The 288358-nt window shown below is 38.5% G+C and overlaps 4 protein-coding genes across 5 annotated transcripts; 2 read left to right on the forward strand and 2 right to left on the reverse strand.

Moving 5' to 3' along the window:
• Positions 1 to 8746: 8746 nt before the first annotated feature.
• On the forward strand, positions 8747 to 36505 carry TBPL2 (TATA-box binding protein like 2). The gene is made up of 7 exons (XM_037835308.1): positions 8747 to 8801; positions 11075 to 11523; positions 12189 to 12276; positions 14419 to 14510; positions 18178 to 18345; positions 26047 to 26141; positions 36134 to 36505. Exons 1-7 carry the CDS (start codon positions 8748 to 8750, stop codon positions 36208 to 36210), a joined length of 1023 nt encoding a protein of 340 aa, XP_037691236.1. The 5' UTR covers position 8747; the 3' UTR covers positions 36211 to 36505.
• Positions 36506 to 39296: 2791 nt separating this feature from the next.
• On the forward strand, positions 39297 to 86301 carry ATG14 (autophagy related 14). The gene is made up of 10 exons (XM_037832657.1): positions 39297 to 39531; positions 60363 to 60425; positions 61791 to 61833; positions 64200 to 64281; positions 68456 to 68693; positions 71890 to 72119; positions 73925 to 74042; positions 75359 to 75449; positions 75529 to 75614; positions 83293 to 86301. The coding sequence occupies exons 1-10, from the start codon at positions 39311 to 39313 to the stop codon at positions 83597 to 83599; spliced, it is 1479 nt and encodes a 492-aa protein (XP_037688585.1). The 5' UTR covers positions 39297 to 39310; the 3' UTR covers positions 83600 to 86301.
• A 1380-nt stretch (positions 86302 to 87681) lies between these two features.
• Positions 87682 to 187889, reverse strand: FBXO34 (F-box protein 34). Of its 2 annotated transcripts, none has more exons than XM_037832659.1 (2): positions 187279 to 187889; positions 87682 to 96557 (listed from the first exon to the last, which is right to left on the reverse strand). In XM_037832659.1, exon 2 carries the CDS (start codon positions 96545 to 96547, stop codon positions 94409 to 94411), a length of 2139 nt encoding a protein of 712 aa, XP_037688587.1. In that variant the 5' UTR covers positions 96548 to 96557; positions 187279 to 187889; the 3' UTR covers positions 87682 to 94408. The 2 variants fall into 2 exon arrangements, with proteins under 2 accessions (XP_037688587.1, XP_037688586.1); XM_037832658.1 differs by having other exon boundaries at positions 187757 to 187872.
• A 65577-nt stretch (positions 187890 to 253466) lies between these two features.
• LOC119532635 (mesoderm induction early response protein 3-like) lies at positions 253467 to 254516 on the reverse strand. Its single transcript, XM_037835044.1, has one exon. It carries the CDS (start codon positions 254514 to 254516, stop codon positions 253467 to 253469), a length of 1050 nt encoding a protein of 349 aa, XP_037690972.1.
• Between the last annotated feature and the right edge of the window lie 33842 nt (positions 254517 to 288358).

The raw sequence follows: 288358 nt of genomic DNA on the forward strand, positions 1-288358 counted from the left end.
CACCTTACAGGATACCTGGCTTTGAATAATCCCTGAGTAAATCCTGGTTCCTCTTCCTTTACTCCCATTGGTCTAATATTAGAAAGCCAATCAAAAGGGTCAGTGTGATTTTGGGAAACTAACCACAGAACCTGCCGCTAATGAGGCTTGAAGACTCAGGTCACTTTAAAGGTCTCCTGGGCATTGGCAATGCCCAGCTTCTTATACAGTTCTAAGATTTGCATCTGTTCGAGAAGTCTCAGCTTGATCAATGGCACCTCTACGCCATATTGAGCATCAAACACTAAGAAAGGATCTATAATAGGATGCTGGAAAGAGGCCAGCACAGTAGCCCTGAAACCCTGCCTGCTGCTCCCAGCTCAGGCAGGACAGCACCAAGGAGAGGTGACTGCAGGATACTGAAAATGCGTCAAATGTCAGCTCACAGAGGAACCGGGGCAGAGAAGACAAAAGAAGGGGTGCTAAGATTCAGGGAAGGAAAGTCCTCAAAGTAGAGCACAGATTGATGACCAGGAACAAGTTAATAATCCAACTTGACAAGCAGCCAACAGACATGGGGTAGTTCATTTAAAGCGTGGGTGTTGTGCAGCCCAGAAGACAAAAAGGCATAAACGATAGCAGGTAAAGTATGAATAAAGCTACTTACTAAGTCAGATTGAGAATCTACCAGTTACCAAGTCTCTTGAATTCCAGCAAGATACTTGCTCTCTCCATCCCCATTGCCTCTGCCAAATTCTGACCCATATTACCTCCTGCCAGCTCTGGAGCACTTTAGTTTTCTAAAAAATGCAACTCTCATCAAATGAAATGTAAATTTCTTAACCTGACATTCAAAGCCCTTCATTATATGACCCACATCTTAAATTCCAAGTTCCCTTTCAGGATCCTTATACTTCAGCCACACCAAAGCACACAAACCCCTGTACTTATCTCTCTCAGTGCCTTCGCTTTAGCTGTTGCTTACCAGTTGCCCTCACATACTCTTCAAGACCTTGTTCTATTGCCACTTCCTCGGTGAAGGCTGCCCTGATGCCTATCCACAGGAAGTAATCTTTCCTCCCAGAAAATGCCAAGACACTTCACTGAATTCTACTATGTGTTATCATTATTTGTGTATTTGTATGCATGGCTTATCTCTCCCAGAATTGCCTAGCTTCCCTGGGCCTAGGTTTCCTCATCTTCTGAAACTGCGATGATAATCACATCTGCTCATATTATTGTTTTGATAAAAAGATTTAGAGAAGTCGGCTTCCCGCCCCAAATCCTAGCAGACCATGGCCCAGCTTTGTGTACTGCGCTGGCCCTGGCAGTGACGGAGAGCCGGGCAGAGGGCACAGCCTCCCAGCAAGCCGCCATGCCTAGAGGATCACCTCCCAGTTGCCCACCAACGCCAACCAGGAGGGGAGCAGGGCATGCAGCACTCTGGACTTCGCCCTCAGCGAGTGCAACAAGGCGGGCAGCGACAACGACTACAGCAGTGTGGTGCAGGCTGTGTCCCAGGTGAACTGCTTGGTGGGCATGCTGATTGGACGCACTACTTGTATCCAGTCCCAGCCCCAGTTGGCCAACGGTTTCTTCCATGACCAGCACAGCTGAGTAAGAAAACTCTCAGTTCTTTCCAGATATACCCTGTTCCCGGGATGAGCATGACCTCCCTAAAAAACCAACTGTCATGGTGCATGGAGGCCTGGATAACAGGGGCGGTGCTGACCGCCTCTTGCTCCTCCTCCCCCACCTTCAGAGCCAGTGCTCCCCCACAATGGGCATCTGCAGCTTCGCCCTTAGATTGGCGATCCCCTCCCTGGCGGATGTCAAAGACACTAGGAGGAAAATAAAGTTTCTCCAGGTAGTTTCAGAACATCTGAGTGGCTCTAACTTTGTGGCTTTCTTTCCCTTGCTTTCGAATACGTCCAGTAGTTGGGGCACTGTCCTACTCTTACTTTATTCAATTAAAAAGAGCAACAACTTAAAAAAAAAAAAGACTTAGAGGACCTAGAACAGTGCCTGGACATAGAAAGTCCTCAATAAATGCTGTTTTTATTCTTATAATCCATCTTTCCTACTAGATTGTAAGTTCTTTAAAGATAGGCATCTCTGTATCCTCCATATGATCTCAAGAGTGTCTTGCACCGAGTAATGAATGAGTGAATACGTGGAGAAAAAAAATGACAGGTAAGTCATCTTAAAATAAAACACAGAGATATGTTTGGAAATATTCGGAATGGAGTGGCCCCTTATGCAACGATATCAGCAGTGACATGCTCAGGTCTTCTCCTAAGGCAGAGAATCTTTCCTTGGTCACGCCTAAGACATTTCAGCCGACAGTTACTTCAGTTAACTTGCAAGAAGCATAACTTGGGAGATTTGCCAGTCAGTGGTCCTGAGTCAGTACAGTATATCCAAAAGAGAATTCCTTTCCTTAGAGAACATCACTTGCTGATGTGTCATCATGGTAATTATATTTTATTATTCCCATTGTACCTCTTAGCACTGACTTGGCTCTAAAATAGAAGGGGAAAAATGGATGGGGGATGGGTGAATGCTGGGTTTAAGGGAAGAGTGACTCAGTGGCTGTAGACTTCTGGGGAAACGCGGAGGTGTGCTGACTCATTTCAGCCTCAGGCCTCCTCCCAAAGGTGATTTCTTTCCAAGGCCTTCTGCAGAAGTCATGGCAATCTCCAGTGGAGTGCTGTTTCTTCTCTCTATACACCGTATCTACCACCAACCCCCCAAAATTCCGTGGGCTATTTTGTAAAGTCGCCCACTGGAGTGCCAAGGTTCTTGACAGATGGTTCACTCTGAAGTTTTCTGAAAAGGTTTTCACTATTGGAATTGAGAGCTGGTGGCACTCCCACCTGGCTACAGATAATAATCCTAGTAACCCCACCCCATTGACAGGCATTTATTATGTGGCAGGCAGTGTGTTAAGAATGCTACAGATTATCTCCTGTAATCTTTACCACAACTCTAGGACAGACCTATTATTAGTTCCATTTCATGGGGAGAAAGTTGAGGTGTACAGAGATTAAATAACTTGCCTAACTAAAGTCACAGTCTTCGTACATAATTAAGCAAAGATTCACCCTGGGGTCGAATTCCCAGGCTCTCAACCTCTCTACTCTACTGCCTCCTAATATGTATCAGTGTATATCAAAGCAAAGGCAGATTTTATCTTTCCACAACTGCAAAAATTATTTCCACTTGATACCTAAGCCATGAATGAAATAACATTGTTTAAAAGTTACCAGAGAGAGGGAGAGGGGGAATATAGGTTTGGTGGATATTGAGTGTTGTAAATAAAATTAATTTTTAAAAAGCTGGCATTGTTTCTTACATTTCCCAGTTAGGGGAAAACCCTCCACAGATGGATAAACAGCTGCAATCTCAGAAGTTTATTTGAGTTTGCATAATAAATGTTTGCATAATAAATAGAGAATGTCTATCAGAATTAAATTTTTTTAATGTTAATTCTTGGCTGGGGGGGGAGGATATCATTCCCAACTCTGCTCTAATTATACAGCATGCAAGTGCAGGCACGTACAAGGATTCAAGCAAGGTGTATACAAAGCGGAGTTCACTGCAACGACAGCAGCTGAAATCCTTTTACATATTTTACCAAGCAAATATTGGAAAATGTAATCTTCTTGTTTACACAGATGCTGTGTGTGGCAGGGAGCAGGTTGGACCTTCTGGGATCCAACTTCCCTGGATGTGCTCAGTTTGGGAAATGATAGAGCAACTCTCTCCTGCCCACAATCAGTGTTGATCGATTCAGTTCTCTTTCTATGTATCAACTGCCAAAACAATGCTCATAAATAACACATTCCATGTATAATATGCTTTTAAAATAATGTATTCTTTATTATAGACACTCTGAAGGGAGATATTCAAACAGAAAGAAAATAATAGGAATTAGTCAAAAGAGAAAAAGGAACTTGTGAAATTTCAATCCTTGTCTTTAGTTTTAAATGAAATTGAGTCATTTTCCTGAGAAAATTAAAATACAGCAAGTAGTCTCTACATCTAGTCAACAGTAGCACCTGAGAAGGGAAACTGTGCCATCACCAGGGGAAAACAGTGGTGCCATTAAGACTCAAGATTTTCAGGGAACTGAGGTCAGCAAGCCAAGCTTATGGAGACTAATGATCGTGAGGATGCTTCTGCACCTCCACCATTAAGCCCTTAAACAGGATCATTCCCAGATGCAGATGTTTATGCCCCATGTCCACCAAAAAAGGGAGAAGATGAATTGTTGTGGGATTTGTTTTTTCCCAAAAGATTACTAAAGGGACAAGAATTTATTGAATTTTGAATCTGAAAAAAGACCGCTGAGTGATGCAATCCACTTCCATATTCTTCAGTATAAAATCCCTGTCAGGAAACTGACAGCTTAGTGTAGGGATTAATTGCAACAAATGCTCATGGCTCCTAAGAGAAAGAGAAGCTTGCATCTAGCAAATTGCCACCGGGTTAAAAAATGTTCTCTGTTAACACAGCCTCAAGAAACCTAATCACACTTGCTCAAATTCTTGCTTTTCAGCATTTTCCTAGGCAGCAACATTGTCCCTTACATTTCACACCCATCCAGGTGATATGAATGTGGGTTATTCTACAAGAACTTCTGGTAGTTTAGCCACTATAAATTGAACCTCCTTGTATAAATATGTACAAATATATTTGCACTGACTGGTACAGTGACTAATCCTATTTATTTTTTGGAAGCACCCTTTGTTCTGCTAACAGAGAAATAGCCACCTTTTTTTTTTTTTAATCATCTGGGAGATGCATGAAACCCCTTGTCCTCTGGTCACCAAAGCAATTTGCTCCTCAAACCAGAAGATAAACTCCTCACGGAGCGGAAAGAGCACCCCCTAGTGAAACAGCATATCTCAACATCCTTTCCACACTGAAATTCTATCTCGGTGCGTCCATCTCAGTCTCAAGCCCCAACAGCTGTGTGACTACATTTACAAGGCTGAGGCCCAGTGCCTGGGACCTAGGAGTTTTTCAAGGGACAAAGAAAATTGTTTGAATGCTGAGAAAAACCTATTTGGCTTCAAAATTTTTTAAATTCCTTAACTGAAATTAGTAAATTTGATTAAATTCTACAAAATGTGACATTGTATCAACTAACCACAAGCAATTCACCTCCTCTATAGTCATATATAAATTATATTTAATGTGATGCCAATTCATAGAGGCAGAAAGTTGATTACAGGGCACCAGAGCTGGGGGTGGGGAATAGGGAATTAATGCTTCTTGGGTACAAATTTTCTACTTGAGTTGATGGAAAAGTTTTGGTGAGGGATGGTGGTGATGGTAGCACAATATTGTGAATGCAATTACATCACTGAATTGTATACTTGAAAGGGTTAAATGGGAAATGTTATGTTGTATGTATGTTACCACAGTAAAATTTTTTTCAATGAAATTAAATTTTAAAAATTATATTTAATGTGGGATGTGGGTTCATTTTAATATTTTATGTGATGATGGGCCTGTTAAAATAAGAATTAAAGGCATATTTTCCATAGAACTGACCTCTCAAAGACTCTTCAAGACCATTAGCATGGGTGCATCTGTCTTGACATTACTCTCTTAAAGATATTAACAACAGTAAATTATACATGCAAAGTTCTTGATGATAGTCTACACATACTCCCATACAACTCATTTAATCTTTAAAATAGTAAATTAAGAAAGAGTAAGTTGAAGATTTTGGATAAGGTGTGTGCTGGTTTGAAGCTGTTATGTACCCCAGAAAAGACCAAGTTCTTTAATCCATCCCTGTGGGGGCAGAACTATTGTGGGTGCGACATTTTGGTTAGGTTGTTTCAATTGAGATGTGACCCACCCAATTCAAGGTGGGTCTTAGTCCTTTACTGGGGTCCTTTATGAGAAGATAAAAGGCAGAAAAAGTTGAGAGAGAGTTTAGAGAGAAAATCCCCAGGAGAAGCAAGCGAGGACCCACAGAAGCTAAAAGAGCCACTGAAGCCAGAACTGGAAAGCAATGAAACTCGGGAGAGAACGACCAGCAGAAGCTGGCCATGTGTCTTCCCACGCAACAGAGATGTCCCAGATGCTGGCAGCCTTTCTTCAGAGTCCAGGTTTCATCCTGTTGATGCCTTAATCTGGACATTTTCATGGCCTAAGAACTGTAAATTCTAAGTTAACAAATCCCCATTGTAAAAGTCAACTTATTTCTGGTATATTGCATTCCAGAAGCTTTAGCAAACTGAAACAAGGTGGTTTTGTTTTGTTTTGTTTTACCAAAGTATAGGAATTATAAATTACAAAGCCAAAAAAAAAAAAAAAAAGAAAAGAAAAGAAAAAAGAAAAGTTAGAATCAAAAATCAAAACTAACCAATGGTTTAAATGAAAGCAAACTACTCATTTGAAATGGCATATACAGCTCTTTGATAAGGGTCAAGATTTAGCATATGACACCAGAATCAGATACTCTGGGTACCGGCTGTGTGACTTAATCTCACTGTGCCTCAGTATTCTCAACTGTAAAATGGGGATAAAACAAGTGCTTACCTCCCAGGGTAGTTGTGAGGTTTACATGAATTAATATATGTGAAGAACTTAGAGCAGTGCTTGGCACATAGTAAGAATTCAACAAATGTTACCAATGAACTATAAGTCAAACAAACCATATCAGTCTTTGATTCTCAGACATATAATGTTTTAAGATTTTTGCATAAATTAACTGCCACCAAAACAACTGAAAACTCCTACAAAAACAGTAACTAATCTCTCATTAAAATTTTATTTGGAAATAATTTCAAACAAAAAAGTTTTCAAAAATAAAAATAATATCAAGAACAACCATGTGCCCTTTACCCAGATTTGCCTATTAACATTTTACCCTATTTACTACATCATTTGTATTGGAGATCACTGCAAATTTGTGTCCCTGTTTATTATTCTTAACTTATACTTGTTTTCTATTGCTATATAACAAATTATCACATACTTTGAAGCTTAAAACAACACCCATTTATTAGCCCACGATTCTAGATCAGAAGTCTGAACACAGCATGACATGGTCCTCTGCTCAGGGTCTTACGAAGCTGAAATCAAGGCATCAGCTGGGCTGAATTCATTTCTGGAGGCTCCAGGGAGGACTCAACTTCCAAGCTTATTTGTGTTGTTGGCCAAATTCAGTTCTTTGGGGATATAGGCCTGAGGTCCCTGTTTCCTTGCTGGCTATCAACTCTGGGCCACTCTCAGCCCTTAGAAGTCACCCATATTCCTTGTTATGTGGCCCCTCCATCTTCAAAGCCAACCATGGAGACCCTCCCTCATGACAAATCCTTCTCATGCCTTGAATCTCCCTCCCAATAAAGAGCCCCATTCTGTTTAAGGGTTCACCTAATTAGGAAAGGCTCACCCAGGACAATCTCTCTTTCTTAATGTTAACTGATTTGGGACATTAATTACATCTGCAAAATTCCTTCACAGAAGCACCTAGATCAGTATTTGATTGAACACTAATCTTGGAATTCTGACTAGCACATATTATGAGATACTTTGTAAGTCTAGAAATGAAACTAAGAGCTAATATTTACTGAGGTATGAGGCAGGCACTGTGATAAGCATTTTTTGTAGATGATCTCATTTAACACAAATCATTATATAAAATTACAATAGCATTATAAACCATTATATAAAATCCCAACTTTATCGAAATGTTTCCTATATTCTTGATTAGAAATTCTATTAGATTTCTACTGTGAGTTGATTCTTAGAAAAAAATCTGTCTCCACTGTAATGTGTTTCCTGTGCTCCATTCTGAGGACAATTTCATTTAGCAAGTTTTATTAAGTTTCTGTTAACTCTGCACAGAGACATAAAGATAAATAATCAAAATTCCCGTCCACAGAAAGCTTATAGTCTAGTAGGAAAGACACATTTTTTGTGTGTCTGTATGCACATTTGGAAATAAAGTGTCGATTATATTTTAGAACCATTCTACACATGGAAGCTGAGGCACTGAAAATTAAAATAATGATTTCAAGAAACAGGAAACCATACTCAATATTTGGTTTTGCATTATCTTCTTGCTCTGCCTCAACCCTAACAGTGTAGCAATAAATTGTTTTGTATGTGGCTTTAGATTGAAATTCCTGTGATTAGAGGAAAACCACCTAGGATTTAAAAGCGGTGAGAAGTAATGATAAAAATTCTACACCTGGCTAAGTAGGTTCCTCAAATTTTACTCTCTGTGTTCAGAAGAAAAACAACTTTCCCTTAAAACACACAAATAAAAATTCTTAATTTTCTCTCTGTCCAACCTGCTCACCTTTTCTGCTTATTACACAGAGATCTACTCGCCTTCAGGAGGTAAAGGCAGCATTTGCAAGTACCAAAAGAAATCCCCAGATTTGCAGGTGGGGGGCCAAGGCAGACTGAGGAAGGCGCTTCCCAGGTGTCCGCGGAGTGCAGCGATTGCACACTGGCGTGGAGCCTCTTCCCTCCTGCCTTTTTTCAGCCCTCGCCCTTTGCCCACCTTCTATTCCTAATGACCAGTCTGTGTTCTGCACGCACCACCTCCCTGACTTTTTTCATTCGCGCTGTGCAGGAGCGTGGAGACGGGCCCCCCGCCCTGCCCCACTCACACCTGAGCCCTTGGCCCGGCCCCACCACGCTGCGCGCGGGCAGCGGGGCTGATAAATGCCTTCTGCGCCGCGCTGGGCTTACTCGGGCGTATACTCCTTCCCCTAATGTGTGGACCTCCGCCCATGGAGGAGGAGGAGACTTACCTGGAGCTCTTTCTGGACCAGTGCACCGCCCAGGTGAGCCTGGAAGCAAGGCTTCCCTGCTCTTTTGCTGGGCGCCAAGTACCGCGCGCTAAGGGCTTTGCCTTCACTGTCTCGTTTAAACTCAGAGTAGCATTAAGAAGCGGGTTTGCGTATCCTTTTTCACACAGAGGCTTCAAGAGGTGAAATAGTTGGCCAAGGTTGCCAGCCAGCACTCGAACCCGGTCTGGTGTGAATTCAGTGAAGCGCTTAATCGCTAGATTAGACGCCCGGTCCCACTTCTAAGAAGAGGGCATGCCGAGTTGCCTGTGATTCCTCCAGCTCTGGTTCCAACAGGTCTCTGCTTTGCTGGGGCAAACGTAGACTGACTATTCTGTGGCACACTGTTGCTTTTCTTTCAAGGGATGGCTGCCTTTGATGCCAACAACAGGCCTCAAGGAATAAAGCCCCTCTGGAATAAAGCTGGTGGACTGGTGGTCCCTGGGTTTGCCACAATGAATTGGGGACGCCTGTGCCTTCTTTCAGTTAATGATTCTTAAGGTGTCACTCGTTCTCATTTTTTTTTAATTAAAAAATAAAAAACCTTTAGAGTCAAGTATAGGAGGAAAGAGAGGAAGGAGTCTTCAAAAAGAAAAGCAAGAGAGCAAGTTTTGTTTTTTTCCTTGGTGGGGGTGGGGGTGAGGGGAAGGGATTGTTTTTAAAGGGCAATGATTTGTGCTGAGGTAGAAATAGTGACTTTCCATAGCACTTAGAATATCAGGAGAGTTCACACAGGAGAGTTCTGGGAAAGGGGAGTTGATGGTTCTGCAAAAACTGTTTTAACAAAAAATTTCTTCGTGTAGGAGGCCAAAAGATACAGTGAATAGATCCCTTTTTAAATATATATTTACACCTTATAAGCACATCACCTGAGGTGTTCCTGAGGTAACTTGGAAGGAAACCAAGTTTCCTTCGCCATAAAAGTATCACCTCCAATGTCTTGTTGCTGTTGACTTCCCTGCTGATTCCCTGCTGAAGTTCCCTGCTGGGTGAGGGCTTTGTCCCTTGCTAAAATGCTGTGAAGGGAGAATGGAGGGAGACACTCATTCAGGCATTAGTGCTTTTGTGTAAGTTGGTTGATGAAATCCTTTTCACCCGTAACAGGAAATGCCAAAGATACGATCTGAGAGGTTTCAGGGCAACGTTTTCCTCACCTCAGTTTTCTTAGGGCCATTCTGTGGGAGTGGAGAGGCTAATTACATAACTCAAAATGAAGTAGAGGTCAAAAATCTTATTTCAAGAGAATAACTTCACTTTTCTAAGTGTTTTCTTTGAATAATTAGTCACCCCTGCCATCTGCTGGGCTTGTATATTAATGACAGAGCAATTCAACAGGATCTAGCCAGACATCTTTATGTTAGCTGAGGTAGCTTTGTCTCTGAGAAGAAGCAACACAAGCCATTTGTGACTGGAAAGCTATCAAAAGTAAAATCTTCTAAGGGATGAGATTTATTCTGCAAGTAGGGCTCAGAATCTAGAAGCTAAGCTTGCAACTTGGGTGAAACAAGTGGTGATATATGTACCAAAGTAATAGATTTTTTTTTTTTTACCCAATATTCAAATCTGTTTTAAACATGAGTTTTGCATTAGCTACTTCTCTTAGTTGCACACTTCATTCCCTCAGTTGATGGGTAATGGTTGTTGAGCAGCCCTCCTAGGACTGAAAATACAACGCATTGATTTAAAGTGTCCTTGTCATTTAAATTGCAATAACATTTTCCTACTGTAAATTCCTGTAACTAGAATGCTTTCTTATCTCTACTTTGGCTATAAGGAATAGTGTTTCGACTTTACTGGAGTTTGATTAGCACTCAAAACTGTATCTTAAACTTCCTTCACTTATTCTTCTCTTTAAATTATGAACTTAAAACTCTAAATGATCTTTAAGTCAATTAAAGTTTGTAATTAAGGAGCACAGTAAATTTATTCACTTCAAAGTACACACAACTTAGTGCATGTTTGCTCAATTGCCTCTATTACGAATTGGATTTAGAGCATGACAACTTGCTAGGGATCTAACTAAAGTAGGAAAAACCTGAAGATGCTTTTTCTGAGTTTTAAGGTACACTTTCCTTTTGCTATACATTGTGTTGTAATCCTGTAATATAACTATAATGGTACTTTGTGGAAACAGGCAGGGCATGAATACCTAAGATATCTTGAGCAGTTCCTCACACTGAACACGTTGATTGCCTGCCATAGTGGTGTCCCTTTGGTGTAACGTGCTGTTCTCTTTTATGTTTTCTTTGTCTGATTTGGAAAATGCCTAGGATGACCTGGCCCCACCTGGGTCTCCACTTTTCAGCCCGATTGTGCATTATGATGTGTACATGCCTCATCCATCCAAACCAGAGACGGCATGTAGCTCACATCTTGAACAAGTCAAAGAACCATCTGGTGATATCTCATCTGTGGATCTCAGCTTCCTACCAGATGAACTTACCCAGGAAAATAAAGACCAACCTGTCACTGGAAGCAAGAATGAAATCGAAGAAAACTGTAAAACTCAAAGTCATCAAAGTAGGTTGCCATTACCCAGCAAACAGGACGTTGGCCTGGACAGCTTAAATTCCCATTCACATCAGCAACCTGAAGGTACTGACTCAGTCCAGCCCTCTCCTGAGAAACCAAACTCAGACTCCATGCCTCTGGTGTCCATAACTCCCATGACACCAATGACCCCTGTTTCAGAATGTTCTGGAATTGTGCCTCAACTACAGTAAGTTGGGGAGGCGGGGAGGTGGTTGTCTTTTTTTTTTTTTTTTTTTTTTTTTTAATAATGAGTAATGCTTATGTGTATATATCTTGTGTTCCTGAATGCGAAGACAACTAATGTCAGGGCAACAGGAAGGGAAGAGAATTTCAGTTTTTGTATTCCTGGTTTTATCAGTTATTAATGTACTGTGGCTTTAAACAGTCTGTTTTTCTATACAATGGAGCACTAATTCTTGATCTCCTGAGAAGGGGTTAGGGATTAATGTACATGCTCTTGAAGTACTGTCTGTTTTTGCTACAGCACTGCAATTGCTGAAAATTGTGGTTAGGGTTGTATAAACACAAATGATATAAAGATGTAAAATTGAATTTGATTTGCAAATTGATTTGGAATTGTGCTTTCTATTTCGAGGCATAATTTTGAAAAGATTTAAAACTTAATTTTAGTCAGCTAATCATGAAACTTTAGAAAAACCTATTTTAGTACTTTACTTTTGGATTTTTACATTTTACTAGGGACCATGTTGCTATGCATTTCATATTTAGAATAATTATCCCCCTAGGAAGTCCATTAATTTAGGACCTGTGAAATGGGGAAGTTAATTCATAAGTTTTAATTTTTTACTTTTTAATATTTGTATAACTTCATAAATTGGCTCATTTCTTCAGGAATATAGTTTCCACTGTAAATCTGGCCTGTAAATTGGATCTGAAGAAAATAGCTTTGCATGCAAAAAATGCAGAATATAACCCAAAGGTAAGATTTCTCTGTATTTGTTTCAACAATTAGCTTTTCTTTAGATTTACCTTCCTTCATATGATCATGATATTAATTCATTCCTTTGTTTTTATTTTATTTTTTTTAAAGAAAACTTGTTAGTGAAAAGCTGTCGGCAATTCAAAATGAATTATTTTAAATGTCAATAATCTCATTGTGTTTTAAAGTTATAAAAAATAATTTCATTCTCTCTGAATAAAACAATTTTTGAGCAGTTCATAGAAGTTCATATCTTTCCCTTGCCATTCAAAAAGGCTTTTCAGTATGACTATTTTAAGCATGTCTTTTGGAGCCCTAACTTTCTTAAAATGCTATCACATTCCTGGAAATAATTTTTTTTTTAATGTTGTCTCACTTAGCTGACACTTGTGTAATTTTCACTTACTGATTCTCTTGAGAAAGCTAAATTTACACTTTACACTTAAAAGTTCACTCTCTCATTAATGTAAGAATGGGAGCTTTTTCTTTTTTTTAATCCTTTCAAAGCTTAGTAAAATCTATTCTTTCTTGTGTCCTGCCAAGACCAGGCATCATGTTTTCAAAGGGTTGTCTTCTTAGGGGAAGTAGATTTGTTAATTCAGTCAACATTTAGTGATTTTTCAGGCTCTGTATTTAGGAGTACAAAGATGAAAAAGACACCTGGCCCCTACTGGGGAAAAAGTTCACTGTTGTGGGTTGGTGGAGGATTTATGGAGTTAGATAAAAAGGCCACTTTAGTAAGGAATCCAGAGGCCTTGCCAGCATCAAACATTTATGGGTGTTTTTGCTGTGGTGATGGTGTTGCTGATACCTGAATTTAAATGTGACCTGAATTCTTCAAATACAACACAGCTTTTCTTTTTATATTTCATATGCAAGGCTGGGTATGATGAGAAGAGAAATGCAAGTTCCAGGTCCAGCAAGCTGAATGAAAAGTTAGGATTCTTAAGGCCAATGATTGATCACACTGTTGAGCAATCGGCATTTTAAGCATATTTTATCTTCCCCATCCTCAGCCCTCCTGTCATTTTATTTGGGTATATATCATCTGTCCAAACTTGTGCTTGACAGCCAAAGAAATTCTGGCTTGGCACTTAATCTATCTTACAAAATGAATACCAGATGAGAGCGTTACCTTTAGTAACCACCTGGAAAACATTAATAGGAGTTGATCACCTCTGTAGTGCCGACTCAAGGTTCCTTTACTATCTGTTAACACTTTAAATCTGAAATGGCCAGTCCAACCAGGAAGTGATCTATGGTCCTGTGAAGTAGCCCCAACCCATGGAATTTGTAGTCTTATGTAGTGCCCATCACAGTTCCCTTCCCAGCTTAACGGGGGAAAGCACGGCAGGGAAAGAGAGTGTCTGGACAGGACCAGAAGGAGGATCAGGTCATCTGATGACATGTCAATGTGGAAGGCCAGTGGTTCTCAGCCCTCACATGCCTCAAATCACCTGGAGGACCTGCTGATGCTGCTGGTGTGGGGTCCTACTGTGAGAACTGCTATGGCCAGCGGAAATTGAGAAATCAAGGTTTTGTCATCCATCCTTAGCATGCCTATCAGTTCATTTTGCTCTAGATTTGGGGTGCTTTTTGGTACATTCTGGACTTTTGGCACACCTGCAAAACACTTTTCACTCTTACTTTTTTCAAAGTCAGTCTGAAAGTAAAAGGAAGTATTTCAAAGTAAAAAACATGGACTGAGGTCAGTTGTGGTTTTTAAATCTAACTTTACCATTTACTTGGTAATTCTAAAAGTTAAATAACTTCTTTATGACTTGGTTTCCCCATGAAATAATAATTGGGCTTAATAATGGACTCAACTCAGTTCTGTCATGAGGATAAATGAAACAAAAGCTGAAAGTTCTTAGCATAGGGCCTGAAAAATGATGGGCACTCAAATTTTAGCTGTCATGATTATTATTATCTGTTTGTTTGTTTTTTTCCCAAGTAAATTTTAGAATTATAATTGTTTTTGTTAGGTAGTCTTCATGTGGGGAGAAGAGACTCAGACGTTATTTAGTTTTCCCACCCAATCTCAGCTTATTCCAGGCTGTTTCCACAGCCGGCCCAGCTTTCCAGCTGGTACAGTGCTAACTCCTAGCAGAGGCTAATTCTTCCTCTACCTTCTGTGCATAGAGGTTTGCGGCTGTCATCATGAGGATCCGAGAGCCCAGGACAACGGCCCTCATATTTAGCTCTGGGAAAATGGTCTGCACAGGAGCCAAAAGGTACGAGGAAGCACCCCACATTCCTGCCAAACAGTTCCATATGTATAACAAGGAAGGACAGCATTAATGTTCCAAAACCCATAGTCGGAGCCAAATACTCTTTTTTGCTGAAGAGTTAATTTCATGAAATACCAATATTTGATTGAAAAACACCCAGCCCCCTAATATTGACTTTTATACCAGACTTGCAGTGCCCCCATTAACAATAAAGCATGTTATAAGCCTGGGGAAATAGTTATTGTGGATTTTCCTCAGTTTGGGGAAATGGGCTAGAACTTGCTAAAGGAGGTAAGATAGATAATTCTTAAGCATTAGCTCAGGAGGCATCTCTTTAAAAGGCTTGTCTTTCCTAGATATCATGCAAAGGAATCCCTATACTGATTGACGTAGATCCTTTCGCCATAAAACTATAGTGGGAGAGCTGCTCTTGCCTTTAAGTATTAAAAGATGAGTCGCAAATTGTCCTCCTGAAAGTGCCAATTTCTTCTTCCTCTAGAAATGTACTGAGTGTTCATTTTCTCCTCTGAACACTGGATATTAATGTTCTTTTTTATATTTGCTACGTTATTTGACAAATTGTTTTAATCTACATTTCTTTGATTTACTAGTGAGATTAATAACTTTCCATAAGTATATAAACTGCCTACCATGTCTTGCCCAATATTCTATGGAGATATTTCTCTTAATAGCTTTTTTGCATTTAAATATTTTCACCATTTTATACTGTGAATATTTTCCCCCGGTTATTGATTATGGTATTTCATGATTTTTTTTGGACACAATTTAAAAAAATTTTTTGTTTATAGCCAGATCCAGACTTTCTTTATGGTTTTTGCATTTGATGTAATGTACAACATTATTTAAATATTGACCCCCATATTCTTGTTGGTCTTTTTCAGGCCATGCTTTGTACTGGGGAAAGGATACTTGATGATTTGATTCATCTAGAGCACTCTCTAGATGATGGAAGTGTTCTTATCTGAGTTGTCCAATGTGGTAATGCTAGCCACATGCAGCTATTGAGACTTGAAATGTAGCTAATAAAACTGAGGAACTGAATTTTTAATTTAATTTTAATTAACTTAAATTTAAATAACTACATTGGATAGTGGCTACCATATTGGGCAGAGCAGGTCTAGAATTTTACTTCAATTTAAGGTAAAGAATTTTTGTTCCAAATGGTCAGTGCCTCACTACACTTATTGAAAAATCCATTCTTACCCCATTTTTTCCCACCTGTTTTTACATATTAAGTACTTTACATATATCTGGACTTTTTTTTTTCTGTTGATTTGTGTATCGTTTGTCCCAGAAATCTCCCATTTCTAGATCACTGTACAACTGTGCACAGATGTCTGCAAGGATGTTCATTTCAATATTGTAACTGGAAAAAATTAAATATCTAACAGGGTTTTGATTAAGTCATAATAAAATCATATTTAGTCACTAAAAGACACACAAGTATATTGAGCTGGAAGGATGGTCACATGGTATTAAGTTGGGGAAGGGGAAGCAGACAACTATTGTGGATTTATTATCCAACTTCTACTTAACAATGTGCTCATAGAGCAAACACACACATTCACTCACATTCATAAGTATCTTTTCCTATCTGAATTTATTTAAGATTCCTAAAATCTGATAGTGAAAGCTTGGATAGTGAGTCCAGATAACAAGAGAGACTTGTTATCTAAATCTATCTGGCTCTTGAGTTTCTGCCGGTGAGCTGTGAGAGTTAGTAAGACATACTGGCCTTATCTCCAAAAGTTTATCCAAATCTCTTCTCTTTAATTGGAATAACAAGAATTTGGATGGTGAGGGATACTTCTGTTTGCATAGGGAAAGATCGTATTTAACAGTGGCTATCACTGGTGATGAGATTTCAAGATTCTTAAAAATTCCATTTTCTAATGTTTGTGCAATGAACACGTATGTAGATATTTATTAGTGGTTTCTATAGGGACTTCTGCATGCTATTTACAGCTAATTTTAAAAAGGAACTACAGGGCTTTGCAAACTCTTGAACTTTGAACTCCTAAACTTCAACACTATGGGAAATGTAATGAGTCGATTAGGCGAAAAGTATTTTTTAACAATGGAAACAGTTTATCTCACTGTTCACTTGGGGACATGGCCTTGCTAAGGACATTTCAGGATTTGGAAGTGGGTGAGGAGAATCAACCTTAAATGATATAAAGTATATGAAATTATTAATGCAATGGCTGACCCCTGGTAGATGTCTAATAAATGGTGTTTGGTCTGTTACACATATTAGAACCGTGTTAGAAAGGATCTAGATGGGAATAATGCATCTCACACTACCTTTGGTCCAGGCAAAACAACATAGTCAGTATGGCTTTTCTCTCAGGTGCTTCTGATTATCAACTTAAAGATGGGGACAACCCACGAGAAAGAATGGAGTGCACATGACTCACCCACAGATGATGCCCCTGTGTGGCAACTCCTGCTACTCACTTGTATGCTAAGCATTTCGTGACACTAGCCCTCATTACCTTCTTTTATCTTGGATCCTGATATCAACCGCCATGGCTGACTTTTGCCCCGTGTTCCGTGTGGTTTGGGAGCCATACCCATTTGAGAATGGTGAAATGAGTGTTGGCAATAGCAGGGATGGCCCTTCCATATTGGTCCCAGTTTCAACCTAAATCTCCCTGCTTTTAAATCATAAATTAAGAATGTTTGTTTTTTGTTGCTGTTTTTACCACTTCCCACCCTCACCAAAAATGTGGCCAAGCTCCTTTGTTTTGGCAATGAGAGCTGAAAGGTCGCTAATGAAAATGAAGCCTCAAATCTAGGACTTCATTCTTCTGACATGGGTTTAGGGTTGGAGCAGGACAGACATTTAGAAGAATAGTCACAAAGTGCAGATGCATTTCTTTATGTTGGTTATTAGTTAAATGGCAATTGTATAGGAAAACCTGAAAAAAATCGGGCAGGTTTTGAGGTATTTGTGTGTGTGTGTGTGTGTGTGTGTGTGTGTGTGTGTGTGTTTTGACAACTTGTCCCATAAGGAACCAAGTCCTGACACACTGTGCCACTTAATTGGTACATATCGTACCTCCTCTTATTGGTTTCTTTGTATGTGTGTGTCTTTATTTTGTGGTTGTTCCCGTTATTAAATAGCAAGCCCTTTTAGAACAATTTAGTGGTTCTGAAACTTCAGGGAGCATCACTCTCACCTGGAGGGCTTGTTACAACGTGGATTGCTGGGTCCACCCCCCAGAGTTTCTGCAAGTTTGAGGTGGAGCCTGAGTCTTTGCAGTTCTAATAAGTATCCAGGTGGTGATGCTGCCACTGATCTGGCGACACACCCTGTGAACCAGCTGAGTAGTTAGTTTTATTTACCAGCGGTTAAAATAAGTAAGAAAAGTATGTTGTATGTGAAAAGTGGCAAATTAAGGCAAAAATCAATTTATGGGTCAGTTCAACAACAGTATGTTGTGCCATGCCTTTTATTAGGTACTAAGAACAAGAGTATGGAAGGAAGGTCCTTGTTCTCATGAAGTCTGTAGTGTCATAGTAAACACTGAAAGGTAAACATGGAACAAATGGTAAAAATACAGTAAAAGAAGTGTGTAGATACAGCACAAGTAGTATGGAAGACCTAGTGCTTGAGGCATCTTTGTATGTATTTGCCCCTCCCCAGTGAAGAACAGTCTCGACTTGCAGCAAGAAAATATGCTCGCGTGGTGCAGAAGCTCGGGTTCCCTGCCAGATTCCTTGATTTCAAAATTCAGAACATGGTTGGAAGCTGTGATGTGAGATTTCCCATCAGGCTGGAAGGTTTAGTGTTAACCCATCAGCAGTTCAGTAGGTAAGGTTGGTATTTAGCTTCACTTTGAGTTTACCTAGATATTAAAATCATATTACAGACTGCTTGTATAATGACATTTCAGGGAAAGTGTGATTGTTAAATAATAATTTAAAAAAGATACAGTAGGTAAAAGGGTTAAGATGTTGTGCCTGAATTCTCATGGGTTCCTAAATGTCTAATCTTTTGAAATAGTGGTTCTCAAATGTAAACTAGACAGTAATCGCCTGGACAGCTTGTTAGAACACACGTTCCTGCGTGGGCTTCCTCACCAGAGATTTTGCTTGATTTGCATTTTTAACAAGCTCACTGGTGATGCTGACACTGCTGGTCAGGGGATCACACTTTGAGAACCACTGCACTATAGATTTATAAATGAGGCACACATGGGTGGGGATGAAAGCTGTGGCTTGAGCGGAGTGTGATTTGGGTTAGGCAAGTTGGGAAGGGCTGAGAGCTGGTGAGAGGAGAAAGATTTGGAGAGAAGATGAGAAAAGAATGGCCATAGTACAGTCGAAAGCAGCAGTCCTATCTAGTTTTTATCCTGTTTTGTTTGGGTGGTCTCTTTGTGTGTAGCTATAGCACCTATCACAGTTTCTTCTGTAGTGTATTCATATTCCATGGGAGTATCTCCAGCCTGTCTGACGTCTTCAAACCTAACTTCTGTATCAACAGCAAATGCTCTTTCCTCCTCCCCCAGCTGTTTTGGTGCTTCTCACAGCTAACTTGCCCCCTCAGAGAGCCATGATGGGGGTTGGCTGATTGACACCAAAATCCCTCCACCGCCTGGAATATACACCTGGGCCAGGACAGCTGAACTGATTTAGAATCACAAGGTGCTCTTAAATACTCTTGATCTAGCTTGACCTTAAGTTCCTTTACTCCAGCACTTTTCCTCTCTTTACCATTGAGCAATCATTCCGTTTAACAGAATAGATAGAGAAAACACAGCTATCTGATTCCTAACAATTGTTACCTTTCTTTCCAGACTTGATCTGAACAGAAGTTAAAAATTGATTTGTTTTCCTTAACGTTTAAACAATTTCAGTTCATTGAGATTTAACTTTTATGATATTCTTTATACATGTTTATTTTTTATTATATTTTCTTTTTCCCTTTTCATTCTTTTTAAAAAATACATATTTAATGACAACATGTTAAAGTTAGTGGATTGGGGTATCAGGGGAGAGGGGTCAGGGAATGCTGGAGTTCTGTGTACGGGGTTTGTATTGTTTTTGCAACTGTTCCTATAACTTTGAATATATTTCAAAATGAAATTAAAAAAAAGTAATGTACATGACTTCCTCTTAATTTAGAAGAACTCTTAAGAAATTTAATTTCTACAAAAGTCAATTAAAAGGAATCTGTACAAAAGGAAAGTAGAAAACATGACTTGCAATTTCTGCATTTATTCTCTTAAAGCATAAATTTCTCTACTAACTTACCAGGTGGAAAGACCAAATTAAAAGAAACCTACTCCCCATGATAATGAGAGGAGGAGGATGATAGCAACTAATATTTTTTGAGTTCTAACATCTGATTTAACATCATTAATTCCTCACATTTTAAAGAAATGAAATGATGGGTTACAGAGCTTAAGTAACTTGACTAAGGTAAGAGTTTATAGGTTGGTAGAGTCATGGTATGAACTCAGCCAGTCTGACTTCAAGCCAGTATTCAATTGGCCTTTATGCCATCTTTCTTAATATTAACTTAGGGGCTGAATTGCAAAATCCCAATGTAATCAAAATCTCATGGTGTGAGTTTAGTAAGTACTTCTTTAAACACCTTTATTCTGAAGTAAAGCAAAATCTGTAGGCTTCATCTAGTTTGTTAAATTTTCTAGTGAAGCTTCCCCATATCTGCGAATTATGGGACAATATGGGACAGTCTTATATGTGGAAACATAATTTAATGAAAATTAGTTCTGCAAGAAATATCCCTATTTATTATAAATTCTTCTGCCTTGAAATGCTACATGGTATAAAATAAAACCTAAGCTACTCACATTGAATTCATATCATACTTCCTGTTTAAATGCATGCTCTGTCTCAGTAATTTTGAAAATTCTGTGTTTTGGTTTATTTGCTGTTTTTTTTTGGGGGGGGGGATCTTTCTCTGATGTAATATTGCCTCTGTTGTTAAGGGTCACTTATGAATGCCAGGATAACTTTCCTAATTCCCTTGTTTTCCTCTGTTGTGTCACTGGTAAAATCATCTCCCTTTGCTTCTAAACCCCTTTCATAGTGCAGCTTCATGAGCTGACTTGCCTCATTAACCCACTGGTCCTCATCAGGAGCTACCAACTCCAATTAGTCCCCTCCTCTTTGGATTCTTCTCCCTGTTATGATCATGCCTTTCTGAATATTTTTATTTATTCTCTTACCACTGCCATATGATTATTTTCTTTTTCCTCTCTCCCCTCCTAAATCCTATGCATCCCTCAACATGCTCACTTCCTCAGGGAAGTCCCAATGTTCTGTCATTTTTCCCAATTTCTATAGCATTTTCATCCCAATATCAAGTTCTTTAGTGCATATTATATGATCTTTGATATTTTGTTTCTCAAATTATAAATGTATCAGGTTATATACAGAATCTTTTTCACTGTTTCGCTGTGAACTTTGGGTTAATGTGACCTTGACATGAACAAAGTTGTGGGTTAAGGAAAAGTATGTTGCTGCCACCTTCCAATGGCTTTAGAATTTGTTTGGAGTCATTTTAAACTGGTGCTTCAGAATCAACAGTCTATGATGTCATTGAAGTGACGTCTCATTTTAAGCTTATTTATGATAGCAGAAAGCTAAAATTTATTTCTTATAGACTGGAAAAGGAACAATACCTCTGTACATATTGGTATTTAAAAAGTGTTACTTTGGATTTAGGAACACATGAACTAAGAAACAACTTCCTAAGAACAACCTGTTTCTAAAGACTAAGTTATGTCCAACAAAGTGGACACCTGAAAAATAGTGCTTTGTTGCATGTTTTCCTTCATGGTTAAAGTGATTTTCTAATTTAGACTAATGTGCCATTTAAAAATAAACATTTATTTTTCCTGTAAAACTGTTTGGCTAATCTAATAGATTCAGTAGAATACTGTAGGTGTCAGATGTGGGCACATGTGCTCAATATACAGTATATATTATACTGTATAAATATAGATATATAAAATGTCTACCTCACTCTGTTTGTAGGATAGGACAGACATTTTGGGTATCACCCTCTGCCTTCTCTATTGGTTTGTTTTTCTAGTCACATTAGCCCTCCTTTTCAACAAAAGTGTGTGCTTATTGTGGATACCACCATGGATGATGCATCCCCATCAGAACATGACCTAAATCACAGCCTAGGAGACTAGGTTACAATGCAAGTTTTGTGCACCTTATATTTCCAACTTTTTGTTTTTTAAACAAAATAATCTATTGCCTGGCATCTTTCAGAGGTCAGTAGTAGTAATATTATTTGTGTTTAGCCCTTTATAAAAAAATAGGTTTGGCTGTTGTTAACAGACATTATGTAGAGAGAGAATTGAGAGCTGAAGTCCTCAGGAAACAAAGATGTCCTAGTTGTGTTGGGAACATAAAGCTGAATGAAAATAGTGTACCTCATATTCACATGGTGTTCTCCCCTTTAGTGCCTCCTTATTTCTTAGCACTCCCACATGTTCTAATATAATGGAGACATCTTCAACAGCTAAACTCCCAGACTAATAATTTCTCTAAGCCCATTATACTTCATTCATTCTTTCATCAAATAAACATGGAAATAAATGTGTAAGTTCAAAGTAAAACTATGAAAGGGGATAAAAAGATCAGGGGAATATAATTTAGATCGAGTTAAATCCCTCATACTATCCTAGGGCATTTGGTGTTATATCATTTTTCATTAATTACCTGGTATGCCAGTTTGGATGTATTATGTCCTCCACAATGCCATGTGTTTAATGCAATCTTGTGGGGGCAGAAGTATTAGTGTTGATTAGGTTGGAATCCTTTGACTGAGTGTTTCCATGGAAATGTGACTCAATCAACTGTGAGTGAAACAACATCTAATTGGATAATTTCCATGGAGGTGTGGACCTTGATTTAATTACTGGAGTCCTATAAAACAGCTCACAAACAGAAGAACCTCAGAACAGCTGCAGCTGAGAGACATATTTTGAAGATGGCTGTTGACAGCTGACGCTGATGCTCAGACATGCCTGGAGTTGCGGACCCCTGGTGTTAGCTGCAGCCAAGAGAGATTTTGAAGACAGCCATTGAAAGTTGACTTTGCTGCTCCAGAGTTTGCCTGGGAGAAACTACGAGAATACCCTCAGATGCCTAGAGAGAAATGTCCTGGCATGAAGCCATTGGGAAATGCAACCTGGGAGCAAGCACATGCCAGTCACGTGCCTTCTGAGCCGTCAGGTTTTCTGGATGCCATCTTCAGTGAAGATACCCTACTGTTAATGCCTTCATTTGGACATTTTCCTGGCCTTCAGACTGTAAACTTTGTAACCAAATAAACCCCCTTTATAAAAGCCAAAAAAAAAAATACATATTTAAGCACTTATGATATATCCCATTTTCTAAAATCTGAGCTTAATGGGAAGCTCTCTGTGCAAGCCACTTTTCCTCTTCGAGTAGCTTTTTCTTTCTTCAATCTTGGGATAATTTGCAAGTTTTCAGTAAAACCTTTACTTTTCACAGTCAGTATGTGGGTCATGTTCTTTTCTGGATGCTCAAGTCATGGGCTCCAGCCTGCCTTTCTTTGACCAACTTTTTCTGAATATATGAAAGATCTTCCTGAATTCTAAGGTACATATCTATATGAGACTTAGCATTCCTCTTTCTGGATATCTTGGGCTCTAAAATGATGTGGGTAATTCCTCCTGGTTCCCATGGCTGCTTTTTACCAACAATGTCTTCTTTTCCTATCAGATTTAAGTCTAGGGGAGGGGTGTCCCTTGTCACTACTCTACCTTCTGAAAGATAAACAGGCCAGTAGGGCAAGATGAGAATTCATCAGATGTCCTGCTTTTATCCACTCGAAGTGGGCACATCACTATTCTATCTTCCTTCTAGGCCCATTTTATAATCTCATCCATCTTTTTTTTATTTGGCCAGGAAGCTTGTCTTATATCCCCACAGCTGTTGCTTGATAGTCTCATTCTTGCTGCCTCCAAATGCTTTCCATCAGGCCTCCATCCTCAGATTATGGGCGACAACTCCAGTGTGTGTGTCCTTGACATTACGGCATTAAAACACCTCTTTCCAGCAGGTTTGTATCTTTTAAATGAGGCCACTTTTTAATTGCCAGTGGCACTGTGGGGAGCTATGGCACACATCTGTTATAATTATCAGGTCCAGTTTGCCTTATGTTAAAACCTCAAGTTCATTTAATTCCCCAAGTTCTGCAAATCTGTATATCACCATCTGGTCATGTGAGTATCTGCTTTGTTACAGGGCACCTTCTCCTTCAGTCTTTCTATACCATAATTGTTTTTACAGTGTTCCCTGGGCACTTTTCTCCATTCCCTTCAAGTTTTAATTCAAAGATATCCTGATAATAGGTACTTAAATGAATAAAGTTTAGATGGCTACTATGTAGCAGATGCTAGTGTGATAATGGCAAGTAATACAGCCACGGTCCCTTGCCCTCATGGAGCTTATTCTCTAACAGGGAAAACAGACAAGACAGTGATAATGAAATATGGTAAAATTGAAGGTAAAGGCCTATCATAATTTCCTAGGACTGCCGTAACAAAATACCACAATTTGGGTGGATTAAAACAACAGCAACATATTGTTTCACAATTTTAGGAGCTAAAGTCCAAAATCAAGGTGTTGGCAGGGCCATGCTTCCCGAAGTCTGCAGGGTTCTGGTTGCGGCACGTTGACAATCCGTGGTGCTCTTCGGTTTGCGGCATAACTCAATCTCTGCCTCTATTCACATGGCTGTGTTCTCTCCTTCTGTTTCAGTTGTCTGTCTGTCTGTCCAAATGCCCTCTCCTTATAAGGATACCAGTCATTTTGGGTTAGGACCCACCCTAATCTAGTTTGGCCTCATCTTAACTAGTAGCCTCTTCAAAGATCCTACTTACAAATAGGATTGCGGTCACAGGACTGGGGGTTAGGACTTGAAACACATCTTTTTTTGGGAGGGACAGAATTCAGTCCATAGCAAGGCTCCTGAGGGTGCTATGGGACCATAAAGCAGAGTACTTAATGTAATTGCGTGGCATAAGGTCAAGGAAGGCTTGCTGAGGGAAGTGACATTTAAGTTAAGACTTGAAGAATGAGTTACAGTTGGGTTTGCCAGGAGATCGGCAGGTATCTGATAGTTTCAGCCCTCATGAAATGTTCTTCACCCCTAACCAAAACTTCTCCTTTTTTCTGCCTTGCCCTCTTATGGAACTAGGATAAGAAAAAATAAAGTAGTAATCAAAAGCTCATCATACTGGTACCTTAAAACCATGGTTCTGAAAGTTTACTACATCTGTATGCCCAAGTCTTTTCTCTTAGAGATTCATCTAGAAGAGCAATGAAAACCTCTCTTCTGTGCCCTCAGCCTTCACTTTTCTGTCTAGGATCTTGTAGTTCCCTGAGGGGATTTCCAGGGCTCCAGTTAGCATCATTGTCTTTCCAGTATTGGGAGGTAGTTAGCAGGTCTGTGGGTGGAAGTCTTGACATGAGTCAGAGCAGTGATCTGGGAAGACAGGCCCACCTACAGGGAGCTCCACGTATTTTGGAAGGGCACCTTCATCACTGTGATGCATTTTTTTCTGGTGCCAAAAAGGGACTTCACACCTGCTACTGTTAAGGTCTTATTTGTTGCAGAATGAAATGGGAGTTTTCTGTGGATTCACCCTTTAAGGGCAAAGATTCGTGTGAATTATAGTGTTCCATTTATTAGATTTTTTTTTTTTTATATCTGTTCTCCAGTAACCACTGTTTTGAGAGTAACTTTTTTATCCGCCTCTTCCTCTGTCTCACTTCTTTTGTGTGTGTGTGTTGGGGGGGGGCTGCTCCTCAAAAGCCTTTCAGGAATATCTTCTCTTTTCTAGGCTAGAGTGTGGAGAAACAGTACTTAAACCTTTTGCTCCACTGGATAATCCTGCTTACACTTAGTAGTAAATATGAGTGAGTTACTATTTATAGGAATAAATTCTGAATTATGAAAGCTTGGGATGGTTTAGTTTTATAGCTTTCTTTATACACCACATATCCAAAGATAAATAGTAGTATGTCTGAATGAATAGTCTAGAAAAAGGAACTAAGATCTATCTGCTAAAAGTGCTTAATGATAATAATTTATAAATGCATTTAAAATGTGCTCATCATTCGGGTACTTGGAAAATTCAGAAAAAACATGTTTTGTGTATTTATTGACAGACTTTTTTGTAAAGGTGGAGAATGTGTAACCAACAACATCTTAAGACACTAAATTTTATGGCCCAAGTTACCTGAACTTCTTATATATTGATAGCTTAGGATGGCTTGCCCTTGAAAAAATATTAAGAGGAAAAATAATTTCTGTTTTTGATTGCCTTAAGAAATTACTTAGGACACTAAAGACTCTACTTTTATCAAAATGGCCAAAAGGTTTTCAGAAAGATAGCTACTTATTTACAACTGCTTTAATATACTAGGTCTTGAATGTTTTGGAAAAGTAGTTGAATAGTGCTATTTTTAACTTATTCTCTTTATATCTTAACAGTTATGAACCTGAACTATTTCCTGGCCTTATTTATAGAATGGTAAAGCCACGAATTGTGTTGCTTATCTTTGTATCTGGAAAAGTTGTATTTACAGGTAAGTTCTAACATATGCTCTGACTTTTGTATAAATTCATAGCTATGTATATGCTTTGTTTTCCCTTTTAAATAGCTTCATTCAAAACTATAAAGCTAATTTTGCTATTATAGAACACCTGGGAAAATGAAAAGTAGAAAGAAATATAAAATCACCCATAGGTCCCAATACCCAAAACAATAACTTTTTTCTTTTCTTCTTTATGTGATTTTGATATTCATTTTTACATCCTGCCTTTTTATTAACTATTATATTTAGCTTAACCCATTGTTACAGACTCTTCGAGAGGGTTTTTAATGGTCGTGTGATGTTCCAACACAGTGGTTAGCAAACCTTTTCTGTAAAGGGCCAGATATTAAATATCTGAGGTCTTGGTTGCAACTACTGAACTCTGCCTTTGTGGTGAGAAAGCAGCTATAGACATTACATAAAGGAAGGGTGTGGCTCTGTGCAGTACATCTTTATGGACACTCAAATGTGAATTTCATATAACTTTCTGGTGTCATATACTCTTCTTCTCTCCCTCCCCCCTCCTCCCCCCCCCTCCTCCTTCTCCTTTTCCCAAGGATTTAAAAATAATAAAAATCATTCTTTGCTCACAGGTCATATAAAAACAGGCCACAGTCTGGATGTGGCTGGCAGGCCTGAACTTCCTGACCCCTGTTCTAACAAGTTATTGAATCATCCTTTATTTATTCTGCCATTGTCAAGCATTTAAATGCTCTTTTGTTTGCTACTTATAAATGGAAAAACATTTGGTTTTTCATATGTGGAAAATTATTTTATTAGTGTAGACTCTCAGAAATGGAACTTTTGGTTTGATGAAATGACCTTTTTAAGGTTCTTATTGCAAACTAAGTTTTTTTTTTTTAATTAAATACAATATACTTCTCCTATATCATCCATTCCTATGGCAATGTTTCTAAGTGTCTTTTACCAAATTTTTAGCCACATTCAAAACAAAATGACACAAAATAACTTTAATTGTATGGGTGAAGGCTGTATCTCACTGCTTTAACCTCAGTGGTAATCAGAGAAATAGAGATCGATCACTTTTCAGTATATCCATTGAATAATATTTTATCTTTTGTAAATAGTGTTTTTATACCTCATTCCTTTTTTTTTTTACTTGGTTTTCAGTGATTTTTTTCTAAGGATTTATATGTGCTCACACTAATAAAGGTAATTACTCTGTTATATTTGTGACTTTTTCCTATTGACTTTTTTTTTTTTTTACAACTTTTACGTAGAGTTTTTTTTTTTTCTTTTTTCTTTTTTTTCTTTTCTTGAGGTAAAAGTTGAGACTCTTTTCCATGCCATTACACTAAAGCTTGCTATTTATTTTTGTCTGGTTTTGTCTGACTTGTTAAACATTTTACTCCTCTCTACCAAAATGAATGCCAAGTTTTTACGGCATGAGCCAAACTGATCTCCTAGCCCTACCTCCAAATAGCCAGCCAACTCAACATTACATATCTTTTCTCTCATTAATTTGTGATGAATCCTTTTGACCTTTATTCTCATATATGTGTCTCTTTCCAGGTTCTGCCTTTACTCCAGGATTACACTATTTTAATTACTGTAGCTTTAATTCTAGTGGCTTCCATATCTGATAGCACCGATTTCCCCTCATGGCTCTTTTTATGGTTCTTAGCTCATCTTGAATATTTATTCTTCCAAATAAACTCCAAAATTATAAATATTGTCCTACCCAAGAAAAAAACTGATATTTTTGCATTTCTTGAATTAAGTTGAGAAAAACTGATAAAGTTATCACTCAGCCTCTCCAATGCAGAAGCATGGAATGTCTGTTTTTAAGTCTTCTTTTATAATTCTCAGTAGAAAGTTTTCTAATTTTCTTTTCTCTAAGAAATGACTAAGGTGTCTTCAAAGCCAGGAAAATCTATTTGGAATTGAAGAAACTTTTGAATATAGCAGGGCCACAATTCCTCAGATGCCACCAGTTTAGAATAATTAAGACCCCTAGTGATTGACATAATGTTCACCTCTGTATGCCCTAAAGGAAGGAGGAAAAGCCTAACAAGTAAATTAAATAGTACGATATTGGAGACAAATATACACATGACTTAAGGGAACAAACTTTTCAAGACCTTTGGAAGGATTCTTTAATGTATGTGCTATCTGCTATGTATCATTACAAATCAGTCTTATTAAAAGTGCAGACTGCCAAGTACAGGCTAAGTTCCTATTATAAGTACATAAAAATAAGTTTCTTTAAATATCTAATTCAGATAACTTCCCATTTACCCAAAACTTTTTTAAAGAGCTCTTAACTACACATCTGCTAAAAGTTTCAAATCACAAAAGTAAAGGATTGTCATTATCATGCAATAGTGAAGACCATAACAATAAGCCTTCTTTAAAATTTAGTATGTTAAGCAAGAACAGCCAAAGTTAAATTACTTCATTCTTGCAAGATGTGGATCATTAATTTTGTGGAGAGGGGAATGAAATGTGTTAACTGAAGCCCAAATTGTTGCCTATATTATGAAGTAAAAGCTAATCCATGTCTTACTGCTGAAATTATGAATAATTATTATCTACTGCAGTTTTTACCTACTTATGCTGTTTTGTCTTAAACTACTTGACCTAGAGCGAGACAGGTTATGGGGGGTTGAATTGTGTCCCTCCAAAAAATAAATCCAAGTCCTAATCCTTGGTACCTGTGAATGGACCTTATTTGGAAAAAGGGTCTTTGAAGATATAATTAAGGTAAGAATCTTAAGTGAGATCAGCCTGGATTAAAATGGGCTCTAAATCCAATGGTGGTGTCTGTGTGAGAAAGAGAAAAGAAGACACACAAAGAGATAGAGGGGACAAGTCCAAGTGAAGACAGAGGCAGAGATGGGAGTGATGCTGCTGCAAGCCAAGGAATGCCAGAAGCCACCAGAAGCTGGAGGAGGCAAGGAAGGATTCCCTCCCCCGACCCCCTACCCCGGAGCCTTCAGAGAGAGTATGCCCCTGTGAAAACCTTGATTTGGGATTTCTGGCCTCTAGAACTTTGAGTTGATAAATTTCTATTGTTTTAAGCCACCAAGTTTGTTGTAGTTTGTTACAGTAGCCCTAGGAAATTAATACAGATTTCGGTACTGTGAAATAGGGTGCTGCTGTAACATACCTACAAAAGTGGAAATGGCTTTGGAATTTGGTAATTGGTAAAGCTGGAAGAATTTTGAGGTACATGATAGAAAAAGGCTAGATTGCCTTGAGAAGGTGGTTGGTAGAAATATGGATGTTAAAGGTGATCTGGCAAGGATTCAGAAGGAAATGAGGACTATATTGTTGGAAACTGGAAGAGAAGTGATCCTTGTTATAAAGGGGCAGAACACTTGGCTGAACTATGTTCCACTGTTGGGAAGACAGCAGAACTTGTGAGCGATGAACTTGGATATTTAGCTTAGGAGATTTCCAAGCACAGTGTGAAGGTACAGCCTGGTTTCTCTATGTTATTTATAATAAAATGCAAGAGGAAAGAAATTGAGGGAAGAACTGTTAAGCAAAAAGGAACCAGCACTTGATGATTTGGAAGCTTCCTAGCCTATCCAGATTGCAAACGATGCTAAAATTAGGAAATTTGTTGTTGAGAATTTATGCTCTGGGGAGAGGACCAGTGGTGTGGCTGAACAACCTTTTGCTGAAGAGATTAGGTATGTGACTTATGGATCCCACCAACCATCTCAGAAGAAGCCAGGAGTAGAGCTGGGTTTATCCAGGAAGGAAGGATTTGTTGAGAACCCTCTTTCATGGATCCTCCTTGACAGATGTAGGATGCCCAAGAGGTTTTTGAGAATATGATACTAGCAGAAACACTGCTGGCTTGGACTGAGAGGGACAGAGACTAGATGAAATGAAGGAAGGTTATTGGACTTCCAATGTTCTACAGGCAGGAAATGGGATTATAGAGTTACTTGACTGCAAATGTCTGAAAGAAAAAGGAAGAATGACTCCGAGGGCAGGAGTCAGAGGCCTGGAGGGCAAGACCTCTATGGGTCGAGAGGGTGGAGGAATGAGCCACAGAAGATTATTCTCAGGCCTTGATACCAAAAGGAATTGGCCCTGCAGGTTTCAAACTTGCTTGGGACTGGTGACCCCTTTATGATTTCCAGTTTCTCCTTTTGGAAGGGGAATATCTGCCCTATGTCTGTCTTTGTTATCTTGGAAGCAGAGAACTTTCTTTCTAGTTTCATAGGTCCACAAGGAGAAGAATTTCACCCCAGGAGGGGACATACCTAGAGTCTCACCCATACCTGATAATTTAGACTTTTGAGATTTGGTACTTTTGAGCTGGTATTTAGATGAGATTTTGGGCTTAGAATTGATATTGTAATGGGTTGAGGCTTTTGGAGATGTTGGGATGGGTGAATGTATTTTGTAAGTGGGATGAACATGAATTTTGGGGGGCCAGAGGGAAGACTGTCCAAATACTAACAGCTGGTACTTGTGAATGGGATCTTATTTAGAAAAGAGGTCTTTGAGACATAATTAACTTAAAGATCTTAAGATGAGATCATCCTGGGTTGGGGTGAGCCAGAAATCCTATAAAGGGTATCTTTATAAAAAGGAGAAAAGGAGAAGACACACAGAAAGGTACAGGGGAGAAGGCCATGTGAAGACAGATAGTAAGTGGGAGTTAAGTTGCCACAAGTCAGGGGATGCCAGGAGCCATCATAAGCTAGAAGAGGAAAGGAAGGATTCTCTCCTAGAGCCTTTGGAAGGAGTATGTCCCTTGCAACACCTTGATTTGGGACTTCCGGCATCCGGAACTGTAAGAGGATAAATTTCTGTTTAAGCCACCAAGTTTGTTGTAACTTGTTACAGTGGCTCTAGGAAATGAATACAATGGTGTAGGTTACTTCTGCTCCAAACTTGGAGTCAAATTTCACTATTTCCTAACTTTAGGAATCTAGGCTCTTTTAACCTGAATTAAAAACTCGCGGTCAGAATTTGGTGTGTAAACCTGGAAAAGGGACTGAGATCTCCTTTTAGCCTTAAGCTGGGGATGGTTGTGGAAAGTCAAGTGGTATCCTAGAGTCTTACATGCATTCTAGTCCAATGATACAAGGCCAGACATTCTACAGAGATGTTTTGGAGGCAAGGTCCCAACTAGGGTAAATAACTTTTGCCTAGAAAATGTAAGAGTATTGAAATTAGAAACATACTTTGAATTTGACTTTAGAAAAGAATGGATCCCAGCTCTTCCTTCCTAGGTGGGAACTGTAGACCATCCATGCACATAACACAAACATGTGGTAACATGAAACTTTGTATGCAATTGCAGCCTTTGGAAAAAAAAAAATCTATGTAAAATGGTCTTATTCCCTTTAATTTCCAAAGCGACAGTCACCATGTCCAAGGCTACTTCTGAGCATTCTAATTATAGTTGCACTGAGGACAGAAAGGTACAGCTGTCCTACTTTGTCATGGTCCCTGACAGCAGAAGCAGTGGAAACCAGACCAAGCTTAACACTATTTTCCCCAGGTTGGTGCTGCCCTTCTGTAGTTGGCATGACATTTAGGACCCATGTTTTTTCCCCAAACCACAGTACAATTAATAGCATTGCAGGGTTCTGCTGGATTAATATACAGTGTACAGCAAATACGACAACTTAGGATCAGGGTAGTAATAAGAGTAAACAGTGTTGGGCACTCATGTGCCAGGCATTGTGCTAAGGGCTTTTATAGGGGTTCTAATTAACTGTATGAGTTTGTACCTTGTACTTCAGTTTCCTCACCTGCAAAATGGGTATAATGAAGAGGTCAAATAAACTTAGCAATGTCAAACAGCTATACATGTCTCAGTAAGAGTGGAAGCTTAATCTGGCTTCAAAGCCCACCATTTTTACCATATTTACCCTGTCCCCAGCTCTTTAAGTGTCTATGACAGCTTCCTGTCTAGTCTCCCGTGCACTGCCGCCTTAATCCTCCTTGTCAGCTGGAGGAATGATAAATTCTCTCTTAGTGGTGAGAGGGGCATGGTGTGGTGGCTAAGAGGGATAGATTCTGGGGACCGAGTGTCCAGTTTGAATCCAGGCTTTCCCACTTATTAGCTGTATGACCTTGGGTGACCTATTTAAATTCTCCACCTTGGTTTCCTCATATGTAAAATGGAGATGCAAATAGAAACTACTTCCGAAGTGTGGTGAGGAAGCAGAAAACAGTGCCTTGCCCATGGTAAGCATGATATAAGTATTAGCTATTATCTCAGTGAAAACCCACTTTCCTGTTTTTTTTCCTGATCATTGAAAAAGACTGAAAATTTTCTATGTTGTCTTACTGTGATGTTAGGAATATTAAATCTAAAGAGGTTTCTGTAAATGCTTCACATTTACTTATTTCCTTCCAGCATAAAGGTCTAAGAAGATGGGTCATTGTTAATGAAGGTTACTCTCAATACTCTCTGTGCATCACTGTTCCTGGGAAATGAGTAGGTCAGAGGGCATGTTCTTGTGGACAGCTGTGCTGGACAGCAGAAAAATGGCAAGACTGATTAGTGAGTGGGCTGGAGAGATGACAGAATATTCCTGTCAATCTTTACCAGTAATCATTCTCTAATAGCAAGTTAGTATATACTGTAAAATACATAAATTGAGGGTTTATTGCTTTTTTCAGTGTGTAAGATTTGACTTATATGCAGACAACTGTAGCTTCACTTGGGAAAATAAGATGTGTAATATGACACGGCATAAGAATAAAACCGGAAAATCCAAGTAGTATTCAAAATTGATATTTGGAATGGCAGAGGCATAGGAGTAAGCTTACAAATCTTTATCAACAGATGAGAGTTAATAAGTTTGGGGTTACTACCAGGTACACATACTGTGTTAGGTGCTGAGGATACAAAGGCACATTTAATACACTCCCTATCTAATAGGAATCCAGCCTGGAGAGGAGCCTGACATGAACAAATTACATGGTACTGGCTATTACAGAAACCAAATAAGCCATCACAACATCCCTAATTCTGAAGTGCATTCTTCTTGGATAATAAAAACAGCTTAGATTTGGTAAAATGTCGTAGTTTACAAAGGACTTCTTATAAACATGAGCTCACAACCCTTACAGCAACTCGATGAGAAGGTTATTTTCCTTATTTAAACATAAGGAAACTGAAACTCGGAGAGTTTATACAATCTGCCTGATCCCAAAGCTCGTTAGTGGTGAGCTGGCATTGAAGCCCATAGGCTGTGATCTCAAAGCTGGCGCTTTCTCCAGTGTACCAGGACACAAAATTTTTCACCTCAATCACCGAGGGTAGGAATGACTTCTATCCCCCAAAACAGTCGTTACAGTCTTAGGAAATGAATGGTAACTTTTGTTTAAAAGTCAAGGGTCACCTAATCAGAGTCTGGAGCTACGAATTAGAGTTTTTGATTATTGGTTGACCAACTTATGTTCCCTTGAAGTTTAGATGTAAGTAATTTGGTTAGGAAATATCTGACTAAATTGACCAAAGCCAGTCATTTTAACACCTGGTTACAGATTCTGATGACTTTTGGTATAAAGGAAGGAATACGGACACAAAAGCTCTTCCCCCAGAGAGGCTACTTTGTCATTCGGGGTAACTTCAACTTCTTGGGCCTCAGTTTCCCCACCTATGCAAAGAGGAAATTGTTCTAGATAATCTCCCTAGGGTCCTTTTGTGTCTATAGTTTTTCTATTATATAAAATAATGATCCTCCTCAATGTCTGTTCCCTCTTGAGTGATGGGTATTTTCTACTCCCTATGGAGGATGCCAGAATACTATACTTTCTTTGCACTTGAATGGAATGCTCTTAGGTACGATTTAAATATATAAAGGTGTTATGTAACAAGTGAAGTATACAGTTACCCAATATACTGGACCAGGATACTCTGTTCCTCAATGTGATAGATAAAGAGCGAATTTCAGTTTTTGCTTTCTGTGAAGGGTGGGGGTGAGGGGGTGTTTGCCATATCAATTATGCTTCAAACAGACAAGAAGTCTGTTTGATATAAACATACCCAAAAACCAAAAGTCCATAAAATCAAAGGTAAGGAGTTTTTTGCTATGTGTGCATGTGTGTGTGTTGACAATTGTGCTTTATTTACTGCTTCTCCAGCTCATTCTTTGGTTTCTACAAAACTATACTCTTTACAAACTAAAATTTCAGTGCTGTAACTAAAATCTGCTGAGATTTAAGGGTTTTTTCCCCTGCCCCAAAGGTACAGAGTTTCTCTTTCTACATCAGGGACTCACTCTCTTCTTTCCCCCACATCTTTGAGAGTAGAGACCCACAGAGAGTAAACTCCTTGGCAATGAATAAATAACTTTTTGTCATTACCTCTCAAAAAAATTAAGTTTATAAGGACTTCACACTTGACTCTGAATCCTGACATCTACCTGCTTCTCAAATCTGTTGATTTATTCTTTAGGTAATTTCCTCTCATTAGTCCTGTGATTAACCCAGATAACCACTTCTCAGAGGTCATTTTTGCTCTATAACTTATGGAAGACTTTCTCCTCTCCAGCTTTCTAGATCTCAAGGAAGTCCTTATCAACTTAAGCTATTTTCCATTTCTCTTTATGCTAACAGTTTTTACATCCTTTTCATTAATTTCCTTTCTAAATTTTTAAACCATCCTCTTTGCCTCCTGCCAACAATAATTATTAGTTTTCCTTATTAGCTGATAGCTCCATATAAACATAAGCAACTCTAGCAATCCTTAATCATTAGCACAATGTGGCTGCACAATTTCAAAGGTGAAGGTAATGGTGGTTGGTGGTGGCAAGAGAGGAGTAGGAACTGACAGATAACATTTCTCAAGGGTGGGGACTGTGTTTAATTCATGTTTGTATCCCTTTAGCAACTATGTTATAGTTATGTTATAGAGACACTTAAATTACCAAAGATGAGAGTGGTACAATTTTTCCCTCTAATAATCCCTTCCCATACACTGAAATTTAAAACTCCATAATAGCTCTAATTTATCTCAGCCTGTTAGTTAATATTAGGGAATCAAGATGTGAATTATAGATTCGTGGATTAAGGGAAGTCTCCTTTGCTGGTAGTTAAGTAACCTGAGGCACTGATGAAGTTACTCTTGGGTCAGGTTCATAAGCACATTTAGAGATAACATTCTATATTTCTTACTGAGCAGTGTGTGGCTATAAACTAACTGATATTCCCATGTAGAAGAAGTATTGGAAAACTCTGTTCTAGGGTGTGTGTTGTGCTGGTTTGTATATATTATGTCCCTCAGAAAAAGCCATATTCTTTAATGCAATCTGTGGGGGCAAATGTATTAGTGTTGATTAGGTCGGGACCTTCTGATTGAGTGTTTCTATGGAGACGTGACTCAATCAACTCTGAGTGAAACATTTGATTGGATAATTTCTGTGGATGTGTTACCCCACCCATTCAGTGTGGGTGTTAATTGGATCACTGGGGTTGTATAAAGGAGTTCACAGAAGAAGGACCTCAGAGCAGCTGTGAGTGACATTTTGAAGAGAAACTGAGTGATATTTTGAAGAGGAGCTGCAGCTAAGAGAGGACAAAACTCCCCAAGAGCAACATTTTGAAGAATGCCACTTTGAAACACCACCTGGGAGGAAGCGGACGCCAGCCACGTGCCTTCCAAGCTAACAGGTTTTCTGGACGCCAATGGCCATCCTTCAGTGAAGGTACCCTATTGTTGCTGCTTACCTTGGAAACTTTATGACCTTAAGACTGTAACTTTGTAACCAAATAAACCCCCTTTTATAAAAGCCAATCCACTTCTCGTATTTTGCATAACAGCAGCATGAGCAAACCAGAATGGTGTTTTGTGGGAATGTTGCTGTAGTCAGCAATTCTGTTTTTACCTAGAATAAATGCCACTGTGACTTCTCAGGAATGACTAAAGAGATGTCATTATATTAAGTATTGGAGATGATACAATGAAATTTCAGTGTGAAATCTTTTTTGGTATTGTTTTTATATTAAAGATTATATAAACTTGGATTCTTTTATAGGTGCCAAAGAACGTTCTGAGATCTATGAAGCATTTGAAAACATCTATCCTATATTAAAGGGTTTTAAAAAAGCCTGAATATATTCTTCAACATCAAACAGTGTACCAGTTTGAATATGTACCTAAGCCCAGCACAGGAACTGCTGGATTTTTCTAACTTTCATTTTGGATATTCCATGTACCCTATGACTTTACTTATTAAAGGATGATTCTATGTGAACAACCATGTCTAAGAAATGAAGAAAAAGTTCTTATTCAAAATGACCCCTGTATGTTATTTTTAAAACTGAATAACTAAATTTATTTCAGAATTGGAGAGATTAAGGCCTTGCCAGAATGATATTGTAGCATCATTAAAATTCAATGCTGTGAATCAGACTAAAAGGTAAACGATGATATTGATGGTGTTTTACAACTTCAAATTCTGTATGAGACCAAGGGAAGAGATGTTTATTTGGTGTAAAATCTATATTTTCTGTAGTACACTATATAATTTAACTTGTATGATCAGTTTATTCAAAGACCATAACTACATGGAACTTTGAACAGGGAATGAGATCTGGTTGGTTTGTACAGGTTAGTGTGAAGCCCTGATACATCCCAAAGTAATCTTGGCAGAGAATAAAAATGTATTTGCAAAGCCCCCTTGAGGGACTGGGGGAAAATGTGGAAATATTAAACTTCCCCACCTGGGGAATTACTGATATTCTCACAAGCATTGGGGACTACCAATTTAGAAGGCCGAGCTCTCAATCTTGGGGTTTGCCCTTATGAAGCTTGTTACTGCAAAGCAGAGGCTAAGCCTTCTTAAAATGGTGCCCAAGAGTCATCCCCAGAGAATCATTTTTGTTGCTCAGATGTGGCCCCTCTCTCCAAGTCAATTCTGCAGATAAACTCACTGCCCTTCCCCACTACGTGTAAATCTCCCTGGCAATGTGGGACATGACTCCTGGGGATGAACCTGGACCCGGCATTGTGGGATTGAGAAAGCCGCCTTGACCAAGAGGAGGAAGAGAAATGAAACAAAAGAAAGTTACAGTGACTGAGAGATTTCAGATGGAGTAGGAGTTATTCTTATGCATTATGTAGATATCCCTTTTCAGTTTTTAGTGTGTGGGAATAGCTAGGAGGACATACCTGAAACCATTGAACTGCAACCCAGTAGCCTTGATTCTTGAAGACAATTATATAACTGTATAGCTTACATGGTGTGACTGTGTGATTGTGAAAAGCTTGTGGCTCACACTCCCTTTGTCTAGTGTATAGAAAGATGAGTAGAAAAAGGGGGACAAAAATTTAAATGAATGGGGAATGGCATGTTTTGGGTTTTCTTTTTTACTTATATTTTTATTTTTTGGAGTAATGAAAATGTTCAAAACTAGATTGTGGTGATGAATGAACAATTATATGATGATACTGTGAACAACTGATTGTACACTAGATGATTGTATGGTAAGTGAATATATCTCAATAAAGCTGAATTAAAAAAATTCAATGTACTTGTTAAATGTGTAGTATATAAACATGTTTTTTGAAAATACATAGCAATATATAAAAATTTCAAATAACTCCATAAACTAGATACTGTCTGCAATATCATCTAGCAAGGCAGGAATTAATGCCTCTGTATTTTGCCTTTTTAAGATGTTGAATAGATGACTCTGACCTTTAGGCAACAGGTACCATGAGGGATCCTGTCAGAATATAAATGAAACGTGAATAATTGAACCTTAAGAAAAATTAAGTATCCTTTTGTTTGAAGTGATCAGAGAAAATTACTTCCCTCACTTTAAAAACTCTAAAAAAAAATTTCAGGTTTAATGTAAGCTCTATTTTGGAAACAGCATAGGGAATCTTTGCTTTTAGCTTACTTTTATAATCCTATGTAATTGTATTGAAACAGACATAGTGAAATGAAGTGGATGGAGCAAAAAGTTCAAAATCAATACTCAATGAGGTTGTTTCGCCGGCATTTGATGATGGTTGAAATGTGGAGGTTAACAGGGAGGGAAGGAGCTGACATGACTCTTGGTCCTTGGTAGTCAATTACATCCTTCATTCAGATAAGGAAACAAATTTGTGGGGAGGCAGAGCTCAGTTTCAGACATTTAGAGTTTGTGGTGGACATGTAACATCACTTGAGGCCCAGTAGGAAGTAAGGAACCTTTTGAGTCTAGAACTTGGTAGAGGAGTCTACGCTAGTCAGAGAATTTAGGGGAGTCGTCAATGGATTAACCTACTAAAATAATCCTTGAGAATCACTGGTGTAGATAACTTATAAGTCTCATTTTTTTTTTTTTTTTTTTTTGTAGTTTAAAGATATAAACACTAATTACTCTGATATTATCCTACAACTCAACCTTAGTTACCCCACAGAAAGAAACTTCAAGGGAAATCCTAACCATCTATCTCATTCAAATTCTTTCTCAGGGCATGGCCCAGGGTAGGGTAGGGATGTTGGTCATTAAATGAATTCAGTTTTCAGAAAAGTACAAGTTTCATTTCCATATTCAGCATCATACTTCCCACTCGTTAGCTATTAACAGTAAAGTATCATTTGGTTGTTACTAAATGACTTATTCTTACAAGGTTAGGGAGTACTGAAATTATTTCCACTTAACAGATGAGAAAATAGGCAGAGAGAGGTTAAGGAATTTGCCCCAGGTCGCACAGTTGGTGGGTGGGCCAAAATTCAGACCTAGTTCTAGGACCCAGCCCCCTCACTCAATTTAGTTTGCTCTAGTTTCAGCCAAGTTTGAAAACATCCACAGCGAATTAAAGAAATTCCCTCATTCTGTACCCAATTCGTTTTCCCAGAATCCTGAGGGTATCGTATTACTTTCTGCACAAGTGGTAGCTTTGGCACGTCCAGCGGATGGTGGTTTGTTAGACAAGCTCGCCCCGCTAACACAATTTTTCCTCTTTCGGGACGGCTGCCACTCAGCAGACAAGAAAAGCAACAGGGCCGTGTCCCGGCAGGCGCCAGCCAGGCACTGCCCCTCCCGCCGCCACCGCCTGGGTCGCCCGGCCCAGGACTTGGGGCGGGGAAGAAGCCCCCACCCCGCCGAGACCCCACCCCACCCCGCCTCCCGGCACCTCCCAGGGCCACTCCTCCTCGCCCAGGATGCACCTGGTTGAAAACAAAATCCCACGTGACTGGCTCTGCTCTCAGGCCATCATGGCGTCTCCCAGTGGGAAGGGAGCCCGGGCGCCGGAGGCTCCTGGCTGCGGGTCCCGGCCGCTTGCTCGGGACCTGGTGGACTCCGTAGACGATGCGGAGGGGCTGTATGTGGCGGTCGAGCGGTGCCCGCTATGCAACACCACCCGCCGGCGGCTGACCTGTGCAAAGTGCGTCCAGAACGGTGATTTCGTCTACTTCGACGGCCGCGACCGTGAGAGGTACGGCGGCCGCCACGGCCGTGTTGTTTCTTCCCCTGGCGGCTAGGCGACCAGAGGCCAAAGTCTGGGGCGCCCGTTCGGCGTGCGAAGCCGGGCGAGAGGAAGGGGAGACAGGGAGGGTAGTGGCTATGCTCCCAGAGGACGGTGTAAGGGTAGGTGGCACATGGGGGAAGGTCACCGTTTTCCCCATCACACTCCCGCCTCCCGGACCTCAGAGTAGCCAGATCCCGCGGTTATCTCGTATATTAAGGAAAGGGAGTAGACAGTGATTTGGGAGTAGTCTTTCCCTGCTGCTGCCGTGAGTTGGATTCCAGCTCTTTGCTGCACTCCCATTCGAAAGCGTGGTTTAAGCTTTCTCTGTTTTCGAAAGCACATTCATAATCAGTCTCTAGAGGAGAAGCCAAAAGAGAATCAAGTAACTAGCTAAAAGGGATTCGGGCCCTGGTGGCTTTGTCATAAATGGACTTGATTATCAGACATGCTAACTTTCACGTGTGAACTAAGACTAGTTAGTTCCTTCCTTTTTCCTTCCCGGTCTCCCAAGATTGTTTTGGATGCTTAGAAATTTATGGACATGTTTTGGCCTTTAAGAAAAATCCAGCCTGGGAGCTGCAAGCCTTCAGTTAAGAGCATCGAATTTAAGAACGTATTTTGGCCTCATTTTGAAATTCAAACAGAAAGCTTACAAGCCCTTTGGCTAAGGAAATTGAAAAATGAGTGTGGTTAACTGCAAAGACTTCTGACTTTTGTTTTAACAACTCGACTAGTGCCAGTGATAGTAGGGTAGCTAACTTTTTTTAGCACAAAAATTTAAGGCACTTTACAGGTATTAATTAATTTACAATAACCTGGTAAGTTATTATCCTCAACTTACTGCTGAGGAAACTGCACTGTAAGTATCTTGCCCCAGGTCACACAGCTAGTAAGTGTAGGGACGGGGCAGCCTGGACCCATATACTTGACTTCTATACTGTACAGCCTCTGTATTTAGAAATGTTGTGAGTTCCCAGTATTCCTGTGATCATAGATGGAGTTCTTTGTTTCTTTTTTGAGATTTTATGATCTCTGTCTACACTTTTTCTGGATCTGTCCCCATGTTTTAAATACTGTATATGCTGAAGATGGCCAGACTTGTATCTCCAACCCAGACTTTTCTGAGATCCAGAAAACAGCTGCTTACTCAACATTTCTATTTAAACTTGTAATAAGCATCTCCAACTTTCTGTGGTAAACTGCACTCTGGTTATCCATCATAAATCTGTTCCTCCCATGCTCATCCAGGCCCAATAAATGGCAACACTTATTCTTCCTTTTGGCTTAGGCCAAAAATCCTTTCAGCCATCTTTTACACGTCTGTTTCTTAACACCATCATGTCTAATCCCATCAACAAATCCTGTCTGCTCTTCAAAACCTATTCTGAATCTGACCCTTTTCACCAGGGTCTGATTCACCAGAGGACTATTGTCTCTTGTTTCCCTGCTTCCACTCATGCTCCTTATAGTATAGTTTCCGTATTGCAGCCACTCCTCCATTCCTCTGTTCAAAATCCTCCAGTGTTTTCCGGTTTTACCAAAAGTAAAGCCAAAGTCATTAACCAGAATTCTAAATTATCTTCCTCTCCTGACCTAATCTTTTATTTCCATGCTTACCTACCTTCCTTACCTACTCTGCTGTATGGTCCTGGTCTTATTGCCATTCCTCAAACATGACAAGAATGCTCCTGCCTCGTGGCTTGTGCGGTTGTATTTGACCGTCAGGACCTTTCTGACCAACCAATTAAAATAGTAATCTTTCCTAAGTAACCTGTCTTCCATAGCAGTTATTATCTTCTGATTATTTACTTATTAATTTATCTAACTGTCCCCCACTCCAATGATGGAAGCTCTATGAGAGCAAGACTTTACCTATTTTGTACAATGCTGTATCCTCACGTAGTAGAAGCTTGATAAAGATTTGTTGAATGATTGAATGGATCTTCCTCTCCTTCCCAAACTTAGCCTATTTCTGGATTAGTATTATCCATCTTGATCCATTTGTTACTAAAGCCAGAAATCTGGGTGTTATCCAAATCATCAACAAGTCTTAAAGTCTTATTTGATCTGACTCCATACTGTATCATCTAGTCCAAACCACCATCATCTCTCCCCTGGACTTCTTATTGGTCTCCTTTCTTTTACTCATACAACTCCACCCAATACACACACACAGCCACAATAGAAAGGTAAATCAGATAATGTCCCTTTTTTGCTTAAATCTTTCAATGGCTTTCCTTTGCACTTAAAATAGAATCCAAGCTCCTATTATATTACCATGGCATAATAGGAAGCTCATGTGATTTGACTATTGCTTACCTTTCTAACCTTGGTTGTAAGGTTGAGTTAGAAATGTGGGCTTTAGATTCTTGCTGCATTGAATTGAATCCAAGCTCTACCACTTGCTGTGTGACTGTGAACAAGTTACAAGTTTCTTACCCTCTTCTCGTTTTTTTTTTTTTTTTTTTTTTTTTTTTTGTCATTTTGAAAATGGTGGAGTATCTACTTCATAAGTTTCTGGTAGTGGATACTTTAGAGCGTGCATTTAAAGTGCTCAGCACAATGCCTTAGCATGTATTAACCATTCAGAAAATAAACTCATACCATGCACCCTCTTACTCTCTGCTCCACAGGCACGGGCCTCCTCTCAGATCCCTAAACACATGAAACTTTTCCACCACCAGGACTTTTCCCTTCCTGTTTTCTCTGCTAGAATACTTTTCTTCTTTCAAGTCTCAGCTTAAATGTCGCTTCCTCAGTCCTGATTTACCTCAGTAAAGTACATTTCCCCTTCGTTCTTTTCCCCTCCCATGATTATTCACTATTACAACACTCAGTTTAATTTCTTTCATGTCATTAAACATGATGCATAATGTTATTTATTTGAAGAAGATATCCACATCTAAAATGTAGCTCCATGAAGGCATGAACTCTGGGTTTGTTCTGTCAGGTCACCAGTGCTTAGCACAGAGGCAGTAAGTACTTTTGTTGTTAAAGGAATGGCATTGGCAATAACCACAATACAGACTGAGATATAAATTCTTTGCTACATCTGAACATCAGAGTGAATGTCCGGAAGAGGGGTGTGTTATAGTCGATTTCTTTTCTTAACCAAGCAGAAAAATGAAGAGCAAATACTGGAGCCATTAAAGATTTAGGAATAAAATGAAAATTTTAGGGTACAAGGATAACAGAACAACTACAGTGGTCTGCTCTGCCAAATTTACTTCACTCTCCACCTTTCACTTTTCTGGATCGTGTGTTCCTTAAGAAAAGAGATTTGCTTGTTTTCCTCCTTTGTTTCCAGAACAGTATTTAATATCTAGTAAGATGAAAGAATCTCCTGAGACACAGAACCATTGTCCTAATAGCCAAATAATTTTTAGTGAGTTCTCACTGTATGCAGTTATCTACATAAAACATTCTGAAGAGTTACAAAAGAGAAAGACAGGTCTCTACTCTCAAGGATTTACACCGACTACTAAAAAGGTTTGAATTGCATGGGTCAAAGGATGATTGTGAGATATTCTACATTCCTCATTATTTATGAAACTTTTTGTATTCTGTGCTTCACCTTCAGACTCTTTTCCTTTAAATTTTATGAAAAGCCTTTTAAAGAGTACCTTTTAAAGACCCTTTTTTGACTCTTTTCAATAAATTAGCCAAATTAGCTGTGCCTCCATGGATCTTGAATTTGTTAATATGCGTCAAAGTTGTTGTGAATGCATTTTTTTCAGATTTCATTAATAGGCTGGCTGAGTATGTAGATATTAATGGCTTAGCAGTTCAAGGGAAATTAGATATTAAAGAAAAAATTATTGACTCCTACAAAGGGTACATTTTTCTCTAAATAATTTTGGGGACAATAAGAGTTTGGCAGATAGATTGAAAAATATCTAAACTCATTATTTCTGTTGTCGTTCAACGAGGAAACTTCCTTACAACTTTGGTATTCTCACTAACAACATCCCTTCCTCATCTGCTGCCTTGCCCCCAGTCCTAAAACAATACCCATTTACCTTTCTGACTTCTCATCTACCTTTTAACTTGTATGCTGCTGTAAGGGCTGGAGAAGAGGAGTAATATTAAGTAGTGCCTCCAACACAATCTTCTTTGGATCTGGTACTGCTGAACATTTTTAAATTGCAAGTCTTTATTAAAAGTGTTTTGCCAAGAACATGACTTTGTGAATTGTAAATTTATCTGGCAGCAAAAATAGCATTGTGTTACCTAGTAGTTAACTGATAGGTTGAAGTAATCTTTCCACTCAAAACTGGAAAGAAATTAGTCACCAGTTTATGACAGGTGAAGAAATGGGACTTGAAAGAGAATCTAAGGAAACCCAGAGACTATAGAACCTAGAAAAATCTGCCTCCTATTTGAGGAACCAATTATTTTAGAGTGTGGATTTAAAAGAAAGGCGTTTTATGAGGATATGGATATTGCTTTTCTAAGCAGGTTGTCAGGAATGATGTAGCATTACCTTTACTGGTGAGTTTTAAGAAGATATGATTACACTTTTACTAGGAAACATAGAAATATGGTCATTAAACGTATTGAGAGGTGGGATAGAGGAAAGGCAAAACATTTAGATGTTGCTGCAGATTTCAAGGAGAAGGCACAAACAACATCTAAAAAAATATCCTTTAGATCGATCTTTCTCCTTCCAGTATCTTTTTGGTTGCCAGTTACAATGGCCTGTAAAAATCTCTTACTTTGGGGATTCAGCCCTGGATCCAAATTGGTATATCCCACTTAGCAAAACAAAAGCCCTCCAGCTAACTAAGAGCTCATCAACCTTACTACTATTTGATTATGTCACTCAGGAAGGGTCTCAACCCCCATCCCATGTAACTTACATCATTCACTCAACAAATGTGGACGGGGTGGTGGGGAGGGATTCTGCTGCTAAGAAAATATAACTATATTTTCAGTCAGTATCACTGGCTACTTTTATTTTACCTTTTAGAATTTATAAAAGACTTTCACATTTTATCTCATTTAATCTCTACCATACCCCATGAGGAACCTATTTTAAAAATGAGGAAACTGAGGCTCAGAGTAGTTGCAGCTTACTTGCCCCAGGCTATGTTAATTCTTAAGTTCACTTCTAGAGCTGAGCTATATTTTCATGTAGTGCGTGAAAACATCCCATTTTGTTACACAGATTGAGATGTTTCTTGGAAGGTCATATGTGGTCTAGTGAGCCAAGGACTAGGATGGAGCCCAGAGGGGCAGTGACCCCTGGCTTGTATGCCCTGCACTGCATGAAGATTCCTGAAATGCCTGGTTTATCCACCTCCACGTAGCTACCACCTACCACTTTGCCAGTTTCTAGTAATCCCGAGGCCCCAGCATTCAGAATACCCTCTCCATTGCCCAGGATATCTACACCCGAACTTTCCAAAGCCTGTTATGGTCCAAAAGAGTTTTTGGTATCTAACGTCTCTTTCAAACACCAGAAGACATACTTCATAGAAAATAAAATGTGATTATAAAAATAGTCCTGGGATATGCCCTTTGCTGTTGATAGGGAAGGCTGAATTGATGCAAAAATAAAATAGACACTTGCTGCAAACTTAAGCGCTCACCCCAGAGTGGTGCTGCCGCAATGGCCTATCACAGAGGTTCCATGTTAGGATTTGGACAGGAGGTGTATTTTCTTTTAGAAATTTCCAAAAAGGAGCAGGATGCTTTAGGGATCAGGGTTGTGGAAAAGGTGTTATTGTGAGATTTAAGTGAGCATTTTATTAATAAAGTTGATCCACTTTCGGTCAGAGGCAGGTGAAAGTCTCCAGCCATGGTTTAGTCCTTCAAATTAGTTTTCAGATTAATTTGTAGTGTCTTACAGCCGAAAATTTAGATCTTTTAATTATCCAAGTCTGTTTGAGGCAGACACTTGTGAGCTCTTCTGGAGCTGAGCTATACCAAATAAGGAAGGTAATCCTGTATCCTGGGAGATTATTTTTGTAGCTGCTCTGTTTGGTAGACAATAACTATTAGTATCAATTTCCATTCCATTGAAATTTTTAAAACATTTGTATTTTGGATATTTTTCTTCAAACAAGATGTAGTTGAAATTGAGTATTTTGAACTTTCACGTTGGTGAAACCAAAAGTATAAAATGCATGTTAGCATATCATAAATATGAGTTTAAGATGTTTTGTTCAAACATTATAGAAATATAAAGTAAAAGTCCCTCACAACCCCACCACATTGAGATACTTGTGTTATAGATGAGTTTGGTCCTCATTTTTTCTATACGTATTTTGCCAAAATGGGACTACGGTGTACATATTATTTTATAGATTTGGGTTTTTTTTTTTGTTTTTTTGTTTGTTGCATTTAATAGACATTGAACATCTTTTCTGTTTTTGCACAGAATACTTTTCATTCTCTTCACCACTGTAAAATTCATCTTTTTTTAATTCCAAAGTTAGGATCATTCAGAGTCCCCCCATGAAAAAAAAAGGATTATACAATATTAATACTTTTTAATTTTCTGTTTATTTGTCATCTCGAGAACCAAAATGAAATTTTCTATTTTCATTTCAAAAGGATGTCTTAATTTAGGGTAAGTTTGAACAATATAACTTTTCTAGTACACTCTTTATATATGTGAAGAAGAAGCGGGTGACTGTTAAGACTATATTATCCCGTTTCACAATCCTCTGTTCTCATGGTCTGATTGAATGGTTTAGTTTAATATGCTAGTGAGAGTTATTGCAAAACAAGTAGTATAAGCATTATTTGCAATTTACAAGTGAGGAAACTGAACAATGCTTTGTTTTTGTTTTCTATTAATGACATTTAACTTTCATTCCTACCAGTAGAGTGTGTTTTTACTGTATTTTCTCATGTTCTATGTATTCTAATATAAAGTAAAAGAACCATCCTTATAGGACCATTTTTTTTCATATCACATTGTTCATAAACATCATACCCCATATGCCTAAAGAATTTGAGGAAGAAAATTTTGATGGTTAGTAATACTTACCTTGTTAGTATCCTAATTTGAAGAATAGGTCATTCTTTAGCCATTTCTGTGTAGATATGGAATTAGCCACATTGCTCCCTTGTTGCTCACTGAGGGTAGAACAGATTAACTTTAGATCCTTTTTGGACTGCAGATATCTTTTTATAGTGGGTGTGAGCCTAAGGGGAGCATGAGTAACTTTAATTGATTGAATGGTGTCTCCTTTTTTCTAATTATAAAAGTATATATGGCTATTGTAGAAAATTTGTAAAGTATAGAAAGATGGAAACAGATTTTACCCATATTTTTACAACTCTGCTAATATTTTGTTATATTTCCTTCCAGCCTTGTTTCTATGCATGTGTATGTGTGCTTGTATATCGGTTTTTTAGTTGGGATCACACCACATATATATAGTTTGTTATTCTGCTTTTTTATCCAACATCTCATGAAGCCATTATCTATTATGCCTTTGTCTATAAAAATATTTTAATGTCCTTCATGGCAATATATCACAATTTAATCCTACTCCTATTGAACATTAAGGTTGTTTCAAATTCTGCTATTATGACTGGTTTAGTGATTGATGCCTTCAAACATAAACTTTTCTCCTCATCTCTGATCTATTCTTTAAGATAGATTTCTCAAAATGCAATTACTGGTTCAAAGTTTGAGTTTTTTCCAGTCCCTCAGTTGCTTATTTGAAAGACTATTTTTTTTTTTTGCCCTTTCTTAAAATACGTTACTAATATTTCTCAGACTTTTCTATTCTCATAACCCTGGGCACAAATTTAAACATACATCCCTAGGAAGAGGAAAAGAACTGGACACGCAGGCGGAGGAATTAGAGCTATGTTATGAAAAGTGTGCTAGGCTTGGGATGGGACACAATGATTACTCAATAAGTTGTAGGTGTTATGATGATGCTAAATATCTCCATAGTACATAATTAATATGGATATCTAATGAGCAGAGTACATGCCCTGGTGCTGTTGTTTTGGTAGCATGGGGGTAGGTTTATATGCACAGCGTGACCTGTAGATAGATCCATTGTCGCCCATTGTCTGTGGCTGCGGAACAGAGTGGTATCATGAGGTGCAGATTCTCTACCGCTGCCTCATTAGCAACGTACTCCCCATCTGTGGGGTATCCCACTTTGTGTGTTGAAACACTTTGGTGCAGGACAAAATGATTTACCTTGTGAACATAGCAGAATTTTCTCTGCCTGTACTGCCTAGTCCCTCCTTAACTGGGCCTTTGTTTTAGATAACTTTCACTCCCCAGAGGTTCCCTCTAAAGCCTGCTCTAAACCTGAGCCTGAGTGGTGTGCTCCTCTTGCACACCAGGGCACTGGGTGACCACACCTCATCACTCTCATCACTTTGTAATGTAATTGCTCCCTGACTTAATCTGTTGTCTCTACTTCAGGGGGACTGTCTTTAAGTCCTTTGAGGGGAGAGGAATTGTGTTAATTAAATTTGTGTGTCTAGCGTACAGTGCCGGTTACATATTAAAACTCAAATATTGAAAGTCAATTTAAGGGAGTGCTTTTTTAAATGGGAAAAATCCGACAGGCCATAGAAGTGTGGGAGAATTTAGGAAACATCAGAGTCAATTTAAAGTCATATAAGTATGGAAAAATTTAGTAAATATCAAAGAAGGATTTTTAAATTGAAGAAAATATAGGAAATATTGTAAAATTCATGATAGGGGTTGGGGTAGTGCAGGATCACTGGCAATTTCCTGTCAGAAAATGACACAAAAATTAGAATCTTAAAATAAGAAAAGGATCGATGCATTTTCCTGCATAAAAATTTTGGAAAATTCTGTAGAGCAGAAACATAGGTAGTCAGAAAGCAGATTGAGAAAAAATAATTGCAAGGTGTTTGAAAGAAAAATCCCTAATTTCCCTGATAAATCATCCTTAAAGGAAAAAAATCCCTTTTGAAAAATGGACAAAGGACATAGGCAATTAACAAAAGAAAGTAAGTAGCCAATAAGATAGAAAAAGTTGTTCAACATTCCTAATAGTGAAAGAAAGGCAAATAAAAGTATTATGAACTCTCTTTTGGGCAGGGCGGGGGGGAGGTAGTGGGGGCAGGCCTGTCAGATTAGCAGAGACTAAAGAGAAATGCCCAGTGTTTGGGGAGAGTATGAGAAAACAGGTTCTTTTACTCACTGTTGGTGGGGTTGTTAAATATGTGGAACATTTTACTGGAGATTTGGGAATGAATGCCCAATTTTTGCAATATAAATATTCTTTGACCCAGCAATTTTATTTTTTATAGGTATTTCTCATAGAGAAACACAAAAGCTTGTAAAGATGTGTGTGTTGGGTATTCATTTATTGTATTACTGGTAATAGTGAAAATCTGGAAGCAATAGCAATGTCCACTAATGGGAGTTTGTATAAACAAATTATACGATGTCCGTTCAGTGAAATGCTGTGTACCTGTAAAAAGACAGAAGTAGGTTATGTTCTGACATTGAAAAAGAGAGACAAGGTATTTTATGTGACAAACCCAGCTTGGAAGTATGTAAAATATGGATTGACATCCCACACACATACCTTTTTTTTTTTTTTTAAGATAAAATACGTATTATTAAATTTGATTTGATCATGGTAACTGTCTCGTTAATCTTTCCACTTCTTGGGAACCACACCAAGAAAGTGCAGAATGGTAGAATGAATTTTTTTTTTATATTTCTGTGAGTGGTGGGTTGGAGAATGTGGAGAATGGATGAGTATGCCTAAGTGAGCCAGCTGAGATGCTGACCCAGCCACATTCCTTGACTATCATTTCCTGTTTAGCTTTCTCAACACCACCTATTTTTAATTTCCTTCACCAAGGAAAGTCTTTGTGCTTGACTCGTGAAGTGTTTACTACTGTAAGAATTATCTTCTGTTTACTATTTGTGCTTTCATCTGCATATTTATATTATTAAGTTGTTTTTCTTTTAAAACAAAGTCCAAGCTAATCAACCAGCTAGGTATAAAACTAGACAGAGTTATCTGTCATCCAGTTTCTTTTAGTGTAAAGTGACATTTTACAACAGATATGATAGGAGGACTTTTATAACCACTAGAAGCAAGGTTTTATCCATGTCAGTCCTTTGCGTGGTTTGAAGAGTCTTGTGAGTTTGTCATTATCTTCAGGTTATCTGAACATAATTCATCACACTGCCTCAGTGAGGTAGAGGTAAATACCACATTTGTTTCGTACAAGGAAATGGTAGCATATGACAACTAAGTTATATATTCAAGAATACGCAGTCAACTGCAGAAGGATATGTAATTAGACTTGTTAATGTTCTGAAGGATGTTTTACTATAAGTTGCAGACAAATAGTCTGAGAAAATATATGATAAATTAATTGATGAATCTGTGTATTTGTTGACATTCTACCTTGATTTCTGAGTTTTCCAGTTCTCTTTCATGCAGTTACAGTACCACCTCACTGGACAGTGCAATGCTATCCAATAGAATTTTCTGCAATAATGGGGTGATTCTCTGTCCTCACTGTCTATGGTAGCCACTAGCCACACATGTTACTGAAATGTAGTTAATATATAATTCTGTCACATATATTTTCTGGCTTGCTTTTTGTTTAATATGTTTATAGTTTTGCCTCTACAACTGTGGTATATCCTTTTTGTGGCTAGAGACTATGTCCTTTATACTGCTTTTGTTCCCCGCCTTTAGCTAGCTTGTACCAGTATATTGTACATTTTCAGTGACTGACTATTAAACGATATAGATTTGTGATGAGACCATTAAAAATATCTTTGGGTATGTTTTAAACATTGGATTGTGGAAATTAATAGTATTTTAGAGACACTGATTTGACCGGATTATTTTAAAGAAGAACTTTTTAGGGCTGTTATGTTTCAGGTAAATTGTTTTCATTTAGGCCAGGAATTCAGGAGACTGAATATCTCAAGTTGTCTTATTGTTTTTTTTAAGACTACTAATAAGGGTTATAGAACAAATCTCACTGCATGTTGGTTTTGTGTAGATAAAAAGGTCTCCGTGGAGTTAGTGGGTTGTTTTTTGTTTGTTTTTTGCTTGGTAGAGTAATAGATGTTTTTAAGATTAATAGTTTTAAAATGGTTGAGAAATCATGATTATATTGTGGTTGAGGGTTTCCTATTTTCTTTTTTCTTCCTTTTTTAAAAAATAAAGAATTTAAGACAGACCCCTCAGTCCTATACTGTTCCTAATTATTTCTCCATTGACATATTCAAGCTTAAATCTGTGCTTTCACCTTCTAATTATTTTATCCTCTCATGACCCACTATTCACATTCTGCTTTCATGATGATAAAAGGGTCAGTACATCAGCAATTACAAATGTGTATGTGCCTCATGACAGAGCTTCAAAATACATAAAACATGGAGCTTTAAAATGCAGAAAGGGCAGGAATTATCTAACAACCTTCTCCTAGTAGCTAATGGAATTAGACACAATGTGGAAGGCATTAGAACATCATTGTCCGATAAATATAATGCAAGCCACATAGGTAAATTTAAGTTTTCTATAAGGCACATTTAAAGAAAAAAGAAATAGGTAAATTTAATTTTAATGATATATTTTATTTAATCCCACATATGCAAAAATATTAGTCATACGTCTCAAAATCTGGTATGTATTTTACACTTACAGCAACTCTCAATTTGAACAAGTCATATTTTAGGTGCTCAGTAGCCGTATGTGGCTAGTGGTGACCATATTGAAAAGTACAGATCTGCAAGATTGGAATGACACTATCAACCGCTTTAAACTAATTGACATTTATGGAACACTGTACCCAAAAACCAGAGAATACACATTGTTGCAAGTGCACATAGAACTTTCCCCCAGGCAAACCCTGGAAGCAATCTGAAATCAAGGTGGAAATCTCAGAGTATATTCTGTTACCACATCAAAATTAAATTAGAAATCAATAGTAAACATTACCTAGAAAACCCCCATATCTGGAAATTAAACACTATGCTTTTAAATAAGTTACTGGGTCAAAGAAAGGATCATATGAAAACTTAGAAATTTCAAATTAAATGACAATAAAAATACACCATATCAAAATTTGTAGGCTGTCACAAAAGCAGTGCTTAGAGGGAAATTTATAACGTTATATTGTTATATTAAAAAGGAAGAAAGGCTTAAATTTGACAGTCTAAGTGTCCACCATAAACTGAAAAAAAAAAAAAAAAATCAAACTCAACCCCAAATAAGATAGTAAGAAGAAAATGTTAAAGGTAAGGTCAGAAAACTAGCAAAGAATATTCAATGCAATGCCTCTTCTTTTTTTTTTTTTTAAATTCAGTTTTATTGAGATATATTCACATACCATACAATCAACCATGGTGTACAATCAACTGTTCACAGTACCATAATATAGTTGTGCATTCATCACCCCAATCTATTTTTGAACATTTTTCTTATACCAGAAAGAATCAGAAAAAGAATAAAAAGTAAAAATAAAAAAGAACACCCAAATCATCCACCCCATCCCACCCTATTTTTTTAACATCATTTTATTGAGATATATTCACACACCACGCAGTCATACAAAGCAAATCGTACCTTCGATTGTTTACAGTACCATTACATAGTTGTACATTCATCACCTAAATCAATCCCTGACACCTTCATTAGCACACACACAAAAATAACAAGAATAATAATTAGAGTGAAAAAGAGCAATTGAAGTAAAAAAGAACACTGGGTACCTTTGTCTGTTTGTTTCCTTCCCCTATTTTTCTACACATCCATCCATAAACTAGACAAAGTGGAGTGTGGTCCTTATGGCTTTCCCAATCCCCTTGTCACCCCTCATAAGCTACATTTTTATACAACTGTCTTCGAGGTTCATGGGTTCTGGGTTGTAGTTTGATAGTTTCAGGTATCCACCACCAGCTACCCCAATTCTTTAGAACCTAAAAAGGATTGTCTAAAGTGTGCGTAAGAGTGCCCACCAGAGTGACCTCTCGGCTCCTTTTGGAATCTCTCTGCCACTGAAGCTTATTTCATTTCCTTTCACATCCCCCTTTTGGTCAAGAAGATGTTCTCCGTCCCACGATGCCGGGTCTACATTCCTCCCCGGGAGTCATATTCCACGTTGCCAGGGAGATTCACTCCCCTGGGTGTCTGATCCCATGTAGGGGGGAGGGCAGTGATTTCACCTTTCAAGTTGGCTTAGCCAGAGAGAGAGGGCCACATCTGAGCAACAAAGAGGCATTCAGGAGGAGACTCTTAGGCACAAATATAGGGAGGCCTAGCCTCTCCTTTGCAGCAACTGTCTTCCCAAGGGTAAAACTTATGGTAGAGGGCTCAACCCATCAAACCACCAGTCCCCTATGTCTGTGGTCATATTAGCAACCATGGAGGTGGGGTAGGCGAATACCCCTGCATTCTCCACAGGCTCCTCAAGGGGGCACTACATCTTTTTTTTTTTTCCTTGTTTTTCTTTTTTTTTTTTTTTTTTAACTTTCCCTTCTTTTTTAAATCAACTGTATGAAAAAAAAAGTTAAAAAGAAAACAAACATACAATAAAAGAACATTTCAAAGAGACCATAACAAGGGAGTAAGAAAAAGACAACTAACCTAAGATAACTGCTTAATTTCCAACATGTTCCTACTTTACCCAAAGAAAGTTACATAATAAAGCAACATTTCTGTGAACTTGTTCCTACTATATCCATCAGAAATTAACAGACCGTAGTCATTTCTGGGCATCCCCAGAACGTTAAATAGCTTATCTGTTCTTCTTGGATTATTGTTCCCCCTTCCTTAATTGCTCTCTATTGCTAGTTCCCCTACATTCTACATTATAAACCATTTGTTTTACATTTTTCAAAGTTCACATTAGTGGTAGCATATAATATTTCTCTTTTTGTGCCTGGCTTGTTTCGCTCAGCATTATGTCTTCAAGGTTCATCCATGTTGTCATATGTTTCACGAGATCGTTCCTTCTTACTGCCGCGTAGTATTCCATCGTGTGTATATACCACATTTTATTTATCCACTCATCTGTTGAAGGACATTTGGGTTGTTTCCATCTCTTGGCAATTGTGAATAATGCTGCTATGAACATTGGCGTGCAGATATCTGTTCGTGTCACTGCTTTCCGATCTTCCGGGTGTATACCGAGAAGTGCAATCGCTGGATCGAATGGTAGCTCTATATCTAGTTTTCTAAGGAACTGCCAGACTGACTTCCAGAGTGGCTGAACCATTATACAGTCCCACCAGCAATGAATAAGAGTTCCAATTTCTCCACATCCCCTCCAGCATTTGTAGTTTCCTGTTTGTTTAATGGCAGCCATTCTAACCGGTGTTAGATGGTATCTCATTGTGATCTTAATTTGCATCTCTCTAATAGCTAGTGAAGCTGAACATTTTTTCATGTGTTTCTTGGCCATTTGTATTTCCTCTTCAGAGAACTGTCTTTTCATATCTTTTGCCCATTTTATAATTGGGCTGTCTGTACTATTGTCATTGAGTTGTAAGATTTCTTTATATATGCAAGATATCAGTCTTTTGTCAGATACATGGTTTCCAAAAATTTTTTCCCATTGAGTTGGCTGCCTCTTTACCTTTTTGAGAAATTCCTTTGAGGTGCAGAAACTTCTAAGCTTGAGGAGTTCCCATTTATCTATTTTCTCTTTTGTTGCTTGTGCTTTGGGTGTAAAGTCTAGGAAGTGGCCGCCTAATACAAGGTCTTGAAGATGTTTTCCTACATTATCTTCTAGGAGTTTTATGGTACTTTCTTTTATATTGAGATCTTTGGTCCATTTTGAGTTAATTTTTGTGTAGGGGGTGAGGTAGGGGTCCTCTTTCATTCTTCTGGATATGGATATCCAACTCTCCCAGCCCCATTTGTTGAAAAGACCATTATGGCTCAGCTCAGTGAATTTGGGGGCCTTATCAAAGATCAGTCGGCCATAGATCTGAGGGTCTATCTCTGAATTCTCAATTCGATTCCATTGATGTATATGTCTATCTTTGTGCCAGTACCATGCTGTTTTGGCAACTGTGGCTTTATAATAAGCTTCAAAGTCAGGGAGTGTAAGTCCTCCCACTTGGTTTTTCTTTTTTAGAGTGTCTTTAGCAATTCGAAGCATCTTCCCTTTCCAAATAAATTTGATAACTAGCTTTTCCAAGTCTGCAAAGTAGGTTGTTGGAATTTTGATTGGGATTGCATTGAATCTGTAGATGAGTTGGTTAGAATTGACATCTTAATGACATTTAGCCTTCCTATCCATGAACATGGAATATTTTTCCATCTTTGAAGGTCCCCTTCTATTTCTTTTAGTAGAGTTATGTAGTTTTCTTTGTATAGGTCTTTTACATCTTTGGTTAAGTTTATTCCTAGGTACTTGATTTTTTTAGTTGCTATTGAAAATGGTATCTTTTTCTTGAGTGTCTCTTCAGTTTGTTCATTTCTAGCATATAGAAACATTACTGACTTATGTGCATTAATCTTGTATCCCGCTACTTTGCTAAATTTGTTTATTAGCTCTAGTAGCTGTATCGTCGATTTCTCAGGGTTTTCTAGATATAAGATCATATCATCTGCAAACAATGACAGTTTTACTTCTTCTTTTCCAATTTGGATGCCTTTTATTTCTTTGTCTTGCCGGATTGCCCTGGCTAGCACTTCCAGCACAATGTTGAATAACAGTGGTGACAGCGGGCATCCTTGTCTTGTTCCTGATCTTAGAGGGAAGGCTTTCAGTCTCTCACCATTGAGTACTATGCTGGCTGTGGGTTTTTCATATATGCTCTTTATCATGTTGAGGAAGTTTCCTTCAATTCCTACCTTTTGAAGTGTTTTTATCAAAAAGGAATGTTGGATTTTGTCAAATGCTTTTTCAGCATCTATTGAGATGATCAATTGATTTTTCCCTTTCGAGTTTTTAATGTGTTGTAATACATTGATTGTTTTTCTTATGTTGAACCATCCTTGCATGCCTGGAATGAACCCCACTTGGTCATGGTGTATGATTTTTTTTAATGTGTCTTTGGATTCGATTTGCAAGTATTTTGTTGAGGATTTTTGCATCTATATTCATTAGGGAGATTGGCCGGTAGTTTTCCTTTTTTGTAGCATCTTTGCCTGGTTTTGGTATCAAATTGATGTTAGCTTCATAAAATGAGTTAGGTAGTGTTCCATTTTTTTCAATGTTTTGAAAGAGTTTGAGTAAGATTGGTGTCAGTTCTTTCTGGAAAGTTTGGTAGAATTCCCCTGTGAAGCCATCTGGCCCTGGGCATTTATTTGTGGGAAGATTTTTGATGACTGATTGGATCTCTTTGCTTGTGATGGGTTGGTTGAGGTCTTCTATTTCTTCTCTGGTCAGTCTAGGTTGTTCATATGTTTCCAGGAAATTGTCCATTTCTTCTACATTATCCAGTTTATTGCCATACAGTTGTTCATAATATCCTCTTATAATTTTTTTAATTTCTTCAGGATCTGCAGTTATGTCACCTTTTTCATTCATTATTTTGTTTATATGGGTCTTCTCTCTTTTTGATTTTGTCAGTCTAGCTAGGGGCTTGTCTATCTTGTTGATCTTCTCAAAGAACCAACTTTTGGTGATATTTATCCTCTCTATTGTTTTTTTGTTCTCTAAGTCATTTATTTCTGCTTTAATCCTTGTTATTTCTTTTCTTCTACTTGGTTTAGGATTGGTTTGCTGTTCATTTTCTAGCTTCTTCAGTTGATCCATTAGTTCTTTGATTTTGGCTCTTTCTTCCTTTTTAATATATGCGTTTAGTGCTATAAATTTCCCCTTTAGCACTGCTTTTGCTGCATCCCATAGGTTTTGGTATGTTGTGTTCTCATTTTCATTCGTCTCTATATATTTAGCAATTTCCCTTGTTATTTCTTCTTTAACCCACTGATTGTTTAGGAGTGTGTTGTTTAACCTCCAGGTATTTGTGAATTTTCTAAGTCTCTGATGGTTATTGACTTCTAATTGTATTCCATTGTGGTCAGAGAATGTGCTTTGAATAATTTCAATCTTTTTAAATTTATTGAGGCTTGTTTTATGTCCCAGCATATGATCTATTCTGGAGAAAGTTCCGTGAGCACTAGAAAAGTATTTGTATCCTGGTGATTTGGGATGTAATGTCCTGTATATGTCTGTTAAATCTAATTCATTTATCAGATTGTTTAGGTTTTCAGTTTCCTTATTGGTCTTCTGTCTGGTTGATCTATCTATAGGAGAGAGTGATGTGTTGAAGTCTCCCACAATTATTGTGGAAACATCAATTGCTTCCTTTAGTTTTGCCAGTGTTTCTCTCGTGTATTTTGTGGCACCTTGATTGGGTGCATAGACATTTACGATTGTTATTTCTTCTTGCTGAATTGCCCCTTTTATTAGTATGTAGTGGCCTTCTTTGTCTCTCAAAACATCCCTGCATTTGAAGTCTATTTTATCTGAGATTAATATTGCTACACCTGCTTTCTTTTGGCTGTAGCTTGCATGAAATATTTTTTCCATCCTTTCACTTTCAGTTTCTTTGTGTCCCTGTGTCTAAGATGAGTCTCTTGTATGCAACATATTGATGGTTCATTTTTTTTGATCCATTCTGCGAATCTATATCTTTTAATTGGGGAGTTTAATCCATTTACATTCAACGTTATAACCGTGAAGGCATTTCTTGAATCGGCCATCTTATCCTTTGGTTTATGTTTGCCATATTTTTCCCTCTCTCTATTAATATCCTTTATTGTACCCATACCGAATCTCTTTAGTACTGAACCTTTCTCCAAGTCTCTCTGTCCTGTCTTTGTTTCTCTGTCTGTAGGGCTCCCTTGAGTATCTCCAGTAGGGCAGGTCTCTTGTTAGCAAATTCTCTCAGCAATTGTTTTTCTGTGAAAAATTTAAGCTCTCCCTCAAATTTGAAGGAGAGCTTTGCTGGATAAAGTATTCTTGGCTGGAAATTTTTCTCACTCAGAATTTTAAATATATGGTGCCACTGCCTTCTTGCCTCCATGGTGGCTGCTGAGTAGTCACTACTTAGTCTTATGCTGTTTCCTTTGTATGTGGTGAATTGCTTTTCTCTTGCTGCTTTCAGAACTTGCTCCTTCTCTTCTGTGTTTGACAGTGTGATCAGTATATGTCTCGGAGTGGGTTTATTTGGATTTATTCTATTTGGAGTTCGCTGAGCATTTATGATTTGTGTATTTATGTTGTTTAGAAGATTTGGGAAGTTTTCCCCAACAATTTCTTTGAATACTCTTCCTAGACCTTTACCCTTTTCTTCCCCTTCTGGGAGACCAATGAGTCTTATATTTGGACGTTTCATATTATCTATCATATCCCTGAGGTCCATTTCGATTTTTTCAATTTTTTTCCCCATTCTTTCTTTTATGCTTTCATTTTCCATTCTGTCATCTTCCAGGTCACTGATTCGTTGTTCAACTTCCTCTAGTCTTGTACTATGAGTGTCCAGAATCTTTTTAATTTGGTCAACAGTTTCTTTAATTTCCATAAGATCATCCATTTTTTTTATTTAGTCTTGCAATGTCTTCTTTATGCTCTTCTAGAGTCTTCTTGATTTCCTTTATATCCCGTACTATGGTCTCATTGTTCATCTTTAGTTCTTTGAGTAGCTGCTCTAGGTGCTGTGTTTATTCTGGTCTTTTGATTTGGGTGCTTGGGCTTGGGTTATCCATATCGTCTGTTTTTTTCATATGCTTTATAATTTTCTGTTGTTTTTGGCCTCGTGGCATTTGCTGAACTTGATAGGGTTCTTTTAGGGTTTGTAGACCTATTGAAGTCCTTATCTCTAATTTATCAGATCTACAGCTTCGTGGAGTACACTTTCTCTAACTAACCAGCAGGTGGCGTCCACGAGCCACCTGTTCTCCACAAGCCAGTTCTCCCCTGCTTAGCCTTTTTGGTGAGTGGGGGAGTGAGTCTTGTGGGGCCCAATTGGTGTACCAAGCTTGCGTGTGTAGTTGGTGTTGCCTGCCCTGTATGTGGGGCGTGTTTCTGGGCAGTCGGGGAGGGGAGGTGGTCCTAACAATCAAATCTCCCTGATGATCCTAGAGTTTTAAAGCTGCTGCATTAGTCTAATCCTTCAGTTCAGTCCTGCCACACTTTGTCTCTGCCACTGACCCACAAGTCCTTGGTATTGGCGTATGGCTCCTGAGACTTGCAAGTGGGCCCCTCTTCCAGGCTGTGCACCCCGGGTCCTCTGTTGAGGGATGACTGTGCTATGTCACAGGTGAGTGCCGTCTCCCCAGGGCAGTTCTGGGCTGCTGGGCTGTGTAGGGAGGCTCCCAGTCTGCTGAAATGATGGCTGAATGGGGCTTTGTTAATTCACACTGCTCCACCTTCCCAACTCTGGGACAATCAGCTGAGGTTGCAGGGAAGGCTAATGTCCACGCCCAGTTTTGTGGTGTGTGCCTGTTATTTGAAGCACTTCTGTCACACTGGGTTGTCTGGGGCAGCTCTGGGCTATGGGGCTGGCGATGGGCAGGAGTGTTTCCTGTCCACCAGGATGGTGGCTGTGAGCGGACACCCCCCTTTTCTTGGGAAGTTGTGGTGTTTAGTGAATTTTCTCAGCCACTGGATTATTGCCTTTTGTCTCAGAGCTCTCTTAGTTCTGCTCTTGGCTTGATGTGCCCAAATTGCAATTCTTTGAAGCTTTCTGTATTGGGCTTCTTAGAGTAATTGTTTTAGAAAAAGAAAAAAGGATTAAAAAAAAAAAAAAAAAAAAAGGGCCCTCCTCAGAGATCTAATGGGTTATTGAAATGCTAATAGACAAAGCAACCAGGGCCATTAAGGAAAGGTCCACAGGGCAGAGAGATCAGCTTTTCTTCGGGATTTGCATATGCGCCTCAAGGCCTGAGCTCCGCCCTTCCCCTTTCTGTGTTCACCAGAACTCCAAAATTCCTCTGCTTTTATTTTGGAGTTTTTCGTGTTGTTGTTTTTTTTCTATGCCTGTCTCCTCTCTGCTGGGCTGGCAGCTCTCAGATTCTCTGGTGTCTGGTCTCAGTCTATCTATGGTTGGAGTATGGATCAGTAGAATGAGTTTCCGATAAGGGCTGCCACTGCAGTTCTCCCTTCTCCTTCCGGGAGCTGGCAGCCCCTCCTCCCACGGGACTGAGCCTGGCAGGGAGGGGCGCGGGTCCCCTGGCCGCAAAAACTTACAGATTTCGCTGATCTCAGCAGTTCGACATTTTCATGAGTGTTGTATGAAGTATGCCCAAAGATAGATTGCTCTGTGGTGTCCAGTCCACGCAGTTCCTGGCTTTCTACCTACTTTCCTGGAGGAGTAACTAAAACTTACAGCTCACCAGTCTGCCATCTTGCCCCGCCTCCCAATGCCTCTTCTTTTTGATAACTTTTACTAAGTATCTTCTTGGCTTGTAAAGACTAGCAATAAAATTAGTGAGAAAAAATTATGTCTTAAAAATTGTAAGGAACCAATTTATAGGTGAGAGCAGATTTAAAACAAGTTTAGTAATTAAGATGATATTTATAATGGAAGCTTCGATTTCCCCAAATTCAAATTCACTTTAGTTTTCTGATGTGCCTGTTTTTGAAAATAATTTAACGAGAAGGAAAAATGCTATAGACATTTTATAAACCAGTGAAACATTTAAAGTTCAGAATTTGAACTTAGACTTAAAATAACCAAATCATAAGCAGCTGTGTACATCCCGTTGTGAAGATTTGTATTTACATGCAAGATAGTGGCATTTCCAGATGAATCCTCGGAAGTGATCAGCTCTTAGGAATTTGCATAATGTCATTGAACTGAAAATGAACATTTAAATAAAACAGTGAATTTTTTTTTCTCCTAGGTTTATTGACAAGAAAGAAAGGTTAAGCCGACTTAAGAGCAAGCAAGAAGAATTTCAAAAAGAGTGAGTTTTTTGTTTTGTTTTTTAATTTGTGGAGGTTATCTTTACACCATTTGGTTTAATTCAGTGCTGTGGAAGACAGATAGGTGGATTGCTAATTTACTGAACTTAGGATAAGATCTTTTACAGTGTGGGTGAGTTAAGAAGATTAGTATGTCTAGGAGAAGTAAAAGTGGAGAAATGATCAAGTTTCTAGAAAATACTGGTGAGCCAGTGCCTGGTACACAGTTCACACTGAATGAATATTTAGATGGTTGAATCAAACCTATGGCCATGGTCATTGATGTGTGGCAACTAGGTCCAGGACAGTGGGTGTGATTAGAATTAAATTAGCGATAGTGGCTACTTTAGGACTTTTCTGCTTCCGTTTACTTTTTTCTTCTGTATCTGTGTTTTGCAGAGTGTGGTCTGCAGAACACCTACATCAGAACTAACCGGGATAATGGTTAAAAATGCAGCCTTGGAATCTTCCCCTTATATACTCGGATTCAGTAACTCTGGTGAAGCCTGGGAATCTGCATTTTTAACAGGCACCCCTGTTGAATCTCTCACTCCCTGAGCTTGAGAATTGCTGCCCTGTAGGACCTTCTGCTGCACCCTGACCCGGTGGCTGTTCTGCGTACACACCCCAGGCGTTTGCCTCTCTGTGCCTTTATTCAGTTTTCTCTTCACCTCAGTGTTTTTCCTCTCTCTGCAAGTCCTGCCCCTCTTTCAAGGATGTTTAAGGGTTGTCTTCTCTGTGAAGCCTTCCCAAACCTTGCCATCACAGAGGTTTCACCCGTTTAGTGAAAACAGTTGATGTCTAACACTGGTTTTCAGGAGAGTCTGCGATGGTCAGATTAACACACAAGCGGATTAAATGTTCTGAGATAGACTGCGTTAGGGAAACCTGCTTAAATTTATTTAACTCAGCAATTCCTCTAACTTATTTTATCATAGAAACTTTATTTTTTGCCACCGAACATTTCGTTCTTTAGAATACATTTTCAGAGGTTTTGGTTTGTGCTGTTTATTTGGCAGCTAACCATAGCATTTTCAATTATGAGTTGTGTTGTAATTATCATCATCTTCATTAATTATGACTGATGGAAGTTATCGATTATGGCTTGAGTTATGGCTGTTGTCGAAGTTTTATTGTGGATAGAAAGGCTCTGGGCAGCATTAGAAGTGTAAAGGAAAAGAGGCAAAAAAAATTGCAGAGAACAGGGAATTTGGAAAACACTCTAAATACTAAGTTTCACTTTGGTATTTCTAGGCATTTCTCAGAATTCATTACTTATTTTTAAAAGTTGTTGATTTTACAGTTTTGAACTTCACAAAATTGTATGGTATTGAAGAGCATATTTTCAACATCTCTTCTCCTTACAGAGTGTTAAAAGCTATGGAAGGGAAATGGATAACAGATCAGTTGGTAAGTTGTAAGAAGTATTTAAATTAATATTTATATTTTAGGTTACATGGCTTTAAGTTGGTAAAGCATTAAAAAGTCATTTTGAATTTAAATTTACTTTTGATCATTTTTGGCAGTCCTCTATTTGAATATATTTGTAGTGTGGACTTCTCAGATATTTCATCTAAGATACCATAAACAAGGAATAGGTAATTATTATGGAGCCATGATAAAGGATATTTATGAAGTCTGGTATCAACATAGAAATACTAGAACAATGTGCTAATAGTAAAACAGTAACTTGACATGCATACATCACATATACTTTAGATGGGTTAATGACTAAACTGTGAAAAGTAAACTCATGAAATATTAGAAGATATGGGAGAGTACTTATGTAAACTTGGGGTAGGGAGGACCTTTACAAACCATAAAGGAAAACATTTTGACAGACTTGACTTATACATAAAAGTTATAAGGTTCTGTACAAACAAAATTAACCATTAAACTGGAGAAAATGAGTACAATATATGGAAATAAGGAATTAGATTGATAACAGCCACATTTATTCACTGTTTGTGGGAGGCTACCTTGACTTGTTTGTTTTGCGGACAACTCATTTTTATTTATTTTTTTGAAAAGTGCACATGTAGTATACCTAACGATTTTAATCCTTAGGAAATGTACACAGTGCAGTGATTTGTGAACAAGGAAGCTAATTGTCTGCAGCACTGGTGGGTAAAGTTAGTATATAAATAAAATGTTCATCAATGGGGGTGAGGTGAATAAAATGTGATACTGCATAACTGTTAAAAAGAATGTGGTCAATCTGGGTGGGGGTTATGTTGGAGATCTCTGAGTTTTGCATTAAAAGTTAAAAAAATAAAAAGAATAGGGTCACATATCAAGATGGTAAGTTGTCCAAGATATATTTTCTAATGAAAAAACAAACAGATAGCAGGCTAGTGGTATAAAATGATTCCATTTATGTGTGTGTGTTTTTAAATATAAATATAGTTTTAAAAATCTGAAAAGATATATATCAGACTGTAATTGAGATTTCCCCTGGAAAGTGGCAGTCAGGTTCGCAATAACTTTTTCTTTTTTGTCTTCTGTGATGTGTATTTTTTTCTCATAACAAGCATCACTCATAATGTTTCATAATATTTACCTAAAAAAATTTTGTGGTATAGGTAAGTTTGCATATGTTCTGAATGTTATGATAAACAGAATACATTATATAGAAAAAGACTGTGAGGTGCTATTCATAAGAGATTCCCATTCCCATTTTTGCAAATTCTCTGTAGTATTTTCTAGTTTTCTATCAAAACCTTCACTATTGATTCTTAAAGACTAATACCTTTTAGAAGTGAAAATATCTCTTTGCTGATTTATTTCTTGGTCTTTCAGTCCCTGTGAATCTGTTTGCACATGTCTCTCTGACCCCACTGGAGTGGTTAGAGTTTCACACAATGTAACATCCCTGTTCTAGTCTGTATCTTATACCATCAGACTATTTGGACGAATTTAAAACTCACAGCTTTGTTTTGAGCTTTTAATTATCCACATTTATGGAGATATCAGAGGCATTATGGAATAGATAATCATACTTTTTAAGTAACTGCTAGGTCCCATTTTTAGTGATCCTTTATTCATTTTTGGGGAAAGCTGTACCTAAATTCTGATAATGTGAAGAAGAGGCAATTTCATATTCTGTATAATTTTCTGAGGCTTCTCAGGAAGCTTATGTCAGCTGTGCATTTAAAATAAACAAAAAAATAAAACTTCTGTTTTAGTGTAGTTTTTATTATTTTAAGTAATATTTGCTTATTGTATAAGTGAGATAAACCAGTGATGTTAATAGTCTCCTTAGTAGCCAGCACTAACAGTTTAGAGTAGTACTTCAACAGGACTTTCTCTGGTGCTGCAGATGTTCTCTATCTGTGCTGTCCAATACAGAATATGGTAGCCACAAGCCACATGTGGTTAGTGAACATTTGGTATGCGGCCAGTGTGACTAAGGATCTAAAGTTTTAATTTTATGTAATTTCCACTGAGATTTAAATAGCCACATGTGGCCAGAAGTTACATATTGGCCAGAAAAGGTTTAGAGAATATCTTCAACATTTTTCTCTTTGCTCATTGACACATTCAGAAAAACTGTGAATTTTTCTCTCTTTTATTTTCCTAGCAGCTTCTGCATTGAATGAGAAAAATATTGAGTTTTCTTTTTCTTAATCCACCATAGCTACAAAAGCTATAGAATTATATTGGCCTCGTCTTCATTATGGTTTCTAAGATCTATCTGAAAATAAGTAGTGATCCCAGGTAAATCATGTTAATCATAAGAGACCAACGTTTGTGATATTTATTGCATCTTTTTTCAGAGATGGAAAATAATGTCTTGCAAGATGAGGATTGAACAGCTGAAACAAACAATATGTAAAGGAAACGAAGAAATGAAGAAAAGTAAGTGATCCCCCTCCCCCCATACATAGCCCTAATAAAGGACTCATATGGAATTTCACAGGATGAATAAGCTAAAGAGCCATGTCAGCATGATAAAGAGGTATTCAGAATGTGAAAGTATATGTATGCTTGTATAGAGAGAGAGAGAGGAACAGAGAGGGATAGAGGACAATAGCAAGATTTTAAATAACAAATTTAAGATAGACTCCTCTTAAAAATCCTGTATCCTTCGAAATACTCCATGTGTTTAGGAAGATCAAATCAATCTGTTTCAAGTTTAGAATGAGTCACCATCATCCATTTTGAATCCCTTTCTCGTCTATTCATTGCTTTCAGAAGCAATTTTATAGTATGATGTCATGGTGTAATATCTTCCTTTGAAAATGTTTGTACTAATAAAGGGCTTGCATGGAGGTTCACAGGATTAATAAGCCAGAGAGGCAGGGCAACAAGGTGAAGAGGTGCTCATAGCTGAGGACACATGATTATCTGCTGAATTTTATTTGCATCCTCCGAAGGCTCCTGTTCAGTAACACTGTAGAAACTTGTTACTTAGCATTGGTTCACCCTCTTTTCCCATCCTCATATGTGTTCAGACCAGAGATTTGCCACCAGTCCTCTGTGAACCTCCTGAAATTGCTGGATTTATTGAACATGTGCATTTCTCTGATAAGCACATTTAAAGCTCTAATCAGCTCCTTTTAATCAGTTCCTAACTCCAAACAAAAACAAAAACATCAGCCACAGAAAATATAAAAAATGACTCTAAAGCAGTGGCCCCTAGAACAGTGGTTTCCATACCTGGCAAATCATCAGTCACCTGCCTTTTTAAAATCTAGAGAGACTCCTGGGATTCACCCTGGATTTATGACTATCTGTAGTGAAGAACCAGTTGTTTTGTTTGTTTGTTTCTTTCTTTTTAATTGCCAATCTGTCATAAACCGATACTTTTGTTAAAATATAATAAAAATTAAGTATTAGGAAAATGTTCACACACTTGGATGTCATGGTAATATCAAATTGCCATAAATTTCTAAACAGTTACTCTCTGTTTCTGTGTTTCTATTGCTGTGGGCTGGTAACAGTTTGCGGCCAGGCCTAAACTTTGAATAAGACTGCTTTGGGTGCTTCTGATGACCTGCCAGGGTTGGGAACCCCTGTTCCTTAGAACACAAATGTAGTTTAGGCCCTACCCTCTAGGCCAGACTGACACAATTTTGCAAACAATTTTAACAGAATTAATGGATTCTAAAAGCTATGCATGGACCCAAGCCCACAGATTAAGAGCTTGCTACCCAAGAGTCTTTTTTTTTATTATTATTATTACTTTGTTGTTGAAATGTCACACACATTTGGAAAAGGCCACAAATTGTAAACAGTAAAGCTTGGTGAATTATTTCTCCAGAATCTTAAGATAAAAAGTATTATGATATAGATACACATAATACAGAATAATACAGACATATTATGTGACATGGAGGGAGATTAGATTGTATGAAACTGCAGGGTATATTATTTATTCAAGACACTAAAGAAGCAAGAGCAAATTACAGAAATAACTTCAAAATGTCTTGACATTTAGGAGGAGATGCATGGAAAGAAAGACAAGTTAAACTCTGAGTGCTGAGTGTGCACTAGGAGCAATTTTGGGTGACTGTGATGCTTTCCTGCCACCCAGGAAGAGGTCATGATATTAGATTTGAAAATATCCTAAAAGAAATCTGACCACCATGTGACTAGCCATGGCTAGACAGATTGATTTGAGCACTTGTAAAGAACCCAGCAGAGATCATGGAAGTTCATGAGCTTGCTGGAAAGTAAGCTTGGGATAGTCCCACGAGAATTAACCTTTAGGACATGGACATGAGAGGTATGGTAAAGAGATGCATCTGAGGAAAAACTGTAAGGAATTTTATGCCCACAAGTAAATAACTAGGTCCTCAGAAAAAGAGAGTAGGGTCCATCCACAGATGTTTATCAGATGCCTGCTCCTTCTAGTCAGGAGACAAGGCTTCAGTTGTACCTGACATAAGGAATTAAGAGCTGTGTGCCACAGGAGGGGTACAAATCTTACCACAGAGTTCTGGGGAGCATTTTGGAGGGGATCTCTGTTGAATGAGGAAAATTTGGAGATTTGGAACACAGGAGCAAATAGCATTCCTTGAGAGATGTTGATTTCAGCAGCACAGGATGAGTTTTTAGGGAATGATGACTTATTTAGCATTGATCCATTATCCATTCACCCATGCGTTTAATTAGGTAGTTTCACTTCATGGAAAGGATTTGAAGAATCTAGTAACTGAGCAAGGCTAGAGTACAGGGCCTGCTGAAGGTAACTGTGAGATATGTGCAAGTGTGGGAGAAGCCTCTGGGCTAAGGAGTTTAGTCTGTGTTTGATGAGAGCCACTGAGCATTTAGGCCATAGATTTTTTTTTTTTTTAATTCAATTTTATTGAGATATATTCACATACCATGCAGTCATACAAAGCATACATTCAGTTGTTCACAGTACCATTATATAGTTGTGCGTTCATCACCAAAATTAATTTTTGAACATTTTCATTACCACACACACACAAATAATAAGAATAAAAATTAAAGTGAAAAGGAACAATTAAAGTAAAAAAGAACACTGGGTGCCTGTTTTTTTTTTTTGCCCCCATTTTTCTACTCATCCAACACTGGACAAAGGGGAGTGTGGTCCATATGGCTTTCCCAATCACATTGTCACCCCTCATAAGCTACATTTTTATACAATTGTCTTCAAGATTCAAGGGTTCTGGGTTGTAGTTTGATAGTTTCAGGTATTTACTGCTAGCTATTCCAATTCATGAGAACCTAAAAAGGGTTGTCTATATTGTGCATAAGAGTGTCCACCAGAGTGACCTTTTGGCTCCTTTTGGAATCTCTCAGCCACTGAAACTTATTTTATTTCCTTTAACATCCCCCTTTTTGGTCAAGAAGATGTTCTCCATCCCCTGATGCCGGGTCTAGATTCCTCCCCGGGAGTCATATTCTACATTGCCAGGGAGATTTATACCCCTGGGCGTCAGATCCCACGTAGGGGGGAGGTCAGTGATTTCACCTGCCAAATTGGCTTAGAGAGAGAGGTAGGCTATAGATTTTGAAGACTGAGCCCATGGAGGAGGGCATAAAGGCTTGGAGTAGAGGGTTTTGGTGAGAGTAAACTAGGATTATGATAGTTTGGGAATGAAAAGAAAGGCCTAGATAAAATTATAGGACAGCTGATGGAATTGGCCTTCAAAGGATTCATTTTGACCCCATATAGGTCAAAAATAATTGTGAAGTAGGGAACCTATCTTAAAATGTTATCAAGAGGAGGTTTTCTGGGAAAAAGAGTGAGCTTGGTTTTGAACTTGAGTTTGAACCTCCAGAGAATTTCCTAGGTGTTGGAGATTTTACAGTTTCTTTTTGCTAATTTAGGAAAGTTTAGGTATAGCCCAAAGCCCTACCAGGTCTTGGAATGCAAAACCTGAAGGAGCTCCACAAACAGGACATAAATCTGACAGGATGTGTGTATATGCTCTTCCAATTGTGTGGCCAGGCTTTCCTTTGCCTTGCAGTGTTTGAAGTGCTGAGCTTCTCAGGTGCTCACCTGATGTGTTCTCCCTCCCAGCTGGCTGCTGCTGCATTCCATGGGACCTTTGCAGAGCTCTGGGTCTATTTCTGTTGCCCGTCCTTCTTTGCCACATGACCACCTGCTGTGAGATGATACCTGGGCTCTCTTTTGTAATCCGGGGCACTCCTAGGAGGTTTCTAAGGAAAATCATGACCCGTACATTTTTCAAACTTGAGTTAGATCTTTATTCTGCCCAACATGGATATTCTTTGGGCTTACTCTTAGAAAGTCAGGCACTTGCTATGCTGAACTTGAACTTGACAGTAGTTTGAGTAACTCCTTTTATTAATGGTTACAAATGGGGATAAAGAGTCATTTTAATGGTAATCCCCTATGCTTTATGTGTAATATCTACTTGAACTAAACTCTCAGATTTCCACTTAGTGAACATTATCTAGTTAGTTTTTTTGAGGTTTTGCTTTCAGCGTAGACTGTAGGGGAGACACTTATATTTGGGTATAAGTGGGATGGGGTACTGCAGTACCCAAAAACTATCTATAGAGATAATTGTTGGACGTGATTTATTTATATTAGATTCTGAAGGCCTCCTCAAAACAAAGGAAAAAAATCAGAAGCTTTACAGTCGTGCACAACGGCACCAAGAGAAAAAGGAGAAGATTCAGAGACATAATCGCAAACTTGGTGACTTGGTGGAAAAAAAAAACATGGACTTAAAAAGTCATTATGAGCGTCTGGCAAGTCTTCGGCGATCTCATATATTAGAGCTCACCTCTGTCATTTTTCCAATTGAGGAAGTAAAGACTGGTGTGAGGTACAGTAAGCAATTCTTTTTACTCTTAGACTAGATCATATGCCAAGCAGTATTTTTCAAATGTGGCAGCACCTCATTTTCACTGGGCTTCATACTGGGGTCATATGCTTTCCTGGTAATGAAACCAAAGTCTTATCAGCTTCAGCAAACAGCACACACTGCACGAAGTTGGCGAGTCATCCAGGGTGAAGGGTGGTGGCTCTCAGAGGGGTGGGGCCCAGGCTTGTGTACTCTTACAGAGCCTTCAGCCCAGGTGCTGACGCACACGCCTGGCTGAGAATCATTTGATGGGTGAATGGGTTGCAGTCCCAGTTGGGCTGTTTATTAGTTGTGTGGCGTGAGGCAGGTTGTTGAACTTTGAGCCTTATTTCCTTGTCTACTAACTGGGGATAATAGATGCTTGCTTCATTGAGTAATTATGAGCTAATATGTAAGAAAACACCCAGGGAACAGGGTCTCTCACCTGTTGGTCACTACACCTGGACTTAGCCTTTTCCTGGTAACCCTCCTTTATTGTATTCGTTGCTTTTGAGCACTGAATACTGTGATTTTACTCTTAGGCTGCTGTGTCTTGAATCCCTCGGGAGTCATCAGTGGTTTCCCCTCCTGTCTGGTGATCTGAGTCAGTTTTGAAAAATATAGGTTCCATAGGACACACCTTCAACCTTCCAGAGCATTGTGTAACACTTTTATATTTTCAGACTTCCCTAGATGATTCTAGTCATCAGGGCCTTTCCCTGATCTGATGATCAGGTAGGAAGCCACCACTGAAGGGTTTAGTTGCTTTCTCACAAACCATCAGGCTGTCCTAGTTTGTGACTTTTCTGTCTGTTCTGGTGGCTCTCACTTCTGGCACCTTGCACTGGCATATGACAGTCACTGGACTATTGCTCGTTTTGTAACTCTTCTTTCCTGCCTCTACTTCAGCCTGCCCTTTGTTCTACTGCCAGAATTAGCTGACTAAAACCCTAGAAAAGTCTGATTGTTGCTTCTGGCTTGGAAACCTGTTCTTCAGCTCTTTCAAAGTAATTTGTCATTAATAATTTTTAGCAAATAGGGGGAAAAAGGAGATACAAAATAGAAAGTTCAGAAATAGACCCCATGGGAATTTAGTGTATGATAAGGGTGGCATTTTGGATCGATGGGGAAAATTTGGTTTATCAGAAAATTTGTAATAGAACAGCTCGCCAGCCATTTGGGGAAAAAATGGCACAAAATAAAATTATGCCAAGTTTGCAGTAGAGAGACTGAAGCACTGTTCCACATGAAAAAAGACAAAGGAGAGCAGCAACCTAAATGCATTGTTTGATCCTGGACCCCAAGAGAACATTAACAACTGGAGAAATTTGAATAAGTTCTGTAGATTAGTTAGTAGTATTGTAGTGTTAATTACCTGATTTTGATCACAGTATTTTCCTGAAGTGATAATCTGGGAAAGTTGACTAAGTGAAATGTAAACAGGAAATTTTTGTGTTATTCTTGAAACTTTTTTGTAAGGCTAAAATAATTTAAAAAATGAATATGTAAAAGGAGACATTATATAGTAAAAGTACTAGATGGAAAAAACGTTGTCTTTTATACCTGTGCTGTTTTAATCTTTTACCTTGAGTATATATTATTTTATACCAAATGTGAATTTTTTGCTTAATTTTTATTGTGGTAACATACATACAACATAACTTTTCACATTTTAACCAATTTCAAGTGTACAATTCAGTGGTGCTAATTAGATTAGTTTTTGTTTGTTTGCTTTTTGGTTTTTAAGCAGGTGGTTTTGAAGTTATCCCTATAATGAGATTTCTTGTTTATTTGCATTTCTCTAAACTCCTTGAATGAGAAAACGAAGAGGCATAGGTACAGCTGGCTTATAGAATTACCCATAATACCTCCATCCACAGTCTTATCTGTAACAGCCAGTAGGAGTTATCTCTTATGTGTATGTTATGGCGAAAAGAAAAAAAGATTTGAGACCCACTGTCCAAGAGGACAGAATCTAAACTTAATGTTGCACAGGTCTTTCCCAGTCTGCCCACCTCCTATCTATTTTTCCAGTTCCATCTTTTGGAACTTCCCCTTGTGCATCCACCACACCAACCCCACTAAACATCTCTGCTCCCCAGATATACTGTGTTGTTCCCCCTCAGTGCATCTGTACCTGTTGCAACTTCTCATGGTGAATTCCTGCTCTACCCTTTGGACCCAACAGTTTTTAAAGTGTGGTCCATGGACCTCTGGGGGTCTCTGAGATCCATTCAGGGGGTCCATGTAGTGAAAACTATTTTTCTAATAATATTAAGACGTTATTTTCCTTTTTCACTTTGTTAACATTTGCACTGGTGGCTCAAAAGCTGTGGTGGGTAAAATCATTGGTGCCTTGACACAAATCAAGAGAGTAGCACCCAACTATAATAGTCATATTCTCCACCTCCATACTTGCAGATTAAAAAAAAAAAAAAAAAAGCCAGTTTCACTGAAGAATGTCCTTGAAAGGGCAATAACAATGACTAATTTTATTAAATCTTGACATTGGGGTACATGCCTTTTAAATAAACTGTGTGCTGAAATGGGAAGTATGCATAAAGCACTTTGCAGCATACTGAAGTACCATGGTTAGTTCAAGGAAAAGCACATGAATGATGGAGCTGCTTTTTTTTCATGGAATATTAAAAACAACTGATAGTCTTAGGTATTAAAGAGATTTGCAAAAATGTAAAAGTGCCACCCTTCGCTGTTTTTTTTTTTATTTTGAAAAATATGGATATTTTTCATTTAAAAATGTGCCTTGTTAACACGTAATGGGCTCATCGTTATTTTTTGAGTGAATGAATAAATATTTAAAAATTTTTCTCCATTTTAATTTTCCAATGCAGTAAATATCGATAGATCTAACCCATGTAAACAAAAGCTCTTTGGGGCCATCAAAAAATTTTAAGCCTGGAAAGGGTCCTGAGATCAGAAAAATTGAGAACCTAATAACTTCAGGCCCTGGCTCACTTGATGCCATCTTCCTCACACGTGTGTGGCTGTCTGTACCATAGCTGGTTAACCTTCATCTCTCTTGGCATTTGCTTATCTCTATTCCAAGTAAGTTTCTGTGCTCAGATATAACTTTAACGTTCTGGCATTTCTGGCAAGTGTATTGTATGCCCTTTAAAACACAGTCTCTTGAAATCCATATGCATCTTCTGATTTTTAGAGATCCCGCGGACGTGTCTTCAGAAAGTGACAGTGCCATGACCTCCAGCACCGTGAGCAAGCTTGCCGAAGCCCGGAGGACAACTTACCTCTCAGGGAGGTGGGTCTGTGACGACCACAACGGAGACACCAGCATTAGCATTTCTGGGCCCTGGATTAGCCTCCCGAACAATGGAGACTACTCTGCGTACTACAATTGGGTGGAAGAGAAGAAAACAACGCAGGGACCTGGTGAGATGCAAAACTTCTTTGAAAATATATATATGTATGTATGTATATACATATACATACTTTTAAAAAAAATTGAGGTAAAATTCACATAACATAATATTAACCATTTTAAATTATACAATCCAGTAGCATTTAGTACATTCACAATGTTGTGCAACCATCACCTCTACCTGGTTCCAGAACTTTTTCATCACTGTAAAAGGAAGCTCTCTACCATGAAGCAGTCACTCCTAATTTTCCCCAACCCATGGCAACCATGAACCTGCTTTCTGTCTCTATGGATTTGCCTATTCTGGATATTTCAAATAAGTAGAATCATAAAACTGTGTGGCCTTTGCTGTCTGACTTTGTTTCATGTCTTTCACATTCTTTCATAATGTTTTTGAGGTTCATCCACATTCTAGCATGTATCAGCACTTTGTTATCACTTTTTAGTTAAAATTTTTATTTTAGAATAATTTCAAACTTACAAGACAGTTGCAAAAACAATACAAAACCCATAGAGAGATATGTATATATATTAAAGTTCACAATTAAATAAAAATAAAAAAAAAAACAAACATACAGAGAACTCCAACATACCTCCTACCCAGATACCCAGATCCACCAATTTTTAGCATTTTGTGACATTTGCTATATCATTCTGTCTATCCATCTATCCACTTTATTACTTTTTATGACTGAATGACATTCCATTGTATGGATATACCACATTTTGTTTGTGCATTCATCAGTTGGACTAAAAACTTAGATTTTTTTTAGATATTTCACTGTTTGTAGGTTAATACTGCTTTATTTATATTAAAAGGCCTCACTATTTAAAGAAGTATATTTAGCCTGCTGAGTCCCATTTTTATTTTATAACTTTGTAAAGAGGTTGTTTTAGCAGTCCTAAATGGGGATTGAAATATGCCAGTAGCAAAACCCTTTAAAACTACTGCAGTTTCTCTGTGGTGGAGAAAGATTGTTCCTTTGTAGCTTCAGCAAACAGAGAGTGTGTGCTTCGGTCATGCACACTGCTGGGCACCAGTGATACGAAGGGGACTAAGGCAGGTGTGGCCCTTTGCCCTCCTGTGGGGAGAAGGACAGGAAACAAGTAAATGGTCAACAGACCCATGTGCTGGGTGGGGGCTGTGGAAGGAACCAGCAGCACTTGGTGGGGCAGGTGGGGCATCAGAGGAAGACACTACTTTTCCATAGAGGAGATGGGAGGCCTCTGAGCAGGTGACATTTAAGTTGGGCGTTAATTGTTCTGTTAATTCATTTAGCTGCATCCTTTGATCCAGGTAGTTCAGATTTTAATTTCATTTATGCTGGGCCTCTTTAGGCCCATTCACTTTTATTACATTTCACTTAGCATAAAATATAAATGATGAAAACATTCTTGGTCTTGGAGCTCTTATGAGTAAGGAATAACACTGAACCATCATGGAAGAATAGAAAAATGGGGACAAAAACTAAATGAAAAATAAGGGGGGATGAGTTGGGTGTTCTTTTCTACTTTTATTTTTTATTCTTATTCTCATTCTTTCTGGTGTAAGGAAAATGTTCAAAAATAGATTGGTGTGATGAATGCATAACTATATGATGGTACTGTGAACAGTTAATTGTACATCATGGATGGTTGTATGGTATGTGAATATATTTCAATAAAACTATTTAATTGAAAAAAAAACAACTGAACAATAATGTAATGAAAAATTCATAAATTGTAAAATATGGGTTTATGAATAATTGGAGATTGAAGATAGTTTCTGTTGAAAGTGAAGTTGTTTTGTATATGATTGGATTTTTTTATGCCTTAGACATGGAGCATAATAATCCTGCTTACACGATCAGTGCTGCACTATGCTATTCAACTCAGCTGGTCAACATTTTGTCACATATACTCGATGTAAATCTTCCCCAAAAACTGTGCAACAGGCAAGTAATCAAATGTGGTAATGTCACGTTTATCTTACGTCTCTTACATTTCTATTGTGTTCTTATTTACTCTAAACCAAAAACAAGAATTTAAAAGTATAATCGAGGCAAAGAAAGTTTGACTATGAAAGGTGGAGATTAATTTCATAGTCCTTATGTGCAGATCTGTTTCACTGTCTTCTTAAGTCTTTGATAACCACCATAGAATATTCTCCCACTAGAAAAAATAATAGATGGAAAAACCAAGATTTCCAGAGTATGCTATAGATCCTCATATATAAGAACTGGGTAAATTGTAAGAGTTATGTTTATATATATATATAGTTTTTAAGAAGTAAATTAGCATGGTTTAAAATTGAAAAAAATTCAAAAAAATTATACAGTCTACCCAGTTCTCATGACCTCCATACCCCTCTCCATTTCAAGCAAATATAAAATACGTATTATTACCATTGCCCCCTTTTTTTAGCACAAAAGCTAGCATGCTGTAGTAAGGTATTTTGTACCTTGCTTTTTGGAATTTTATTTATTTAATGAATATTTATTGAGCATATACTATGTGCCAGCTACAGTGGTGAGCAAAACATGGTCCATGCCCTCTGGGAGCTTACATCTGAATGAAGGCACAAATAACAAGCAACTAAACAGTGCCAGATGGTGCTAAGTGCTATGGAGAATATTGAAACAAGGCAAGAGAAAGGGAAGAACCTGGAGGGGAAGGGCTTGTTGTGTTAGAGCGGACAGTTATGTGGTCATGTATAAAGCTGAAGAGGGGAAGGAAGCAAGCCATGTGGGTGCCTAGGGGAAGAGGCTCCAGACAAAGGGAGTGACAAGTGCAAAGCCCTGTGGAAGAGGGGGAGGTTGGGGAGGCAAGTCATGTGGGGCCTTGAGAGACCACTGTAAGGCTTCAGCTGTCCTGCATAAGGCAGATGGCCTCAGAGTTTTCCTTTTTATAAATTTACCAAGATCTAGCCAATCCCCATTATTGCTTCAAGGAATAATCTTGTACATTTGTCACTTCATGAGTGTGCAAGTGTTTGTGTAGCATAAGTTCCCAGAAGTGGAGTTGCTCGATCAAAGGGTATATATGCATTTGTAATTTGTGTAGATGCAGTAAAATTGCTCTCCTTGAGGGTAATAATAGTTCATTCTAATGAAGTTTCTGTTTAAGTGTAATAATTTACTCATAGGCAAGGACCCAGGGTAGGCTTTATATTGAACTGTAGTGTAAAGCATACTCTTTGCAAAATGAACATTTTAACATAGATTTTCCTCAAAAAAGATTACAACTTTACAACAGTGTGTTTATTTTACAGTGAATTTTGTGGGGAAAATCTCAGCAGACAGAAATTTACTCGAGCAGTGAAGAAATTGAATGCAAATATCCTTTACCTTTGCTTTTCTCAGGTACGGAAAATGTACTGTGAACTGATGTTTAATTTGATACATAGTTTGAAAATATTAATCAATTCTTTGTTTTTTCTAGCATGTAAATTTAGATCAATTGCAGCCACTGCATACCCTCAGGAATCTAATGTACCTGGTCAGTCCGAACTCTGAACATCTAGGCAGGTAAGAAGGATATTTGTTGCTTTTCTGTACGTGTTCTTTATGTGATTATTTTTAACTAGAATTAACTAGTTAGCCAAGTACAGGGGCCTGTTCCCCAACCCCAGACTCTTCAAAAAGGACAAAAATCATGCAGTCCCATCCAGAAGAAAAAAATAGCTAATCATATTTGAACTTTTACGGTCCTTACCTAATAATTTCTCAAAGAAAATTAATATCAAACAGCTAAGCACCTAAAATGGAATAGAAGAACCCAGATATTCTGAGGGTTGGGCATTCTCTTCCTGAAGACCAAAGGCTGTTTCTTTGAATCCATGTATGTGTCTTTGCTAACCCTGCCTACCTAGCATGTGTCCTCTGCTTGTTTCTTGTGCACTTTCTTTTGTGCCTGCACATTCCCTACCCATTGTAACAATTCTTCATCACAATTTTCTTTTTGTCACTGAATTAGTCTGGCCCCCATTCATTAAAGTATCTTAGAAGTTTATCTTTGGTATCCTCCAAGCCCCACTTCTCTGGGCACTTACCTTCTTTTCCTTGCTCTTAACTATCTGTTGATAGGCATCTGCAGAGAGATGACTTGGTAAACATTATTTGCACTTTTGAAGGAGAACTAAAAGAAAAATAAAAGGTGGAAAGTTCTTTTGGGCTGCCCTTCCCCATTGTCCAGTAGCTTTGATCCTGGAGCCCCAGGCTCAAGGGTGGGTCCCCTGTAGAGTTCCCATCCAGCCTCCACTGACACTTACGCCTGGCTCCTCCACATCTCAGTTACTGCAATCTGCCCTTAACTACTGCCTTTTGCTCCCCTCCCCCCAAAATGGTGGTTTATTTCCTGGAATGTAGACCCCTTTGAAAACAGCTGTGTACTCTCTCCAGGAACCTGCACATTCACCCCAAATTTTGTGCCATTTTACAGGGAGTTCATGCTCTTCCCCGTCAATCCCATTCATGTGGTGCATGATCCACAGAAACCTCAATGTCTGCATTCCATTCCAGTTTTATTGTGGATTTCTGTGGGTCTGCTTGCTACTACCTCTGTACTTGAGTAAAGGGTTCAACATTAGAAAAGTTACCTGTAATAATACAGCTGATATTACTGAGCAAATTATTTTGACACTGGGCCAACCACTTTATAAGCATTATCTCATAGAAGGGGTAACTGAGGCTTAGCATGGTCAAGTAACTTGTACTCATGGCCCCAGAGCCAGTAAAAGTTATGGAGCCAGGGTCCCAACACACTCTCACTAACTCCAGAATAGTAGATACTGTTCCTCATGCCCTTGACCAATGCACACGAATTCATTACCTTAAAAGATTAAAGGGGAAAAAACATAGATTAAGCTGATAGATGGCAGGAAAGCACTGAATAAAATTCAGCTCCCATTATTAATGATTAAGGACAAAAAAGAAACTATTAGCAAGTTGGAAAAGATTCTTAATGAAGGGTTTTTACCTTAAACCTACAGCAAAAATTTGGTTTAATGGCACATTACTTACATGGATAAATAACGGAAGCATTTTCCTACAGTCAGGGGAAAAAGAAGGATGCCTACTAACACTGCTTTATTGTGCTGGAGGCCTAGCCAAGGCAAGAAATTAAAAATGTATAAAGTTTATTTATGTTGGAAAGAAGCAAACAATTTACTCTTGTAATAGATAAATACAAGATAACATACAAAAAGCATTTACTTTATATATGCCACCAGTGATCAGTTAGAAAATATAATGGAGAAAACATCCCTTTTACTGTAGCAACAAAAAGCAGTAAATTATATAGGAATAATCCTAAGAAGATATGTGCAAGACCTATGTGAAGAAAACTATGAAATTTATTATTATTATTATTATTATTATTCAACATGAATTTCTAGAATGCCTGCTACATGCCAGGCACAATACAAGGTGTGGGATTGAATGAAAGAAGGCTTGAGTCAGTGGAAACCCTTATAATTTTCTAGGATGGGGAGGCTCAGTATTGTAGAAATGCTACTCCCCAAAAGGAAACCTGATCAGAATTTCAGTGGAGTATTTTTATGGAATTTTGATAACCTGATTCAACTGGAAGCACAGTATGCAAGGAAATTTTGAAAAAGAGATAATGAGGGGAATAGGCTTGGGCCCTCTCAAAACATAGTATAAAAGTAATTAAAATGGGGCATTGTTAACATGTGAATAGAGGAAGCAATTAAAGGAACAGAACAGAGTCCACAGAGACCATTGTATAGGAATATAATATATGATAGGGGTGGCCTTTTGAATCAGATAATGGTACCAGCTCATTAGTATTGGGCCAATTGGATAGTCATGTGGTAAGAAGTTGGATTCATACCACATTCCATACATAAAAATAAATTCCAGATGATGTAAAAGACTATATATAATATAAAATATATTAATATATATATTAATAACTATAAAACAAGTAAGAGGAAAGACAGTGTTTTATAATCATAAGGGTGGGGAGGGAATTCCCAAACAAGCCATGAAACCCAAAAACCATAAAAGAAAGGAGTTACACATTTTATTGCATAAAAACTCAGAATGTCTCTGTGATAAAAAAAATACCATAAACAAAGTTAAAAGACATGCAGAAGACATGTTTTGTAACCTATGTAAGAGACAGTGTACTAAAATCGAAAGAAAACTTTTGACTCAATAAAAAGACCAGCAGCCTAATAGAAAACCAGGCAAAGAATTCAAACAGGCAATTGAAACTAAGAAATGCCAGTAGCCAGTATCCACATGAAGAAAATGTTCATCCTCAATCAAGACTAAAGAAATGCAATTCAAAATAGGTTTCCAGTTGTCAACCATCAGTTTGGCAAAAATGAAAAGGACTGATGATATCCAGTGTTGGAGGAAATGGGCCTCTCTTATATTGGAGGTGTGACATGGTTCAGTTTCTTTAAAAAGCAATTTGATGGGTTCTCTATCGGCTTGCCCTGAACTGGCTGTGCCACTTCCAGTGCTGTGTCCTACAGAAGTCCACAAACGTACACGTGTGCTCGGGCCTGAGCCCAGCTGTAGGTAACATCTGTGTCCGTGGTCCGTGAGCCAGGAGGTCAGGAGCAGGGCAGAGCGAGCACAGCTGTGGGATTCAGAACCTGGTTGAGATAGGACAAGGTACAGAGGACTAGGAATACAGAAGTGGAATTGGTCCTAGGGCAGAGGTCTCCGGTCGTCTTATCCTCTTCTAAACATGAATTCTGTGGGTTAGGATGTTAGATCCTCAGGTGTGTGGAGGAGGAAATTGTAGCTAAAAGCAGCAGAGCTTCAAATGTGCCCTTTCCTCACCTGCCTTATCCAGAATCACAGGTTCAGGAAGATTCTTAATGGGACCTGAGTAGGATTACCTGTTTCCACTCAGACCAGCTGAACTGTTGACCCCATCCTGAATCCATGATAAAATGGGTTTTATCCCCTTGGAAACAAATTCACACTTAACAGAAGAGTTGCAAAAAAAAAAAAATAAGTACAAAGGCTCACATACCCTATACCCAGATTCACCTGTTGCTAATGTTTTACCCATTTGCTTTGTCATTTGCACAAATTGTCCCCAAATATACACACATACTCACCCAAGTATTTTTTCTGAGTCCTATGAGGATACGTTACATACATCATAACTGTTGACCCCTAAATACTTGGGTGTATTTTTCCTAAAAATAAGCATATTCTCTTACTTAACCACTTAGTATAGTTATCAACCTCAGTAAACTTAACATTGATACAACATTATAATTATTGACTTCCCATATTCAAATTTTGCCAGTGGACCTGATACTGTGCTTTATAGCATTTGTTTTTCTTCAGTACAGGACAGAATCCAGTCTTGAGTCAGGTATTACATTTAGTTGTCAAGTCTCTTTAAATCTGGAACATATCCACAGCTTAATTTGTCTTTTACAACATTCACATTTTTTAAGTATGCAGCCCTTGTTAAATAGAGTGTTCGTTTAAGGTTTGCCAGTATTTCCTTGCAATTTGATTCAGGTTATGCCCTCCAGGCCAGAATACTGTGTAGGTGGGGATGTCTCCTTCAGGATGTCACATCTGGAGGCACAGTGTCCCTCATTGGCCATGTTATTTTGGTCACCTACTCAAAGTGCCAGTTTACCCACTGTATTTTCCCTTCCTTACAACTAGTGAGCAGTCTCTGGGGAGATACTTTCAAACCGTGCAAGTATCTGCCCCTCAGAATTTCCCCCTAGATTTAATAGTTGTTGATGATTCTAATTTGATCCAGTCTTTACTATGATGGTACCAGTTGGCTGTCAGCATTCTATCAGCAAGAACTCTACCTGTCTTCTTATTTACTTTCTAACAAAGGAAATTTTAAAATTTTCTGTGATTGCATTACAGTGAGAAATGTGGCTTTAGAAAAGAAACTAAGGGAATTTTATACTTGATTTCAGCAATAGACAGTCTTTAAAGTTAAGTAGTGAGATTATCAAACAGCAAAGAAGTATCTGATTACAAGATCCAGGCACTTAAGCAATTTAGCTATAACTCATTCCTGACAAGCTGTGGCGTTTTTCACAGATGATTCTGCTTTTTCACATCAGATATATAAAAACATGACTCAGCATTTCACTTGCAGGGGTATCAGCTGGATCTGACTGGTGGCTGCATTGAGGGAGAACTAACATTATTATGATTGTCAGGATAAAAATAAAATGGATAAAAGTACTACGGGTGTAAATTGTTATGATGGAGAAACATGGCCAGAGAGTTTGTGGATTTCAAATTTAAGAAGTTAGGAAGGATGGGCTCCTAGGGCTGAGATTTGAGTCCAGGATTCTGAATGTGGATGTCCAAGGAGATGAGGCCAGTGCAGTGATAGAAAGATCCCAGTGCAGAGTCCGTCCTTTTCTTGTTTCTATATATTCTTTCTTCTGTGTGGGTGTGGAGACCTAGTTTAACAAGGAGGACATCCATAAAAAAAAGGGGAAGATGGTTGACAGAAATAATGCTAGGGACACAGCGGGTCTTATCCTTTAAGGAAAGCGACATGTCTGAACACAGCTCTGAGTGTGGAACTTGAACAAGTTATGGTCTGGATAGTTTTTGAAGTAAGATGTTTTGTAAAAGAGACTTCTGTGCAGCTAAAAAGACCATTTTGTTGCCTTGACCAGTAGAATAGCTTCCTGCATAATCATGAGAAAATGGGTATTCCAGCGTCAGGATTTTAAATAAAAAGAAACGTCATTCAACCAAACTTAAAATTAGAGGAACGGTTTGTTAATTTTATTCCCAAGAGGTATTAAGCGAAAATGCTGTAATTATCTCACTAGTTGATTGTGTGAGGTATGTCTGTACTCCAGGCAGGTATTATATCTCTAACTTACTAGTGATGGGAGAGAGACATTGAGTGGAGAAGTATCCCAGGGGCCTCTGCTGGGGTCTCTTCGCCTGCTCCCTTGGGTTCTCAGAAGTGTAGGTTACTTGTGGAACCTAAATTGTTCCAACTGACTGATCTCTTTGGGAAACGTCCATTCCTTCCTTTTTTCATTTTAAGTACTTAACTGAGCACCTGCACCATGCCAAGTCAGCTCGGCTCTGAGGGACCCAAGGAGAGAACTGGAATCAGCAGAAAACTCTCTCACTGGAGAAATGGTCCTCTCAGTCCTGCCTGTCTCCTGGGAAAACCCAGAAAGTGGGGACCTGGGGAAAATGAGAGCCTCACGTTTAGTAAAGGAAGGAGCCTGGCTGAGGGACTTAAATTGTTCATCGACGTTTTAGTAGGGTATGCCATGAGGAGAGGCAGGCAGGGGTGTGTGGGACTGACCGGAAGCAAGTCAGGAGGTGATGGCCGTGTATTGAGGACCTGAGCTAGGGTGACACGTGGAGAATGGAAAGGGGGCTTGTTGGATGATGGCAGGTAGCCTGGCAGCCTTGGATGCAGAGCACCAGGGAGGAGAGGGAGAGGCCGGGCCAGCTTTGGCTGTCAGTCTGGTGACTGGCTCAGATATCTTAGTGAGGGGGAGATGATTCTGAGGGATTCGTAACCCTCAGAGGAGAGAGCTGGCAGGCAGGAATATGGGAGTTGAGCTGGGAGGAAAAGAATCTGAAAAGGGGCTTTGGAATAGACATGTTTGCCAAGAAAAAGAAAAAGGGAAGGGAGAAAAGAACCATAGGGAGAATCCTAAGGAAACAGAAAAGGGAGACTTTAAGAGCTGAGATACTGGTCAGGTTGGTCATTGGTTTGTTTGAAGAAGGTTTCAAGGGGAGACCAGGGGAAGTAGGAAGATCGTGGGGAGAACCCCCCACCCCCCTCATTCTTGTTCCCTTCTCCTGAAGCAACATGCCTTCTGGTCAGGGTGGAAGCCTAATGGGGAAAGAGGGGTAATCTGAAGTACTTTGAAATGTAAATTGATTACTTGAAGCCAAGGGGAAAGCTCTGTTTTGTATTTTCCAATTTAATTAATATATATAAATGGTAGCCCTAAGAACAGTGCCTGGAACACTGTTAGCTATTATTATTGCTATTTTGGCTAGGAAGCAGGGTTGTCTTAGAAAAATGAGGTCTGCTTGACCCTGCAAAAAGTGTTAGAAGGTGCAGATCTGGTGAAGGTGCATTGGAGGCCAACACTAAGTTTTTATTTCCAAGCCTATAAAGAGTTTTGGACCTGAGACTAAAATGGCAGGTTTCACAATTCTGGGATATTTGTAATTACTATCTGTTATTTTTTTGACCTCTGCCACTTTCCCCAAGTAAATATCAGTGAAACCCCTGAAAGAACCAAGGCCTTTGATGCTTTTCTTGGGGGCAACAGCAAGGGGTTAGGGGCTGCTGGAGAGACCTGGTCCCACCATTTGGCCAGCTCCAGTCCCCTGGGGGGCAGGGGATGGGGTGTCTCCCCATCAAGAAGTGCTGCCCGGCCAGGAAAAGAGAGGCAGAAACACCAGGGAGCCGTCACAGAGATGAGGCCTGAGAAAGGGTTATTGGGTTAAGCAATGAGGATGTCATTAGGGACCTTTGGGAAATAAGTATCTCTCTCCTGAAATACAGTGTAGAAATATGTACTATGCCAGATGACATTCTTAATAGTTGTCTCATTTTATGCAATAAATATGTCTCTAGAAAATAATGTGATGTTATTTAAAAATGTGTGCGGGAGCTTGCTGCTGACAAGAACCTAGAGAAGTTTTGCCAATATGCATATAATCATAGCATTTCTGTCTTCTGGGTCTTAAGAGTTTAAAAATTGGCAGTTTCCATAAGGCAGGATGTATCTGTATATTTTCCTTTGTATACCATTAATTACACTAATTAGTAGACCAATGTGTATACATCAAGTGACTGTTTTTTATCAGAATTGGCTCATTGGGAATGCTATATATTTATCCAACACAGCAATTGTTTATAACAGTTTTGGAGATCATACTTTGGGCCAGCATGGACTGCCTTAGTGGATGGTTTTTTGTCCTCCATTCAGGGCCTTCACAAATCAAGTGGGTAGAATTCTGGGAAAGTGTGGGAACGTGGTATTATTCCTCACTTGGATGGCAGTTATTTAAGTAAAGACAGCCTCCATGAAGAGCCAACAGTGAGTGCAGTGCAGATGTAGGAAATGGTGTGTGGGGACAGGCCCTGAGTCTCCATGCCCTATCCGGCAGACTGGTCTTCTGGGGAAAGGCAGAGGATTTCTGTAAGTGACCCCTCACTGTCTGCACATAGGTCGGGACCCTTTGAAGTACGAGCAGACCTTGAGGAGTCCATGGAATTTGTGGATCCCGGAGTTGCTGGAGAATCCGATGAGAGTGGAGATGAGCACGTCAGTGACGAGGAAACTGACCTGGGCACGGACTGGGAGAACCTGCCAAGCCCCCGGTTTTGCGACATCCCTTCCCAGCCCGTGGAAGTCTCCCAGAGCCAGAGCGCCCAGGCGTCCCCACCCATCGCAAGCAGTAGCGCCGGAGGGATGATTTCCTCCGCGGCCGCCTCCGTGACCTCCTGGTTTAAAGCCTACACTGGACACCGTTAGTGAGCATGGACAAACACATGCCAGATTTGCATTGAGAAGGTTCTTCTGCCATTTACACAGTAGTAAAGTAAACCTTACCTGCTAACTAAAGAGAGTGCCTGGAACAAAACAGGTTGAACTGTTTGTTTTCTTTAAAGTGGAGACAGAAAACGTTTTTGTCACATGGCCTGGGATGATGACTGACATATTATAAATGGGTAGATCTATGTTTCTGACAATTAATAGAACAGAGGGGTCAGCGGTCCTTGTCCCCAGTCCAGTGTTGGTAGAAGGACCTGTGCCTGGGGTCAGTTCCTGATTCTGTTGAAGAAGAAAGTCTTCTGGGTTCCCTCTGACCACAGGCTGTTGGACCCACAGAATCCGCAGGGACGGGTTTATGTGTTAGCCCTTGTGACCCTGAGACTGTCCGTGAACACTGTAATTATGTGTTAGAAATTGAATCACAGGGAAATAATTCTTGATGTCAGGACTTGAAAGATAAAAACTGTTTAGTACGAGTTTGTTTTTATGCCATCACTTTTTGTACAGAGAACCAGAAGCCAATTTGATGTCTTTATAGTCTGGTCATCTTGGGTTTTTAGATCAAGGATTTTGGTTTTATTTGGGAGGAGGTGGTCTTTTTGAGGGGTAGGGTTTAGTTTAAAAATTATTTCATTTGTGCTGCTCTGTCGTAGTTTGTCAGACATTCCTGTTTTGCTTTCTCCCCACACACCAAAGAAACTAAGGTCTTTTCGTTTAGGACCCACGTCCGTGGATGAAAGAAATCCTAGCTGCAATAATGTCTTAGAGATTTTAAAACAATTTTCTTGTATTCTGAGGGGAATCAAGCTCATTTTCATCCAGGTTTTTCAATTGCTCCCATCCACAGTATGTGCATTTGAAATTGAACTTATTTTCTGTGAGTAAAAGTAAGTCATTAAGGTTGTTCCCTTGTATAAACTAAATGCACAGGTTAAAAGCCACTTAAGTGGCCTCTGGTCATTCTTTCAGTGTCTAGTTTCTTTGGAAGGGATTTATTAGGTGACAGGTGTTTCCAAGGGATAATCATCCTATTTGTTTGTTTCCTAGAGGTCTTGGTCACTCTGAGGACGCTACTTTTGCTCAGAAATGCAGAGCAGATACTTTTAGCTGATACTATTCTTCTCTCTCCTAGGGAAAGCTCAGAGATAATTTTCCCTCACCAAGAGAACATTCTCAGCTAATGTGTCTTGTCATTTTCTTAGTGACAATCTTATAAGAAAACTGTAATGAAAGAGGCATTATGTACAAATATGTAAGTAGTTTTGTTTTTTAATAACTGCAAAAAAAAATCCTTTGAAAAATTCCTAACAAGCATTATTACCATATCTTGTTAGCATCATTAGCATGATAGTACATCAGGTAAATCACTCAGAGGTTTGATCTGCACTAGCTTCTTTTCTCATTGTAACTATTATGGTTGATCCTCTGCCTCCAAATCCGAGGTGCTACATAGCTTTTGCTATGGGTATATTTGATGTTTGGTAAGAGTTTTGGATAGAGTTGCAGAGGAAGAGAGTTTATTCCTCTCCAGGAGTACCAAGTTCCCTGACTCTATGAATTTTCCACTTAGGGAACGGACAGACTTGCCCCTTGTGGGTTCTTGTACAACCGGCGTCTCTGTTTCAAGTGGTCACCTACGATTGCTGGGCTTGCATGTTCCTACCCAGTTCTGTAGTTCATAGAGTGGGTATAGTAGACCTGAATAAATACCAAATGAACTTAAAACCCTGTGAGACAAAAAGTTGTCTAGCTATTTCAGACTCTCCAGAAGGAATAGCTTAGTCTCAGGAGTTAGAAGATGGGATCGGAGATAGAAGATTGACGTTAGCCGTGAGATGCATAATAGTCATGGTTTTCCCAAGTAAGTCTCTTATGAAACCATGAATGTGAGATGAAGCTAAAGACAAGAATCCAAATATCACAACTCATATCTAGAGTAATTCAATAAAACTTAACAAGGATGTGGGAAATTTAGGTATTGAAAAGGGTATATTTTGTTGTTAATATCAGCTAGAGGCACTTTACTTAGAGGTAAATGATCAAACCCTTTAGTGGTTTTGAACACCAACATACTGGCTTATATTGCTGAGATGTTTTGGTTTTCATTATTTTGCACTGGATCCACCCTGTAAATATTCTTAAATATACATTTCAACCACTGTTTTTTCTACTCTTTGCTGCTCATTAAAATCTTTCACGTAGGTGCCAGAACTATGTGTAAACAGCTTTAAAAAAAAAAAAATTTTGAAGCTGTTTTTTTAAAAACAAAAAGCCATAGAACTTGGTCATATTTTCCATTTAAAAGTGATTTATTGAAACAAGGTAATACTAATAAAATGCACAGGCACCAAATAGGCTGCTGAAATGGTCTGTTCAAGACTGTTTCTTTTTTTTCTGGTAATAGAATATAACTAAGAAAAGTTTTGCACATCTAGAAGTTAAGGGGGAAAACAGTATGTCAACATCAAGTGTAGTAGACAGGATTCATTTAAGGATTTATGAATAGATATCTGGGAAAGAACATTCAGTAGCATGCTGTTAAAAGAACTACAGTGTCTGAGAGTCTCCTCACAGTGTCATGTTGCAGGAATTTCCCTTGCTCTGCAACTTCCAAACCAGTTTGAATCATATGTTTTCTAAACTTGTATTGTATCACTGCAATAAATCTTTTAACAGTACAATATGTATGTCCTTTTTTAAGCTCTGATTATTAATTTCTGCTGCTACATTGAAGGCAACAAAAATGAGATATAAAAAAGGAGTATTTTTTATGACTTTCAAGTATTTTTAGAATTATTTTGCCAGGTAATGAAAAAAGCCTATAAATAAATAAGCCTATTGATAAGATCATGGTGGTGATAGCAATTCATGATTAGCAAGCCGGGACATGGGTTGCTTACCAGTTGCGTACTTTCTCTGAAGATGCATTTTCTCGGTAGCCATCATATGGTTCGGGTGGCCTACAGTGACTTGCTGCCTTGCCCTAGCCATCCCCAGGCAGCAGCCCCCTGGGAAGGGAGCCTGCCTTGACTTTTGCAGGAACAAAAGAAAGAGGGAAATGTTAGAGGTTAGAGGGGGCTTGTCAAGCTGAGTACGACTGCCAGCTTTGGAGAAACTATTATTATTTTTTTTTAATCAGTCTCTCCCAGATGGAAAGTCTGTATCTTTCGAATTATATTATTATGGAGAGGAGGCACTTGCAGGTGGCAGGGGGTTCCAAGAATGACTACTGTCCAATGACTGGGCCAACTCAGAGAAATACTGAGGAGCTATTGCTCTGGTTGTCCTACCCCTTTACCAGGAGTAGGTCAGCCAGCAACAGGAGGAAATGGAAGGGCTTCCAAGGAGGATGTGCACCCAAGTCCCTAGAACTGTGGTGTTACTTAATATCCTTCAGTCTCTTTCGGACATGTTCCTGTCTGTGCCTAAGGGCAAATTCTCCGCCCCCAGGGTTATGTCATAGTTGACGCAGGAATCAAGAGGTTGAAGCAGATGAAAAGTACTAAGGATAACTGTCAGTAGATTAGTGTTTGGGGGAAGGCATTTGAAAGTTCCTAAAACCAGAAAACACCAGTGGGACCATCTTTTCTGGAAGGAAGGGAGATGGTAAAATAGCAAGGACCACATCAGTGACTTTCGTTATGTTTTTCAGAAGGAATAAGGGATAGTATGTGGGGGGGGGGTGGATCTGATGGAGAATCTGAATGGTCCCTTTTAAGAAGTGAGAAATGGCAAAAGGTGTTTGGCAACACTGGGTAAGTGTTGGAAAATGGGCTAGAGCCAGTTGAACGAAAGAACTAAGGCACCAAGAGTCCTGAGGCCATAGCGTTTATACCTCAAGATCCAGGTCAGATTGTTCATTATCTCCTCCTTTGGTTGTGGCCTTTCAGCATTTACTCTTCTCTGACTACAGAAGACTGCCTAGATTTTGAGGAGTGAGCTTTCCCCCCCTCCCCAGCAGCTTATTTTCCTAAATATAAAAACAGGAAGATGTTTCTGGAGCATGAGTAAGAAGACGCCTCCCAATCCAAGGTTGATTCAAGAATGACACAAAGATCATCTTTTGTGATCAGCAATTTATTAGTCGCCTTCAAAGTAGGGAGGACGTATTCACAGAGAAAAATAAACCTTTTTCTTCTAGTTCACAGTACTGGTTTGAGTTGGGAGTTTTGCTCTCTGCCCTCTTAATGGTCTTCGGGATAAACCTTGCTAAGAGCTTGAGAGCTCCTACAGAAGGACCTGATAACACCATGCCAAAGAACCTTTAGCTCCTAATCCTGATAGGGTGTGACCCTCCAGCCAGAAGCATCTTTATCACCTCGAACTTGTTTGAAATGTAGTATCCTGGGCCCCATCTTAGACACTTTGAATCAAAATCATCATTTCAACAAGATTCCCAGGTGATGATTCATATGTATGTTTACGTTTAAGAAACATTGCTCTAGAGCAGCACTGTCCAATAGAAATTTTTTATATTTTTATATTTCAACTGAAAATACCCCAAAATATTTCAACGTCATCACTGTGAAAAATAGATTTTGCACTCTTATGCTGTCTTTGAAATTCCACATGTATTATTTTACATTTACAGCATATCTCACTTTGGACTAGCTAATGTCAAGTGCTCTATAGCCTGGTGGGCACCTTCCCAGGTGTGTATTTAGGGCCTCCCAAGGGTCATCAAGTTTTAGGAAGCAGGTTCCCTTCTTTCCCAGACATAAAGGAGTGGGAAGGGAATTTCACTAGTGGCTTTTGGGGAGCTGAAGGAGAGCCGATGGAGGGATTGTTCTAATATAAAATGACTCCAGTCCAACTTGAGATTTGCCATGTAGAGCTTTCTCTGGATATTTCACATTTGCCCCTCCAGGTTCACTCCTTCCCCTTCTTCATCCTGTTCACGGCCAGGCAGACAGCTGGGTGGCTGCATCAATAGGTTCTGTGGCTTCTGGTAGTCAGGATGTTTATTCCTGGCCCCTTCCCTGCCAGATCTATGTTCAGGTGAAAGTTGCTGCTGACTGGACACAATTTTTCTGTCCTTCCAGTTCTGGTGACCACTCATCTCCTCATCCAGGGCCTAGGAACCATCAGCCCTTACTGCTGTTATGGTTCAGGACCTTTTGTATGCTTTAGAATCACCTGATGATTCTAAATACCGATGATGCTCAGCTCCCATCCCCAGAGGTTTTGATTTATAGGTCTAGGGTGGAGTCAGCATTGGTGGTTTTTAAGCCACAAGGGTGAGTCTAACAGGCAGCCAAGATTGAGAATCACTACCCTGCACAATAGCAGCCCAGGCAATGGAGCCTGTACTAGCTCCTGCACTTTAGAAGTCTCCACCCCTTGGCCCTCCAGCCATACCCCTCTCCATGGGCAAGGAATTGGAATGCTAAGGGGGCAGACTTTCCTGGGACCTGCATTCCCCTTTCAGACCATTATCCAGGTTCCTGGAACTACAGAGCTTCCAGAGTCCTTTCCCCAGCTCTGTCCTTCAGAGAGAAGATCCCTTAAGCCTGAGGGGTACCCGTGTGCAGGAAATAGGAGAAGGTGGCTGAGGTGAGGGACAGAGCCAGGAGTGGGAAGAAAAAGGGGGTGGGGTGCAGGAGGGTCCTTAATTTATATTCTGGGCCCATAATATAGAAGGCTAGCCCCCTGTATCTACACCCTTTCAATGAACCCTCCTTGAAATGCCGTTTTCTGTATGCCTGCTGTTTCTATTGAGCCCCTGTGAAAAACAAAGCCTCTACAGAGCACAGATTGAAGAAAAGTTGAGGGGCCTGAATCCAAAACCACGGAAGAGGGAAAGGTCACATGAGAGGTCCTAGCTGGGTGCTGAGGCAGCCAAGTCACCACATCTGCTTCAAAGGAGAGAATATCAGGGCTGGGGTAGAAGGAGATTGTTGAAGGCAGGCCACACACCCTGCAGCAGAATCGTGCTTGGTTGCCTGCACTGCACTGGTAAGGGCAGAGTGAAGGCTGGCACCTTAGTCCCAGAACAGGGAAGGCCTGGTGGGCCACCCCTGCACCAGCCTAGGACTAATGGATGCAAACTCAGACTTACACAGACGGAATACCTCACACATCACAATGGGTACGGGAACAGGTAGATATACTCATTGTGTTTGGCAACCAATTGATTTTGATTCTAGTGTTTGAAACTCCATCAACCTCTGTACTACTGAACAGACATTTGAGACAGGGATACTACTTCATAAAGCTACTGTGTGGTTCTCAGATACAGTGGGGGAGGAGGGGAATGGAAAGCAGGGAGATAATTTAAATAGCACAGGTGGACTGTGCTCCAATTAACTGTGAGAAGGAAGATGGGATCTGCTATGCTCCAGGTCTTTCTACACACTGCTCCTTATTCAGCATGAGCAGCTCATCTTACGTGACTTACCACATGCTGCACACCACCATATACACTATAGAGAATTCTTCACTGTGTGACAGGCACAAAGGATTTTCAAGAGTAATGTTAGCTATATACCATTTTTCCCTTAAATTCTAACTTTAGAACCTAACTCCTGTTGTTTTATCATTCCAAAAAGAGAAACAAAACATTTAGTAGAGGTTAATTTTTAACTCTTTTTATAGCCCACCTTATTTTAAGAATTTGAGAAAAACTGTTCCAAAATTTTTTCTACAGCCTGTTCTAACTAAAGAGTAGATGGTGGCACTTGGTGGTGGTGGGGGTGGGGGGATTGCTATCCATCTACTGTTCTAGGTCTTTCCTCTTCCCTCCCCAGCTACCAAATGTAGTGGCTTCTGCTCCCCTAAAAATAACACCAAGGTCAAACCACCTAAGATGGTGATGCTGCCTGATCATGCTTTTGCTTAAATGTTAGGTATAAATACACTGGAATGTACACCACAATGATGTTTGCTGGTCCCATGAGGTTATGCAAACCAGCAATGGCCACAAACTGAGGAATGGTGTGCATGTTGATACAAGGGGTCACACATTTCCCACACAGGTACTTTGAGCCAACTCAGAGACTGCTACACTAGCTTACTCGAACCCAACAGAAAAAAAGGGATAGAAACTGTCAAATTCCCCAAGTGCCAGGCCCTGTACATGAAAAAGAATGCATTTAAATTTGGCATTCTTACTGATGCAATCTGCAGCACATAGCAAGAAAGGCTTTGGTGAGGTGACTGATGTTCTTGAGGCAGGCTGAGAGATGACGGACAGAGGATGAATAGCCAGTCTGCTCAATGGAGGAGGATCAAAGGCAACTGAAGCCATGGAAAACTCCTGGGAATACACAGCAATGTCCTACGCTGGTCTGAAAAGGTTGGCAGGGAGGTGCTGACAATTCCGAGTAACGGATGACTGGACAAAGCCCAGGAAGTGGACTCCTAGGTCATGCCATAACCATCAGCCCTGTGGCCCTTCTACAGTCAGCAAACTTAAAACTAGCCTGGCTGCCAAGGGAGCCACTGGCAACAACAGAGCCTAGATCACACAAAAATAAATTCGACAGAGTTAAAAGTAAAACCCCTAGGCCTACTATGGGAGCTTCCCTAAGCAAAAAATGCTCCTAAGGGAACAGCTATGGCCAAAGGTAAAGATCCTCCAAGAGCCCTTTATCCTGCCTTCAGGTTTCTCACACTGAATGGAAAATTACTGTATGGCCCAGAGCAGTCAGAACCTGCCAGCCCCCCTCACTTAAGATGGCCACTAGAGAGGCATGGGAACATTCAGGGAGATAGGCTGTGGGTGAGGGGCACTGAGGGTGTGGCATGAAGCTGCCCTCTCTGTGCCTAGAGTGCAGCAGGGGAGAGAACTGCTATACGATGATAAACCAAAGGGGGCGTGTGGTGGTAGATGTGCACAGGGTGCTGAGAGGCACCCAGCCAAGGTGGGCAGTGGGGTTGGGTTTCCCAGAGGAGGTGCCTCCTGCACACACAGCCATCAGTGCATTTAGACAGAGCTTATGGTAATTTCTGAAAAAGTGTTTAGTCATGACCATTTTAATGCCAGAATCATTTTGACAAAGACCTAAAAAAGCAAATTTTTAAGCTTAACCTTTTTTCTGTTTCCAATTCACACCCCCCTCCTTGGCTTTAAGTGAGGGGTGGGGAAAAAAAATCTAGGACAGGCTTATCAGAGCCTCTGAGCAGAAGCTGAAGTGGGAGAGTTTTTCTTTTTTTGATGGAGTGGGGAGGGAGTCATGGAGAGGCTAGTGTCCTGATGGCCAAATTGTTATTTTCTTCCTTTCAGTCTATGATCCTACAGCAATGCAGCACTGGACTGTTGCAGGAAATACAAAGTCAGGTTTTCACAAGCTTGGCACTAGGGGGCTCTGAAGCACAGGGTCTCCTAAGGGAAACGCTACACTTGTCTAGACATGATAAGCAGAAGGGTGGTGCCCTCTGATGCCACCTGTTCTCTCCTGCTAAAATCCTCCGCTCCCATTCACACAGACAGTGCTGGGAACTAGGTCCTGCCCCCACGGCTCAAAATGGGGACATCAGTGATGTCAGGAGGGATCATGAGCGGCATGCCAAGGTGGGCTCAGTACATTCTTACTGTGCCCTCTGCTCCTGGTCAGGTCAGCCCCTCACACAGTCACAGCTTTGTGTTTCACATGAAAACCAACCAAAAGTTGTTTATCCTGTGTGCCCACGCTGGGCAATACAGTTAACAGTGAGAGCTAATATTTATTGGGCACTTTCTACATGCCAGGCTGCACTCTAAGTACATTATATGCATTATCTCATTTAATCCTCATAAATTATGAATGATAACAAACCTATCAGGGAGGTACCATTGAGATTGCCAGTTTAGAGCCAACCAAAAGGAATTAAAACTGCGAACTTGAATCTACGGACTCTAGGGTTTAAAAGCATTTTCCAGCATACCTCAGCTGCAATGAGTTCTATGCAAAGACTGAGTTGGTATTTGGAAGGAAAAGCAAGCTGCCCTCAGCCTCTCCTTAATCCTGCATCACAGACAAACCCAATGAACTTGCAGGCTCCAGCCCAGCACCAAGAAGGTATCAAATGCCCAATGGGGGCAGATTGTTTAGCATTAAGACACAATTTTCAGTTTCAGTATCAAGCAGATTCCAGTGTGGAAGCCACTCCAGTCCCACCCCCTGCCTCAGCTGTAGGTGAGCCAGCTCCACTAGCTCCATCCAGTCCCACTCTACTCTGCCTGGCAGATTTTATGTCTGCCTGGTCAAAACCTGCTCAGCCTTCACAGCTTTCTCCTTTGGAACTATTACAGTCCTCACACATTACTTCCCATCAACACCTCCCCTAGAACATCATGGCTGGGCACTCAATTTCAAACGAAGCTAGTTTTTGGGTTCTCTGTAGCAGCTTTCTGGGGCCCAATACCTCCCAATCCCACTAAGCCTAACATGATCACAGCCTGAGTGAATCCTCAATGAATTCCAAATGATTAATTATGCCTGGACAAGTTGTAAGAACATCCTAGATAATACCTCACCCAATGGGACAGGGGATGTCTGGCAGACAAAAAAATCCAAATAAGTATTAAAAGGCAACAAAAATTGAAGCTCATGTTAAGTGAAGATGGCCTCTTCTTGATGACAGGAAACAAAACAATTTATCTCCCCCCTCTTCCTAACAACTCAAAAACTTAAAAAAGAGAAATTCTTAGACTCAGTTCACAAAACCATTCAATATTAACCTTAAAGGGGGTAGGGATCTTTGTAAAACTCAGGTCCCATTTAAGATGCATGTTTTTACTAAAGTTAAAAAAATTTTTGTAACCAGAAAGAAAGACTTAAGAAGACAAGGATGTTATAATCTGACTATATAGTCTGATTCTTGTGGATCACTAAAATATAACAAAGGATTTTTCTCTGCTAATTTTAAGGTTGTCCAGTTAAACCATTATTTGGTATCCTCTGAACAGGTTACCCTCTTAGCTACTTAGAGTTTCTTCTCAGAAACATTCATATATTATACAGGAAACATTCATAGTTTATTTGGGAAACATTCATATTTTATACAGGATGTACAAATTTGAGACAGGACAATAGAAAACACACAATTATAGCCGCAACGCTATTCTAGCTGCATTGTGGTGATTATGTTCTTCAGTCAGTTGTCCACTATATACAACTGGATTTTTTAATAGTGTCATTTATAGGGGGGGCCAAAAGCACTCATCTAAAGGTAAAGCGCTCAGGTTTAATGTGCAGTTTCCATAGCCCTATGAACACACAACAATTATATACACTGTAAACACCACAGGGCATGAAATCCATTTTTGACCACAAACGTCATTCTCACAGGATCAAGCATGTAAGGTGAAAGGTAAGGTGCCTGACTTTTCCTTTTCAAGCATACTTCTCTTTTAAAAGGGCTGCTATTCTTTTCACTGAACACTATCTGCTTATTTCAAATATGGTGCCAGTGCTGGAAGCATTTCCGGCAGCCCTTTTGGGGAGTGCTTGCAGAGTCTGCAGTGTACTCTTCTGATCATCCTCGATGGGGTGCAAGTCTTCATCCTTTGAGAATAGATTTGATTTTTTAAAAAAAGAGGCATATTCAGAGCCAAGTGAATCAAACTGGGATACCACCCTGGATCAAATGTGAGGCGCCACTGTAAGACCAATTTTCTTGAACAGCTTGTAAATTAGCGTTTTAAAAATGTCGAGCAATGGCAGTCCTAGTGGAATTAAGTACAGATTTTCCTACAGTGACTGTGATAACTCTGAGAGGCAACACTCACTTGAATGGTACATCTGGGTAGTGTGTTTGCAGTTTTAAAAATCAGTTTCGTTGTTGTTGTTGCCTCTTACATAGGCTTTAATATTCCTCTTCAGTTTCAGTCCCTTTTGCTTTCTTATGGATTGTCCGATTAAAGCTGTGGCAGGCAGGGACCCAGTGATTGTCATGAAGCCCCAGCTTACAGCCAGGGAAGGCCTTCTGAGACCGGTGGCAGCACATCCAGTATCCTGGCCCATAGGGCAATGCCTGGCAATAGGGCTTGGGGTGCCACCGGCACAGGGACACGTCCCCTTTCACATATTTTTTCTTGCACTGCTTGCAAGGATCCTCTCTATAACGCGGATCTCGAACCCAGCGAGAATCTGCTGGCCTGATGTTGTAGTATTCAATGATAAACTTAAAATAGCAGCAGGTACATTTAAGAGCCACTAAACTCTTGGTGGGAAGTAACCTGAAGATTTTCACCATAATGTGGTGGGGCAAAAAGGCCATGTACTGCTGAGGCTCCAAAAGCTGCTGGATTTTAAACCTGGTCTCCAGAAAGTCATGAGATACCTGCTTCTTCCAACTGGACACCTCATGCACTGGTAATGTACTTTCCACAGAAGATGGGGGCAGGACAAATGGCTCAGGTGAAACACTTTTTTCTTCAGATGCACTCTCACCCTTAGCAGCATCTTCAAGCTGGCTGTCCTCTGAAGACTCTTCTGTTGTGCTTTCATTCAACTGGGAGCAGTCCAACTGGCACTGATCAGGTGGCAAAAAAAACAGCATCCCTGGAAGTGGGTCTTCAGAGGGGTTTAAACTAGAAAGTTTGTCTTTCTCGACCTTGGACACAGTGATGCTAATACACAAAGATTCTTTTCTTCTTTGATCAGGATTTTGGCTAGTGAGCGGCACGAGCTCTCTGCTTTTAAAATCACCAGCATTTGTGGGCAATTCAGTGGCTTGGGGACAGGTGTGAAGATGAAAAGGTAACCCAGTAAGTTCCTCTATCATTTCCACATCATACCTATTACTGTTTTTCATGTTAATTTGCTGACGTGATTCTAATTCTGAACTGTCCATATGGAAATTCATACCTGCTGGCAATGAGGGACAGCCCTGAGGAGCACTTTCCCAGGCCTGGTCCCCCTTAGGAGAACAATGGTCAGCTCTTGAGGGTCTACAATCCACAGATACAGACCCCACAGGGTTCACCTGAGTATCAGGTGCCTCCAAGGCTCTTTTTTTTGTTTTGCCTTCATCAGCCTGAGTGCCATTGGCAAGCAACACCCGGCCCACATTCCGATGGAAGCTGTTATTCCTTGAGAGGCTCCCAGGCTCACGCTGGCTCTGCTGCTTCAGGCACTCTGACTCCAGTCTAGCTACCATGTCAAGGACCCGGACTGGCTCACTCTGTGGTTCACCAACCTCAGGATTTCCCTTTTCCGTGGGTTCTTCACAGGCTCCCGGAGTAGAGAAGGGTTCAGAGGCTAGGGGCACACCTCTGGATTGCCCAGAAAACCTCACAACAGCAGGTGAGTTTGTGCAGCTTTTTGCACAACTAGCTAGCAGAGCACTGGCTCTTTGCTCAAGGAAGGCCACCATCTGTATGACGGACAGAGGCCTCCCTGCATAGACGGCATCCCCACTGTCACTCGCATAATGCACAGAGCAATGCTCAATGCCACATGCAAAAGGCTCAGGCTGGTAGCACCTACTGTTGACTTCCCTCATCCTTTCTAACTGCATGTTGGCTTTTTTAAGATCTCCTGATTTTTTCCTTCTTTTAGTAGCTCTCCCATCAATATCCCAAGAGCTTTTTATTTTCATAGAACCTATCCTATTGCTACACTGGTGGGCTGCAAAGAATGCAATTTTCTCCTTGGTATTTCCCGGTTTCACAACAGCCCAGATATCAAGTGGCCCTTCCCCTTCTTCACCCTGGTGGATTGTCGTAGGTGGTGCATTCTTTTTGGTTTTAACACTCAAGCTGTTCTCTACAGGATTCTTCCCACTCATACTGCACAGAACATTTGGAGAAATGATCCCAAAAGGCTTTCGAGATGAGGCCTTACTAAGAGAGGTTGAAGGAAAGACACTTGGTTTCATGTACCTAGCTTTGCATTTTTGATCTTTTATACCCTTGTGGTGGCTCATAGGAGTTCTTAGAGTTTCCTTGCTGATTTCCAGAGGTCGTTCGTTCTGGAGTTTCCAGTATGGCTTTAGATGCATAACAGAGGACCTACAAGAAAGAAAGACATATTGATTAAGAAATCAATTTTGTTTTTAGTTTTTTTTTTTTAAAGTTTAAGCTCACATGGCTCTAATAAAGGAACAGAAACATTTTCTACCAGTTCACTATCAACTCCCTCATTTCAGCTAGTTTTTAATGCACAGACTAAGAATAACAAAAGCAAAATAACCACTTTCTATGGTGTATAGGTCAGAAAATAAACTGATTTAGACAGAGTGAATTTTAGTTAACTGATAGCTAACATTCTATAGAGAAAATGAGCCCTTTAAATTTAAAGAAATTTGAACTTTCTGAAAGCATCATGGTAGGTAAAATGGCATTTATAAAAGAAAGTTTAAAAGGAACTTGTCCACAATCCCATCCTAGATTATTTATCACTATTTCTATGTAGGTCATCACAACTAGCATTTTTTTAAAATTCAATTTTATTGAGATTTGTTCACATATCATACAATCATCCAAAGTGTACAATCAATTGTTCACAGTACCATCATATAGTTGTGCATTCATCATCCCAATCTATTTTTTGAACTTCCTTGTACCAGAAAAAGTAAAAATAAGAAGAAAAAATAAACGTAAAAAAGAACACCAAATCACCCCCCCCACACAAACACACCCTATTTTTCATTTACCTTTTTGTCCCCATTTTTCTACTCAACCATCCATACACTGCATAAAGGGAGTATGATCCACAAGGCTTTCACAATCACACTGTCATCCCTAGTAAGCTACATTGCTCTACAGTCAAGAGTCAAGGCTACTGCATTGCAGTCTGATAGTTTCAGGTATCTACTTCTAATTATTCCAGTGCATTAAAACCTAAAAAGGGTTATCTATATAGTGCATAAGAATGCCCACCAGAGTGACCTCTTGACTCCATTTAGAATCTCTCAGCTACTGAAACTTTATTTTATTTCATTTTGTATCCTCCTTTTGGTCAAGATGTTCCCAATCCCAGGGTGTTAGGTCCAGATTCATCCCTGGGAGTCATATCCTGCATTGTCAGGGAGATTTACACCCCTGGGAGTCAGTTCCCATATAGTGGGGAGGGCAGTGGGTTTACCCGCCCAATTGGCTTAGTTAGAGAGAGAGAGGGCCACATCTGAGCAACAAAGAAGTGCTCAGGGGAGACTCTCAGGCACAATTATAAGCAGGTTAGCCTCTCCTTTGCAGCAACGAGCTTCATAAGGGCAATCCCCATGATAGAGGGCTCGGCACATCAATCCTCCAGTCCTCAATGTTAGTGAGAACATCAGCAACAATTCAGGTGAGGAAGCCCAACACCTCTACATTTCCCCCCAGCTCCTCAGGGGGGCCCTGCATATATATTTTTATTTTCTGTCCAAATTACTTTGGAATGTGTCAACAACTAGCATTTTAATGGTTGCACAACAGTCCATCAAAATTGTTATATTCCCTCGGATGGGTATCTGTACACCACCATTGATAGCAGCAGCATTCACAACTGGTGGAAGCATTATTCCACAAAAGGTGGAAGCAACCCAACTGTACATGAACAGATGCATGGGTCAACAAAATGTGGTGCATAAATAGAATATTATTTGGCCATAAAAAGGGATGAAGTTCAGATACATGCAACAACATGAATGAACTTTGAAGATACTATGCTGAGTGAAATAAGCCAGACACAAAAGGACAAGTATTATATGATCTCACATTTATAACTAGAATTTGCAAATTCAAAGAGACAGAATGTAGATTATAGGGTATGATGTGGAGGTGGGGAATGGGGCACTAATGTTTAACAGACAGAGTTTCTGGTTGGGGTGGCAGAAAGGTTTTTTGGTAATGGATGGGGTGGTGATAGCAAAACACTGTGAATATAATTAACACCACTGAATTGTATACTTGAAAGTGGTTAAAATGGGAAATGATATAATACCAAAATATGACTTTTTACAAAATTGTTATATGTTTTCTAAACTATTCCCATACTGTTGAATATTTAGAGGTTCATAAAATTACTTGTTTGCTTACGTATTTTGCCTATCTATTGTTCTGATTTTCTAAATTATATATATAAGCTCTTAACTATCAGATTTCCTGCAAATATCTTAAATCAAATATAGAACCCACAACCTTTATCAACTCTAAAGTGATTTTTGAGCTAGTTCAGAAAAACAGGGCCATGTTTGTCCCCTGGCCAGGGGTAGTGATGGGAGCGACTTCGGAAATTGGAAAGAAAGATTATTGCACATCATAGAGACCTGTATTCTAGTCCTAGCCGTATCATTAAATAGCTGGTGCTTTTTTTTTTTTAACTTGGGCAGCTCACTTACTAAGTCTGAGTTGAAATGTTAATGAGGGATTGGAATACTACATTATCTAAAGATCTCATCACTTTACACACCAGAACAGCCTATGGCTACACAGAACACCCTGGACTGAGGAAATGACTGTTTCCTAGGAATGCCTTTTCTCCTACAAAACAAGGTACAGACCAAAATAGCCTCCAAAGTCACAGGCTGGTGGCAATGAGGCAGCAGCCCATGGTCTAAGCACATGGGAATTTTTTTTTAGCCTACTCTTGTTTTGGAATACCAGTCTAAGACATATATCTTAAGCAACTCAGCACATTCCTTCTCATTCGTTGCACATTTACTGGGTACTACCAATGGGACAGCCTTTATGGTAAATGCTTTCAGATAGCAGTTTTAATCAAGAATGAAAATGGGCATCCAGAAGTATACCTTTCATTTCAAATTTGAACTGAACATAGAATTCCTAGAGTCCAATATCAGTTAAAAGAAGAAATATGAAACATGGATATCTTCTAGATATGGATGTCAAGCTAAGTAAAAAGTAATTTTGCATTTAACGTACAAAGTATCTTTTAAAAGATATCTCTGAAATAGATCAGATGAAGATCTGTATGTGCTTTTCTTTAATGATCTTTAGCAATTGGCATCCTTAGCACTGGTAGAGATTATCCCCATTCTGCACTAAAACATTTTTAATAGCTTTCTATCACCATAGTCTATAATTTAGTCTTACAAAAAGAGCCACCTAGCATTCTTCAAGAACAAGGTGACATGAATAAAAAAAGCACATCTAGCACTGTCTCTCTGTGCCAACCACCTTCTGGTTTTTCTTATCTCTCAACCACTCTATAAGTGAAATAAAAGAAATGAAGGTTGTTGAGTTACACACACAATTAACTTTTCCTTCTGAAAAATCCAATAAATTTTCACATAATGATCTCATTACAAAGTGCCTGTGAATAAATTTAACTTCAACTTTAGCAATGCATGTGCTGTTTTGCATTGCACAATATGTTCTCTTTGCCTTCCTCTCCCACGCCTTATTTTAGGTGCTATTATTGATAGATGGGGACATTAAGAAGAAACAAATGGAATTACACAAGGCTTTTGTTTGTACTTATTAACCTCTAAAGTCTGTTCAAATGCCCCCGTATTAGTATACAAGGTTTGAGCAGTATTCAAGCAGAAGATGACCCCAGGGAACAGAAGTGAGGGAAAAAGACGTACAGAAGAGTAGAAAAGCCAATAAGGACAGGTAATCAAGGAGGCCACTGTGGGGGGTGGGAGGGTGAAGGGCAGGTCCAGCAATTCTGTAGGAGGCAGATCTTTAGGCACTGGCTCCAGTCCTCCACTGGTTGAAGGGTGCCTGGAGCATTAACCTCTTTACTCTCCAAACTCCCCAGGCTGGGTCTGAAGGCCCTAAGGCAGAAAATAGACACGTGCTGGCAAGACTTAAAGTGAGAAACTGCAGAAAGAGTTTTGGTTGAAATTGGTAATGGACCAAGAAGATAAGATACAGAGTACAAAGGACATCTGGTGAAAAATCCACAAAATAAAAACTTCAAATCCCCAACAGATTACAACAGATGGTGGTGCTGCTTCCCCACCCACCAACCCCACAAAAGCAGGGAGTGAGGAAAGAAAGCTCCAGCCAGGTTTCCATGGTTGCCAATCTCTTAATTACAGTTGTATTTTAGAAGTTCACCATAATAAAGTCCTGCTCTCTTGCAATTAAATAAAATGACAGTTTATAGCACGAACACATCAGTGTTCTTTAGAATCTCAGAAAGGCCCTTATAAAAATTAAGCTCCCTGGGCCCACTGAATCAGAATTTCTGGGATTGGGTCCAGCAATCTTTTAAAACTGAGATTAAATTTGAAAGGGACTTTAGGGGTCACGTATTAAGAGCCGATGTAAGAATGTCAGTGGGGTTCTAGGGTGCGGTGGGCTTGGGTCCTGGGCACGAATCTGTTCTGGACTGGAGCATCTGCTCTGAAGGTGGAGCATCTGCTCTAAAGGCTGGGTAAAAACACATTCATTTATTTACTTGTTATTCTCTCCTTAAAGCACAATAAAGTTAATGACCTTTTTGCTGTCAAATTCCTTCTTCTATTCTTAACTCCTCAATCTCTTTGAGACTGCTTTCCCCTTAAATATAGGTGTTCCTCAGAATTCTTTCTTCTTCTAACCCACTACTCTTCTTAAGCTATATATCTAAGGGATCTCTTCTAGTTAACTACCACAGGCCAATGACTCCCCACCCTACATCTCCAGTGGAGAACTCTCCTGGACTTCATACCTAGCTGCTGGTAGACTAGACATACTCACCTAGAAGTCAAAAACAATCTCAAAATCAACACAACCAATTAATGACAGCACCAAGTACCTAAGTGAACCAAGTCAGAAATTTGAATCACTTAGATTCCTCCTCTCTGACCCCCATATCCAATCACCAAGGGATTAAAATGCCCCACCCCTGTTCATCCATAGCATAACTTCCCTAGTTTAAGCAACCATCTTATCTCTGCTAGTTGTTTAAAAGCCTCCCATAACACGTATCCCTGATGCCTCTCACTCCACCCCATTTACACCCTCAAACTGTGTACACCCAGTCACAAAAACATACAATACACTGACCTCAGACACAAACTGGATCATGTCATTTAGAACCATTCAAGTGGTTCCAGTTGTTACCTACAGGAAAGCCTACCCTCATAATGTAATGCAAGGTCAAGGAGCCCAGCCCTGCCTCCCATGCAGATTCACCCCTGCCTTGCCGTACCATACTTCACAGTTTGAAAGCTTGTTAACGGAACAATTACCACAGGACCAGGTAGGTAAAAGTCAGTCACATCACTAAGCTACAATTTTAAAGCAGCCAGGTTCATAACACTAATGTAACAGTTTCAAATTTAATTTCACACTAAGCACCCCCCTACAAACATTCATTTCCTTGTACCCATTTATCAGACATTTACTAAAAGCACTATGGGCTGGATAACACTGATACAATTTTGAATAAGATACTATCACTGCCCTCAAGGAGATCTAAGGAGGGCAATACAGGGAGGGAGGATTGGGGTGTGTATGAAGTGGGAAGGGGAATCACCAAGCTCAATCTTGAGTATAGGAACTGGTCAGAGAAGTCCTGATTTTCTAAGCCAAGCCTTGAAGAAAGATATACGAAGTCCTAAGGTTCGAACGTAGATGCTTTTGGGAAACTAAGGTAAGAAAATAATGAGAACCTGAGCTAAGATGTATCAGTGGAGAGAAGACAAACAAATAGATTAAAAAGGAAGAACAAACTGGATTTGGTTGCTGACTGGTAAGTGGAGGGTGAGTGAGAGGAGTAAAAGATGGCTCCTCATTTTATGGTTTCAGCAAGGGGATGTAGGGTAGCCTTCCAAGAGATGATGACAAAGGTGGCTAAGCAGATTTGGAGCAAGGGAGGTAGAAGGTAATTTCCCTTTTAAGAAATGTTGGACTTTGGTGCCTGCAAGATAGAGATATGAGGAAAGGAAAAAGACAATTGTCACAGAAATATTTCGACCAGAAAAAAGTTTTCTAGATAGTGATTATAGGCGTTTTTTCCCAAAAATTTCCAAAATGAACATTTTATAGATAAAAGGAAGTAGTAGTCATTTTTAGACACTGTAACAAGGTTAAACAATGAAAGGAATCAGTTTGGGGATAAAGACCACTGGTGACCATGCAACTGCAGTGGACAAATGGGGCACAGCCAGAAGGTTCACGGTAACGTAGGGACTGGAAGGTGAGAAAGTGAACACTGAGAATAGCAACTCTTTCACTAAGTTTGGCTGTGCACAAAAGACAGTCTTTGTACACACCTATTAAATCCTTTCCAGGAATAAGGTGAGATATAACAATGAAGCAATTAACCCAAGAACAACTTTTCTCCAGTAAAGGACAAAATCCTGCTTTCAAACACGTCTAGTCTAGTATTTTAAATTATATATTTGAATGTGGTTAAAAGGAGAAGAGAAATCATAGGTGTTTATATGTTACTAGAATAAACTAAAAAAAATTTTTTTAAAGGAATGAAGTCCTGACACACGCAACAATGTGGATGAACCTTGAGGACATTATGCTGAGTGAAATAAGTCAGACACAAAAGGACAAATATTGTATGGTCTCACTATTATGAACTAATTTTAATGAACAAACTCTGGGAGTTAAAATCTAGAGTATAGGTTACCAGGCGATGGAAAGAGGGTAGAGAATGGGGAGAGGATGATAAAGGTGTACAGAATTTTTAATACGAGAGATTGGAAATGACTGGAAATGGATAGAGGTGATAGTAGCACAAAACTCTAAGTGTAATTAACAACACTGAGTGTGAGTATGTGGAAAGGGGAAGTCTAGGATCATGTATGTCACCAGAAGGAAAGCTAGAGGATAAAACATGGGACTGAATAACATGACAAAACCTGTTGTGGACAATGACTGTCATTAATTGTACAAATACAAAAGGTTCTTACATGAACTAGAACAAATGCGTATCACTATTACAAGGTGTTAATAATAGGATGGTATTTAGGGGAAAATACAATCAATGCAAACTATGGACTATAGTTAACAGTAGCACTGTAATATTCTTTCAGCAACTGTAATAAAAGTACTATACCAAAGCTAAGCATCAATAATAAGGGGCTATAAGAGATACAGGAATTTTTTTTTCCCCCGGAGCAATGAGAATGTTCTCAAATTAACTGTGGTGGTGAATGCACAACTCTGTGATTATACCAAGAACCAATGATTGTATACTTTGGATGGACTGTATGGTGTGTGAATCAAACTGTTTAAAAAAAAAAACAACTCCTCAACTCCTCACTGGACTGTTCAACATGGTGAACCCTAACGTATACTATGGACTACAGTTAATAGTATAATTATAATAATATTGTTTCATCAATTGTGTCAAAGGAACAACACTAATGTGAAGTGTCAACAATAGGGAAAACTGTGAGTGGGGGGTGGGTATATATGAACTCTATTTTCTGCAGGATTTTTCTGTGAACCTACAACTCCTCCAATAAATAAGAAATTTTAAAAAATTCCAGTATTTCTTTTAGACTCTAACACAATGCTTTATAAGATGTAGGTCCTTAATTTTTCTTTTTTTAAGGATAATCAGAAATCACCTTGAGCACAAAGTATATTCTGCTTTAAGCTCAAAAAAGCTGGAAAAACTGACATTCACCTAAAGATAGTGTATAATCCCAAAATGAAGTCATGGAAGAAAACTGAACTTTGCACAGAAAACAAAACAAAAAAATAATGTGCTTGGATAAATCCCAAAGTCTCAAGAGTTATCTTGACGTTTGTCTGCAGAGAGGTGGACTTGATTAATGAGGACTCAAATGCAATGTGTTGGAATATGGGGAAAAGGGAGAGATTTCCCTTAGTGCTAACAGGAAGCCATAATATCAAAGGCAGATACCCATTTTCTATCTTGTCACTTAGTCTTTGGCCTTGCCTATCAAATTAAGTTTAGATGACAAAACATTTCCTGTTTCTTTCTTCTTCAGTAAAGGCACAAGAACGTTAATTCCAAAAAGGAGTCATCATTTATCAGCATAGTAAGAACCACTCTATTCTTATTTTCAGACAGTAAGAGGAACAGAAATAGACTAGTTCCCAAAAGACTTCTTGTGGTACATTTAGAGAGGAAAGTATACAGTAAATAAAGTCACCACTGGCTTCTTAAAAAATTTTAAAGCTTCCAGAGAACATCTTTTAACAATCTTCTTCACTGGACTATTATATAAATTATTAACAACTCCAGCAAAGTAATGTGACTGCAAAATGACATCCTTGTTTTTGCAAATGAAGAAGCAGAGACAAAATGACTTTTGAAGCCTGACACCTAGTTAGTGATAGAGTTAAGATTAGAATTAAATAAGAAATAGAGATTCCTGGATCTATCCTTTCCCACTAACAAAAGAAAAAGAAAGGTTTATAAAAAATCTAGGCTCAATTATCATGCAAAATTAATCATTCTGAGAGCATCTAATCAAAGAGCTTTTATCTTTCAAATTAAGTCAGTTTTTCTTCAGTGCCAGATAAAACCTCTATACAGAACTGTGATAAATTAAAGCAGACATATCATACCACATAAGAAGCCATACCAATCTAAAGGTATGTAGAAACTGCATCCATCGCTATTAAAGTGGGAAAAGTGCCAAGACCAGAAGGATGTGAAATTAGGCATAGGTAACTTCCCTCTCCACTGAGTATGACAGAATGCATCCAATTCCATAGAGCAGCATTTTTTAGAAAACTATAAAAAGGAAAAGACGATATTTCTCAAATAACCTTCAAATTAGTAGGAGCCTATAAGACCAAGTTTCTGGGAGTCAAAAGAATTCACCTCTTTTCTTTTTAAGGAGTATTCTCTAATATTTATATAGAATACATATTCTCTATTTTCATAGGACCTTTAAATTTTGCTTCAGTAGGAGGGCTAGATGGGTTGGCAATACACAATTAAAAGGAAAAAGTCCTTATTGATTTAATTTATATTAATATATATATTAATACAGAAAATGGCCTTTGGAAACACTTGCACAGTTTTTATAACCTCATTGCTCACAGCGTCCATCTTAGAATTCACAGTGGTTTTAAAATACAGCACCTCCTAGAAGGCGGTCTATAACAAAGATTCTATATAATGGTTAAAGACCAAACAAAGCTAACTTTCAGAAAATAAAGGAAGCTCTATGCGAAGGAACAAAACACATTAAAAAGAAACATAACAATTGGGAAGGGTAATCACTACTCTGATCTTTGACTGTGATCACAACAGAACCAATACTCATGGTTTGAAATGTATTGCAAAATATCGAATTAGTAATATACAAGTTTAGATGGGTTTGCGCTGGAAGAGGGAGGAAAGGGCAGAGCCTAGAAGAAAAAACACTTGCTCAGAGTGTTGTGAATTGCTAAATGACAGTCCAAGATAGAGACACATTGAAGTATTATGGTTTGTTAAACTAACCATGTTTATCTAAGTTAACCCAGTCAACAGTAGATCAGAAAATTATTTCCTATTGCCTCTGTGACATAATGCCAAATACCCACAAAAATCCAACATATCACAATTTATTCTTACCTCAGCTGATGAGAACCTACAATTTGGTGGCCCCTTTTAGAATGAACATCAAAAAATAATAATAATAAATAATAAAAAGTTTAAGTACAAGAAAAAAATCATTAATACATTTTTAAAAGTACATTGATGAGGACTGAAGAAGATGACAGCATAGAGAGGAGTGGAAGTCAGTTCCTCCGGAGCAATTAATAAACAACCAGGAACAACTAGTAAATGATGTGGAAAACTGCTGGGGGACAACAGTGACTGTCCACACATCATACACCAACCTGGACTGGGAGGAATGCCTGAGATCACAGAGTGGAATCTGTGAGTAGAAACTGCAGACACGAGCTGGGAGCCCCCTGCCCCCACAGCAGACCGAATGGCAAAGCCTCGCTGTGATAGAGCGCAGCACTCTCTGAACAAGCGATTATACCTCAGGCCAGCTCCAACTGATGTTTTTACTGGCAAACATGGACTGCTCAATGCAAGCTGCAAATCCCTAACAGCAGACAGAGGCTTTTAGTGACAACTGACCTTGAAGAGCTGGGGGACTCGGGAGGGAGAGCCCAGAGGACCGGGTGCTATCTCTGGCCAATGGGTGAAACTGGGGGCCGTGGACTGACCCTGAAAAAGGGGGTTTCTGTCCCCTTTTCTCTCTCTCAACTTGAATGGCTCAGTGGAGAAAGCCTCAGCCATTTTCAGTTTGCAGCACTCTGACCCAGACAAGGGTGGGGATAGCAGAGTCAGAGAGACAAAAGCCTATTTAAATGCAAATGAAAATTCCCCAAGGGGTGTACCTTCCCTAAGAGGAAAAAGATGGTGCCCAGCTCTACTACCCACCTTCCATTCAGAACCAAACCCCAGGGCCTGGGAGAAAACAATGAAACCAGAAACAACTTAAGCTGAGAATTAAAGGGGCCACACCTCCTTACATCATTCAGGAGTGACAGGCGCCACTTGCTGGGCAGGTTAGGAAATGCACAGAGACTTGAGACCTCACAAAGTGTGTCAATCTTCTAAGAGACACCGTCAGGGAAACCTGGTACTGAATGTTTCCTCCTTCTAGGACCTGGGCCAGTTCTGGTCTGGGAAAACCTGATTGGGGTAACCAAGGAAACCAGATGCCTAGACAACAGAAAACTACAACCTACACTAAGAAAAACAAAGGAATGGCCCAAAGGAACAAACTTACACTTCAACTGAGATACAGGAATTGAAACAACTAATGCTAAATCAATTCAAAAAGTTTAGGGAAGATATGGCAAAAGAGATGAAGTGTATAATGAAAATGCTCGGTGTACACAAGGTAGCAATTGAAAGTTCAAAAAAACAACTGGTAGAATCTATGGAAATGAAAGGCACAAAACAAGAGATGAAAGACACAGTGGAGACATACAACAGCAGATCTCAAGAGGCAGAAGAAAACACTCAGGAACTGGAGGGCAAGACACCTGAAATCCTACACACAGAATAAGAGATGGGAAGAAGAATGGAAAAATATGAGCAACGTCTCAGGGAACTGAACAACAACATGAAACACTTGAATGTATGTGTCATGGGTGTCCCAGAGGGAGAAGAGAAGGGAAAAGGGACAGAAGCAATAATAGAGGAAATAATCAATGAAAATGTCCCATCTCTTATGAAAGACATAAAATTACAGATCCAAGAAGCTCAGCATACCCCAAACAGAATAGATCTGAATAGGCCTACGCCAAGACACTTAATAATCAGATTCTCAAATATCAAAGATAAACAGAGAATCCTGAAAGCAGCAAGAGAAAAGCGATCCATCACATACAAAGGATGCTTGATAAGACTATGTGCAGATTTCTCAGCAGAAACCATGGAGACAAGAAGGCAGTAGTGTGATATATTTAAGATACTGAAAGGAAAAACCACCAACCAAGAATCCTATATCCAACAAAACTGTCTTTCAAATAGGAGGGAGAGTTTTAAATATTCTCTGACAAACAGACAATGACAGAGTTTGTGAACAAGATACTTGCTCTACAGGAAATACTAAAGGGAGCACTGCAGACAGAAAGGAAAAGACAGGAGCGGGAGGTTTGGAGCACAATTTTGGGTGATAATAGCACAGTAATCTAAGTACACTGAACAAAGATGACTGTGACTATGGTTGAAAGAGGATGGTGTGTTCTTTTTTACTTCAATTGCTCTTTTTCACTCTAATTATTATTCTTGTTATTTTTGTGTGTGTGCTAATGAAGGTGTCAGGGATTGATTTAGGTGATGAATGTACAACTATGTAATGGTACTGTAAACAATCGAAAGTACAATTTGTTTTGTATGACTGCGTGGTATGTGAATATATCTCAATAAAATGATGATTAAAAAAAAAAAAAAGAAAGAGGATGGTTAGGAGCATGTGGGACATGAGAAGGAAAAAAGCAAGATAAAGGCTGGGACTGTATAACTCAGTGAAACCTAGAGTGCTCAACAATTGTGATAAAATGTACAAATATGCTTTTTCATAAAGGAGAAAAAATGAATGTCAACCTTGCAAGGTGTTTAAAATAGGGAGGTATTGGGGGAAAAATATAATCAATTGCAAACTAGAGACTATAATAAACAGAAAAATTATATTATTCTTCCTTTATTGTAACAAAGGCAATATACCAAAGCTAAATGCATATAAGACGGGGACATAAGGGAGGGGTATGGGGCTCTTGGCATCGATAATGTTGTCTGATTCTTTATTCTACTTTAGTTTAATGCTATCTTTCCTTTTGGTGCTTCCCAGCTGTCATGTTTTTTTTTTTTCTTTTTTCTCTTTTTCTTTTTGTCTCTCTACCTTCTTTGACTCTTCCTCCTGCTTTGTGGAACAAATGGAGATATCCTTATATAGATAGTGGTGATGGTGGTGAATACATAAATACGTGACCATACAAGGAATGATCAATTGTTTACTCAGGATGGAATATATGGTGTGTGAACAACACTGTCTTAAAAAAAAATGGGTTGATAAAGAAACCCTGAGGGCACTCTACTGAGTGAAATAAGTCAGACAAATAAGGACAAATACTGCAAGGTCTCACTGATATGAACTAATTATAATACATAAAACCATAGACACAAAAAATAAGTTACCAGGATATAGAACGAGGCTAAAGAATGGGGAGTGGTTGCTTATTATGAGCAGAATGTTCTACTAGGTTGAACTTAAAGGTTTGGAAATGGACAGAGGTGATGGTAGCACATTGTGAGAATAACTAACAGTGCTGAGTGGTGTGTGACTGTGGTATGTCACCAGAAGGAAAGTTGGAGATCTGAAGATGGGAATGTATAAAACTGAATCTTGTGGTGGACAATGTCAGTGATTAACTATACAAATATTAGAAATCTCTTTCATGAACTAGAACAAATGCATGACACTGTAACTAGAAGTTAATAATAGAGGGGCATAAAGGGAAAAAATATACCTATTGCAAACTATACACTACAATTAGTAGTATTTTAATGCTCTTTCATCAACAGTAACAAATGTACTATACCAATACTATGAGTCAACAATGGAGGGGGGGTGGTTAGGGGTATGTGAGGATTTGAATTTTCTTTTTTTGTCTTCATTTCTTTTCTGGAGTAATGAAAATGTTCTAAAAATTGAAAAAAAAAATTGTGATGGATGCACAGCTGTATGATGGTACTGGGGCAAATGACTGTACACTTTGGATCTTTGGACAATTATATGGTATGTGAACACTCTCAATTAAAAAAAATAATAATAAATAAAATAAAGTACATTGAGCATTACCAAGAAAATTTCACCTCTACAGATTTTCTGATATTTAGAGTTCTGTCTAAAATCCCTTTATTTTTCCTATTAGTATTTCTTACAGAAAAGTAAGGAAAAGAAAACTTCTACTCCTTTGTTTAGTAAATGTTACTTTAGCCTTGAGTGAGCTAACTCTTTGTTTTTACTTTGAAACTAATCTCTTTCATATATATTTTTATATAAATGTTAATTTTTATAATTTTAAAGGCAATAGCTATTTTTGACATCATTTACACATGTAGTACTTTCCAAGCTTTAACATATGGCCTACTTGACCAAAATGCAACTCCAACATAAGCCTGTCTCTCTTAGGGAAGAAATGTCCATTCTAAGATCAGCCATGACAGTTCAAAAATCCATTAAGTGCCAAATAAGTTTTGATATTAAAAAAAAAGGAACAGCTACTACTAATTCTAGTGTGGTAAATGACCCACCACATTGTACTTGTCTGCCAACACACATAACCACAACCCCCAGCCCCCTCCAACGTACATCCTCCCCATACCCTACCCTACCTACCCTCACCCACCCTGAGGTTGGACCAGGATTTTGCACCAAGTACCCAACACAAGCCAGCTGGGCACAGGCTGGCCCATTACCACTGTTAAAGGTAACTGAACTTTAAAATGGCTTAGCCCTGTGGAAAGAAAAAAAGACATTAAAATTTTTTTTCAGGTAACAAATATTAAAGCACCAAGTAAAACCATCTGCTTGCAGTATCAATGTAGGCAAAAGAGCTGGCAGTGAAGACTTTTGTCAAAAACTTTGTGAGGGGTTAGAGGGGGCATGGGATTGCTTCAGAAATAAGGTGTTTAGAAAAGAAAAAAAAAGCCTGAGCCACAGTCCTGATGGTATCCAACTGTTTAATTAATTCTTCAGCTTTCTACCACATGTCTCTAGGATCTGTTGAACCAACCTGACTGGTCAAGGTACACTTTGTTAAAAATTACTACTTTGTAAAGAAATGAAGTTTATGGTCAAGAGAAAACAGAAAGTTGGTGCTTTAGGACCTGTTTTCAGAGCTCACCGAAACCAATTTAATTACTGGGGTAGGAAATTAGTATTTCCAAGGACACCACACTACACTACACTACACTACACTAAAGAAAATCAATCATTAGGCATTGAGACACACAAGCTGTAATTTTATCTGCTAAGTACATAGTGGGGGTTTGTGTACTTGTCATATCTGTCCTATAAAACTATTTCTTGAGTACGCAGAGGAATTGTCATTCATCTTTGTAATCCCATGATTATCACCAATCTGCAGAATTTGACTGAACCTGGAATTCCTCAAGCCATGTACTTTAACAGGTAATGGTCTACAAGATATACAGAACTCCCAATTTCAATGTAAAATCTGGGGTCTTTAGAGACAGCTTTGCATAAATCCAGAATTTGAAAAGTAATAAGGGGTTAAACGAGACCTTCTAAGTCCTCATCACAGGGAAGTCCCCATCTGTGTGTTTATGGGTGAGTACGCATTTAGCATGGTTGTAATCATATTGTACATGCAATATTTTACCTTTTATCACAAATAAGTACTTTCTGTGCTATCACACGGCCTTCAGACCCATCATTTGTAAATGTGTAAGTAAGTGCTAGAATTTACTGAACCACTCCCTCCAACCTTGGACATTATAATATAATTAACATCTTCATGGATATGTTCTCTTATGCATTACAGGTAGACTTTAGAAGAGATTCCCAGAAGAGTAATTCTTGAGTTATAGCTTATTTTTATGACTGGACAGATTTTGCCGACCACTCTCCAAACGGGTAGTGCTAATTTACACTGCCACCAGGAAGAAAAGCATGCCCAGTTCTATGACTAGGTTTTTGTTATTTAAAGAGAACTGTTGCTAGGTCTAGAGAAAGACACCAATGTAGAGCTAAAAATAAAACATACAAATAAGTAAGAACAGAATAACCTGTTTTCATTCTAGCATATAAGAGCTAGCACTTCTAATATATTTACTATGTGCCAGGCACTGTTCTAAGCTCATAATCCCCACAAAACCATAAGAAATGTATACTCTTATTATCTCCAATTGTAAACAAAGAAACTGAAGTAGAGGGAAGTTAAAGAACTTGCCCAAGGTTACATAGCTAGCACGTGGTGGAGCCTGGCTATGCAGGCAGTCAAGAGCCAAAGTCCATGCTCTTACCTACCACACTACATAACAAGGTGGGGAACAGATGAGGGACACAGGGATGAGGTAAGCCTCGGCAAGCTTATCCTCAACATTATAAATGAAGATTAAGATATCTAACTATGAAAGGAAGCAGAATTCAGACTATAGGTCTTGAGACTGATACTGGACTTTATCAGGAAGACATTATTTTAATTAAATAGCACTTACAGAAATGGGACACATCCACTTAATATTCATCTCTTCGTTTATCAAATAGTTAGCCTCATACTAAGTGTCCGACATTGTACAAGACCCTGGGATTTCAGTGTGAACAAAACTGTTGGAATTCTTGCCCTCGTGGCAAACTTGAGAAACGCAGACTGATCCCTTAGCCTTTCATTCAAAATCTAATGTTCAAAATCTAAATGTTCAGATCACTGGACAAAATAAAAACCTACATGGAATGCCACTGTTCCACCAGGGGAACTCTGCGGATAATTTCACAAAGATACATGTTTCTAAGGACAGAGAAACTCGTCTGCCTGGTTTGCCACTGCTGCCCTAGAGCCTCGCTCAAAAACGTTTGTTGAATTTGAAAGAATGCTGTATTGTAGATGAGACAACCTTAATCTGGAAAACTAAAAGTGAGAAGTAATGACCATCTCTACTGTACAAGCACCTCATTCACATCATTCTAGCTTTGTGTTAGATCCAATAAGAGATCAGTGATAAGACGGAGCCCCAAAGAGAAAATTGCTATTCATTAAAGAGATTTATTATACTCTTATTTTCTAAAGAGTCACCTAAAAGATAACTTCCTGAAGACCTACCTGGCAAACTACTGAGAAACTTAAATATTCTTATGAGCATCACTGACTAGGCCTTAGACCACTTTCTAGTTTACCAGCTTGAGCTGCTTGTTTTTAATGAAATACCCATGAAGACACTGCTTTTTTTAAAAAATACCAATTTTTTCCAGAAACAAAAAAGTTAATATTTTCATATTGTAAACAATATAGAAGACTATTTGGAAGGTCTTCAAAGACATCAAGTGGGCCCCAGACTCCTATTAGTACTCAAATGTATAATGCAGCAATTATGAAGCAGGACTCTACTGTAAACTTGAAAATCAAACAAAATCAGATTATCATTCCAAGCTTCCCTTCTACAATTTTACCAAAAACTACACAGTGTAGAAACCAAGGCACTCAATAAGTAATACCAAAGCTAACTGAACTAAACAGTATTTTAGATTTTAGTTTTTTTGCTCCTGATTCCAAATCAAGCCTAGAAATGACTTTTAAAAAATTAGACACATGAGCTCACTAAAAAAAAAATAATTTACATAAGCAGCTAAGACTTTAAAACAGCAAATTATAATATTATAGACATGGGGAGAATACATGCTAATTTGAGTGCATACAAATCCCTAATTATTATTTGTAGCTGGGAAATAACCACCAGTAAGCACTCTAAAACAATTTAACTAAATGAAAGATATATGGATCTGAAGTCATTCTGCAGCAAACAGCTGGCCAATATAGTATATTGCATGTCTCAACACCAAATCATGTACTACATAGATTTTAGGCATTGCTACAAAGTCATATAAAGAAAGAATACTAATTAAAAACAAAAACACTTAAAGCCGTTAAATGTCCTAAATGAACTTTTATTTCATGATAGGTTTTGATACAAAATAAAAGGGAGAAATAACAGAATTAGATATCTTCATTTCGTAACTTTTACCGAATGGATCTAGAAATTGGTCATCTATGGCTGCTAATATCACAAAACCGAAACACAACCAGACATTACTGCACATGCCTCCTGGTGGGGAAAACCATACTTTTAAAAAAGTGAACCTAATCTGATCATTAGGTTTTAGAGCCAGCTACCTACCAATTTATACAACACACTTGAGATGGAACTATATTAAATACCTGAGAGATACAAAACAGCAAAATCAAGCAGGAAACTACAGGACCAAAAAGCCTGTTTTTTCCAAACAAATTCCAAGTAAAAAAGGAGAGAGAAAACTGTGGGGAGCCTACACATTAAAAGAGACTTAAGAGACCAATTAATCAAATACACCCTCTATGGATCCTGAGTCAAATGAATTTACTGTAAAAAAAAAAAAAAAAAAAAATTAAAGATATGTGTGTGTGTACTCAAGTCCTCATCTCTTAAGAGATATATCCTGAAATATTTGTAGAATTAAATAATATGATGTCTGGGATTTCCTTCAAAATAATATGGAAGAGAAGAAACAAGATTGGCCACGAAATGATATTTGTTGAAGTGGGTGAGGGGTCTACTCTTTTTGGATTGTTGTACATAGCTAAATTTTCCATAATTGTTTTTTAAAAAGAAAAATAAACAAAGGGAAGCATTTGAAAAATACTGGATGAATGAACTTAGAAATGTTTATTATACACACCAAGTACGGAGATACATACTATTTGGAGTAAGGAAACTAGAATTCCGTGGTTCCATGGGTAAAACAGCCCAGTACAAACTCATCTTAAGTTCCTCCCCTCTAACTCCAGCTTGTCTGAACTCCTTCCTGGTTCAGACACTGGGAACCAACATAATAAATTCTTCCTTCTTGCCCTGATTCACACCTGTTATTGAAAACTGAACAGGAAATGAATCAGAAAGCAACAAAAAAGGAGGAAAAAAGGGGGGGTGGAGACAAACAGGTAAGTCAAAACAAAACAAAAGACAACATTGGTCAAGACCAATCAATCCATGTAATTAATTAATAAACACATCTGGTTCACAATCTCATTCTGCAACCTAAATGAGCAATCTAATGCCTGCATCAGCCTTGGTTGTGTGCAATTAACTTTCCCAACTCTTAAAAAAAAGGTAAATATAAATTAAACATTTAAATAAATGCATAGGAAATTTTGCTATTTAAAGGCATCTCACTGTAAATCTTTTTTATAACATGAATAGGTCACTCCCCCACATTTATCCATGGGGAAGGGAGAGAAATATTAGTATTAGTATGTTAATGTTGATAATGATAATAGCCTTCAATATTTATTGAGCACTTAATACGTGCCTGTATTGTTCTAAACAGCTTCATTATGTACGTATAGGTAATAATTTCATCTTCATGACAACTGAGACAGTTACAATTATTATTTCAGTTTCACAAATCAGAAAACCAATTAAAGTGGAATGAGCATTAAAAGTGATCAATTATAATTTTACATCAAGTAAGGTTTAAGGAATCCAATATTCTGCTAGAGCATGGGGCAGTTCATCTCAGAATACTAAGTGTTGAGTCATTTTAAAAAAATGGGTTTTACAATATTTTAAACAGAGCCATGTGTGTCTACATATACATACACACACACAGAAATATACACATGTAGACATATATTTGGCTTGCCTAAAGGTTACCAAATCAGCTGTCCAGAGAGGTTCCTAATTACAAGTCCAATATATCTATGATTTTATTTTCTAAACCCTCTAATTCCAGAGGTTCTCATTCTCTAAGAGGAAAAATAAGTCACAAACCAAAGTCACTTCAATTCTATTTCGACAGAAATGTTTCTCTTTGCCCAGTAAATGGCGGAAGACCCAAAGATAACTGAACATACACAGATCAAAGTTGAGCAAAAGCTCCAAAGGAAAGCATTACATATTATCAACTTCTTAAGGGCAGGGTCCATGTCTGATATTTTTATAGATCCCCCACAGGATCAAACAGAAAATCTTACCCCAAAGAGGCGCTCCATGAAAATTAAACCCCAGCAACAAACCACTCTGCAAAACTACTCTGGTTTCCCACATCTTCATCAATCTGGCCTCCTAATAAAGAAGGGAAATGCTAAGGCACTGATTCCTTGACTGGAAACAACTGCTGGCCGTTGCCACCCAATCACTGCAATGGATCAGCCTAATTTGGGGATAAGAAACCAGATTTGACAAGGCAACCAACACCCTCTGGAGACTTTTCCTAAGCCCCATTTTCCAAATTCCACTCTACTTCCTACAGGGAAAACTTTGCTCCACTTCATGACAAGATTTCTTATTTCTCTACAAAGGCTCACCAATCTTCTCACAGTCATCAAAGGTTGACAACTTTAGCACACTGTCTCTTTTTTGGATCAGAATCTGATAGAGAGTCCAGATTCTCGGTCCTGGAAAAATGCTCAGCTGCATTCAGACACGACTGCACAGACAGCTCCTGCCTTTAGCTCCTCCCTCTATTTTGTCCTTCAACTTCACAGTGACCTTGTCCTGATCATTTGATATTTCTTCTCTACCCTGTTAACATCTTTATCACCCTTTACCCACTGGAACTACTGGAACTACTGAGACTGCTTACCCAACCAGACCCCTTTCTGACCAGGTTTCATCTACTACCTGCCACCCCCATCCAATCAATATTACTGAATGGCTACTATATGTTTCCTTTGATTCCCAGAACTGTGCCTCCTCTGTGACACTTACCATGCTCTATCTTGTCTGTATCTGCCCTACTATACTGTGAACACCTGAAAGGTAGGGAGAAGTCTTATTCTTCATCCTTCATAGAATATGCAGCACAGTGCCTTGTAGAAGGCAAATGTTCATTAAAGGGAATCAATGTCAAACCTAAGGACTTAAACCAGCCAATTAGCAAGAATCTCTTAACTGGAAAACTGTGTGAGTCTGACTAATCAATACTTGAGCAGCCCAGGAAGGTGCTGCAATTAAGCAATTCCACCCATAACTTCCTGATGAGCACTCTGCTATCTCAGAGATGGGAGGCGAAGAGGGTGGGGACACAGGGACACTGATCTCCAGGCCATGGTCACATTCAATATTGTTTACTTTTCTGGAACACAAAAAGGAGGCTGGCTTGAGTAGCAGCTTTTTTTCCAGCACTCTAGTTACCTAAATCATTCCTAAGCAATATCAGATTTTTAAAAAAATCCTATGTGTAAACAAATACTTCCACTTGAATTTATTTAAGTTGATACTGTCAGTTTAACTAGAGTAAAAACAACTTTCATGTTCCTAATACCCTTCAGGGTAGTTCAATCTAAACATGCAGGCATTCAGCTATGAGTTAGGCAACCTCCCTCTCATTTTCAAAGCCCCAAACCACATCCTTTAAATACTACAATACACAGATTCAATTCCCAACAAGAAACACTGTACAGCCGCCCCATGATTCTTTACTATATTAAACACAGCTGTTTAGGTTCACGTTTACATAATTAAAAAAAAAAGGCAAATCAGCACTAACAAAACTAGAAAGGAAGAGGACACCGAGAAGCTTAATACTTCTATCTTTAAGAGCTATGAAAACATAAATTGTGTCCTATTATCATGTTTTGGCTATTTGTGTATAACTGTTTTATACTGTTTATACTTTAAAAGCCGTAATGCTTTAGTAATTATATCAATAGAAAACCCTAATTTCACTGGTTCTAAATTAATAACAAAATATGCAGAGTTCACACCCAGAACCCTTAGGAACAAGGGAAACTACAAAGAACCTGATACGTAAGATCAGATTTCAGTGTTGGGTTAACAGATGACAAAATTGTAGCATACCAAACAGCAAAGCCAAGAGAGTCAATGCAAAAGGAACACAGTAAGACTCAAAACCGATACAGAACTCCCTCACCCCAAATTTCTAGTAATTCGCCTATTCCTCTCTTTCCTATTGCCAATCTTACAGAAAAAGACTTCCGTACAATAAAGTAACAGTAATTACCAAACTGCTGGATTTGTAGCTTGTAGGTCACTTTCCATCCTCAAAATAGGATCCTACTTCCTAGGCAAGATCATCTTATAGCTAAATAAACCATAGCCCCCTGGAAAACACAGGGTGGCAGAGGGAGGAAATCATCTAAATTTAACAGCACTTGAGCTGTAAGGGATGTTTTAAATCTACAAAGCACTTTCACTAACATCTCATGTGGCCTTCTTTCTGTCCCTAAACTCATTTGCATCCTGGGGTCTGTGTACCAGCTGATCCGTCTTTCTCCCCCAATCTCTGCATGCCTATAACCTTATCTTCCAAGACTGGGCTAAAATGTCACTATAAACAGCTCTTCATACCACTCAATGTTTTTACACCTCACAACCTGCAACCATTGTGCAGAAACAGAGTTAAAGGCTCAGAAATTGAAACTTGCTCAAAAACACAGTAAGTGATCTTATAGTCATTATTTCAGAGGTCAGTATTTTCTGACATACTAAAAATTAAAAACATATATTTTAAGTTATACAAGATTTAAATAAATAAAAAGGTACACCAAGTTCTCCCTATGAAAACAATGTCAAACTTCCGGGGGGGGGGGGGGGCACAAGCAAGAACGAGACCTTTCATACAAATTGTAGGCAGCATGGTACAACCAGCTAACCCTTGCTTACAATTATGTCTTACTTCAGGATTCAGCCCCATCTTGTATTAAACAGCACTTTCTTCCCAATTTTACAAAGCAAAATAAAGTAAAAGAGAATCTGAGAAAGAGCATTTATCCACAAAGCCTTCTATAGTGATTAACAAATAACTTAACATTACCCAGAGGTAAAGCAGAAGCCATCCTGTCTATAATCTGGGATCTCATGGAGAAGTTACAGTGCTAAGACCCAGGTTCACATCCACGAAGACTCTGTATCAGTTCATTCAGTGCTTCACATAGTGCTTTTAAGGAGAGTAACATTTACTATAATAATCCTTACTTCTACTACAAGTGGAATATATAGGTGAGGCAAATATTAAATACCCAAGGATAATCAAATAGGATGTCTTTTAGTTCCGGAATTCATCAGGAAATAACTATTAGAAACCTACAGGTATGCTCCAATGTGCTCGAAATCCTAATTTAATGAAGGCCAAAGTGAAAGCCAAATAATGTGTGAACAAGGTTTCAGCAGCAGTTCAAACAGAGAAAAGTAGTGACAATCGCAAAGCAGCAGAGTGAATGTCAGCATTTATACTGCATGCATCAATTTCGTTTCAGCCAAACTTTAAACTAATAATGTCCAAATGAACTGTTAATTTTGAAGTATTGTATGCATTACATATTTCTTTATTTGCTCTTTACAATCGCATAACATCTAAAAGCACACAGGGTTTGTGAGTTTTGTTCATACATATTTGTATTACAACATAAAAATTCAAAAATGACAGCTACATTAAAGGGCCTCAATGAATTTCTTCCTTTGCATAGCATTCATACATTACATAGATTTATGAAATACTGCTCTACACCAGAAATTATTCAATGAAGAAGAGGAGAGCCGCAAAGGAAAATCTATTAATATATTTATAATAATAACTTACACCACAGAGATTTAATAAAAATTACAGAGAAGGTAGGCCCACCCTCATCCAGATCTGTAATCCTAGAGTTGCACTCAAGTTGAAACTATCTTCTGGGACCTAAAGAGATCAGGGTATTAATGAAACATAAACTTTAACCTTGGTGAATTTTCTTCCATTTCACATCACGAGTATAAAACCATTTTCTATCTCTAATTAGAATACTCAAGCAGTCATTTCTCCTTCTATTCAAATCCCACAGTTAGGGAGCTAATTATCAAACATCTTTCATTCACTCACTCAATACTTATCCATGTCCTGGATGCTCTTCCAGAGACTGGGTACATAGCAGAGAAAGTAGGCCCATCCTTATCAAGCTTATGGTAGTGGGAAGACAAAGTATATAGCACATAAAAGGTTAAAGGCTATGGAGTGAAAGGGGAGCAGGGAGTGTGTTTGCCATATACAAATGACATATTTAGGCATCAGACTTCAGAAACCTATTTTACAGTCAACCAGATCACGAACCCATAATTTTTTTTAAATAAATAAAACCCATTTTAAAAAAAACCCACTTATATGACAATCCAGAAATGGAATGAGAACCTCAGGAAAACACATAGAAACAAAAAAAGAGAAAGGTCTTTTTGGACCTAAGTCTGATTCTGGTGTATGCTCAAACCATTCCTGAAACTCTCAAATTGATTTGAAACAAAATTTAGAAGAGCAGCTATGGAAAGCCAAACAAACTTAAAAGGGAAGTTGAAACAATACAGGGAAAGGAAGAACACCCAGGAGGCAGGTTAAAAGTCAGGTGATTATTCGTTAGATCATTTACTGTTTCCATTAAGTCTATAAAGATGTCTGATCTCATCCATTATTATCCAATTCTACCTAAGTTTCTGAGAGTAATATTATCTCAAAGTTCTTAAATAGTATACTCACTCATTTTGAAGAAAAGAGCCTACTTATTCTTTCTTGCAATAAATGCTATTCTATGGAAATAATTTAAAACATTTTTAAAATTTAAGAATGGCATAATATATTAGAACAAATAATTCAAATTATGCATGAATTTTATAAATAAACCCCTTTTTAAAGACATTTGATTTAAGGGCTAGGGGTTATGCACAAATCTCCATCAGTCCTGTCCTGTCCTGCAGTGGTTCAGGGCAGATTCTCCATCCCACTCTCCAGTAGCTTCTAATTTAAATATAACCAGTTCTACTATAATGGTATTGATTGATGTACTGGGGTACAGTGAGTGTAACATGAATTTCATGTTTGCTTATATACTATTTCTTCTGTGAAAAACACTAGATGAACACACAAAACTGCACCCAGCTAAACCCAGCCACATGGGAATATATAAATTGCACAGGCACATATCTCAGACAACTTTCAAAATTTTTTTAAAAAAAACACAAATGTCAAGCTCCCTCCCTCCCTCTCTCTCTCTCACTCACACACAGACACATACACACAGTGTTTCCCAAGAAATTTCAAAATATCCTGTAGCAGTCTGAGTCTGCAATGCTTTGGAGCACCTCAGTGATCCAGAACCAGCACCCTGTGATCTCCCACCTAAACTAGTGCTTTAAATACCACCTATACAGCATATTGCCAAGGGGCCAGCCCAAACCTCCCAGCAGGACTCCAGTTTGTATACTGACAATCCAAAACCTTCACTTGGCTGTCTAATAAGCATCTCACACTCAACATGGCCAAAATAAAAATCCTGCTTTCCCTGAGTACATTCCAGCATTCTCCTCCCAAAATCTTCCCCATTTTAGTAAAAAGAAAACCTATTTTTCTATTGTGAAAGTCAAAAACCTTGCCATCTTTAATCCGTTTTCTCTTATATAACATTATCAGTAAATCCTGTTGGCTCAATCTTCAAAATACATTCAAAATTCAACTGCTACTGCCACTGCTACTACTACTCTGTTCTAAACCACCATCATCTCTAACTGGAGTTAGTGCATTAGCCTCCTACCAGTCTCAGACTGTACTCTTGCCCCTCATTCACCTGCTCTCAGACTCAGCAGTCAAGGTAACCCTATTAAAAAGTTAAGTTCCATTATATCATTTTCCACATACTTCAACAGTTCCTCCTAAGCCCCTTCTTCTGATTTTCTACTTATCTCTCCCTACTCTTTGCTTAACTACTCCAGTGAGACTGGCCTTCCTGCTATTCCTCAAACCTGCAAAGCACAATCCCATCTCAGAGCTTCTACACTTGCCATAGTTCCCTTTGCTTCTTCCCCCAGGTATTTACCTGTGCCGCTCCTTAAATTTCTTCAGGTCTCTGCTCAAATGTCATCTTTTCAGAAGGGCACTCCTTGACCATCCTATGTAAAGGAGTAGTATTCTCCACACTCCTTATTCCCCCCTTTAACTGCTTTACATTCTCAACAGCACTTACTCCTCCCTCCTACCCCCACTGGTGCATCTTCCTCCAACAGAATATCAGTTCTAACAGGGCAGACTTAGTTTTGTTAACTACTTTATCCACCACTAGGTTTGTTGAGTAAATATCATACTGTTTCAGGACTTTGATGTTCTAATTAGTGTCAAAATGCTCCCAAACAAAAACTGATTTTTTTATTGGGAGTTATTCTATCCTGCATTTCAAATTCTCCTATTCTCCTGATACTGAGCTTTTAATATCCTTTTTGATTATCACTAGCCATAAAGAAGATTTATTTAGCCAGTTCAAAATGATTTACACTTGAATTTTCCTAACTTCTTTAATTCCATTTATAGGCTTAAAACAATTAGATAAGCCCTCTATATTTTACTAGCTACTTGAAATTTAGTTTTGTTTTTGACACTTTCCAAAAATCAAGGTAGATGTTTCAGGCGACAAATCTCAAACCCTGATCTATTATTCTCTTTCTCTCCCCATCAACCTTCTTTCCAGATCTTAGCATCAAATATGACTGTTAAGAGGATCTCAAGGCACTTCAAAATCTAACCACAACCAAAGATTACCTGTGATCCCAATTTAGGCAATTCGACTAAAATCCAAAAATCAATTTTACTTCTGCCTCTTTTAATTCTCTAGTAACACACACAAACCTTCTCTGCCAGTTGTCTTCAATGTGGATGGGGGGGTGGGGGGTGGGGTTGTTAATGAGCTTTTACAGGAAAGTACTGGATTGTCATCAGACAGGAAGTAAAACCCATCTAGATTTGTCTGGAGTTTTTATAATGTGACGGAACCTCAATTCAGGGGATTTTACTTCCTCCACAAACAGCTGTGTTTTCTGTATGCTGAGGATTTTTTAGACATACCTTGAGCAGGCCATTCTGTCAAGTCTGCCAAAAGGTATCTGGATTCTTTTAGGTCCTTCAGAAAAGCAATGGGTGTGCATCCTGCCCCACATCAACAAAGAGTTGGTTCCTTGTTACTATGGTAACGAGCACACTATGAACAAAGAAAGTTTGTCACTTCTTTGAGGATTGGAGGCATTCTGTAGCTGTGCTTTTTATCAGGAAGGAGGTGGGAAGAGCAGCAGAACCAATTATGGAGTTTATTTATAATGTAAAGGAGTGTTTCTTGACTTTGAATAACAAGATTTTAAATTGTTTTAGCTACAGGAAAAAATGAAGGGAATAAAAATAGAAAAAAATAAACATGCATTCTAACATGTAAAAAGAGCTCTGCACTCACTGGACACAGCACTACAGATTTTCCAGAACACACAGAGGTTTTCAGATTGGTCTCACACAAAACCTATCAGGAAATCCATATGTCCAGAGGAAATCAGGAAAATGATACATGGACACAAAGAGAGTATCAATAGAGAAAAGGAAATTATGAAAAGAAACCAGAGCTGAAGACCACAGTAACAAAATTAAAAATTCCTTAGAGGGGTTTAACAGCAGATTGGAGCTTCCAGAAGAAAGAATCAGAGTACTTGAAGATAATACTATTGAAATCATCCAGTCCGAGGAGAAGGAAGAATGACGAAGAAAAGAGAACAGAGCCTAAGGAACCTATGGGACACATCAAATGTACCAATATCCGTATTGTGGGGGTCCCAGAAAGAGAAGACAGACAGAATGGGGCAGAGAGAATATTCAAAGTAATAATAGTTGAAAACGTCCCAAATTTAATGAGATGCATGAATATAAACATCCAAGACACTCAACAAACTCCAAACAAGATGAACCCAAACAGACCCACACTGACGTATTTTATAATCAAACAGTCAAATGCCAATGATAAAGAGAGAATTCTGAAAGCCACAAAGAGAAAAGCAATATGTCACATCAAGGGACTCTTAATAAGATTAATTCCCAATTTTTCATAGTAAACCATGAAGGCAACAAGGCAGTGTGAAGAAAAATTCCAAGTGCTAAAAGCAAAAACTGCCCAAGAATTCCGTATCTGGCAAAACTGCATAGCAAAAATAAGGGAGAGATTAAGACATTCCCAGATAAACAAAAGCTGAGGGAGTTTAGGCCAGTTGTACAAGAGATGTTAAAGAGAGTTCTGCAGGTTGAAAGGAAATGACCATAGACCACATTGTCTAGATCAAAGCCATATGAAGAAATAAAAATTTCCAGTAAAGACAGAAACAAGGTAAATACTATTGTATTTTTGGTTTTAACTCAACTTTTTACTTCCAACCGGGTCTAAAAGGCAAATGCATAAAATGTAATGATAAGTCAGTTGTTTTGGACCCATAATCGATAAACATAATTTTGTCAAGAACTACTTAAAAGTGGGGGGATGGAGGGATATAGGAAGTTTGTGTATACTACTGAAGTTTAGCTGGTATCAAAGCAAACAGGATTGTTATAGATCAAGGATATTCTATTTAAGCCTCATGTTAACTACAAAGAAAATTCTGGAGAATAATACTGGAGAATATGCAAATTCATAGAGACAGAAATTAGAGTACAGGTCCAGTGGGGGGAGACGGGTGGCAGCTGGAATGGGAATTAAGGCAAAATGGGCATAAGGTTTCTGTCTGAGGAGATGGGAAAGCTTTAGTAATGGAAGGTGGTGAAGGTTCCACAACATAGTGAGTGTGACTAATCCCAATAAACATGTTTGGGAGTGGTTGAGATGGGAAAATTTATGTTGTACATATGCTCCCACAATTAAAAAAGAAAAAGAGCAACTAAAGAGGCAATGACAGTTAAAGGATCTAACAACGGAGGAGAGAAGGCTCTAAAGGACATTATAGGTACATGAAAAAACTGGAATATAAACTGTAAGCTTTATATCAACATTAAATTTCTTGAATTTCATAACTAAACTTATGATGTACATATAAGTGAACGCATTCTTGTTCCTGTAAATGTACATGGCAGTAGTAACTGTTCAAGGAGCATGATGTATAAAACCTACACTCAAGTATTCAGAAAATGGATTGATGAAAATGTAGACACAGACAGATGGATAGACAGACAGAAGATAGGTGGCTGGATTAGTGGATAGATACAATGACACAGAAAATGTAGCAAAATGTTAAAATTTGTGGATCCAGGTATTTGAGGGAAAAGGGATATGTTGGACTTCTCTGTATGGGGTTTGTATTATTTTGCTAATTGTCCTGTAAATTTGAAAGTATTTCAAAATAAGTTTAAAAATAAAACATATATATAAGCAAAAATAAAAGTCATATCTCAATTGATTCCTGATAATAATATTCAGCACCTATTCCTGATAAAACTTCTTAGCAAGCTAAAGACAGAAGAAAACTTCTTTTCCTTGATAAAACAACTCCACTAGAAACTTACCGAAAAAACCATACACAATGGCAAAATATTTAAAACATTCCCATCTAAAGCCAGGAATAATACAGACATCAGTCATCATATTACAAAAAAAAAAAAAAAATTCTCGGAACAAAGGAGACAGAAGAAGGAACAAGCAATAAGTAGTAAGAAGCCTTTTTGTATAAATGTTTAATATTATTTAGCAATTGTATATTCCTCTGGCCCACATCTCTCTTCTGCAGGATCACTGTTCATTTTTTCTATTTAAATTGCCAGCTTTGTATCCTACAACCTTTATAATCTGGCCCTTAACCAAATGGCCCCGTATGAAACTAAGGGTAGTGAGTGTCTAATCAACCCAATTATATGAAATATCATGGGGGTAGAAGGGTGGGGATGGGGGCACAGGATTGAATTTGAGCAGAACAGAGCAGAGACAGAGTCACCAGACTGGAAGACTAATTAGATGAGGAGGCAATAAATGCCTGCTTCAGAGTGGATGAGGTGACCTGGTTATCAGGGCCAGCCACTGACAGGCAACTAGAATTGCCATAAAATCTGGAACAATAGGTACCACTCTTTCAGTACTCCTTAAGACCAAACTATGTGACCTGAAACTATTTTATGTGATGGCAGAAATGAAAAACTCAATAGAAAAAGATAAGAACTTCGGAGGGCCAGTGCAGGATGTCTACTACCTGAATAACAAGAGTTCCAGAGAGAACGAAGGGGAAGGAGGGTAAAGGAGGGAAGGAAGTCATCAAGAAAACAATTCAATAGATGCAAAAATCCTTAACAAAATATTAGCAAACTGAATCTAACAGTATATTAAAAGAATTACACACTATGATCAAGTGGGATTGTCCCTGGTATGCACAGTTGGTTCAAAATAAGAAAATCAATTAATATAATAAACCACATTATTAATCTAAGCAAAGTTAGGTATGTATACCCATACTAGGAGGATGGGAGAACAGGAAGGGTACCTGGGGATGAGGAAAAAGCTAAATTCTCATTTGAGGGAAATCAAGAAATAGGAATACAAAAACTGCTGTTACGGATTCCCCACCCGGGTGCCGCCTCCACAAGAAGGACAAACTTCCTTCCCACGGGACCCAAGAAAGAAGCACTCACGGTGCTGAGGGTAGGTACTCAGGCCAGGTCCACCCAGGGAAAGAGGCCTTGAAAAACAAGAAGTAATATCCATGCAAAATATCTGCAAGAAGGACACATCTACCATCATGTCAATGGGGGGAAATATAAACATAGGGATATAAGTGCTGGGAAAAATGAGGAGAGAGGGATGTACCAATTCACTGTTGATGAGAAAGTAGAATGGTGCAGGACATCTGGAAGGCAGGGTGGTGGTTCCACAAGAAGCTAAGTATGTGGGTGCCATAAGGTCCTGCAACCCCATTATTGGTATATACTTGGAAGAAATGAGAGCAGGAATACAAATGGACATCAGCACACTTGTGTTTATGGCAGCAGTATTCACGATTTGCAATGGACGGTGGGGCCTAAGGGTACATCAACTGATGAAAAGAATGGTGAACTTTGGTGTATGCATACAACAGAATATTGAGTGACTACAAGAAGGAATGAAGTAGTGAGGCAGGCAACTAGGTGAATGGACCTTGAGGACAGCATTTTGAGTGAAATAAGCCAGAAACAAAAAGACAAACATTATAACACCTCATTAATATAGACTAGCTATAATGTGCAAACTCTGAGAATTGAATCTTAGAGCGCAGGATATCAGGAGGAAGGTCCCTAGATTGTAAGCTCTTACAGCAGTCACATCTATTCATGAGTTGTAATGGTTATCTCTAAATAATGAGATGCTGAGGTCTTTCTGTATAACCTGGTAAGTCTCCAGAACTTCGGGTATCTGTGTGACACCTGAGACTCAGAGCTAGAGTTTCCAGCCATGAATGTCAGTATTACAGCAAATGTTTAAAATGCTGAAAGAGAGTTCAGAATTCAAATAGAGACAAGAATGAAGCAGATCTGTCTATGAATAAGGCAAATCAGACTAAAGGGTAAAGGATGACATTGATGGTATTTTAGAACTCCAACTTCTGTGTGAGACCAAAGGAAGAGATGTTTATTTGGTGCAAATTCTACATTTTCTGTAGCACACTATATAATTTAACTTGTATGGTCAGTTTATTCAAAGACCATAATTACATGGAACTTTGAACAGGGAATGAGATCTGGTTGGTTTGTACAGGTTACTGTGAAGCCCTGATACATCCCAAAGTAATCCTGGCAGAGAATAAAAATGTATTTGCAAAGTCCCCTTGAGGGACTGGGGGAAAATGTGTAAATATTAAACTTCCCCACCTGGGGAATTACTGATATTCTCACAAGCATTGGGGACTACCAAGTTAGAAGGCTGAGCTCTCGAGCTTGGGGCTTGCCCTTATGAAGCTTGTTACTGCAAAGAGGCTAAGCCTACTTATAATTGTGCCTAAGAGTCACCCCCAGAGAACCATTTTTGTTGCTCAGATGTGGCCTCTTTCTCTAAGCCAACTCTGCAGGTAAACTCACTGCCCTCCCACCTACATGGGACATGACTCCCAGTGGTGTAAATCTCCCTGGCAATATGGGACATGACTCCTGGGGATGAGCCTGGACCCAGCATCATGGGATTGAGAAAGTCTTCTTGACCAAAAGGGGGAACATTAATGAAGCAAAGTTTCAGCAACTGAGCAATTTCAAATGGAGTCAAGAGGTCATTCTGGAGGTACTCTTATGCATTATATAGATATCCTTTTTTAGTTTTTAGTGTATTGGAATAGCTAGAAGGAGATACCTGAAAGCGTTGAACTGCAACTCAGTAGCCTTCATTCTTGAAGCTTAACTATAAAGCTTACATGGTATGACTGTGTGTTTGTGAAAACCTTGTGGCTCACACTCCCTTTTTCCAGTGTATGGACAGACGAGTAGAAAAATGGGGACAAATATTAAATGAATAATAGGGGATGATGGGGGGATGGGATGTTTGGGGTGTTCTTTTTTACTTATATTTTTATTCTTGTTTTTATTTTTCTTGGAGTAATGAAAATGTTCAAAACCTGACTGTGGTGACGAATGCCCAACTGTATGATGGTACTATGAACAACTGATAGTACAATGTGGATGACTATATGGTATGTGAATATATCTCAATAAAACTGAATTAAATTTGAAAAATTCTGTTAAAAACCTAGAGATACAAAAAGAATCGCTAAAGGAAATGAAGGAATTTGCCTGTACGATGGGGCAGTGGAGGACAAGGGTGGAGAAGCACTACTGGTTTTCAAAATAGTCTTATGGAAATTATTTGACTCTTGAAACTGCAAATTTAATACTGATAAAAAATGTGAAACAAAAAACATTTAAAAAATTAGCGATAAAAGTTCAGAATGTTTTGGTCATTATATTCCTTTCTTTGTAGATTAAGTTTTCCCATGAGGAATTTTTTTTTTCCTTTCATGTATTGTATTCTCCAAGTTTTCTGCAAAATATATTACTTGTATAACAAAAACTTAATAATTTTACTGTCTGATATCCAAAATCATTTGTAGATCCAACTAATATTTTCATGGTTCCTATGTCATATGACACCCAATCTGGCCCAGCTCAGGAAAAGAAGGCGATTTACCTTCCTGGACTTACCTCAGTAGGTTACACCAAATCACACAATAGATTTTCTTCTGCAACTCTACAATCTTTCAAAGCACTATAAACAGACTGTTTTCACTACAAAGAGACTGTGAGAAACTGAAATAATAAATAAACTACAGAACGGGCCTTGTTCTAGTTGGCTAATGCTGTTGGAATTCAAAACACCAGAGATGCACTAGCTTTTATAAAAGGGGGTTTATTTGGTTACACAGTTACAGTCTTAACGCCATAAAGTGTCTAAGGTAACACATCAACAATCCGGTACCTTTACTGAAGGATGGCCAATGGCGTCCAGAAAACCCGTTAGCTGGGAAAGCATGTGGCTGGTGTCTGCTCCTGAGTTCTGGTTTCAAAATGGCTTTCTCCCAGGATGTTCCTCTCTAGGCTGCAGTTCTTCAAAAGTGTCACTCTTAGGTGCTCTTGGAGCGTTTTTCCTCTCTCAGCTTCTCCGGAGCAAGAGTCTGCTTTCAACAGCTATCTTCAAACTGTCTCTCATTTGCAGCTCCTCTCTTCTCAGCTCCTGTGCATTCTTCAAAGTGTCCCTCTTGGCTGTAGCAAGCTCGCTCCTTCTGTGTGAGCTTATATAGTGCTCTAGTAAACTAATCAAGGCCCACACTGAATGGGTGGGGCCACACCTCCACAGAAACTATCCAATCAGAGAAATCACCCACATCTGGGTGGGGCGCATTTCCATGGAAACGACCTAATCCAAACGTTCCACTTTAATCCCTACTAATATGTCTGCCCCCACAAGATTGCATCAAAGAACATGGCTTTCTCTGGGGGACATAATATACACAAACTGGTACAGGCCTCAAGGGGGCAGACACCTTGAACTACTTTCATAGGTTTATCATCTTTAACACTAAATTAAAAGTTTTCACTATATGTAAACTGCAATTTGCAATATATTATTTTAACAAAACTGGATAGCATTTGCTTTAATTTTATACCTTTAGAAGCATACATCGGAGATATTGTGCATTCAATTCCAGACCACTGCAATAAAACAAATATCATAATAAAGCAAGTCACACGAATTTTTTGGTTTCCAAGTGCATATAAAAGTTATGTTATACTACACTGTAGCCTATGAAGTTCCAACAGCATTATACCTAAAAAAAAAATGTACATACCTTAATTAAAAATACTTTATTGTTAAAAAATGCTAACCATCATCTGAGCCTTCAGCAAATCATCATCTTTTTGCTGGTGGAGGCTCTTACCTCAAGGTTAATGGTTGCTGGCTCATCAGGGTGGTGGTTGCTGAAGGCTGGGGTGGCTATGGAAATTTCTTAAAATAAAACAATAATGAAGTTTGCCGGATCAACTGAATCTTCTTTTTAGGAAAGATTTCTCTGCAGCATGCGATGCTGTTAGCATTTTACACACAGCAGAACTTCTTTCAAAATTGGAGTCAATCCTCTCAAATGCTGCTACTATTTTATCAACTATATTTCTGTAGTGTTCTAAATCTTTTATTGAAATTTCAACAATGTTCACAGCATCTTTACCAAGAGTGGATTCCATCTCAAGAAATCACTTTGCTCATTCACAAGAAGTAACTCCTCATCCATTCAAGTTTTATCGTGATTGCAGCAATTCAGTCACATACTTAGGCTCCACTTCAAATTGGAGTCCTTCTGCTATTTCCACCACTTCTGCAGTTACTTCCTCCACAAAGTCTTGAACCCCTCCAAGTTATCCATGAGGGTTGGAATCTATTTCTTCCAGTTCTTATTAATTTTGGAATTTTGACCTTCTCCCATGAATCACAAATGTTCTTAATGGCTCTAGAATGGTGAATCCTTTCCAAAAGGTTTTCAATTTACTTTCCCCAGACCCATCAGAGGAATCATTTATCTATGGCAGCTATAGCCTTACAAAATGTATTTCTTAAATAGCAAGACTCGAAAATCGAAATGACTCCTTGGTCCATGGGTTGCAGGATGAATGTTGCATTAGCAGGCATGAAAACAACATTCATCTCATTGTACAACTACATCAGAGCTTTTGCATGACCAAGTACACTACCACAGCAGTTAATATTTTGAAAGGAATCTCTTTTTCTGAACAGGTCTCAACAGTGGGCTTAAAATATTCAGTTAGCCATATTGTAAACAGATGTGCTGTTATCCAGGCTTTGTTGTTCTATTTATAGAGCAAAAGCAGAGTAGATTTAGCATCATTCTTAAGGGTCCTAGGATTTCTGGAATGGTAAATGAGCACTGGCTTCAATTTAAAGTCACTAGCCACATTAGCCCCTAACAAGAGAGTCAGCCTGTCTTTGAAGCTTTGAAACCAGGCATTGACTTCTCCTCTCTAGCTATGAAGTCCTTCCAATAGAAGGCTGTTTTGTCCACACTGAAAATCATCAATTATCTTAACTAGATCTGGATAGCTTGCTGTGGTTTTTACATCAGCAATTACTGCTTCACCTTGGACTTCACCTCACACCCCATGAACAAACTTCTGCTAGCTTCAGCCTTTTCTTCTGCAGCTTCTTCACCTCTCTATCTTCATAGAATTCAAGAGAGTTGGGGCCTTGCTCTGGATTAGGCTTCAGCTTCAGGGAATGTTGTGGCTGGTTTGATCTTCTATCCAAACCACTAAAACCTTCTCCATATCAGCAATAAGGCTGTTCTGCCTTATTACCATTCATGTATTCACTGGAGTAGCACTTTTAATTTCCTTCAAGAACTTTTCCTTTGCATTCACAACTTGGCAGTTTGGGGCAAGAGGCCTAGCTTTCGGCCTGTCTCCACTTTTGGCAAGCCTTCCTCACTAAGCTTAACTTCTAGCTTTTGATACAAAATAAGAGACAGGGAACTCTTCCCTTCACTTGAACACTTAGAGGCCACTGTAGGGTTATTAAATGGCCTAATTTCAATAATATTGTGTTTCAGGGAATACAGAGGTCAGAGGAGAGGGAGAGAGATGGGGAACAGTCAGTCAGTGGAGCAGTCGATTTAAGCTCACCATCATATACCGGCGTGGTTCGTGGCACCCCAAAACAATTACAAAAGTAGCCTCAAAGATCACAGATCACCATATCAGATAAAATAATATTGAAAAACTTTGAAATACTGTGGGAATTACCAAAATGACACACAGAGACATGAAGTGAGTACCTGCTGTTGGGAAAAACAGCACCTGTTCCAGTTTGTTAAGCTGCCATTATGCAAAATACCAGAAATGGATTGACTTTTGTAAAGGGGATTTATTAGGTTACAAATTCACAGTTCTAAGGTCACAAAAGTATCCAAACTAAGGCATCAACAAGAGGATACCTTCACTCTGAAGAACAGCCAATGGCGTCCAGAACACTTCTGTCAGCTGGGAAGGCACGTGGCTAGTGACTGATGTTGCTGGTCCTTCGCTCCTGGGTTCTGGTTTCAAAATGATGTCTCTGGGCTTCTGTATCTCTTAGCTTCTCTCTCTTAGCCTCTGTGCATCCTTGCATATTCTCCCCGGGCATTTCTCTCTAAGCATCAAGGGTCCTCTCTTAGCTTCTCCAGGGAAAACTATGGTTTTCATCTCTTACCGTGTCGTCTCCAAACACCCTTCTATCTGCATCTCTCAGAGTCTCCAAATGTCTGGGTCTGTGTCGGCTATTAGCTTCTCTCCAAAATGTCTCTCTCAGCTTCTCTGAGCTACTTGTTCCCACGAGCTCCCTTAAAGGACTCCAGTGATATAATTAAGATCCACTGAAATGGGTGGAGTCACATCTCCATGGAAATAATTTAATCAAAGGTCTCACCCACAGTTGGGTGAGCCACATCTCCATGGAAACACTCCATCAAAAGGTTCCAACCAACAAGACTGGATTAAAAGATCACGGCTTTTCTGGGGCCCATAACAGTTTCAAACTGGCACAGTGCCGAAAGACTTACTAGATGCAAGGTTGCCACAAATCTTCAATTTGTGAAAAAAACAGAAACAAACAAAACAAACAAACAAACAAAAAAACCCGCAGTATCTATGAAGCACAATAAAACAAGGTATGCCTGTATATAGCAGTCAGGTTGATTCTTACCTAGCTAGAAGACTTCTTACGGTCAGAGTTTACAAAACACATTTCAGTTAAGTAAATGTGATCACAACACATTCCCCTTCAGAAAGGATGATGATGAAGGTCATCATCATGAGATGTTTAAGAAGGAATTTGCTTGGCACCAAGAACTGAGCCTATCTACAAAGAGATATAGCAGTCCAGCCAAGGCAGCTACACATGTTTTCACTTATTCCCTTAAGAGTGATTTGATTTGTTTGTATTTGGTATAGAATCATTTCTGGATTTAAGGAAAACTAAACGAAGTTTTACAGCTTGTTATATTGGCAGGCAGGCAGCCACGGAGAAACCCTAATCTAAAAAAGATTCCTTTCACACTAAAAATTGAAGTGGGCTAAACATACCTAAGGCATGCTCTGCATTTCTCATGTTCATTTTGTGTAATCATGCCAAAGATTATCTGTCTCTATTATTAATTAGTACACCGGTACGGTAATGTGGCCTGTAGGTCCAGTAAAATACCCCTTGGTGTGAAATGCTACCTATTTTTCTTTCTAACTTGCAACACGAACAAGCTGCTACCAGAATGATTTTTTTTTCTGAAAATAAAATTAAATTTTACTAATTTATACAAAGAATATACTTTCATATTAGTGGCTGTTATCAATTTAATCTTACAACACTCAAAACTTCATGTTCACACTAGAGTTCTTTAGGTAAATACTACTAATCTCTTCTGGCTTCTAGATAGCTCACAGTCTTCAGGGGATTCTGTCTGTTTTCTTGCCACCTCCATTCCCATTCCACCATGCTCTAAAAAGCAGCTCGGTTTTTGTTTTGTTTTGTTTTTGAGATAGCTTTTGCTTTTCCCATCCTGAGTCCCACCCCCACCCCTACACTATTTCAGGGCTCTGACAATTCTGCAGTGACTAAGTCTCCTTCTGGGAATAGCTGCCTCATTATCACTATTAAAAACAGTCACTCCTAATACTGCCTGATAAGGATCTGGAAACTCATTGTAACTTTGAGAATGCAAATCCCACCCTAACCAATCTAAAGATAGGACTTCAGGACAGAGGTCCAGAAGTCTTTGTATTCCATTTCAGCTAATGAGTTTTCAACTAATGAGGTTTGTGTGTTTTCCTAATTCTTACTAATATGAAAAACCTGTCATTTCTTCCTTCCTCATAACCAGTTATTATATAAATCTTAAGAGATAAAGCAAAAAAGAAAAGAAACAATGAACATACACACACACATAAAAACTGAGCAATAAATGCTGTAATATCTTTAAGGCAATGCAAGCCTTCCAAATGATCTTGTTTCAGAAATATTTGTATGCTGTACTTGTTGTGTGGGTAACTTCTGTTCTTGGGAAATTAGTCCTCCTACTTATAAAATCAACAGCAGATAACCTCAAATTAAGAGGTCTTTTCCTACACCTCTCAAATGCAAAACTGCTTAGAAACTTAAGATATACAAAGGAGACATGATCATAAGCTTATTTTTATCATCACCATTTTGCATTCATGTAGCTTGCCTAATGATCAGAAGAATGGCACATAATCACTATCATTCTTGTAACCTGTAAGATCGCTACAGAGACAACTTCCCCTAAACACCCACCACCATCCAAAAAATGATGTCCAGAAAGTTCTTTCACATCAACCAAAATTAACCTGGGCCATTTGTGGTCACTGTAGATAACATTCAGTTCAGGGGATTTTAACCTTTTTTATGCCATAAACTCCTTTAGCAAGATGGCGAAGACTATACATACTTTCTCATGTTTTTTAAAGGCAATAAAAACACAGAGAAAACCAATTACATTAAAATACAGCCATCAAAATATTAGTTCTACATTAATAATTCTACTCCTACAATTAAAAAACAAACCTCCATTATCACAATTAAATACACTTTTTTTCTTTGCTAATATAAATAACAAGCTCTAATGACAAGTCTATTAACTACCACAATTTCCAAACTGTGACCAAAATAACTAATATTTTCAAGATGTTGGTAACAATGGCAATGTGGTATGAAAATATCTGTCATTTCTACTGATGACCAAATTACAGGTACCGTTAATACTGCTGTGGTTTAAAGGAAATGCTAAATTACAGTTATAGATTAGTGAAAAGAAGTTCATAATTTTCCCATTCACATTCATGGACCCCTGAAGCTTTTAAATCATAATTACTCTGTAGCTAAAAGAAGCATTTACAAATCACTTAGGTCAACCCCTTCAGTTTAAAGACAAGGGAACTAAGGAGGAACAAATGATACTGCTTTGCCTGAAGTCTCTTAATTCGAAATCACTGGGTGCTGTTTACAGTAAACTACAATTTCCTTCTGAAAACCTGTACTTCACATCTAGCAATACTTAGCACTTAGGATACAATGTAGTAAGCAATGTATTTCATGTCAAGAAAACCTATTATTATAGTTCTAGCTTGTACCTCAGATTTACTGTAAAATGAAGATGATAATCCAACTATGAAACAACCTTAATTGGAGAATCAAATTTAAAAATCCATGCAATGGCTATAGTATCCTTTAAAGGTAAAGCGATTAGCAATGAATTCTGTGAGAAATCAAAAAGTTATTCTTATTTCTTGCTGTACTTTAAGTATCATCAAATTCTGATGTATTTCATACTTGAAATATTTTATGCTCTCCACCAGATCTCCTGAAGGACAGACTGATCCTAGAAAGAAGTCACTTCAAGTGAAAGATGACATATTTAGAACAAAATATACTGGCTTTGGAGTCAGACTCTTACAAGCTGTGTGCTGTCATTCAAGGCAAAATGTTTGTTTTCTCTGATCTTCCATTTTTGAATCTGTAAAACAGGAATAAATGCTAACAACTATGAGGCTGCCATGAAAATTAAATAACATTAATTGGTGCTCCTTAAGCACCAGACATCGTCCCTTAAAGGGGTCTAAGAGGAATATATGATCCAAGGATAAAATTCCTAAAGCACAAAGGAAGCTTTTCTGATTTCTGAATTATGGACATTTAATTTCTCTGAATCACTTGATAATTATTTAAATACATAGAATAAATTAGGAACAAACCATACCTTTCCCCCACTGTACAGCATCTCCCAGCAATTTAAAAGTCACTCCAATAGCAATTTTTTCCATAGAAACTTCTTGTTTAAAAAGAAATTACACAGCAGAGATAATATTATTGTGCCTTGAAAAAGGAAAGGAGTGAAGAGCAAAGGCTATTCTCAAATTTCTAAAACAGACAAAAACAAACATTTGGAGGACAAGAGTCATACAAAATAATTTAAATGCATAAGTATTTAAGTATACTAGTGGGGAAAAAGAATCAATAGAAAGGCAAGGCCACTAAACTTCTTCCCACACATTTTTGTTTTGCTTGCCTCCATGAAAAGAATTCAGTGTTTGACTGTAGACAAGTTATAGAGACAAATGTGCAAACCCATTTTAGTTGACTAGAAGCAATATTCAGAAAATACAGTAGATAATCCAGGGAACACAAAAGGCTAGTAGTACAAAGCAGATTTGTAAATACTAGGGGTGGAAAAAGAACCATGATGCTCTCCTGTCACACCCTTTATTTGAAATCATAACTGCACGCTGTTTCGAAGACAATGGCAGTGTTACTAAAGGTAACTTCATGCCATGCCAAAGCACATATACACAGCAATTCTGAACAATCAGTTTTACTTTCATGAGAGCAAAGGATGCAGCCAAATGAAATGGGTGGATACCACATTAAACAACCTTGGAATTAGCTAATAGGATATAGGAAAAAATGACCCTAATGCACATGGCTAAGTTCCCTTCCTCCTTTACACAATAAAAATTTTTACTATTTGGAAAGCCCGAGTCAAGGAAGGTTTCCATTTACTAAGATCTAAATATGGCCTATTTTAAACGCACAAAAGGTTTGAAAAACTACATACTGCCTCCCTGTATAATCTGTAAATTTAAATATATGCACTGGATGTTAGATTTGACATCATACAATTTCAAAAGGATGCTGTATAGGAACAACCTATAGTGGAAACCTTTAAAACATATAGGTGTTGCAACTCTAGAGAGAATCACATATTTCACAAACATTAATAAAAGTAGAAATTGAATGAGGGCAACAAGGAGCAACATAAAGCCTGACAGTTTGTTGTACATGTTTTACTGCTCTTGTTCCTCAGGAAACAAATTATTCTCACATGGTTTTCCTGACCCCACTTTCCTAATCATAATGAAGCCCAAAATATTAAACAATTATTTGAGAAAGTTTTGTGATCAAATTACTCAATTTTATGGCTTACTTTCAAGCAGAGCATAAACTCCAATTGTTTTTTAAATGATTGATTGAGAAAAGAGGACTATATATTATATACACACACTAATGCAAGTAGGCCTTTCAGCTGGAATGGAAAGTTTATTTGATAAAACACTGAGCTACTCTACTACTAGATCACATAGGTTTAAAATGTAGTACTATATTTGTCATTGTGGTATGTCAACATATTATTCAATGTATTCAATCTAATTTAATTATATTAGCTAGTGCATTGTTGGCTAGCAAAAATCAGAAAAGAGATGAAAAAGTTTTAACAATGATAAAAATGACTTTTTAATCAAATCAACTTAGCCTTATACATACATCCACTAGCAAAGCGGTGGATAAAATTCAGGTCTGAGGAGAAATCCTGCTATTGAGCTGATTCAATAAAAACATATTTTTTTTCAGATGCAATTCTAATGCATCAAATAGACTTACATTTTGGTTTGGTTAACTGTAAATGAGAAATCTATTGCTCAGTCTCAAGAGGGAGTGTCTTCTCACATAGGCTGGTTTTTAAAAGAACCACAAAGGGTTAAAGCTCTTCTTGGGCAATTACTGCTCAAGATTCAGCACTTTCCTTCCCAGTTTATTCTAAGAATAGGAACCACTTATTTCAGGCAAAAAAGCATAAAAACCAAGTAAGTGAAAACCACATTTTAAATTTCTTTTAATCAAAGATATTTGTAAAAAGCAACCAGCCGCACAGAAAGATTATTACAATAAAAAATGGGTTGCCCCCTAAATTATTTGCTATTTATAGTGACTTTAGGCAAAATTATTCGTCATACTTGTAAGACTGAGACCATACTCCTAAATTTATCCACCAGATTAGGTGAAATTGAGGCAAGATGTTTAGCACTTGCCAAAAGCATTACAAAAGCCAAAAGAGAGATCAATCTCCCTTCACAAAATGGTATACCCAAAGGACAACCCCAAGCAAAATTTTGTAGATTGACTTCCATTTTCCTCCTCATCGCTAAAAAATGGACTACAGAATCCTTTATGGGGGAAAAATGGTGATACATAATAAAGAAAAACATACAATGTAGCAAACCTTTTCTAAATTACATATTTAGAGGAAAACAATCATTTTTTAAATTTATTTTTTAAAATTAATGAGAGCAAAAATGAAAATATTCAACCATTTTTATGAATTTGGAACCTATTAAAGGTTCTACCCACCTCCACACACACACACAAAAAAAGATTATGTTTAATTATAGCCCCAATTAATATATTCTGAAAGAGGTATTTTCATGGATGAGAGTGACAGTGACGGTGTTTATAAGCTGGTGTCTGGTGTTTCAAATACTGAAGATAATCTGCTAGTCCCAACATAAATAGTACAGCACTCAATGCCTAGCAGACTTTAATTTTAAAGTTTTTAATGATATAATGAGGTTACCATAGTAAAAGCTAAAATCAAACATAAACATAGACCTATAGCCAGTTTCATCAGAACTGAGGCATATACTAACTCACATTAAACAATTTCATCGCTGTAACAGCAGACATGGCACTGTAACTAAGCAGAAAGTCCAAATACTATTCTTTCCCTTGTGTACCCTTTACAAGGTACCACATTGCTTGGTTTATTTATTTCCTGATGTGAAATCCTAAGTTTTTTAATGCATGCAGATGCATATACACTTAAAAACCAGACACACACATTACTGAAACCTCCTTAAACAACCACATTTAAAAAATATACATGTTAAACAAAGTGGTTATATACCCCCATGATTTAGCTTGGTCTTAAGAATTTTCCTCCATGCGTCTGTGTTTGAAGTCTAGCAAGACACCTACAATTGGTTAATAATTAGTTATATTTCTCATATTAAAATTAAAATCAATCATTAAAAAAAAAACAAAAAACTGACTCTCAATCAGGCACTTCATCAACAAACTCACTCATTCTCAAAGTGCTAATTTTCCCCTCATCTAAAGATTAAATATGCAATTTTTAAGGTGACAATGTTTACATTATATGTGAAAGAAAGTCATGGCAGTCAAATTTAATATATTTTAAAACCCACATTTCAGATGTCTCCCTAACTCAAGTCTAGTATTACAGGAGAGGGTGATACAACCTATGAAGGAAAACCTTACAAAATCCTCTGGCAAAAATAATTAGAAAATAGACTCTTATTTTTCAATATCCACTGGGTGTGGTTTTTATCTGATTCCCAGAAAGTGGAATAAAATTTCTGTTTATCAAAAAGGAACACGTAAGTTTAAAATCACAGAATGTGCTCACTGGTTCATTCTTAAAAATCAGAGATGGACAACAAGGTAATAAAATATTCTCCAAGTATAAAAGCAATTGCTTTAAAACACTCAGCTATTAAGTCCAATTTTCTAACACTAAACAGACAAGTTCAGAGAACTGAGTAGAGGATAATCTAATAAACACACTTATTTAAATAAAGACTCCTAAAACTAATCTGCAGGACTAATTCAACTCCTGGCAGCACTAGTAAAATATACTATTTCAGTTCCCAACTTAAAAAGAAAAAACTAGAAACACTGCTCAAGTTAGGTGTTAAAAATATTCATTTGTGATGAAAGCCTCTCTAAATTTTTCATATATTTAATAACTTGTGATAGTAACTCCTTAAAATCTTCACCTTTCCAAAACCACTAACAATCATTAGTGAACAACTTAGTATTTCCCAAGCCTTATTCTAGGCCCAAAGGACATTAATAAGAGAGACACCATCCCAGCCCTCATATGGTACCAACAATTATGTGTATTAGAATAAAAATAAACAAAACAAAATAAATTTTAAAAAAAAAGTTACGTGTATTAGACGTTAAGACTAAAACTATAAAACCCTCAGAAGAAACACAGGTGTAAATTTTCAAGACCTTTGTATTAGGCGATGGTTTCATACATATGACACCAAAACCACAGCAACTCCAGAAAAAAATGAATTGGAATGCATCATGTTATAAAAACTTTTAACTTTGGCCATCAAAAAGTGAAAAGACAACCCACAGAATGGGAGAAAACACAGGCAAATAATATATTTGATAAAGGATTTGTATCTAGAATATATAAAGAACTCCCTAACAAGTAAATAATAAAAAGATAATAAAAAAACAACAGGAAAAGGAACTGAATAGAAATTTCTCCAAAGAAGATAATACAAACATTCAATAAGCACATGAAAGGATGCTCATCATCATTAGCCATCAGGGAAATGCAAATCAAAACCACAATGAGATACCACTTCATACTCTCTATAGTGATGATGATAAAAAAAGACAAAGCATTAGCAAGCATGTGGAGAAATCACAACTCTCATATACTGCTATTGGGAACGGAAAACGGTGCAGCTGCTTTGGAAAACGGTAGAGCAGTTCCTCAAAAAGTAAAACTTAGAGTTACCATATGACCCATCAATTCTTCTCCCAAGATAAATGAAAATACATATCCACACAAAACCTTGTACACAAATGTTCACAGCAGTATCATTAATAATAGCCAACAAAGTAGAAACAACCCAAATGTCAACTGATGAATGGATGAAAAAAATATATTTTTTGGCCACAACAAGGAAGTACTGACACATACTCAAACATGGTTGAACCTTGAAAACATTATAAGAAACTAGACACAAACAACCAACATTGCATGGTTCCACTTATACGAAGGGTCCAAAATAGGCAACTCAATAGAAACCCTCAGTACAGTAGTGGTTGCCTGGAGCTGAAGGTTGGGGAAGTGACTACTAGTAAGTCCAGAGATCCTTTTTATTAATTTTTATTAAAGAAGTTGTAGGTTTACAAAAATTCATGAATGAAATACAGTTCCCATATACCACCCTATTATTAGCATCTTGCATTAGGGTGTTAACAGTTGTTACAATTCATGAAAGAACATTTTTATAATTATACTATTAACTATAGTCCATTGTTTACAATAGTATTCACTGTGTTGCAAAGCCCTATATTTTTATTTAAAAAATTTTTATTCTATTAACAAATATGTAACATATTGGAAAGTGTTCCGGTTTGCTAAAGCTGTCATTAGGCAAAATACCAGAAATGGATTGGCTTTTATAAAGGAGGTTTATTTGGTTACAAATTTACAGTCTGAAGTCCATGAAAACATCAAATTAAGGCATCAACACTGAAGGAGGGCCAATGACATCCAGAAAACCTGTTAGCTGGGAAGACACGTACGTTGTGTTCCAGGTTGTGTTCCAGCTCCTCTCTCAGCTCTTCGGGTGTTTTGTCCTCTCTTAACTTCTCCAGAGAAAACTGGACCAGTATCTCCAAAGCATCAGCAAAAGTCTGCTTTCAACAGCCGTCTCCAAAATGTCTCTCGGCTGCTCTCCAAAATGTCACTCCCAGCTGCTCTGAACTCCTTCTGTCCATGAACTCTTTCATAGGACTCCAATGATTTAACTGAGACCCACCCTGAATGGATGAGGTAACACCTCCATGGAAATAATCTAATCCAAGGTCTCACCCACAGTTAATTCAGTCACATCTCCATGGAAACATTCAATGAACAGGTTCCAACCTAATCAACACTAATACATCTGCCCCCACAAGACTGCATTAAAGAACATGGCATTTGGGGGGACATAATACATCCAAACTGGCACAGAAAGTGTGAAGTTTATTTCAGGATATTTGTTTTTCCCATTGCTTTGCTTTGTTCATTTGGAAATGTTTTTTTATTTGATAAAGTGATTGAAAAAAAATATGCAATCTAAAATTTCCCCTTTTAACCACATACAAATATATAATTCATTTCTGTTAATTATGTTCACAATGTTGTGCTACCATCACCACATCCATTCCCAAAACTTTTCCATCAACCCAAATAAAAACTCTTTACAATTAAAGCATTAACTCCTCATTCATTACCTCCAAAACAGTGTCTGGTAGTCCATATTATAGTTTCTGACTTATGAATTTGCTTATTTTTATTATTTTATATCAGTGAGATCAAACAACATCTGCCCTTTTGTGTTTGCCTTATTTCATTTAACATGATGTCTTCAGGGCTCATTCCTGTTGTTGCATGCAACAGAACTTCGTTTCTTTTTACAGTTGAATATTTCATTGTATGTACATAACACATTTTATTATCTATTCATCAGTTGATGAACACGAGGGTTGCTTACATCTTTTGGCAATTGTGAATAACAATGCTATAAACAGTAATGAGTAAATATCAGCTTGAGTCCCTGCTTTTCATTCTTTTGTGTATATACCTAGAAGTGGGATTAATGGGTCATATGGTAATTCTATACTTATTTTTCTGAGAAACTGCCAAACAGTTCTTCCTCTGTTTGGCACAGAGGTTGCAAAATTTTACATTCTCATCAATAATGAATGAATGTTCCTTTTCTCTACATGCCTTCTAACATTTGTAACTTTACATGTTTTTATTAGCCATTCTAGGTGGTGTGAAATGGTACTCATTATGACTTTGATTTGCATTTCCCCAATGGCCAAGGATGCTGAGCATCTTTTCATATGCTTTCTGGTCATTTGCATATCTTCTTTGGAGAGACGTCTGGTCAAGTATTTTGCCCATTTTTTAATTGGGTTGTTCATCTTTTTGTTGTTGAGTTGTAGAATTTTTTTTTTTATATTCTGGATATTAAACCCTTTTTAGTTATGTCATTTCCAAATATTTTCTCCCTTTCAGTATGTTGTCTCTTTACTTTCATGATAAAGCCCCATGATGTACAAAACGTTTTTATTTTGATGAGATCCCATTTATCTATTATTTCTTTTGTGATTTGTCCTTTAGGTGTACACTGTAAGAAACCATTGGCTAACACAAGGTCCTGAAGATGTTTCCCTACATTTTCTTATAGAAGTTTTACACTTCTGGTTTTTACATTTAGGTCTTTGATCCATTTTGAGTTGATTTTTGTATGGTGTGAAGTAGTGGTCCCTCTTCATTCTTTTTTGCCTCCAGATTTCCAGCACCATTTGTTGAAGAGACTATTCTTCTGGTTTTTACATTTATATGGTGTGAAGTAGTGGTCCCTCTTCATTCTTTTTTGCCTCCAGATTTCCAGCACCATTTGTTGAAGAGACTATTCTTCTGGTTTTTACATTTAGGTCTTTGATCCATTTTGAGTTGATTTTTATATGGTGTGAAGTAGTGGTCCCTCTTCATTCTTTTTTGCCTCCAGATTTCCAGCACCATTTGTTGAAGAGACTATTCTTTCCTCATTGAGTACACTTGGCACACTTGTCAAAGATCAGATGGTCATACATGTTGAGGTATGTTTTTTTATTCCATTGACATGTCCTTAAGCCTGTACAATCTTGCATTGATTACTGTGGCTTTGTATTAAGTTCTTTTGCTGCGCTGTTAGATTCAGTTTGCTAGTATTTTGTTGAAGATTTTTGCATCTATATTCCAAAGGGATATTGTTCTGTAGTTTCCTTTTCTTATGATATCTTTATCTGGCTTTGGTACGAGGGTGATGTTGGCCTCATGAAATGAGTTCGGGAGTGTCTCCCTCCTCTTTGGAACAGTTTGAGCATGAATCATGTTAATGCTTCTTGAAATGTTTGGTAAAACTCACCTGTGAAGCTACATGGTCCTAGCCTTTGCTTTGTTGGAGGTTTTTGATTAGAGAGTCAATCTCTTTATAGTCATTGGTTTGTTGAGATCTTCTACTTCTTCTTGAGTCAGGGTAGATAGTCTGTGAGTTTCTAGGAATTTGTCCATTTCATCTAAAGTATCTAATTTGTTGGCATACAGTTGTTCATAGTATCATTTTACAATCCTTTTTATCTCTCTGGGATCAATAGGAATGCCCCCCTCCTTCATTTGTGATTCTAGTTATTTGTATTCTCTCTCTTTTTCAGTTTGTCAGTCTAGCTAAAAGTTTGTTGATTCTTTTCAAAGAACCAACTTCTGGTTTTGTTCATTCTCTCTACTGTTTTTTTTTATTTTTTATTTTTTATATATCATTTATCGCCACTCTAATCTTTGTTATTTCCTTCCTTCTGTTCATTTTAGGTTTAGTTTCTCCTTCATTTTTTCCAGTTTTGAGGTAAGGTCTCTGATTTGAGATCCTTTTTTCATAATGTAAGTATTTCAAGCTATAAGTTTCCCTATCAGCACTGCCTTTTCCTGTACCCCATAAGTTTTGGCATGTTCTGTTTTCATTTTCACCTCAAGATTTCCTAATTTCCCTTGTGATTTTTTGTTTTATCCATTGGTTCTTTAAAAGTACAGTTTAATTTCCATATATTTGTGAATTTTCCATTTCTCTGTTATTGATTTCTAGCTTCATTTCACTGTGGTAAAAAAAAAAGATACATATGATTTCAATATTCTTTAACATATTGGGACCTAACATAGGGTCTATCCTAGAGAATGATCCATGTGCGCTTGAGAAGATTGTGTATTCTGCTGCTGTTTGGTGAAGTGTTCTATAGGTGTCTGTCAACTCTAGCTGGTTTCAAGTATCATTCAAGTCTTCTTCATTTCAGTTACTGAGTTCTTCAACTTCAGTATATCTATGGAAAGATGCCCATATTGCTCATTTATTGTTTTCCGCATACCCTTTAATTCTTTTTGTGTTTTCTTTTATCTCCTTGAGTATACTAAAGATCATTTTTTTTAAGTCTCTGTCCGGCAAGACTTTTATCTTGCTCCTTCGGATGGTCCATCATTTCCTGTTTCTTTGTCCTCTAATCTTTTGTTGCACACCGTACATTTTAATATTTAAAGTGCTAATTCTGGAATTTAGTTCCTGAGTTTTCTGTTCCTTAAGTTTGTCTCCAGCTAGTGATATAATAGAGATTTTCTTTGATGGCAGAAGCTAATCAAAACAGACAAACCAAGGCAAAAAGCACCTTTCGCTGCCTTTACAAATTGGCTTTGCTTTGGCTCCTGGTCTCTTTCAGAGCTTATCCCTCTTACCAAGATCAGTCCAAGGCAAATGTGAAGTCAGGGTCCTCTCTGCCTTATCTGAGCCTGAGTGAAACCTTCTTTTCCTGGGCCTGCGGTTGCTAGAGCTCTTAGGAATTCCCCATTTACAGAATACAGGAGTTGGAATGCATGCCCCTACTACTCCCTTCAAAATAGACCTCCTTTCCATCTTGAGTGTGTGCTCTTTTTTAATATATAGATTTTTTTCTTTATTAGATAAGTTGTGGTTTACAGAACAATGATGCATAAAATACAGGATTGCCATATATTAGTGAGTGCTTTCTTAAATGACTTAATGAAGGTAGTCCTTTGTCCCAAGCCACTTCAACTTATTTGTTTCTCACATGATCTCAGCTATCTGCAAGCTGCTTCTCTGCTCTCAGGACAAACTGTGTGAGGGCAAGGCTGAGATAATGTTCCCCAAACTTCCACCCAAAAGACTGGCACTGAGATACACGTACCCCAGTATACACAGGGGCCACTCTGCTCCCTCTGAAACAGAATCGGGGACCTACAACGAGAGCATAAGTTGGCACCACCCTGTATTGTGGAGGCAGTGGGAGAGGGGACAGCAAGGGTGCCAGGAGCTTCTCCTATGGCTTTTGAAGCTGCATTTTCTTGATTTAGCACTTGTCCAGTTAATGGAGCCCTTTAATAACTGTTTTCTATAATTTATAGGATGGTTACAGTCTTTAAGATTCCTCTGTTGCCTTTGCCCAAAGGGGACTGGAACAAGAGCCACCCTCAGAGCCAGCCCCCAGCAATCTGAAGTAGCTCATCAAAGTTAGAGATCTACAACCAGACCACACATCCCCAGGGACTGGAGAACTAGGTCCTTATGACCCACCCTGGCACCAGCAAACTACAACAGAAGCCTGAGCTCCAGTCTGCTTCCTGCCACAAAGTTGGGAGCAAGGGTATGTAGCCACTGCAGGGAGGGTGAAACTCACTGGTATTTATCACAATTTATCAGCCTCTACCTCCAGCTTCTCCCTGGATGCTACAGAGTGTTCCATTAAACTCTGGAGTTTCAAAGTAGTTGACTCAGACAGTTTCTACCAGTTCAATATCTGTTTTGGTGGAGGGAATGCTTCCTGAAGCTTCCTGCTCTGGCATTTTCCCACAATCCTCCAACTTTACCCACGGCTTCCTTTTGGGGTGATGAAATGTTCTAAAATTGATTGTGGTGATGGCTGCAAAACTCTGTGAATATTAAAAACCATTGAACTGTATACTTTAAATGAATGGTATAATGTGCGAATTATTTTTCAGCAAAGCTGTTATTTTGAAAATTATAATTATGTTTACAAAGCACTGTGATGAAGTACAGGGTATCAAGGAAACTTATAAAGGGAATCCTAACCTAATCTGAGGAATCAGAGGAGAGTTAAGAGATTGGGATGCATATGCATTTTAAAGCATGAAGTATGTGGCATGACTGAGTGGTACGAGTAGCTAAGAGAAATCAAAAATGGCTGGAGTAGAGTGAATGGGGAAGAGGTGGTAATAACATAGCTTACATTTATCGAACTTTTTTTACCTACATGCCAGGCACCCCTTAACCTAAACCCTTATATATATTATTATATTTAATCCTAAGAACTCTTGGAGATATAGATGGTTATTATCCCCATTTCACAGATGAGGAAAATGAGGCACAATAAAGAAAACTAACTTGCCCAGGTCATAGGTAGCAAGCAGTGCTATCGTGACTTGAACCAAAGCATTCTGGCCTCAAAAGCCCACACTCAACACTTCACCATCCAGTCTTTCCTGGAAACGGTTTTGTATGTTCAATCCTATACAATAATCAGATACTTTGTACATGTACATACAAGCTTCTTTGGTTAAGCATCAGATGAAGGAAGTACTGGGTTGGGTTAAGAGAAAAATAGTCTTGTCCCTAATCTTTAAACTCTGGAATCATACTCAACAAGGCAGGTTGATCACTTATGAGCACCTCCAAGACTTGAGATTTCCTGAAAGACGTCTTCTGTCTCACACTTAACTTGGGAGGGCATATGCTCATCACATTATCAAAATTATCACTTTCATGTTTGTGTGCATGTGTATCCTGAGACAGTCTAGTGGAATGTGCTTAGAAGTTACTAGCATCTGACTACGTAAGAGTGGTATCAAGCAAAGATTTCTAGCTTGAACAGTTGTGGAGATGGTAGTGCCTTTTACTGCACACGGGAAAGGGAGACTGGAGAAAATTCTGAGTTCAGTTTTAGACAAGATGAGCTGAAGGAATTATCAGCCATCAAAGTCTAGATAGGCAGTTTGATCTGCGGACCTGATACTCAGAAGAACCAGACCAAAGAGGTAGATCTAGAAGTTTGGGCATATAACATGAACTCAAAACAAGTTAACAAACAAAATGCCTAAGGAGAAAACAGAGAGAAAGAGACAAAAGGGCTTAAAGCAATAGTTTTCAAATTTCAGCAAACATCACAATCACCTGGAGGGCTTTTACAACACAGATGGCTGAGCTCCATCTCCAGAGTTTCTGATTCAATAGGTCCAGGTAGGGCCTCAAAATTTTAATTTCTAACAAGTTCTTAAGGGATTTTGATGTTGCTGGTCTGGTGACCACACTTGGATGACCAATGGTCTACAGAAAAGTCTAACAGAACTCCAATAGTAGATGATAATCTACTAAGTAGACAACAAGGAACTTAAAAGGGAGATGAAGAGAAGCCTAGAAAAGGTAGGAGTGTTCCAGTTTCCTAATACTGCCATCATGCAAAACACCAAAAATGGATTGGCTTTTATAAAGGGGGTTTATTTGGTTACAAATTTTGAGTTTTAAGGCCATAAAAGCCTCCAAACTAAGGGATCAACAAAGGGATACATTTACTGAGAACAGCCAATAGCGTCTGGAACACCTCTGTCAGCTGGGAAGGTACGTGGTTGGTGTCTACTGTTCCTTTGCTCCCAGGTTGCGTTTCAAAATGGCCTTCTCCAAAACATCTCTGGGTCATTCTTAGCTTCTCCAGGGCAAACTCTGGGCTTCATCTCTCAGCTTAGCATCTCCAAACGTTCTTCTCTCCTCATCTCCAAGTGTCATCTCTAAGTGTCAGCAAGCATCTGGGTCTGTGTCAGCTCTTAGCTTCTCTCTTAAATACCCCAGTGAACTAATCAAGACCCACTATGCTGGCTTGAATGTATTATGTCCCCCAAAACCCCATTTACTTTGATGTAATCTTGTGTGTGCAGATGTATCAGTGTTGATTAGATTGTAATTCTTTGAGTGTTTCCGTGGAGATGCACCCCACCCAAATGTGGGTGATGACTCTGATTGGATAATTTCCATGGAAGTGTTACCCCACCCATTCAGGGTGGGTCTAAATTAAATCACTGGAGCTATATAAATGAGCTGACAAGCAGAAGGAACTCAGTGCAGCTGTGAGTGAAATTTTGAAGGGGAGCTACAGCCAAGAGGGACACTTTGAAGAATGCACAGAAGCTAAGAGAGGAGCTGCAGATGAGACACAGTTCAAAGATAGCTGTTGAAAGCAGACTCTTGCTCTGGAGAAGCTGAGAGAGGGCAAACACCACAAGAGCAACTAAGAGTGACATTTTTGAGGAACTGCAGCCTAGAGAGGAACGCCCTGGGAGAAAGCCATTTTGAAACCAGAACTTTGGAGCAGATGCCAGCCATGTGTCTTCCCAGCTAACAGAGGTTTTCCAGACACCACTGGCCATCCTTCAATGAAGGTACCCGATTGCTGACGTGTTTACCTTGGATACTTTATGGCCTTAAGACTGTAACTGTGTAACCAAATAAACCCCTTTTTATAAAAGCCAATCCATCTCCGTGTTTTGCATTCCGGCAGCATTAGCAAACTAGAACACCTAACCTGAATGGGCGGAGCCACACCTCCGTGAAAATAATCTAATCAAAAGTATCACCCACAGCTGGGTAAGTCACATCTCCATGGGAACACTCAATCAAAAGTTTTCACCCTAATCAAAAGACTAATAAATCTGACCCCACAAGATTGCATTAAAGAACATGGCTTTTTGGGGGACATAACAGATCCAAATTGGCACAAGGAAAAAGACCACTCTAATTAAAAGACCACTTTACCAAAGTTACCAGCAACCTCCTGCAAATCTAATGGAATCTTATGATTCCTTAAAACTTACTAAATTCTACTTTCAGCAAGTATTTATTGAATACCTACCATGCACCAGGCATATATGATCCTAAAACCTGATCTATTTTCACACTTGGCTTCTGAAATACCACTTACTTCCTTAATGCTGCTTCTTTTTTTGAACACTCAAGTCTCCTTTCTCTCTTTCCTACTTCTACCCACCCCCAAACATTTCAAGGTCACCCAGGATTCTGGGTCCCTCCTTTATTTTCACCTAATCTCAATTTCACCTAATCTCACAAGTATCACCTGGCTGCCAATGATTCACCCATACCTCATCACTAGCAGTTCCAAACTGCCAACTCCAATTTACACACTAAGACTCTTTTCCATATTTTCTCTCTCAAATAGCACAACCATCCACCCAGAGGCCAAGCTAGAAACTTTTGAATCTTTCTACAGAAGTTGTTCTCAACTTTAGTTGCATATTAGAACTTCCTGGGAGCTTTAAAAAGAGAACAGTACTTCCCTTGTAAGCCTAATAATAATATTAGAATACTCATGTTCTATAGCTTTAACATGCATGCATGTAAAGTAGTTAGCAAAATGCTATGAGCACCTAATAAATGCAGAATATCTTTACAAACACTGTTCAAATTTCAGTTGTTCTGAGGTCTTTTCTGAAGTTCCTGATCACAATCAAGGACACTTGCTTAGATGAACGCTTTAGCAAAACAAAACAAAACACAAGCTGTCTAAAAGTCCCTCAAAAGTAAACTCACAAAACTATTCCCATTTTTCCCTAATATCATTTGGTGTGGATCCTTATCAGACGCTTTATAAGGAAAATAATAAAAGTTCTTAAACAGATGTATCGCTATAATTCATGGATTTCTAGTTGAAACTTGGCCCATGGACAGAGAAAACAGACCACCGAGTAAAGTCTTTTTCATGGAAATGTTCTTTACTGGTGAGCCATAAATGAAACAAGAGAGTCACAAGTATATTCAAACAAGCTAATAGGAGAAATCCATTATACAATACAATGTTACTTCTTAAAAGTGTTTGCAAATGAGACATTCAACACTGTAGTGGTATCAAAGCACCCTTGCACCTCTTCTCTTTGATGCTACTTTGTACTTGAGTCTTTTCAAAAGAGAGTGACGAAGATTTGAAACAGCTTCTATCTTCCAAAGTATAACGCTTTGTTTGTTCCCCTTGCCCAATGATGTTAATGTTAGCAAGTCTACCTACTTCTTTTTCTTGAAAAGATGTGCAGAAATGGACAAACAGCGGGTCTAGTAAGTACATTTAAGGCTGTAGAATGCTGCCATTTTCACTCAAGATGGCCAGTTTCTTATAACTTTCGTACAACAGGATGACTCTTGAATAACATGGAATGAATATATCAGAAGACAAGACAATAGAAGCTACCAAAATTTGAGATTAGAGAAGAGTGAGAATTGTTTTTATTTCATTGTGGTTTGCTTGCTTTACCTGAAATAACCTGGCAGTACATCTGTGCTACAAATGGGTTAGAAATAAGTAATTTAAAATAAAATATGCCTTCAAATACCACTACAGTATATAATTATACTAAAAGACCAGTCTTCTGCTTGCAAATGGAAAGGGACATAAAACTGTTAGCTGATATGGAATCAACGGAAATAAGCTTTATTCATGTTTATAGTACAATTGTAAAGACATTCAGATGGTGAGAGGAAGAGGGAGGGGATTTGCCTTCTTTTTTTTTTTTTTTTTAACTCTAACTGCCTGTATTATAAATAACCTATTTCAGGAAACAAAAATATTGATTAGAGCTATGAAAACCTAATCATATGGGAGAGGAGGAAGAGAAAAAGAAATTTAAAAATCTTTTTTCCAGTTTCATTTTTCTAAATTCGGAGGAAAATCTTAAATTTTTACTTGCTTTTTTTTTTAAAATACAATAAAATGTGTACAGAATCCCTGGCAGCAAGGTATCTAATGGTTTTCTACTTCCATTATGATACCTGAATCCTTTCAATAACCCATCCCTTAAGAAGTCACACAGTCTGACCTCTCCAATGGCAGGAAATTCATTTCACCAACAAAGACTTCACCTTTAGAGAGCTTTGCCAAAAGACTCATATCAAGCTTTTCAAACTTTAAAACCTACATGCAAAAGGAGGAAGATTATTTAATACTGTGATTGGATTGGAACCTTGTATATCCAGGATTCACAGGGGCTTGGGGGGTTTATCTTAAGGGTTTCTCAGCAGATTGCAAAGCCAGGAAACATAACCAAGATAAAGTTTCTCAACAGTCTGCCAAGATTCCCAGCAGGGAAAAGAAACTTGAGAGCTCCATTAGCAACCAAGCAAAATTTTGCCAGTTCAATTTACTTATTAATATATTTACTACGATAAATGGCTATAATGGTTTGAAGTTGTATGTACCCCAGAAAAATATGTCGTTAATCCATTCCTGTGGGTGTGGACCCACTGTAAGCAGGATCTTTTGGTGAACAGGATCTTAAGCTGTGACCCACCTCATTCAGGGTGGGTCTTAATCCTCTTACTGGAGTCCTTTATAAGAGAATGAAATTCAGACAGAGAAAGCCAGGGAAGCAAGAACCTAAAAGCAAAGAATCCCAGAAAAAAAGGGAGAGACCAGCAGATGCCACCATGTGCCTTGCCATGTGACAGAGGAGACCAGGATCACAGGCAGCTGGTCTTCAGGAACAAAGCATTGTCTTGTGATGCCTTGATTTGCACATTTCCACAGCTTCAAAACTGTAAGCGTGTAAGCTAATAAATTCCCACAGTTAAAGCCAACACAAGTTATGGTATCTGTTTTTAGCAGCTTAGCAAACTAGAACAGATTTTGGTACCAGGAAAGTGGGATGCTGCTATTGCAAAGATCAAAAATGTAAAAAGGCTTTTTTAAATTGGGTACTGAGTAGATCCTGGAAGAACTGTGAGGTGCTGACAGAAAAGGCCTAAACTGTTTTGAAGAGACATATCGATGATAAAGGTATGTTCAATGAGGCCTTAAACAGAAGTGATTAATGTGTCATTGCAAACTGGAAGAAAGACAACCCTCATTTTAAAGTGGCAGAATATTTGGCAAAATTGAGTCTTGATGTCGGATGCAAGGCAAAATTTGAAAGTGAGGAGCCTGGCTATCTGGCTGAGATTTCCAAACTAAATGTGGAAAGTGCAGCCTCGCATCTCCTTGCAGGCCTAAAGTAAAATTTGAGAGGAAAGGGATAAGCTCAGAACTGAACTCTTGAGCACAAAGAAACCAGAAATTGAGGGTTTGGAAAATTCTGAGCTTCCAGAAAGTGAGTCCCCAGAGAACAGTGTTTTAACTGAACACAGAATGAGTCAGCCATTTCAGTGTAAGTCAGGATTGGAAATACAGTTATCCAGGAAGGATTTGTGGAAAGTTCTTTTGTCTGATGGTTTGGACCCTTGTGCACCAAAGGCAAAACTGACAAAATTTTTGAGAGATCTATATGAATGAAACCACTGCCAGTCTGGACTAAAAGGGACAGAAAAGGGGCAGATTAAAGGAAAAATCACTTCAAAGGCAGAAACATGGAACCTGAGGTCTGGAGCAAAGATATCTTCTAGGGCCAAGAGAGCATTTCCACCCATGTATGTGGAAAAGGTGAGAGCTTGGAGAGGGTGGGCCTTCCATCCTGTCATTCAGGAAAAGCGTTACCAACCCAGTGTTCTCAGATGGTGAGGGATTGTAGAGTCTGGCCACCACCCCAATACTTGAGCAGGGTCAAGCCAAGAGCCTGGCCATCAATGCTTGAAGATGCTGGAGCCTTCATCTCAGTGTTTGAGAAGAGCACAGCCACTGCACAAGCACTTGCAAAGGGTAGGGCTGCCACACCATCAGGCCCAGAGGAGAAATCATCTTTCCACAGATGATTCTCAGATCTCGCAATCTCATGGAGTATGCTCTACAGGGTTTTGAAATTGTTTGGGACCTGTGACCCCTGTTTTCTTTCTAATTTCTCCCTGTGGGAATGGGAATGTTTATCCTATGAGTACCTCCTTTGAATACTGGAAGCAGACAACTGTTCTCTTAGTTTCACAGGTTCACAGCCCAAGGGGAATTGTGCCCCAGGACAGATCACACCCATAACTAATTTTGATGAGACTCTGTCCTTAGTATTCCTATTGAAATGACTTAATGTATACAACTTGTCTTTTTGGGTCCAGAGGGTGTAGTGTGATTGTTTGAAGCTGTATGTACCCCAGAAAAGTATGTTCTTAAAGTTAATCCATTCCTGTGGGTATGGACCCACTGTGAGTAAGATCTTAAGTTGTCATCCAACTCGTTCAGGATGGATCTTAATTATCTTACTGAAGTTTTTTTTTTATAAGAGAATGAAATTCAAAGACAGAGAAAGCCAGGGAAGTAAGAAGCTGAAAAGCAAGGAAACCAAGAAGAGAAGGGTAGACCAGCAGAAGCCGCCATATGCTTTGCCATGTGACAGAGGAGTCCAGGATCCCCGGCAGCTGGTCTTTGGAAAGAAAGCACTATCTTGTGATGCCTTGCTTTGCACATTTTCATGGCTTCAAAACTGTAAGCTTGTAAGGTAATGAATTCCCATAGTTAACGCCAATGCATTTTATGGTACCTTCTTTAGGCAGCTTAGCAAACTAAAACAATGGCCCTCCAAACAAACTGTGAAATTCAAGGAACTGAGAATCGTTTAGTTTTTATTGTTCTCCTCTGTCATATCTCAAGTGTGATGTGATATTCTATTGCATCCAAACAACTTAGGCCACTGTTGGTACCTTGTACTCCAGGCAATGACTGCACAATATCCTTGATTATTTCTTAACACTCCATTCTGCTACTAGCTGTTCAACAACCTCTCATTATAGTTCAAAAGGAAAATAACTCTCACCTACTTGGAGAAACATTGTCACAAACGACACAGAGCAGCAAAGGATTTCCAGTGGTAGTGAGACAACTCGACTTTTCATCAGCCCCACAGGCTTCATATGAATGAAGTCATCAAGGGGAACTGATAATTGTTTTCACTCCCCTTGTACCCAAACTCTCTCTTTCCTAAGGGCATACTTCTTCTCAGGTGGTAACCTGGTCGTGGTATACATGGTTTCCTACCCTCCACAATTAGAGCACTCATCTGAACCTGCTGGGTTCTCCCTCTTTCACAAGTGTTATTTGTATTGAGGGAAATGGGGAGCAAGATGAGGGAGAAGAAAATTAAGGGGGTAAAAAAGGCATTTTCCCATGACTTCAAAATTTCCAGAAACTTTGCAATTCCAAAAAAGATAAGGGGATTCAAATTCTTCCCTCTCCACAGCACCCCATAAGCTAACACCTATTTAGCTCCATATGGAGGAGAGACTGTTTCAGGTACCAAATTCTAATTTATGATATTTGGTAAAAGTTACTCTACTTAATAAATTACATCTCATGACTTTAGTTTAGATGTAGTAATTTATACATAAAAGACCTGCCCTCAAAATTTTTAAAGCAAAATATCACCTCAATTCTTGTAAAGTCTGGATTTCACTCTAAGAGTAGCCACTTATTATCTCTATGGCCTTGGGCAAATAAATCACTTTTAGATTGCTTAACAAAGTAAGTACCCAGATACTATGATTATGCATAATATCCCTATCAACTTTGTCCAGAACTAAAATTAGTACTCTCTCTTGCATACTTTTACTTCATAGCTGGGGTACTTCCTATATGGTGCCCAATTCATAGTAGGCACTCAAAATTTTATTGAAAGAATGAAGAACTTATTTTCAAGAAAAAGCAAGTCTGCCAAGACCCCTGGAAATTAATGCATATTAAAACAATGAATTTTGTTTTAGAATTTATTACAGGGTGGGAACATGAAACTAACTTAGCTTGAATTAAAAAACCTTAGGGGGACAAACACTTGTGGCAAGCCAGTGGATTTACTTGCCTCAGATTCATACATACCTCTCAATACCACGATCTCTTCCCAAGCTCTGTCAACTCTTTAGTCTATCTGCTACTTCCATTATTTACAAGAAAAAATGAAACTCTTTCTTCAAATCACAGGCAATTATCTTATACTTTGCTGTATCTGCCCAAAGACTACACAGACTGAGTTTTTTTTTTTTCAATTTTTTTTTCTTTATTAGAGAAGTTGTGAGTTTGCAGAACAATCATGCATAAAATACAGGATCCCATACACCACCCCACCACCAATACCTTGCATTGGTATAGAACATTTGTTACAACTGATGATATTATATTTTTATAATTGTACTATTAATTAAAGTCCATGGTTTAATTTAGGGTTCACTGTGTATAGTGTAGTTCCATGGATTTTTTTTTTTTAATTTTTACTGTTACCATAAAAAAACAATCTAACATTTTCCCGTTTAACCACATTTTGACGTATATTTCAGTGCTGTTAACTGATTCACAGTGTTGTGCTACCATCCATTATCATAACATTTCTATCAAATTGGATTTTTAAAAAGCTTTGTCAAAGGAAAAAAAAGTCTTAGCTTTTACTCAAGTCTTCTCTAAACCCAAGGAACACCATACAAATTCTATTTGTAATTTGAAAGTAATTACTTTCTAACTATAAAGCCTATTCTAGCCACAGATAATTCAGATATACTGCTAGCTATAAGAAAAATAACTGTGAAAGGGAATATCTTGAGAAGTCCTCTCTATCCCTGCACTTTCTCCCCAAATAAGATACCAAAGAACAACTTGATGCAAGTAACGGCATTTAAATTTCTATCCTGTTGACTAGCCTAACATCATACAAACTTCCTACATAACCAGACAGAGGCAGACTAACAGATGGACAATTATCATCCCAGAACCAAATGAATGATTTCCTGCTGACTGATAGAAGAGAAATAAATTCAAAAAATAATCTTTTTTGATGCCCTGCTATTCAAAACTGCTTTAAGGCCTCATGAAAGAAACTATCATTTAAGGAGGCAGGAATTGCTCCTTCATTTTGTTACCAACATATTTCATGCATCTCTCTGTTATAGTATGCTATTATTCTAGAGTATTTTCAACTCAACAAACATGTACTGAGCACCAACTATGAGCCAGGCACTGTAGTTGATTCTCAGGGAACAAGATTAATGAACCAATCGGCTCTCAAGGAACTCAGTCTAGTAGAAAAGAGAAACCTATAATCCTGGATAGAGTGATCATCACATCTACTTGAGTCTTGAAAAATAAGAGTTGGTCAGAACTATGTTAGTTTTCCAGGGCTGCTGTGACAAATACCACACACTGGTTGGCTTAAACAACTAAAATTTATTGGCTCAAAGTTTTGGAGGCTAGAAGTCAAAAATCAAGGTGCAGCAAGGCCATGCTTTCTCCAAAGTCCATAGGGTTTTGTTGATGGCCTTCTGGCAATCCTCCATCACACAGTAATCCATCTCTTCCTGTTTCCTCCTCTGGTTCCTCCTTCCTTATCCAATTCCTTTTGCATATAAGGACTTCGGCCATATTGGATTAAGGCCCACCCTCATTCAGTCTGCCCACCCCTTAACAAATAATACCAAAGGTTCTACTTACAAATGGGTTCACATCCACAGGACTAGCGGTTAGGACGTGAACATGTCTTTTAAGGGGAACATGATTCAATCCCCAACAGGCACCAAACATGGAGAAGGGCATTTCAGCACAAGGAAACAACAAAGGCAATTCATTTTGACTATGAGTCAAATATTTCAGTACCACATGAGGTTATTTACATTTATTTAAAATTAAATAATATTTAAAATTCCATTCTTCAGTCACACTAGCCACATTTCAAGTGCTCAACCAGTGCTACCATATTAGATAGCACAGAAACAGAATATTTTCATCATAATGTTAAGTTCTATCAAAGAGCACTGCTCTAGACTGAGCTACTTGAGTTAGGAATTTATCACAAAGACTTTAAAACAGAACTTGGCATAGGGCTTATGCTCAACATGGTGAATTTAATTAACTAACTGCTTTCTACCACATACTTCCCATTCAAAGCAAGGGCTTTCCATCTATCAATAGCCTTAAGTGTCAGACTACTTTATAGGTTGGGAGTCAATTATTGCTTTTAGAGACATCACATAGAAGTTCTGGGCTAAAACAAGAAGGAACTTTAACTAGCTTACCTTTTTCTTGCTGCTGGAGTCACATCTACATCTTTTGGCCAGTCTCCTTGCTTGGTTCCTAGCTCACTACAGCCCCTCTGCTGCTCTGTCTTCCTATTAATCTAATTACTGTTCTTCCTTTGCTCCTAGAACTGACCTAATGCTTATTTTCTGAATTTTACTATCCGCCACACAGAGACTAAAGGGGTGGGAAGAGAGGGGAAACAAGGAATATGGGATGGTGGGGACACATGACATGACTCAACTGTTCTTTCCAACTATTCCCTAACCTATCCTGAAAGGTTGTACACCCTGTCTCACTCTGACAACCTGGTTTTAATCTAACCCTTAAGACTGTCTATGGCCTAAACTTGTCCCCTGTCTTGTGCCTAAAACTTTCTACTGAAAAGAGAAGAGTTTCACAATATGGCTATGCATACAGAAAAGGAAACCAACATTTAAGTGTCTCTTCCATATTTGGTACTGTGCTAGGTGCTTTCATTTATTACCTTACTAAGACACATCAAAGCTATCGATATAAATATTGCCCTCATTTTACAGATGAGGAAACTGTACAACTTCACTATCTTCACATCTCTCTTTTTTCCTCTCTCTTCCTATTTATTAAAGAAATCAGACTGTTTGTCTTCTAGAGTCTCTCAGAGTGTCCTTTTTTTTTTCTTTTTGCATATATCTTTACTTGTAAGTATCTTATGGAGAGTCTAGGTTTTAATGATCACACCCCTATGGTTTAGTTGTGTTCTCTCTACTTCCTATAAACTGGCAACTGGATCTAGAGGGTTACATTTAGAAAATATAATGCATGCACAAAATAAAACTTTAAAATGGTACAAAAGGGTGTATATTGAAAAGTCTTTCCCATGCTGTATTTTTGAAACCTAGAGACAGTTATTTATCTAGAGTGAGTGAGCTGTTTTTAAGCTGTTAGATTACCACTAGGCATACTACATATTCTTGTAAATCTGAAGAAGATGCAAAGGTTATTCTTTTATTATGCAAATTTTAGAATTTGATTTAAATACTATATAAGCACATGATGCAAGTCACTATTTAAGGTGTGGGCTTTTCTTTTTCATGAAGCAGAAGTTGTAAGGTGAGATAACAGCTAATTAGATTCCTTGGCACTGCAGTAGACCACTTTTCACATAGTGAACAACAAAGAAAAACAGCCTTGTTAAAGGAAGCATTAAAAAGAATCATCTTTGTTAACATTATGCAACAGGTGGTATAGTTAGCTTTATTTTCCTAAATGTAAAGGCAGTGAAGTTGTACAGTTTCTTCATCTGTAAAATGATGCTCATGTAACTCACCTTAGTTGTACTAATAGCAGAAGGAGTGGTAAAGGAAGTCTCATGGTGTTCCACTATAAAGAAGGCATAGTCAGAGCAAAAAATAGTTTGTTTTGGGGATCAAGTATTGTTTCCTCCTGCTAGTTGTGCCTTAGGTATCTATTCATAAAGAAATTTTCAACTTTCTAAAGTTCAAAAGGCAGACTGTCAGTGTGTATTTTGTTTGGGAACAAAGCTTCACTAACATCCTGAATACATGATTTTTTGATTGTACATGGAGATTCTGGGTATGAAAATAGTATTTTTTCATTCCCAAGACATCTTTTCAAGTTATCTTTAGTGAGATCCCTTTTTGGGGGTCAGGGTGCGCCTTTCAAAAACTTTTCTGAAAACATTTTCACAAAACACGTATACACATTACAGTACTTCAGTAATGACACCAAGAAAAAAATTTACCACAACCTTAAGTGTTCTTTGATGTTTTTCCTCTATAGAGAGGAAAAAGACAATCCAAAATTAATCTAATCTTACCCAAATTTCCTTTGATAGGTAATCACTACCAAATTTAAATCATATAATCATTATTATTGGTTGGGAGAAAAGGGAAATGAACACCTTTTGAGAACTTACTATATAACAGGCATTTTTATGTATTTTAACTCACTTAATACACATTTATAACTAACTTATAACTTACTCACAACAACCCTAATAAGTAGGTACTATTACTGTCCAAATATTACAGACGAAAAAAGGCATTGAGAGGTTAAGAAACTTGGGGCAGAAGCTAGAAAGTTGGCAGAACCAGGATTTAAACCCCTGCAGTCTGGCTCCAATGTCATGGCTACTTTCTGCCCTGCTACTCTTAACCCTGAAACTTTTCATTCTAAAACACAGGAAAGATAATTATTTGAACATTTCTAGACCCTGGATCACTGACCTTCTTCACAATCATAGTTATCGTTGAGGATTTACATTCCATTTACATTATTAAAAAAAAAAAAAAAAAGCAACTGGTTGATACCTCTTTAATGAAAGTAAACTGCCTGGAAAGAATCAATACAGTTATTGCAGGCATTACCACCACTTGCCAGGATTAATGGATCTCCTTACTTGCTCACCCTAAAGCAAAACACACCAGTTGACAGACCCTGTCTAGGTACACAGAGATCCCAATCAGTTTTATGTTGCCTCATTCTTCAATTTGATTGATCAAATCAGAATCAAAGACTGTAACATAAAGAGAAAAAAAAACAAAAAGGAACAGAAATGTGATGAAGGAGGAAAAAATTCATGAAACAGAAGAGAACTTGTTAAAAGCCCTCCAACTGTGATCCTCAGAAACATTCAAGATACTGCATCTGTAAAGCAAGAACAAGATGTGAAAAAGCATAAAAAGAATGAGAAAGGAGCTCTTGGAAACTAAAAAAAAAAAAAAGGACTCCGTTTGAAAATGTGGAGACAAAAATCTAGAAAGCAGAAAAACACTGGGACAAAAAAATTATAGAGGAAACACAGCATCAGCGCAGGTGGTCAACATGTGACTAACAGAATTCCAGAATGAATAGAAAAAAAACTGAATGGAGAAAGTTTTCAAAGAAATATGAATTTTCCAGAGCTTTTAGGGAGAAATCATCTTCAGATTAATAGGACCCACTGAGTTCTTAAATGATGGAAAACACCCACACCAAAAGATATCATTAAGAAATTTCAAACAAAGATAAAAAGATCTTAAAAGCCACCAAAGAAAAAGTATCTCACCAAACCAACAAAGGAACAAGAATCAAAATGGCATAAGACTTCTCTTATCAGAAATGAAAGATACTAGACAATAATGGTGCAATGCCTTTTAAATTTTGAAGAAAATTACTTTCAACCTTAGAATTTTATCTTCAGCCACATTATATAAGAATAGAAATGAAAACATATTGAGACATGGAATTAATTACTCAAAATTTGCCTCCCACATTATCTTACTTTAGTATGTAACCCAGGAAAACAAGACAATAAACCAAGAAAAAGGTGTAGATGGAAAACAGAAGCATATGAAGGCAAGTCAGAGGTGTCAGTTGAGCAGCAGTTCTAAATCAAGTGCACAGATTAGAGCAGGAAGATTGAGAGCATCAGGAGAGGGGTAACTAGGAGAAAAGGAAATAATATTCGAAATCTGAGTCAATCTTCAAGAAAACTGAAGAAAATTATGAGAAAACTGAAATTTCTAACGGGAAAGAAGTTTTATCTTTGTCCTACCCCTAATACATGTGATTCAAGTAGGAGTGATCCCACACCCCATCTCCAAGGGTGAGTATGTAACCAGAGTCTAGCTATTTTAATCTAGTCTCTTCGTCACCACAGGAACTTGTTCAGAGATATGCAGCCTGGAGTCAGCCCTGGTTGGGGAGGAGGAGGTGAGGGCATGGAGGGTACTCCTGAAAGTAAAGCCAAAAAGAGAACAGCAGAACTGAGACACAGGGAGAGACCAATTCCTCAAAAAACTGAGCACTTGGATCTGAACCTACTCTACCTCCCTGTAATCAATGTCCTTCTTCACTTAAGCTATTATTCAGTTGGTTGTCTAATACTCGAAAGGATCCCTATCTAAAATACCTCTCTTACAAAGCAGGGAGTCAAAACATACCATCTACTGTTAGTGAAACAAAAAAATAAATATATAGGTGACCAGAGGGTAGGTATAGTTACCATCTCTCCTTCTGGAGTAAAGGGCAAATATGCTTACTGATCAATATAAAATATTCGGAATCCCTACATTCAAGATTTTCTCCCATAACAAAACTTGTGCATTACACAAGTTACCTGCCCTCTCTGCATCACCCTGTGGGAAATGGGGCTAAGGAAACTGATGCATAAATGTTGATACTCTGACAGCTATTGCTGTGAGTAATAAACTGTCTTTAATCTCTGACCAGGTCTCACGTCTTCTACCAGAACCCATGAAACTGTGGCAAGTTAACTTGTGAGCTTGCAAGGAGAGTAAAATCCCAGACACTTTTAAGTTCCTGACAAGTAAATGGGAGAAAAGTTTTCACTATCATTGTAGTAAGTCAACAGGTAATGCTTAAAATTGATAAATCAAGAAATGGAAGTATAAGCATATGATTATGGGGGTTTATCAATAGAAGGAAGAACTAAAATCAGAAACAAGTGAGGTAGTTCCTCCTGGAAAGGGAACAGAGGTGGAGAGGGATGGGGCAAGGGGACTACTGATTTCAGCCTATGTTCTTCTGCACCATTACATTTCCCCCCACCATGAACATGTATTTGAGAAAGAAGCCTTTGCTGGCTATTTCAAGGGGGGGGAGGTGAAGGGGGGAAGAAGTGTACAAGAAAAAACATTTTTCAGTACTTTCATCCCACTAAAATTGGATGGGCACATCAAGAAAAATACCTAATTAAATATTTTCTCAACATAACTCTAGAAACTTAGAGAAGAAAAGACTGTCTTACCAATCTTAAGCCAGAAAACAGTCTCAATCTATAGGCTAAAAAAAAGTACACAGGCATAAAAACCTCATCTTGCTTTGGGGAATTTTTAAAACTACAATGATTCTGCTAGCTATGTACAACCTCTCCTACACAGAGCACATTATGGGCTTCAATATATAAATAAGTATCCTTAAACATAATTTCCTGCAATTATAAATTCTAATTTACCCTCTGTCCCAGTTTGCTAATGCTGCCATCATGCAAAATAACAAAAATGGATCAGCTTTTATAAAAGGGATTTATTAGATCATAAATTTACAGTTCTGAGGCCATAAAAGTCCAAACTAGGGCCATCAACAAGAGGATGCCTTCACTGAAGAAAGGCCAATGGTGTTAGCTGGCAAGGCATGTGGCTGGCATTTGCTGATCCTTTGGCTCCTGGGTTCTGGTTTCAAAATGGCTTTCTCCCAAAACATTTCTCTCGAAGTGTCCGGGGGTGTTCTCATAGTTTCTCCCAGGCAAACTCTGGGCTAGCATCTCCAAACGTCTCCAAATATCTGCTTTCAACGGCCATCCCCAAAATGTCTCTCTCAGCTTCTCTTGGGGCATTTATTCCCTCCTTTGTTTCTCCAGAGCAAACTCTAGGCTAGCACTCAATGCATTAGCAAGCCTCTAAATAAGGCCCACCCTGAATGGGCAGAGTCTATATCTCCAAGAAAATAATTTAATCAAATGTTTCCACCCTAATCAACAGACTACTCAGTCTGCCCCCACAAGACTGCGTTAAATAATATGGCTTTTGGGGGACATAATATATCCAATCCAGCACACCCTCTTACACCCCCACTGTTTCAAAACTGAAATTAAAATTAATTTATGATACTGAGGATAACCAGGTATAGTCTAAGGCTCCTTAGGATGGAGCAGGTATTTTTATGGCAGGGAGACTAAAATATGCCATTTTTCAAGAAAAAAAGGACAGATAGCTAATTAAGGTTCAAAAAATAATTCACATTATAGAACCAGAAATTTCTAATCAAAATTTTAAAATTAAAAATAGTTTGGTAGGGAGGGAATGATTGTTTCCATTCATATAATCTAATATAAATTATAGAGCAGTTTTTTCCTTAAAAGCCCAGGAGAACAGCAAAACCTACCCACCACGTATCCCTCTACTCTTCCACTAAATTATACTTCACCTTATAGCTTTTCCCTCCCTGCTGAATCTAATTTTTTGGAAAGCTGAAGAAAGAACACACAAATTCTGCCTCAGATAGGCTAAATGGTTCTTGAGATAAACTAAGTCCAAGTAATAGAAGACTCGTTAGGAGCCAGCTGTGACTTTATTTAAACTATACTTATTTTATTTAAATTAGCATTGGTTAACTTTAATGTCACATTACTGCTTCAATCACAGTGGCCTCCTTCAATCTACTTAAGTCATAGGAAATTACAGCAAATAAAATATGGAGGTCTTTTTGTGACTTTAATGTTCCACTAAGCTGTTCCTAATTTCTTTTTAACTTTGAGGTGCTCTTCACCAGGAAGACATTTTATGTAGTGAAGTTACCTTCCTGTGAGTCAGACTGCCTGGGTTTGAATTCCAGCTCTGACACTAACCTAGGCAAGCTGCTTAACCTCTAGGACTCAGTTTTCTGCTTCTATGAAATAGGGACAATAAGCATACATAACTTATAAGACTGTTATAAAGATTAAAAGAGCTAATACATATAGAATGCTTAGCATAAGGCCTAGCGATGAGTAAAAAGAAAAAAAAAACAGCTATTAATACTGTCACCCCTCACTTTGTCAAAAGTCATCTCCAGTAGGAAAGAAATGCTCCACATGCATACATACCATAGACACTCAAATGCAGAGAGAAGTTTGGGGTTTTTTTTGTTGTTATTTTGTTTTGTTTGTTTTTCTCATTCTCAATAACACCACCGAAGGCTATGAGAAGCAACTTCACCAAGAATACACTAGAGGCTGGAGGCAGATAAAGTATTTCAGCAAGTCAAAACTCCAACACTTTTTCACTAACAGAATATCTAGTCCTTAAACTCAGCACAGGTTAATCTGCCTTGACATCATTATGGAACACACAAGATCTCCAAAAGCAAAAATGTTTAAATAATGGAAATAATACTTTAAAATATAAAGTGTTTGAATGTAAACAATTTCACAGCTAATTTCCTCACATTACATTCTTTCCCACCTTCACTCATTCAACAAATGTTTGTTGAGCACCTACTGGACATCTGGAATACAGTGAACAAATAGATAAAGTCCCCAAGGAACTAACATTCTGGTGGGGAGAGAGAAAATAAACTATAATCATAATAAGTAAATTAAACAGTATGTTTCAAGGTGGTAACTGTCGTGGAAAAAAAAGAAAAAATTAGAGTAGGACAAAGGAGTTTGGAAGTGCAGGGGAAGAGAGGCAGTTGCAATTTTAAATAGGGTAGTCAATATATGCCTTCATGAGAAGGTGATATATTAGAAGACATGAAAGAGGTGAGGAAGTTAGGCATGAGGATTTATCTGAGGGAACAGTGTGCTAGGCACAGGGAACAGACAACGCAAAAATTTTGTCAAGAGCACACCTACAGAAAATTTGGCAAAATTGAGTCCTTGTGTAGGCTGGGAGGAAGAATTTGAGAGTGACAAGCTGGTATACTTGGGTGATGAGATTTCAAAGATAAAAGGTGAAGATATAGCATGGCTTCTCCTTGCAGCTTATAGTAAAATGCAACTGGAGAGAGATAAACTTAGAATTGAACTCTTGGATACAAACAAACCAGAAGCTGACGGTCTGGAAAACTCCGAGCTTCCAGGGGGTGGAATCCCAGAAACTACAGCCTCACATGAGGATTTAACCAACATGTAAACCAACCACCATTACAATACAAGCCAGGATTGGAAATGGAGTTACCCAGAAAGGATTTGTGGAAAGTCCTATTGTCTGACAGCTTTGAACCCTGTGTGCTTCATGCAAAGCCAACAGAATTTCTGCAAGATCTTTATAGACAAAGATGCTTCTGGTCTGGACTGGAGGAGACAGACAAGGAACATATTGAAGGAAAAACTTCTTCAAAGACAGAGTTATGGAGGGTGAGGTCTGGAGTCAAGAGGTCTCGGGCTAGGAGAGCAGAGTGGTCCACATGCATGGAAAGGGTGAGTTTGCTCCAGAGGTTGAAGGCGGGCCCTCCATCTCGATGTTTAGGAAAGGTTTTGCCACCTCAGGCCTCAAAGAGGATGGAGCACATTCCCAGGGGACTGGGGAGAGCCTGGTCACCAACCCACTGTTCTGAAGGGGTTGAGCATGTGCCCCAGAGATGGAAGAGAATCCAGGTGCTGCCCCAATGTTTGAAGAGGGTGGGGCCGAGAAGGTGGTCTCCCCAATGTGTGCATATGTTGGAGCACTCACCCCAGCGTTTGGAGAGGAAAGGGCTGCCGCAAAGGCCCTTAGGAAGGGTTAGACTTCCGTTCTCTCAAGCCCCAAGGACTCAATGTCGTTCTGTAAATGACTCTCAGACTTTGAAATCTAATGGAGTTTGCCCTGTGGGTTTTAGGAACTGTTTTGGTCTTGTGAACCCTGTTTTCCTTTCAGTTTCTCCTTATGGCAATGGGAATGTTTATCCTGTGAATGTCCCTTCTTTGTATACTGGAAGCACATAATTTGTTCTAAGTTTACAAGTCCACAGTCAAAGGGGAATTTTGCTTTTGGACAGACCACACCTGTAACTGATTTTGATGGGATCTTGTACTTACCTATTGTTACTGAAATGATTTAAGCTTTTGCGATACTGTGAAGGGATCAATGTATTTTGTATATGGAAAGATCATGTCATTTTGGGGTCCAGGGGGTGGAATGTGCCTGTTTAAATGTATTATGGACCCTAAAACGCCATTATCTTTGATGCAATCTTGTGTGGGCAGACATATTAGTGAAGATTAAGTTGGAACGACTGGATTAGGCTGTCTCCATGGAGATGTGATCACTCAACTGTAGGTAAGATCTTCCACTGGACAATTTCCATGGAGGTGTGGCCCCGCCCATTCAGCATGGGCCTTGACTAGTTCACTGGAGCCCTATAAAAGCCCAGACAGGAGTGAGCTTGCTACAGCCAAGAGGGAGACACTGAAGAATGCACAGAAGCTGAGAGAGTTGCTGCAGATGAGAGACAGTTTGAAGACAGCCATTGAAAGCAGATTCTTGCTCCAGAGAAGCTAAGAGAGGAAAAACGCCCCAAGAGCAAGTGAAAGTGACATTTTGGAGAGAAGCTGAAGCCTAGAGAGGAACATCCTGGAAAAAAGCCATTTTGAAACCAGAACTCCGGAGCAGACGCCAGCCACGTGCCTTCCCAGAGGCTTTCCAGACACCATTAGCCATCCTCCAATGAAGGTACCCGATTGTTGATGCATTACCTTGGACACTTTATGGCCTTAAGACTGTAACTGTGTAACCAAATAAACCCCCTTTATAAAAGCCAAACAAAAAAAAAAAGAGCACCCCTACCTGATTAATTAAAACACCACCATCTAACAAAGAAACAAAAATGCCAGGTGTTGATGTTATTCTCCTAACAATATCTCCCTCTCCCCCGCCAAAAAATCTGTGCTAGCAAAACAAACAAAAACCAACTTATAAATATTCGTTCATTCAACAAATGTTTACTGAACACTAACCATGTGCTATGTACCACTTTCAGTGCTAAAGACACACAAATGAAAATGAGAGGCAAGGCTCTCTGCTCTCTGAGAGCCTACCTTCTATTCAAAGCCATGAAGATCTCAGGAAAAGGCCTGAGGTTGACCACAAGGCCCATTTTTAAGTACAAGGAAAACTTTTTTCCTGGCTCTCCAGCTTATTGAACTTTCATTGCCTTTTTCCTATTTTTTTTTTTTTTTTGGTTTGTTTGCTTAAACAAAATGTGCACCATGATGTTTATGCCATTTTAAATTTAAAGAAAAGGTTCCTTACAAGACCAAAATAACCCACAGGCCATGAGGTTAGTTTTCCTTTTTCCTTTGCCTCTTTCAAAATAGCAGAAATTTACAGAAATTTTACCTCCAGAGAAGTGGGATGATACTGTACTAGGAGACCTTTCAACCCTTAATAAATTTCTTTATCTAAAGAGATGGCAATTTTAAAAGTATGAACAATGACATTATATTAATACATCTGCACACACACCCCAAGAATGGCCAAATCATTGCTATCAGGAATCTAATCATTTTTCTATCACTTTCCCAGCATTCAGTTCAATTAAAGAAAAATACAATTAAATATTTACCAAGTACAAAAGTGCTGCCCTGCCAAATGCCACAGTAGCTAAGTAAGGTCTGTGCTCTCCAAGACCTCATGATGTGATACAAGGAAAACATACAAATACACATTCAATTTCCATTACCCTTCCATTTCTTATTTCATAAGTTAAGTAAAGCTCATAATACCACCTGGTGGCACAGAAAACTACTATGAAATTTTTCCTTAAGCCCTAATCAAAAGCTCATTTTATAAAGTTAAAAACATATTTTATTGGTCACGGGGTTGTATACGCAACTATGTGATGATACTGTGAATCAGTGAGCATATACTTCAGATTGTTTGTGTGGTGTGTGAATATATCTCAGTAAAACTGCATTTAAAAAAAACATTAAAAATACAAAACACATTTTAAAAATACTTAGTATTCTATTTAAAAATTACAATTTTAGCAGAGTACATTTCACATAATTTGTCTAAACTCATTCAGCAATAGGAAAGGAAAGGGTTAAAAAGTTAAAAGAACCACAAGAAATATTACATAAAAAGAACCAAATAGAATATATTTGTTGATTACTTTCTTTTTCCCAATTAGGTTAAAGAATATCTTTAGGATTAGTTGAAAACATATATTTACATGTTATGGAATGTATGTGAAAGGACAAAAATAATTAACACATTTTACCTTTATGCCTTAACTGCTTTTTAATTAAGACAGTAACTCCTAAAAAACATACTATTCACTTTTTTCCTGTTAGTAAGTGCACTGTGAAGTATTTATATGTAGAAGGTCTGTCTTCTAACCTTAACCTTCAGTCTCCTCTTAGGATTAGGCCTAAATGAAAAAATGAAATGAAAAAAAACTGCTGTAATATGCTTCACCAATATGTTAAATTAGTATTACATTAGCTGTGTAGTCCATGTATTCAAGACATCATCAGTATGTTGCAGAAGTAATTTCTCTATCTAAATATCCTATCAGTATGGGTAGACGGAGATACCTGAGGTTGTCAAACTGCAACCCAGTAAGACCTTGATTTTTGAAGATGACTGTATAACTATGTGGCTTGCACAGTGTGACTGTGTGATTGTGAAAACCTTGTGGCTCACACTCCCTTTAGCCAGTGTATGGACAGATGAGTGGAAAAACGGGGACAAAAATTAGATGAAGAATAGGGTGGCATGGAGGGGATAGAAGTTTTGGGTGTTCTTTTTTGCTTTTGTTTTAATTCTGGAGTAAAGAAAATGTTCAAAAATTGATTCTGGTGATGAACACACAACTGTATGATGGTGCTGTGAATAACTGGTTGTATACTGTGGATGACTGTAAGGCATGTGAATATACCTCAATAAAACTATTTTTTTAAAAAGTAAATGAACAGGCAGAGAAACTAAGATGGCAGCTAGGTGAGACAGGGCAAAAAAACACCTCCATGAAAAACATTACATAAAAACCAGAAAGTGACCCAGAATACCAGTTACAGCGATGCACCAGCTGGACAAGGTCTGCTAGTACCACAGGGGCCATATACTTGGTGAAAACAGGAGTCTGCATTCTGAAACGAGCGAGTAAGCTGGCTGGAAGACCCGCAGCCACGTAGCAGTGTGGGGAAGCCAGGGGTTGGCATCTGGAGACCGACTGGTTCTTTTGGAAAAAAAAAAAAAGGGAAAAACCCAGGAGCAGCTGCAGTTGTGACAGTGGGAACCACGCAGTAAAACACAGCAAGAGGCGGCTGGGCCGGCCTCTCGGTGTCTGGCCTGGACAGCCCGCTGCAGACACCCTCGGAACCAGGGGAGTGGAAGGGAGAGCCGGAAGCAGAAAGAAACTCCACGGCTAGCAGCTGGCTCCCCAGAGGGCTGGATAAACTCCTGCCCGGGGCCGTGCCCACAGCCCAGAGCCCCACCAGTTGTCCCGGAGCTGGGAAGGAGGAACTGTGTGAGGAGGGGGGAGTTGAGATGCCCCATTTGGCCATCTTTGCATCAGGCTGAGAGCACCCTTGCACGGCCCGGCGGCCCGGGGCTTCCCTTGAGGGACAGCACACACTGGTGACGTTGCACGGCATTCCTTTGGCTGAGCTCCTGGAGGATCGTGGCTGGGAGGAGGGAACCACTCAGAGAACCCAGGGACGCTATGCCAAGTTCGGTGGTTTGTGGGACATCGAGAGAGAGGGTCTGGGGCTGAAACGAAATGAAGGCTTAGACTCTTGCGGTGGCCTTGAATCTCCAGGAACCTGGGGGATTTGAATATTAAAGCTGCCCTTCCCCCCTGGCCACCCAGACACACGCCCCACATTCAGGGCGGACGGCTCCAGCAACACACCCAAACTGAGTTCTCCAACTGAACCCCACAAGAATCATTTCCACACACACCACGGGGACAAGGTTGAGAACTGACTTCAGGGGTATAGATGACTCACAGATGCCATCTGCTGGTTAGTTAGAGAAAGTGTACGCCACCAAACTGGGTTTCTGAAAAATTAGACGGGTATCTTTTTTTTTTACAACTTGAAAGAACCCTATCAAGCAAAGCAAATGCCAAGAGGCCAAAAACAACAGAAAATCTTAATGCATATGATAAAACCAGACGATATGGAGAATCCAATTCCAAACTCCCAAATCAAAATATCAGAAGAGACACAGTACTTGGCACAATTAATCAAAGAACTACAATCGAGGAATGAAAACACGGCAAAGGATTTAAGGACATCAGGAAGACCATGGCCCAGGATATAAGCGACATAAAGAAGACCCTAGAAGAGCATAAAGAAGACATTGCAAGAATAGATTAAAAAAAATAGACGATCTTATGGAAATAAAAGAAACTGTTGGACAAGTTAAAAAGACTCTGGATATTCACAATACAAGATTAGAGGAAGCTGAACAACGTCTCAGTGTCCTAGAAGTCCACAGAACAGAAAATGAAAGAACAAAAGAAATAATGGAGAAAAAAATTGAAAAAATCAAAATGAATCTGAGGGATACAATAGATAAAATAAAACATCCAAACTTAAGACTCATTGGTGTCCCAGAAGGGGAAGAGAAGGGTAAAGGTCTAGAAAGAGTATTCAAAGAAATTGTTGGGGGAAACTGCCCAAACGTTCTACACAATATAAATACACAAAGCATAAATGCCCAGTGAACTCCAAATAGAATAAATCCAAATAAACCCTCTCCAAGACATACTGTGATCAGACTCTCAAATACTGAAGAGAAGGAACAAGTTCTGAAAGCAGAAAGAGAAAAGAAATTCACCACATACAAAGGAAACAAGGTAAGACTAAGTTGTGACTACTCAGCAGCCACCATGGAGGCGAGAAGGCAGTGACATGACATATTTAAAATTCTGAGAGAGAAAAATTTCCAACCAAGAATACTTTATCCAGCAAAACTCTCCTTCAAATTTGAGGGAGAGCTTAAATTTTTCACAAATAAAAGACCTGCCCTACTTCAGATACTAAAGGGAGCCCTACCGACAGGGAAACAAAGAAAGGAGAAAGAGATACAGAGATTTTTAACAGACATACATAGAATATTACATCCCAAATCACCAGGACACTCATTTTTCTCTAGTGATCACAGATCTTTCTCCAGAAGGGACCATAAACTGGGATAGAAAACAAGCCTCAACAAATTAAAAAAAAAAAAAAAAAAAATTTGAATACACTCAAATATACTCTCCAACCACAATGGAATACAAATAGAAGTCAATAATTTTTGAATTGTAACTCCACTATTTACTTCCCACATGATATAAAATACACAAACTCTAATGACAAATCAGTGGTTTTGAACTCAATGTAAAATATGTAATTTTAGACAACTATATAAAGGTGGGGGAATGGAGGAGTATAGGAGCATAGTTTATATGTCCTATTGAAGTGAAGGTGGTATCAAAGAAAAACAAGATTGTTATGGATTTAAGAGGTTAATTTTAAGCCCCACAGTAAACACAAAGAAATTATCAGAGAATATGACCATAGAGATGAAAAGTAGCATATGGGTTAAGAGAAATGGGGAAAGAGGCAATGGAGAGTTAAGAAATGAGTGTAGGGTTGCTGTTTGAGGTGAAGGGAAATTTCTAGTAATGGATGTGGAAAAGAGCATTACAACATTCTAAAGGTGACTAATCCCACTAATGGAATGCTAGGGAGGGGGTGGAATGGGAAGATTTAGGCTGTATATATTTCCACAATTGAAGAAAAAAGAAAAAAAAAAAAAAAAGACAGTCTAAATAGATGACAACTGAATGCCAAGGATGAACCTGGATGGGATTGGAGGATGGAGGACAGGAGGCTCAAAGAGACACAGTTGAGACATAAGGAAAAGGAAATACAGAATGTAAACTTTGTATCATTGTTGAATCTCTTGTACTTCTTAGCTGTGCTTAACTGGATTGTATAAAAGAATGTTCTCGTTCATGGGAAGTGTATAGGTGAATTATAGTGTTTGTTCAAGGATGTGTGCAGCTAGCTCTCATATGTTCAGAAAACAGAGCAACAGATGATGAATGATAGATAGGGAGGGAGGGAGGGAAAGAAATAGCGATGTGACAGCATGTTAGAGTTGGTGGATTGGGCTATTGGGAGAGGGGGGTCAGGCTATGATGGAGTTCTGTGTATGGGGTTAGTATTGTTTTTGTTCCTATAACTTTGAAATTATTTCAAAATAAATAAAAATTAAAAATAAAAAAAAGTAAATGAACAGTGAAGCGGAGGAGAGGAAAGGGATGTTTTGGATGTTCTTTTTAATTTTTATTTTATTTTTTGTAGTAATGAAAATGTTCAAAGATTGATTGTGGTAATGAATGCACAACTATATGATGACACTGTGAACAATGGTACACTGTGGATGACTGTATGAAATTGAGTATATTCTATCAGACAAATTAGCTAAATTAGCTACCCTGTCACCATTTTTTACTTATCAGATTAGCAAATACAAAAACTGTCAGTAAGGATGTGAAAAACTAGGTATACGCTCAAACTGCCAATTACTCTGCTCCAACAGTTCCACTTATAGGAATGTATCCCACAAAACAATATATGAACATTATTTATAATAGAAGACAGGAAATAACCTCAATGTCTACCAACAATGGACTGGCTAAATTACATTACATACATATACAGAATACTATGTAACTGTTAAAAACAAAACAAAACGCAAAAAACCTCTTCGCAGCAGAGATGGTTATTCCCTAATATCCAATTTCTTCTTCATCCATAGAAGTAGAATTTTTAGCTGAACATCATCAACACTTAGAATAAAGATTGCCACCTCCCATACTTCCTTGCATTTGGCCAATGAAATGTAAGTGAAAGTGTTGTGAAATGGCTATTTCTAGAAACCTTCCTTTTAAAAAGCCAGCATATACCTTTGCTCCTTCTTGCATCCTACTGCTTAGAATGGGGTGCAATGCCTAAAGCTCCAGCTAGGTCAATGAGGACATAGGCAACACATGGTGGAGCAATAGTATAGAAAAGAGCCCAGATAAATCAGAATGGTGGTTGGGAGGTAGGGCGCAATGAGGATAGACTAGATGGCTCTCAATCTTAATTGATGCTTTTGCTATACAGGTATATATGTATACAATTAATATCTGGGCATTTTGTTGAAAGTCATTATACCTTAAAAGAGAGGGGGAAAGGGAGAGAGAAAGAGTGACACCATGAGTACTCTAGCAGCCGTAAACCACCTATCTGAATTTTTATGAGAAAGAGGGAGAAATAAACTTTTTTCTTGTTTAGGCCACTATTTTAGGTTTGCTATCACTCATAAACTTCACAATCATTAAAGAATGACAAAATCTATTGTTAAGTGAAAAAAAAGGAAGATAACAGTATGAAGAATATACTACCATTTATGTTTTCTTTTAAAAGTAAGAACAGAATATTTACCAGGAGGATATATAATACATAAGAACCTAGAATATATATAAGAATATATATAAGAAACTAGAATATATATAAGAATATATACAAAACTACATAAGAGTACATAAGAAACTAGTAACATTGGTTGCTCCAGGGAAGGGAAAGTGTACTCCAGGGACAGATGAAGGAAGAAAACTTCTCACTTTTTGTACCTTTTGCATTTTGAACCATGTGAATGCAATACTTATTTTTCACCACCCCCACCCCCCAAGAAAGCCTTTTAAATACTCAGTTTAATTTTTTTTTAATTTTGGTAAGTGCAGATTTTTATGAGTTGAAGATTTATATTAGAATGTAGTTTCAAGATGATCCCACATTGAACTAAATACCAGGAGAACCAACCACCATATACAAAAATGTTGGAAAGGGGCAAAAGGGAAGGAGAGTGCTTAGAACACTTCTGAGGGAAAAAGACAAGAAAAATGTTTTAACCAAAATAAGGAGCAGCATTGGAATCATTATGCTGCTGAAAATATGTACTATATATCTTTTAATTTCTCATCTGCTCTTAGTGAAGAAATAAACAAAAGCAGCTCTCTAAATCAAGAAGGTCAACAAACCTTTTCACTGATCAGGCTGAAGGATACAAAGGGTTCTTTCTTGCTAGAGGAGTACAGATTCTAAAGAGTTACAAACAGGAATATCTTGAAGTCTATGAATCAGATTAGAAATTGAAATAAAACAAAAATTTCTGAGTAATATATAATTCTGAGTACATATATAAGGTGTTTTCCTTATTCCAACATTTTAAAACATGCTTACATCAACCCTATTAACCTTTCTCATGGCATAAACAATGTAACAAAGAAAAAGTTAATGAAAATTTAACTACCCTTAACTACATCATTTTAATCTGGGGTGGGTCACCCAAGTTTTGGCATAGGTGCACAGCATTTTTGCACGGCAACAATTTGTGCATATAATTTAGTATTCCATTTTCACTTTTTTCAATGTGATGATTGTAATTACATTGCACAAAATAAAAAAAGTTCCTTTACTTTATAAATATACATAAAATTTTAGATTTTGATTTTTAAAAAGTAAGTAAGTTAGATAGCCCTATTTCTTCAACCAATGGCTGAAGATGGCTATCCACATCACAAGGCTGTAGTAGAGGCCACTACTGATCCATCCCAATAACAAGTAACCTCTTATGTGATAAATATGTAATCTTAAACCCATAAATGAAACAAAATTTACACACTCTGACTGATAATATAAACATTAAAATATTTCTAAAATGATTGGAGAGTGACAAACAAAATTACTAACCCTTTAGAATTCCTAGTAGCTAGCCTGGAAATCTATTGGGGAGGACATATGGAACACACATAGGCACAGAGAATAATTGTTAAGCCCTTCAAAATTAATGCTCCTCAGAGCCAAAAATAAATTTTCCAATACAGTTCTTTGTGTATCCTGTAAAGTAGAATTTCAGCAATATAGACTAAGAGGACATTCAAATGAGGAAGGCTCAAAGTAGTCACTCAATTAACATTTGCTGAATGACTTGAATAGCAGCAAAGTTTAGAAAGAAATACAACACATAAGGAAATAAAATTTAAATTAAACCCTATTTCTCTGAATAGATCTACATTGTTAACCATACAATATAAATGCAGAACTAAGCAATTCCACTAAGTTTAAGAAGTCTTGACAAGGTTTTCTTCCAAAGGGAAAAAAACTAGATTTGTGTCACCAAAAGCATTAAATTGAACTCATGCTGAATCTTCAAAAATGGTATCTCTGTTACTTTATTAAACCAATTAAGATTAATATGGGTTGCAAGTAGAAAGGTGGGAAGTTGCAGTCATTATTTTTTTTAAATTGAGAAGGGAGAAGTTAGAAAATTTTAACTTCTCCTAAAATAAGATACCAATTTAGAGAGAAAAGAAGGACTAATCATTCATTTCATTTAGTACTCTCCAAGACAACTAAACAGTATAAATACAAGATCGGGGGTGCTCAAGTTCAATTCTAACAAATTTTAGCAGAAAATCTAAAGGTCGAAGGCATTCTTGATTCTACAGGAAACAGAGATTAGTAAATGTCAGACCAGCCCTTAAAGGACTTATTTACTGAAGAGCCCAAAGTCTTAAAGGAATTCCCACTGGATTACATGACTACAGTCAAGAGGTAACAAATAAATGAACTATTTAAATAGGAACCATTAAACATGAGAAAGATTCAACAAATGTTTAGTTAAAGGAATGCTTGGGAAACAATAAGAACACATGAAAAGACCTTTAATAAAATAAAACTGCAATATTTAAGTAGTACAGCAAATGAGTTGGCAAGCATTAATTAATTTTAAATATTAATTTTAAAAATCAATTAATTTTAATCACCAAAATTAATTACACCTTACTTTGTGTACAGGATTTTTTTTCCCTTTTTTCTTTTCGGAAGAAATGACAATGTTCTCCTGTAGACTGTGGTGGTGAATGTGATTATACCAGAAGTCACTAATTTTACACTTAGGTTGTATGGTATGGTGTGTGAATAAAGCTGTTTAAAAAAAAATAAACAGAAAACTACAAGTGCTGGAGGAGATGTGGAGAAAGAGTTTAACTATTCACTGTTGGTAGAGAAGTAGCATTTTGCAGCCCCTCTAGAGGGCAGTGTGGTGGTTCCTCAGGAAGCAAAGTATAAAACTGCCATATTATCTAGCAATCTCAATACTAGGTATATACCTGGAATAACTGAAAGCAGGGACACAAAAAGACATTTACATACCTATGTATATGGAGGCATTATTCACAACTGCCAATGGATGGAGGCAGTCCAAGGGTCCAGCAACTGAATGAGCAGGAGGGCGAACGGTGGTGTATATATATGATGGAATATTGTGCAGCTGCAGAAAGGAATGATGTCACAAGGCATGCAATTATGTAAGTGAAACTTGGGGACATTATTTTGAGCAAAATAAGCCAAAACTGAAAGGACAAATATTGTATGTTCTCACTAATATGAACTAACTATAATGAGCAAACTCTGAGAGTTAAAATCAAAAGCATAGGTTATCAGGAGATAGAAAGAGGGCGAGGAGTGGACAATCGATGCTTAAGGAGCACAGAATGTTCAATAAGGTTGACTGGAAATATTCGGAAATGGATAGCATAACACTGTGCATGATATTAGCACAATACTATAAGTGTAATTAACAAAGCTGAGTTTGAATATGTTGAAAGAGAAAAGTTAGAATCTGCATGTCACCAGAAGGAAAGCTAGAGGATAAAAACTGGGACTGTATAACTTAGCGAAATCTAGAGTGAACAATGTAGTGATTAATTGTATAAATATAAGAAAGTTCTTAAATGAACTAAAACAAACATATGTCACTATTATAAGGTGTTAATAATAGAGTGGTATATGAGAAAAAATACAATTAAAGCAAACTAAGGTCTGTCATTAACAGTAACATTGTAATATCCTTGCATTACCTATAACAAAACTAAATGTCAATAATAGGGTTAAGAGATATTTTTCTTCAGAAGAAATGAGAATGTTCTCAAATTAACTGTGGTGGTAAATGCATAACTGTAATTATACCAAGAGCTAAAGATTGTACACTTAGGACAGATTGTATAATGTGTGAATAAAACTGTTTAAAAAAAATAATACTGGGGGGGCAGATAAGGGGTATGGGATGTTTGGAGTTTTTCTTTTTTATTATTTCTTTTTTTGGAGTACTGAAAATGTTCTAAAATTGATTGTGGTGATGAATGCACAACTATGTGATGACACTGTAAGCCATTGGTTGTATATGTTGTATGGATTAAATGGTCTATGCATATATCTCAATAAAATTGCATCAAAAATAAAAAGAGAAACATGTTCCCCTTCTTTTTGTGTCCCTCAAAGGGGGAAAAATCCCATAGAACTTTCATTTAAGGAATGATTCTTAAAAGAAGCTTTAAAATTCTTCATTCTCTACTAAAATAAGACAATTCAACAGGATATACAGGATAAAGATTCACAAAATTAAAAAGACAACAACTACAGTAGGAACCAAGGTGGTTTTTTTTTATACAAGAATATTTTACGTAACTGGGGACACGCATAATAAAGAGTATAAGCCCCTAAATCATATAAAGGGGAAAAATAAAAATAACTCATTTTTAGATTCAGTAACTAACATGGTTTAAGTTTCACTTAAATTTCGAGACCCTCAACATGTAAAAAAAAAATTCTCAAATGTTTTACGCTATAATTATCAAATGTAAAAATATTTTATACTGCACAGTGTTAAAAATATAAAAAACTAAAAAGTAAAGTTACATTTTAACTTAGGAAAAGTTATAACCTCCTGCCAGTTAATAAAATTAAAATGTGAACTTTCCAGTAAAAGTTATTTATTTTGTCTTTAAGATTTTATTAATGACATTTGCCAAAAGAAAAAACATACAAGGTGTTAAAATAAGCAACAATAATAAAAGATAAAAGAACAAATTCCATAAAGACTGCTACTTGCCAAAAAATATAAATGAGATAGGTAAAACAGTCAAGGAGGAAACATGATAGAAGTTAAATAGTGCACTTAGCACAATGCCTGGCATATAAAATATTCTGTTACTTTTTTTGGTATGTGAATAATGAATAAGCAAGCCTTGAAATTCCACAAGTTAAAAATGTTGGTGTATAACTATTTTATCAAGCTAACCACCTAACATATTAAATAAAACAAAAACAAAGAAAATGTCAAATGAAAGATACTAATTCCCATAGGCAGCTGTATGACCCTTTCTAGACTTATTTTCAGGATTTTTAGACTTATTTTTCAGGATTCATTTTCAGTTCTCTTCATAATATCCCAAATGAGTTAAATATTGTGATGGTAATAAAGCTCTTCATCCAGGAAAGAAAAAGACCTGAACTAGAGAAACCTGTCCCCTAGGGCTAAAGTGACTGGTGTGTAGAATGTACCAAAAACCTCCAGAGAAAAGCCTGACGACTGATTTGAAATAAAATCTCTTGCCCTACTTTGGAAACAAGTTTGCCATGCCTGGTTCTTGGACAATAAAGCAAACGTGTCCTTTGAGGTTTTCTTATCAAACTCAAATTTCATCTTCAGAAATTCCAGCTAATTAATTATTCCCAACTGCAGTTCCAAGAGTGATTTTACAGCTTTAAATATACTTCATAAACAAAATTAAATTTATATTTTTCTAATTTTCAAGAAGCAAAGGAGTACTTTAATACACAAACTCCTGCAAATAAATCTGCTAGAAGGTGTCTAAGTCAAGTGGCAGAGGAGCAAACAAAACAACTTCAAAAAAATTTAAATCTACAAATTTAACTAACCCAGCTATGTTGCAAAGATAAGGAAAAAAGCTAAGCCTTCAATTATGTGTCTAAAATTTGGGGACAAAAGATATGAAACTTAGAATTTAGTAGGGGAGATAAGACTAATCACACATGGAACAATTAGAGACCAATAAGCAACATTATATAATGAAGTGCTAAAGCGCTAAGAAGCTAAGTACTTAATATAAACACTACAGGAGTTCCAGAAATGAAAAGATTACAGAGGGACTGGAGCATCCATGAAGGTTTTATCGGAACATACGTCTTAAAATTGGATGATTATATTTGGAGAAAGTGGAAGTGAGTAGGCAAAGCTGAGGTAACTGCTTAATTGACCACCAGATTTTTTGCAGGCATTTCCAGAGAAAAGAGAGAAAGGACGAGACCACCTTATGGAAACTCTCATAAGCTACTTTTAAAGGTGATGCTACAGAATTCTAGAGCACGTTCTTGTGCAGGAGAATAACATCATCCCATTAGAATTTTTGCCCAATTAACCTGGCAACTGTATACAAAGAGATTTAAAGAAGCAAATAACAGAATTAAGAAAACCATCACAGAGACAATTATAGATATTTAAATTCATAATGATCATTGGTCTCTAAATCTGTGCAGTCCAATACAGCAGCCACTAGCCACATGTGGCTTTTGAGCACCTGATATATCACTAGTATGAACTGAGATATGATCTAAGTAAAAAATACATACCAAATTTCAAAGACTTTGTTTGGAAAAAATAGAATATATAAACAATTTTAAACAATTTTATATTGTTTATACGTTGAAATGATGCTTTGAATATATTGTACTGACATATTAAAATTAATTTCACCTGTTTCGTTTTACTTTTATTAACATAACTAACTTGAAAATTTTAAATTACTTATGTGGTTCACATCATATTTCTCTTGGACAGCACTGGTTTAGTTATCTCAACTCTTCTAATTCTCCCATTCGCATTTTAACATGTACCCACAAGTATGTTTGTGTGCGTGTGCACGCACATTACATATACACACAAACATATCTTCAGAATGTGTATGTATATATATATTGACACACACATACAAACACATCTTCAGAAATTTTATGTATATTAACCACTGTACTAATATTTTTTTACATAGAGTACAACACATAAAAATAAAGGTTAGAAGGATGAGAAAAATAAATAAAAATTCTACAATTTTTCTTTTGCAAACCCATGAACAATCCCACACACCTTACACCAGGTGGGCCATCAGTCCACCTAGGATACTAGCAGAGAGACTGAACAAAAAGACAAACCCAAATGAGAGATTCATTAAAATTTGATGACTGGTTAATTATGACAGAAAAGACAAGGGGATGGACTAAGGATGACATAATGGACACCTGCTATTTGCTACGCAACATCACTGGCCCCTGAATTTCCTTTGGGAATCTACTCTTCTCCCATTGTGTTGTTTAGATAGGAATGACCCCAACCCAAGCTCCAGAGGTAAAACAATTAGCATAGCCTATTTCCCAAGGCTTAATGGTTGGTACAGAAATGTCAGTAAAACCCAAAGACAATGAGTGAGATACAAGACATTTGCTAGAGCTTCTGGGAAGAAAAGCTCTCTTCTAGCAGGGGTTCTTAAGATGATGTTCACAGATCGCCCCCCACCCCTACCCCCACCCCCACCCCCACCCCCAGGTATTTATGGATAGAATGCAGTGTGTCTGTAAACTTGGGTGGGGACAAAAACTACATTTTACTTTCACTAACCTCTGACTGAAATTGAGCATTTCCTTCTATTGTGAATTTAGGCAACATGCTACAATAGTATTAGCAATACGTACCATTTGGTCACCAATGGAAATCACAGATATTTTTATGTCTTATGATCACTGGTTACAGATATTTCCAAAAAGTGGTAATGCTCATCGCTAGGTTAAAAAATTAGAGCCACACTAAATCTTATTATTTAAAGAAGCATATACTAAGATCTCACTATTTCACATATTTCCATCCCAATTTTGAAAAACATTTTGATAACTATGTTTTAATATAACTAGTGTGTGTGTGTGTGTGTGTGTGTGTGTGTGTGCGCGTGTGTAGCCCTAGGTATTTTATTTAAAACTATTAACTCAGAAAAGGAGACCTATAGGCGTCATACTGCAAAATGGGTCTATGGAGCAAAAAGGGTTAAGAGCTCTGCCCTAGGGCTTCTGCAGAAGCATGCTCCTTCTCCTCCTCTGGACTAGATGGCATGAGGACATACGGCACGAGCTGCTGATAACCATGCTGTGATCACAAAGGGAAGGTCTGCCCAAGAATGGACCAATACCATAGAAGGAGAGTTCATCAAACAAAGGAAGACAATAAGTACAAAAACTTATTGTACAAAAAGGTACAATAAGTACAAAAACTGTATCAAGCCTCACTTTTGGACTTTTCAGTATTATGAGCCAGTAAATTAGAGATGTTTTTTTGTAATACTCCTAACATAAAGAATCAAAATATTACAGATGATTTCAATGGTTTCTAGCTCAGGAAACTAGAAAAATACCCACGTCTTTGAACAGAAAGAGCAAAATTAGAAAAGGTTTAACTTTGTCATGCTGAGAGACTCTGGGAAAAATTAGTTTTCACAAACTCAGTGTACAGCAGACTAACTCACTCAATGCCCACTCAAGTCCTTTCACACATGGATAGCCTGTTTTACAGAGACTGCATGGCTAAAACCTACATTTCCCAGACTCCCTTGATGCTAAGGTTTCACATATGACCTAAGTGTGGCAAAGCAGATATTCCTGAATGTGACATGGAGGGCAGAAAGAAGTAACATGGAATGACAATTCTGAAAGAGACTGAAATTCTGCCAAGTACGGTGCCAACAGTGCCCTGATTTAACAATATAGTTCTAGTACCCGTGGTGGCAGTAACCCCTTTAGCAGGCAAGTTCTGCAGGGTCACTCTGGGGTTTGTTCCTAGAACTTCAGTTTAATGTGTTCATTCAGTCCACTCAAAGTTTACCAATCTTTCTCTCAATAAATCCCTTTTGCTTCAACCACTTGGAGCAAATGTTCTTGCTGCAGAATCTTGACCATTAAGTACAAAGTAAACATAGATATACTAGAGAAGCATCTTATTAGCAGTTGTTAACAAGAGTTAACAGTTTATGAATACAGATATAGGCATGACCTAGAAAGAATTACAATTGAAGCCTTCAAGAACTGAGGCCCAGATTAGGAGAACAATAAAGGTCAAGAAGAGCTTTAGACAGTTTGGACCTGAGAGAGTAAGAACTGCAAGTGAAACTGAAAAAAAGGAGAAACCAGAGACAGGCAAAGAACCAAGAAAGGAGAGAACTAAAAAAAATCAAAGGTATTCTACAAGTTAAGGACCAACAACAGATTTAACTAGAAGATCTGCTTTTCAAATTACTTCTTCCTTAAAAACTGTCAGTCACTGGGTATAGAATGCTCAGACTCCCTCTATAATCGGGTCCCAACCACCCTTTCCTGCCTTTACACCAAAACGTCTAATCTCATGGCCTAAACAAACAAAAAACCCTCTTCTTTGGATCTTATTCAAGGCCCGATTCAAGAAGCTTTCTTTGGCAGTCCAGTTGCCTCCTCTGAATTCATGTAATATTTATTTACCTCTCTTCGAACACCTATTGTGGTAGATTGAATCATGTCCCCCACAAAAACATATTCAAGTGCTAACCTCCAGTCCTGTGGATATGAACTCATCTGTAAATGAGATGTTCGAGGATCCTATAAAGATGAGGCCAAACTGAAACAGCATGGGCATTTCATACTCCGTTAAGACTGGAGTCCTACAACCAAAGGAAATTTAGACATGGAGCAGAAAGCCACAACAGGTGACACAGACAGATTACAATGTAACGGAGGCAGAGGCTGACTTCCAGCAAACCACCACAGGCACACTGTAGCCTTTGGAGAAGCATGGTATGCCAACACCTTGATTCTGGACTTCTAGCCTCCAAACTGAACTAATAAATTCCTGTTGCTTAAGCCAACCAGTTTATGGTATTTGTTATACCTGCCCTGGCAAACTAAGAGACCTAGCTATAACCCAAACTAAATTACAAGCTTAAAGAGGGCAGGTGCTGTGCTCTTCACTCCTTTACATTCTGAATACCTCGTGTAATGCCGCTCAATGTGCTACTAACAAAGTAGGCCCTTTGAATGGGTAGTTTTAGAAGAAACTGGTGGAAGTAAGATTGCAGGAGATTCAAAAGCTAATTAAATTGACTTGGAAGATTGGAATGGAAGTTTCAGTGCTGACGATAATGTTCTATGTCTTGACAGGGGCATGGGTTACACGGATGTATGAACTTGTCCAAACTAAGGGAATGGTACAGAGAAGATCAGTACATTTTATGTATGCATATTTTATCTGAAAAATAAGTAAACAAATTTTGAAACCTTGTTAATGATAGGCATGCTGAAGTATTTTGGGGTGAGATATACTGATGTCTGCAACTTACCAAGAAATACAATATAAATATAAGACGGACTGATGAATGGTGAGAGGAATGAACAGATAGGTGATAAAGCAAATGAACAAAATATCATAGAATCTAGGAGGTAGGTATATAGGTATCCAATGTACAATCAATTCTTTCAATTTTTCTGTGTGTTTAAAATTTTTCACAATAAAATGTTGGGGAAAGAAAGCAAATGAAGACTAGGAACGAAGGCTGTGAGAGATTCATTTACTTCAGAAATCTGTCAATTAAAGAAAAGAAATAGGGCAGTAAGTAGTAGAAACAACAGACTCAAAGGAACATTTCCGTCAAAAAATAAAAGTTATAAGTCCATCTGAAAGAAAAAGAAAGGGCAGGCAGAAGATGTGGGACTGGTAAGGGGAGGGGGACAGTGGGCAAAAGGAGTCTTGGATGGTTGGATTCAAATGCATAAAGATGTGAAGGGGTTGAGTTTGGGGAAGAGAAGGTACATGTATACCTCTGAGAGTGTGAAGAAGAGAACAGATGTTTGGATTTCCCTTTTGTTGTTACCTCTAACTTTAGAGTGCCTAGACACAATAAATAAAAATTCTGGCCTTGAGCACTTGACTTGTTTTTGCCTCAAAGAGAGCATTGGCTCACTAAACCCTGTTCCAGGACAATCCAAATTCCTGGAGTCTTTGTTAGTCTGGGGTTCTGGCAATCTATTCCCCATTGTTTATACCTGAGTTTCTAATACCTCCTTGCACCGACCTTTAGCTGAGCGCTGTGGCCAATCTGGCATAACATAAACAGGTCATCACCTTGACCCAATTCTGACCCCTCAGACCCAAGGCCCTCTATATGTTTGTTTTATCACAAAATGTTCAAAGAAAGGTCAAGGTCCTTCCAGAAGAGCAACTCATCTGTGTACCGAAGACCAGGCTGAGTAACTGGCACAGAAGAATGAATGATGAATAAATAAAGAGTATATATGGAGAAACTTGTGCCTGACAATAACATAATAACCGCACTTACACAATGTTGAAGAGTTTCAAATTTATACCTATGTTGTGCTGTATGTTGGGAATGTACATGCTGGGATTTTGAAGCTGAATATTTCAGAAGGGATGATGTGGAGCCTCTTCTGTGGACAGCCAGAAGACGGTGTTAGAAATGACAGGCTGATAGGATCTTTTAAATAACACTAAGAACACCTACATTTTAATCATTAACACTTTCCTGGATAATGCGGTATGCTCATCACCTTCAAAATACAGTAACCATGAACTAAAGGGGAGAAGACAAATTATGCAAAGATTAAAACTGACAGGAATTCAATTTGCAGATGGAGTTAATCTGCTATTTTTGGTTGTTGTTGCTTCCAAAGGACTGCAGATTATGCACTTGCTGAATTTTGCCGTTGTCATGATCTAACAAGGAAGGCATTCATTATACCACAGTAGCTTCCACCACATATCTGATTCTAAACAGCTGCAGTTTTGGAAGATAATACTAAATGATGTCTCTCAAGGTAAGTATGTTCTCTCCCAAACAAATATTAAAACAAAATTAAGTATGATGAGAAAATCAAAACTGTCAAACTAAACCAGCTGAGCATAAATTTACATTTAGAAAATAAAGTAGAAAAGTTTTATAAGTATTTAGATTGTAAGTATCTTATGTTAATTTTACTGATCCAATAAACATATCTTAAAGAATTTCTAAAACACAGTATTCTGTTTACGGTATATGCTTTTATCCTTCAGAAAAATGCCACAGCACTAATAGTTAATTAAGTCCCTTCAAGTGCTATACCTGAATAAAATGACAGAATGTTCAGAAATAATAATAAATAAATAAATAATAATAAACCCTATTTCAACTAAATAAATTTTCATGAAACCATTTATAAGAAGTAAAAGCAACTTTCTAGACCCAAAACTGCAAAGCATGGGTGAAAAACATCCTGCCAGAAGTAGAACAGACTATAAAAATGTTTCCAAAGAGTTATAGCTATTTAAAAGTTATACAACTATATACGTAAGCTGTGTTTTTTAATACCTGAATCACTGTTGCTCAGTCACATCGGAACACCCTGACATTTATTCTCCACCTAATTCATTTTCCAGAAGAAAAAAAATTCATAACTACTAAGCAAAATAGAGAGGGGAAATGCACTGCCAAGAATGAGCTACTTTGTCATCATTTATATGCCACAAAAGGCATGTTTCAAGTTCCCACCCCCTGGTCCTATGGGTGTGAACCCATTTGTAAATAGGACTTTTGAGATGCTATTAGTTAAGGTGTGCCCAATCTGAGTGAGGATGGGCCTTAATCCAACATGGCTGAAGTCTCCATAAACTAAGGAAACTAAGCTAAAGAGAACCCATGGGGAGCAATTAGAAGCTGAAAGTCAGTGAAACTGGGAAGAGAAAGAAGGAAAAGTCAAGGAACCTCAAGATTGCCAGCCAGACAGAAGATAACGACCCCAGGAAGAGGCAAGCCTTCTAAGCATCTGAAACCATGAACCAATGAATTCCTGTTGTTAGAGCAATCCATGGCATGCTATTTCTTTCACCAGCTAGAAGACTTATACATCTATAAACTAACATTAAGTTTGAATTTCACCCACCATTCACACTAGTACACTTAAATATGCAAAGTTACACATAGCCCCGTAGCATGCCCCAGAAAGGCTACTTGGAAAAGACACAATCAAATGCCCTTTTTGTACCTCCTTCAATTTCAACTTACAAAATATCCTGCCACTATCCTTTCACCTTAAAGAGTAGGATGACTACACCTCAAATAGCTACAGTTTCATGTTATTTCAGGCACCTATCAATCTCTGGGGATCCAAGAATCAAACTTCAGAGCTTTTATTCAACATTGTCACATACGATTCCTAATTTCTTAAAGAAACAAAACAAAACAAAATCTATACCAATTTTCAAGTAGTATACACAATGCTGTCAAATTCCCAAGGTTATGATGAGAATCAAAGTGAGACTTACATCATTGAAAGTGGTTAAGATGGAAAATGTTATGTTGTAGATGTGTTACAAAAATAATTTTTTAAAAAAAAATGAGATTTACAGAAAAGCCTTTTGTGAACATCTAATTAAACACAATGGCAAATTAACAGGAGTAAAATTTTGCTTTCATTTTCTTCATTACCAGGCATAGCTTAACTTCCATATGCATGTTGATGTAAAGTCCAGAGAGACAATAGCTTATCAATTACTTTCAAAGAGCAAATGGAGAGGAGGAAGTACTTTAAAAAAAAAAAAAAAAAAAAAAAAGGCCTATTATTAGAAGTTAAGGTCAGTGTGGAAGGATTGAGAAGTCCTACACTAAACTGTAATTATGCTCCAGTTTTAAACCAGCTACTTTTTCAACTAGATTCTGCTCAAATGATTCTCTAATGAGGAAGACATAATGAGTGAAAGTATTGATATCGCCAGAACATGTGAAAAAGGCCAGTATGGCAAGTGACTAGCTTCTCTTCCAGTCTGATCTCTTTTGAAAGCTTTGGAAGAACAACAACATTCACAGACAAAGCACTTTTTTTTAATTCTGTAGTTTCATTTTTGAAAGCACAACAGACAAAATTTTGGTTACCTGTCCAGGCAAGCAGTCCTGTTATTATATTAAGTTACAGCCCAGTCCTACTACGAAAGCAAGAAAAAGGCTTCTTGCTAAGCTGTAACTACAGGAAACCCTCAATTATCCATGGTAGCATGGCAGGGCCAGGGACAACCTGCTTAAAGTAAATCCTCAGGTAATTATTATTTAAGAAAAATGTTGGATTAATTCAACCTTCCCTCACCCCTACCCATCCCTTTATAAGAAGAAAAATTCATTTAAGATCTGCTGACTCCCTGACCGTTCTCTAACAAAATGTTAACAAGCAGATAGATGATCTCAAAAAAGTCAAGCAGAAAAGAATAAGGCAAACTGAACGCTCAGGACTCAAAGTGGTTCTATTCTTTTTCAGCAATTACGATCAAAAGCCATCAAACAATGAATTTAGTACCAACCCCTACCAAAGCCTCCTATCCTAATTTAGATTTTTCTAAATGAAATAATGTGTCTTACATTGAACTGTACTAACACTTGTTTGAAATGAAGTTAAAAAACTTCATAACCATTACATAAAAATTAGAAAACGCTGATATCGAACAACTTTCGATTCAAATCCGCTGCGATTCCAGGAGCTGACACAAGACTGAACTTCCTTTTACTCCAGTCCGGGTCCTCTCGGCCCCTCCGCGCGCCAAGGTCCTTGCCAGGGGCCTACAGTGACATCACGGCCCATCTCCTGGAAACCCCTAACGACACAGACACGCGGACCCACTGCACTATGACTTCATCGCGGACTGGGGCCGAACCGCAATTGACTTGCGCCAATCGCGAGGCAAGAGAAGCAACCAAGCGTCAGTCCTTCCCCGACCCCTAGAAAGGTTAAGGACTGGCGCCAGCTCACCTGCGCTGGGACAGGGACGGGCAGGGTGGTCGAGCCCAGGCGGGTGCGACCCGAGCAAGGCAACCCCACCCCCCACTCCCAAGGGCCCGACCTCCTCACAGACCGAGAGTCCCGGCGGTGGGAGAGCCGATCCGGTGCCTCCTCACGGCCTATCCATGATCGCCTCGGCTTCAACCCGAAGCGGGAACCCCGCTCCCGCCCGCCTGAGCTTCCGTGGCCCGCGGGGGCGCTGAGCCGCCAGCCTCGTACGCAGGCTGGAAAGCCGCCCCGGGAGGAGGCGGGAGCCGCAGTGGCCCGCCGGGTGCCAGCCCCGGACGCGCCAAGCACGCAACAAGCCCGCGCCCCGCGGGAGGCGCCCCCGCCCCCACCCGCCCCGCGCCCCGGGAGCGCAGCGGGCAGCAGGAGGGGGCGGGGAGCGGCCACGGTGGCCGCCGCCAGACCCCGACCGCGTTTCTCTCGCACCCGAGCCCCGACCCACCTGCGTTCCTGCCCCACCCGGGGCCCGGCCCCGGGATGCACCACCCCGATACGGCGGCAGCGGCGAAAGGCCTGCCTGGCGCTCCACCGCTGAGGCGGACCGAGCGCCCAGCGCTGCGCGGCGGAACCCAACGCTAGCCCCGAAACCTATTTGTTTGGCTAAAACTGTGTGACGTCACGCGCCGGCCCAATCGACGGTTGGTCGAGGGAGGGGCCGCAAAGCTGAGTATCGCGGCGCCCCCTGCCGAACGCCCCCCGGTACTTCAACTGCTGGGAACGGGAAGACCGGGCAACCTGAACAGCGAGAACGGGGTGGAGCATTTGCGGCCTTGAGGACTCCGGGCCCCCAAGCGGCAGAGAAGAGTTAAAACTCAGGCACAGTCTATAGGGAAAGAACTCAAACCCTCAGGCTAGCCAGTGTTCAGTCAGTAGACTGACAAGTTTATCAATACTCATGGATGGATCTCCATGAGTATACTCATGGATGGATTTCTAAATGGTATTAGCAATCCTGAGAGACTTGAATCCCAATCTTAGTTCTGCTACTAGTTTGGAAGGCCGGGCTACAGAGTCCTCATTTGTAAAATGAAGTGATTGATTGTTTTTATTTTATGATCTTTATATTCTACGCAAATCATAGCCGGAATACCTACCAAAATGTACGTGAACTTTGAGGTTGACAATCTCCAACTGTGGTCTGTAGAAGAGAAGCTTAAGAGATTACTAGTGTATATAGAAAAGGTTTTTAATATTTTATATTTTCAAAACAGAGCACCTGTGAGGAAACCTTCTAGCCCCAGTCTTGACAATAATAATTGTGTTCGTTGTAACAGTAATTTATCTGCATCGAAAAATGTTAGGACAATAAAAAAAAAATCCCTCACCTTAACACAGCCACTCTTAGCATTTTTCCCCCATGCATATTTATTTTACAATATTCTAATCATAGTATGCACACAATTTTGGATCCTGTTTTTTCACTTTTAAAGCATTTTTCATATTTCTACATAGGCTTCATAACCACTTTAACAGCTGCAGAAAATTACATTAAATGGACATACAAAATTTACTGATTTATTCCCTATTCTTGGGCTTGCCATTATAAAGAAATCATAGAACATCTTCATACATACAGATTTTTAAAGATAGACACCTAGAAATGGGTGAGTATCAACACCCTTACACTTACAAACTGCCAAAATGATTTTTTAAAGTTTGTACCAATTTATATTAAGTCACCAATTTTTATTTTAGCCTTTAAAGTATTTTTTTCCAATTATAAAACTACTCTTCTAAAATATATATAAATTCTTAAATATCAAGAGTAAAAAAACACAAAAACAAGAGTAAATATTTCCCATAATCTCACATCAAGAAATAACCACTTAACATCTCTATCTAGACCTTTATATAAATGTTTTTAATTTAACAATGGGGCTGTCTTAGTCTGACAGGCTGCTATGACAAATGACTTACGATGGGTTGGCTTAAACAATCAGAATTTATTGGCTTATGGTCTTGAGTCTAAAAGAAGTTCAAAATCAAAATATTTGCAAGGATTGCTTTCTCCTGGAGGATGCTGGCAATCCTTGGGGCACCTTAGCTTGTATCTCTGCTTCCAGTTCCATGAAAATGTCCTCTCCTTTCTGGCTCCTTTGACTTCCAGTTTCTCTTGATAAGGCCTCCAGTAACCTGGATTAAGACCCACCCTCATTCAGTTGGGCCACTAAAATAAAAATAGCATCTTCAAGAAGTCCTATTTACAATGGATTCATACCCATGGGAATGAGATTAAGATTAAGAACATGTTTTTTCTGGGATAGACAACTCAATCTACCACAGGATAGTGGTGGGGAGGTCCTATTGTACATATTGGGGTCAAACCGTACACTTTGTTTAACATCTGATCAATGTTAAGTCAATATATCATGATCATTTAGAACTTCTTTATGCCATAGACTCAAAATTATGAAACTTCATTCATCCTTTCAGTTTTGTCTCTAACTCTGCCCTCCTAAAACCCTTTTTGTTTCCATCAAAAAATATAATTTTTTCCCCTTCCCTTATGGCCTGTGATGGTTAGTTTCATGTGTCAACTTGGCCAGGTAATGATGTCCAGTGGTTTGGTTAAGGAAGCACTAGCCTGTTACTGTGAGGATATTTCATGGACTTAAATCATCAGTAAGTTGATTGTATCTATGCCAATTACATCTATAATTAACTGAGGAGACTGCCTTCAGCAATGAGAGATATCTCGTACAATCAGTTGAAGGCCTCTAAAGGAGAAATAATGATTTCAGCAGTCAGAAGAGAGAATTTCCATGTCTGCATCAACCAGCCAGCTTCTCCTGGGGAACCCATCGAAAGCCTTCTTTGGAGTTCTCAGTTTACAACCTACCCTTCAGAATTTGGACTTGTGGCCTGGTTTCAAGTCTGTCCAAGTGTTAATTCCAATAATACTACAGTCACATGATAATTTTTATAAAAAATCTAATATTTACAGAGATATCCTGTCAGTTCTGTTTCCTTAGAGAACCCTGACTAATAACTGGCCCTTGTCTTATGCCACACATATCTTCTTTGTATTTAATACCCCCAGCATGCTGGATTCTAAACTGCTGGAGAACAAGGATTAATATCCTAGCACCCACCAAATGACCTTGCGTTTGATTTGGCTTAAATGTTTAACAAATTATCACAGCCATCTTAGTGATCTGCACTTGTCTCATGAGTACAAGCTCCATTCTGTAATAGTGTTTATGGTGTTTAACATCTAATATTTATTACATTTACAATGTATGAACCAGACACTATGCTAAGTGATTCGCATACATTGTTTCATTTAATCAGAAAAATACTTCTATAAGTACCATTATTCCCATTTTACAGAAGAGGAAACTGAGGCTTGAAGAGTTAAGCTACTTGACCAAAGTTGCACTGGTAATATAGAGAAAACTTAATAAAGATTCCAGACCCCTTACCATGTCACTGTATTATTAATGGGAATTTCAGATGAGTTAAAGACATTGAAACTACAAAGCACAGCACAGATATCATTGAACTTAAATGACAGTGTGTTCAGTATGTGAGAAACAAGCACTATTCCTAAAAAGGAATAAGCGCTCACCCGGTTGTGGAGAAGAAAAGAATTTATTCACGATCTTGCAAGAACCGGCGCACAACCAAAATGTGGGGGGTTGGCGCACAGAACAATAGACCCAGCAGTATCTATTCCCTATGCCTAACTCGCAAGTCCCTCCCCTGTTTCTCCAGTGGCTGGATACTCCAGAGGTTACATTCTATTCGACAGGTCTAACTAGCCCACGCAAATTTGAAACATGCAGCCCCTGCAAATTGGAAACATTCAAAATAAGTCTCCCCCACAAATCTGAAACATTTGGAACAGGGAACGTTTGAAACAAGTCTCTAACCCTGACTATAATGGTTACACCCAGGCCTCTTTCCTTTGTTCTTTAACTGCAGAGCCAGTCTGGGCTAGTTTGGTAACAAGTTATGAAGCTGTGTTAGGAACCTCTACCCCCGAGACTCCACCTTGCAAGGATAGTGGGCAGATAAACAGAGGGACCAACTGTAGATTACAGCTTGGCTTTTTAACCTTCTGCCAATCCCTGGACTGCCCCACCCCACCAGGCACACCTACCCCGTGTGAAAGCTAAACTTAATCTCATTCTCACACAGTATCAATGGCATATCTTCCTCGTCAAAAGTACCAACAGACTAAGTGTAGTCTAACGCAGCGTGCTTCTCAAACCGTGATTAAGGGCCAGTTTTTTTTTTTTTCTTTTAAACTTTTAATCCATTGAACTATTTTGTAAAATATAATAAAGCCGAATTACTAGAAAAATGAAATTTTAAAAAAACAAAGACAAAATAAAAGCCATATTCTTTATTATAAAATTCAACAGATATATCACTCAGACAATTTTGAAATTTTTAATTTCTTCAAAAATATCCCCTAGATCAAAGTCCCTATGGTGACTTGTGTTCTTAAAGGGGCATAAAGGACATTCAAAATGATAATGGCCTCCTCCAGTGAAAGAATTGCAAAACTGAATCAAGGTCCCAAGTCCTCTCTCCCAATATTGCCCTTAGAAGATCAGCCTTTGTCATCAGTGCCCTTTGATCTTTCAGCAGCATTCAGAAGGTGGTTTCTACACTGACAACACAATGGACCATAGCAATTTCCGTATTTATCCCACCTGATGGCATGTAAAAGAGGGGATTCCTTCCTGTGCTACAGAGTTCTAAGCAGGGCTTACACCCAATCTTCACATTCTTATTATTGGAATTAACACTTGAACAGACTTGAAACCAGGCCACCATATTCTCCAAGTCTCTTCTTAATGTTGGGCTTTTTACTACAAGTCTAGCTATAAGCAACAACCTGCTTTCCTAGTGTTCCTGTATTTAAAATCTGTAGTCTATGAAACCCAAGTGTAGTTCAGCAGGAAACACTGAAAGCATTGTTAGTTCTGTCAAGTGAGGCAGCCTCTATTCTACTGCAAGGCCTTGGGACCCACACATCTGCCAGCCTGGAACTCCCCTGTCCCCTCTCCGCACCTAGTTAGCCCTCAATACTACCTGAAGTGTTAGCTTAAGATCTCCTCAGAACAGTGGAAATGCCAGGATTTGTATTTAGGAGGGGCCTTGGAAGGAAGGGTAGCTAAACTGGAAACTTAAAATACATTTCCCTGGCAAGCATAGTTTTACTTAGATTTTATTTTTGTTTGAGAAGGCATGGGGGGTGGCTAGAGCATTTCCAAGCCAAGCTTTCTTATCTTATCTCCTCAAAATTATCCACTTCCACAAAATTTCTTGGTTCCTTCACATTAAACACATTAGTTTTTATTTATGATAACCCCCTCTAGGGTGATAGCTCCAAAAGAATGGAACTGAGTTTCATTCAGTGCTATATCCCAATGTCAAGTTCAGTGACTGACACATAAAAGGTACTCGATAAATGTTGAATGGTTTGTTTTCAAAGGCTAGAAAGATTCTGCAAGGACAGGAGTGATCTAAAGAATAGCTTAACCCTGCAGTTATAAGAGATGGAAGAAGTTTTTGAAAGGGAGGCAGAAAAAATAGAGGAATCTTCTTGCACCTAGAAGAAGAGTCTTCCTAGTGGGATTTCCCCCAGGAAATATTCTTTCCACAGCCAGCAGAGTAAGACCAAAAAGATGGTCCAGATAGTGCCTCTCATGTGGAAACAGCATCCTTTAGAACACCAGGTCTAAAGCCAGAGGTCAGGCTTCTTAAAGGACCAGGAAGCCTAAAAGCTGTGCTTGAGAGACTAGAAGCCAAAACAACAATTCTGACTTAAGAAAGAGAAAAACAATGTTTCCACAATTAAAAAAAAAAAAAAAAAAGACTAAAGAGATGATGACAAATTCAATACAGGATCCTGGACTGGATCATATAATAGAGGAGAAACGGCCATAAAGGACATTATTGAGACTTAGGAAAAAATTGGAAAATAGCCTTATACCAATGTTAAATTGCTTGAACTTAATAGTTGTACCTAAGATGGTTATCTAAATGAATATCCTTGTTCTTAAGTGTTTATGGAAGTATTAGGAGATCAAGGAACACAATAAATACAACCTACTCTCAAATGTTTAGAAAATAGACAGATGAACAAACAGCTGGATAGATGGATGGATGGATGGATGGATAGATATGGCATCCATGCCTGGTACATAATAGGCAACCAAAGAATGTAACTGTTAAATTAACAAAAATATTCATGCTTTTTATCTCCAGATTACTTAATCCAGGGCACAAATGTTAATTACCAATGGATGACTGATAAGAGTAACAAGAATAGAAAGTCTTGTACTTTAGAATAGGATGTCAATAAATGTAGAACCCAAGGTATTGCTACAAGAATGTGACTGAAAGTAGGAACATCAGAAACCTATAGAACCCAACCAACCAACCAGTCATGATTTTGATGTTTCAACTCAAATTACTTTGATTAAAATCTCTAGCTCACAAATTGATTGCAAGGTTGTTTATGATTCACTTGGCATTTAGTCAGGGACTAGCATACACTGGCTAATGACAAGTACCCACTCATATATTCTTCATTCATATTTTTAATAAGTCTCTGGCCTGTTTGCTAAAAAATAGCAATAAATAAAATAGTGGGGTCGGGGAAGTCACTATTGGCTGGCTGCCTATGGAACATCAATTCCCCTTTACTTCCTTGTTAACAGACTCCTGATCTTGGCCACTGTTCCAGTTCGCCAATGCTGCCATTATACAAAATATCAGAAATGGATAGGCTTTCATGAAGGGGATTTATTTGGTTACAAAGTTAAAGTCCTAAGGCCATAAAAGTGTCCAAACAAAGGCATTAACAATAGGGTACCTTTACTAAATGATGGCCAGTGGTGTCTGGAATACCTCTGTTGTCTGGGAAGGCATGTGGCTGACATCTTCTTCCTTTGCTCCCAGGTTCTGTTTCAAAATGACATCCTCCAATATATCTCTCCTAGCTGCAGCAGCTATGAGGTCTTTCTGTTTGTGAGCTCTTTTATAGGACTCCACTGATTAAATTAAGACCCACCTTGAATGGGTAGGGTCCATATCTCCATAGAAATAATTTCATCAAATGTTTCACCCACAGTTCATTGAGTCGCATCTCCATGGAAACACTCAATCAAAGGATTCCAACCCAATCAACATTAAGACATCTGCCCCCACAAGACTGCAACAAAGAACATGGCATTTTGGGGAACATAGTACATCCAAACTGGCACAGTCACTGTACCTGTTTGTATATATTATGTCTCCCAGAAAAAGCCTTGTTCTTTGATGCAGTCTTGTGGGGGCAGACATATTAGTGGGAATTAAGTCGGAACATTTGGATTAGGTTGTTTCCATGGAAAGGCACCCCACCGAACTGTGGGTGATGACTCTGATTGGATAGTTTCCATGGAGGTGTGGCCACACCCATTCAGCATGGGCCTCTTTTAGTTTACTAGAGCACTATATGAGCTCAGACAGAAGGAGCAAGCTTGCTACAGCCAAGAGGGACACTTTGAAGAACGCACAGGAGCTGAGAGAGGACATGCAGATGAGAGACAATTTGAAGACGGCTATTGAAAGCAGACTCTTGCTCCAGAGACGCTAAGAGAGGACAAATGCCCCAAGAGCAACAGAGAGTGACATTTTGAAGGGGAGCTGTGGCCTAGAGAGGAACGTTCTGGGAGAAAGTCATTTTGAAACACACCTGGAAGTAAGCAGATGCCAGCCACATGCTTTCCCAGCTAACATAGGTTTTCCAGAAGCCATTGGCCATCCTCCAGTGAAGGTACCCGATTGTTGATGCATTACCTTGGACACTTCATGGCCTTAAGACTGTAACTGTGTAACTAAATAAACCCCCTTTTATAAAAGCCAATCCATTTCTGGTGTTCTGCATCCCAGCAGCATTAGCAAACTAGAACAGTCACACTCTCTGTGCTTTAGGGAAGGTGGACCAAAGCCAGTGGTTCTCAATGGGGTGATTTTTGTCCCTAAGGGGATATTCAGTAATGTCTGAAGACACAACTTTGAAAGGGGGGAGGAGTGTTGGCAACTAGTAAGTAGAGGCCAGAGGTGCTGTTCAACATCCTACAATTCAGCCCCTCACAACAAAAAATTATCCAGCCCCAATGTCAATAGTGTGATGTTGGTAAACCCTGCTCTAAGCTAACCAGTGTGGTTCTAATTTCCTTGTCAGTATTTGGCTCAGGAATGGTGTGTAATGCAATTCTAGGCAATGAGATGCAATAGGAAGTTTGCTGAGATACTTCTGGAAAAGGTTTTTCCTACCCCTAAAAAGAGACCTTCAGGAAGGGGCAAGATGGCAGCATATAGAGGAGTGGAGTCTAGTTAGTTCCCTGGAACAACTAATAAACAACCAGGAACAACTAGTAAATGATCTGGAATAACTGTTAGGGGACAACTGTGACTGTCCACACATCATACACCAGCATGGATTGGGTTGAGTGGCTGAGAATGCAGCATAAAATTTGTAAGTAAAAACTGTGGACCTGTGCTGGGAGTCCCCTCCCTCAATGGCAGGCTGAGCTGTTTGACCTCACTGTGGGAGAAAGCAGCAGTCCTGGAGCGAGGGAATATAGCTCAGCCCAGCTCCAGTTGGGGTTTTAATTAACAAAAGTGGACTCCTGAATAAAAGCTACAAAAATAACAAGCAAACAAAGGCTTTTAGTGACAACTGAACTTAAAGAGCCAGAAAACTCCTATGTCCCAGGAAAGGGAGATCAGAAGACCAAGCACTATCTCTGGCCAATGGGTGAAACTGGGGGGCAGTGGACTGGCTCTGAAAGGGGGCTTTCTTTCCCCCCTTTTCTCTCTCAACCTGAGTGGCTCAGTGGAGAGAGCCTCAGCCATTTTCAGTTCCCAGCACTCTGACCCAGACAGGGGTGCAGATAACAGAGTCAGAGAGACAAAGAACAATACAAATGCAGAAAATAACTCCCTAGGGGGTGTATCTTTCCTAAGAGGAAGGAGACAGGGCCTACCTCTACTGCCACCTTACCTTCAGAACTCAGACCCCAGAGCCTGGGGGAAAACAGCCAAAACAGAAATTAAAGGGGCCACACCTCCTTACACCAGTCCAGAGCAACAGGCTGATAGGTGCCACTTGCTGGGCAGGTTAGGAAAAGCATACTGGCTAGAGACCTCACAGGAAAGTCTGTCAATCTCTAAGACATTTGAAACTGAATATAATCCCATTCTGAGATCTGAACGCATTCTGGTCTGGGAAAATCAGATTGGGGTAACTAGGGAAGCCAGAAGCCTAGACAACAGAGGACTACAAACTTTGCTAGGAAGGGTGGAGATATGACCCAAAGGAACAAACTTACACCTCAATCAAGTTACAGTTGAGAAATTGTTTCACTTTCATGAAACAATCAATTTAAGATTTTCAAAGAAATATGCTAAATCAATACAAAAACCAAATCAATTAGTTCAGGGAAAATACAGCAAAAGAGATGAAGGATATAAAGAAAACACTAGGCAAATATAAGGTAGAAATCAAAGGTTTGACAAAACAACTGGCAGAATCTATGGAAATGAAAGGCACAACACAGAGTTGAAAGACACAATGGAGACATAAAACAGCAGATCTCAAGAGGCAGAAGAAAACAGGAACTGGAGAAGAAGACACCTGAAATCCTATACACAAAAGAACAGATAGGGAAAAGAGTGGAAAAATATGAGCAACATCTCAGGGAATCGAATGACAACATGAAGCGCATAAATGTCCATGTCATGGGTGTTCCAGAAGGAGAAGAGAAGGGAAAGGGGGCAGAAGCAATAATACAGGAAATAATCAATGAAAATTTCCCATCTCTTTTGAAAGACATAAAATTACAGATCCAAGAAGCTCAGCATACCCCAAACAGAATAGATCTGAATAGACCTAAGCCAAGACACTTAATAATCTGATTATCAAACATCAAAGACAAAAAGAGAATCCTGAAAGCAGCAAGAGAAAAGTGATCCATCACATACAAAGGAAGCTTGATAAGACTATGTGCAGATTTCTCAGTAGAAACCATAGAGGCAAGAAGGAAGTTGGGTGATATTTTTAAGATACTGAAAGAGAAAAACCACCAACCAAGAATCCTATATCCAGCAAAACTTTCCTTCAAATAGGAGGGAGAGTTTAAAATATTCTCTGACAAACCAACAAGGACAGAGTTTGTGAACAAGATACCTGCTCTATGGGAAATACTAAAGGGAGCACTACAGACAGAAAGGAAAAGACAGGAGTGATAAGTTTGGAACATAATTTTGGGTAATGGTAGCACAGCAATATAAGTACACTGAACAAAGATGACTGTGAGTATGGTTGAAAGAGGAAGGTTAGGAGCATGTGGGACACCAGAGGAAACAGGAAAGATAAAAACTGGGACTGCAAAACTCAGTGAAACCTAGAGTGCTTAACAATTGTGATAAAATATACAAGTATGTTTTTACATGATGGTGAACAAATGAATGTCAACCCTGCAACGTGTTAAAAATAGGGTGGTATTGGGGAAAAAAGTACAATCAATGTAAACTAGAGACTATAGTTAACAGAAACATTGCATTTTGCTTCCTTTAATGTAACAAAGGCAATATACCAAAGCTAGATGCCTATAAGAAGGGGACATACGGGAGAGACCTGGGACTGTTGGCATTGGTGCTGTTGTCTGACTTTTTTATTCTACTTTAGTTCAATTCTATCTTTCCTTTTGTTGCTTTTTAGCTGTCGTTTTTTTTTCCTTCTTTTTCTTTTTCTTTTGTCCCTCTACCTTCTTTGACTCTTCTTCCTTCTTTGTGGAAGAAATGGAGATGTCATTATATAGATAGTGGTGATGGTGGTGAATGCATAAATATGTGACTATACAGGGAACCATCAATTGCTTACTTAGGACAGAATGTACGGTGTGTGGACAAAATCATCTTTAAAAAATGGGTTCATCGTGGGATTGAAAACATCTTCTTGACCAAAAGGGGGTTGTGAAATGAAATGAAATAAAGCTTCAGTCTCTGAAAGATTTCAAATGGAGTCGAGAGGTCACTCTGATGGACATTTTTATGCACTATATAGATAACACTTTTTAGGTTTTAATGTATTGGAATAGCTAGAAGTAAATACCTGAAACTACCAAACTCCAACCCAGTAGCCTTGACTCTTGAAGACAATAGTATAACAGTGTAGCTTACAATGGGCGACAGTATGATTGTGAAAACTCTGTGGACTGTACTCCCTTTATCCAGTGTATGGATAGCTGAGTAGATAAATGGGGACAAAAACTAAATGAAAAATAGGGTGGAATGGGGGGATGATTTGGGTTTTCTTTTTTCTTTTTATTTTTTATTCTTATTTTTATTCTTTCTGGTGTGAGGAAAATGTTCAAAAATAGATTGGGGTGACAAATGCACAACTATATGATGGTACTGTGAACAGCTGATTGTACACCATGGATGATTGTATGGTATGTGAATATATCTCGATAAAACTGAATTTTTTAAAAGTGGGTTGATGAAAAAATCTTGAGGGCACTATATTGAGTGAAATAAATCAGACACATAAAGACAAATATTGTACAGTCTCACTGATATGAACTAATTATAATATGTGAACTCATAGACATGAAATATAAGTTACCAGGATATAGCACAAGGCTAAAGAATGGGGAGCAGTTGCTTATTATGAACCAAACGTTCAATTAGGGTGAACTTAAATGTTTGGAAATGGACAGAGGTGATGGCTGCACATTATTGTAAGATTAACTAACAGTGCTGAATGGTGTGTGAAACTTGTGGAAAGGAAAAGCTTAGAGTCACAACTTCCCTTAGAAGGAAAGTTGGAGGTTAAAATATGGGAATGTATAAAACAGTGAATCTTGTGGTGGACAATGTCTGTGATTAACTGTACAAACATTAGAAATCTCTTTCATGAGTTAGAACAGATGTATGACACTATAACTAAAAGTTATAATAGAGGAGTATATAGGGAAAAATATACCTATTTCAAACTGTGTACCACAGTTAGTAGTAAAATTTTAACATTCTTTCATCAACAGTAACAAATGTACTATACCAATACTATGAGTCAATAATGGAGTGGGGGGTGGTTAGGGGTATGGGAGGATTTGAGTTTCTTTTTTTTTGCCTTTATTTCTTTCCTGGAGTAATGAAAATGTCCTAAAAATTAAAAAAAAAATTAATAGTGGTGATGGATGCACAGCTGAATGATGGTACCATGGGCAACTGATTGTGCATGATGCGTCTTTGGATGATTGTATGGTATGTGAACAATCTCAATAAAATGAAATTTTAAAATATTTACTTTATATATTTTGATTTGCATATACAAATTTCAAGGTGTATGCCCTCCTGGAGTTGAAAATTTGAGACCATTTGGATAAAAAACTGCTTTGAAAATTTTAAATATTTGAAAATATGGTATAGTTACCAACACCATTTAACCAGTATTTCTAAAAATCCTATCAGTCAGCCATATCATCCTTTTATACTATAGATGAATAAAATAGTTTCAGGTCAAAAAAAAGACAGAGAGAGACCTTCAAAATTTTCTGTTGAAATGCATTACTTTACTAAATAAAATCATATTTATTTAACATGGTTCTATAAGTGAATATCCTTTTTCTTAGGCAATATACATGGAAGTATTAAGTGTTCAAGGAGTATGATGTATGCAACCTACTCTCAAATGTTTATAGATAGATAGATAGATAGATAGATAGATAGATAGATAGATAGACAGACAGATAGATAGAATGACATTGCAAATGTGACAAAACGTTAAAAGTTGGTGGATCTGTATGGATGGTGTATTGGAGTTCTCTGTATGGGTTTTGTATTATTTTTACTACTGTCCTGTAAGTTTGAAATTATTTCAAAATAAAAAGTTTGCTTAAAAAATCACATTTACCAAAAAACAAACAAACAAAAAAACACATTTACCAACAATAACAGCAAAAGAGTAACATGCCAGAAGAAACCATCCCTTATCTGCTGCTTGAAGCCATGTGTCTCCACGTGATGTCTGGGACTGCAGCTGACATCTTGGCACCATGAGAGGACCTAGCTGAAGAGAACACAAGAGGAATGCAAAGCAGAAGGATAGGAGGAAGCTGGACGCTTGATGGTGTCATTGAACCTCTGATTTCACCAATCCTTGAGACTTCTTTTTATATGACGTAATAAATTCCATTATTATTTAATGCACTTAATGGGCTTTTTTTTCTTTTTATACTTGTAGCTGAAAACATCCTAATTGATAAACATGTTATATTTTTATTTTGTTTGGTATTGTATTCATCAGGGTTCTCTAGGGAAACAGAACTGACAGGAATAATGTAATATTCCCGTAAATATAAGTAGATTTTTTTTTAAAGGAATTAGCTCATGAATCTATGGTGATGTTCAAGTCCAAATTCCATAGGGCAAGCTGCCAGCTGGGAACTCCAATGAAGGTTTCTGATGAATTCCTCAGGAGAAGTTGGCTGGCTGACATAGAGATGGAAATTCTCCCTTCTAACTGCTGAAATCATCACTTCTCCTTTTAAGGTCTTCAACTGATTTGATGAGATAGCTCTCATTGTTGAAGGCAATCTCCTCAGTTGACTGTAGATGTTATCATCCATAGATGCAGTCAACTTCCTGGTTGTTCTAATCCATGAAATTTCCTCACAGTAATGAACAGGCCAGCTTTTGCTTAACCAAACAATTGAACACCATCATCACCTGGCCACATTGACTCACGAACTTAACCATCACAAATTTGTTGAATAGGAAATAAAATTGGGGAGAGGGGGCGCTAACTCACTCCTTTGGGGGCAAATTCTACAGTTATCTGGTAATAAAAATAATTTTGCTTTGCTATGCTATGGGAATAATCTTTTTTTAACTTCAGTTTTCTTGAGGTATATTCACATCCCATACAATCATCCATGGTCTACAATCAACTGTTCACAGTTCCATCATATATTTGTGCCTTCAACACCACAATCAGTTTTTGAACATTTTCATTATTCCAAAAAGAATGAAAATAAGAATAAAAACTAAAAGTAAAAAAGAACATCCAAATCATTCCATCCCCCCCCATCCCACCTCAATCTTCATTTAGTCCCTGTCCCCATTTTTCTACTCATCACTCCATACTCTGGGTTAAGGTAATGTGAGCCACAAGGTTTTCACAATCACACTGTCACCCCATGTAAGCTACATACTTATACAATCATCTTCAAGAGTCAAGGCTACTGGGTTGCAGTTCAACAGTTTCAGGTATTTCCTTCTAGCTATTCCGATACACTAAAACCTAAAAAGGGATATCTGTATAGTGCCTAAGAATAACCTCCAGAGAGACCTCTCGACTCCATTTGAAATCTCCCAGCCACTGAAACTTCATTTTGTTTCATTTATCTTCTCCCCTTTGGTCCAGATGGCTTTCTCAATCCCATGATGCTGGGTCCAGGCTCATCCCCAGGAGTCATATCCTGCATTGGCAGGGAGATTTATACCCCTGGGAGTCACGTTGCTGTGGGAATAATCTTAAACTGTTATCAGAAGATGATCAAATCAGGGAGAAAAAAACCTTTGTCTATTAATGCATAAATTTGTGTTCTCTAAATAAATGAATAGGAATACATGTGGCACATGGAAACCTTTAAGACCATCGCATTTCCCAATTATTGTAAGTTAATTTTGGGGAGACTGCAGCATTAGCACAGGAGTAACCGGCCTGTCCTTACTCTGCATAAGCTCTAACACACCTACTTCAGGGGCACCTGCTGCTGCAAAGAAGGGGCTGCCTGGCTAAAGTAACTTAGTTACATCAGCTTGCTAAAATAGTCTAGGGGATAGATTTTGCTCAGAATTGAGCTCTTTGAAAAAAAACACCAACTCATTCTGCAATTTTAGGGGTTGCTGACATTTTCTACCAGGTATATCTTCACTTTTAATACCATTTCTTGCTTTTAAATACTGAAGATGCTTTTCAAAAAGAACAGAGCTCAGTCATCAGCATTTCCTTGCAAAAATCATTTGCTTTTGTTGATTAGTACTCAATCAGAACTAGGGTTGACTTCAGGTATTTTCCTTGGAAAAGGTTATGATGGTTTCTCTTCTTCTGAAGGCTCCACCATATAAACTTTATCATGATACTGTATTAAACTTTGATGTGTTACTGTAACAGAGAATCCCTCCCATCTTTCACATCTCACCTTTTTCTCCTCCCTAAGACTTTTTTCCACATGCCTTCAGCAAGACATGATCTGAACAGTAATACATATGTGTATTATAAAAGAAAAACAAGGAAAAAAAAAGATGTAGTGCCCCCTTGAGGAGCCTGTGGAGAATGCAGGGGTATTCGCCTACCCCACCTCCATGGTTGCTAACATGACCACAGACATAGGGGACTGGTGGTTTGATGGGTTGAGCCCTCTACCATAGGTTTTACCCTTGGGAAGACGGTTGCTGCAAAGGAGAGGCTAGGCCTCCCTATGGTTGTGCCTAAGAGCCTCCTCCCGAATGCCTCTTTGTTGCTCAGATGTGGCCCTCTCTCTCTGGCTAAGCCAACTTGAAAGGTGAAATCACTGCCCTCCCCCCTACGTGGGATCAGACACCCAGGGGACTGAATCTCCCTGGCAACGTGGAATATGACTCCCGGGGAGGAATGTAGACCTGGCATCGTGGGACAGAGAACATCTTCTTGACCAAAAGGGGGATGTGAAAGGAAATGAAATAAGCTTCAGTGGCAGAGAGAATCCAAAAGGAGCCGAGAGGTCACTCTGGTGGGCACTCTTACGCACACTTTAGACAACCCTTTTTAGGTTCTAAAGAATTGGGGTAGCTGGTGGTGGATACCTGAAACTATCAAACTACAACCCAGAACCCATGAATCTCGAAGACAGTTGTATAAAAATGTAGCTTATGAGGAGTGACAATGGGATTGGGAAAGCCATAAGGACCACACTCCACTTTGTCTAGTTTATGGATGGATGAGTAGAAAAATAGGGGAAGGAAACAAACAGACAAAGGTACCCAGTGTTCTTTTTAATGAAGGTGTCAGGGATTGATTTAGGTGATGAATGTACAACTATGTAATGGTACTGTGAACAATCGAATGTACGATTTGTTTTGTATGACTGCATGGTATGTGAATATACCTCAATAAAAAAAAAAAAAAAAGTAAATAGGGCCTGTTTTGCTCTCTCTCTAAATGCCCCTCCCCTCAACAAAGCCAAAGTATGCCTTCAAGGTATTATAATGATGGCTTTATAAAATTACTGAGGGTGTGGGAATCTGATTGCTTCCTGTTTCAGTTTGCTAAAGCTGCTGGAACGCAATATACCAGAAATGGATTGGCTTTTACAATGGGAATTTATTAGTTTACAAATTTACAGTTCTAAGGTCATGAAGGTGTCCAAATTAAGGCATCAAGAGGAAGATACCTTATCTGAGGAAAGGCAGCTGGCATCCAAGGTCTCTCTGTCACTTAGGAAGGCACATGGCGACACCTGCTGATATCTCGGTATCTGGTTTCAAAATGGCTTTCTCAGCTCCTGTGGGTCCTCCCTGCTTCTCTCGGAGACAAACTCTGGATTACATCTCTTAGCTGCTCTGAGCTCTCTCCAAAATGTCTCTGCCTTTTATCCTCTCATAGAGGACTCCGGCAAGGGGATTAAGACCCACCTTAATGGGTAGGGTCACATCTCCATGGAAACAACCTAATCAAAAGGTCCCACCCACAATAGGTCTGCACCCACAAGATTGGATTAAAAGAACATAGGCTTTTCTGTGGTACATAGCAGATCCAAACCACCATGCTCCCCATCTTCAGAGCTGTTCTGGTTTTCTTCCTTATATCAGAGATGACACTTCACATTCAGATTGTATGCTCCTTAATCGCTCCTGTGGCGTCCGCCATCTGTTACTTTTACTGTTCCTGCAGTTTCCTGGTTTTCTGTATGTTTTTCTTCTCTCTTCTGCCTGTGTCCCTGCTATAGCTCCCTTATTTCTTGCCTTTCTTTCCCGAAGACTTAACTTTCCTAGTCATCAATAGCCAACAAGAAGACTCCTGTTGGACTATACATGATATCACTCCAACCACTGCATATCAAGTGTAGGTGTTAAATCCTCTTCCTTTCTCAGTTGTTTCCTTCTTTGCCTGCTACTCAAGGACTGCTTTTACATGTCTGCATGCACTTTCTTTTTTACATTTCCAGAGCCCTGCCCTCTGAAGAAAACTGATGTGTGATTATTATGCATGATTAACAGTCCCCTTGTTAAGTTCATTAAGAACTTCACAAAAGTGTCCTAAATATGCTTTCACATATGTGATATTCTGTACGTTGGCCTACTTGATTCTTCATCTCTTGCTCTGAGGAGGAAGTGATGCTCTGATAATAAAAGCCCTATTGGAACGTAACAGAAAAATAATTTGCTCAAGTTCCAAAATTATTGGTTAAGCCTCCCCTCGCTTAAGAGATATAAAAAGCAAAAAAATAAAAAAATTTTAAAAAATGGTATTCTTCACCATCTTTTCCATTTCAGCCTTTGCTCCACCCTTGGGTGGCTATGATGTCACCATAGCCCGCACCAACATGTTGTCACTCACCTGCTACAAAAGTGCCTCCTCATGAAGCCTTTCCTGACCCCTTAAACAAATTCAGTCATTCCCAGGATTTCTGATCTCAGAGTACTTTGTTTTCATTTCTGTTATTTCACTTCAAGCAGTTTAATGTAATTTTTCTACATATAGAGCTATCATTCTCCCTCTATGAGCTCTTTAAGGACTACACTCCTTTTGAAGTGTGTAGGACACTTTGTGAATGATTGGTGAGAACAATTTCATTTACTACAACAAAAATACTCAGAGGTGAAATGACTTTTAATTAAGTGCAATGATATTTAAATTGCCAAATTTATTGATTTTACATAAACGGGGACTACATTAAAGAATATGAGCATCTCCAATGGCCATAGCTTTGTGATCTTTCCATAAACAGTTAACTAGGCTTCATTATCTGAGTGTTGCTGGCAGTGAATATTGTTGGCCTTTCCAAAGGCTCACTGTTTTCCTCAGTGCCTTTTCAAAGGTAAAATGACTTACATGTTCTCTCTAGAGTGTTGGATGCCATATGTTAACAGATTGAGTCTCATTATCCTTGATGGGACTATAATTCGTGGCTAGACACTGTTGTCCAAGATAAATTGTGAATCTTTTTTTTTTTACAATTATTAAATTACATTCTAATGAGTTTGTGCCAAGGGTTGTTTTCTTTTTTTGTTTTAAACCATAATTTAATTTTCATTGAGGCAGTAATTGAACCTGCCAACTTAAAAAAACTGAGATGAAATTCTCATAATATAAAATTAACCACTTTAAAGTGAACAATTCAGTGGCATTTAGTACATTCACAATTTTGTGCAGCCACCACCACTCTCTAGCTCTAAAATATTTTGTCACCCAAAAGGAAATCCCATACCTATTAAGCAGATGTTCTCCATTCCTCTTTTCCCCAACCCCAGCAACTACCGATATAAGTTCTGTCTATGCATTAACCTATTCTGGAGATTTCACATAAATAAAATCATACACTATGTAACCTTTTGTGTCTGACTTCTTGAACCTGTCAATTTTAAATTTTATCCTAATCTGAACCCCTCACCCCCCTTTACCTTTTTTTCTTTCTGTCATTCTTACAGAATGACAGAGCAGGAATAGCAAGTATACAAGTAAAAATTTTTTAAAAAAAAAAGCTGTTTCAAATTCTTTAAAAAAGGAAATAATTGTTCAATTATAATATCAGTTGCCCTAATTTATTAGGAAAAAGGGGGGGGAAGGGGAGAGGTAGATTAATAGGGGATAGATGATTACATGGGAGTATTTCATACAGTGAATAAGAAACAGCAGTTAAAACATTCTAAATGTTTCAGCATGGATAAGGCTCAAAAACATTTGGTTCCATGATAAAAGCAAATTGCAGGAAGATATCTTTAAAACACACAAGAGATGCTAGGCATTGCTTATGGACAGCTACAATTGCAATAAAAGTATAAAGACATGGTGAAAAATAGTTATCTCTGGGGAGAAAGGAAGGGGAAGGGGTTGGAAAGGAGAGTTAAAGGGACTTCAATTGTATTTGTAACATTTTATTTCTTTAAGAAAATACCTGAACCAAATATGGCTAGTTAACTGTCAACATTTTTAAAAAATACATAGGAATTTGTAAAATTACACTCTGAAGTCTTTTGCATATTAGATGTATTTCTTAAGTGTAACAAGTAAATGCAAAATTTTCACTTGAAAAATTTAGGAGAGGTTGTGATGTGATGAATAGCCTTATGAAGAAAACCAGTTAACTTATCACCTGTAGGTAATACTAACACAAAGCCAAAACAAACAAACAAACAAACAAAAAAACAAAAAAACCTTGAGTTCATTTCTGTTTTCTCCTCTTATCCCCCAAACAGAATTCTTTGTTAAGTGGGGGAACTGAAGCCTGTCTCTATTTACCCTGACATTACTACTCTATTTTTTCTGTAGACTGTAGACCATATCAAATCCCAGGCATTTATAAGCCACCTGCAATTTGAACTCCGGGGGCAAATGCTTCTGCAACGATTCTAAAAGCATACACAGAGCTGGCAGCGAGACCAAATATTAAAGTTCTCTACTAACCTCTAAATCATCCTATCAACTTCCTTTCTGGTTGGTTCCACGCCCCTGGAGCTGTAAGCAAATAAAGCACAGAAATACAGGGTGAATCTATTAGAAAGGCAGTAGCTACCACTCAATGACAAGACATGGTGGAGGACCCAGGGAGCCACAAAATACACAAGGAGAAGCCACACAATTCCATCATGCATCTTCACCCAGCTGTGGTGGAGGCACTGTCTGTGGCCATCCCACGAAGTGCACTAATCCGTGACCCCCTGTCTCATGCAAAATAAGTTTCAAACACATCTTTAGGGCTAATGAAGCCTCTCAGCAAGCTCTAAACAAGATGTTGAATAATGATTAAGACCTTTTACTTCTGCCTAAAAGGTTTAAAATCTTATTAAAAACAAAAACAAAAACAGAAAAAGTACAACCTAGTTAAAATGAGTTGGTGCCAGAGTCCTGGGTCAAAAGCGGTATTCAACCTAAAGAAACTATTCTGTGGTAATATTAGATACTTCATGGGAAAGAGAATTAGTAACACCCAAGTATTTTCAGGAGGGATTTCCAGCTGAGAAAAGCCTGTGGCTCGGTGCAAAGCATTCCACAATCTTTTCGCAGGCTATTCTTTACTTGCCACAGGGGAAGAGAGGTATCAGTGGATGAGAAGTCAGAATTTGATAAGGTAGATTTGTTTTTCTTTAAAGAAATGTTAAAACATCGACAGTTCTCTTCGACAATAAACAGATAACAGGATGGTTGAAAGTCTTCATAGGAAGTGGCTGCCAACTTTGACCGCGCAGTAGATTCACCTCGGGAGCTTTTGAAACGTGGCTCCAAACAGGCACCACACAGACGAAGACGGTGGGAGGAGGAGCCCAGGCACGTGACTCTGACGCACAGTTGAAAAATAAAGTTAAAGAATTACTGCTATGTGGAGTAGGGATGTGCTTGCAAAGCGGCTCTCAGGAGGTAAAAACGCGGGATGGTGGAAGGATCTCTGATTTACAGCATTTGCCAATTTTGCAGTTTAAATACTCCCACCATGGCCAATTTCAAACTACTAATGTGAAGACACTGAAGGTGGGGATGGGAAGAGATGTGCATGATCCGCTCTCACCAGCGCAGTACTGTTAGGAGCTTTTGATGATGAAGGTACAGTAAGGGATTAGAAACCAGTATATGGGTTCTCCAACTTTTCTACCTACCACAGAAACTTAGGACAGAATTCAAAGTTTCTCGATTTAAACAGTATAAGGAAAAACTAACAATAGGTTAAGCCATGATTTATCTACCATTTCATCGGGCAGCTTTTGCTTGTCCAATTTATTAATAATTAGTATTTGAAATTAACTAATTTTTAAACTCTAAATTTATTTAGTTGAACATAGTCTCAATAACTATAGTAAATTCAGCCTTTAGTATATAGAAATAAACTTTGAGTTTCAAATGTCTCCATTTGTAAGACTTCTAATGTGAAACTCTTACAGTAGTTCATCTTATGGAGGACTTGTTAAACAGAAACAACTGAAATATTATCCTTGCACAGTCTAGAAATAGAAGAAAAGGAAACAACTCACTTGTGAAAGTCATTTTTAAACTACATTTATAAAACACTAACCCGTGAATTGTAATTCTATCACGCTTATATTTGAGCAACTGTATAATCGCTTAACTACAGCAGTGAAACTAAATAAGAGAAAATTCAAAATTACTTTATGAGAGACAAAAAAAATGCTACTTCTGGATCAATAGAAGGAACTTGTTAAACAGGACAATAAAAATATGGTGCGTTATCTAGAAATCAAATAAGATGGAAATGATTTGCTAAGATTCACATTTATTTGGTATACCTTTATAAAAGCTACCCTAAGAACTATAATCCTAGTTTTCATTTCTACAATCACTTAAACAATAGCAATAAAACCAAAAGAGAAAAATATAAAAATTGGTTTAGAAAATCTTGTGACTGACACCCCCCCTTTACCTAGAGAATGGATAGATGAGTAATAAAATAAAGACATGCATGAAAAATAATAATAACAAATAATAGGTTGGGAATTTGGGGAAACAATACCCCTACATAAACTATGGGTAATAATTAATAGTACTACTTTAATAATCTTTCATCAATTGTAACAAATGTAACCACTGTTAAAAAATAGTAGAATTACAAAAAAGTGCTGTCATCAATTGTAACAAATTTTCCACACCAATGCAAGTGGTGGTGGTGTGGTGGTGTATGGAGATACTGTATTTCATGCATGGTTGTTCTCTAAACCCATATATATATGTGAAATGTGAATCTATATTCAGGGAGCTAGTTAACTAAAAATTTGTTGAGAAGACAAAAAAAGTCATGTGTTTCTAAATTATTTTAATAAACTTGTTAACAAAAATACTATAATTATGCTATATACAAATAAAGTGGAAGTGATTAATTTATAAGATTCACATTCAAATAATCAGCAGTTGTAAAACAGTATCTAAAAATTTATAATCCTATCAGGCTTCCATTTGAGCCATTGTGTAATCACTTAATGGCAGTAAAACTTAAAAGAAGGTTATCAAATTTACTTTAGTAGAGAGAAAAAAATCATCTTGCCATGGTCTTGGATTTTCAGAAGTAGACTCATTGGAAGACAGGATCAACTCAGAACACACTTCTGTTTTCAGGCTGTGTGGACAGAAGACCAAGTCCAGGACTTGGTGTAAAGGCACTTCTTGTTGCCACTGGAGTCTGTGCTGGGTCAGGGAAGTCCCTGGGTGGCTTCATCCTTGTCCAGAACAGAAGAAAGAACTGGAGCAGCTTCTTCTTAGGAACTGTCCCTAGAACCCTCTGTAACATCTGACCTCTGACAGGAGGACAAGGTGGAGGAACAGCCTAGGCCAGTGGCTACATGTTCAGATGGGAGGGTTGAACCAAAAGAAGGTTCTGAGAGTCTGTCTACCTAAGGATCCAGGATGACCTCTGTCCTGCTCCTGTAGAGGACCTACTGCATCAGGATAGAGCTGGCCTGATGGAATGATCCTGACCCTGGGGGGGATGGCATCTGGTCCCCACAGGATAATGGACCTGGACCCCTACACCATCATTGTCAGATGTTCCTTCTTTCTTGGGGAACTGGTCATCCAGAAGATTTGCTGGTGGTCCTCTAGGGCCTCTGCCAAATGCCCCATTTGGAACAACAGAAACAAAGGATCCTTTGCAAAATGTTTAAATATGCATAATTTCTCTTCCAAGTTTATCGAAGTTTCTCTCTGTCAGTCAAGCTCCCAACTCATTATCATGAGCTTTTCCCTCATGGGCATTAAACTAGCTTTGATAATAGCCAGTGATTCTTTTGCATTTTTCTGAAAGAGTTTTGTTTTCTACATTATAGATGTCCAGCTCTTCACATGCCTAGCTGATCATTACATCTGTTTTGGAAACATTCTCCTCTATCTTTATAGGGTAAATTGTCTTTAAATTGGCTATTTGGTGAAAAATCATCTCTTTTTCTTGATGCAATTTCAAAAGAGCTTGAAACCTCCACCAGGGCTTCAACCTCTCTCCTATTCTCTATTTTTTCCCTACTGTAATTGCACTCAGTTTATAGACTCTGTATGATCTTTAAGTGCATCAATTAATTTATCTTCCTTAATTTAGTGTACGTTTGGCTTCTTTTTTCTTCAAGAGGCTTTAAATAAGTATTTAACTCAGCTGCATATCCATTTCTTCAAAACTCCTTTGATTCACCTAGGAGGCCTCTGTTTCTGACACATTTGTTGTATACAATTCCAGGGTCCAGCCATCTATGTTGATTTCTCCAAGAACAGGAACCCAATCATTCATCTTTAGCACATGTTCACCCAGAGGCTTGCTCTGACTTTCTTTATCATTCAGAACTTTTTCCATGTACACTTTAGAGTTTTCTAACTTTTTTCCTGTTGAGTAAGTCCACTTACTCTTCCTTCCCATTCTTTAGCTTCTTAGGTAAATAGCTTTATGCTTTTCTGAAAATCAGAATTTTCATCCCAAGCAATTTTCAGTGCTTCTGAAGTTCTTTTTCGTTCTTCTCATGTATTTTGAAGGCAGTTTTGGTTTCAGCTACTTGAAGTAAGATATATTTTGATGCATCTTCTAAAGACTGAATCTTTTTTATAACGTCAACCACCAGCTCAACTTGTTTTAAATTTTAGATTTCTCTTCTTTTGGTTCTTTTCTAAAAGCCTTTAAGCCCAAGAAAAGAGCTAGAGCTTTGTAGCTCTTTATTAATGGCTTCCAGTTTTTCTATTTCTGATCACTTGTCCCCTGGCTTCCATTAAAGTGGATTCAAGACCTACAAATTCTTTCTGAATGAGGCTAAGCTTGTCAAATTTTTGATCTTTCCTCCAGAAGGATGCAAACTCCAGTGTCCAGTTCTTTGTCTCTACTTGCATAAAGTAGGCTTATAATAATTAAAAATACAACTATGAATATAAATACCACTGTTCTGGTTTGCTAAAGCTGCCAGAATGCAATAGACCAGAAATGGATTGGCTTTTATAAAGGGGATTTATTAGGTTACAAATTTATAGTTCTGAGGCCATGAAAGCATCCAAACTAAGGCATCAACAAGAGGATACCTTCATTGAAGAAAGGTCAATGGCATCTGGATCACATCTGTCATCTGGAAAGGCATACAGCTGGCATCTGGTGGCCCTTTGTTCCTTGGTTGCATTGCTTTCAGCTTATGATTCCAGTGGCTTTCTCTTTATGCATCTGTGAGTTCACACTTAGCTTCTCCAGGGCAAATACTGGGCTTCATCTCTTAGTTTAGCATCTCCAAACATCTTTCTGTCTGCATCGCCAGGCATCTGGGTCTGTGTTAGCTCTGAGCGCTCTCTCTCTCCCTGAGCTCTCTTAAGGACTCCAGGAAATGAATTAAGATGTAACTTCAATGGGCAGGGTCACATCTCCATGGAAATAATCTAAACAAAAGGTCCCACCCAAAATTGGATGGGTCACATCTCCGTGGAAACAACCTAATCAAAAGTTCCCACCCATAATAGGTCTGCCCCCACAAGAGTGGATTAAAGGAAAATAGTCTTTTATGGGGAACATAACAGATTCAACCTAGCACAACCACTATCACCCACAGTTCTCCGTGAGGATCTGTGCCTGGTCTAAGGTCCCCTGCAGTCTGCTACCACCTGGCACAGTGTCTCCAGGACCAGCAGGACAACAAAGCATCATGGCTGTCAGTCTGAACCCCTCAGGTTTCCAGGACCCTACTGGCCACAACAGACTGCAGAGAACACTAGTAAGCATTCTGCCCAGAACCAAACCGGTGCAGACCTCAGTGGAGCTGGGGAAGGGGAGGTGTTCCGTAAAACCCTGGCCAATGACTCTTTGCCCCTTCAATAAACACTTTATTTTGAGCCCCGAAGGTCTCATCCTACCCACAAAGGTCACAGAAAACTCCCTGTGGGCATTACTTCACTAATGTCCCCTTTAAAAATGAAGGAAGAAGTACATGGTGTTTTCAAAGCCTTTACATTGCAAGAATGTGCCGTCCAACTGTAGGCAAGGAAAGCATGTTTTTCAAACTGTTCTTGCATATGGTGGTGAATTGTTTGATGACACTGAAGCCCTTTAGGGTGCTGCTGTTCAGAATGATAATTTTAGGAGGTATTAAGGTGCTCAATGGAGTTCCCCTCACAAAGGCAGGTGAATTGAGCCACCTGAGCTCTTTCCTGGGCCACGGGACACCCAGGCCTTGTCCAGCTCAATGAGCAACTTGAACTTGTTGTCATTGAGACTGTGAGTCAGCCCAGGATTGGCTGATTCCAGCTGGGCTGGGCCAAGCAGATCTGTTAATCTTGGCTGGCCTTCCTCATGTATCTCAAGGTTAGGTGAGGGTTGGCTGATCTGGGCTGGGCTCTACTGACCTTGGCTTGACTTGCTCATGTGTCTTGGGTCAGTTAGGGGTCAGCTGATGGGGCTGATCCAGCTGTGCACTTGGCTGTACCCTATCTGTTTCTCATTCTCCTCCTAGAAGAGTGGGGAAAACCCAGTGATATCGCCCCTTGACAATGGCAGAGGTACAAGAACACATTTGGAGGGTAATATCCAATTTGTATCTTCAAGTTTCCTCTGGCTGTGAGATGTCAGTATCTTTTCTCTTTCTGAACTCATCATCCTCAGGGAGACCAAAGGTTTTCTGGAACTGGAATATAGATTAAGAGCAGATGGGAATACCCATTTCTTCTTCTGTTTCTATGGTTCACTTCACCAGCCAAGATTTTGTCCTATTTTAGAGTTTCCTGAAAGAGTAAGTTAGCATCAAAGTAGCAAGTCGTGATGCACTGAGTCATTTCATTTCTTCTACTCCCTTGTTAAAAGATGATAACTCTTTAATTCTTGCACTGAAATACTGGGCTGCAAGAAAGAGCTCTATAATTTCAGCCAAATTGACATTTTGTTCATCTTCTCTTATTTCCACCTCCAGGAGCACCTGACTGTCCTGGCCCCTGGGAATGCCATATTCCTCTCTTAGTCTGCCAGGTGGCTGCAGTGAAGCTCAAGGAGTATCTGGAGGAAACTGTTCTTGCACCTCGAAGCTGCTACCAGGGTGGAGAGCAGAGTGGGAACTTCCTCTGCTGCCAGTGCCCCACCAGGGTTGTCATGGCAAGACAGAGCCTCATTAATAATTTATTCCATTCTTTTAATAGTTTACTATGAAAAAAATTAAATTTACTGGATTGCATTCTAATATGCCTTCCATGATTAGTGCTTTAGTACTGTGGTTCTCAAACTCCAGGGCTTATTAAAACATGGATTGCTGACCACTTCCCCAGAAATTCTGATTTGGTAGGTCTGGAATGAAGCCTGAGAATTTGCATTTCTAACAAGTTCCTAGTGATGCTGAGGCTGTTGGTCCTGGCACCACACTTTGAGAACCACTGCTTTAGTAGATCTAGAATATGGAGTTTCCCAAACATATATGATCATAAAAGAATTAGTTGACTTTTAAACAGAAAATTCCAGGTTTTCTCCTTCATTGTGATTCAGAGCTAGAAATCTGTATTTTACCAAGTAACCCAGGGTTAGATTTGCAATTAAGCGGCCATGTTGCTGCAGCCTAAGGCACCATTTTTCACCTGGTGGAAATTAGAACACTTAAACAAAAATGCACTTTTGAAGTACTAGCCTTTCAAAGTAACAGAAAACTGTTAGAAGTGAGGTTAGGTGTCTATTTTGTAGTCCAACCTCAGAACAAGGCTATGAGTTTGGTAACCCAATGTGCTGGTTTGGATGTATTATGTCCCTCAATACCCCATGTTCTTTGATGCAATCTTGTGGGGGCAGAGGTATTAGTGCTGATTAGATTGGAACCTATTTATTGAGTGTTTCCATGGAGATGTGATCCAATCAACTGTGGGCAAGACCTTTGATTGGATAATTTCCATGGAGGTGTTACCCCACCCATTCAGGGTGGGTCTGAATTAACTCACTAGAGCCATATAAAAAGCTGACAAACAGAAGGAACTCAGAGCAGCTATGAGTGACATCTTGGAGAGGAACTGAGAGAGACACTTTGGAGATGGCCATTGAAAGCAGACTTATGCTAGCCCAGAGTTTGCTCTGGAGAAACTAAGAGAGTACTCCCAGACACCTGGAGAGAAACGTCCTGGGAGAAAGCCATTTTGAAACGCAACATGGGAGCAAGCAGACGCCAGCCATGTGCCTTCCCAGCTAACAGAGGTTTTCCAGATGCTAATGGCCTTTTTCTCCAGTGAAGGTACCCTATTGTTGATGCCTTACCTTGGACACTTGATGGCCTTAAGACTGTAACTTTGTAACCAAATAAACCCCTTTTATAAAAGCCAATCCATTTCTGGTGTTTTGCAAAACAGCTGCATTAGCAAACCAGAACACCCAACCTTTCTCATCAGAGAAACTAAATGTGGAAAAATATGTCCCGCTACCACATTGACACCTTCCATACTGATATTTGGTCCACAAGAGATCTAAAGAAGTTAGCAATATATACAGAACAGAATTTGAAATGCAGAATGGTAAAAGCTTAGAAGCCAAAATCATGCCTTTCAAAGGCAAATGGATACACGGAGAATATATTACACCCTAAGTAAAGTCCAGTTGAGTTCACCAAAAGACACTTAAAAGCCTTAGTCTAATTTTCCTTATGATTCTACTATATCACAGAAAACCTACAGGCAAACAAGGATATTTAGAGTTCCTCATTTGTCCTTCATTCAACTCTGAGCAGAATTAGTTGAATGCCTAGACATCCTCTTATTCTTTCTAAGGTATAGCTCAGTGGTTTCAAAATATGCATAACAGTTGCCTTAATGAGTGGTAAATACAACCCCAAATTACCAAGAAAGGGCGATTTAAGGGAATTTCCAAGGATTTTTACTAACATAGCTTTTACCTTGAAAGCCCATTTCAGAACCTAACCCGTGCATAAGATTCAAGACCAAAGAACATCATTATTAAGTCTTAGAGTAATGCTAAAAATCTCTTTATTCAGAGGTACAAAGCAAAGGTCATGATCTATGCCATGGGTCCTTAAGATCAACATAGTACAATCCATTTAAAGAAGTGTGTTTCTACTTTAGTAGGAATTCTGGTGAATTCTATCCTAAAATTCACATATTACTTAGAAGTCACTTGATATTATTGTTACTAAATCCCAATTTCTCAGAAACATCTTTCAGATCCTTCACTATTACTAACATAATATCAACAAAGGCTACAATTACAAGAACACAGTGAGCCTAAGGGAAGAATGAAGAGAGGGTGGGTGAGATCAAGTTGGAAGAAGGACACAGATGAAGAAAAAAGGCAGATTTGGCATGTGATGGTTTGAAGCTATATGTACTCCCAGAAAAACATGTTCTTAAATTTAATCCATTCTTGTGGGTGTGGACCCATTGTGAGTAGAACCTTTTGATGAGGCTACCTCAGGTAAAGTGTGACCCACCTCAGTGAGAATAGGTCTTAAACCTCTTCCTGGAGTCCTTTATAAGACAATGAAATTCAGACAAAGAGAGAGAAAGCCACAGAAGGAATAATTTGAAATACATGAAGCCAGGAAGAGAAGGGAGAGACCAGCAGACACTGACATGTATCTTGCCATGTGACAGAGAAGCCTTGATTTGGACATTTTCTCAATCTCAAACTGTAAGCTAATAAGTTCCCATTGCTTAAATTGAAACATGTCATGGTATTGCTTTGAGCAGCCTAGGAAACTAAAACAGTATAAATGTGTGAACTGGGAAAATGTGAGAAATGCAGCATCCAAACCAGGAGGCTCCATCACTCAGAGGGTTTATTTGCTAGAGGGTGAGGAGTGAATAGATGGGGGATTTTTTAAAACACTTTCCATTAAGGGATTTAATAGGAAGACTTTGCTTTATCCTTAGCCATAATTTTTAAAAATTACACCAACCATGTATTACCTTAATAATCAGTTGGGGGAAAATACAGGTATGTAAAAAGATCACACCTTTCAGATCAATAGCCCTTTCCCCTTTGCAATGCCCCTATCCCACCACATTTACCACAATCAGAATGTGCAGTATTTACACAGCTTTACCCTCCTCCATCTAGCTACTCTACAGACTTAGAAAGAAAGAAAAAAACAAAAAACAAAACAAAACAAAACAAAAAAACTAATTTCCTTTCCTTTCAAAACCCCAAACACCTTTTTCTCCAGTCCCCACTTTTGCCTCTCCTACCTGGAAAGCTCAGAAGTCCTACAAACTAGAAACCCGTATTAGAATTTTAAAGCATCTTTGTCTTCCTCTTATTAAACATTTTCTTTACATAAGGTATTGTATTAGGCATTCAGTGGACTTACACTATTTAAGAAAGCAAGAAATATTGTATGGGAGAGACTGAAAAACTTCAAAATGCCTTCCAGCCACACTGCCCTTTTCTGAGGCTGCTTCCTTACCCATGAATGCTGTATTAATCAGGATTCTTGGTTGCAGAGTACAGAATACACCCTAGCTAGTTAAAACAGAAATGGATTTATTAAGGAATCCATAGCTCACAGAGCTAACGAGAAGGTTGAAGAAACCAACTTCCAGAAATTGTTCGAGGGTTGATCACGAAGCTGGCCTTCTAAGGGAGCTGTGCTTCTGCCAAATCGGCTGTCAGCTCCCAAACCACACCATCTTTCCTAGGATCTGCACCTTCAAGATGGATGCCCCACACTCTCCCTTTTACCCCATGTAATTCCATTCTGAAACAAAATCTTGAATGTGATTAGCAGAATCTACATTATATGTCTGCATCCTAATATGAAAGAAAGCCTGCTGTACATTGAGAAGGCAGGATTTCCACTGCAAGGATCAATCATAATGGAATGTTCAGAAGATTTTGGTTAGCCATGAATAGCAGATGTTCATTACAGTTGCCATACTTATGTCATATGACTTTTCTCAGGACATAACTATTTATCTACAGATTGAATATGAGGAAAATCATTACCCTTTAAAGAACCATGTCTCATAGGGACAGAGGGAGACAAACTGACCCAATTTATTTCTCTCTCAGGAAATCTGAAAGTGAGACATATTTGGGAGATATAAAAGGAATCAGCAATTAGCAGACAGAGAAATGCTAAGTGTCAAGAGTGGGAGGAAAGAGTAGGGAACAAGGAGACACAACCACCTGATTCAGGGGTGATACAAAAGCTGTTGTGGGTGTCACTATCTGGACTAACATTCTAGTTTTATATGGAGCCTGAAATAGAACATCTATCACATAAAACGACCTAAAGACATCTCTGCTCCTACAATCTGAAAAAACCCAATCTACTGTACCCACTAAAAAAAGATAAAACACAACCAAAGTAGCAAATTCTAAGTGTCCCATGGTTGCCCACCATATTTGAATTCCTGAAGGGACCCATGTGTGGTTAATTTGTATAGTATTCCAAAGCACCTAGCACTCATGGAAAGCACTCAGGAGATGTTTGTTGAATTAAATTGAAATTAGGAGATAAGCGATAAATGCTATGGGATTCAGAATAGAGAACAATCAATGCCATTACCCCTGTGCGTTGGATATTTGGGATCACCCTAAATCCATTATCTGTTCAAATAATACTGAAGAATGATTTCTGTATAATCAGAGTTCTCCAGAGAAACAGAACTAATAGGATACATATGTGTGATATGTGTGTGTGCGTGTGCGTGTGTGTGTGTGTGTGTGTGTGTGTGTGTGTGTGTGTGTGTAAACATTAAAAGATTTACTACAGGAATTGGCATATGCAACCATGGGCATTGGCAAGTCTGAATTCTGTGGACAGCCTGCAAGTTGCAAAATCCAATGAAGCTGACATTGAATTCCCCAAGAGTAGGTGGCTGGATGAAGTGGAGATAGAAATTCTTCTTTCTGACAGCTGAAATCCTCAGTTTTTACTTAGAAATTCTTCTTTCTGACAGCTGAAATCCTCAGTTTTTACTTTAAGGCCTTCAGCTGATTAGATGAGGAGATTCTTCTCATTGCTAAACGCAATCTCTTTGTTGATTATAGATGTAGTCAACCATAGATGCAATCAACTGACTAATGATTTAAATCCATGAAATACCCTCACAGTAACAACCAGGACAGTGCTTGCTCGACCAAACAGCTGGACACCATAACCTAGCCAAGTTGACAACCATCACAATCTCCAAGGACTGTAACCTGTATGCTCTTATCCTGTTGGTTCCATTGGGAATGGCCAAAGAGAAGCACTGCTCCTGATAATGGGAGGAGGGGAGACATGGGGATTTATTTCCCACCACCCTGCATGGTTCTGGAAGGTGCTGTGTTACTCTATAGCTACAGTTACTGCCACATGATCACTCCTCTGTGGCTCCCGCTCACCAGGGCTGGTAAAACTGCTCCCTTTCCCTGCTTCTTAGCCTAGGGATGGGAATAGCTTCCAGATTTTGTTAATATCTGGGTAATTCACTATCCTTTGTTAGTTCCCTGACCTAACAGTCCTTTTACTAAACTCTTCAGCTAAATCCACACATTAAGCGTGACGTTTACTTCCAGCCAACACCCTGACTGATATATCCAAATTAAATTCCTATTCACAAAGGAGGGGACTGTACTACACTTGCCTTCAAGTAGATTTCCCTTAGCGGGTCAAGTACACACATTCTGGAATAATATGCAAAACAGCCTTTTACTTCTAGCGTTGGAGATACAGGAGTCACCAGGGCCAATCTCCACTCCCCTGATTCTCTCACTAGAGCTAGCCTCAAACTCCCCCTCCACCGTCCCCTCATCAGAGAAGCCTCTTTCCCAACAACCACAGAGTTTTGTTTTTTTTTTTTAATCTCCTTTTCTTCTGGATTCATCGTTTCTTGTGCCAAATGTCAGTCTTTTGACATAGTTGGGTTCTTTGCCAGATAAGGTTGAGGTTTCTGACACTGGAGGCTAAAGGTGGAAAGAGAGGGAAAAAAGTCCTTATTGGTGGTCTGACCTCAGGTTTTGGTGTCTGTAAACCATCAGATCTTTCACAGGTTTAAATATTAAGGTTCAGTGATTATACTAAAAGCCATTGATTGTACACTTTGGATGGACTGTATGGTATATGAATATATCTCAATAAAGCTGCTTTAAATTTAAAAAAAAAATAGGATTTGAATATCCTGTTGGTGTTTCCTGCACTTGCTGAAAGGTTTGCTCAAAGGCTGGATGTCTTCTATAGGCTGGCTTGATGTATCTGACTCTGGGAAGAGAAAAGGAAAGAGAACCTCATTCTACCACATCAGAAACTACTTCTTTGAAGAAGTGAGACTTGGGCTACATTTGAAGGGGAAATAAAATTAAACAAAGACTAAGAAGGAAGAAGACATTTCAGAAAGTGGGGACGGATGTGAGCAAAGATGGAAATGTAGCATTTGGAGAAAGATGAGGGCACCACTTTGATCGTCTGGTTGATATAAGCAAGCAGAGGGAGATGGGTTTGGAGAGCTGAGTAAAGAACCAATTTGGGACTCCTTAAATGCCTGGATAAGGGTTCTAAGAGGTCTTTAAGGATTCTTAGCAAAACCGTATTTCAGAATTAATACATACAATGGATTGGAGGGTTAAACACTGGTAGAGATAGGATGACAAATTAGCAAATAAAAGCAGTTATCCAGATGTGAGATTGTGAAGGTCTCTGTCAGGGTGGTGATCCTTGAAAACATTATACAGGAAGAAACTACATTGGCTGCAGGCTAAATGTGGTAGAAAAAGGAATGCAGCAGATAAAGATGACTTCAGGGTTTTGAAATGGAGAGAATTATGGTACATAAGCAAAAACAGTAAAACCTCTGCAAGCTGGTTTGGGATGAAATGTTTTAAGTTGTATTTAGATACACTGCATTGAAGTGGCTACAGTGCCTCCTAGTGGAGATGGAAATGGAGGCATGAAACACAAAGAATAGAGGAGGGTTGGAGACATAAATTGAAAGGGTGATTATTTGAAATCGTAAGAGTGAGCAGCAACTGTGAGAAAAACTTCAGTTTAAATCAGGGGGTCAAGAACATGCCCACTTTTAGGGAGCTACAGGAGGAAACAGACCAGTGAATAGGTCAGACGGAAATAACCTGAGAAATGAGCAAAGAAAATGGTGGAGAAATGAGACTGCATAAGAAAACCAAACTGGAGCGAGTTTCCGGAAGGGATAAACTTCACATTTGAATTTTAACACATGCACCTCAGCCTTTCCAAAATCATCCTTCAATTCAGAAGATTTTTGAAGAAAACGAGAGACAGAATAGAGTAATGGAGTAAATAATGTGAAAGGGAGCTCCTTTCAAACATACTTTCTAGGAAGTGTTAAGCAGCATTACTGGATATTGATATAATCCTGAAGCCATTGGAAGGTAATGTCAGTTAAGATGTCTTCAGGTGCAATCAACAGAAAACCTGTTCAAGTTAGCTTAAACAATGTAACTTCCAGTTTGTTGGCTCAATTTCCTGAAAATCCCAGAAGTTGGGCCGGCTTTAGGGTTGGTTGAATCTGAAACCATTTTCCCACAATTCTCTTGTTTCTATCCTATTCCACCAGCTAGCTGTATCCTCAAGATGGTTTCCCTAAAGGTACATGCTTCTGTACCTCTTTCCATGGGGTGCAACTGCTATACCTGTCACGAATTTTATCACACCTGAATCAACCACTTGTGCCAGGGGAAGTCCAAGAGCTGATTGGCCTGACTTTGAAATTACTCAGATTGGCCCTAGATCATTAGGGGTTGTCTCTAGACAGTGGGGGTGGGGTAAATCTCACTCAGATGCCAGGCTGGTTCATAATGGGAGAAGTCTTAAATGAATGTTGAGGAAATAACTAGAATTTGTTGAATGTATACATCAGGATGCGGCTGGGCAAGTCAAAATATCAGTGGCTTAAACAAGGTTCTCTCTCTCCTAAAAGTATGAAACTTTGCAGTACAGGGTTTGTACACCAGCTGTGCCCCGTGAAGTCCTGGGACCCATGAGGCTCTTTTTAGCTCACCATCTTGCAGTTCCTGGAGTGCAGCCCTTATCCCCATTACCCAAGGGATGATCTTTGCTCCAGGCAGCAGGATGGAGAAAGCAACAAAGAAGGAGGTGTAAAGGGGCACATTTTAAAGAAGGTCCCTAGAGGCTATCCCACGTCACCTTTACCACATGGCCACAACTAGCTGCCAAGTAGAAAATGTACTTTATTCTGGGTGGCCATTTCTCTGGCCATTCTATGTTCTATAAACATCCTATTACTAAGGAAGGAGTGGAAAATAAATATTTGGGAACAACAAGCATTCTCTGCTCCTCTGAAGAAAATGAGATCTATTAGAGTTGGATTGGATGATGTCAGGCTAGGTGACATAGTAAATTGTTTGAGAGAGTACTTATCTATTTATAATCTGACAGACAGGGTGGAGCTGAAATGAAAAAAAAAATCTCAGTTCAGAGGAATGAAATAGTGAGAATCTCTACGTGTGATACAGATTGGGTTCTACAACAGATAAATTACAAGAAAAAGAAAGAATAGAGGAAGAAACTGTAGTTAAGAGACTTAAAAGACATAACCAGGTTTGTGTGTGTCTCTGTGTGTGACTGTGTGCATTAATGGGCAACACTAAAGTGTCTAGAGATGCACACTTGGGTGATAAAACCATAAAGAAATGCATGGGAGTGATCGCTATAAAAATCAGGAAAAATTTATTTTGGAAGAAGGTGTGGAGCACCTGGAGGGGATTCTGGAGTGGCTGGGAAAGTTCAATTTTTTACCTGAGTGGTGGCTGCAAGGATGTTCACATTATAGTAGGTCACTAAGCTCTACAGCTTTTATGTGTAGTTTTCTGTTTATTTTATTTTATAACAAAAAGATTTTTAGACATTATAGTGCTCTAATAAAAAATTATAGTGGTTGACAAAGATACATCAACCTGGAGAATGGTAAGGAACAAAGTAAGTATAAGAGGCTTTTATTATAATATACTTGATTACTATTATATGTTATATATATTTAGGCTAGTGGAGGTCCATTTATTCTTCCAAAGCTCAACCATCATCTTAGTTCACCAGGGCTGCTACGACAAAATACCACAGACTGATTGGCTTAAACAACAGGAATTTATCTTCTCACAGTTTTGGAGGCTAGAAGGCCAAATCAAGGCTTCAGCAGGCCGTGCTTCCTCTGAAGTTTGCAGTGCTCTGGTGATTTGCCAGCAATCCATAACTCAGTTTCTGCCTTGTCATGTGGCCATCTGTCTGTCTCCTGTCTCCTACTCACTTCTGCTCTGTGTCCAAATGTCCTCTGTGTACAAGGACTCCAGTCATATGTGTTAAGGCCACCCTGATTCAATTTGGCCTCTTCTTAACAGGATCTTCAAGGATCCCATTTACAAATGAGTTCACGTTCATAGATTGGGGTTTACGACTTGAACATGTCTTTGTGGGGGACATGATTCAGTCTACCTCACCATATAAAATAGAAACTAAAACTGATATAGAATCAAAGAATAGATATAAACAAAAGCACAAAGAGCCCCTACAGTCCAGTATTTTCTAAAAATAGGCTTCCTTGGAACACTCGTTACACAGAAGGTTAATAACTGCTGTTTCCCAGAAAGAAAAATTTAAACTGTCAAATAACTTAGGGAAAAAGAGGAAAAAAGATTTCTTTATTGTCTAATAGTAGGGACTTTAGTAAACTGATGTGTATTTTGAAGTATTAAGAAGAGACTATGATTGCATTCTTTCCCAAATTTATTTGACCATAGTTTTTTTCCCCTCTTCTGAGGAACAAATATAGCAACTTTATTAAACAAGAGTTATGTCTATTTCTAACAGCAGTAAATAAGGGATATAATTTTATAATACCCTCTGTTCAGTGCGATCAGGGACTTTGTTCTCTTTATCACTTTATCCCCAGTGCCTAAAATATGGTGCCTGTACACAGTAGGTGCTCAGAAACTACTTGGTAAATGAATGAGTATGTAATTCTAAACATTGAAACTCAATTTTAGAAGTTTAAGTTTAAAGACCTTTTGGTAGAAAATCAAAACCAAATGTGTTTATAGATTTTGTGGAAAATCAGAGTAATGACCTCATCAACAGAGATTATTTAAAATAATCCTCTGTGATGTCATCTTAGTGGCCTGGTGTGTGTCTGTCACCTTACTGCATTCCCAACAATAAAACTGCACAGTTGATAATTTAAAGAAATCTGCAATGCCCAAGTGCTGAATTATATTACTTTCTTGAATATCATATAAATAACCACTTCTAGGAATTTGCCTAAATTTTCATACTACTGTCTAAAAATGTACTTTTTCACCTTACAGATCTAGCAGTAAACATCATGGTTAATTAAGATCACAGGCTTTGGAGTTAAGCAGTAACACCTCATTCTACTTATTTCCTTCTATTCTTACAGGAGGAAATTTTAATACCACAACATACTGTGACATCATGCAGGAAAAGGAAATAAAAATCATCAGTCAAGTTAGCGCCGTGAACCAGAGGTTCTGTCACGACAATGTACTTCTATGGTGTCCCACTCTTCTATTCATTTCAGTTAGCATTTCAACAGGAAAAAATGACTTCATGTATACAGCCTTGGACTAAGATTAGAGTACTGTATTTCATTTCTGGTACTACCTCTGATAAGCCCTTCTCCCATGGGAAATTTATTTAACGTAAGTGCATTTATTTCTTCATTTGTAGAAATGACAAAATCGTGATCTTCAGAGAAGTGGATGAGAAAAAATAGCATAATGTGCTATTTTTTATCTCAGCATGTTAAGGAAGCAGCGGGGTACGGTGGAAATTGAAGTGGGCTGAGAGAAAATTAGGGTTCTTTTTCTAATACGTAACTAGGTGACTGGGTGGCCTTGGACACATTACTTAATCTCTATTGGCCTCAATGGATTGGGTTATTATCAAGCTGCTGAGTGATCTCAAGGATCTCTTCCAACGCTTACAAAAGAATAAGACTCCATCTGTTACTCCAGGCATCACTATTGTGCATGTGCAAAACTTTTCTGTAAGTTGATCCTTCTATTGCCTCAAGCTGGGGTCTTTGAGAGGGTCATTAACTATTATCCCCTGTGCCAGTTTGGATATATTATGTCCCCCAAAATGCCATGGTTTTTGATGCAGTCTTGTGGGGCAGACGTATTAGTGTTGATGAGGTTGAAATCCTTTGATTGAGTGTTTCCATGGAGATGTGACTCACTCAACTGTGGGCAAGACCTTTGATTGGATAATTTCCATGGAAGTGTTACCCACCCATTCAGGGTGGGTCTTAATTAAATTACTGGAGCCGTATAAAAGAGCTGACAAACAGAAGGAACTCAAAGCGGCTGTGAGTGACATTTTGGAGAGCTGCAGCTGAGAGACAAATTTTAGAAAGATGGCTGTTGAAAGCTGATATTTTGGAGGGCGCCATCTTGAAATGCAACCTGGGAGCAAGCAGATCCCAGCCACGTGCCTTCCCAGCTAACAGAGGTTTTCTGGGTGCCAATGGCCTTTCTGCCTTACCTTGTATGTTTTATGTCCTTAAGACTGTAACTTCATAACCAAATAAACCCCCTTTATAAAAGCCAATCCATTTCTCATGTTTTGCAAAACGACAGGATTAGCAAACCAGAAGACCCTCTCTTCTGTACCCAAATTGTGAATCAATTAAGAAATAAAATAAACAAGAAGGTATTAGGGCTTGGGAAGAGGCAAAATCTCACCTTTATTATTAAAAAGACTAGAGCAAATAAGATGGCATACACCTGTGGGAAACTGAGTCCCACGCTTAGAAGACCATCTTGCCTATCCAGGATGGGCATTTCTGGGCTACCCCAGGCTGGCCCACATGGAGTCAGGTATATAAAAATTTACGGAATAGAAAGGCAAAGGAAAATTTGGGCTCCCTGGAGAAAGCTCAATTCCCAAAAAAGAAAGAGAATATATTTAGGCTATACACACCCATTTACTCTTTGAAACTCAGCACTCACTAAGTTGCTTCACCCAATAACTAAGCAGTCACCAAGAATGTATGAGGGCCAAATAGAGACCAGGAGGGTCGCTTTACCACAGTGAGGGAAAGATCAGGCAGGGAAATAAGTGCACCCCCTCCCAATATCCCTCAGCTTTTTGTTTTCTTGATCCATTGGGCTTAAAAATCAGGCTTGTGGTCAAAAAGAAAGAGTGCTCTTCTCTGTGGAGTAGGAAATTATCACCATGGTTTGCTCCTTCCTTTGTGAGGCTGCTCTTCAAATCCCAACTACTGCTGCACTCTGCTGACCAAACGCTAGCTGACCATCACTCCAGAAGACAGTGGTATTGATGTGATATGTGGTGGAATCCTGGGTCCCTTACTCCTCCATCAGCTACCCACCTTGGATTCTTGAGATAAATATTCAGATGATGTGCTGGTTTGGATGTATTATGTCCCCAAAAACGCAATGTTCTTTGATGCAATCTTGTGGGGGCAGACATATTAGTGTTGATTAGGTTGGAATCTTTGGATTAGGTTGTTTCCATGGAGATGTGACTCACTCAACTGTGAGTAATACCTTTGATTAGATTATTTCCATGGAGGTGTGGCCCCACCCATTCAGCGTGGATCTTGACTGGTTACTGCAGTACTTTAAAAAGAGCCACAAAGGCCCAGACACTTGCTGCAGCTGAGAGAGAGGTTTTGAAGATGGCTACGAAAGCTGACGCTGACATTTTGGAGAATTTGAAACGCAGCCTGGGAGCAAACACCAGCCACGTGACTTCCCAGCTAACAGAGATTTTCCAGATGCCAATGGCCTTTCTCCAGTGATGGTACCCTGTTGTTGATGCCTTAGCTTGGAGACTCTTATGACCTTAAGACTGCAACTTTGTAACCAAATAAACCCCTTTATAGAAGCCAATCCATTTCTGGTGTTTTACAGAACAGCACCATTCTCAAATCACAATAGATGGACACTTTGGTACCCTGATTTCTGTAACAGTTTTCAAACAGAGAAGCAAAATTAGTTGGTTAGGTCGTTTAGTACAAGAACTTGGCTGATGCAATGGTGGGAGCTAGCTAAGCTAGCCCGAAGTCCACAGTGCCGGCAGTTGGAAAGGGGATATGATGAGCACGCTGAAAATGGACCCGTAAAGGCAAACACTTGTTGATAACAGGCAGTCAGGAAGGAAGATCCAGAGGGAAGAGAGAGCAATTTCAAACCCAGCTGCTGAATGGAGTCCCTGGGCTCAGAAAAGACATAAGCACCCCCTCTTTAAAAATAATAGCTTTATTGATGGTATTCACATGTCATACAATTCATCTATTTAAAGTGTAAAATTCAATGGTGTTTGCCATATTAACAGTTGTGCAAACATCACCACAATTCATCACCCCTAAAAGAAATACTACCCGTTAGCCATCATTCCTGATTTTCTCCCAACCCCTCCCCTTACCATCCTAACCCCTAGCCCTAGACAACTACTAATCTACTCTCTATCTATCTCCATAGTTTTGCCTATTCTGGACATTTCATATAAATGGAATCATACAACACGTGGCCTTTATGACTGGCTTCTTCCACTTAGCATAATGTTCATCGATGTTGTACCATGTTTCAATACTTCATTCCTTTTTATTGCCAAATAATATTCCTTTGTGTAGTGTTCCAGTTTGCTAATGCTGCCATTATGCAACCAGAAATGGTTTGGCTTTTATAAAGGGGGTTTATTTGGTTACAAAGTTATAGTCCTAAGGCCATAAAAGCATGCAAACAAAGGCATCAACAATCGGGTACCTTCACTGAAGAACACCTATGGTTTCTGGAAAACCTCTATCATCTGGGAAGGCACAGGTATGTGGTTTGCGTCTGCTCCCAGGTTGTGTTTCAAAATGGCTTTCTCCAAAATGTCTAAGCATCAGCCAACATCAGGGGTCTGCAACTCCAAGCATCTCTGAGCTGAGCCAGCAATTGTCTCTGTCTGGCCAGCATTTTTAAAGGACCCAGTAAACTAATCAAGACCCACAGTGAATGGGCAGGAAGCAATGGAAATAATCCACTCAAATAATCCATGGAAATACTCTACTCAAAGTTACCATCCACAGTTGGATATGTCATCTCCATGGAAACAACCTAATCCCGAATATCCTACAAGATTGGATTAAAGGATCATGGGTTTTTCTTGGGGGACATAATATATCCAAACCAGCAGATGTAGATATACACATTTTAAAAAGTTATCCATTCATCAGTTGATAGACAATTGGGTTGTTTTCACTTTTTTGGCTATTATGAATAATGCCGCTATCAACATTCAAGCACAAGATTTTGTTTGGAACTATGTTTTCATTTCTCTAGGAGTGGAATTGCTGGATTATTTGATAACCTCTATGTTTAACCTTTTGAGGAACTTCCAGACTGTTTCCCAAAGCAGCTGCATCATTTTACAATCCCACCAGCAGTGTATGAGGTCCAATTTCTCCACATCCTCACCAACACATTTTTTCTGTATTTTTTTATCATAGCCATCCTAGTGTGGTGTGGTTTTCATAGTGTTTTTTTAAATTTTTTTATTGTAGTAACAAATATACAAACTTAATATATCCCATTTGAACCACATTCAAGTGTACAATTCAGTAGTATTAATTGCATTCACAATACAGTGCTACCATATTCCTACTTTTTCATCACCTCAAAGAGAAACTCTTAACTCAGTAAGCTATAGCTCTCTCTTCCAGCACTACCCCCACCCAACTCTGGTGACCTATAAACCATCTTTCTCTATGAAGGATGCTTATTCTGGTATTTCATATAAGCAAGATCATACAATATTTGTTCTTCTGTGTCCAGCTTATTTCACTCAACATTATGTCTTCAAGATTTATCCATGATATAGCATGTATTAGAGCATCATTCATTTTTATGGCTGAATAATATTCCATTGTATGTATATACCAAATTTTGTATATCCATTCATCTGTTGATAGACACCTGGGTTGTTTCCATCTTTTAGGTATTGTGAATAATGCTACTATGAACATTGGTGTACAAATATCTTTTCTAGTCCCTGCTTTCAATTTTTGGGGGGATATGCCAAAAGGTGGGATTGCTGAGTCATATGGTAATTCTATTTTCAGTTTTCTGAGGAACTGCCAGACTGAATTCCACAGTGACTGCACAATTCCATAGTGTCACGAGCAATATGTAAGTGTTCCTATTTCTTTGTGTCCTAACCAGAACTTATTATTTTCTGTTTTTATAAACAATAGCCATCCTAGAGGGTGTAAAGTGGAATATCATTGTGGTTTTGATTTGTATTTTCCTGATGGCTGATAATGCCAAATATCTTTTCATGTGCTTACTGGCCATTTATATATCTTCTTTAGGGAAATATCTGTTCAAGTCCTTTGTCCATTTGTAATGAGTTGTCTTTTTATTATTGAATTGTAAGTGTTCTTTATTCTAAATACAAGTCATTATTAGATTTATTATTTGCAACTATTTTCTCATAATCTGAAGGTTGTTTTTTCACTTTCCTTTTTTAATGCAATTTTATGAGATATATTCACTTACCAAATGATCTTCCAAAGTGTACAATCAATGGTTCACAGTTTCATCATAAACTTTGTTTTTTTTTTTTTATTTTAATTGAGATTGTTCAGATGCCATACAATTATCCAGAGATCCAAAGTGTACAATCAGTTGCCCCTGGTACCCTCATACAGCTGTGCATCCATCACCACACTTGATTTTTGTTCAAATTTTAGAACCTTTTCATTACTCCAGACAAGAAATAAAGTGAAAGATGAAAAAAAAAAAGAAAAGAAAAGAAAAGGAAACTCGAATCCTCCCATATCCCTAACCAACCCCCCTCAATTGTTGACTCACAGTGTTGGTATAGTACATTTGTTACTGTTTATGAAAGAACATTTGAAATACTACTAACTGTAGTATATAGTTTGCAATAGGTATATATTTCTTCCCTATAAGCCCCTCTATTATTAACTCCTAATTGTATTGTCATACATTTGTTCTGGTTCATGGAAGAGATTTCTAATATTTGTACAGTTAATTATGGACATTGCTCACCATAGGATTCAGTTTTATACATTCCCATCTTTTAATCTCCAACTTTCCTTCTGGTGGCATATATGACTCTGAGCTTCCCCTTTCCACCTCATTCACGCACCATTCGGCGCTGTTAGTTATTCTCACATCTTGCTACCCATGCCTCTGCTCATTTCCAAACATTTAAGTTCATCCTAGTTGAATATTCTGCTCATACTAAGCAACCACTCCCCATTCTTAAGCCTCATCCTGTATCTTGGTACTTTATATTTCGTGACTATGAGTTTACATATTATAATTAGTTCTTATCAGTGAGACCCTGCAATATTTGTCCTTATGTCTCTGGCTTATTTCATTCAGTATATTGCCCTTGAGGTTTTGTCATCAACCCATTTTTTTTTAAGATGGTTTTGTTCACACACCATACATTCCATCCTAAGTAAACAATCAATGGTTCTCTGTATGGCCACATATTTATGTGTGCACCACCTTCACCACTGTCTATATAAGGGCATCTACATTTCTTCCACAAGGCAGGAGGGAGAGTCAAAGAAGGTAGAGAGTCAAAAGAAAGAGGAAAAAAAAATGACAGCCAGGAAGCAGCAAAAGGAAAAATAACCTTAAACCAAAGTAGAGTAAAGAGTCAGACAACATCACCAATGTCGAGTGTCTAACATGCCTCCCCTATCCCCTCCTCTTATCTGCATTTACCTTTGTATATCACCTTTGTTACATTAAAGGAAGCATAATACAATGATTCTGTTAGTTATAGTCTCTAGTTTACATTGATTGCATCCCTCCCCCAATGCCTTCCCATTTTTAACGCCTTGCAAGGTTGACATTTGCTTGTTCTCCCTCATAAAAGAACATATTTGTACATTTTATCACAATTGTTGAACACTGTAGATTTCACCAAGTTACACAACTCCAGTCTTTATCTTTCCTCCTTTCTTCTGGTGTCTCACATGCTCCCAACCTTCCTCTCTCAACTGTATTCATAGTTATCTTTGTTCAGTGTACTTACTTTGCTGTGCTACCATCTCCCAAAATTGTGTTCCAAACCATGCACTCCTGTCTTCTCCTATCATTCTGTAGTGCTCCCTATAGTATTTCCTGTAGGGCAGGTGTCTTGTTCACAAAGTCTCTCATTGTCTGTTTGTCGGAAAATATTTTGAGCTCTCCCTCATATATGAAGGACAGCTTTGCTGGATATAGGATTCCTGGTTGGTGGTTTTTCTCTTTCAGTATCTTAAATATATCACCCAACTTCCTTCTTGCCTCCATGGTTTCTGCTGAGAGATCCACACATAGTCTTATTAAGCTTCCTTTGTATGTAATGGATTGCTTTTCTCTTGCTGCTTTCAGGATTCTCTCTTTGTCTTTGACATTTGATAGTCTGATTATTAAGTGTCTTGGTGTAGGCCTATTCAGATCTATTCTGTTTGGAGCATGCTGTGCTTCTTGGATCTGTAATTTTATGTCTTTCAAAAGAGATGGGAAATTTTCATTGATTATTTCCTCTATTATTGCTTCTGCCCCTTTTCCCTTCTCTTCTCCTTCTGGGACACCAATGATATGTACATTCTTGTTCTTTGTTTCATCCTTAAGTTCCTGGAGACATTGCTCATATTTTTTCATTCTTTTCTCCATCTCCTTTGCGTGTAGGCTTTCAGGTGTTTTCTTCTGCCCCTTGAGATCTGTTGTTGTATGTTTCCATTGTGTCTTTCATCTCTTGTGTTGTGCCTTTCATTTCCTTAGATTCTGCTAGTTGTTTTTTTGAACTTTCTATTTCTGCCTTATGTATGCCCAGTGTTTTCTTTACAGCCTCTATCTCTTTTGCAAAATATTCTCTGAACTCTTTGAATTGATTTAGCATTAGTTGTTTAAATTCCTGTATCTCAGTTGAAGTGTATGTTTTTTCCTTTGACTGGGCCATAACTTTTTTTTTCTTAGTGTAGGTTGTAGTTTTCTGTTGTCTAGTCATCTGACCTCCTAGGCCACCCCAATCAGGTTTTCCCAGATGACAACAGGCTCAGGCCACAGAAGGAGGAAATATTCAGTATCTGGTTTCCCTGGTGGCTTTTCTTAGAGGATTGACACACCTGTGCTTTTCTGCCTGGCAGGTGCACCTGTCAGCCTGTCATCAGCTGGTGTAAGAGGGTGTGGCCTGTGGCTCTCCTCCTCCAGGCTTTGGGGTCTGGTTCCGGTAAGGCAGGCAGTAGAGCTGGGCCCCTCCCTTTCCTCTTGGGAAGCTATGCCCCCTCCAGAGAGGTCATCTGCATATCAATAAGTGCTTTGTTTCTCTGACTGTGCTGGTGAAAGTGTTGCAATTTTAAAATGGCTGAGGCTTTCTTTACCACAAAGTGCTGTGGGCTGAAAATGGCTAAGGCTTTCTCCACAGAGAGAGAAAGGGACAGAAAGCTCCCAGATTCACCCATCAGCCAGAAATAGCACTGGATCCTCTGGGCTCCCTGTCCTGAGACAGATATGTCCCCTGACTCTCCCAAGATCAGTTGTCACCAAAAACCTCTGTCTGCTTGTTGAGGATTCACTGCCTGTATTGAGCAGTTAACATTAAAACCGCAGTTGGAGCTGGGTTGAGGTACACTACTGCTGCTGTCTAGCACCGCGAGGCTTCTGTGAGGGAGGGGCTCTCGGCTCTCGGCTCTCAGCGTGGGTCTGCAGTTTTTACTTACAGATTTTACACTGCAATCTCAGGCATTCCTCCCAATTCAGGTTGGTGGATGATGAGTGAACAGTCACATTTGTCTCCCCACAGTTATTCCAGGTTATTTTCTAGTTTTTTTGTCATTTATGAATTGTTCCGGGGGTACTAACAGTCTTCCACTCCTCTCTATGCTGCATCTTAGCTCCTCCTCCCATCATATAGTTTTGCATTCATCACCACAATCAATTTTTGTCACTTTACTGATAATGTCCTTTGATGCACAGATTTTAGTCTTGATGAGAACCAATTTATCTATTTTTTTGTTTTTTTGCTTGTGGTTGGTGTCATATCTAAGAGTCTACTTCCAAATAAAATTGCCTGAAGATTTTCCCTATTTTTTTCTAAGAGTTTCAACTTTAGCACCTATATTTAGGTCTTTGATCCATTTTGAGTTAATTTTTCTGTATGGTATGAGCTAGGGGTTCAATTTCATTCTTTTGCCTGTGGATATCCAGTTTTCCCAGCACATTTGTTGAAGAAACTATTCTTTCCTCATTGGCACCTGTTCTGGTTTGCTAGAACTGCTGTTATGCAGAATACCAGAAATGTATTGGCTTTTTTTTTTTTTTTTTTTTGCTTTTGTGTATTGGCTTTTACAAAGGGGATTTATTCGGTTACAAATTTACAGTTCTAAGGCCATAAAAGTGTCCAAACCGAGGCATCAACAAGAGGATACCTTCACTGAAGAATGGCCAATGGCATCTGGAACACCTCTGTCAGCTGGGAAGGCATGTGGCTGGCATCTGCTGGTCCTCTGCTCCCAGGCTGTGTTTCAAAATGACTTTCTCCAAAATGTCTCTGAGCTCTGTCTTCACTCCTCTCTCACAGCTTTTGTGCATCTTTGCTTCTTTCTGCCAGGGTGTTTCTCTCTAAGCATCTGGGGGTCCTCTGTTAACTTCTCTGGGGCAACCTCTGGGCTTCATCTCTTAGTTTAGCATCTCCAAACATCCTTCTGTCCACATCTTCAAGCATCTCCAAGCATCAGAGTGTGTGTCAGCTCTTGAACTCTCTTAAGCAGTCCAGTGAACTAATCAAGACCCACCCTAAATGGGCAGAGTCCACACCTCCATGGAAATAATTCAACCAGAGTTATCACCCACAGTTGAGAGAGTCACATCTCCATGTTAAGACTCAATTAAAAAGTTCCACCTTAAGATTGGATTAAAAGATCATGGCTCTTCTGGGGTCCATAACAGTTTGAAACTGGCACAGCACCCTCATCAAAAATCAATTGGAGGGAGGAGGGGCAAGATGGTGGCTTAGAGAGGTGAGGAACTTAGCTGGTCCCCTGGAACAACTAATAAATAATGAGGACCAACTAGCAAATAAGCTGGAATAACTGCTGGGGGACAAACATAACTGTCCACATATTGTAAAAAAAAAAAAAAAAAAAAAGAAAAGACTAGAGATGCAGAAAAAAGTAGAAGAGGAAGAGATTCAGAAAACAAATGGAAAGATTGTCTTGATAGGAGGAAAAACACAATCTTTACAATCTTTAAAATAAGTGTTAAAATAAAGATGATAGAGACCACACAGAGAGGTTTGGATAATCTGGCCCAGGAATTTAAAACAATTTTTGTTTTGTCTTTTATTTTCATGGTGAAATATGACATAATATCAAATGCTGATAATGGATACAATTTTAAAAGTCATTGCATATATTACTCAAGTATTGGAAAAATCCAGTAGGATATTGAGGGATTACTGAGGGTCAGTTTGAGATTGAAAAGTGTGAATGCTTAGGTTTAAATTCTGTCTGATTGTGTGAGATTCTACAGCAATCCTCAGCTACCCCATGCCATGCAGAGAAAATGTATTAATTGCTAATGTTAGCAAAGGAGTGAGTTTGATCTGTACCAACAACTAAATATAAGTTCTGCTCTAACACATTTTACTTCAAAAAATCATACATTGACTAGGAAACTGAAGCATGAATCCTTGAAGATATGTCTAGTCATAGATATTGTCCAGATAATGATGAATCTGTACATGTCAATATTGTCCAGGTACAAGATTAGCTTTTCCTAAAAAATGATAATGTCCCCAAAAAGATATGTTCAAGTCCTAAAGAATGTGATCTTATTGTAAGTAAGATATTTGAAGATGTTATTAGTTAAGATGAAGTTGAACAGGATTAGGGTAGGGCCTAACCCAATATGTCTGTTGTCCTTGAAATGACAGGTAATTTGGGCATGTAAAGAGAGAGAGAGAGACCTGTGTGATGCAGTAGAGACTGAGTTATGCTGCCTCTAGCCAAGGAGCACTACAGACTTCTGGCCACCCATCAAGTGCCAGGAGAGAGGTATAGAATATATTCTCCCCTTTAAGACGAAGCATGGCACTGCTGACACCTTGATTTTGGAGTGTTTAATTCCAGAACTATGAGATAACAAATTTCCTTTGTTTAAGGAATCTGTCTAGTCTGTGGTGCTTTGTTACAGCAACCCCATCAAACTAAGACAATGATATAAGTCTTTCAAAATAAGGTAAAATATATGCCTGATTGATGAGACTTAACATGGATATCATCTCTTGAGAACCTCTTTGTGGCCATGGAAAGTGCCCACCATTGTGGTTTCTCTGCATATATTCTGCATACCTTATTATGGAACTCATTATAACATATTATAATTGCCTTTATCTTTGCTCCACTTACTATTTGAGAGTTCATTTCTTAATCAGGAAACTCTTCTTCCATTTCATACATGTATCCTTAGTATATTCTGCAGGACCTAGTTTTTCAGGAAATGCTTGTTCAATATGTGTTTGTTATGGATTGAATCACATTCTCCACAAAGAAATGTTTAAGTTCTAACCCCTGGTCCTGTGGATGCAAATCCACTGTAAATAGATTTGAAGATATTATTAGTTAAGGTGAGGACAAATTGAATCTGGGGGACCTTAATCTAATATGACTGACTCCTTTTTTTTTTTTTTTTTTTTTTTTTTAATCATCATTTTATTGAGATATATTCACATACCACGCAGTCATACAAAACAAATTGTACTTTCGATTGTTTACAGTACCATTACATAGTTGTACATTCATCACCTAAATCAATCCCTGACACCTTCATTAGCACACACACAAAAATAACAAGAATAATAATTAGAGTGAAAAAGAGCAATTGAAGTAAAAAAGAACACTGGGTACCTTTGTCTGTTTGTTTGCTTCCCCTACTTTTCTACACATCCATCCATAAACTAGACAAAGTGGAGTTTGGTCCTTATGGCATTCCCAATCCCACTGTCACCCCTCATAAGCTACATTTTTATACAACTGTCTTCGAGATTCATGGGTTCTGGGTTGTAGTTTGATAGTTTCAGGTATCCACCACCAGCTACCCCAATTCTTTAGAACCTAAAAAGGGTTGTCTAAAGTGTGCGTAAGAGTGCCCACCAGAGTGAACTCTCGGCTCGTTTTGGAATCTCTCTGCCATCCCCCTTTCACATTTCCTTTCACATTTCATTTCCTTTCACATCCCCCTTTTGGTCAAGAAGATGTTCTCCATCCCACGATGCCGGGTCTACATTCCTCCCCGGGAGTCATATTCCACGTTGCCAGGGAGATTCACTTCCCTGGGTGGACTGACTCCTTTTAAGCGAGGACACTTTGACATAGTTGGAGGAGATAGACCCAGAGGCTGATGACTGTGTGACAGAAACAGAAAGTGAGTCAGGGATTGCTGGCCAGCCACCACCACAGCATAACAGACTTCAGAGAATGCATGACCCAATTTTGGATTTCTGGCCTCCAAAACTGTGAAACAACAATTTCCTATTTTTTAAGCCATTAAGTCCATGTTATTTGTTCAGCAGCCCTGGCAAACTTAGACAATAATATTGTTGTCTACAATAGCACTACAATAGTGCTGTAAAATTTAAATTCCTAAATCAAAACTTTGTGGTTAAAATATTACGTCCTTGCTTGTATCTTGTAAAATGTACTAATTGCCAAAAATTTAGCTATAAATAATTTTGTATGGTGTTTTATTATGAAATTACCATGCATGTAGATAGATGTACTACTTAATAATCTTTTCCCTTCTAGTATAATTTTTATAACTAAACATAAGTACACACTATTATAAATAATATAGAAAACAGTTATCAGTTTCACCCACTATGTCAGAATGTTATAATGAATCTAGTCTTTACAAATTATATTAATTTTAAGCTGGTCATGAAAATGCAAAATACCTTGACCTTACTCTGATAAGAAATATACAATTCTATATTTCCATGAAAGTAAGTAAGATACTGGCTCTATTTGTTCAATGTGCCCACATGCAAATAATGTTGATTGACACATATTTCCAAAAGTTGAGTCTCTGCATTTTTTTTTCATATTCTTTTACTGTTGTGTGTGTGTGTGTGTGTGTAAGACAATAAATAACTAGGAAATATTGGTAGAGTTTCATTTGTTGGAAGACAGATAGAAATACAGAAATGAAACTGTCCTTGTTTTCAGGTGAATTGTATTAAAATAAATACTTACCTCTGCCATGGGGTGTGGGGGGAGGGAGGAAAAATACAGAGGCTTTTAAAGATGACTGAACTTAGAGAGCCAGAAAGCACTTGTGCCTCGGGAAAGGTAGCCCAGAAGCCCAGGTGCTTTCTCCGACCGACAGGTGAAACTGGGGGGCTGTAGACTGACTCTGAGAGGGACCTTTCTTCCCTTTTTTTCTCTCTCAACCTGAGTGGCTCAGTGGAGAGAGCCTCAGCCATTTTCATTTGCAGCGCTCTGATCCAAACAGGGGTAGAGTTAACAGAGTCAGAGAGACAAAGGAGTAATTCAAATGCAGATGATAGCTCCCTAAGTGGTGTATCTTCCCTAAGAGGAAGGATGTGGGGCCCAGCTCTACTGTGAGCCTCCCTTCAGAACTCAGACTCCAGGATCTGGGGTAAAAAACAGTCAAAACAGAAACAACCTAAGCAGAGAATTAAAGGGGCCACACCTCCTCACACCAGTTGGGAGTGACAGGCAGAGAGGCGCCACCTGCTAGACAGGTTAGGGAAAGCCCAGTGGCTAGAGACCTCACAGGAAAGTCTGTCAATCTTCTAAGACACACCTTCAGAGAAACTTGACACTGAACATAACCCCATTCTGAGACCTGAATCTGTTCTGGTCTGGAAAAATCTGATTGGGGTAACCAAGGAAACCAGATGACTAGACAGCAGAAAACTACAATCTACACTAAGAAAAATGAAGGTATGGCCCAGTAAAAGGAGCAAACTTAGACTTCAATTAAGATACAGTTGAGATATTGTTTCTCTTTAATGAAACAATTATTTAAAGATTTTCAAAGAAATATGTTAAATCAATTCAAAAACCAAGTCAATGTGTTCAGGGAAGATATGGCAAAAAAAAAACAGAGGGTATAAAGAAAACACTGGGTGAACATAAGGTAGAAACTGAAAGTTTGAAAAAACAACTGGCATTATCTATGGAAATGAAAGGCACAACACAGAGATGAAAGACACAATGGAGACATAAAACAGCAGATCCCAAGAGGCAGAAGAAAACAGGAACTGGAGAACAAGACACCTGAAATCCTAAACACAAAAGAACAGAGGGAAAAGAATGGAAAAATATGAGCAATGTCTCAGGGGATTGAATGACAAAATGAAGCACATGACTGTATGTGTCATGGGTGTCCCAAAAGGAGAAGAGAAGGGAAAAGGGGCAGAAGCAATAATAGAGGAAATAATCAATGAAAATTTCCCATCTCTTTTGAAAGACATAAAATTACAGATCCAAGAAGCTCAGCATACCCCAAACAGAATAGATCTGAATAGACCTATGCCAAAACACTTAATAATCCGATTATCAAACATCAAAGACAAAGAGAGAATCCTGAAAGCAGCAAGAGAAAAGCGATCCATCACATACAAAGGAAGCTTGAAAAGACTATGTACAGATTTCTCAGTAGAAACCATGGAGGCAAGAAGGAAGTTGGGTGATATATTTAAGATACTGAAAGAGAAAAACCACCAACCAAGAATGCAATATTTGGCAAAACTGTCTTTCAAATAGGAGGGAGAGTTTTAAATATTCTCTGACAAACCAACAAGGACAGAGTTTGTGAACAAGATACCTGCTCTACAGGAAAATAATAAAGGGAGCACTACAGACAGTTAGGAAAAGACAGGAGTGAGAGGTTTGGAACACAATTTTGGGAGATGGTAGCACAGCAATGTAAGTACACTGAACAAAGATGACTGTGTGTGTGGTTGAAAGAGGAAGGTTAGGAGCATGTGGGACGCCAGAAGGAAAGAGGAAAGATAGAGATGGGGACTGTATAACTCAGTAAAACCTAGAGTGCTCAACACTTGTGATAAAATGTACAAACATGTTTTACATGAGGGAGAACAAATGTATGTCAACCTTTCAAAGTGTTAAAAATGAGATGGTATTGGGAGGAAAATGCAATCAATGCAAATAAAGACTATAGTTAACAGAAACATTGTATTACGCTTCCTTTAATGTAACAAAGGCAATATACCAAAGCTAAATGCCTATAAAAGGGGGATATAAAGAAGGGGTATGGGACTCTTGGCATTGGTGATGTTGTCTGAGTCTTTTATTGTATTTTACTTTAATTCTATCTTCCCTTTTTTTGCCTTTTAGCTGTCATTTTTTTTTCTTTTTCTTTTGTCTCTCCACCTTCTTTGACTCTTCCTCCTTCTTTGTGGAAGAAATGGAGATGTCCTTATATAGATAGTAGTGATGGTGGTGAATGCATAAATATGTGATTATACAGGGAGCCATCAATTGTCCACTTAGGATGGAATGTATGGTGGGTGAACAAAACCTTCTTAAAAAAAAAAACAAAAAATGGGTTGATGAAGAAACCTTGAGGTCACTATATTGAGTGAAATAAGTCAGACACAAAAGTAAGAAATTGTATGGTCTCACTGATATGAACTAATTATAGTATGTAAACTCATAGACATGAAATATAAGTTAACAGGACATAGAACAAGGCTAAAGAATGGGCAGCAGTTGCTTATTATGAGCAGAATGTTTAACTAGGTTGAACTTAAGTGTTTAGAAATGGACAAGGTAATGGAGGCATGTTATTGTGAGAATACTAGCAGTGCTGAATGGTGTATGTGAATGTGGTGGAAAGGGGAAGCTTAGAGTCACGTATGTCACCAGAAGGAAAGTTGGAGGTTAAAATATGGTAATGTATAAAACAGTGAATCTTGTTGTGAACAATGTCCATGATTAATTATACAAATATTAGAGATCTCTTTCATGAAGTAAAATAAATGTATGACACTATAAGTAGAAGTTAATAATATAGGGGTATATGGGGGAAAATATACCTACTGCAAGCTATGTACTACAGTTAGTAGTATTTTAATATTCTTTCATCAACAGTAACAAATGTACTTACCATACTATGAGTCAATAATGGGGGGCGGGGGTAGGCATATGGGAGGATTTGAGTTTTCTTTTTTGTTTTTATTTCTTTTCTGGAGTAATGAAAGTGTTCTAAAAATTAAAAAAAAATTAATTGTGATGATGGATGCACAGCTGTATCATGGTACCATGGGCAATTGATTGTGTACTTTGGATGATTGTATGGTATGTGAATAATCTCAATAAAATTGAATTTAAAAAAATCTATTGGCCATAGATGTGTGGGATTATTACTAGACTCTCAATTGTATTCCATTGGTTTATATGTCCTTATATCAGTAGTACACAATTTTTATTACTGTAGCTTCTCATGATGAGGAAGTTCCTTTTTATTCCTAGCTTATTGAGGACTTTTATTATGAAAAGGTATTGAATTTTGTCAAATGCTTTTTTTTGGTATCTATTATTGGTATATTTTAAAATAATATATTGATATAGCATATTACATTAATTGATTTCGGATGTTAAACCCACCTTACATTTATATAGGATAAATACCACTGTGTCAAGTTTTATAATCCTTTTTATATGTTGGTGGATTCAGTTTGTGAGTATTTTGTTGAGGATATTTGCATCTATATTTAAAAGAGATGTTGGTCTTAGTTTTCTTTTCCTGTGACATCTTTGCCTTGTTTGGTATTAGGGTAATAATGAACTCATAATGAACTGGGAGGTTTTCCTTCCTCTTCTTTTTTTGGAAGTTTGTGAGGAATTGGTGTTAATTCTTCTTTAAATGCTTGGGAGGGTCCTGGGCTAAACCCTCTTTTAAAGACCTGCCAGCTAATTCAATCAGGGTGACCCAGGATAGTTGCCATTTTGATTAACTTAAAGTCAACTGATCAGGAAATTTACAATTACAAAATTCCTTCACAGAAGCACCTAGAATAGTGTTTGATTGAATAATTTGGAGAATGTGTATATATGTACAAAATGGCTGATGATTTCCTTCCATCATTGTGAGAAAATATTTCTTGACAGAGAATTCTGTTACCTGTAGTTCAGCCTAACCAAGTAGGCACATCACAAAGCCATCACAGTTTCCAAGTTCACAACTGCATTAGAATTGTTTAAAAATTTAAAAATTTTTGGCCACATTCTAATTGACTGAATTAGAATCTCTAGAACACATTTTTAAAGTCCCCAGAGGATTTTGATGCAACCAATCCCTGGACTTTGATTTGACAATCACTGCCTAATAGCAATATAATAATTATATATTAGAAACTACTATATATTAAACTACTTTATTTTAATCTATATTATGTTGACATGCACCAGGCTAAGCACTTTATACCACTTTATACCAATTATCTCATCTAATCTTCACAACAACTACATGATAAAGGTATTGTTCTTTTTTCAACTTTATATATGAGGGAACTGATATTTAACATTGGACAATCTGACCAGTAACTGTCTTGGAGTAGGTTTATTGGGATCTATTCTATTTGGGGTACGTTGTACTTCTTGAATCTCTAATTTTCTGTCTTTTATAAGAGTTGGGAAATTTTCAGTGAATATGTCTTCTATTACCCTTTCTGCCCCTTTTCCCCTCTCTTCTCCTTCTGGGATACCCATAACACGTATATTGTGCGTTTCATGTTGTCACTCAGCTCCCTAAGACCCTGCTCATATTTTTCCATTTTTTTCACCATCTGTTCTTTTGTGTGTATGAATTCGAATGACCTGTCTTCCAGTTCACTGATCCTTTCTTCTGCCTGTTCAAATCTACTGTTGTGTCCCTCCATTGTGTTTTTCATCTCCTCCATTGTGGCCTTCATTCCCATGAGTTCTGCCATTTGTTTTTTTAAGTTTATGAATTCTTCTTTATGGTCAGCCAGTGTCTTCTTTATATCCTTCAGCTCTTTTGCTATATCTTCCTTCATTTCATCAAATTTATTTAGCATTAGTTGCCTCCACTCCTGTGTCTCAGCTGAGCTATTAGTTTGTTCCTTTGGCTGGTCCATGTTTTCGTGTTTCCTGGTATGGCTTGTTATCTTAAGTTGTCTAGGCATCTGATTCTCTTGATTAGTTTATTTTGGAGCTTGTTTTCTGTCTTTTACCTAGTGGTTTTCTTGTTGGTTGGCTTTGTTTTCTGGCCTCTGTTATTCAGTTCAACTTATTCTAGACCTCTAACTTAGGTTCTATTTAGTTGATCAGAATTTTTCCCCTCTTGTTTTTTCTGTTTCTTGCTCTGCCTCTATGTAACCTTTTTGTGAGTGGGTCTCCTCAGATATGGTCGACCCTAGTCAGATTTTCCCAGTCTAGTGAGGCCCAGGTCTCATTGGGAGGGTATGGAGTTTCCCTGAGAATGAGACCCTCCTATGAGGCCTTTAGAATTGGTGCTTTTCCTCTCCTGTCCAGCAGGTGGCGCTGGCCAGCCCGCAGCTCCCCCACCAGTGTAAGGAGGTGTGGAGCCTTTAGTTCTCCTGGTGACTCTGATCCTGTCGGGGGCGTGGCTGACTGAAGCCGGAATCTGAATTCCAGCCCCTGGGGTCTGAATTCCCAGAAGGAGGACTGCCAGTTGAGCTGGGCCTCCCTCCACTCTCCCAACCCTCAGAACTCCAGTTGTCTCTCAGGGGCACTATTCCCTTCTCCTCTCTCCTCTTTGGGGCCTCTCCAGGTAGATTCCTTGGTCAGCCTGAGTTGCCAATTAAAGATGGGGCTGGAGGCCTTCAGTAGTGAATACGGAATTCAAAGACACTGTGGGTACTCTGTCTCCTCTCAAGCCCAGCCTAATCCCTCAACCTGGGCTTTCCGATAGAAAATAACCACATATATTAAGTGTTCGCTGCGATCTCAGCTTTTCTTCCAATTCCAAACTTGCATCTGATGTGTGACTGGTTACTGGAGACCCTGAAAACACTGTTTCATATAGTTCTTGGGTAATTGCCAGCTGCTCTAGGGGAGAGATGAAATTCTGCTCCTCACCACTCTGCCATCTTGCCCTGCCTCGGGAACTGATATTTAGATAGTCAAATTGTGTACTCAAGGTCACATGGTAGAACTTGGGATCACAAAAATGATGAATAACTTTTCAGCCTCTAGCTCCAAGCACCAGTTTCTAGGAAATACAGAGGACAGAGAAACAAGTTAAATGAAACATTGGATACTCAATGAGCAAAATCCAGAATACGGGAAAGTCTATAAGAAAAATGACCTAGTTTCTTCAACAATTAAATTGTGAGGAATAAAATAAAGAGGTAAGAGAAACTTGTAGATCAGCATTATCCCATAGAACCTTCTGCAAAGATGGAAATGTTTTATGTCTGCACTATCCACATGGCTATTACAACTGAGGAAGTGTATTTTTAATGTTATTTATTTTTATTAATTTTTTATTAATTTTTATTTAAATTTAAATTCGCATGTGGCTAGTGGCTACCGTATCGGACAGTGCACATGTAGGTTAGTTAGATTAGACTAAAGAGACAGATCAGTCAAATGCTATGTGTAGGCCTTATTTAGTTTCTGAGTCAAACAAAATAACTCTAAAAAAATTTATGTGACAATTGGGGAAATGGATACTGTTCTAGTTTGCTAATGCTGTCAGAATGCAAAACACCAGAAATGGATTGGCATTTATAAAAGGGGGTTTATTTAGTTACATAGTTACAGTCTTAAGGCCATAAAGTGTCCATCAACAAAGGGTACCTTCACTGGAGAAAGGCCATTGGCATCCGGAAAACCTCTGTTAGCTGGGAAGGCATGTGGCTGGTGTCTGCTTGCTCCCAGGTGGCGTTTCAAAATGGTGTTCTCCAAAATGTCTGCATCAGCTTCCAATGGCCATCTTCAAAATGTCTGTCTCAGCTCCAGCTAGCTATGAGCTCCTTCTGTCTGAGTTTATATAGTGCTCCAGTAAACTAAACAAGGCCCAGGCTGAATGGGCGGGGCCACACCTCCATGGAAATTATCCAATCAGAGTTATCACCTACAGTTGGGTGGGTCACATCTCCATGGACACTGAACCAATAGGTTCCCACCCAATCCACACTCATATGTCTGCCCCCACAAGAATGCATTAAAGAATATGGCTTTTTCTGGGGGACATAAATATACAAACTGTCACAGATACTGACTGGATATTTGTTAAATTTTTAAAGTATGATAATTATTTTGTATTTATGCTTTTAAAAAAGAGACACTACCTTTTAGAAATACATATTGAAATATTTAAGGATGGGAATGATACGATATCTGGAATTCCTTAAATAATATTCTTTTTGGAGGGAGGAGGGAGAAAGCAAGTGTAGTATAGATAAAACATCACTGACCATAAGTGGATGATTGTTGAAATTGGGTAATGGTTACATAAAAATTCAATATACTCTTTCTCAGCCTTAGAATGTTTGAAATTTCCAATAATTAAAAATGTTTTAAATGTCTTTCTGGTGTGCTTTCCATGTATTATCTCATTTAATCATCACAAATATCCTGTGAAGTAAACAGAATGATTCTTTTAACACATGAAGAATTTGAGACTTAGAGAGATTAAGTTACATGCCAGTGATCACACAGCTAGTTGGAGGCCTGGACCCAAATCCAGGCCCCCTGACTCCAAATCCTATGTTCTTCTGCCACCCCAACCTCTGTATGACAAGCTGTATAATCATCATGGATGCATAATGGAGAATAAAGTGAGAAGGATCAGAGAAACAGATTAAACACCCTTGCTCTCTTCAGAATGATGAATTTGTAGCATGTGCTTCTCTCATCAGAAAGACATTAATGGCAACTACCAGCTGCTATGAGCTTATTAGTGAGCATGAAAAGACATATGCTACAATAGAATTGATTTATAAGTTACATATGTGAAAGAAAGAACCTTTAAACTTTTTTTCTATATATCACAGAGGATGATAATAAAAGTTATGTGGGACATTAAATTCATTGTCTTAAACTGTTGTTTTCAGGACTCAAAATTTATATTATGCTCATTTTTCTTCAAATTATAATCAATATATGCTGAGATAAAATATTTCTCAGGGCAATATCTGAAACATGGATGAATAATTAACTCATATTTGGATTGTTTTCCTTTATTAGAGATTTTGTGAGTTTACAGAACAATCATGCATAAAATACAGGACTCCCATATACCACCCTATTATTAACACCTTGCATTGGTGTGGAACATTTGTTACAGTTGATAAAAACACATTTTTATACTTGTATTATTAACTATAGTCCATGGTTTGACGTAGGGTTCACTGTTTGCATAGTGCATTTCATGGATTTTTAAATTTTTTTTATTCTGTTACCATGTATACAAACTAGCATCTCCCCTTTAATCAGATTCAGATATATATTTCAGTGCTGTTAATTGTGTTCACAAAGTTGTGCTACCATCACCACAATTCATTACCAAAAGTTTTCCATCATTCCAAATAAGAACCCTTGTATATTTTTTTCACACTTTATTTTGAAATATATTCAAAGTTACAAGAACAGTTGCAAAAACAATACAAACCTCATACACAGAACTCCAGCATTCCCTGCCCCCCCGATACCCCGATCCACTAACTTTAACATGTTGTCACACCGCTTTTTTTTCCCTCCCTCCCTCTCCTATCTATCATCCATCATCTATTGCTCTGTCTTCTGAACATATGAGAGCTAGCTGCATACATCCTTGAACAAACACTATAATTCACATATACACTTCCCATAAACAAGAACATTCTTTTATGCAATCCCATTAAGTGCAGCTAAGAAGTACAAGAGATTCAACAATGATACAAAGCTTACATTCTGTATTTCCTTTTCCTTATGTCTCAACCGTGTCCCTTTGAGCCTCCTGTCCTCCATCCTCAGATCCCATCCAGGGTAATCCTTGGCATTCAATTGTCATCTATTTAGACTGTCTTTTTTTTTTCTTTTTTCTTCAATTGTGGAAACATATATACAGCCTAAATCTTCCCATTCCACCCCCTCCTTAGCATTCCATTAGTGGGATTAATCACCTTTAGAATTCTGTAATGCTATCTCTTTCCCACCATCCATTACTAGAAATTTCCCTTCACCTCAAACAGCAACCCTACACTCATTTCTTAACTCCCCATTGCCCCTTCCCCCATTTCTCTTAACCCATACTCTGCTTTTCATCTCTATGGTCATATTCTCTGAAAATTTCTTTGTGTTTACTGTGGGGCTTAAAATTAAACTCTCAAATCCATAACAATCTTGTTTTTCTTTGATACCAACTTAATTTCAATAGGACACACAAACTATGTACCTATACTCCTCCATTTCCCCGCCTTTTTATAGTTCTTTCAAAAATTACATATTTTACATTGAGTTCAAAACCACTGATTTGTCATTATAGTTTGTGTGTTTTATATCATGTAGGAAGTAAATAGTGCAGTTACAATTCAAAAATTATTGACTTCTATTTGTCTTCCATTGTGGGCAGAGATTGTGCTTTGAATATGTTCAATTGTTTTTTTTGTTTTTGGTTTTTTTTTTAATTTATTGAGGCTTGTTTTATGTCCCAGCATATGGTCCATTCTGGAGAAAGATCCGTGATCACTAGAGAAAAATGAGTGTCCTGGTGATTTGGGATGTAAGGTTCAAAATATGTCTGTTAAAATTCTCTGTATCTCTTTCTCCTTTCTTTGTTTCTCTGTCGGTAGGGCTCCCTTTAGTATCTGAAGTAGGGCAGGTCTTTTATTGGGAAAATCTCTCAGCATTTGTTTCTCTGTGAAACATTTAAGCTCTCCCTCAAATTTGAAGGAGAGTTTTGCTGGATAAAGTATTCTTGGTTGGAAATTTTTCTCTCTCAGAGTTTTAAATATGTCATGCCACTGCCTTCTCGCCCCCATGGCAGCCACTGAGTAGCCACAACTTAGTCTTATGTTGTTTCCTTTGTATGTGGTGAATTGCTTTTCTCTTGCTGCTTTCAGAACTTGCTCCTTCTCTTCAGTATTTGAGAGTCTGATCAGAATATGTCTTGGAGTGGGTTTATTTGGATTTATTCTATTTGGAGCTCGCTGGGCATTTATGCTTTGTGTATTTATATTGTGTAGAAGGTTGGGGAAGTTTTCCCCAACAATTTCTTTGAATACTCTTTCTAGACCTTTACCCTTCTCTTCCCCTTCTGGGACTCCAATGAGTCTTAAATTTGGACGTTTTATTTGATCTATCATATCTCTGAGATCCTTTTTTATTTTTTTTATTTTTTCTCCATTCTTTCTTTTGTTCTTTCATTTTCTGTTCTGTGGACTTCTAGGACACTGAGTCATTGCTCAACTTCCTCTAATCTTGTATTATGAGTTTCCAGAGTCTTTTTAATTTGGCCAACAGTTTCTTTTATTTCCGTAAGATCTTCTATTTTTTATTTAATCTTGCAATTTCTTCTTTATGCTCTTCTAGGGTCTTCTTCATGTCCCTTTTATCCTGTTCCATGGTCTTCTTCATGTCTTTTATATCCTGTGCCATGTTTTCGTTCCTTGATTGTGATTGTTTGATTAATTGTGCCAAGTACTATGTCTCTTCCAATATTTTGATTTGGGTGTTTGGGATCGGGTTCTCCATATCATCTGGTTTTATCATATGCATTAAGATTTTCTGTTGTTTTTGGCTTCTTGGCATTTGCTTTGCTTGATAGGGTTCTTTCAAGTTGTAAAAAAAAAAAATACCAATCTAATTTTTCAGAAATACAAGTTGGTGGCATACACTTTCTCCAACTAACCAGCAGATGGTGTCTCCGAGTCATCTATACCCCTCAAGTCAGTTCTCTCCAACTCTGTCTCTGTGGTGTGTGGGGAAATTATTTTTGTGGGGTTCAGTTGGTGAACTCAGTTTGGGTTTGTTGTTGGAGCTGTCCGCCCTGAACATGGTACATGTGTCTGGGTGGTCAGGGAAGCAGGTCTGCTTTAATATTCAAACCTCCCAGGTGTTCCCGGAGATTCAAGGCTGTTGCAAGAGTCTAAGCCTTCATTTCAGTTTTTCCCCGGATTTTCTCTGCCACTGACCTACAAACCACCGGCATTGACGTAGCGTCTCTGGGTTTTCTGAGTGGGTCCCCCTTCTTAGCTGTGGACCTCTGCCAAGGGAAGGCTGTGCTATGTCACTAGTGTGCATAATCCCTCAAGGGAAGCCCCAGGCCTCCGGGTAAATTTGCAACCTAATAAATCTCTTAAAAGCCTGTCCATTTCTGGTGTTTTGCATAATGGCAGCTTTAGCAAACTGGAACAGATTTTGGCACTGAGAGTGGGGTGCTACTGAGTTTGCAAATACCAAACAATATTGGAACAGCTTTTTTAATGGATAAGGGGAAGATTCTGGAAGAATTCTGAAAAGCTCAATAGAAAGGGCCTAGATTGCTTTGAAGAGACTATAGACATTTGGACTCAAGATATTTTCAACAAGGCCTTAGATAGAAATGATGAATGTGTCATTGCAAACTGGAAGAAAAGTGATCCTTGTTTTAAAGTGGCAGAGAATTTGACAAAATTGAGTCCTCATTTTGGATGGAAGGCAGAATTTGAAAGTCATGAGCTGGCATACTTAGTTGAAAAAATTTCAAAGTAAATGTGGAGAATGCCACCTGGCTTCTCCTTGCAGTTTATAGTAAAATGCAAGAGGAAAGAGATAAGCTAAGACCTGAACTCTTGGGTACAAAGAAACCAGAAACTGATAGTTTGGAAAATTCTGAACCTTTGGAAACTTAGTCCCTAGAGAATAGTGCTCACATGAGGATTTAACTGAATATGGAAGAACCAGTCAGCCATTGCAGTACAAGCCATTATTGGAGATGCAGTTATCCAGATAGGATTTGTGGAAAGTTCTATCGTTTGATGGTTTTGACCCTGTATGCTGCATGCCAAGTCAACAAATTTTTTTGCAAGATCTGTGATGGGCTCAGCCCATCAGACCACCAGTTCCCAATGTCTTTGGGCACATCAGCAACCATCGAGGTAGGGAAGCTCAACACCCCATGCATTCTCCCCCAGAAATGTTCACATTAGAGGTAGCATATAATATTGCTTCAATGATTTCTGATGAGAACTCAGCACTCAATCTAATTGGGACTCCCTTCTACATAACACGCTGCTTTTCTCTTGTGGCTTTTAGAATTCTCTCCTTGTCCTTTGCATTCAATATTGTGATCCATATATGATGAGGTGTATTTTTATTCATGTTTTTCCTGTTTGGTGTTCTCTGGGCTTCTTGGATGGGCATATTCATGTCTTTTGCTAAGTTTGGGAAGTTCTCTGTCATTATTTCTTTGAATATACCTTCTGCCCCTTTCTCTGTCTTCCCCTTTTAAGACTCCTATAGTGCACATATTGGTATGCTTGATGGTCTCACAGAGGTGTCTTATTCTACTTTCACTTTTAAAATTGTTTTTTCTCTCTGCTCCTCAGCCTGACTCATTTCAAGTGACTTGTCTTCAAGTTCACTGATTCTTTCTTCTGCCAATTCCATTCTTCCCCTGAAATCTCCCTGGGGATTTTTCATTTCAGTTGTTTGTGGTATTCAATTCCAGGAGTTCTGTTTGGTTTCTTTTTAAAATTTCTATCTCTTTTACTAAGATTCTCGTATTGCTCATTAATTGTTTTCCTGATATCCTTTAGTTCTTCCTCTGTATTTTCCTTCATCTCCTTGATCATTTTTTTAAGGCTTTGTTTGTGTCTCCCTACTCTGGTATTCTTCATTAGTGTTTTCTGGATTTTTATTCTTTTCCTTTGAATGGGCTATTATTTCTGTTTCTTCATCTTATACCCTTTTGTTGTACACTGTACATTTTAATATTTTAAAACGTCAACGCTGTGATTTACTCCCTGAAATGTCTGTTTCTTGATTTTGTAACCAGCTGGTGATAAGACAGAGATTTTCTTTAGCCTTAGCTTCCCTATCATTTAGGTCTTTCTAAGGTGAGTGCGGTGTTCAGGGTCCTCCCTGTCTTTTCTGGACCCGTGCTTATGCTCATTAGTTGTTTTGGAGTTCTCCTGTTTACAAGAGTCTGAATGCTCCCTCTATTAACCAGGATACTGACTCCCTTATTCTGGGTGTTTAAAGCAGGCAAGCCTTTGCCTCAGACTGTCTACCTCTATAGTTTTTACACTCTTTTCATTGTTTCAAGCTGCTTTCACCTGGATGGCAAATTCTGGGAGGGGGAGCATGCTGGAGAGGAATTTCTCATGTCAGTTTTTCCCAACCAAAATATAGACTCGAGAAGGGAGCACAGACCAGCTCCAAAGTGCCCCAGGGAGGAGATCAGAAAAGGCACCAGGAGATTCTTCTAGGCTCCCCAAAGCTGAGCTTTCTTGACCTGCCCAGCAAATGTAGCTCTTGAGTTAACTATCCCCCACAGCACTGAGGAAGCTTAGCCTTTCCATGTATCTTGAGTACAGACTTCTTTTTTTGCTTTAAAGTCTTCTTATTAAAGTAGAATGTCTTGCCAAAAAGCTTTTAAAATTTGCCACCTTCTAAAAAGTACTGTAAATATGTATATTACTGTATACATATGGCTGACACTATGAAGGACTTAAAGTTTTCTAAAGAGGATGGAAAATATTCAAATAAAAATCCACACATACCAACAATTTGGGGAAGGATCATCTCTAGGCAAAAATTCTATATTTAGGGACATTTAGGTAGTGAAAAAGTAATCTCCACCTGCTGGGATAGTATAATAAACTATTTTTATATCTTGTATTGTTATAAAATAATATGCTTTACAAAAAAGGGTTGAACACACACAATAATAAAATACCTTCATTTCAGAAGTAAAAATACCATCAGTTTATGTCAAGAAGCCATTTCTGATTCATCACACCTGCTGCATTCCTTGTTTTTCTCTGAAATTTATTGCTTATTTTCACAGGACAGCAGAGCAGATGTCACATCTGGTTATTCTTCAGGTTTGGAGTTTTGGTTTATTTTTAGCTAGGATGACATGACAGTATAATCCCCTCTATAAGCTTATGATACCAACATTTTTAGTCTGAACTATGTTACATGTAGGATTCTTCTGAAACTTTAAGATTGACAAGATAAGAAAGAGAAAGTAAATAATATTTTAAAAGGAAGAGGAAAATAAGGGGGAAGAAACATCAGAAGCAGGACCCACAAAATTAACTGTGTACCACATATCTAATGCAGTTATCAATGTTGCATTAAATAATACAGTTCTGTACAGTGAGCAAAAACATTTCCTGTTATATATAACATTTAGCACAGTTTCCTGATAATGGTTTTCTAAATTTAATTTGACTTTACTTTCAGCCTCTCTTAATATTTGGCAGGCCAAATGCTGTATAATTTGGAGAGAGATCCTGCTGCATGAATATCAGATTTCTAGACAACTAGCAGTACTCTATTTTAATTTCATCATTGTGAAACAAAATTAACAGCAACAAGAAAAAAAACTGTATTTGCAACTTAAGCCACAATAACCATTTACTACCAAAACTATACATGATGAAAAAACCTCTAAACATGACCAAAAAAGTCTTCTGAATATCACAACACACACACATTCATAAAACAGTAATTTTTAATTTTAATTTGACAAATTTTACTACTATCAAAATCATAAACCTCTATATGGCCCAAAACAAAAATATCAGAGACAGCAGGGATGGGGTAAACAGGTGTGGGGACCCAGGGCCCAGGCCCACTCCCCTTCATAGTGATTTCCCATAGCTGCCTACTTGACCGGCTCAGACATTAAAAGTCATCAGACCTCCCCAGGGGAGGAAAAAATGTATTGTTAACAAATCTTTGAAACTCCCCTCCCCAGATCACTGTTGATAACAAATCTCCACACCCTTGTGGTCTGCTGAAACTCCATTCTGACACCATCCTTGTCCTAACCCTTACAAACCACTCCCTGCTTTTGAGGAGCACTAACTTCAATGTTTCGTGGCCCAGTGCCACCATGGAGCAAATCATCTTTTGTAAGTAAGTCCTATTAAACTCATGTCTAACTCCATGACTGGCATGTTCTTGGGCCTAGGGCTAAGCTGGGGTGTGATGCAGGAGTCTTCATTTTCTGCTGGTGAGAGTATAAATTGTATGATATAACCTCTTGAGGAGCAATTTGGCAATATCCTGTAAGGATGAAGATGCACATACCCTAAACCCAGCAGTTTCACTTCTAAATTCCATAGAGACGTTCTCAGACATGTGTACAAGATTTGTTCAATGCAGCATTGTTTTTATTAAAGGTAAAAGGGAAACAGTATAAATGTTCATTAATTTCAAAATAGGAAAATAAATCATGATACATTCATAAAAGGGACTTGCAGAGTGATATGTAAAATATGATACAATTTAAATAATCTTTAAAATGTTACAAAATTATATACTTTTATCTGTTTGCATGATATATCTATTTCTTTCATTTTATTTTCAATCTATTTGTATCTTTGAATCTAAAATGTGTCTCCTATAGTCAGCATACAGTAGGGTCATGTTCTTTTAATCCAGTCTGACAATCCTTGCCTTTTGATTGGATTATTTGATCCATTCATATTTAATGTTATTGGTATAATAAGATTTACATTTGCTATTTTACCTTTTGCTTTTTATATGTCACAAGTCTTTGTTCCTCTATTTCTCTTCCCCTGCTTTTTTTTTTTTTTTTGCATTAGGTGAATATTTTCTAATGTAGCATTTTAGTCTTTTTAATGATTGCTTCACCACATTTTTGAGAGTTTTTTTTTTTTTTTTTTTTTTAGTGGTTGCTCTAGGGTTTACCATACACAACTTATCCAAATCAACTTCTAATTTTCACTAGTTTAATTCCAGTGATATACAGAAACACTGCTCCTATATAACTCTATTATGCTTTCTTCCTTTTTGTATTATTGTTAAACACATTACATCTATTAATGTTGTAAACCCTACAATACATTTTTATAATTATTTCATTAACATCTGTAGTCATTTCCTCAGCCCAACACAACTTTGCTCCCACCCACTTCCTTTGTGCTGTTACTGACAAATGTTTTATACGTGTTACATTTCTATGTGTTATAGGCCCAACAATACATTACACAATTGGTTTTTAAATCAGTTATGAAAAGAAAGAAGAAAATATGCATTTCTACGGCTTTTTATAATTACATAATTACTGGTGCTCCCCACCCCCCTTTTTTTTAAATGTGGATTCAAATTACTATCCAGGATTACTTGCTTTCAGCCTGAAGAGCTTCCTCTAGTATTTCTTGTAAGGCAGGTCTTCTAGCAACAAATTTCCCATTTTTTTTTTTTGTTTATCTGTGAAAGTCTTTATTTCACTTGCATTTTTGAAAGATTGATTTGCTAGATATAGGATTCTTGTATCACAGTGTTTTTTCTTTGAGCACTTTGAGAATGTCATCCCACTGCCTTCTGGATTTCATTGTTTTGCTGAGAAGTCAGGCATTAATCTTTTGAGGATTACCTTATAAGTAATGAATTGTTTTCCTCTTGCTCCTTTCAAGATTTTCTCCTTATCTTTAAGATTCAGAATTTTTGCCATGATATGTCTGTTTTGTGAATCCCTTTTCATTTATCCTACTTGGGGTTGGTTGAGTTTCCTGGGCAAGTAAATTTGGGAAGTTTTCCGTCATTATTTCTTTGAATATTTTTTCTGGTTCTTTCTCTCTCTCCTCTCCATCTAGTACTCCCACCCATATATGTGTCCCACATTTAATGGTGCCCCATATTTCTCTGAGGCTTCTCTTTTTTCTTATTTCTCTCTGTTCTTTGGCTTACATAATTTCTATTGATCTATCTTCAACTTTGTTTATTGTTTCTTCTGCCAGTTCAAATATACTGTCGAGAACGCTAGTGAATTTTTCCTTTAGTTATTGTGCTTTTCAACGCCATAATTTCCATTTGTTTCTTTTTTTATAACTTCTACCTCTTTATTAATATGCTCTGTTTGATGCAACATTGTCATCATACATATTTTTACTTCATTAATCATCATTTCCTTTACTGTCCCACCCAGAGCTTCTGTTTCATCTACCAAACGATCCATATAATCCGTTACTCCAGGGTGATGGTTATATCGTTTCTTTCCAAATCTCGTTTGATGAGCAAAGTAATCATAACGTTCAGATTTCTTCCACATATAATAGAATGCCACACATTCAGCAACTGTTCTAGTTCTCACCTTATTCTTCTGTATAAGATGAAAATCTTTTCCAAAGAGCATGAGTGCATGTTCAAAGCTTCGGCATTCTTCCTCTGTCCATGCGGTCATTCCTTCTTGAGATGCCTTTCCATTGCAGCAATACCTTTCAATTGCTTCCTTTATATTGTGATTACATTTAAGAAGTTCATATAATGCCTGTTCATTGTCCCTTGTGTGTGTTACTGCAGAAATCCTATCCATTATTTTTTCATTTCCAGTTCTTAATGAAGTCTCAACAAGGTACTCCTTAACTTTGCTCTCCAAAACTACACCAGGATGCCAAAGTAACTGGTCTTCATGTTCATACACTTTCTCATTGCCATCGTACTCTCCAAGATAAGGGGGAATCTCTGCCTGATATTGCAAACCGACCATTATTTCCTTCCTCAAATCTTCAGGTGAGTTACCACTGTCTGTTTCAACATCTTCAACCTCTGATTCCTTATCCCCATCACATGCGGTATTTGATCGTAAAGGTCTAGGGAAGAAATCAGAGGTTTCGTGGGAAGTCACAGATGATGTCAGATCATCTGCAGAAGACTGCGTTTCCTCATCATCACCCGACAACAGGTCTTTTGCTATTTCCTCTTTGTCTAGTGTCATATCTGGTAGTTCATCTGCAAGTTCACTTGGAGAGCTATTCGCACTGGAATCTGCAACCGCTGGAATTGCAGGTTCATAGCCATAGAATGCCAATAAATCTTCCAGAGGCATGTTTCCTTCCTTTCAGCCCGGTGGAAGCAGCAGAACTGAAACCTGAATGGAAGGGGGAAAGTACGGATACATCTCTGAAACCTGGCCATGAAAGGAGGCTTGAAGGCAATTCATGGTGAAAAGAGAATTTCTTCCAAATGTGGGAAACAAGTGTGTAGGATTCTGTGCTTTTCTAAGTCTTCAGTTTCGGAACTGAAGTTTTTACCCTCGTCCATCAGTTCCTCTTCTTCAAGAGTTCTTTCATCATCATAATCATGAACCAACATCTCAGCAGTGGGGTCAAAATCATGATCCTCAGAAGACAAAGAGCCAACTGGGCTCAAATTTCCAAAAGAAGCCTCCGCCATATTGGTACCTTTCAATCATCATTTCCTTTAGTTCTGTGGACATGTTTATAACGGCTACTTTAAAGTCTTTTTCTAATAAATCCAACATCTGGTCTCTCACACAGGTGGTTTCTATTGCTCCCTTTTTTTCTGGTGTATTGTTTGTTTGGAAAACAATTGTTTGTTGGAAAACAGGCGTTTTAGATATTATAGTGTAGCAACTCTAAGTACTGATCACCCCCACCCTTTGTTATTGCTATTTGCTTGTTTGTTTAGTAACTAACAAGATTATTTTAGTGAAGTCTATTTTCCCCTTATAGTGTTCAGCCTTTGATGTTGTTCTTCAGTGAGGAACAGTTTTGTGTATGCCCTCAGTCATCGTGGGATGACAGTCGTTTGCTTCCTCTGTTTCCCTGAGTACACTCAGGGGTTAAACTCCACTAATTTCCAGCTGATGACTCTACTGTTTTCCATAGTGACCTGGAGCATAACTTGCTCCACAAAATAATCCAATCAAATTGTGCTACTTTGAAGGAATATATCAGAGGTCAGTGTTTGTTTCTTTTTTTCTGATCCCAGAGGAGCTCCTCCTAACTCTTATTCCCTGGATCTGTCTGGCAGACTAGCCAGCCTACAATTTAGCCTGTATCTTGCTTTATGGCCTGTTTCTTCCCCCATGCAACATCTCTGATCCAGGGCTCTAGAACTTGGGTGGGGTGAGGAGAGGCAAGCTTCTGGGATGACCCTACTTCTGTAGGAGCTGAGCACTCAGTGGGGTGGGTGTGCAGCAGCCTGGGGTCTTCTTAGCTTGCCTCCCCTGGAGTGGTACCACCACCTCATAACTCATGGCAAGAGTGATCATAACCTCAGTATTTTCAGAACAGCACACTCAAAGTTAGAGCCTCTGGTCCATGAGTAGGGGCTGGGTGGAAGAAGGGAGCCCACCTCTCAACAGCACCATCTGGGATTCAGACTCACCAACAGGTAGCTGGAAGCAGGATAAGAAATGATGACATCCTGCTCCTTCTGGGAAGAAAGGATCAATCTGGGTGCTGGAGAGAAAAGAGCTCTGTGTTTTGGCTGCAGCAGTCTGGAGTGGAGTCTTGTTCTTGCTGAACTGGGACTGGGGAGGGAGGGAACAGTCTTGGTAAAAATACCGCAGGCTCTCACCTTTCTTACCAAATTGTCATAGATATTCTTGAACAAATGTTTCTTCATTTGCTAGTCACCCTTAGGATCATTTCCGGAGGCATTACTTCTTTTCTTTGCTTATAGTTTTTGCCAGTTTCTCTAGGGAGCTGGTCCGCAGAGCTCCTCATGCTGGCATACTGGAAGTTGATCATATCCTTTTTTAAAAGAACATAGATCTGCAAATAATGCATTAAAATCAGAGATGACTCTTTTATTTGAGTTAGGCCTAATTTGAGTTCTTTTGAAAATAAAAAATGAGTAGAAGTTTCAGAATATCAAAAGACTAGAGATCATACAAAAAGATTTTTTTCTAAAGTCTTTTCTCTCTTTATAAACATTCCAACATGACCACATTGGTTCCATGACTCTGCTTATGAGGTTTCTTCCTTTTATGTATGTCCAAGCAGATCTGTATACCCCCAGCCCTGATGACTATCACCTTTTACACAGACAGACACAGAGGTTTTGACCCCAACTAACATCTGCTTCAAAGAGGGAAGAAAGAGGTATTATGGACTTTAAAAAAATAACCTCTCCTGGAGTCAAAATAAATTATAGTGGTGACATCTGATCATACCTCAGTGGCTTCATTTCAGGCAAATCTGGTGAGCAGATCCTTCTCTGTTATTTATTAGCAACATCAGTCAGAAGGCTAGCACAACTTGTGAACATGCTCCTCACAGGATCTTTGCAAACTTAATGTGTTCCATTTGTTGCAGTAAGGTGAAAGTTAGCTCTGTGAGAAATATGTATGCAGATTCTATGTAACTTACTTGAGAACAACCGTTAACAGTAAATTTTTTCTTTCTTTCTTTTTCTGAAAGAGAAGGGAAAATACTTAAATCTTTGATACACATGAGGATGGTTTCAGGACTATAACAGGTCTCCTTGAAGATACACATCAGCTTCAAGGCATTTGTTATCTCTGGAAGGGAGGGAGAGGAATGGGATCAGAGAGGGTGTAAAAGAAGCCTCTATGGTATATGTTGCATTTTATTCTCAAAAAAATAGGCTGAAGAAAATATTGCTAATGTTGCCATGTCAAACCAGGATGGTGAGTAGATGGGTGTGTTATATAATTTTCTACCCTTTCCTGTGTGTTTGAAATATGTTATACTTTAAATGAAAAAGAAATAAAGAAATAAAGCAAAGCCAAAGGACAAACAACACATTTGGAAAACAAATATTCAAAATATGCATGATAAATGTTTGAATAAAATGTCCCAATAGAAAAATGGGCAAAAGATATGAATGGGTAATTCACATTAAAATACCTAATGAATATATATATATACAATAGCTTAAATATGTGTATTTTTCTTTGTGTGTGTGTCTGTGTGTGTGTATATTCATTAAATAAATGCAAATCAAGATAGTAACAACAGGGTTTTCACCTTTTATAGCAGCAAAATTTTCTGAATTTTTATCTAACAAAGTATTAGCATTGGAGAGGGGAAACATACTCTCATTGTCTATGATAAGGGTGTAAATTGGAATAATCATTCTGACAGCAAATTTTCTAATACACATTCCCTTTAATTGAAGAATTCCATTTCTAGGATTTTATCCTTTGGAAAAAGTTGCATATGTGCACAAAAATATATGTGCAAAGATGTTGTCATAGTAAAAATTGAGGAAAAAAACTAAATTCCCATCAATAGAAGATGAAGTAAATTGATTATGATACATCCAACTTACAGAATATTATTCAGCCATAAAGAAAAGAGGGAAATCTATCTGTGTAGATGAAGGATGTTCACAATATCAAACATAAGTTTAAAAGAGCAAGATGTAAAACCATATGTTTAATACAATTCTATTTGCTCAAAAAAGGCATGCATTGTACATATGTTTTCATGTGCAAAGTATCTGTAAGAAACTTGTGATTCTCTCTATGGGATGAAACTGGAGGTTAGGAATAGGAAAGAAAACTTTATTTCTTCTTAGCCTCTTAATGTATCCATTAGGACTCTTAATACTGCGAATGACAGAAAACTGAAACTCAAACTGCCTTAAGAAATGAATGCATTTTTTGCTATTTAACTGAAAAATCTGTGGGTAGTTTCAGCCTCATGGTTAATGAGGGCTCCACAGTGTCACCAGAATGCTGTCTCTGGGGGTAACATCATCTTTTACACATGTAAATGGTACAAAAGATCCCCTGGGGATGTGGAACATAACAATCCTGATCTTCTGGATGACTCCCCTCAAGTTAGCAAGATGGCGACCAAGCCTTATCACTACACAGCAAGACCAAAGACAAGAGTCAATGCTTCTTTTTCCCAGAAGCCCCTACTTACTGGTTCTCTGGGGCTTGTCAGTGCTAATTGGATTATATGCCCATCCCTGAATCAGCCATTGTGATCAATCATGACAATGGGCTTTGGGTCAATTCTGCCCAAACCAGATAAAAAAGAAGGAAGTCTGGGTAGGTTCCCAAAAGAAGGAGGGATGCTGGGCAGCTAACAGGAGATATTCACTATGTTGAATTGTTTTACCAAGTGTATTGCTATTTTTATTAAAAATACATATCTTATGCCCCCTAAGGCCAAGACTCTAAACCCCAAAAAGTAGAAGAAAAATGGTACAAGACTTACAAAGACCTTGTAGCAAAATGGCAGAAGACAGTCCTACATTATCAATAGTGACTTTAAATGTAAATGGATTAAAGTCCTGAGTCAAAAGGCAGAAATTGTCAGAATGAATAAAAAATCATGACCCAACTATATGCTGCTTACAAGAGACTCAACTTAAAAGACACAGGTAGCCTGAAACTGAACGGGCCAAAAGGAGAGCTAGGCTAGCTATACTAATATCAGATAAAATAGACGTCAAGTCAAAAACAGTTAAGAGGGACAGAGAAGGTCACTATATGCTGATAAAGGGGTCAATTCAACAAGAAGGAGAAAACAATTATAAATATATATATGCACCTAATGGCAGATACCCTGAATATATGAAGCAAATATTGACAGATTTGAAGGGAGAAATAGGTGGTTCTACATTAATGGCAGGAGACTTCAATATACCACTTTCAATAATAGATAGAACATTTAGTCAGAAGATCAATAAGGATATACAAGACTTGAATGATACCTTAAACCAACTAGACCTAACAGATATATGCAGAAAACTTCAAACAACAGCATCAGAATAAGCATTCTTCTCTAGTGCACATGGATCATTCTCCAGGATAGACCATGTATTAGGTCACAAAACAAGTCTCAATAAATTCAAAAATATTAAAATCATACAATGTATCCTCTCCAACCACAATGGAATGAAGCTAGTAATCCTTAACAGAGGGAGAAAGGGAAAATTCATAAATATGTGGAAATGAAACAATGCACTCTTAAACAACCAATAGATCAAAGAAGAAATCACAAGGGAAATTAGGAAATATCTTGAGGCAAATGAAAATGAAAACACAGCATACCAAAACTTATGGGATGCAGCAAAAGGCAGTGCTGAGAAGAAAATTTATAGCTCAAAATGCTTACATTAAAAAAGAAGAGAGATTTCAAATCAGAGACTTAATCTTACAACTGGAGTATCTAGAAAAGAACAAACTAAACCTAAAAAATAGCAGAAGGAAGGAAATAACAAAGATTAGAGTGGAAACAAATGACATTTAGAATCTAAAAAAAAACAATAAATAGAATCAACAAAACCCCCAAAAATTGGTTCTTTGAAAAGATCTGTAAAATCAACAAACTCTTAGCTGATTGACAAAGAAAAGGAGAGGATGCAAATAATTAAAATCAGAAATGAAAGGGGGAACATTACTACTGACTCCACAGAAATAAAAAGGACTCTTAGAGGGTGCTATGAACAACTGTATGCCAACAAATTACATTACCTAGATGAAGTGGACAAATTCCTAGAAACACAAACTACCTACAATGACTCAAAAAGAAATAGATCTCAACAAACCAATAACTAATAAAGAGAATGAATCAGTCATCAAAAAACCCCAACAAAGAAAAGCCCAGGCCAGATGGCTTCACAGATGAATTTTACCACAGATCTACAAAAAAAAAAAGAAAAAAAAAGGTGATACCAATCCTGTTCAAACTCTTCCTATAAATTGAAGAGGAAAGAACAATTCTGAACTCGTTCAATGAGGCCAGTATATCCTAATACAAAAGCCAGACAGTGATACCACAAGAAAAGAAAATTACAGAACAATATTCCATACAAATATAAATGCAAAAATCCTCAACAAAATAATAGAAAATCAAGTCCAACAGCACATCAAAAGAATTATATGCCATGATCAAGTGGGACTTTTCCAGGGATGCAAGGAGGTTCAACATAAGACAATCAATTAATATAATACACCACATTAACAGAATGAAGGCGAAAACCCACAATGGACATGGAAAAGGCATTTGACAGAATCCAGCATCCCTTCTTGATAAAAACAATTAGAAAACTAGGAACAGAAGGAAATTTCCTCAAAATGATAAAGAGCATATATGAAAATCCCACAGCTACCATCCCACCTGTGCTGGTTTGAAAGTGTTATGTCCCCCAAAATGCCATTGTCTTTGATGTAATCTTGTGGGGGCCAACATATTAGTGGGGATTAAGTTGAAATGTTTGGATTAGGTTGTTTCCATGGAAATGTGCCCCACCCAACTGCGGGTGATGACTCTGATTGGATAATTTCCATGGAGGTGTGCCCCTGCTCATTCCGCATGGGCCTTGATGGTTTACTGGAGCACTATATAACCTCAGACAGAAGGAGCAGCTTGCTACAGCCAAGAGGGACACTTTGAAGAATGCACAGGAGCTGAGAGAGGAACTGCAGTTTACAGAGACATTTTGGAGATGGCCTTTGAAAGCAGACTTTTGCTCTGGAGAAGCTAAGAGAGGACAAATGCCACAAGAGCAACTGAGAGTGACATTCTGGAGAGAAGCTGAAGCCTAAAGAGGAACGTCCTGGGAGAAAGCCATTTTGAAACCAGAGCTTGGAGCAGACACTAGCCATGTGCCTTCCCAGCTAACAGAGGTTTTCTGGACACCATTGGCTATCCTCCAGTGAAGGTACCTTTTGTTGATGGATATTTTATGGCCTTAAGACTGTAACTTTGTAACCAAATAACCCCTCTTTATAAAAGCCAATCTATTTCCGGTGTTTTGCATTCTGGCAGCATTAGCAAACTAGAACACCACCCAATGGTGAAAGACTGAAATCTTCCCCTTTAAGACCAGGAACAAGACAACAATACCCTTTGTCACCATTGTTATTCAACATTATACTGGAGGTTCTTGCCAGAACAATTAGGCCAGAAAAGAAATAAAAGGCATCCAAATAGAGAGGAAGAAGGAAAACACTCCCTATTTACAGACAAAATAATCTATAGAAATATGTTGTACCTATTTACAGACAACATAATATATAGAAAACCCCCAAGCCCTCTACCACAGGTTTTACCCTTGGGAAGACGGTTGCTGCAAAGGAGAGGCTAGGCCTCCCTATGGTTGTGCCTAAGAGCCTCCTCCCGAATGCCTCTTTGTTGCTCAGATGTGGCCCTGTCTCTCTAGCTAAGCCAACTTGAAAGGTGAAATCACTGCCCTCCCCTCTACGTGGGATCAGACACCCAGGGGAGTGAATCTCCCTGGCAACGTGGAATATGACTCCCGGGGAGGAATGCAGACCTGGCATCGTGGGACGGAGAACATCTTCTTGACCAAAAGGGGGATGTGAAAGGAAATGAAATAAGCTTCAGTGGCAGAGAGAATCCAAAAGGAGCCGAGAGGTCACTCTGGTGGGCACTCTTATGCACACTTTAGACAACCCTTTTTAGGTTCTAAAGAATTGGGGTAGCTGGTGGTGGATACCTGAAACTATCAAACTACAACCCAGAACCCATGAATCTCGAAGACAGTTGTATAAAAATGTAGCTTATGAGGGGTGACAATGGGATTGGGAAAGCCATAAGGACCACACTCCACTTTGTCTAGTTTATGGATGGATGAGTAGAAAAATAGGGGAAGGAAACAAACAGACAAAGGTACCCAGTGTTCTTTTTTACTTCAATTGCTCTTTTTCACTCTAATTATTATTCTTGTTATTTTTGTGTGTGTGCTAATGAAGGTGTCAGGGATTGATTTGGGTGATGAATGTACAACTATGTAATGGTACTGTGAACAATCAAAAGTACGATTTGTTTTGTATGACTGCGTGGTATATGAATATATCTCAATAAAATGAAGATTAAAAAAAAAAAAAAAAAAAAAAAACCCAAAAACTCTAAAACAAATCTCCTAGAACTGATGAATTCAGCAATGTGGCAGGTTCAAGATCAACATGCAAAAATCAATAGTATTTCTACATACTAGTAATGAACAATTTGAAGAGCAAATTAAGAAAAAAAATCCATTTACAATAGTAGCTAAAAGAATCAAATATCTAAGAATAAATTTAACCAAGGTTATAAAGGACTTATGCATGGGAAACTAAGAAACATTGCTAAAAGCAATCAAAGAAGACCTAAATAAATGGAAAAACATTCTGTGCTCATGGATTAGAAAACTAAATATTGTTAATATGTCATTCTACCCAAGGCAATTTACAGATTCAACACAATACCAATAAAAAATTCCTACAGCCTTATTTGAAAAAATGGAAAAGCCAATAATCAAATTCTTATGGAAGAGTAAGGGGCCCTGAATAGCCAAAAGCATCTTTTCAAAAAGAACAAAGTTTGAGGACTCACATTTCCTGATTTTTAAAATTTACTACAAAGCTACAGTGGTTAAAAAAAAAAAAGTAAGGTACTGGCACAAGGACAGACAAATAGATCAATGGAATCAAATTGAGATTTCAAAAATAGACCTTCATGTCTAAGGCCAATCAATTTTTGACATGAACACTCAATGGGGAAAGAATAGTCTCTTCAATAAATACCTGGGAAAACTGATACACATGTATAAAAGAATGAAGGTGGACCCTTATCTCACACCATGTACAAAAATTAACTCAAAATAGATCAAAGAACTAAATATAAGAACCAGGACAATAAAATTCCTAGAAGAAAATATAGGGAAGCCTCTTCCAGACCTTGTGTTTGACAATGGTTTCCAAGCCTTTATACCCAAAGCATAAGCAACAAAATAAATAAATAAATGGGACCTCATCAGTATTCAAAACTTCTGTGCAACAAAGGACTTCATCATGGAAAAAAAGACGATCTATACAACGGGAGAAAATATTTGGAAACCATATATCTGATAAGGGTTTAATATCTAGAACTCATAAAGAAATCCTACAATTCTACAACAAAAACACAAACAACCCAATTAAGAAATGGGCAAAAACTTGAACAGACATTTTTCCAAAGAAGATATATAAATGGCTGTTCTGGTTTGCTAATGCTACCAGAATGCAAAACACCAGAAATGGATTGGCTTTTATAAAGAGGGGTTATTTGGTTACCAAGTCACAGTCTTAAGGCCATAAAGTGTCCAAGGTAAGTCATCAACAATTGGGTACCTTCACTGGAGGATGGCCACTGGTGTCCAGAAAACCTCTGTTAGCTAGGAAGGCACGTGACTGGTGTCTGCTCCAAAGTTCTGGTTTCAAAATGGCTTTCTCCCAAGACGTTCCTCTCTAGGCTGCAGTTCCTCAAAAATGTCACTCAGTTGCTCTTGGGGTGTTGGTCCTCTCTTAGCTTCTCCGGAGCAAGGGTCTGCTTTCAAAGGGCCATCTTCAAACTGTCTCTCATCTGCAGCTCCTCTCTCAGCTTCTGTGCATTCTTCAAAGTGTCCCTCTTGGCTGTAGCAAGCTCTCTCCTTCTGTCTGAACTTACATAGTGCTCCAGTAAACTAATTAAGGCCCATGCTGAATGGGCGGGGCATAGCTCCATGGAAATTATCCAATGAAAGATCTTGCCCACAGTTGAGTGATCACATCTCCATGGAAACATCCAGTCAAAAGTCTCCAATCCAATCAAAAGTCTCCAACCCAATCAATACCAATATATTTCCTGCCCACACAAGACTGCATCAAAGATAATGACATTTGGGGGGACATAATACATCCAAACCAGCACAATGGCCAAAAGGCACATGAAAATATATTCAACATCATTAGCCATTATACAAATGCAAATCAAAACCACAATGAGATGCCACTTCACATCTACTAGAATGGCTACTATTAAAAAAACAGGAAAATTAAAAATTTTGGAGAGCATATGTGCAATAGAAATATTTGTTCATTGTTGGTTGGAATGTAAAATGGTACAGTCACTATGGAAAACATTTGGTGGTTCCTCAGAAAGTTAAGTGTAGGATTACCACAAGACCCAGCAATCCCACTTATAGGTATATTTCCAAAATAATTAAAAACAGGAACTCAAATATTTGTACCCCAATGTTCATAGTGACATTATACACAATTGCCAAAAGATAGAAGCAACCCAAGTGTCATCAATAGATGAATGGAGAAACAGAATGTGGTATATACATACAATAGAATGCTATTTGTCTGTAAAAAGGAACGAAGATCTGATATATGTGACAACGTGGGTCAATCTTGAAAACATCATGTTGAGTGAAACAAGCCAGACACAAAAGGACAAATATGTATGATCTCACTGATATGAAATAATTAGAATAAGCAACTTTGTAGAGTCAAAAACCAGAATACAGGTTAGCGGGGTACCCTGGTGGAAGTAGGGAAAAGGGATTCGTTTTTAATTCATGCAGAGTTTCTTTTTGGGGTGATAGAAAAGTTTTGGTAATGTATAGTGGTGGTGGTAACACAACATTGTGAAAGTAATTAACAGCCCTGAATTATCTATCTGAATGTGGATAAATTTAGGTGGTATTTATGTGGAAATTTTAGGTGGTATATATGTTGCTAGAATTAAATTTTTAAAAACAAAACAACCATAGTACTTAAACACAAACAGTAAATCCTAATGTAAACTATGTACTATAGTTAATAGCACAATTATAATAATGCTCTCTCATCAGTTGTAACAAAAGTACCACACTAATGCAAAATGTTAAAAATAGGTGTGGGTTTATGAGAACTCTGTATTTCCTGTGTGATCTTTCTGTAAACCTACATCTCTAGTGAAAATAGATACATACATACATATATACATACATAACAGCAACAAAATAATGTATAGGGGAATGGACAACCCGACTTGTTCATGAACTGAAAGAAGTTCAATGTGATTAGAACATGGGTGGTATGAGAGTGACTAATAGAAAACGAGCTTAAAAGGAATATTGAGTCCAGGTTACAACAAGCTTTCTATGCCTTGGAGTTTGGACTTCACCCTGAAGGGCAAGCAAGGGGAGCCTTTAACTTAAGAAGGAGTTAGTAAGAAACAATTGAGAAAAACTGAGTTTTTTTGTTTTGCTGTTTTGTTTTGCTTTGTTTTTGTTTTTAGGTTGTCACTCTTTTCTATCTGTTTAGATTAAGACAGTATCATTTTCCTTTTGTAAGACTGGCCACCATCTGATAGGGTTATTTTCCTCTTTGTTTTGTGAAGAAAACAGAGCCAGTTAAGTTGCTTCAGTGATCCAGAAGTGTCCTATTACTCTAATTTAGAACTAGCTTCATCACTGGTTCGTGTGTGCATTATACGCTGTGGTCTACTATACAACAACCTATGCTAATTTTCCTTGTGGTTTAGGTAGGCAGTTGATGAAAATATTATCTGTCACTAGTTGTAAAATGTCTTGAGGCTGGGTAATGTATAGAAAGTATGAAGTTGGAATTAATTCCAAGTAATTTATTCAAGCTTTTGTACTTAAATTTTTCATTATTGTACTGTATTCTGATTACAAATTGCTGTAATTCCCTTTGAAAACATGTAATTCTATAATGATGTAATAATAACATCTCTTAAAATACACCCAAAATTTTGAACCCTCACTAGAGACACATTATTTCCATTATTTTGCATTTTCAGGATGGTGAGAAAAGAAAACCCAAGCACTGAGAATTTTAATGAATATTAAGGAAAAGTGTATGATGGTAAATTAAATCATTTTGTGTGCACATGTAATGCATGTTGGAGAAGAAGAGAGAAAAGAAGAAAATGGATGGACACTAAACAGATTTTTCATTCCTATAAACAGGGAGCTCCAGAGCACAGCTTCCCAAGTTGGTGGAAAGATGAGTTACTGGAACTCCACTGCCACCAGCCTGGGTGTGGGCAGAGCTCAGCAGGAGCAGCTAAAGATGTAATAGAAGAATCAATAACAGAAGATGACAAAAGGAGAAACCAAGCACACATTCCACGCCTTCCCACCTCCCACTGAAATTCCAAAACAGATATTTTTTTAAAATAATGCAACTATAACAGCATTGGAAAACAATTAGGGCATTATATTAGACATTATGGAAACAGAACCAACAGGAGATATCAGTAAATAGTATGAGATTTTATAAAGGTGTCTCATGCAACTGTGGGGATGCATGAGTCCAAATTCGGGAGGGCAGGCTGCAGGCTGGCACTCTGATGAAGGTCTTTGATGAATTCCCCAGGAGAGGCTAGCTGGCTGAAGTAGACATGAAGGTTCTCTATTCTATCTGCTGAAGCTATCATCTCCTGTCAAGGTACACAGTGCCAGAGTATTAGAGACAAGGAAGACCCTCAGATCATTACTAATCTACACACAGGTCACTGAGAAACTCCACAAGTGATTGTTACTGATGCAGCACATCTCTTCTTCTTTGGGGCTTTTGGACCCATGTAGAAGGAGAGTCTTAGTTGAGGCTGGGAACCCTGTGCCTTCTCCAGATATGTGACAGCTTTCCCTTTCCAAGGCCTGTTTTCCACATAGGGCTCTGCCCTGCAGCACTATGTGAGTCCCACATACCTTATTAGGGGCTCCCTTCCTCCCCACCTGCCAGCTCCCCGGAACGTCCAACCCTCATAGAATCTCTTTAGTTTGAGTGAGAAGTCCTTCCCCACCTGCTTTGCAAAATCACAATCCCTGTCCTCCTCAATGAGTTGAGTCTAATGGAAAACAAAAGCCAAGAAAAATTTTACAGGCCAATTATGCTTTCTCTCCCTGTTTCTCCCCTAAAGTGATAAAACTCAGAGCCTGTTACTTGATTGAACGGGGAGATGGAAAACAGAAATCATCATCACAATATATTCAGACACATGTTAATATAACTAAGAAAAACTGGGAGGTAGACAGAGGGAAGAGAAGCAGAAGGAAGGGTGGTATCCTCATCTTTCCTTGTAGACTCAATGTGTATCCAAGTTAATAAATCAAGATTAAACATTTAAGTATATTATTTAAAGTAAATAAGGCAACTACTAGAAAATTATTCAGCCGTAAAAAGGAATGAGGTTCTGATACCTGTACAACATGGATGAACCTTGAAGACATCATGTTGAGTGAAATAAACCAGACACAAAAGGACAAACATTGTATGATCTCACTTACATGAAATAACTAGAATATGCAAATTCAACGAGACAGGAAGTAGATTATAGGTTACCAGGTGTGTGACTGGAGAGAAGGGAAATGGGAAATAATTGTTTAATGGGTACCGATTTCTGTTTTCAGTGATGGAAAAGTTTTGGTAATGGATGGGATGGTAGCACAACATTGTGAATGTAATTAATACCACTGAATTATATATTTGAAAGTCAAAATGGGAAATGTACTGTACATATATTACCCCAATAAAAATATATATACATATATCCAATTAAAAATATACATCCAATAAAAATCAGGAGGTAGTGGGTTAGCTGATTTGTGATAAATTCTTAATCTTTCATAGTGGGAAATCAATAGATTCTGGCTAAATTTGATAAAACTTGAACTGGAGAAACACAATATTAAACTAAAAACAAACAGTTAAGAGAGGTTATTTCTGGGAAATGGATTGGTGGCTGGGGAGGAGATGGAGAGGGTTAGGCAGAGAAGGGAGACTTTATTCTTCTATTTTTCACTTTAAACTTTTTTGTTTTAATGTTTTTATTAAGTGCATGAAATACTTTTCTAACAAAAATAGATTAATTAAAAGTAAAAAAGGCTTTTTAACGTACTGCCTCATTAATACTTAAAAGATATATTTAATAGAGACCCATACATTAAATTATTTCCATGCACACTAGGTCTTTACTTTAAAAATTCACTGTTAAATCCCTTATTACACAAGCATCTGCTAAAAATATTCACATGAGGGTGAAGTAGCATGTTCTCCCTAGCTTTATGCATATAAACAAATAATTTACCCAAGAAGAAACATTTGGGAAACAACTAGAATGAAACACCACAAAAATTAATGAGTGAAAAAATAATGTCAAATAAGTTTGCAGTCTTGCAGAAGAAGAAATCATTTAAAATTTTCATTAAAGTCATGAAAATAATCATGACCTTTGATCTAGTAAAAGCATTTTTAAAAAATATATTCCACCATCTTGGTAAACTAAAATATTGATTTTAGCAATGTACATCACACTATATAGTAATAAAATCTAAACTTTATGTGGCAAAAGTACATACATCCTGAACAAGAGAAAGCTTAATAGTCATTAAGTTTATTATCAGTTTTCATTATCTTTTAGATACCAAACTCCCATCTGACGTATTCATTGCAAGCCTTTCCCCACTCCATTGGTTTTCGTTTTATCTTTGTTTTTCTTTTGTTACCCATGATGCAAACATTTCTCATTTTCTCTATATAAATTTGAATTTTTCCACTTTGACACCAAAATTTCTCTTCAATATTTCTATATTTTCAAAATTATTGGACCGCTTATTAATCAGTCCTTCTCCATATGGGATTCTCTTCTAAGATAGTGATCAGAAACTTGAACACACTGAAAGAGATCACACCTGGCTGTGGTGGAGAGTGGCCAGTGGTGATGGGGGTAGTGGTGGTGGGTGTTTCTTGCTTTATGATTTATATACTTCTGCTTTGTTTAACAAGTATTTTTACTTCCTTCAGATTTTAAAAGTAGTTTTTAAAAATTACACCACTTCTCTCCCCCATTATAAAGACTAGGGACAAAAGGAATAATTACATTATATAAAAAAGAAGCTTGAACTTATATTGATATCTTAAAAGATGTTAATTGGAGGATTATTATAATAGGAAAATTAAAAATAGTTTAAATAGCTAACAAGAAGAGAATTGTTGGTTTGTAATATATGCTATATAACGCATGACACATTATGCAGCTATTAATGAAAATTTTTTCTTTTAAAAAAAGATTTTTTTTTAATAACTGAGTCACCATTTAATTAGATCTGCAGGATATATGGTTAGCTTCAGCTATTTGCAGGATTTTTAAAGCTATTATTTATTGTACAAAAACCTTAATAACAACACTAGTAGACATTAAAACACAAGAAAAGTCCATATAATCTTGCCACAACACACAGTTGCTTCCAGGATTTGTCAATATGCACACATAATTTTAAAATAATTGTAATCTGTCAATTTTGTGTTTACAATTTTCAGGTACATTTTTGGAGGTGTATATTTAAATGTTACAGTTTTAAAAAGTGTTTTCAATCACATTTTATGAGTACATAGTACCATAAAATGAAATATTCATCATTTTATATAAAGCATCTGTGTAATAAAAATGCCAATCAATATATTTATTGCATTTCTGCTATGTTTTTCCAGATAGTTCCTGAGGGAAGAATCATCAAATACCTTTAATGATTAGTGGAAGAAAATAGCAATAAGTGAATAGGGGAAAAAAAGTTTGAATGGGTTCTACTTTCTTTAAATCTCAAAATGGACCTGTGTTGGTTTGATGCTGTTATGTACCCCAGAAAAGCCATGTTCTTTTAATCCATCCCTGTAGGGGCAGAGCTACTGTGGGTGGGACCTTTTGATTAGGTTGTTTCAATTGAGATGTGACCCACCCAATTCAAGGTGGGTCTTAATCCTTTACTGGAGTCCTTTTTGAGAGGATGAAGGACAGAAAAAAGCCCAGCGAGACCTTAGAGAGAACAGAAGCTGAAAGCAACAAGACCCAGGAGTGAAGGACCAGCAGATAGATGCCAGCCATGTGCCTTCACATGTGACAGGAACCCTGGATGCCTGCAGTCTTTCTTCAGAGAAGTATCCTCTTATTGATGACTTAATTTGGACATTTTCACAGACTTAGAATTGTAACTTATAACTTAATAAATTCCCATTATTAAAAGCCAACCCATTTCTGGTATATGGCATTCCGGCAGCTTTAGCAAACCAAAACAAGACAAAATGCTGATTCAAAATAATGAATTAAGTGAAATCTTATCTGCCATTTAAACAAGTAGGATTGATTGAGAAACATCTTTTGTGTTTGTTTTCTAGAAATACTCCACTGGTTTATAGTTGCAATCAATCAATGTTAAAATCTGTTGTTCTTACTATTTTTTTTTTTATAACAAACCACTTGCCTTTTATTTCTCCATATTTCAAATTAAAATGCATATAGTGTCACTTGGTAGCTTCAAGGATATTATTGCTGTTGTTATTAGTATTTTAAAAGTTCCATTTATTGAAAATCTATTATCAGTCAGGTACTCTTATGTAATTTATCTTTATCTTAATAAAAATTCTACTAGAAAGATATTGTTATCCCCGTTTTACAGATAACGAAACTGAGGCTCAAGAAAGATTACGTTACTTGTCCAAGGCCATATAGATAGAAATTGGCAGGGTTGTTGGAATTTTAACCCAACTCTACAAAGCCACAACTCACATTCTTTCTACACTACCCTATTCTCATCTTAGGAGCTTGCTAACCCAAGGCTGTTTACACGGACACTGGAGCAAAGGATTTATTAGGCATGTAAAGTATGAGCTTCTTTAAAATATAGGGAAAGAGAATGGATTATTGAGAAGGAGAATTCTTATCTGTAATTTATCTTTTAGTTCTGATGTGGAATTTGGAGCCCCTTTTGCCCTTCCTTTCATCTTTTTTTTTTTTTTTTTTTTTTTTTTTTTTTTAAATCATCATTTTATTGAGATATATTCACATACCACGCAGTCATACAAAACAAATTGTACTTTCGATTGTTTACAGTACCATTACATAGTTGTACATTCATCACCTAAATCAATCCCTGACACCTTCATTAGCACACACACAAAAATAACAAGAATAATAATTAGAGTGAAAAAGAGCAATTGAAGTAAAAAAGAACACTGGGTACCTTTGTCTGTTTGTTTCCTTCCCCTACTTTTCTACACATCCATCCATAAACTAGACAAAGTGGTGTTTGGTCCTTATGGCTTTCCCAATCCCATTGTCACCCCTCATAAGCTACATTTTTATACAACTGTCTTCGAGATTCATGGGTTCTGGGTTGTAGTTTGATAGTTTCAGATATCCACCACCAGCTACCCCAATTCTTTAGAACCTAAAAAGGGTTGTCTAAAGTGTGCATAAGAGTGCCCACCAGAGTGACCTCTCGGCTCCTTTTGGAATCTCTCTGCCACTGAAGCTTATTTCATTTCCTTTCACATCCCCCTTTTGGTCAAGAAGATGTTCTCCGTCCCACGGTGCCAGGTCTACATTCCTCCCTGGGAGTCATATTCCACGTTGCCAGGGAGATTCACTTCCCTGGGTGTCTGATCCCACGTAGGGGGGAGGGCAGTGATTTCACCTTTCAAGTTGGCTTAGCCAGAGAGAGAGGGCCACATCTGAGCAACAAAGAGGCATTCAGGAGGAGACTCTTAGGCACAAATACAGGGAGGCCTAGCCTCTCCTTTGCAGCAACCGTCTTCCCAAGGGTAAAACTTATGGTAGAGGGCTCAACCCATCAAACCACCAGTCCCCTATGTCTGTGGTCATGTTAGCAACCATGGAGGTGGGGTAGGCGAATACCCCTGCATTCTCCACAGGCTCCTCAAGGGGGCACTACATCTTTTTTTTTTTTTTTTTCCCCTTGTTTGTCTTTTTTCTTTTTTTTTTTTTTTTTTTTTTTTTTTTAACTTTCCCTTCTTTTTTCAAATCACCTGTATGAAAAAAAAAGTTAAAAAGAAAACAAACATACAATAAAAGAGCATTTCAAAGAGACCATAGCAAGGGAGTAAGAAAAAGACAACTAACCTAAGATAACTGCTTAACTTCCAACATGTTCCTACTTTACCCCAAGAAAGTTACATAATATAGCAACATTTCAGTGAACTTGTTCCTACTACAACCATCAGAAATTAACAGACCATAGTCATTTCTGGGCATCCCCAGAACGTTAAATAGCTTATCTGTTCTTCCTGGATTATTGTTCCCCCTTCCTTAATTGCTCTCTACTGCTAGTTCCCCTACATTCTACATTATAAACCATTTGTTTTACATTTTTCAAAGTTCACATTAGTGGTAGCATATAATATTTCTCTTTTTGTGCCTGGCTTATTTCGCTCAGCATTATGTCTTCAAGGTTCATCCATGTTGTCATATGTTTCACCAGATCGTTCCTTCTTACTGCCGCGTAGTATTCCATCGTGTGTATATACCACATTTTATTTATCCACTCATCTGTTGAAGGACATTTGGGTTGTTTCCATCTCTTGGCAATTGTGAATAATGCTGCTATGAACATTGGCGTGCAGATATCTGTTCGTGTCACTGCTTTCCGATCTTCCGGGTATATACCGAGGAGTGCAATCGCTGGATCGAATGGTAGCTCTATATCTAGTTTTCTAAGGAACTGCCAGACTGACTTCCAGAGTGGCTGAACCATTATACAGTCCCACCAACAATGAATAAGAGTTCCAATTTCTCCACATCCCCTCCAGCATTTGTAGTTTCCTGTTTGTTTAATGGCAGCCATTCTAACCGGTGTTAGATGGTATCTCATTGTGGTCTTAATTTGCATCTCTCTAATAGCTAGTGAAGCTGAACATTTTTTCATGTGTTTCTTGGTCATTTGTATTTCCTCTTCAGAGAACTGTCTTTTCATATCTTTTGCCCATTTTATAATTGGGCTGTCTGTACTATTGTCATTGAGTTGTAGGATTTCTTTGTATATGCAAGATATCAGTCTTTTGTCAGATACATGGTTTCCAAAAATTTTTTCCCATTGAGTTGGCTGCCTCTTTACCTTTTTGAGAAATTCCTTTGAGGTGCAGAAACTTCTAAGCTTGAGGAGTTCCCATTTATCTATTTTCTCTTTTGTTGCTTGTGCTTTGGGTGTAAAGTCTAGGAAGTGGCCTCCTAATACAAGGTCTTGAAGATGTTTTCCTACATTATCTTCTAGGAGTTTTATGGTACTTTCTTTTATATTGAGATCTTTGGTCCATTTTGAGTTAATTTTTGTGTAGGGGGTGAGGTAGGGGTCCTCTTTCATTCTTTTGGATATGGATATCCAACTCTCCCAGCCCCATTTGTTGAAAAGACCATTATGGCTCAGTTCGGTGACTTTGGGGGCCTTATCAAAGATCAGTCGGCCATTGATCTGAGGGTCTATCTCTGAATTCTCAATTCGATTCCATTGATCTATATGTCTATCTTTGTGCCAGTACCATGCTGTTTTGGCAACTGTGGCTTTATAATAAGCTTCAAAGTCAGGGAGTGTAAGTCCTCCCACTTCGTTTTTCTTTTTTAGAGTGTCTTTAGCAATTCGAGGCATCTTCCCTTTCCAAATAAATTGATAACTAGCTTTTCCAAGTCTGCAAAGTAGGTTGTTGGAATTTTGATTGGGATTGCATTGAATCTGTAGATGAGTTTGGGTAGAATTGACATCTTAATGACATTTAGCCTTCCTATCCATGAACATGGAATATTTTTCCATCTTTGAAGGTCCCCTTCTATTTCTTTTAGTAGAGTTATGTAGTTTTCTTTGTATAGGTCTTTTACATCTTTGGTTAAGTTGATTCCTAGGTACTTGATTTTTTTAGTTGCTATTGAAAATGGTATCTTTTTCTTGAGTGTCTCTTCAGTTTGTTCATTTCTAGCATATAGAAACATTACTGACTTATGTGCATTAATCTTGTATCCCGCTAATTTGCTAAATTTGTTTATTAGCTCTAGTAGGTGTATCGTTGATTTCTCAGGGTTTTCTAGATATAAGATCATATCATCTGCAAACAATGACAGTTTTACTTCTTCTTTTCCAATTTGGATGCCTTTTATTTCTTTGTCTTGCCGGATTGCCCTGGCTAGCACTTCCAGCACAATGTTGAATAACAGTGGTGACAGCGGGCATCCTTGTCTTGTTCCTGATCTTAGAGGGAAGGCTTTCAGTCTCTCACCATTGAGTACTATGCTGGCTGTGGGTTTTTCATATATGCTCTTTATCATGTTGAGGAAGTTTCCTTCAATTCCTACCTTTTGAAGTGTTTTTATCAAAAAGGGATGTTGGATTTTGTCAAATGCTTTTTCAGCATCTATTGAGATGATCAATTGATTTTTCCCTTTCGAGTTTTTAATGTGTTGTAATACATTGATTGTTTTTCTGATGTTGAACCATCCTTGCATGCCTGGAATGAACCCCACTTGGTCATGGTGTATGATTTTTTTAATGTGTCTTTGGATTCGATTTGCAAGTATTTTGTTGAGGATTTTTGCATCTATATTCATTAGGGAGATTGGCCGGTAGTTTTCCTTTTTTGTAGCATCTTTGCCTGGTTTTGGTATTAGATTGATGTTAGCTTCATAAAATGAGTTAGGTAGTGTTCCATTTTTTTCAATGTTTTGAAAGAGTTTGAGTAAGATTGGTGTCAGTTCTTTCTGGAAAGTTTGGTAGAATTCCCCTGTGAAGCCATCTGGCCCTGGGCATTTATTTGTGGGAAGATTTTTGATGACTGATTGGATCTCTTTGCTTGTGATGGGTTGGTTGAGGTCTTCTATTTCTTCTCTGGTCAGTCTAGGTTGTTCATATGTTTCCAGGAAATTGTCCATTTCTTCTACATTATCCAGTTTGTTGCCATACAGTTGTTCATAATATCCTCTTATAATTTTTTTAATTTCTTCAGGATCTGCAGTTATGTCACCTTTTTCATTCATTATTTTGTTTATATGGGTCTTCTCTCTTTTTGATTTTGTGAGTCTAGCTAGGGGCTTGTCAATCTTGTTGATCTTCTCAAAGAACCAACTTTTGGTGATATTTATCCTTTCTATTGTTTTTTTGTTCTCTATGTCATTTATTTCTGCTTTAATCCTTGTTATTTCTTTTCTTGTACTTGGTTTAGGATTGGTTTGCTGTTCATTTTCTAGCTTCTTCAGTTGATCCATTAGTTCTTTGATTTTGGCTCTTTCTTCCTTTTTAATATATGCGTTTAGTGCTATAAATTTCCCCCTTAGCACTGCTTTTGCTGCATCCCATAGGTTTTGGTATGTTGTGTTCTCATTTTCATTCGTCTCTATATATTTAGCAATTTCTCTTGCTATTTCTTCTTTAACCCACTGATTGTTTAGGAGTGTGTTGTTTAACCTCCAGGTATTTGTGAATTTTCTAAGTCTCTGATGGTTATTGACTTCTAATTGTATTCCATTGTGGTCAGAGAATGTGCTTTGAATAATTTCAATCTTTTTAAATTTATTGAGGCTTGTTTTATGTCCCAGCATATGATCTATTCTGGAGAAAGTTCCGTGAGCACTAGAAAAGTATGTGTATCCTGGTGATTTGGGATGTAATGTCCTGTAGATGTCTGTTAAATCTAATTCATTTATCAGATTGTTTAGGTTTTCAATTTCCTTATTGGTCTTCTGTCTGGTTGATCTATCTATAGGAGAGAGTGATGTGTTGAAGTCTCCCACAATTATTGTGGAAACATCAATTGCTTCCTTTAGTTTTGCCAATGTTTCTCTCATGTATTTTGTGGCACCTTGATTGGGTGCATAGACATTTACGATTGTTATTTCTTCTTGCTGAATTGCCCCTTTTATTAGTATGTAGTGGCCTTCTTTGTCTCTCAAAACATCCCTGCATTTGAAGTCTATTTTATCTGAGATTAATATTGCTACACCTGCTTTCTTTTGGCTGTAGCTTGCATGAAATATTTTTTTCCATCCTTTCACTTTCAGTTTCTTTGTGTCCCTGTGTCTAAGATGAGTCTCTTGTATGCAACATATTGATGGTTCATTTTTTTTGATCCATTCTGCGAATCTATATCTTTTAATTGGGGAGTTTAATCCATTTACATTCAACGTTAAAACCGTGAAGGCATTTCTTGAATCGGCCATCTTATCCTTTGGATTATGTTTGCCATATTTTTCCCTCTCTCTATTAATATCCTTTATTGTACCCATACCGAATCTCTTTAGTACTGAACCTTTCTCCAGGTCTCTCTGTCCTGTCTTTGTTTCTCTGTCTGTAGGGCTCCCTTTAGTATCTCCAGTAGGGCAGGTCTCTTGTTAGCAAATTCTCTCAGCATTTCTTTGTCTGTGAAAAATTTAAGCTCTCCCTCAAATTTGAAGGAGAGCTTTGCTGGATAAAGTATTCTTGGCTGGAAATTCCTCTCACTCAGAATTTTAAATATATCGTGCCACTGCCTTCTTGCCTCCATGGTGGCTGCTGAGTAGTCACTACTTAGTCTTATGCTGTTTCCTTTGTATGTGGTGAATTGCTTTTCTCTTGCTGCTTTCAGAACTTGCTCCTTCTCTTCTATGTTTGACAGTGTGATCAGTATATGTCTCGGAGTGGGTGTTTTTGGATTTATTCTATTTGGAGTTCGCTGAGCATTTATGATTTGTGTATTTATGTTGTTTAGAAGATTTGGGAAGTTTTCCCCAACAATTTCTTTGAATACTCTTCCTAGACCTTTACCCTTTTCTTCCCCTTCTGGGACACCAATGAGTCTTATATTCGGACGTTTCATATTATCTATCATATCCCTGAGGTCCATTTCGAGTTTTTCAATTTTTTTCCCCATTCTTTCTTTTATGCTTTCATTTTCCATTCTGTCATCTTCCAGGTCACTGATTCGTTGTTCAACTTCCTCTAGTCTTGTACTATGAGTGTCCAGAATCTTTTTAATTTGGTCAACAGTTTCTTTAATTTCCATAAGATCATCCATTTTTTTATTTAGTCTTGCAATGTCTTCTTTATGCTCTTCTAGGGTCTTCTTGATTTCCTTCATATCCCGTACTAGGGTCTCATTGTTCATCTTTAGTTCTTTGAGTAGCTGCTCTAGGTGCTGTGTCTCTTCTGACCTTTTGATTTGGGTGCTTGGGCTTGGGTTATCCATATCGTCTGGTTTTTTCATATGCTTTATAATTTTCTGTTGTTTTTGGCCTCGTGGCATTTGCTGAACTTGACAGGGTTCTTTTAGGGTTTGTAGACCAGTTGAAGTCCTTATCTCTAATTTATCAGATCTACAGCTTCGTGGAGTACACTTTCTCTAACTAACCAGCAGGTGGCGTCCACGAGCCACCTGTTCTCCACAAGCCAGATCTCCCCTGCTTAGCCTTTTTGGTGAGTGGGGGAGTGAGTCTTGTGGGGCCCAATTGGTGTACCAAGCTTGCGTGTGTAGTTGGTGTTGCCTGCCCTGTATGTGGGGCGTGTTTCTGGGCAGTCGGGGAGGGGTGGTGGCCCTAACAATCAAATCTCCCTGATGATCCTAGAGTTTTAAAGCTGCTGCAATAGTCTAATCCTTCAGTTCAGTCCTGCCACAGTTTGTCTCTGCCACTGACCCACAAGTCTTTGGTATTGGCGTATGGCTCCTGAGACTTGCAAGTGGGCCCCTCTTCCAGGCTGTGCACCCCGGGTCCTCTGATGAGGGATGACTGTGCTATGTCACAGGTGAGTGCCGTCCCCCCAGGGCAGTTCTGGGCTGCTGGGCTGTGTTGGGAGGCTCCCAGTCTGCTCAAATGATGGCTGAATGGGGCTCTGTTAATTCACACTGCTCCCCCTTCCCAGCTCTGGGACATTCAGCTGAGGTTGCAGGGAAGGCTAATGTCCACGCCCAGTTTTGTGGTGTGTCCAGATTTCGCTGATCTCAGCAGTTCCACGTTTTCATGAGTGTTGTATGAAGTATGCCCAAAGACAGATTGCTCTGTGGTGTCCAGTCCACGCAGTTCCTGGCTTTTTACCTACTTTCCTGGAGGAGTAACTTCACTGGAGGATGGCAAATGGCGTCCGGAAAACCTCTGTTACCTGGGAAGGCATGTGGCTGGCGTCTGCTCCAAAGTTCTGGTTTCAAAATGGCTTTCTCCCAGGACGTTCCTCTCTAGCAAGCTTGCTCCTCTTCAAAACGTCACTCACGGCTGCCCTCTGCCCCATGATAATTTAGCAGAGGAAAAAGACCCACATTCATGTCTCAGTTTTGTCATTGACTGATTATGAATTGTTGGGTAAATAATTTTAATCAGCATGTTTTCCAAGGTCTACACTGGCAGCTTGCTTTGGTATTATATGAACATCATTAATCTTCAGAACAGAAGAAGTCAAAGACAAACTGGTGTTCTAGAAAGAGCTTAAACTGTGAAGTCAGATGTGGATTAAAATCAGGAGTCAAGTAGTGCTATCCCTTTAAGATGGTCTATTTGTGTTGCCTTAAAGTAGGGATCTGGAGTCCAAAATCAGCTACTGTATCAGGATGGGATTAATGTATATGTATTAGATTCATTCAGGAAAAGTTTTGTGTGATGTTTCATTTTATACAGCACATGCCCCTATGGGAATAGAAATAGTTTCCAAATGCAATGCTGAGGATTTTCAGTCACTGAAAGGAACATTCTACCTTTATCAATGCACTTCCTAAGTCATTTCATTTTCCAATTCAAAGGTGCAAGAAAATTTCATCAAATAGTCAATACAAATGCTCCATTTACTCCTATTTTATTGAGCAATCTTATTGACTATAAAACTTGAGTAATTTATTTTTAAACAATTTCATGATTGCAAAACAATTTAGATTTATTATAGAAAAATTGGGAAAATATGTAACTGTATGTTTTAGTTTGCTAATGCTGCAGAAGGCAAAACACCAGACATGGATAGGCTTTTATAAAACGGGGGTTTATTTCGCTACACAGTTACAGTCTTAAGGCCACAAAGCGTCCAAGGTAACACCTCAGCAATCGGGTACCTTCACCGGAGGATGGCCAATGGCGTCCGGAAAACCTCTGCTAGCTAGGAAGGCAGCTGGCGTCTGCTCCAAAGCTCTGGCCTCAAAACAGCTTTCTCCCAGGACGTTCCTCTCTAGCAAGCTTGCTCCTCTTCAAAACATCACTCCCAGCTGCACTCCGTTTAGTCTCTTTGAGTCAGCTCATTTATATAGCTCCACCGATCAAGGCCCACCCTGAATGGGCAGGGCCACGCCTCCATGGGAACATCTCATCAAAATTATCACCGACAGCTGGGTGGGGCACACTCCAAGCAAATCCAACCAGCACCAAAACTTCTGCCCCACACAAGACCACAAAGATAATGGCATTTGGGGGACACAATACACTCAAACCGGCACACTGTATAAAGAAAGAAAGTTAAAATTATCCATTATTACACCCCCTGAATCTAAACATTATTAAGAATCTTGGTATTTCCTTCAAATATTTATTCTTTGTCCACTTTCTGTGTGTCACAGCCCGAGGGGGCTTTGCCAGTTGGAAGACCAAAGAAGACGCTGAACATTTTCTGAAACATGAACTTTATTTGGGGCTTACTCACAGGGAGGCAGAAATCAGCAAAAATCAAATAGCTTTTCTCTTCCCTGGGCAGGTACAGCATTCAGCAGGGAAGTTGACCATGCACCTGGTAACCTGAAGCAGCCTTTTTCTCTGAAGTTTTAATTTCCTGTTTAGTGAACTTTTGTTCTTTAGGCAATTTACTCCACAGTTTAACACAGCATTCAGCTGCCCATCAGTCTTCTTTAATTTTGTGCTGGCTGCTATGAGATCTGCCCATATTTGTTTACGTGACTCTCTGTTTGGCCCATCATGCCCTCTGGGAACTCGCCCAGTTGCTCTACCTCCGGCTTTGTTTTTTTGCAGATGTTCCGCTTCCCCCAACTCTGCAATCTCTTGGGTCACTTCGATAAGAGGTTTTCCTGTTAGAGGCTTAAGGAGTGGCATTAACGTTCTATACTATTGATTAGGGGCCGTGTGTAAAATCTTTCCACATAAACCTCGAGTAAAAGTCACTTCATCTGGCTCCACAGACTCCTTTGCATAAATAAACTTCATGCCTAGTCCCCGTAATATATTCTGAAGCTCCTCTACACTATTCCATTGAAGCGGGGTGTGGGGCAAGTCCCCCTCCTGTGGCCACATTATTTTGCATTGCCTAATAAGCCACTGAAACAACAAATGGATTCCTGTGCTGGTTCCAAGTGAGTACAACTGCTAGCATGGGGAGGGGTGATTAGAAATTGTAGCTAACTTATGATGAACAGAGTGTTGTCTGTCCACCATCCCATAGCTGTACCAACCAGTTCACCAGTGGCTCACCAGGCTTTTGTCTATACTGATTCCCAATATACCTTAGCTCTGCTGGAGAGAAGTCCCATGATGAGACAAGCACTTTCGGTTCACTAGATGCTGGCTCTGCTCCACCCTCCTCTCCCTCAAGAGGTCCTGCAGGCTGCTCTGATTTAACTTCACATTGGGCCAGAGGACAGGTGAGTGAGCTTAGACTCTCTCCACCTCCCAATCTGGCTGGGACTCTTCCTCTGAGGAGAAATACGCGGGATCCCACACCTTGGGCTCCCAGTTGGACGAAGTTAAAATGTATCTAGCCTGCACTCTATGCAGCTTGTACCCTTTCACCTTAGCATAACAGCTTGCAAGTGTGGCCAAATTCTCATCTTTACCCCCTTCAGTCTTTCATTTAAAGCATTCCTTAACTCAGCTTCGGCCAGCCTCATGTCTCGCTCCAGTTTTAATTCATTCTCCAGGTGGCGAATGGCTACTATTCTAGTTTGCTAATGCTGCCAGACTGCAAAACATCAGAAATGGATTGGCTTTTATAAAGGGGGTTTATCTGGTTACAAAGCTACAGTCTTAAGGCCATAAAGTGTCCAAGGTAACGCATCAACAGCTGGGTACCTTCACTGGAGGACGGCCAATAGTGTCCAGAAAACCTCTGTTAGCTGGGAAGGCACGTGGCTGGCATCTGCTCCAAACTTCTGGTTTCTTAATGGCTTTCTCCCAGGACATTCCTCTCTAGGCTGCAGTTCCTCAAAAATGTCACTCTTAGTTGCACTTGGGATATTTGCCCTCTCTTGGCTTCTCTGGGGAAAAAGTCTGCTTTCAAAGGCCATCTGCAAAATGTTACTGTGTAAGCTGCAGCTCATCTCTCAGCTCGTGTGCATTCTTCAAAGTGTCCCTCTTGGCTGTAGCAAGCTCACTCCTGTCCGAGCTTATATAGTGCTCTAGTAAATTAATTAAGGCCCACGCTGAATGGGTGGGGCCACACCGCCATGGAAATTATCCAATCAGTTATCACCCAGAGTTGGGTGGGTTGCATCTCCATGGAAACACTCAAAGAATTACAGTCTAATCAACACTAATACATCTGCCCACACAAGATTACATCAAAGATAATGGTGTTTTTGGGGACATAATACATTCAAACCAGCACAGCCACCTTTGTAGCTAAAGCTTCCTCAGTAGCAGCATGTCAGCCCACTACAGTCACAGAATCTGGTGGCCCCTTTTCTCTTTCTGAATTCCCAAAGCTCCTGGGGCCTTCTGCAGGATATCTATTAGTCCCACTGGGGAAGTCACACAGCTCCATATTCCCTCGGCAGGCCCCATTCATCCAGGAGGGTAGCTACTCCTCCCCACATCGAAGTCCCAGGCCACCTGGTATCCCCCCCAGGGTCTCTCCATTTCTGGGGTTCATGTCTGCAGAAGTAGGAGTCCCTTTGGTCTCCTGGCTAGCTCGCCTGTTGTCATAGTCTGAGGGGGCTTTGCCAGTTGAAAGACCAAAGAAGACACTGAGCACTTTCTGAAACATGAACTTTATTCAGGGCTTCCTCACAGGGAGGCAGAAATCAAATGGCTTTTCTCTTCACCAGGTGGGTACAGCATTCAGCAGGGTAGCTGACTGCACAATCAGGCCAACCAGTCAAGCTAGTTTTAAAGGCTTTCTAGACAAAGATGTTCCTAAGGGTATGACAGCATGGGTGTGGGAATGAGGGTCTCGTGACATAGGAGTGATCGATTATGTTGTGCAGGAAGGGAGTAGAGAATTACTTTTTGTAGATTACAACAAGATTGACATCTAAGGGGGCTCAGGAAGGAGGTAAGCTATAGATTACCTCTTGACATATGAGGTCTGGTTTCTATATTTACACAGTCCAGCTGCACATTCATTCCAGGACACAGAGATGGTGATTAAGTGTTAACTGACCTACGTCATGCTGAGCGCCAAGTCCCACAGGCCCCCAAGTTAGGCCAGTGGCTCTTACACTATTGTGATCTTGGGCAGGTTGCTTTAAGGCAAATTACTTAATCCCTCTGTACGTCAGTTTCTTTCCTTCCTCCCTCCCTCCCTCTCTCCCTTCCTTCCTTCCTTCCTTCCATCTACCTCTTTCTTTTTGCTTGCTCTTATGAGGCTTTTTAATTATTTAAAAACCAAATAAACATTTTGTTTCTAGAAACGGTGTCATCCGCATCCCACCCAGAGCCACCAATTGTCAGTGCAGATTTAAAGTCAGTTTTTCTCACAGACAGAGAGGACAGGGTCCCTGTGCATGGCACTGGGGGTGTTGAGACTGTATCCAGGGCACCATGCCCAGCTCAGATGCTTCCTTCCTTAGTCCTGCCACAGGAGGGTCCTACATGGCATGGAACAGCTGTGAGGCTGCAGGGGTGGGTCACATGCACTGCAGTCAGCTCAGGCCCAGGCATCTCCGGTGGGAAGTTTCTCCTTGGCTACGAGCCTGACAGCATCAGCAAGGCCTCTGTTATGTCAGTTTTTTTAAGCTTAATCACCTCACAGGATTCTTGTGAGATTAAGTGAGTAAAGCACTTTCAGAACAATGCCTAGCACATAGCAAGAGCTCAATAACAATTAGCAAATATTCTAATTCGATATAAATATTTTTATATTTTCCAAAATTGGATTAAAACTATATTACAGTTTTGTATTCAGCTTTTGAAAGTAACATTACTTTGGCAGCACATCCCCATGCCATCTGTTTTTTTCTCCTATGAATATTTTGAAAACATTATTGATAAAGCTATTGCTCCAGATAGCAGTAAAATCTACTTCTTGGAAGAATTGTTTGGGAATTTTTTTTTGGTAGACACCAGTATCCTAGTGAGACTGTACTAAAAAAGTGTTCAGTATAAAATGTAAATGACTACTATGATTTAAGACTGAAAACTGTTCACTGTTCAGAGGTTATTAGTGTTCATTAAGATTTCACTTATTTTAGTGTAGTCATTAATAACAGTAGGCATTTGTCACAGCCCATGAGGGCTTTGCCAGTCCAGAGGCCAAAGAAGACACTGGACACATTCTAAGACATGAGCTTTTATTCAGGGCTTACCTAAAGGGTGGGAAGTTGGTATAGAGATCATAACAGTTCTCTCATGCTGGGCAGGTACCGCATTTGCGGGAAGTTGACTGCACACTTAAAGAAGTGGCCAAGCAGGTTATAGGGTTTGAGATAAAGACATTCCTAAGGGTGAGAGCCATAGACGACAGGGTTCTGCGACATGGGGGACAGGGGTCCATGCAGGAAGGAGAGGAGGATCATAGGATGGGGCTTTTAGATAACCTCAAGAGTGATAACATTTGGGAGCCAGGAAGCAGGCAAACTAGATTAACATTTGACGGTGGGAGGTCTGGGATACATTTACATCTTGCACTTTTGTGAGACCAAGAGTTTCTTGCCTCCTGCCTACTTCCCATTTTAAAGTTACATTTTAAGTTTAATTTGCCATTTTCTCTGCTGGCTTACAAAGATGACAGGTTAAACATTAGCTGCCCAGGTCACACAGACTGCTGTGCAATGACAAGTTCCACAGGTCTGTTTTGCTCAAGCCAGAGGCTGCCACAATCCACCCCCATACAGTAATCTGCACTGACCATAGGATTATAAGCATTGCATTCTTAATTCACAACGGCAATATAATAAACAACATGGTATTAATATACTGGTACAGAGAGATAATAAACTTATTAGCAAATGGCTCTATGGCCAAGTTAATGAGTTCCACCATTTAGACAAGAGGATTATTAGATAAATGATCAATACTTTGTAAATGATTTTGATTCATTCAGGTTCTGCTCCACATTTTCTTTTTTCCTTCTTCTTCATTCCAAAGCAACTAGTCATTCAGGACAAAACTACTTTCTTTATACCTTTCATATTTAAGTTACCAAAATAATTTTGGAACCTGTTTTCAAGCAAACATTCTACAGCATACAATTACCATTAAAATTAAACTTGTTAGAATAATGCTAAATACTCGAAACACATTAGTTAATGCATTATTGAAACAGTAATACACAATTTTTTTTAACAAGAATTAGCAGCACATGTAGGTATTAAATTGGATGGCTGAGTGGTTTAACAATATATAAGCCGAGTTTTCATTAGTAGATAAAAGAGTTCCAGGGGAGGGAGTTTTAAATAACATATTTTCTTCCCCTGCAGGGAGCCCTTTGGGGTCATATCTACAGTCAGTTTGGGGTATAATGAGTATTTGCAAAGTTATACATACAAATACCTGGGAATGGAGGGTCCCAGGTGGGAAATACAAATAACTTTTGGCATCTTATGTAATTCTAATACCCCCATGGGCTTGGGATTCTCAACCAGCCTGGCTGCATGGGCCAAAACCAGAGCTAATTGACTTTATTTTCCCCAATTTCTAGTGTTTGTGGCACAGGCAAGAGCAGATTATTACTGCTGCCTCACTGTGGCTTGAGAGCAGCTGGACCCCCTAATTGGAATTCATAAGGCCTGTATGGGCCCCCGCAGTTACCATTTCCACAGGCACAGGAGCTGCCAGTTTGGGTCTAGAGTTAATGCTGATACAGTCATTGAGTCCATTGTTGTAAGGAGTTTCTACCATCCTTTAAGTGTTCCTTTAAAAGGCCATTCATTCTTTCAATTAACTGAGCTGCTGTGAGATTATAGGGCAAGTGAAACATTCAAAGCACATTATATTTGTAGCCCAGGCCTGGGGTAATTGCCTGGTGACAGGGGTCCCTTCATTTGCTGTTCATGTGTGGGGATCCTGGAAAAAGGCATTTAATTTTTCTAAGCTACGTATGGTAGCTTGTTGGTTGGACTTGCCCACTGGGGAGGCTAACAGCAGTCCTGTAGCCATATCCATGGTGGTGAGGGCATATTGTGCCCCTTTGGATTGAGGAAGGGGGCCAATATAGTCTATTTGACACCAGGGGATCTGGTGTCCTCAGTGCCCCGTTTTCCTGTGCAGCCATTCAGCCACTTCATGAATAGTTGGTGTTAGGCTGTGGAATTTCGCTAGGGCATTCACTTCTATGTTACCTGGTAATGAATTGGTGCTGTGGGCAGAGACATGAAAAATGGTTACCTTACATTTGTGGCAGGCAGTCCAGGTAGCAGATTGCCCATGTGCCGATCCATGCAGTCAAGTATACTTCCTTGTCTGTCAATGGTGGGCATGGGAGGAGCCACCTCGGGAGGATCAACAGGAAGCAGGGCATGCTGCTTTTCCACATAGGAGACCCATCCTAAAATTTCATGCATCTCTGTACTTAAAGAGCCATTGTTAAAAGTGCTGCATCATAGGAGGTAGGCTTTCAATTTTGTCGGTGTGCTCACCTGAGCACTCCCCAAATGGGGCTTGTTTATACTGTCCCATATATACCCCTATATGGGTATGGTCATCCATAAGATCACTGGGCACTTTTGAGTTAGACCTTCAACTTATAACAGAGCATAAATTAGAAGCTGTGCACAATTGCTTTTCTGAAGGGGTGTATCTGAGTTCTGTGCCCTTCCATAGTTGGGACCAGAATCTAATAGGTACACATTTAACTTGCTGCCTTTGCCACAAAACCCACCAAAAGCCAATATCAGCATTGGCCACATCCAAATCACAGGGTATATCGGGGTCCACCCCCCTTAAAGCCTATGCTTGTGCAATAGTTCACTTAGCCTTTTTAAACACAGCCTGCCGTGGAAAATACCATTACCATGCTTTTTCTTTTATAATTAGGGTGTACAAAGGTTTTAATATTTCTACTAAATAGAGTATAAACAGTTTCCAATAACCTGATAAATCAAGAAACGCTATTAATTGTTTAGGAGTAAGCAGTGTGGGATCATTTCATATTTTAACAACAACAGCTGAATGGAATAGCCTTAGTTTTACCCAACCAGACAATACCCAAGATCTTAATAGAGTAGTCAGGCTCTTCTGGAGGTTTCCACATTTGAAGGTATCCTTGTGGAAGCACAGCAAATGTCCATTATTTTCCCCATGTGAAGGCGAACACAGGTTGACTAGAAGAATCTAGAGGAATGCTAAAGAAGGCATTAGCGAGCTCTAACACAAAATGAAACAGGCCTAACTTCATGCTAATATCTTGGAGCAATGTGGTGATGATCAGCACAGCTGCAAAGGAGGGGTTACCTTATTTATCTCTCTATAATCAATAGTCATTCTCCAAGAACCATCAGACTTCTTTACCAGCAGGGTAGAGGGCTCTCTGCACATATCACACATTTGAGCAGCCCTTTCATCCAAGGTTTTAATGCCTAGCTTAATGAAACTTTGTTTCTTAGGTAATTTACTCCACAGTTTATGGGATAAGTTCTCTTCCTGTGGCCACTCTACTTCACAGTGCTTTACCAGCCAATTAAAAAGTAAATGGGTCTCGATGTTAACTCCCAGTGAGTACAGTCCCTACTGCAGGGAAGGATGAGTGGAGGTTGTGGCCAGTTTGCACATCTCATGCCTGGTAAGCAAGGTGCTATCTGCACCACTATCCCATGGCAGTAGCAACCAGTTCACTAATGGCTCGCTAGGTTTTTGTCAATATCGGTTACTAATATCTCTTAATTCAGCTGGGGAAAACTCCCAGGATGAAATGAGCACCTTTGATCAGGAGCTGCTGCTATGGGGATGGCAGTTGCCCCACCCTTTTCCCTCCTCGGGGGATCTGGGTGCTGAATTTCCTCTGTTTTAACCCTTTGTTGGACCAGAGGTCAAGCATGCTTATTTTCCTCAGTTTTAATTTCCAAGTCAGACTTTGGCTCATCATCTTTTTTTTTTTCATTTTTATTGAGATTGTTCAGATACCATACAATTATCCAAAGATCCAAAGTGTACAATCACTTGCCCCTGGGTACCCTCATACAGCTCTGCATCCATCACCACACTTAATTTTTGTTCAATTTTTAGAAACTTTTCATTACTCCAGACAAGAAATAAAGTGAAAGATGAAAAAAGAAAAAAAGAAAAGGAAACTCTAAACCTCCCCTATCCCTAACCAACCCCCCTCAATTGTTGACTCCTAGTATTGATATAGTACGTTTGTTACTGTTTATGAAAACATGTTGAAATACTAGTAACCGTAGTATATAGTTTGTAATAGGTATATAGTTCTTCCCTATATGCCCCTCTATTATTAACTTCTAATTGTATTGTCATACATTTGTTCTGGTTCATGAAGTGATTTCTAGTATTTGTACAGTTGATCATGGACATTGCCCACCATAGTATTCAGTTTTATACATTTCCATGTTTTGACCTCCAACTTTCCTTCTGGTGACATATATGACTCTGAGCTTCCCCTTTCCACCCCATTCACACATCATTCGGCGCTGTTAGTTATTCTCACATCTTGCTACCAACACCCCTGTTCATTTCCAAACATTTAAGTTCATCCTAATTGAACATTCTGTTCATACTAAGCAAGAGCATCTGCATTTCTTCCACAAGGCAGGAGGGAGAGTCAAAGAAGGTAGAGAGGCAAAAGAAAGAGGAAACAAAAAAAAAATGACAGCTAGGAAGCAGCAAAAGGAAAAATAACCTTAAATCAAAGTAGAATAAAGAATCAGACAATACCACCAATGTCAAGTGTCTAACATGCCTCCCCTATTCCCCCCTCTTATCTGCATTCACCTTGGTATATCACCTTTGTTACATTAAAGGAAGCATAATACAATGATTCTATTAGTTACAGTCTCTAGAGTTTATGCTGATTGCATCCCTCCCCCAATGCCTCCCCATTTTTAACACCTTGCAAGGTTGACATTTGCTTGTTCTCCCTCGTAAAAGAACATATTTGTACATTTTATCACAATTGTTGAATACTCTAGATTTCACCAAGTTACACAGTCCCAGTCGTTATCTTTCCTCCTTTCTTGTGGTGTCTCACATGCTCCCCATCTTTCTCTTCCAACCGTATTCATAGTTACCTTTGTTCAGTGTACTTACATTGTTGTGCTACCATCTCCCAAAATTGTGTTCCAAACCA

The sequence above is a fragment of the Choloepus didactylus genome, chromosome 4 (assembly GCF_015220235.1).
Source record: "Choloepus didactylus isolate mChoDid1 chromosome 4, mChoDid1.pri, whole genome shotgun sequence".
In the NCBI taxonomy this organism is placed as follows: domain Eukaryota; kingdom Metazoa; phylum Chordata; class Mammalia; order Pilosa; family Megalonychidae; genus Choloepus; species Choloepus didactylus.

Bases quoted from the DNA above. Each gene is read 5' to 3' on its own strand.
- TBPL2 (XM_037835308.1), top strand. From the start codon at position 8,748: ATGGAGGAGGAGGAGACTTACCTGGAGCTCTTTCTGGACCAGTGCACC. The intron at 11,524-12,188 runs GTAAGTTGGGGA...TCATTTCTTCAG, and splicing joins GGAATTGTGCCTCAACTACA to GAATATAGTTTCCACTGTAA. The intron at 12,277-14,418 runs GTAAGATTTCTC...TTCTGTGCATAG, and splicing joins ATGCAGAATATAACCCAAAG to AGGTTTGCGGCTGTCATCAT.
- ATG14 (XM_037832657.1), top strand. From the start codon at position 39,311: ATGGCGTCTCCCAGTGGGAAGGGAGCCCGGGCGCCGGAGGCTCCTGGC. The intron at 61,834-64,199 runs GTAAGTTGTAAG...ATCTTTTTTCAG, and splicing joins AATGGATAACAGATCAGTTG to AGATGGAAAATAATGTCTTG. The intron at 74,043-75,358 runs GCAAGTAATCAA...TTTATTTTACAG, and splicing joins CCCCAAAAACTGTGCAACAG to TGAATTTTGTGGGGAAAATC.
- FBXO34 (XM_037832659.1), bottom strand. From the start codon at position 96,547: ATGCATCTAAAGCCATACTGGAAACTCCAGAACGAACGACCTCTGGAA.
- LOC119532635 (XM_037835044.1), bottom strand. From the start codon at position 254,516: ATGCCTCTGGAAGATTTATTGGCATTCTATGGCTATGAACCTGCAATT.